The sequence below is a fragment of the Tauraco erythrolophus genome, chromosome 2 (assembly GCF_009769465.1).
Source record: "Tauraco erythrolophus isolate bTauEry1 chromosome 2, bTauEry1.pri, whole genome shotgun sequence".
Lineage (NCBI taxonomy): Eukaryota > Metazoa > Chordata > Aves > Musophagiformes > Musophagidae > Tauraco > Tauraco erythrolophus.
Window position 1 is genome coordinate 74,737,357 of NC_141466.1, and position 255,372 is coordinate 74,992,728.

A 255,372-nucleotide genomic window follows, 5' to 3' on the forward strand; every position below is an offset into this window, starting at 1 on the left:
GGAGCCTGTGCCAGCATGGGTTCTCCACAGGGTCACAGCCTCCTTCAGGCATCTGCCTGCTCTGGTGTGGGGTCTTCCACAGGTTGCAGGTGGACCTCTGCTCCACCGTTAACCTCCATGGGCTGCAGGGGCACAGCCTGCCTCACTATGGTCTTCACCATGGGCTGCACAGGAATCCCTGCTCCAGAACCTGGAACGCCTCCCCCTCCTTTCTCACTGACCTTGGTGTTTGTGGAGTTGTTTGTCTCAGGTATTCTTACTCCTCTTTCTGGCTGCAAGTGCTGTGTGCACAGCAACTTTTTCCGCTTCTTAAATATATTATCACAGAGGTGCTACTACCGTCACTGATGGGCTCAGAAGTCATACAGTTTGCTGTGCTTTGGCAGAGGAGCTGTGCTCAGGAAGGTTCTCCCCTCCCCGTTCTGCATTACTGTATTGTACTTTCAGTTCTGCTGATAGCTTCTGCTGCTTCAGACGTTGGTGTCTGCATTTCTCTTAGTCTGAAGATGACTTGCTTTGCTGTGAATGAGCTGGAGAGTATTTTTTTGATTTTTCAGGCGCATCATGCTATTAGTGTTTTCTTGCCTCTGTTTTGAATGTTGAAAGCTGAGTAGTGGAGTCTCCTGCACCTAACTTTTCAGATTACCCTAACATTATTTCTGTGGTTCAGTAGAGATTGCAGTGCAGATAAACTAGGGCTAACTTGGAAATAGTTACATCACGTAAGGTACCTGTGAAGGCTTCAAAAACACCCCCGAAATAGGAAAAATGCTTCATGGTTAACAACGCAGAACTTGCTATGAAATAGTTGCGTTTGAAGGAGCCAACATCGACACATCTGAACTACAGTGTAGTCACTGCAGGTATGTTTATGGTAAAGGAGGGAGCAGTGAAGAAGTTTTATCTTAGTTTCGTGTGTACTGAATGTTTCAGGATGTAACTTAGTGCAACACTTTGTTCAACTGCTGCTTATTTCCGGAAAGCTGTATGGAGTTTAGAACCACAAAAGGAAATGTGAGATCATGTGTGTGCCCCTGTTAAACCTGATAGTTAAAGAACGTATCACTTTTGTTTATCAAAAAGTAGATGCAGTCTTCATCTTCTCATGAAATGCTGATATAATGTCAGAAACAATGCAGATTACAATGGGGAGGAAGTAAGTAGTTGTACGAATGTCTGAAATGGGAGAGATGACTTTGCTGCTAACCCTCTGCTGCTGATTTGATTTCAGTGTCTATCCTTGTCTGTCTATTACTATTCATAGTCTGAGGTGCTGCCACTGCTACAGCAATTTCTTAAACATAGCAATGATTTTCTTTCTCCTGTCTTGACTACAACATTTGCCTATTTGATGTTTTGTGCCTATTCCTTCCTATAAGGGCAAACCTTAGTCCTTTGGAGTCTCCTTAAGATGTCATGCCCATTCAGGAGAAATAGCCATCTATGAAACAAGTGCATTGGGACTAAAGTGAAAATTTGCATAGGCAAAATGTAGTGTATCTTTGATTTAGCTTTGTACTTACAAATCATGCTCATGCATAGATCACGTAGTCTTTTGGAGTTTGACCTACGCTATGTATATGTCTATTTTTTGCTTTGGTCAAGCATTCATATCTTCCTTTTTCATTTAATCTATTAGACTAAAAAGAAACTATTAATACACTTTATAACATTTTATAAGTGATCAAAAATTCTAAGAAAATTTATTTTTTACCTTCTGATGAAACCTTTGGATTAGAGACATTGTAAAACAAGATATTGACAGGCTACTGTGTGTAACGCTTGGATGCCTTTCTCTATGCAGTGGGATGTAGCTAACAGGAAACCTCAGATTAACACTTACCTCTAAACTCAGAGTGTCACACAAAGTTTTTGCAGTACAACTCCAAATTGTTTTAATGGCAAGTAAGTGACTGGAACACTCTTGCAGGGACAGAGGAGATCACATTGAGGCACAAAGTGTTTCAAGCGTCTCTTAAATGCATGTACTATTTTGTTTTTATTTACTCTCTGCAAATGTTTTAAGGTCTCCTTACGTCGACAGCAAGTTGGCGAGAGACTGAATGAGTGGGCTGTCTTCAGTGAGAAGAACAAGGAGCTCTGTGAGTGGCTGACACAAATGGAAAGTAAGGTTTCTCAAAATGGCGACATCCTCATAGAAGAAATGATTGAGAAACTTAGAAAGGTAAAGTGCAGTGCATATACACTAATATACTGTTCTTCAACTGCTTACTTGTTTTGTGCTGCAAAGAGGATACTGAATTAGCTACAGTGGATGTTTTGCTTTACACTGATGCTCATAGGCTCCAGTAAGGCTGTGTTTTTGTGTTCTTTTCTGGCTATGCAGCATTTTCCTGTCCGTCTTAAGGTGAGACCTCCCAGGATACCAGAACATTAAGTGAATGCAAAGTCAAAGGCATCTGAATGCTTTACTAAATGTCCAACCAGAATTGCCTGTAATGAGTTCAACTATAGCAGAGATATTTGTGGAAGGCATTGTGTTTTGGTTTGCGGTTGTTTTTTTTTCATTCTTCTGATAAAATTTTTCATGGTTATACATCTGATATTTAAGAGGTTGTCTCTCCACTGTACCAATCACCAAAAAAAACAACATTCACTCTATTTTTGTATAGTTCCTTTAGTAGTGTAGAGCAGAGCGTATTCAGAATAAATACCCTGACTTCTGATTGCTCTTCACTGTCCAGGATTATCAAGAGGAAATTGCTGTAGCCCAGAAGAACAAAATCCAGCTCCAGCAAATGGGAGAGCGACTTGCTAAAGCCAGCCATGAGAGTAAGGCATCAGAGATTGAGTACAAACTTAGCAAGATCAATGACAGGTGGCAACATCTTCTAGATCTTATTGCAGCCAGGTAAGTGCTACTTGGGACAGATTAATATGATGGATGACATGAATTTAAAATCTTTTTATTGTCTTCCTTTTCATCAATAACTGTGAGTGAGTTCATTCTTAACCATCAACAAATTTATGTGAAATTCACCTTCATGTTTTACTTTACAGTACCTGACATCATTTCTTCAAGAAGAGTCAATTCAAAAGATTACTTGCTAGAATGACATAAGTTTGGTTGCAGTCAGATTTAGTGAGCCTTGATCCAATACCATCTTACTTCAGAAGAGTGCTTAGAACTGAGGGCAAATGTTTTTCTGAAAAATTCTTGGCAGAGGAATCAAAACAGTGCATTTGTAGTTTTGGATTTTGAGAAGAGCAGTTCCAAAACAAAGTCTTAGTTTTTCTGCCTGATTATGTTTTTCACTGATGGAGAAGAGTATCTGCAGGTAGACATATGCACATGGGCTTAAATATTCTTTTTACTCAAGGTCCAAAATATAACAGCAATTTCCGTAACTTAAAGAAACACAGGATTGTTGTTTGCTATGTGAAGAAACTGGTTTATTTGTTTCAATGCTTTCTCTTGGGTCATGCTACAACCTTCCTCCCATTACTAACAATAATTTTGTCACAATTTTGCACTTCATAAAACATACATATTCTTTATACTTTACACTTCTGTCACATAAGAATATATGAATTAGTAATACTTCAGCCCTGTTAGCAGCAAAAAAGTTTGTTTCATTTTGTCATCCTTTTTGTCCATTCATTTTTCATATGGTTTTACTGCATTCCTGCTCTGAAATCTGTAAGCATGGGAGCAGTAAATTTTATGTAAGCAGAAGCATTCTGGTGGCTCCAGCTCCTTTTATAGTGGTTCATTTTAAAGTAATAAATGCCGTATATTTCTTACAGTTAAGTCAGGAAGTGGTGCATTATGATCGAGAGGCCTGCTGGTTTCAGAGGACGTGATACATCACCAGTTGTTGAACATAAAGTATTTTTGCTGTATTTTTGTGTTTGTCTTTTGAAACACCTAGTCTGACAAATGTTCAAATAATACCTTCAGGAAGTTTCTAGTGAAAAGTGATTGCCTTCAGAAACTACAAAACACATCTTTAAAAGAACTGTGTTGTCTATTCAGTATTAAGAGGGACAAGTGAGAGTTCAGGATTCTGTACCATTCTTGGGATAGGGAAATATAAACTGCAACATTATACACTTAAAATTTCTCGTTCCGTGATCATGAAGCAGGGTGTCAAGTCCTAATTCTAAACTAATTTATGTAAAATATTTATTTACTTTTGTTTCCAGATCGTTTCAACTTCACCTTCTCAACTAGCATGCTCAGCACTATTGTATGATATTAAACAGATAACCCTTTCCATTTCAGTGCTTACTGAAGTGAAAAAAACTCCACAAAGTTTGAACATTGCGTTGCTGAAGTTGGCAAGTAAATGGTGGAGAGGTTTGATGCTAGGTTGTGGAAATTTTGCTAGTTCAACTGTAGCTTAGGCTCATAGTTAAAGCCCATAGTTGTTGATTGATGTATGTACAAAGCACTTGTATTGATGTCTAATTCCCGCTGGACAAAAGGGTTTGCATCCCCCCAAAACCATGTCTTTCCAGTTTAGAGACAAGGATGTCGTGTGGGACAGTATCAAATGCTTTGGATAAGTCCAGGTAAACAATGTCAGTTGCTCTTCCCTTATCCATCAATGCTGTAACCTCACCATAGAAGGCCACCAAATTAGTCAGGCAGGATTTTCCCTTAGTGAAGCCATGTTGGCCGTCACCAATCACCTCCTTATTTTCTGTGTGCCTTAGCATAGTCGCCAGGAGGATCTGCTCCATGATCTTGCCAGGCACGAGATGAGACTGACATATGATTCTATGAAGATAATTTTTAGAAGTCTCCAAAGGCTTTTTAGAATATGTTGTTATATATTGAGGTGTGTTCCTGTTATGATATTTTGGAATCATAGACTCATAGAATAGTTAGGGTTGGAAGGTACCTCAAAGATCATCTAGTTGCCCTGGACAGGGACAACCTCCACTACACCAGGTTGCTCAAAGCCTCATCCAACCTGGCCTTGAACACTTCCAGGGATGGGACATCCACAACTTCTCTGGGCAACCTGTGCCGGTGCCTCACCATCTTCAATGTAAAAAACGTCTTCCTTATATCTAATCGAAATCTCCCCTCTTTCAGTTTAAATCCATTGCCCCTTGTCTTATCACCATATACCCTTGTAAAAAGTCCCTCTCCAGCTTTCCTGTAGGCCCCCTTTAAGTACAGGAAGAGTTTGAAATGTATCATGTAATATGAATTTTGGCAACACTCAGCTAGTAAATAGAGATCAATTGTTCTGTTATTGAGACTAGAACACACATTTTCATCTTCTGGATTCCTGACAGCATTAATGAGTTGTTATAGCTTGTGTGCTTTTCTGCAAAGCTGTGGTCATCCTTTGCCTGAAGCATTTTTCTTAGTGGTTTGTTTCCTACAGCTGTGAACTAATAGAAAGCATTCTGTGAAAATCCTTTGGTGACAGTATAGTAACATACATCCAGTCTGAATCTTTGCCTATTGATTTTATGCTGTGTGGTGGAACTTCTCAGTTCACCTGTAAAACCCTCTTTCTTTCTCACATTCTGTTTCCTTGCCTGCTTTTTTTAATTGCCTCTCTATTCTGAGGTGGTCTGTAACTGCAGAAGAGACAGCTACAGAAAGGTAATTGTGCCTCTGCATCAGACTTCAGTTTCTTTCCTTCTAGAAGATTTTCATCCTTTCAGATGGATTTTTCTGATATGTTAGCGCAGTGCAAAAAAATGTTACAGATGTTTGCAGCCAGGAAGCTGTGCTTTTGCTGCAACTACTTAGGCTTTGCAAAGAAGACTTTGTTGTATGTGTTTTCATCCCTTCCCCTAGCACTCACAGTCCACATTCCTGGAGCTCAAGTCTGGCACATGTTGATGAATGCAAGTTTTATTTAGAAACATGACCACTTGTCGCCAGTCAATCTCTTCAAGCCACGGCTGCTAACACTTGTTTGGCGTGCAACATTTTCTGTACAGTACTCACCAGCAAAGAGAAGTGTGTCCCCTTTCCTCCCCCCGCCCAAAGCACAGTGTTTGCAGACTTTTGGAGTGGAAGTTCTTCTTTTTAATGCTGGAAAATTTCATGGTGGTGGCGGAGGACTCGCATGCTGTGAGGATGGCGGAGGACGGCAGTTTGGATTCAGATCTCCCAGACTGTAATTGTGATATCACAAGGCAGGCAGCTATTTTTGTTTGCTTTTGATTGATATGGTTCTTTCTGAAGTCTTGGCTTGCTGGGAAACTAATTGAAATATTGATGTGTAGAAATCACTACCTTAGCTAGAAATGACTATTTTCTGCTCAATTTAAAAATAGTTGACAGTGATACGAGCATACTTTGTTTTACAGCTAGAACTTTTGAATCCCAGAATAATTTTTTCTTACTGATGCAGACTTAGAACTAAAAAAAAAATCTCTTAACTGTCTGAAAGAAACTGTAAACTGGTTTTACTGCTGTTTTTAAATACAAGAGCGTGTACACACATGAGAGAAAGCAGACTTTGTATTCGGCTGCTCACTGTTTGTGTCATCAAAGGGGCATGGCTACAAGCAAAAGGCAGAAAAGAAGAGAGGCTGTAAAGAAAGTATTTCAGACTTAACTTACCAAAGCTGGTCAATCCTGTACACGTTAATAACTGTTTTGGAACTGCTAGTAGTACTTGAACTCAACCTACATCACCTTGGATTTTTGATTCAGCTTCTCTTTTTCCCTCTTCACATTATCTTTTCTAGAAGTTTTGCTGTTATTCTTCAGAGTTCCAGAAATTTATTCTCTGAAAGGGGAAACTGTGATCTGAAGAGCAAATATAACTGAGGGTAGTAGTGTCCTGGTACACAGTAGTATTGTACTTTGGGCAATAAATCGTTTTTAATAATAAAAAGATTATTTTAAACTGATTTTTTTTAAATGTATTTTAATAGTGTAATATTTTTATCTATTTCATAGAATAAGTATTTCTTGAAAATTTATCTCCAATTTGAAGTAGATTTTTTTAAACTTTTCTGCTTTCTATGGGCTTTGTACAGATTTAACTAACATGCTCTTAGTGACTTTTTTCATGTTGCTTTTAAAGTTTAATATTAGTAACCAGCTGTCTAAATGACTAATGCAGTAGCTATGAGTTCTATATGATGCATTGTTATGTTTTTGCAGGGTTGTTCCTGTTTAGGTTTAAGTGGAATCTGAGGCTGTCTAATTTAGGACTGGTTGAATTAAAGTTATTTGTGCTTAATTTCAGCTCGATGTGGTTCTCCCACTGCCTTTCCTTAATGTAAAATAGGTGTTTTAAAGTTATTACTTTCTTGGGGAAACAGGTACAATCTTTCAAATGAGTTTTTGTCAGTAAACTATAACAACAAAGAGTTGAATTCTATAGTATTTTCCATTCTGAGAGTCTTAAGTATTTGTGAAGTGTAGCAAAGCTGGTATGTGTGTGTTATATAAAAAACAACCTATAAAACAACCATGTCGTGGGTCCAACCCTTTGTTTTGAATGTGGAATCTTCATTATAAAGCAAAGGAGTTATCTCAAGTCTCTTGTAGTAATATGCATAGTGCTGCAACAGAAACATGAGATGATTACTGGAATAATTAACTGTTTAAACATAGTCTTGTAAACGAAATCTTAAAAGATCAAAATTACAGTTGGTTAGGTATCCTACGAACTTGAATGATTTCTAATTTGACCTTTGTCTCCAAGCAGAGCTTTTAGTTTCATTAACTTTCAGGTCCTGCCATTAGCATGGAAAGATGGGATTTTGAGCTGTTACATTTTTAAGGGAAAGATAATTTTGTTGCACACAAATTATGTAATTATTTGTACACAGGCACAATATTCAGTGAGATGAAAAGCATAGGCATCTTGCCTGCCAAAATTCAGAAGGAAAACTCTTAGGCATGATGGATTACATCTATTATTTGTTCGCAGCTGTGTTTTTAGAGTAGCTAGAGGCACAGCACTGTATTGCAGTTCAGTCAAAAAAGTAAGCCCAGCAGACTCCAAGAAGCACTTGTTTATTTGCTTCTGTTTGTACCATGGACAAGGAACCTGTTATGTTGGACTCGATACAAGAAAAGAACAGTTATTAACAGTAAATGTAGTGGTGGGTGGGGAGTTGTCCTTTGTTTTTCTACTTTTTTTAACTTTTGGAATTGCAACAGTTTGGCAGGAGGGCAGGTTTAGCAGTAGGTTTAGGTTTTGATTGGAGTGTTCTTTTGGTATGTTGGGTTTTTTTAAATCTTTTTCTCTCTCGAGTGACTTGGGTCATGTGACTGAAAATGGCTCTCTTTGGGCTGGGGTTGTTTCTTCTCCTGGCAGGGATGTATTCCCATGCAATCTACCTGAGGTAAAGAGGGCGTTTTTTAAATCAGGTGTTGTGGGCAAAATGTAAATAGAATCCGGTACAGAGGTTAGGGTGCTACACAATTGCAAGCCTGGTCCACAGCTTGGGCTTGCAAATAATAGAGTGACATTGCATCTACACAGGGCTGACATGACTCATTGTTCCCGTACCTACTCTGGCATGCCTGCAAAGGATTAGCAGCATCCAGCCTTGAAAATCTAAGCAGAAAATGTGCAAGATTTCACTCCTCTTAATTAGTTTCAGAGACTAAAAAGCTATATGTCAGTTCCAGAAGAGTAATAACCAACATTCATGCTCACCCTATGAGCTAGTTTCAATAGGTCCAAACCCACAAAGCACTGTATGTACAACCACAGATGACGAGGAGATGGTACCCCAAGACATTGGTTGTTCTCCTAGTATCTCTCCAAGGCTAAACACATAGCTGTTTCAGGATAAGCTGATGATGAGTACTGCAGCAGTCTTTCAGCACAGTTGTGTTGACTTCAGTTCCTTCATAGCCAGATTTTAAGATTATCCAGATTTTTTCCAATTACCAAGATTTTATTTCAGATCACAACCTTGTGGCTGCTGATCGTGAGACTCTGGTAAGGAAGATGCATTAAAACTGTTCTTAAGTGGTTTTGATGCTAAAGAGCCACAGTTTGATCATCTATGATCTAAAGAGAGGGCTAGAAAGAGACAAAAATTTGAAAGATTCAACGTCTAAGTGTTTTAAGTGGTTTTTAAGATCTCTGCATTTCTCTCTGGTAAGAAAAGGACACCCATATTAGACTCTTAATGGTCAGCTTCAACTACTGCTTTAAATATGGAAACACTTGATAAATTTCCTGGTTAGTATTATGGAAAAAATGTGAATTGCTCTGTTTGAATTATAGGATAGTCAGGTGGTATTTTGTTTGTTTGACAAATCTGGCAACCTTGTGTTTTTCAACCTGATTTAGTCTATTCCTAGCTGCACTCATCTCTTGAAGCTTTCTGATATTGAAACACTTACGTGGAAGAGCAATAGAAGCATAAAAGGGAATGTTACTCAAAATTGTTTGTGGTACTACATGAACAGAAAAAATTAAAGCTTAGAAACAATTTCAGAATACACTAATGTATGTTATGTAATGTGGGGGTAGGAAGGAGGGGATTATTGACAGACATTTTTGCAGCTGAAACAGGCTGAAGGAAAAAATATTGAGATAAGATGAAGGTTTAGTCAAATTTTCCTCTTTCCTGGCCATTGCTGTTGCACAGTCAGCGTCTCAAGAAAAATACTATTTAGAAATCGCCATGCAGTTACATTCCAATTTCATCTGTTTAAATCTGAAGTAGTCTGTTAAGATCAAGAACAACTTAAAGCAGCCTTTGGGATTCAGGAATTCTTGCTTAGTTCTCAGCTGAATTTCTCTCTCTAAAACTTATTTCTTCAAAGACAAGTCTTCACACTGGAACAGGTTGCCCAGAGAGGCAGTAGATGCCCTGTGCCTGGAAACATTCAAAGTCAGGTTGGATGGGGCTCTGAGCAACCTGATCTAGTTGAAGATGTCCCTGCATATTGCAGGGGAGATTGGACTTAGATGACCTTTAAAGATCCCTTCCAACCAAAACTATTCTATGATTCTAACAGCAGTTCAGTGTTTAGAAATCACAGGATGAAAAAGGCCTGTTCACTCAGTGCACTCCATCACCAGTACTGGTTAAGTTGATAAGTTATTTGTAGTCTAAGAAGAACTTTTGGCATCTGTTGGTCAAATACACAACTGAATTATTTAGATTGTTTTAGGGTTTTGATGAATGTGAGTTCATTAAAAAAAAAAAAGTTTTCCTTTCTTAACAAACATTTAGCTCAACTGAAAAAGGTACAGAAGCTTTGCAGCTGTTATCTGGTATTAATTTTTCTTAAGTGGAATCTATGAATGCAGGACTACTTGCACATGTAATATACTTCTGTTACAAAATAAAGGAAGACTTCAGAACAGGATTTGCCAACTAAGTTAAGTTTCTCTGAAAACCTCCTGAAACACATATTGTAGAAATTCTCCTTCAGGGTGGACTTATGCTGCCATTTCTTTTTCTTTACAGGGTAAAAAAGTTGAAGGAGACCCTTGTTGCTGTGCAGCAGCTGGATAAAAATATGAGTAGCCTGAGGTCTTGGCTTGCCCACATTGAGTCAGAGCTGTCCAAACCTATCGTCTATGAAACTTGTGACTCTGAGGAGATACAAAGGAAGCTAAATGAACAGCAGGTAAAATACATCACACTTATCAGGTGCATGATGACATGGGGAGAGCCAGAGTAGAGTGTCTGTGGGCTGCCCATACCCAGCTCGATGCTGAGAGGGCATGAGGCAAAGAGGTGTTTAAATATCAAGGCAAGTGGTACTTACTGTGTCACTTATAGAGCCTTCTGCTGGCTTTGACATCGAATCCACCAGGAGCTGATTGACATTTCCGAGAAAGGTAAGGCACCAAGAGATGTAACCTGAATGAGTTACTGCAATTTTTCCTTTGGGGTTTGTGGTTTTTGTTTGTTTGAATTATCTGTTCCCAGAGGCAAAACTGACACCTATTAGACCTTGCAAAATTTGCACATGCTTGAAAATGATTATTTTTTAGCAACCTTTCTAACTCAATTTTATTTTGCAGCTTGTTTGAGAATCACTTTGCACGCAAAGATGCATGAACTATACATGTGAAGTTAAAATTGGCTGGTTTATAGCACACAAAGCCTTTATGCAGTGCTAGAACAAAATAGTCAACACTGGAACAGGCAGAAAAATGTTAAGTCAAAAAGATTTTGACATCAAAACTAATATTCCTCCTAAGATTTACTATACTTCTCTTTCCTGTTCCTCTTTACCACTCAGTGCGGTTATACCTAGAAGCATATTGCTGGGGAAGACTGTTGTTCTCTTGCGTTCCTGTTGGTTATTTATTGGGAAGAATACCTTTTGGTGCCTCACTGTAGATGAGTTAGATGCTCCCCTGAATTCTTTCTCCAGAGGAGAGTGAAATATGTGATAAGAGGAGCACCAGAATATATTGGGGGGGTAATTAATTTATGGAGTGTACAAACTGGCATTTTGCTCCTTTGAGCTGAATGTGGGAATGAGAACCAAGAACCCCTCAGAGTTTTTGCTGGCTCCACAATTGATTTGCTACATGACTGTACAGAATTGCTTATTAATATTCTATATTTAACTTACATAGGGATAATTTGTAACATACAAGCATCACTAATATGTGGTGTTTCTCAGACAATAAAGTGCTGGGCAGGGCTAAACATTGCTATCAACAAAGTAGATACTTGAGATCTTTTACTAGCATCCTTATGCAGGCATCCCTATGCCGTTTGTTGCAATCACTCCTTATGGGAGTTATTCTGGGCACAGAGACTAGTGTAGCTCTGCCTTCTGCTATTTCCTTGTGGTGATCCCCATGCAGTGATGGCATGCAGTGATATTGTGTAGAAGTGTGAGTGTCTTCATTTGAACTCCAAAGGGGAGAAATAGAGATGAATCTCATCCTGGGAGGATGCCATGTTTGGAAATTTGATGATGATTTGATTTGATACCATCACAATCCATGGTCATAATAATTAAAAAAACACACCTGCCTTCAGTGTATGGCAACCAGTATTTTTGTTAGTCGGAGGCTATACCACTCTCCACTGCATCTCAGAAGGCCAGTACATTGGCCATCTTCTCATTCTTCTTTCTTCTTCCATTAGTGATCTTATGTTCTTTTCCATGTTTGATCCTCCACTGAGGTCATTTTTTCTTCCTTGCTCGTACTGCTACCAGTTGTTCACATAGAAAATTACATTAGAATTATTATGCTTTGAAAAGGAGGACCAAATTCTATTTCTGTAACTCCGTTACCTACTTCTCAGCATCTACTTAAGCCAAGAATCAGGTTTGCAGGGTGCTGGTCTCTGTAGTGAAATTAAAGGTACAGTTAAAGCTGGCTATCCTGGGGAAGGTTGACTAACTTGGCTAACTTCACTGCAGTACTTTCCTGGGGTTGCAAACATAATTTCAAGGATTACTTGTTGCTTTACTTCCTTAATCTGCTACCACTTGAAATGTGGAAAAAATGATATTTGCTTTTGGGTTGATAAAGGAAAAAAAAAAACTGTATGTGGCTGACAGCAGTGCATAAAAGTGATGTGCCTTTGTGAACTAACCAAAAGGCTAAATGTTCTCTAATAAACATAGAATATTTTAAAATCTGGGCAAGAAATATAAATCTATGGACATAAAACAGTGTAGACATTGCTTGTAGAAAGGTTCTGTAGGTGAATAAAAAAGTTTAACCTGTAGGAATCCTCAGGACCACCAACTGGCAATACTCACTACTGCTCTACTCCAAAACAGCAGAGAGGAGATTATGTTACCTGAACTTGCTTAACCTCAACTCTCATAGCTGTCTGGAGTATGTGTTTCATAGAGTATCGCTTTTATTTATACTATTTGCCCTTATGTAACATTTCAGGACGGGTAGAAGGAAGAATAAGCACTTGGACATTACAATGAAAGAGTATTTTCCAGGCAAGTGAAAGTTAAAGGGCCAGTGCTGAGGAAGAAAACATTGTGATTTTCCACTTGATGGTCTCATGTTGATGTTCACAAAATAGCCTTCTGTTTCATAGATGAGAAGAGGAAATAGATTATTTGAGTCATTGAGTCCAACCCCAGTTATCACAAACAACCAAATCAGATGGTTGATATGAGTTGACCTTGCTCCATTTCAAATTTGCTGAGGTTTTTAGATTCTATGTTTAGATCTCATTTCCAGCTAGAAGGCATTTTCAGAACATCATATTTCTAGTTGTAAGACAATTTCCTCTAGTCAGACTTTAAACTGCTTAGGCACAATATGTTGACACTGTATTTCCCTTTGCATGTTATAGTTTACGGCACTAGCAAAATTTTGCGGAGCAGTTTACCTCTATTCATTGTCAAACTGCTAAGTTCTTATTCTCCTAAATAAAATTCCATGTCTCTAATAGTTCTTTTCTTCATCTGAATCAGAAGTGGGCATAATATTCTAGATCCAACGTATCACTTTTTGGTGTAGTCACATTAGTACTTCATTGTCACTATTGGAATTATGTTGTCTTGGCTTTGTTACTGTCTATCCTAATTTTTCCATCTAGTATTCTGATGATTCATTGCAAATGTAGGCAGAAGTCAAGCAGAGTTTCTTTTCCTTGCACTGATCCAACAGAAATAGCCAATTAGTTTTCTGGTTTCTCTTGACTTGAACCTGTAGTTCAAAACTGAAGCTGAAACATTGCTTCAAGATAAAACATTATCATTAGTGTAGAACAAACCATTGCAACCAAGAGACCAATAGGAGAAATAATACTGATTACATATAATAAATGCTAAGACAATTTTCCTCTTCCATTTCCAATGAAACGTTATAGAATTGGAAGTTGAAGGAAGAATAATCTCCTAGTAGAGATGCACTGTTCAACATGTGCTGCTGCCGATCTCCATTTCAAACACCCCACTATGCAGCTAGCTCATGTAGGGAAAAGTAAATTCACAAAGGGCATCTCCACAAAACCCTCGCAGTAGATAAGAACAATTTTCCTGTCACACTTCTCTTACTAACTTCTGCTGTACATTCTCTGTGATGATGGGAAAGGGCTGGGCATAATTCCATCATTTATTGGTGATGTTGATTAAATGTATGTGAAAGATGCTCAGCTGAGCATGCAGAGCTCTGACGTTTGTGCCAGGTGATGGTCTGGTGTTCGTAGTCCCTGGGAAAACTGTGCATGCTGCCAGGTTCTCCTGGCCTCATTGATAACATTGCAATGCCACTTGTGCAGATGCAGTCTCTTTAATAGGTATTCATTGGATGCTTTTCTCCTGTTTGCAAGCTTATCAAATTTTGCTTTGAATAAGTAGAAAAGAAATGCATTTGTAGTTATTCATTTTTTGCAATTTATCTTAAGAATTAATTTCTTCACCTGCAGGAACTTCAGAGGGACATAGAGAAACACAGCACTGGAGTGGCATCTGTTCTCAATCTGTGTGAAGTCCTTCTTCATGACTGTGATGCTTGTGCCACAGAAGCAGAGTGTGACTCTATCCAGCAGGCTACACGCAATCTGGACAGAAGGTGGAGGAATATTTGTGCAATGTCAATGGAAAGGCGACTTAAGTAAGTCTAAAATGCCTACAAATCAATATTTTCTTCCGCAGGCACAAATAAAGGATAGAAGGTATGTGTTAAGGTTGCAGTACTGAAGAAAAGGGTGTAGGGGTTGGAAAAAGATCAAACACTGATATACAGATCATACACCAATAACTGTTGTGCTGTGAGGCAAAAAGAAATTTTGGATTGTGTTCGTATGTGCCTTTATACAGGGTACAGATGTCAAATTTTTCTTACAAGGCCTTTGATGGAATTATGTCTTATTTCCCATGCTTCATAGAAATGATGAGAAAGAAACTGGAGAAAGCTTAGATGATAGCAGTGACTTTAAGAAATTTAGAAAACATGACCTAAAAGAGAGAGATGTAAGACTTAAAGTTTACCCTAACACTACTGAGACTGATGGGGAAACTAGTTATCGAATGGATGGAGTATTATTCCAGGTGTTAAGGTTTTCATGCACCTAGTGTTCCTCAACAGTTTCTCTTATGTCTGATTTTTTTTATTTGGAAGAATTTTAGGACCGAACACTCATCTGGAATTTTCTCATCTGCCCACCTTATCTTTCTTGAGCAAATGTGGGCTGTAGCACCTGTGCATCTTGGGTGTGATCTGATTTACTGCACATGCTTAGACCATCTGTACAATGCATGCCCATGATATCCAGAAGATCCTTTGTTTTCTGTTCCCATCTAGGATAGCATAGGTGATTTTAATAGCCAAAACGATGTAGGCTAGATTAGGCCAATGCTATATCGGACTCGGTGAACGAGTCCAGAGGAGGGCCACGAAGATGATCTGAGGGCTGGAGCACCTCTGCTATGAAGACAGGCTGAGAGAGTTGGGGCTGTTCAGCCTGGAGAAGAGAAGGCTCCGGGGTGATCTTATAGCAGCTTTCCAGTACCTAAAGGGGGCCTACAGGAAAGCTGGAGAGGGACTTTTTACAAGGGTGTGTAGTGATAGGACAAGGGGCAATGGATTTAAACTGAAAGAGGGCAGATTTAGGTTAGATATAAGAAAGAAATTCTTTACATTGAGGGTGGTGAGGTACTGGAACAGGTTGCCCAGAGAAGTTGTGGATGCCCCATCCCTGGAGGTGTTCAAGGCCAGGTTGGATGAGGCTTTGGGCAACCTGGTGTAGTGGAGGGTTTCCCTGCCCATGGCAGGGGGCTTGGAACTAGATGATCTCTGAGGTCCCTTCCAACCCAAACCATTCTATGATTCATTCTATGATTCTATATACTCTGTGCTGACCAGTAATAATACATGTTTAACTGTTTGAACTCCTTTATTTATGAAGAACTTTTCTGTATCTTTTTATATTTTGAATCTGATTTCTGTGATGTTTACACAGTCGTTTCAAGAACTCTGGGTAAAGTTTAGGCTTTTTCAAAATGACGAATTGAACTCTAAATGGTCTTTGGTTTTGTGGGATATTCTTAATATTTAGTAAAGGTTTTATTTATTTATTTTATTTATTTTGTGAAAAAAAAAAAAATGTGGCTTTTAAGTTGTGTTGCTCTATATTCACAGATTGCTATCTTTAAGTAATTTTATACTATTGCCCTGATAATTCTTGTATAGTGATTTTAAGTGATTCTGATAATCACATAGATAAATACAGCTTAGAGATTCTATCTTTGACACAGTCTGTCATGGAAATATACAGATTCTTCATACCTTTGTGTCCAGCAAATTAATTCAGAACTATTTTAAGTTAATGTGGAGCAATGCATTGAACTCTACTTTCTTGCAATGTACATGTTATGCTGTTAGTAGATTTGTAACAGTAAGTAAACTGAGCTCAGTCTTCAGAAACCATTGTACTAGAAATGGTTATTCATATTAAAATGCAAACAGATTTGCATAAAATTTCCAGACATCAAACGTCAGGTTAAACAACATATCATCAATAAAACATAAATTTTGCATGGGTCAGGTCCTTTGCAGACCTCCATATCTAAGATTTAGGAAAGGCTTATTCTGTATCTGAAAACAGAGTTCTGCTGTAATACAACTCATACCAAACAAGATCTTGTTATTTTGAATCAAGTGGTATTGAAGTTCTGAGGACTTAACTGTGTCACTATTAAGCCAATTTGATTTCAGGATCAAGAGTCAGCTATTATTTTTACATATTCAGTTGAAGTCAAATTGGTTTTTTAAAATATTGGAATAACTTTTAACTTTTTTTAAATAAAAATATGTTTACAGTCTATATTGAGATAGCATTTTACCACTTGTCGATCAATGCAAAAAAAAGAAGTTTGTGTTCCTTTGCAATGCAGAATAATGACGAGAACTTTAAATATATGCTGCAACATCTTTAGCATCCTGTAAGAAAAGTTCTGCAGTTGAATAGCATGGTATTTCTAATCTCTAAAATACTGGCTTAGGGTACCTACACTGGACTGTATCTCAGAAGTTATTTAGAACATACTCAGATGTCTGGAGCTCCTATTGCATGCTTACAACTTTCTTTTTATACTTATTCCAAAATTAGATGCATTAAAAAAAAAAAAGCATCATCTTATTCTAGTTCAGTCTGGAATGAGCCAGCCGTCCCTGTGGTCTGTTTATCAGCCTGGCTGTCTGAGTTAGATTAAGAGCCAGTTATTGTCTGGTGCAGCGCTTGTTTGCTGTTGTAGATGATTAGTTGAAGTACTGTAGGTCAGCTGGCCTTTAGACTGAGCATTCCCTGATTTTCCATTATCTATTGCAGAATTGAAGAGACGTGGCGGCTATGGCAAAAGTTTTTGGATGACTACTCTAGATTTGAAGACTGGCTGAAAATCTCTGAGAGGACAGCTGCTTTCCCAAGCTCCTCTGGTGTGCTTTACACAGTTGCTAAGGAAGAATTGAAGAAATTTGAGGTGATTTATAATAGTCGAAATTTAATATTTACAGATTACATGACAGCAGCCAGCTGGTGTTCTTCCTTCCCATACACTGGTCACTCAGCAGAGACACTGTATTAATATAGTGGAGTTGATGATTTTATAGCTACCCTCACTGACAGGTTTCTAGGACAAAAAAGCAGTGGAAGGTGGCAACTGAAAATGCTAATGAATCAATCCACTCTCACTTGCTGTTTGTTCACCAAAGTTAGATTTCTCACCTTCTTTATTTCTGCAGCTTTTTAATATGTCCCGTCAGTAGGTGCTTCAGAGCATTCATACATCTCCCTTCAGCAAGTACCTCTTCAAATTCATGCTGCATGTTTTAGGTTTTGCTTTGATTTTATCCCTCCTCTTCTGTGGAGAAACCTTTTGGCTGCTGCAGCATCCTGTGAAAGTTCTTTCCCTATGCAGGCTAACTAAGAAACACCTGTAGCTCGTTACACTGGGAAAGTTACCTTGAAACAGGTGCTGTAGCATTCAGCCAATCACTCTGGGAGATGGATGGTCAAGTGACCAATAGCCTTGACCCATCTAGCAAATCATGTGACTCCTGACTATTTAAGGCAGGGCATTTACTCCTAAGAGTGAGGCATTTCCTCCTGAGCCTTGGAGGAGTGTGGGCCTTCCTTAGAGTAGAGCCTAAAGCCTTTGCATTAGAACATTGGTCTGCTTGGAGCCGCCTGAGGCCTTCCAGCTGCGACAACTGGTGACCCCGACGTGATCCAGCCGCAACTAAGATCTGAAGGTACGTGCTTCCGTACACGGGGCTCCAAGGGACGAACTGCAAATTAGAATGATGGGACAAAGCTCCACAAAAGAAAGCATGATGTTTTCCATTCTCAAACCTGCAATGACAGTCGCAGGGGCTAAAATAAGTGATGAAGCTCTCTGTGAGCTGTTAGATTGGGCGGCAGAGCATGAATGCCTGACCGACCTCAACACCCCCTTTAGCTCAGAAGCGTGGAAGCAGCTAGGGGATAAGCTAATCTATGAAACACTATTTGGACGAAAGAACCTGACTGGTCTGCTACGTATTTGGGGAACTGTATATGATGTAATGCAGACATGGACGGTAGAAAGGAAGGAAAAAGTATTGCCAGATTCTGATGAATCCACAAGTGAAGTTTCTGAAGGGGACGATGAATTATCTGAAAGGGGACTGACCACGGGTAGTGCACCAGTTGTGCCCCTGCTGTCCTCAGATATGGAGAAAGTTGTGGGGACTGCACAGAAGCTTTACCCCTCCCTGCGAGATTATGTCCAACCCAAGTGTCCTCCTTGTGATTTTTTGCGGGAATACTCCTCCGGACAAGACAAAGCATCGGAGCGTCCCCCACCCTTTGCCCCAACAGCCTCCCCTTCTTCTGCATCTCAACCGGCTACTTCAGCCATTACAGCAGAACATGTTCTTCCTACTGCTCCGCCATTGGCCCCTCAACCAGACCAGGCACCACAAGGACAGTTCCCGGGCATGGCACCCTGGTTTACCGCAACTTCATGTCCTGCAGCATCACCCATAGCGCCCGGCTATCTGCCACGGGCACAAATGGAGCAACCCTGAACAACGCATTTCATAATACACCAGGTTATGGCAGGTTTGCAAGGAATGTCGCAACAACTAACGGCATTGATGGAAATGTTGCGGCAAGTTATTGCTGCCGAATCTGTACCGGGACAACCTGGGCTGGCCGTGCCAACCGGCCCAGCAACGACCCCGGAAGTGGCGCCAAGCATGCCACTGACAACAGCAGTGGCACCTTCACAGACAGTGGTGCCGACACAAGTTTCCGCAACCCAGACTGCATCTCCATGGACTGTTCCACAACCGGCCACAGCCTCCGCCTTTACACGACCCGTTGGCCCAGCGTCTGCATCCTGTCAGAAGCCATTGGACACACCCCTGCCTGATAATGTTTCATCACTGCAGGAAGCCGTGGCGACAGTCAGACAACAACAAACATGGCCAGCCCACAACCGTCCCTGGACGCTTCCCGAATGCAAGGTGACTGTGCGTCCAAAAAATTCAAAACGGTTCTGGGAAGAAGTCAAGAGGCGGGCTCTGGAGGCTGGCGACTGGGATCTAATAGAAAAAGTTGGGTTGCCTGAAAAGGGGTCTGAGCAGATTGTTCAGGGAAGTAATGAACGAACAGAGGATCTTATCCAAGCCTTCCCAGTACAAAGGCGCTTCCTAACTCAGGTCAAATTGACAAACACGAAACCATCGCCTGGAAGGTAGTCCAAGACCTGCAAACCAAGGTAGCACAATATGGCTTAGACTCTCCTCAGGTCATGCAGATCATCAGGATATTAAATACTGACCTACTCTCCCCATTCGACATTAAACATCTAGGTCAGGTATTATTTCAACCAGTACAATATACGGTCTTTGAGGCCAATTGGAGAAGAATGGCTGAGAGAGCTGCAGCCGGAAATATGCAATTACCCCCAACTGACCCCAGATACGGAGCTCCAGCAGATGCTCTACTGGGAGCCAATGCTTTCGCTGACCCTGATTTTCAAGCTACATGGCACCCCCAAGTTCTTGAGCAAGCCCAAAAGATCGGCGTGGGAGCTCTATTAAAGGGCATAGATATGGCTGCCCCAAAAACACGGTATGTGAAGATTTATCAGGGGCAGAAAGAACACTTTATATCTTTCGTAGAGAAAGTTGCTGCAGCCCTTGAAAAACAGGTCGAAGATGAAAACCTGAGACAACTACTATGTAAGCAGCTGGCAAAAGACAATGCCAATGAAGAATGTAGAAAAATCATAAATTCCATGCCAGGGGAGCCTACACTAACAGAAATGATCGAAGCATGCTCTAAGCTAGAATCTGAAAGCTATAAGTCTGCTCTGGCCACAATTCTACGGCCTATTCAACCCAAAAATGCTGACCCGGAACTGAAAAGACAACCTAAGAGGGACAATAGACAAAGACAGACGAGACAAAGAAGAAACAAGGATAACAGGAGACCTGCTCGCTGCATAAGATGCGATAAGCCAGGCCATTCTGCGAGATATTGTGAATCGTTATACCATGCCAATGGCCGACCCCTGACACATTCGGGAAACTTCCCCAGGAGCGCAATGGGGATGTGCGCTCAGACAGAAATGTTTTCCCAGAGCATGATACCAACCCAGGCTTACTCAGCCAGCTTTCAGCCAGCACAAAGGGATCAGCCGGGGTAGATGTATGCACCGCAACAACAGTCGTCTTAGAATCCTGTCGGGTCTATAAGGTTCCCTTGGATGCGTTTGGGCCTCTAGGACATGGGCTAAGTGCATTATTGGTGGGCAGATCTAGTACCACCATTCAAGGGATCTTTGTTCACCCAGGAGTTATTGACGCTGACTTCACAGGACAAATTTGTGCGATGATTTCCACGCCCACCCCCCCTGTCACAATACCGGAAAAGACTCGGATCGCTCAACTTGTACCCTTCAAATCAAGTGTCCCTAAGGCAAAACGACAGAGTCGTGAAGGTGGTGGCTTTGGTTCCACAGGACTTCCGCAAGTTTACTGGACTGCGGATATCTCCAGCCAAAAGCCACAGATGACTTGCACCTTAATATTGCCAGATGCCCAGCCGTCCAGGATTCAGCTCCGAGGTTTGATTGACACAGGGGCTGATGTGACAATCGTCTCCTTCTCCGCATGGCCTCCTACATGGCCTTTAGCCCCCGCGGGGTCAGCCATTGCAGGACTGGGAGGAACCGCACAGAGTTATCGAAGCGAACGACCTGTGGTGGTAAAGAACGCAGAGGGTCAAACAGCTACAATTCGGCCCTATGTCACTACAGCTCCACTCAACCTCTGGGGTCGGGATGTCTTGGTGGCCTGGGGAGTACGTATTGGGACAAATTTTTGATGGGGGCCACTGTACTGAAGGGCGCACAATATCCTACGTTGCCTTTGCGATGGTTAGCAAACAAACCCATCTGGCAACCCCAGTGGCCCCTACCAAAAGAAAAATTAGTCGCCCTTCATCAACTAGTTAAGGAACAATTACAACAGGGACACCTTGAACCTTCTACCAGTCCCTGGAATACGCCTGTCTTCGTAATTAAGAAGAAATCAGGAAAATGGAGATTGCTACAAGATCTCCGAAAAATCAATGCAGTAATGGAAAGCATGGGGGCATTGCAGCCTGGTATGCCCTCACCCACCATGATTCCAGCAGGGTGGGAAATCTTGATCATTGATTTGAAGGACTGTTTTTTCACGATCCCCTTACATCCTAATGACAAACCAAAATTTGCCTTTACTGTACCTGCGGTTAACAACGCTGAACCTGCAAAGAGATATCAATGGAAGGTCCTACCTCAGGGCATGAAGAACAGCCCGACTATCTGTCAATGGTACGTTGCTCAAGCTTTGTCCGGAATCCGTAAGCAGTTCCCTGAAGCATACTGCTACCATTACATGGATGATATCCTGGTAGCAGCATCCACCCAGGACGAGCTGCTGAAGATACAGCCTCGGCTACTCACTGCTCTGCATTCTTATGGATTGCAAGTGGCTCCGGAGAAAGTTCAACAGCATCCTCCTTGGAGATATTTAGGAGTCAAAATTTTGGACCAAACTATACAACACCAAGAGGTGCAATTCTCGAGTTCTATTAAGACCTTGAATGACGCTCAGAAACTGTTGGGCGTCATCAATTGGTTATGTCCCTATCTAGGGCTAACCACGGCGCAACTTGCGCCGCTCTTCAATATTTTAAAGGGGGACCCTGAGTTGAATTCACCTCGAAAATTGACTCCTGAAGCACGACGGGCACTAGAGGAGGTTCAACAGGCAACATTCGAACGATGGCCAGAATGGAGATCATCCATTAAATGACCCTTCTAATGGAAATAATGACATCGGCCATCAACCTGTTCCTTCCACGAGTAGAGACTAAATTTCAAGTCTCCGTCGGAGTCAGAATGTTAGAATTAATAACTAAATGTATGACTGGTTTGCTAGATGTATCTCCCATGGTATTGCTGAAAAATCTCCCTGCTTGATTTAAACTAATCTTAAAACAAAAAGGGGGAATTGTGGAGAAACCTTTTGGCTGCTGCAGCATCCTGTGAAAGTTCTTTCCCTATGCAGGCTAACTAAGAAACACCTGTAGCTCGTTACACTGGGAAAGTTACCTTGAAACAGGTGCTGTAGCATTCAGCCAATCACTCTGGGAGATGGATGGTCAAGTGACCAATAGCCTTGACCCATCTAGCAAATCATGTGACTCCTGACTATTTAAGGCAGGGCGTTTACTCCTAAGAGTGAGGCATTTCCTCCTGAGCCTTGGAGGAGTGTGGGCCTTCCTTAGAGTAGAGCCTAAAGCCTTTGCATTAGAACATTGGTCTGCTTGGAGCCGCCTGAGGCCTTCCAGCTGCGACACTCTTCTTTCTGTAATTCTCTGAAACCAGCACTCTGAACTCTTTTCCTGTTTTGTACAATGTACAATATCCCCATTTTAGATCCTTATGCCTGAAATTTATATACATGCAAGTATTGTTACATGTCCACATGGTGTCCCCCGTGACCTAAAAGTTATGTGCATGCTTAAAAATTGACAAGCTGTCACTTCAGTCAATGTTTAAGTGCTTGTTACACAACTCCATTGTGTCTACTACGATGTGATGGCTTGTCTCATAATTACGACGGAGTGTGTACCTGCGCGTAAAGCACACCCACACGTCGTGTGATTAGTCACAGGTGAAAATCTTCTACTCGATTTCATGTTTGCAAGGAGTATATTAAGATGAGAGAGAAAAATAATTCTGAAGAAAGATAACAAATTGTTTAGGCAATTCTGTGGACAGTCAGGTGCTGTACAGTATGTGCCGTGAAGAAGAAATGCAAATTTTAAACATGTAAGACCAGTTAGTACTTTTTGGTTTAACAGTTAATTCAAAAACATAAACTGTGAAGCACTGATTCAAGTTTTATAATTGACATTCACATCTCTGAATGTGCTGGCCAAGTTTTGCTGTTAACCATGCCAGACTTCTTCATTATGGTGAGGTAGGTTCTCGTAGTATAAAAACGTTTGCTTTCTGGACGCAAGTACCCTGTCTCAGACCTCCTTCCATTGTCTCTTTATTCACTGATCAGGATCTAAATCTCTTGTTTAGTGAATCTCTGTATGAGAAACAGTACCAAAAATATCTTGTCTGTCTCTGATTTTCACAGCTGATCAGACTTTGCCCAAAGTCTGTTTCATTGAACCTCAGCCTTTACGGTGACCTTCCCTTGCCTGCAGACTTGTGGAATTTTTACTGTCTACAGTGTCAGCAGGAACTAGCTGCAAAGAGAACAGTTTAGAAGCCTCTGCAGAAGCCTGCTTTGCCTCCTGTTTGGTTCCTTCTCTTTTTTTCTTTTTTTTTTTTTTCTCTGAGCGTGTAGTTTCTGCAACTACCAAAAAGCAGGATGCAAATGAAAAAGTTGTGGTGTTCAAATTCAGTGGAACTCAGCAACTTCACTGTGAAGTCAGTATAAAGTCAATCACATATACATACTAACTGAAGCAGTTTTCTGCCTGAACTAGACATTTTTTTCTAATTTTATTTTCCCTTCCATATCTGCAGTTGAATTTAAAACAAACAAACAAACAAAAAAAAACCCACAAGAACATTTCTGTTCCTGAGCACAGAGGTCAGAGATGGTTTTCACTGGCTTCACTGTACAAAACCAAACTTCTTTCTCTCCAGTACTTTATGGAGAAATTAAAAGAGGTTACAGGAAGGAAAGCAACAGATGAAGTCATGTGTAGCTGAGCTGAAAAAAATGGAAGACAAATACACAGCTGTTCTTTTGCTGGACAAGGCTTGGTAACAGGTGAAACAACAACTAGACACTTTTAGATTTCATAATCCTAGTAAATATAGTCAGATTTGATTTACCTCTGATATGAGAATTGCCACCTTGTATAATTTGAAGTAAACTCAGCTCTGCTGAGCATTTCACTCCAGTTGCAAGCCCATTTACTCCTTGTTGGTTGTCCCCTCCTCAATTCGATGGCCACTTAGTGATGGGAATAGTTATATTGAGAGAACTCTACAGATTTCGATCTTTTTTCTTTTTTCAAACCAACTGTTTTACTTTTGTCTCTGGTATTACAGCAGAAATGTACTTATTTCATTTTCAGCTTTAACTGGTACAATATGAAGAGTATATATTTTTTAAGTAAAAATCTCATGTGTTAGCTGATTTTAATGCAAATTTCTATACAGAATTACATTACTTATCATGTTTTTCCAGTCCGTACTAAGGATGGTGTCTAGTTTTGCGAGAGATTGTCTGTTTATCTGCATTGTGAGGAATATCAGAGAGCAAGTTTGTAGAACTACAATGGGAGCCAAATCCTGTTCACTGTTGTGTTACTCAAATTCAAAAGAGAGCTGATGTAGTCTAGGTTTTTAGGTCTTCCTTTGATAGATTGCTCTTTCGTTTCTTTGACAATATTAAAACAAGTAGTGGGTTTTTTTTTAAATTATTCCTCTCTTTTTAATTTTTTTTTTAAGGGATTAATTCAGTCAGCTCCTTGCAAGGTGCTTTCTCTAACTTGCTTTGTGATCGCTAGTCACAACATGAAACTCATGGGCTAAGTCATCTGCTGTTTCTACTCCCCAGCTGGATGACTGAGACTTTTATAACAGTAAAGGGAGCACTGAAAGTGCATGGTGCAGACACTTGCCCAGGCATAAGTTGGTATGGGTGTTCATGAAGTTTTCTTTCTATGAACATTTAAAGACAAAACTTACCTGTATACCAGTATACTGAAGACAAAAAGATGATTCCTTCAGTATCATTTTTCACTATTTTTGGTAAAAGTCAGAATAAACAGTTTCTGAAATCTCTTCAATGTTTGCACTTCAGCAAATTCAGTATGTATAAGGAAATCCAATGAAGACACAGAAATTTTGGATTTCTGTTTGTTTTTTAGAAACAAGTTTAATAGTAATTTTTTATGTTTCTATTCTCAAATACAAAGGCATATGACTGAGTAGAAAGGAGACTTTTTTTTTGGTGCTGATTTTACCGCTGTAAAAGGTATTCATGTTGCAATTTCCGATTCAGTGAACTATGTCAGTTTTGTAGACTTTTTTCTTTTTTTAATCAGAAGGCAGCCTCTCAACAGGATAGTCCTCAGGAGTTGTCTGCATCCATAGCTAAATCTATCATCTAACACAGGTCAGAGTGTAGAAGCAGGGTCAAGATAAAGGAAGAAACTTATATATATATCCTGATTTCAATAATTAAAAATCTGATGGTGTCTTTCATATTCATATTGCTTTAGGCCTTCCAGAGACAAGTGCATGAAAGCCTGACTCAACTGGAACTGATCAATAAACAATATCGCCGCCTGGCCAGAGAAAATCGCACTGACTCTGACTGCAGCCTTAAGCAGATGGTCCACGAGGGGAACCAGAGATGGGACAACTTACAAAAGCGAGTTACCTCCATCCTGCGCAGGCTAAAAGTATTTTTTCATTTTTAAGTCCTTTGGTTTCCTTGCTATACTTATGAATATAAGAAGCTTCCTGTTTAACGCATTTGCACAGTGTTTTTGAGGGGATTTCTACCTTTGGAAGAGAAAGGGAGCTTATCAGTTCACTTTGTGTGAGGTAACCAAAGCATGAAGTCTGTAGGAAAATGCTTGGTGACTTCAAACACTGCCTCCTCCACAGAAGATAACTTTCGTAAGTCAACTAATTGCAGCTGAAGATGATGTTTCTGAAAAGGGAACCTTAGAAAGCATGTAGGAATTGAAAGGAATGTGTGCTGAGTTTAGGTTAAGTTTGAAGGGCATGAAAGATGTTTCTTAGGAGAACCACTATTGCTGGTTTTTTTTTTTTGAGTTGTTTGTTCATTTCGTGCCACTTCATTTTCCACCCCCAGCATTTTATTGGCCAGCGTGAGGAGTTTGAGACAGCACGCGACAGCATCCTGGTATGGCTAACAGAGATGGACCTGCAGTTGACCAACATTGAGCATTTCTCGGAATGTGATGTCCAAGCAAAGATAAAGCAACTCAAGGTAAAGAATGATTGAATGGAAACATGAGGAGGGATGAGAGAAGAGATAAAAAACATTTATGATGGGAAAAGAACTTAAGAAAAATTATGCAAAAATGCAGCCTGATACAGTCCCTTACTTGTAGGCTGGGACTTCAGCCTCATAAGTTATGGGCTATGTCAGGTTTTAATACGTACTTTTCTGCCAGAGTGGAAGATCTTTGCACTGTGAAAAACTTTTTTAAAAAACAAGGGCGTTAATCTCCATTCCCAATCAAAAGAGGAAATGTTGATAAAAATTATCAGGTAATAATAATTACCTGATTATGTCAGGTCTCCATTATTGCGGACACCCAAGAATTATTAAATTTGTCAACCTTTACTGCATCAGAAAAATCATTATCTGTAGAGAAAAATATCAAATGTCATGTTATCCAACATTCCAGTGTGTTAGCTTTAGCATCTGTGTTTCGTTCTAGACATTTGGTCATGGGCATGGCTTGTTTAGAGAAGAGCTTTCTTTCCAAACACAACAAATCAAGAATGAGATGGTAAACCATGAAGTATCACTGGTTTTGGCTAGAAAGGCTGTGGAATGCTAAATTTAATTGCTCATTTTTGCTCATGTCAGAATATTTGGAACGATCACTGTTTGTTACCCACACCATTCTTGCTGAAAAACTCTAGGACTTGCATGCTTAATAACTTAGGTTGTTGCAGTGTTGATTTCATTGATAAACCATGGGTTTTTCTTTTATGCAGGCTTTCCAGCAAGAAATTTCACTGAACAACAACAAAATTGAGCAGATAATTGTGCAAGGTGAGCAACTCATCGAGAAAAGTGAGCCCATAGATGCAGCTGTCATTGAAGAAGAACTGGATGAGCTGCGTCGTTACTGTCAAGAGGTCTTTGGACGTGTGGAACGCTATCACAAGAAACTCATCCGCCTTCCCGTGTGTATACTTATGTACATACATGTTTTTTCGGTTTGTTGCCAATTTACAAGTGTGAGAATGAGGAGAGAGAAAGATGTTGAAATGAACTAACAAACTTCTAAACTTTCCAAAAATCCTGTGGTTTAATTTTGTTACAACCCTGACCATCTGCCTCCCTTCATTATTTACTATTTATGTCCTGTTTAGAGAGCAAAGTCACTAGATGTGGAATTTTTGTAAATCATCATGAAAATCCATGCAAATTGGAGACTTATAAAACTTTGTTAATGGGGGCAGAATGTGGTACTGGTAATAAGAACATCTCCTTGCTCTATCAGATAGTTCCATTGGCAGCTTATTGAGTTCTGTTTTGTTTAAAAAACAATAATTAAATTATTCTCCCTGTCAGAAGAAGCAGAAATTTCTCTCCAGAACCAAGCACACAACTGAATAAGTGAGAGCAAAATGATTTTTGGTAGCTCAGGTCCTACTGATTAAAGGAACAAAACCCATGGTTTTCAAAATATGAAAGAACATAATGAGAGCAGAGGTGACAATAAAGGTCACTTATGCTCCTTATGACTCGCTTCCAGAGTTTTCTTTAACTTGATGTCTGCATTGCAGTGGTATGATTAAAAAGTCTGGAGACATTTGCTTGATGTGAGACTTTGTGCCTTTAGTAGTTAAAATGAACTGGCATTACGAACTTTCTTGTTGCTTTGGGTTTTTAGTGCACCTTAAAATAATGAAGGAGAAGTGCAAAAGAATGCAAAATGGAAACACCATCAGTGTGACTATTGCCTAATGCTACTTTATTTCACTGACCCAGGCTGACCATGCAGTGCTTCTGCACATTTCATTAATTGATTCTGTGTGCATTATGCTTCTAGCTGACAGATGACGAACACGACCTCTCTGACAGAGAGGTGGATCTGGATGAATCAGGAGATCTCTCTGACATACACTGGCATGACAAATCTGCGGACAGCGTTCTCTCCCCGCACCCCTCTTCCAACCTTTCGCTGCCTCTCTCCCAGCCGGTGAGAAGTGAGCGATCAGGGCGAGATACCCCTGCGAGCGTGGACTCCATTCCCCTGGAGTGGGATCATGACTACGACCTTAGCAGAGACCTGGAGACAGCTGTTTCACGAGCCCTGCACTCTGAGGAGGAAGATGGAGGACAAGAGAAGGACTTCTACCTGAGAGGGGCAGCTGGTATAGCAGGTATGGCGGCAAATTTTGTGTCCTGTTCTCTCCGTGTAAAAAGAAGCAAATGTTACATGTGTGATTGCTTGGCAAAGATGCTCATGGAAAAGTATTTTAAATAGCCCCTGAAGATTTTTAAATAGCTTTCCCTAAGTGATCCCAGTGGCCTTCTGGCCTTTGACACAGTGCTGGAGATTCCTGGATGACTACAGCCTTAGAAAATCGCAAAGGCGTGTATGATATGACAAGGAATTGGCTGTCTCTCTTTTGCCTTTGGCCTGCCAGATGGGATATGTCATCCGTAACAGCAATGCGTCATAAGTTATTCTGACTAGAAGAAGCTATACTGGATATGGGAAGAAGTGCAGAACAAACTGATGAAGAAATGCTGGGGGAGAGATCTGCAGACAAAATCATCAAGCGCTTAAGTAAATCTTAACTCAGTCTCTACTCAGGCAAGACTCCAGCAATTGAGTGTTTAGTTTGAGGTGGGATCTTGGGTCTTGCCCTCCAGTGAAGCTGAAAATCCTTTTGAAGTGTGTGTGCTTTGTGTAATAAATCCTAATGAGTGAAAGTGCCCAAATGCAGCCAGTTTTAGGGGAAGACATACTGGTATATTATACTGTGATCTTGTGGCTGTCTTTTGTTTTCCAGGTCATTGCTCTGAAAAGAGTCAGGTTTGCCTGGATGTTAAGAGACTTTATTGCAGGCTGCCTGTGTTTCAGTCTTCATCCTTTTACCTTCTCCAGAAAGGATGTTTGCTATTGGGACTGTTGATCTATTCCATCCCAGGAGAAGGACTCCTGCTGTAAGGAGACAGCCATTGCTGAGCTGTCAATTTAGACTGTGCTTTTATTTTTTCAGATGTAGAGATCCCTGAAACTCTTGAGGCCTATGTAACACTCACAGAAAACGCACTCAAAAATATCTCTGGTAGGCATCAAAAAAGACTAAGAATAGCCAGATGCAAATACCACGGTGCGCAAGCATAACTTCTTTGTCTTCTCTTAGCATCTGCTATACTTTCCACAACTTACAAGATAAATATTTCTAATGTGGCAGCATCGGCATGTCAATGTAGAAGTATCCTGCTTTACTACTGCGCTTAAAGGTATTATTAGGTGCATGGATGAAACGATGATATTGACCCTCCCACCTTGGCTATCTAGACTAAACTGATCAGTAATTCCTCTGATTGGTCTTCATTCTTCAGAGTTCCTCAACAGGACTTAATACTTGGTTATGTCTCTAAGAGAAGAGTGGATTCTAAAAAATTAAGGCAGAAGGAAAGATATAGAGCAAACCTAATTGTTTGGCTTTGCACTTATTTTTTTTAACACAGACACAGATTGGATTAATACTTAGGTAAAAACTTTTAGTTAGTGTTTTTTCATATGATAACAATACCAAGATGAGGTATTGTATTCCGATGTCTTTATCTTAGTCTTTTATATTAGAAGATGAATTCTTTTTCAAGTTGCATTTTTACGCAAGATTAAACCTACTGTTTCATTTGTTAGATGACTCTCTTGGAGGGATTAAATGCATTTACAAATAGTTTCTGTCATAATTTCACCGTTTTCCTCTTTTGAAATACTGACTTCATTGCAAATTTGAGATGGCAAACATTTAAAATCTCAGCATCTGTGGCACAGACCTCAGGTTCACTGTCCGTTTTTATCTTTTGCCCAAAGTAGAGAAATAATATTATGATTGATTAAGAATATAAATAATAGCAGTACATATACAAAAATGTGTGTAGTTTTCTGACCTACAAAAGTTTTGAAAGTAGTGAGGGAAAAGCAATATTGAGCACTTTGTTCTGTACCTTTGGGGTGAGGTGGTGGTTCGTATGAAAAAAGATGAACCATTCAAGAGACTATATTTTCTGTAATTAGGTGAACAGAAGGCTCCCCTTCTCTATGTGTGTTATTAATGGTGTCTTTATGGATAAATTCAAACTGTCTTTGTAAACAGATGGAAATCGGCACAGTGATAGAATATGGATAAGAGATATCTCATGTGGTCCTCTAGGCTGCAGCCTGCTTCAAATTAGAATTGGCTGTAGCTAAATTCTATCACAGAATTCAGCTGTCCTCTATGAGGAAAATAAAAGTTAGTCCTGCTTCAGAAATGTTGGTATGAGTTCCAAATGACTTGGATGAATAATACCATCTTGCAGATATGTTAACATAATTTTTGTCAAATGCCTAATTGGAAAAATACTATAAATTTTGCTGCTTAGTGCGGTTGCCTAAATCAGTCATGGACCTCTTTCTGTGGGCCTTCACAACGTCCGGTCATCTATGGACCTTGAGAATATAATTACAAGAGTATTGCCTAGCATTTGTACTGCTTTTAATCTTAAAAATTGTATACAAAGAAGATCCTTTCATGTAGATCAAAATTTCACCATTTTTAGTGGAGAGAAGTAATGCAAGGAGAAATGGGGAGAAATCAAATTTTAACACGGATTTATATCGGGAGTTTGGGATACAAAGTTTTATTTGAGAGCGTTAGTGAAAGGGAGCAAGACATTCTCAAAAATGAGTAATGTTAGAGCATGCTTTGCCAAGAATGTTCCCCTTCAGAGAGGTGAGGAATTCTCTGATGGGAAAAAGTCGCTTCAGAATATTTTGCAAGCCTGCTTTAAACTGTGGACTCTCTGCTAGTACGCTTATGGCAAGCACGTTCATTGGTATAGTCATCTGTCCTCTGAAGGTTGCTAACACCCTCTAATGTAACTAGTTATCAGTTCGCTTTGACATTGTACCACTCATACTGCTGCAGTCACATTTCTCCTCTACTGTCTAACCTAAATAGTATTCCTGATGTTTATTCAGCCTGGGCAAAAGATAAAAAAACTTTGGAAAAACTTGGGTGACAGTCACTTGTTTTGGTTTTGGTGCAGGAGAACCTGGTACCCTGGAAGCACATATCCGACAGCTGGACAAGGCCTTAGACACCAGTCGTTTCCAAATTCAGCAAACAGAAAACATCATCCGCAGCAAAACACCTACGGGACCAGAGCTGGATTCCAGTTACAAAGGATATGTGCGTGTATTTTGGAGCACGAGTCAAATAAGCACTCCAAGTTTAGATATGCTATTGAAAGAAACATAGCTGTTTCAACAAAACATTTAGACGTTACTGCTTCTCAGACTTACTCACTTATATGGTTGATACCTTTAACCACTTGCTATTGTTCTTTGTTATTAGTGTGTTTACAGCAGCATAAGGTTACAGGAACGTGACTCTGAGGAATTTAATTTCCTATTACATTTTTGCAGATGTCCAAAAGTACTTTCTCACAGGTGTTTTTATCCATCTAATGATGATATCCTTGTTTAAAATTAAGGTTGCATATATGGGATCCGTGATTAAAAAGCTTTCTCAGAGAGGTTTTCTGGAAGAAAAATCTCTTTCTACATAATTCAGATATTTTTATTACTGGCAGAATTGAAAGATTGGCTGCTTGGATGCATAGTAATATTTCCACACTTATGTTTATTTTCTTTATCACATCTTCTAGTGTCTCTGCCATAATGTCTTAATATTAGAACAGATGGCACCTAAAGTCATCCAGCACGATTTGGCACAGCAGCACTGAGTTATTTCTATTTAGTCTGAACTTATGCTTGAAGCCTTTATTGTCTCCATATGTATTTCTTTGATAATATCAGGACAGATTGCTAAAGTAATAGGTCTAAGTGTGAAGATAAAAATCTACTATTGGAAGATTTTGGAAGTTGCATTGTAATTTGCATTTTCCATCCAGTTAGTCCTGTACAGTGAATATTGAGATGGGATTTTTTGTTTGTTAACACAGATGAAGCTACTAGGTGAGTGCAGTGGAAGCATAGACTCAGTAAAAAGGCTTGGATATAAACTGAAGGAGGAAGAAGAAAAATTTTCTGGACTTATTAACCTGAGCAGTACTGAAACACAAACAGCTGGTAAGTAACATTTAGTTCTTTGATGGAAAGCAATTATGAAAAGTAGCAAACATGCAAAGTTTTTTCTGAACACTTGGTATTATTTACTGATATATGTATATTTATGTGACTGTGTCTGTTACCATGTTCTATTTAACATCTCTTAATAGGAATAGTAAGGAATAGTAATTATTTCTTGTATATGACTTATAAAGAGATTAGGCATACAAGTGCATTTTAAGAACCCCTTCATATCATGAGACATAGTCCTAAGCCTTTTGGAAAATCCCTATGGATGCAATGCATTTTTGTTGAATGCTTTCTGATGAAAAAAGTTTGCATATATTGCTGTACAAAACATATAAGTCAGCATTCATTTCTTCTAATACTAGCTTTCACTTCTAATACTATCTGTCTACAGTACAGAAATCTATGTTCTCCTTGATAGAAGTGTTCACCTGAGTAATGTTAAGTATCAGCTGTAGAATAGCAGGTATTGCATTGTAAAAATATGGATTTGTTCCAGAGACTATAAAGGCAATCTCTCCATTCTTAGCCTGGCAAGATATGCTACCCGTACAATGTGTTTTATTTTGGGGTTTTCTTGTTTGTTTTTTTAAGTTGATGGAATGATACAAGCTGTCTTTCTGCCATAGCATTTCAACATAACAAGAAGAAATGGCCCCTAATTTATTTCTTTTTAGTGCGGGCATTTATACAAGACATCAGCAGTGACTTAGGCAAATATAGTGAGGTGTGGGTATTAAATTGTGATAGGTACAAATACTAATGAAAATTATCATAAATATATGGCTAGTTAGACATATTCAGATTCCTTGACTGGTTTGCATTTGTTCTAGTTTATGATGTCTTTATACCAACATAACAGGTTTAAAGACCTGCAAGTATCGTCTTAGTTCTGTTCATAGAAGTCTGGCATTAGAAAGTGGTAAAATTGTCTGCTGCCTGGAATCATCCAGATTCTTCGTCCTTTCTTTCCAACATGACACTCTTCAATCTAACTTAGATTTTAGTGTGGTGTTTAATGAGTTAGGGTTTTTTGTTTTTATGGAGCATTTTTGTGTCCTGGACAGAATTCAACTGATGCAATTGTGTGTGTGGCTAATGTCTTTTTGCTTTTGTTGAATTTGGTGTTTATCATTCCAGGTGTAATTGACCGATGGGAATTAATCCAGGCTCAAGCTCTAAGCAAGGAGCTGAGAATGAAGCAGAACCTTCAGCAATGGCAGCAGTTTAACTCTGACCTTAATAGCATTTGGGCTTGGTTGGGAGAAACTGAAGAGGAGCTGGAGAAGCTGCGACATCTTGATCTCAGCACCGACATACAAACTATTGAGCTCAGGATTAAAAAACTGAAAGTGAGTTTCATTTCTCTTTTCTGTGAGTTACCTTGTAAACAGACCTGAGTACAACAGGTATGTTGAAGAGGTTGCCAATAGTTGCAGCTGGTTTGTTCCATTCTGTGCATAGCAGGCTGCTCCTCACAACTGAAGTAACTGGGAAAGTGATTTTATGAATCAGCGTTTGGCAGAAATATGTACCACTGGCATTTATTATATAATCCAAAGGAATTCTTGAAATAGTAATTCTATGGCAATTCTATAATTCCAGAATGTACAGATAATTCCTGATGTCAACTAAGCTGATGAAAGGATAAAAAAAAAAAAAAAAAAATCCAAGTTAAATCAAATCTCTTCTAGTCAAACTAGTAACAAAATAGCTACTTTAAAAGAAATGACTCACTAGGACATTTTACTTAGTGAGGAGGAACAAGTTTGTGCCCAAAGGGGTTGTAGCCTGCCCACTGGTGTCACTAGTAAAACACAGGAAAAATTTGGTGTCACTTTGCAACATTCCAGTTTCTTCTTCTGTCATCTCAGATGCACCAGGATGTGATCTCTCCTGGACATTTTACAGCTATAAAGATCTGCAACTATGATGGTCCATGGCTTCCCATTCACTCATTAGCATCTTACAAGCTTGGGCACAAAAATGTGGGAGCCAATGTCAAAATGCACTGTGCTTCATGTTAGGAATGAGGTGGACAGATAGTAAAGACTGTTTCCGGCAGTGATCCATCTAAAGCATATTAATGCTGATCTTCACTGGAATCCAAATATAGCTGCCATAAGTACTACAAAGGTCACTGTGACATGGGGCTTTGAAGTAAATGCTGTAAAGTAGGTGGAAAAGGGGGCATTTCATAAGAATCCTGTTCTTATCTCACCCACTCTTGGAAATCCCATTAGTGCCCTCCAAACCAAAAGAGGTGGGGTTTCTTTTGTGGCTTCCAATGTAAACAAATTAGAGTTTTTATACATGTCCCACTTCTATAAATTGGAGTAAGTTGTTTATACTCTTTGTATGTTTTCTTTTCTCTCAGTAAAAGCTTTAATTTTAAAATACTGTTGACAGCAGTTTCCACTTGAAAACGTGTTGGTTTTTATGTTTATCAGGAAAACTGAGAAGTGAGGACAAAAGTTTTATTGTGAGCTGAAGTCCAATTGTCCTGCATCTCTCTAAATTTTGCTGGGCCTGCTCTGTCTTTAAAATATCTGAAACGTGAGCCAGATCTTTAAAATTCAGCTATGACCTCAGGCTTTTAAGATTTTACAAGTTTAACTGGCTTGTTCTAGTTTATGCTCACAGTAAAATTTTAAGCGATTTTAAAGAGTGAACATTTGAGGAGTCGCAGAGTGAGCACAGAAATCTCATCCAGAGCAAAGAGACTGTTACAGTAAGGTACCATTCTGCAGTTGCTGATGGCAAATCATTGTGTTCTTGTGGTGCCTTCTCTACTTGATTCTTCTGAAAGTCACATATTTTACCAATCCCCATCCTTTCTTCCCCTGTTCCACTTTGTCTTATCACCAAGGAGCTGCAGAAAGCAATCGATAACCGCAAAGCGATCATCTTATCCATCAATCTGTGCAGCTCAGAGTTCACTCAGTCTGACAGCGAAGAGAGCAAGAAGCTTCAAGAGCGCCTGTCTCAGATGAACGTGCGCTGGGACCACGTGTGCAGCATGATGGAAGAGTGGCGCGGCTCATTGCAGGATGCATTAATGCAGTGCCAGGTCTGTATTTTGCTTATTTAAAATTTTCAGCATCCCACATATCAAAAATCTAAACCATATTGTTATCTGGTATGCTCATTATCCAGTCTCAAACTTGCCCTTGCAAGCCAAAATAGAACTTTAGCGTGTGTTTTCTAAAAGATACACCTGCACTACCCGAGGCATGTATTTCCAGCCCAAGATTATCTAAATTTGTCAGCTCTGGGGTAGTCTAATATGCTATTCTACATTTCCTTGTAAGTTATGTAGGACCTATCATAGGATAAACTAAAAACTTGAATTTGACTGGAATTTTTTGCTACACTATTAAAATCATCGGTCATCACTTGCAGGATTTCCATGAAATGAGCCATGGTTTGCTGCTTTGGTTAGAGAATATTGACAGAAGAAAAAATGAGATTGTGCCCATCAATCCAAACCTGGACTCGGAAACGCTGCAGGGTCATCACAGACTTCTAATGGTAGGGTTATAATCACCCTTTTCTCTCCCAAAACATGTCATCAGAAGAAACACCTAATAAGATTTATCTTTCTCTTGAGGGTTAACAATGTACATTGAATGCAACACACAACTGTGGGACCGGTGTCAGAAGCTAACTTTACTTTGGTCAGGAGCACTACTCGCTTTTATTAGTAGCGTAACTCGTGATTTAAAATCTCAGGCAACCTCTAGGCTGCTGTCTGTCTTCCTCTCATTTTATTGTGTTTGGTATTTTGGAAGGTCTGTCCTCGATGGGGATTTGCTGCAAATATTAGGAATATTAAACAGTCATAGAATGAAGTACAAGCCATTATTTTAAGTGAAAAATTAGCAGTTCTGATTGCAGCCTCTCAGGATTATAAATTTTTATTGCTTCTCTTTTCTTTCCATTTCCTTGATTTCAAATGTCCAGTTTTGTGAGTTCTTGCTCCCCCCTGCCCCGTTGTTGGTTTTTTTTTTTACTTCAATTAAAAAAATCTGGTGCTTGCCTTGGCAACAGCAAATCAGATGTGAACTGCTGGAGTCTCAGCTGAAGGTGGCATCACTGCAAGATATGTCCTGCCAATTGCTAGTCAATGCTGAAGGCAAGGACTGCCTTGAGGCCAAAGAAAAGGTACATGTCATCGGCAATAGACTGAAGCTCCTCTTGAAAGAGGTCACACGTCATATGAAAGAACTAGAGAAAATTCTAGACATTTCAAGTAGTCAGCTGGTAAGTCACATCTTTTTATTCCTTGCTGCTTGTTGGGCACACGTTTCCAACTGTTTTGACTGTCTTTCTCTGATCAGTGCTGTTGGCTGCATTGTTTCTGCTGTTTGCAATACCTATCAAGACGATAAACATGTAATCTTGAATATCATAAAGTAATCTTACACTTCATAATGTAAACCTCTGTTTTGTGACATGGTGGACTTTTTTAATCCAGTAATTTTTTGCTATTTGGTATAGCAGTAAGTGTTGAACATCTTGATTTGTTTATCCTGCCATTACTGATTCAGTCAACTAGCAAAATATAAGATAATTATTCTAGTTGCAGTATTGAAAATTATAGTGTGTCAGTTGTCACTGCAAAGGAAGATAATGCTCACTGTTGAAGAAAAAAATAAAAACATAAAATAAATTCTGTAGTAGTCTAACAGACCTCTCATAGTGCCTTCTGAGCTTTGAGCTGTACTCCAAATTTTTTCAAGTTATCTTGTATCTCAGGGTATTTGAGAGGGAGTCATGCATACATATTTACCAACAGTGGCAGGTAAAAGGTAAAGATTTCAAGGTTCTCATTTAGTTAACTTTTTTTAAAATCTTGGATTAGCATGTATAAGGCATGAGAACTCAGCTCTTCACTACTACTAGTGAATTTCTGCCTGTTTAAGTAAAATCTTGGTGGCACCAACCTCTTCTTGTACTTAAAGGCCAATAAGGAGCAACTGTTTTTTCCCCTGTGTTGACTTTGGTGGAAAACGCATCACCTAAAGCAATTCAGTTTTAACAACCTGTTTGCTTTTCTTTTCCGTCAGGGGTAACAGAGAAAACATGTAGTGCCTTAGTCTTACAAATTTTGTTACCAAATTCTAGCTGCTTTATTTTGTTTGCTTTGGAAATAACTCTGCTGGGATTTCACTCAGGGGCTTTATTTAGCTTGCTTAGCTGAACAGCTAGTTGCTGTATTTCTGAGCTCCCTTCCTTCCGAACTTTAGGAATTGTCGTCATGGTCCTCTGCCGATGAATTAGACACATCGGGCTCAGGGAGTCCTGTATCTGGAAGAAGCACTCCAAGCAGACAGAGAACGGTAATTTCATGTCATATGCTTTCTGCCACCTCCTGAGTGGGAGCTCTAGATGTCTACAGTAGCTCTAGCCAGCTTGAAGGCCCCCCCCCCCTCACTTGATAGGAAAGGAAATGGCATAAACCAAGAACAAAACACAGCTGCTTTCCCCAACCCTGCTGCATATCCCATCCTGCATGAAATCAAAATTGGTAAATACTATCTAAAACCAGGGCTGTCAGTGTGGTTGGTTTATCATGGTATGGCATGTCGTGTCTCTTGTATTTTGCTCTAGTGATGGCAGCACCCCAAAGTCTGGTCTTGTCTGGTATAATCAGTCCTCCATTTTTGTTTGGCCTTCTCTTCAGGGCTGCTTCATCGAGAATCTCAATAAGGTTTTTTTGTCATTTCTGAGGAAGGCTGCAGATGGTCTTATTGAGACTTTGGATGAATGGCTAAGTAGAGCTGAAGGGCATAAAACATTATTCAAAACAGCTAGCATGCAGGACCTAGTTAATGGCTGTGATGGCAACTCTGGAGTTGTCTATTTACATCGCTGGCACAAAATTCAAGAAATATAGCAATACATGCCTAGTACTTAACACTTCCATACTCTGAGCCCTAAATGGAACTGCAATTATTTTGTCTCTTTCTGCAATTCTATTGGTTGATTACTTTGCTTTTTTGCTTTGTTCTTAGAACAATCAGGTTGGTTTTGGTTTATTGTTTTCTTTTTCCATTTGCACTTTTTGTAAAGCTTTTGAGTTCTGTCTTGATAAATTTTAGGACTCTCAAAATTAATTTTTTATTATTATTTTTTTTACATTCACTAGTTTCCTTTTAGATGCTAGTTTGAGAATGTAAAGGAATACTGGCTTTTCAAAAGGAGAAAGAATATAAACCTTAACATTGTATTTCAGAGGTCAATGCTTTTATCTTTTAAATTGAAGCTTAAATAACTAGTAAAAGTTCTGATATCACAGATGTAACTGAAGGATGCCTGACCATTACAAGAAATGGAGCCACATTTTACCGTAAAATCTTTGTCTAAAAGAGTATGTAGAATTATAAGAGGTTTCATCTTAACATTTTAATAGGCATTTGTCTATTTCTAATTTGTTTATGTTTATGTATGTGACTACTTTTTTTTCATTTTTGTCTATAATATATAGCTAAGTTGTATGATTCCTTGGGGTCTGGATTTCAAACTTTTGGGTTTTTTCACCCACAATTTTGGAGACTGAAGTGGTGGTGTTTAAAATTTCAGAATTATTATTAAATAAATAAATACTAATACCAAAAATACAATCAGAATTATAATCATCTAACTGTGTTAAATATTCCAGCAAATAGTTGTGAGTGCATGAATGCACCTACAGTTATTTGGCCTTCAAAACTGTGGGGGAGATAGGGGGGGAGAAGAGGCCAGACTCATCAGAGGAAGCCCTTGGACCTTTTTTTCTCGATAATACTGATTTTGCTGCATTTGGATTTCAAAATATCTATATTTGCTCATCTTCAACTCAGTAATTTTTTTCTATTTTGTATTACAAATTATTAGAGCTAAGTTTCTAGTGACTTTTTTTAAATCCAGAGTTACTAGTTTATAAACATAATGACTAAACTGTTATTTTTGAGTTCACTGTGTACATTCCAATCATTTCCATACTCAGCTAGGCACAAAGAAAAGCCAGTTTCCTTGGTTCATGGGTATTGGTCACTTCATTTGATTTTTTTTTTTTTTTATGTTTCCTTTGCTGCACTTTTAATTTAGTTTCATCAGTAGCTTGTCTTTATTTGCCTGGACTGAACATTCTTCTTTCTTTACCCCCTGTTCATTGCAAACAGCCACGGGGCAAATGTAGTCTCTCACAGCCTGGACCCTCTGTCAGCAGTCCACATAGCAGGTACCTTATTCTCCTGGTTTCCGCACTCTGTTCTAGAACCCCAAGAGGATGATGGAAATTGGCCGTGATTCCTTTCCGTCCGCACCAACTCTGTCAGGTGGCCAGGACTTAAACAAGTGAAAACTGCCCTTTTGGTAATAGTTTGGTAAAAGGGACTCTCAATTACTTCAAATTCTTTGTTAAATAGAAATACTGGCTAATCCTTTAACACCTACAGCTTTTGCTTCCGAGGAATGCCATGTAGTCAACATTTGTTTTTCATGTGCCTGATCAGGGTGAGTGTGTGTTTACACTCATGATATTTAATGATCATTTTATTTTGGCATAATTTAACAGAAATGCCAGTAGGTTCATGGCAAAGACTTTTTATCATCCTCTTCACTTCTAGATATTAAATTAAGGCAGGTGATAGGCCAATACCATATTCTAGAAGTCACAAAACCCACAGATCTGGATGAGACATACTAACATCCTTTTCTTGCTTTTCTTTTTTTTTTTTCTTTTTCCCCTGAAGTGTTTTGTTCAGTTTGTGGGTTTTCAGTACTTAAGACTCAAAATTAAGAGTCATAATTTGAGAGTTTTGAGGCTTGGGGTCAGTTTATCTCCCCTCCTAAGACGACTGCAATATAATGTGCTAACATTGCCATGATTCTTGCCAGGTGCTTGCATCCATATATTGCTCTGGGAGCAGCACTGCCCCATCCATCTCTGTCTGACCAGTAGAGAGCAGGCTTGCAGCTACAGCTTCTTGCTTTCCACCTTGTCTCCAGCAACCTATCATCACTGCAGCTAACAGTGCTTGTGCATTCTTTGTTGTTTTCAGTGTGATGTGTGTACCTTCACTCTTTCACTGATCAGTTCACTAGCGTCTAGAGTGATAAAGTTAAAAAAAAAGAAAAAAGCTAAATGAGCAGGTCGATACGTATAAAGAGGAAGTCTTTTGCTATTTCAGTATCTTGTGCATAGCAACTCCTACAATAATTAGAAAGTATGACAAAAATATATTTATTCATATTGTTAACTCCTAAATCTCATATAGTCTTTATATACTGAAAACAAACTAATTCATTTTTAAAATAACTCCTGTTAAAGTGAAAGATTTGATGTTGGAAAGAGAGCAACACTAGATTTAATATAGTGATTGGGCAATAACCAAGCAGACAAAAAATACCTTAATATTATTTTTTTTAATGACCGAAATCAAGGCAAGATTATTCTCAAATATAAATGAAATAAAGAATGAAACTACTTACTGTGTAGATATTTACATAAACACTTCTCAAAAAAAAAAAGAAGTAGTTTGCTCTGTATGTGTAATTAGTGACTGTGAGTAAGATGGCATAGTTGCAAAACCACATAGCACAGCAAAGAGAACAGGTAAAGTATCATTCACTGCTTGCCCTGGCACTAAGAAGCTGCCTTATTTTTTAGAGATTTATTTTTAACATAAGGAAAATACATAGAAAGTAGGTGATATGTACACTCCATCTTTATGTCTGATGGAGAAAGAGAGTTAACTTTTACAACTGCAGTCTGCTATGAAGCTTGGCATTTTATTTCTTATAGGGAGCGGGAAAAGGGAGGAGTGGGGCTTTACTCTGTGGCCATTAACAGCTAGGAGGCATGGAGGATGTCTTCAGCAGATCAGCATGCTTGCACTAGCAACATTGTACTCAAGAAACATATTGTGTGCACTTTTCCGCTTTCCTCTATAGTCAGACCACTTCTGCCAACCTTTTGAGAAGGTTTCTAGTCGTAGGTGCGAGCAGCTGGCTCAAGAGCAGCTAGCAGTGCTTTGCAGCTTTGAGATCAACCTCTGTTCCAGCAGCTGCTTTGGTGCGGCACCTTTCAGATCAAGTCTTTCCAGCACTGTTTATTAACACATCTTGTAGCAATACAACACAATGTTCAATTTGTCATTCAGACAAGCATGGAATACGAATGAGTCACTGCTGAATAGGAAACTTAATCAAATGCGCAAGCCAGACAGGTTGTGGTTGATGTATAATGTGGTTTTAACTGATAAAGTGGTACAAGCTGTCACTGTGTTCTTTAATATTTTGACATGCCTCTGATCAGAGTACTTTGTGTTTTGATCTTGCACTGGATCAGCAAACCCTGTTAGAGTTTAGTATACAGCAGAACTAAAGTCAATTTTAAAAGGTTTATCACATAGGAGGTTGTGTAGGAAAGTTCATTTAAAAATTAGAAGGGCCATGTTTTGTGTATAACAAGTGGTATATCATTTTGCCTTCCCCATTATCACAGCGAAAAGATAAGCATACAGTGTGATGCTAAGCAAGGTACAAGCTTAAACTAGACATTACATAGTGAATTTAACTGAAGGCTCGTTCAAGAGGTATTAGTAATCGTGTGCTAAGTGGGAAAAGCAAATCCAAGAAACAGCTCCTCTTTCTTCATCAGTTTAATAGAGCTGTCATAAATACACACCTGGATCTGTGCCTGTGGATTTTTTTTAAGTGATTAAAATGTTAAAAAGATTAAAATAGTGGTTCAGTTTGCTCAGGGGTGTTTACATGGTAGCTCTTGAGCAGCTCTATTCAAGTCTGGGTGCCACAGTGCCAGCCTTCATTTCCTGCTCTCCCCAAGCCTCCTCAATTGACTAGTGGATCTTTAAAGGTCACCAGCTGTTACTGCAGCAGACCAGGCCACAGGACTCTCAATGCCTTTGGCCACAAAATGACAGTCATTGCCACACAGTAGCTCAAACATGAAGTTTGAGCTTGGCTTGCTATAGTTCTTCTCCCAGTTATCTCCTGCACTCTCACTTAACTTCATATTTAACTGCCTTTGAAATGGGCATATTCGTCTTCTTTCCAGGGTAAGCCAAATCTGAGGTTGTGGTGATGCCATGCTATGAGCTAGGGAGAGAATTGAAGTCAGAATGCCACCAAACAAGGTCGTTCCTAGGGAGTCTCTTAGGCCACCAAGACGAGTCATTGCCTGCTCTTGTGGGCAGAGCATCCTACCTTCTCCTTTGTAACTCTGGCAACCTCTATCTTAAAACAAAAATTAGAATCAGTGGGAACAAAAATTCTATTAGAAGGTTGTTATGAAATTTAATTTCTTTGATTGTCTGGAAGTACAATAATTTCCACCTTGAATATATCCATGGTTAGATGTAGTAATTTTATTTTGCACCAATATTATCCCTTCCTTTACTTTAACAACTCTTCACCCTTCTTTCTGTCTGTTCCGCACTATTTTATAGAGTGTAGTTTTAGTATCTCTTAGGTTTTTTATATTTGCAAGCTCAGCATTTTGTTTCCTTCATAGGAGAAATACTTCCTTTTTTTTTTTTTTTTTGCTCTTTAAGCTTGTGTAAGTTTGAATTCATCTTTCAAAAGTATATTAACCAAAATGATAAAAACTTCTGTAGGTGAGATCTGACTAGAGCCTTACAGAACATCATTAAACCAACCCCTTTTCGCTTCTGGAAATCTTGAACTGAAATATATCTTAAAATTTCTTTGGTCCCTTTTCACAGCTATTCACAAGCGACATTATGGTTTATGGTTATCCTGTGTCAAACAGCTCTAGATTCTCTTCATTATCTTCAGAGTGTGAACTTTCAAATTTATAGCAGAAGTTTTCATTGCTACCTTACGTACTATAATCTTAAACTCCTTGAACTACTTCTTAAACTTATTGGATTCGCCCACTTTTTTCTGTGCAGGAAGCCAATCCTACTTTGTATTTGAAAAGACTTCCAACCTCTGTCATCATACAGACAAAATTTGCTGTTCCTATATTTTGTGCCATAGTCTTTTCATAAAGATATTAAATCAAGACTCATCCTTGATTAGCTCCAGTAATAAGATCATACTAGCCCAGCAGTGCCTCTTTGAATGTAAGCCTGTTGTCTGCGTTCCATTAGTCACTTCCCCATTGAACTCAATTTATTTATTCCCATCAGCTTTGCTTGAATGATAAATTCTTCTGTTATAATCGTTCATGTTTACTGCAATACAGATAGATTACTTCAATCATATTTTCCTTGGAAAAAAAAAATCAATCATCTTTAAAAGAAGGTACTTGCCTGAGCTGAAATTAAAGTTCACTTTGCCCATCCAGTCTGTAGCCAGGTAAATTAGCTTGTCCGCTCTTGAAATGCTTAGGAAAGAGTTCCAGTTTCACTGACATTATAAACTCCCAAAGTGAGGGTAACTATTGCTTGCACTTCTTAGGTTATTTTATAAGACTTCTTGACATAAAGAAGCTTACTGTTGGCTGGGTCTGCAGCTGTGCCTCCTCCTTTTATCTAGTTAGTAGGAATTCTGTATGGAGTGAGTAGCAGATGGCCTCACTTCCTTCCCTCCTCAAACAGAGGCCAGCGTGACAAATGGTGGAGCAGTCAGAAGAGACACCGCTGAAGATGCAAGATCAAGAAAAAGAAATTACATTTTTCTCCTAAGTGGCATACAGTACTTCAGCTTTCCATTCTCCTGCTGGAGTAAATAGGAGTTCTGACCCTTATGAATAGTGAGCCTTTTTTATTAACGATGTAGATTTTCAACTCTCTCTCCTTACTGAGTCCATTAAACACTCTAAGCTAAGCCATTCCATTTTTCAACCAATTATGTAGATTACAGTCACACCTGCAATACATACAGACAGTACAGCACTTGAACTTTGTAGAACTCCTCCTTTCGAAGATGTTTTCATAATGTTTATTTGCTTGTTTAATTGTTTCCATGCAGTGTTAGAAACTATTCTTCAACACTACTTCACTACAGAAGTGTTTCGAAAAACTTTGCCATGAAGTGTTTGATTTTTAAAAGAAAATTTGTTCCTTGTTGAGATCAGCCATGCAGCTTACACATACTACTCTTTTTCTTCTTTTTTCTTCTTTTTTTTTTTTCTAAAACACAAAGCAAAAAGTGCTGGATTGTGCTACTAAAGCCATAGGAAAAGAAAAGAAAAATTAAATGCTAACTTTGTCTGCTCCCTTTTGATTCTGCTTTTTGGAAACTCCTCTTCTGACACCCAGCGTTGCTCCAGAGTAACTCTGAGTCAATGAAGAAAATTCAGACTTTGGTCATTATCAAACAGCAGTTACCAACTGCAGAAATGTGGCCTTTTTAGATTGGGATTAATGACATTTATACAATGAGAGCCTTGTAAATAGGTACGCTGGGCAATCAAATGCTTGGAAGGTAATTAAGCACTACTTGTTCCCTTTGTTCCTACCTCAGTCCATTAACTTTCTGTCTTGGCATTCTCAAACAGTAGAAGTCCTGATCTAGTTGAACTTCAATATGGAATGCTCTGATGCTGTTAAATGTGACATATCCTTTCAATATGTTCTTTATAGTATGTGATCTTACATTATGTGATAAGCAGCTTTCCATCCGGGCTGCAATAACGTGGATTCAAGAACCATGCGATCTGATGTTTTGATCATCACTCCTTGCTGGGATATTTAGGTCAAGTTAATAATTTAGCATGCCTGAGTGTATATATATCTGTTGGTCGTCTAAACTTTACCAAATCTGTCCGGCTTTCTTCAAGTCTTCATAGTGGGATGATACACACATATGAACAAGGCAACAAATATAATCTCAAGCATAGAAAGAATTCTTTTCTGAAGATGTGGGAAGGGGACCCTTGCTAAGCCTGGCATAGTTTTGAAGATGATATTTTGGTTTTTGTGTGCTTTCTCACCCAGATTCAGATTTATCTGGGAGAGAGGATCAAAAGGGCAAGGGGGAAGGTAAGGAGAAACTAAGGAACCATCGTCCTCTACTTGCTTTACTGGTGAGCATTTGACCTCAGCCAACAGATCTGATCTCTCGTACCTTCAAGTTGAGACCTAATGTCTTAATGGAGGAGTTCTTGAAGCAAATTATTTGAAGGCTCTAAGTTCTTCCATCTTTGGCTAGTGCTAGAATACAATACTTTCCCATACCATTTAATTAGCACACTGAGACCATCAGATTTTAATTTGCATAATCACTCTCTTCAGTCATCCGCTTACCTTAAAACCTGTTGTCCATATATTAGAGCTCTGACAGTTTTAGTCAAAAAGGAAAATGTAAAATCTGTGTCTTTTCATTAAAAATGGATTTTTATACTTAATTTGAAGTATCCATTTAGAAATGTTTGCGTTGAGTCTCACCTCTCCCATAGACGTGTGATAGATATTGTGCCATTTCAAGTCAGATCCATAGACACAAGGGAGAAAGTCACTCAGAAGGTGATGGTGTCAAGTCAGTCCAGCAAATGGATTTTAACTGCTAATTCAGTGCAAGATTCAAAATACAATGGCCTTTGTAGAAAATGAGTCTCCATTGCCTGCATATTGATGTATTAATTAATTGAAGATTGATGTAACTGAATCTTAAGGCATTATACCCTTGCGGATACTGTATACAGAAATGAGCGTAGAAACTTCTGCAAACCAAATGCTACTGCCGTTTTAAACAAGGAGGCTTCCTTTTTAGACAATGTGCATTGAACACGTGGCAGGTATGGCCCGCCTTTTATTTTCCCCTTCTCTAGAGCACAGTGCTTTAAGTGGAGAGCCTTCCCTGGAATTGACGAAGGGGCTATGGGGTCACAAAGCCCATTCTATTGTGATAATTTGGTGTTTTCCTACCCAGTCTAGAAATACAGGGTCTCTTACTAGAGTTGGGGAATAGCATGTTCAGTGAAATTACCTCTGCAGTTCTCAATCAAAGCCTATACGAATTGTAAACCAGCCTTCAGGGAAGGCAGAGTGCCTGAAGGTAACCTCTGCTGCAGTAATGTTTTAGTGTGTTCACCTGTCCATCCTCTTTTCTCAGGTCCACAAGAGATGGCTCAGGTTCCTCCCCTTCTGAGGCTGGGCCGGCGTGGCGGCACCCGTCCTTCTTCCTCAGAGTCCTCAGAGCTGCTTTGCCACTTCAGCTCCTCTTGCTGCTCCTGATCGGGCTGACTTGCCTGGTGCCAATGACCGAGGAGGACTACAGCTGTACTATGGCCAACAACTTTGCCCGCTCTTTCCACCCCATGCTAAAATATATGAATGGTCCACCTCCAGTATGAAGGAGACCCATGAGACAGTGGGTGACCTTGCTGGAGTGCTAGGTGGGAGGCAGGATGATTTTGAAGGGTCACAGCATTCAGTGTGTGGCAGCTTAACCTACCTGCTGCAGCCACCGCTGTGTCCATATCATTCTCTGCTGGCACTCAGCTAGTAACACATCAGTACATCAGTATCAGACTGCACAACATATGACCTGAGTAGCGTTGTTTCAATACTCGCATCCTGGGTACTAAGGAGGAGTGATGTGTGTGAGGGAAATGTCCTTCTGTCCAGCATTCTTTTAGCCACTTTATATCCAGGTCATTGCCCTGTACTATGCATAGCCAAGAACTTGATACTGTAGATCTGTTTCTGTGTGCTGCTCTGAATGAGCCATTAGCCAGTCTTTGTTAAATAACCTCTCAGTATCTACAGTTTACAAAATAACCAATGCTAAAGAAATTTTAGAGCATTTGTAACATACGATTTTAAAAGATCTTGTATGGCAATGTATTATTCCCTGTGGTTTCTGTTTCGGGCATGGCGTTCTAACTTTTGCTTTGGATGCACAAGGTGTAAATCTGAGAAGCACTTTTTTAAGGTTTAAAAAAAAAAGGATGTAATAAGATCATAAAAGGTTTTATGAGGAAAATGTTGAATGTCAAGTTGAAAAACAAAGAACATATTTATGTATGTACAGTTTGCTAAGCCAAGTTTTGTTTGTATTGATTTCTTTGCATTTATTATAGATACCATAAAATATTTTGTCTACGTGCTTTTTAATGACAACTATGGAAACCTCTAAGTTTAGAATGAGATATGTGTGGTATAAAAAAAAATAGAAAATGTACATATGCTGCACTTCTAAAAAGAATTAAAAAATGCTGTAACACATTAATGGTATCAGATATATGTTTGAATGAGAAGATCTGGAAAACTTGACAAATGATAAAACACCTGGGAACGTATCACGTTAGAAGCTGTGCTAATACTGAAAGCTATCCTTATTTTGAATTAATGATTGGTCATATCAGTTTGTTTTTTTTCTCAGGCTGCTGCTTGAAGTTCATTCTCATCTGTGTGTTTGGGAGGGGGAGGGTGTTTATGTATGCACTCGTGGCAGTTGAGATTGTACTGGTCCACACTGAAGCAGATTTTTTTCCTATGGGTCTACTGGAAACTTCTTAATATTCTCCGTAGGAGCTTAATACCAAGGTAGATGTTTATGCTTTACCAATAGTTAATCTAATGGAATATGTCCAAAACATAAGCATAAAGAGCAGAAAAACAGAACAAATTGAAAACTCATAAATTTTCCAGAAATATTACAGAAAACTTGCACTCTGAGCAGTGGCAGACACTTTGCCCATCTTATGAGTCAGAACTTGACCAAAACAGGACTCTCTTTGATTTTGAAAAAATACAGAGCATGGCTCTAAGTTACTGCTCTTTAAGTTTGGAGTTTTTTAAGCCATGACACCCAATGTGATTTTTTTCTTGTGAGTTAATTGTTTTTATTTAGAATATATTGGCCTATGTAACAGAAATAAGAAAGCCAGAAGAAAATATCGCATATTAATTGCTGTTATGTAGGATTACTTTTCTGGGATGTCATCTTTGAGCTGGTATGAGAGGAGGGTTGTCAGAGGTAGAGTACCACAAGCTGAACTCCAGCATTTGGAGGAGCCAAAATAAAGCTTCCTTTTCAGTTAAGTGTAACATTAACATTTTCCTGAGAAGGATTTTGTATGCCAACAAAGTATCTTCAATGTCTGAGCCTGAGACTTGAACTGACACAATTATGTATTCTTTTCAAGGCTTAGTTTCCTTTGTTGGTGTTCAGAAGTTTTGCTAGATTAGTATCCATAGTCACTGATTCTGAGTAGACAAAGAACACAGTTTTGGGGTACAAGAATGAGCTGTTACTTGCAACAGGCCTGACAGATTCCATAAAATTAATCCCTCTCTCTTTCCTGATATAATTCTCTTTGGTGACATATTTCAGTCAATGGTAATCAGTGCACCTATATGAATAATATGGTAGTTTGCTCAAACCTGTTAGTCCAGATGCCTACATTCTTTAGACATCCTTTCATCAGCCAGTCTCTGGTTTTGGTGGCTAATATTTTGTTGAAATATATTTTTATTTTCTTTTAAAAGAAAACATTGTGAAGAGTAAAAAGACTAACTTAGTAAGAAATAAGGATCTCTGCCTGACTTTGTCTCCTGTTTTCCAGCCAATTATTGGTGATCTCATGGAAGTAGATGTTATCTAAAGGGTACTAGATAGCCTGTGAGTACCAACCTATGGAAGAGCAGTCTGTTGAAGGAACCAGGCAAAAAGTCACAGGTGAGACCTGTGTTCATTTCTTATAGTTTTTATAAACTCAGGGAGAGGCAGAGGTATTTGAAAGGAGTTGGTTAGGATAGGAGGGAGGAGAGAGTGCAAGGAAGAGTTGAGTTAGAATGATGTGAGATGAAATTAATAAAGTGCTCTCTCAAAAGTATGCAGAGTAGCACCTGGCATGCTTTGAATTGCAACCTGACATTTGAATTTTGCCAGCTATTTTGCCAGTCTGTGGCCCCGCTTCCTTTGGTTGTTTGAATGCCTCCCCACTTCCCTGACACCTAGGGAAGAACAGCCTGACTTCTGCAAAAGGCAAGCAGAATGTGTACAGCTCAGTCAAGCTCCCAGGGAAGTTTTGGGGAGTAGTCACTAAAACGGGAGCGGGGGAAATATTTCCATCTTGTTCATGAGGGTCATGCCCTTTTGCCCTTTTGTTTTCTCTCACCTCTTGAAATGTTCAGTCTAGGGAGTATGAGAAAGTGAAGAACTGCCAGAGCTGGTTAAATAGGCAGGGGAAAACTTATGTGAGGTCATAGGAAATTTTGATAATTAATTCCTTAAATAGAGTAGGGCTAAGGCGGGAAAAAAAAGGGATGATAAAGAAAGTAAAGAATTTGGAAGTGACATCATCAAGTGTCAGTAGCCTTTCTGAATTCAGCACAGTTTTAGCCGATGATTACCTGCAGGACATACATGCACTGTCTCGCCTCTGCCTTGCTGATGAACCGGAGGGCAGAGTGTACCTGCTATGCCTTGTTTCCTTTCAGATGTTTCAAAGCAAAGCTTCTTCTGTTCATAGCCTCAAGGTCTGAGCTTTAGCCATAGAGCTAACTATAATTTCAACATATTGCCTGTTAATTTGAAAGAGGTTAGATATAGAGAACTTTATTTTGACCCTGAGTGGTCTGCATACACAGAGCAATCCTCCCGGTAAACAGCAAACTCTCTACAATACCCGTGAGTGAGGCAATCACAGACAGTGCTAGGCACGCACTGGGAAAACACCATAGACAGGAAAAACGTCTGTTTGTAAATCCTAAATCTCTCATACCTTTAAAGATAGAAATGTCAGTCTGTAAGCTGATGTCTCAAGGGAATCACAGGTAGTTTGTGCCAGCAGGTTAGAGGATCCCTTGAGTGCCAGTCTGGACTTCGTATTTTCAGCACTGTCAATCTCAACTCTGGACAAAATCAACATCTGACCGCTTAAAATGGTTTGAACAATAGGCTCCTCCAAAAGGAATTTCCTGGCACTGAACTAATTCTGTTATGACTTCAAATGTGATTTTGCAGAACTGGATCTTTATCCTTAAAAACTGGCACAAAGCAGTCAAAATGGAAACAAATGACCAGTCACTTTAAAGGATCCTGTTAAAGCAAGCTTCATCCTAAGAGCACCAGTGACTTGAATGTCTAGCTTGAGTTGCAAACACCTGTGTGACAAAATATGCATTGATCACCACAGCATGAACTAGGGTAAATGGGGCAACCGTAGGGGAGAAAATTCGACACCCAGAAAGCTGTCAAGCATTACATTCAGTGGCACTTGTCAGCTTTGCAGCCTGGGCATCTTTCTCATCCTGATAAGGTCGATCTGCTCTCTGTGCCTTACCTTTGTCTTGTTGGAATGCTGTCATGGAGGACTTGGGTGTTGACAACTTTTTAAAGAAATGCACAAGTTAGAGTTTGAGATGCCATGTCTCTGTACTAATCCTGCAACCCATCATCTACCCTCTTTCTGAAGCTCTTCACCTACTTGGGCTCTGCAAATAGGAAGGACTGATTACTGATGATGTGCCTTGAGCTGCAGGGCATGAGAAAAGGCAGTACAGGATCTGCAGAACTCTGAGTCTATGTTGAAGGCTCATGTTCAAACATAAAGAAAGTAGATTGTACATCTTGGGGAACTTCAGTCATTACTCCATTATATTTGTCCCCATTTTCTACTCTAGACAGATGCAGTAGCTGCTGTAGAGGTGTGATCATCCCCACAGCTTGATGCGTCTTGCAGCTGTGAACCCTCCTTACTGGCCTGCAGTCACCTCATAACTCGTGGGTCTTTAAAGGCATAAGGGAAACTGGTTGCTCAGTGACTCCAGACTGTGTGGGAATATCAAGGGAATATCTCATTATGCTTATAACAATAATAGTGCAAAATACTGAGCATCATTTGCCCTGAACTTACTGCATCTGTTTGTGGAGTTTTGTTTGTGGACCATGCTTTACAAAATCTGAAGACAGACATATTTAGAGATGTCTGACAGTGTTAGGAGAACAAATGATATAAAGTGTACAGAAATAGTGTGCCCTCATTCCTCACAGCAGTGAGCATGATGGTACCTATTGCCTATCCCCCTCCCTGTTCCAGCAGTGATAAGAGCTTCCTTCTGCAACAGATTGACAGTTTCTCACCACTGGTTTGCCACCCTTCCAGCCCTGCTGCAAATGCCATGAACACCTGCAGTCTCCTTCCTTAGAACTTTCTCCTACAGCTGGTTATTGAATGAGGACAAAGCTGCTGGGATTGTCTTATGAGCAGTCAACCTTGGCCCTCAGAGTCTTGTGCTATTTGTGGTTAAGAAATCTGTTTACAACTGATAGCATCTCTCAACATGCTCATCATGTGCATCTACTTGCATGTTCAAAGGCATAACAGAAACTGGTTGCTCACAGTCTTCAAACGACAGATGCTATCAGGATTTAGCAAATTTAGGAGGGTTCTGGGAAATAAGAGCAGAGTCAAGGAAAAGAAATGCAGCTTTTTAAGCAAGAGAAGGAAAAAACAGTAAGATTGAACACAGAAAGGAAGGAGGAAAAGAGAGCATTGATCTTCTCAGTTACTTGCACTTCCTGTATTTTATCTGATGTTTAAAGCAATAGATTGTGGAAAGGAAAAGAGCAGGAAATACCATAGTGACGTTTGTGTTTAAACTGGGTGGTCTGACTATAAAATTGTTCAACTCCTGCAGCAGTCAACTGCAGAATTCATCTAAACCAGTGTTTGCTGAAGTTGAGAGGGGCAGTTGAAGGGAGGGGGTCATTCATCTCTCGTCTTTGGAGGAAGAATGTGTGTCTTATATTTACAGAGTTCCACACACAACGGAACTAGCTTAGGTATGGCTGGCTATTTTAACCTTGGCAGCAATCTTGTGAAATGCACTATAACCTGCTGAATTCTGTTATTGCACTCTTTGGCCACAATTAAACTTAGAGGACATAGATGTGAAACATATATTGGGGAGAAGTTATACTTGCTCTACTAATATTAAGAGCACTGAAATATTCTAATAATGTTCCACAGTAAAGAAATAAATAGGAATGATTTAGAGAATTAATTTGTCTTCCCAAAAAGCAGTAGATAAAAATCTGTGAAACAAGATAAAAGGAAATGAATAGCTGCAAGCTTAAGCACTGAAGACTTGTCATGTGATAGAAATCTGATTTATATGAAATGATTGCTTTAAAAGCAGACAGGAACTGAAAGCTGTGACTTCTATTGTTTGGTGCTGCTTAATATATCATTCAGAAAATGAACTGGTCAAAACTGCTTGGCTTAGTAAAATTCTTTTTAAAGACCTGAGAAGTAGCAAATGGATTTGACCACAAAGAGGTCTGAATGAAACAATGGCGCATTTAATTTTTGGAAGAGAGGAGAGGCTTTAGGAAAGAATTGTACATTTCTTGTATCATCTGAGGTGGCCTTGGGGGAGGAGAGGTGAACCACTGAGCTCTTCTGTGTCAGGGATGATGCAGATGTGGATGTAGTTTGCACAAAGGTTGCTCAGGTCAAGCTCTTTGCATTTTCAGGTATGTTGTAATTCCCGGGAGACTGCTATTATTGATGTTGTAATTGTGGGTTTTTTCATTCTGTTGTTTTCAGAAAGGATGTTTTAAAAAAACAGCTGGAAGGAAAGGTACCGGAGTCCACTTTTTTATGTAAGTGCTCACGAGCCTATCCAAGAAGTGGAGCATTCATGTCTGTAGTATTCTCTTTCTACATAATTCATTGTCCAAGAGGCTCTCTTGACAATTGAGCTGCAGGTTAAAAGACATGGTTACAATTTTGACTCCTTTGCTAAACTTGAATCATTGTGCAGCCAGGTGTGCAGATCGTCAGGGCAAGGGGAAAAAAAAGTACTGGAAGAAAGCATGATGCTGTAGCGTTTTGGTTGAGATAGATAGGTAGATAGAAAGAAGACATTTTGGAGCTGAAGTTTCTTTTTCTATTTTCAAATTTAACATAAATGAAAAAAAATCCTGCAAAGGCAGACTGGAACTCAAACTTTTCTGCTTTCATACAAATGCCCTAAACTTTTAAGCTTTTATATGCCCTACTGTGACTCTCACTGCAAAGTGGGTAACACTCTTTGCTTACCTCTGCAGTATAACATACTTATTTCGCTTTTCCGTGGATGAGACAGGCTCTCAAGAGGTGAGTGGAAAGCAAGAAAGACACCTGACAAAAAGCAAATCTTTCTGTCTTGGAAAGGAGTGCTCAGTCTTTGTGTGTAGCGGAGCTAAATATCTTACGGTCCCAAGCATGTGTTTCAAAATCTGGCTAAAAAATGTCCTAAAAGCACAACTTTTCCTCATGTGTATTTTTCAGCTGTTTAAAATGGTAACATACTGGAGTGGTGCACAAATGTGCAGGAATGGAAAACACCAGGAGATAAATTTTATATCACCTGTAGGCCTGCAGAATTGAAGACATTAGCAGAGTGACACATAAATACTGCAACAGAGAGATCTTACAGGGACATGAGAGCTAGTTAGCCTTGCTCCTGCTGAGGTAAGTGCCAAATGTTATTATTTTGATGGTCAATTTTCCTGAAGACTTCACGAGCATTTTTACATTTGAGCCTCTGTGTCTGCAGGATGCCATGATGAATGGTAGTAATTGGAGCCTGGCTGGGCATAAGAAAGACCATGTACGCAGTGCCCTTCTGTGGGCCTTCTTTCTCTGTGAGCACTCTGATGAGTGTTATTTTACATGTTTGGATTTTCCTCTCCTCTTCACTGCCTGGGTGGTGGAGACAAGCAGTGTAATGGACAGGAAAGAGATGTAAGAAACAGCCGCTTCATAGCACTTTTAATGTAGCAGTATCTCAGTGAAGAAAAATAAAAAAAGTCCATCATTTAATTTTGAAGAATAAGCGCGGCCACAAGGCTCTGAAAGAGCCACTGTTGCCCTGCTGACTCAGAACACCAAGAAGAAGCTGTCATCATTGTGTAATAGAGGGATTGCTGTAATTTACAGAAAAGTAAAAGTAGTCAGATACATTCTTCAATGATGCCTTAACTATGTCATGTCTTTCTTATTAGTTAAATAGACTAAAATATGCTTGCACAAGACATGCAACACTTAAATGTCAGGAAAGAGAGAAAGCAGGGGTGAGGAAGGAGCCCAGTGCATACATCTATGTACATGTATGTGGGGGTCCTCAGGGGAGTAGGCAGCTGCTCTGCAAGGTGTTGTGTATGTAGTGAGGGAAGCGAGAGTGATGAGCCCAGTAAAGGTGAGCCAGGAGCTTCAGCTGCAAGAGTTCTGCTCTGAAACAGAAAGATATGTTCTTGCTGTATGATTTCGCAAATTACTTCAGCCAACAGATGTAGGAACATCTGGAATGAGGCTGGAGTCCCAAATAGTTCCTGGCTGTAGAAATGTGCCCAGTGCCTAGCTGCAGAGGCCCTTTTCCTGGTGAATTCCTCCTCTGGGAGTCTGAGCAAGGTAACACCTCATCCACCTTCTCCCATCATAGAAGACACATGCTGAGGGAGAAGGAAGAAGAGGGAGCCAGACTCTTTCATTTGTGCCCACTGACAGGGCAAGAGGCAATAGGCACAAATTAAACCACATGAAATTCCACAGGAGGACAGGAAAACATTTTTTAATGTGAGGGTGGTCAAACACTGGAACAGGTTGCACAGAGAGGTGGTAGAGTCTCCTTTTGTGGCTATTCAAAACTCAACTGGGCATGGCCCTGAGCAATGTTCTGTAAGTGAGCCAGCTCTGAAACAGGAATTGATCTAGACAATTTCCAGAGGGGCCTTCCCAGCTCAGCCATACTGTGATACTGTGTGGTCACATTGTGCTCCAGAAAGAGATGGGCAAAACACTGCCTAATTTCAGGTATTGTGCAATCCATTTTCCCTTCAAATTTTTAAAATTTTTGAAGATGTTAAGTATGCTCAGACTTTAGCTGTTTGCGTTTTAATTTAAGAGTGTCAGGTCTTTGATTTTGCAGGAGTATTCCGCTGTCTAGCTGCTTTTTTGGATTAAGCCTCTGAGTTCAGTGTCTTGTAGCAGCTGTCATCTTAAGCCAGTTCTCCATGAACCGCAAGAGCATTTGACCTCAGTGCTCATTTGGTCCTGCAGATAAAAAATTGTATAAAGCCATAGAATGTTGTCAGATTTGGAGTCAGCATTGAAAACTATTATTTTGAGCACATGTACCTGTGCAATTAGTTCATATTATTCTGGCCCACCCTTCGTGGCCAAAGTAGAAACTCTCAGTCAAGCTCTTTGTCATGAAAGCGTGTTGCAAAACACTCATATGATTTTGAACCGTTGTTCAGTTCTACTTGGCACTTACAAATCCCAAAAGTCCCCAACTTTCCTTTGGAGTCTAAATAGCCTATTTGCTTTTATGTTTGACAACCTATAGGGTGACATTTCACATGGACAAAGTATATTGCCTGTCTTGTCTTAATCATTGAGACGCTAGTTAGAATTAAGGTAATAATCTTACAATTTTTTTACTGATAAGTTATATACAGTGAAACACCACATAAAACCAGAACTTTTACCTACATATTCACGTAGGAAAAGAGAAGAACCTGTGAGCCAACAGTCCCACTCAGAACCATCACAGCACAGAAAATAGATGAAAAAAATCAATGTAGAGACTATATACTCTTTGTATATTACAAATAGACCTATATCTACAAGTATTGAAATACCTACATATGTATATAAATGTTACAGATTACTGATTTGATTCTTTGCAAAGACCAAATGTAATTTTGGGAGCACTTTACAGGATAGGGTTAAGTTCAAAGCGTTTTTATGTCCATAAAAGTATCTTCCATTTCTGTTCATCCCCTTCCTGACAGCTTAGTCAAGACATTTTTTTTTCCCTGAGGACTAGTTTTCACTTGGGAAAGAAGTGCTATTTTACTTGATACTAGCTAATTCATTTTAAGTGGCAGTCAACTACAGGAGGCTAAATTCATACAATTTGTCTCGTCCACCATAATCTATTTCACAAGCCAAAATAAGGAACATAAAGAACATAAAATTCTAAGCACATTAAAGCATATAAAGTACTAAGTACTTTGGTGACTTCACTGGTGTCATTAGGAATACTAGAGCCTAGACCTAACACATTGTCGAGTTTAGATAGCGACACTCTCTGATGATTTTGGGGAAAGATGAAGAAACTAATTAAGAAACAGTTTTCATTTAGATGTAAAAAATAGTGTACCATTTTGCTGGCTACTGGAAAACAATAAGCTGAGAAGCATATATTTAAAACTATGCAAAAGAAAAAAAAAATGATACAAAGTGTTCTGGTTAATTCTTTATTTTCAACATCAAATACATTGATAAAAATCTTGCACCAATCAGGTAGCCTATGAGATTTTTCATTTAGACTTTTTTAGAACTTTTTTAGGTGCAAAACAAAGGAAAAAAAAAACCTCACCAAAACAAAGACATCGATAATTTTATATGCATCAGTGAAAGAACAGAATACTTCAACAAATACGTTATGGCAGCTGAGCCTATGCCAAAGAAAGGACTTTCCATTGACAGACTACATAGTGCACACAAAAGCATTAGTTTTGTAGTATATACAATAAGGTGATACATAAAGTGGCTTGTTAATGCAAGTTTCGTAACCAGCAGTCTATCCCTTCATTTTCCAATGGGCACTTTCTGAAGAAAGAGACTTCTCATTATAGGCACACAGGAGTACAGAGCATACTAATTTGCAAGATGGCAGCATATATATTTTTTAACTTTTTTTGTTTGTTTCTTTAGGCACATTTGAATGCAAAGGATTTTTTTTAGATTTTTTTTTTTTAAACACAGTGCAAAACCGAATACCCTTATGGGCAACAATCACTTTGAAAACAACTTTCAGGATATAAGGCTATCTACATTTGAAGATGAAAGAGAATTGGCAGTAGAAAGGGTAGGACATTAATATTAGGGAAATATTAATTTAAAATTCTCAAATCAATTTGAGATTATGCTATAGTTGCAGGTGACAGCAAAGACTGGTTTGTATTACGATACCATTGTTAACATGACCCTTCTTTTACATATGTCGAGTTTCTATCTGTAAAGCTACATTAAGATTGCAGATAGCATTGAAAATATCCGTCTCTTTATTCAAAGAAAGAAATGCACTTCACATAAGTTCAGCTGAGAATACCTTATATACAAAATCCCATTAGCTTTAGGTTGGGTTGCATTCTAACTTTAAAGCAGGATACTATATACACAAGAGAAGCTTGCCATGTTCCTACCAAAGCCTGTGATAAGACTAAGGCCCTAGTGAGGCAGAATTTTTACTTTGCTGGTATTTTGTTTAATTTTAAACATTTGGCACAACTCTTAAGGAATTGTCAGCATCAGTTGGAATGGATGGAGGCTTCAATACAAACCCTGGTTTGGAGGACAGGGGTGTGGTTTGAGTTTTCTTCCTTTTTTTCAATGTAAAGTCCAGTGACGTGATGACAGTCCTTGCAATATCCTTGGGAACTCAGTTCAGATATCTTTTTTTAAATTAATTTTTCAAATTATTAAAGCCCTCAGTGTACAGAAGGAGAAAAATCATCATGAGATGTCACTGAAATGTAATAATAAATTTACCACAAACATGCACCAAGAAACTCTCATTAAATTATTTTACCCCAGTACAAATCCTACTGCCCCAACTGGGAGTTTTACCTGAGACAAAGTCTGCAACATCGAGACACGGCTTGAACCACTACAGACCAGAGTAGCTTTCATGTATTTTTGGAAACTCAGACACCAGTAAGTGGTATGCATCCCTCTATTTCCTCTCCTGCCTCCCAAGTTTTTTGTAATAATTCAATAACAATCATATTCTCAAGCAAAGCAAGTTCATCCGGTCTATTTGTGTTTGGCTTGTGCTGGTATTCCATTGCCTATGTTTCTAGGGGTTTTTTGGGTTTTTTTGTTGTGTGTTTTTTTTTAAAAAAATCCACGTATAAACATTATAAAATAATTCTTTCATTAGCTGTCCAGAGATATCACTATGAATCTTTTGGTAAAAGCATAATTAGCTGCCTTGAATAGTTTTCTTTCAAATATATATGGTTTTTTACATGCTATATATTTTTGATTAATATCCAGCACCAGGTATTCAGGTAGTACTGGTTTGTCAGCTGCAAATATAAAGTATATATGTATATAGAGATATATACACACACACACATAAAATAGCATCCTGTGAAATAACAATTACCAAATGTGAGGCACAATTGTTTGCATACACGAGAGCATAATTCAAAATTACATATGAAAAAAGTTGCCATTTTTGTATCATAAACTTTGTTTAATCAATTGAATAGCTACATTCAGCTGTCTGATATGTGGACAATCATCTTTATAAATCACTATGGGAAGATTACTATATTCATTAAGGTGCTGCTTCAATTAAATTATCATAGACAAGTTAACGATACAGATCCTGAAACTGCCCCAAGGTAAATGAATGTATTACTGAGAATCACTCTTTCTCTTTCCTGGGTGCCCTTCACTGTTTTCACCACAAACATGGGAGGACTGGTTGAAGCTAAATTACTTCCTTGCAAGGGCTGAGCCTAGGAAAGCATACATAATTAAGACTGTGAACTGTCTGACTATTCCTCATGTTCCAAGACACATTATGATACCCTGCTGTCTGCTCTATACCACTTCAAGTCACGCTTATCCAGCTTCACCGGGAGAATCTGTAGAGCATGGTGGTACTTGCCCTATGTAAGTACCGTCAGAATCTGATTCTCTATTGTGAATCGCTCTCCATGCATTACTATTTTTTCCCCTATGCCAAACTTACACTTGAATGAATGTAATGAACTGTTCTGGGATGTAGGAAGGGAGGCATTCACTTAAACCAGTTTGCCTTGCAGCTTATGAGCTTGATCTGTGTGTTCTGTCATAAAGAACATCGAGTTACACCTACAGTATTTAAAGAGCAACTCTGACACACTGGACTACAAGTGAATGACGATGGTGTAACCACAGAAATGTAACTACAAGGATTCCTGTGCTCCATTCAGACCTTAGCCTGCACTCGTTTCAGGGCATTCACAATTTTTCTAACATGTTTGAAAACCAGCTACTAAACAAAACAAAATGCGTATTTTCTTTCAAGGCATTTAGGAGCCCTCCAAAAGCCCTTAGGTACCAAATTTGCACACACACACGCACATGCACACTCTTACCGAATACACAAAAAGACAAATCCTTCAGCACATTCAGAAAAAGACACTATAATATGCATCGATAAAAGGCCTATTAACTTACAGTGACTGCTTCACATGTTCAGGCTTGCACAGTTTTTGAGGAATCTTCTCAAAGATAGGTAGCATCTAGCTTTAGACTTCTAAACTGCACGTATCCTGGGATATGTACATGAAACAGTTATAGACATCATTATGTACAATCACTAAAGAATCAAATCCTTGACTTGGAGCACAAACTCATCCTATGCCTTGCTGCCTTCACGATTGCTATGTAACTCAATCTCACTGCACACAGACTCTGCTTGTGTAACAGGACACATAATTAGACATAGGCACTCCTGTATGGCATCAGTTGCGCTATTTCCTATATTTAGTTACTACAGGATATTCCAATCAACATAATCTAAGATAAAGGTTTCAACTCTAGCAGTAAAAGAAGCATCCCTGAACCCTTCTCTAGCACTGTGGCCAGCTGCTATGGAGCAGCCTACACGTGCGCTATGAAGTGTCCTTACTGGCAGGGTGGTCGCTTCCAACCAGCTGTTGGAATATTCCCTGGTCCGTGCTAAATCCCATATCACACCTGTAAACCAGAAGTGCAGATAGCATAGGCAAAGTTTATCGTTAGACTAATAAAATATCCCTGGCATATGTAATAATCACATTCCAGTACCCAGCAACGTTCCCTGACACATTTAATTTTCTAGCATAGAGGCAGTCAAACAGCAGCACCGACCCCTACTTTGAATAGCATATAGCATGGATTTCTTCAGTCTCTCTCCTTCATGTCTTGCTGAAACTCTTGATGTCAGTGGAGCTTTTGCATATTTACAGCTGGTCTGAAGAATCTGACTAATCCTTATGAAAAACAGTTACACACAAGGATGGAGAAAACCAGATTTATCTTCCTGGACATGCAGTCCCATAGTCTTCACCATGTCTGAGGATCATTGCCCAGTTCTGGTATCACAGGTGAGCTGGCTTTTAACAGTGATTTCTGAGCATGCCCCAACAAGAGCCAAAGCCAGCCAAGGCAACATGAAGCCTGCTACTCTGGCTGTGATGCCAGCCCTCCCATACGTGGCTGGGCCACACTCTACAGAGAGGGATGGCACCATTCCACCCTGCTGTGCCAGCCTTGCACTGGCATCCTCACCCCTTGGTTTGTAGCACAACAAAGTGAAGGATGGGGAGGATTTTTATAAAACAGTGCTGGATCATGTATGTGTGTGAAGACTTTTTTTTTTAAGACCTGATGATTTCTGTAAACACCTGGTCTGATTTAAGAGTAATTATCTATGTTATCACCATTTGCCTTGTTACACTGCCAAGCAACAGAATGATTTAGCTTTGTAGAATCAGACAAGAAAAGATGCACACAATACAATTCAGCTAGCAGATATGGTAAGGGGACCTGAAAGTTTGATCGGTGTGGTCTTGAGAGAGAGTTGTGTGCTGATGTAAGCCAGCAAGGTAAAACAGTATTGTTCTCAGATAGGGGTTCCTTCCTACTGCAGGAAGAACAGAGGCAGGAATCTACCTGAACTACCAGGGCAGTCACTAGCAGTGCAGTTTCACCATGGCATACTAAGATGCCAATTAACTTTCCATTTACTCCCCTGAAAAGGTCATCCAGAATCTCTACCAAACTGCTTCAAAGTCGCAAGCAAGTAAAGGATTAAGCAAGCTCAGAATTCATGGTGGACATCAACAAAGGCTACCACTCTGAATATACCAATACGCATGTGTGGTATGGCCTATTAATTTATAGTAAAATGAATGTTCTGTTTAGATTGGGACTTACCCAATTTACATGCAAAATTGAATAATAACACTACAAATTTTAAATCAGGTGAGCCTGACAATCCTTACTGGCTGACCACAGCAATGAAATGTCTTCTGTCTAGGATAAGCAATCAGTTTAGGCAAGTGCTTGACAAACACTCAAAGGGAAAATGCAGGTGACTGTTGTCATTGGAGTGTTTACATAGATGGCACTATAGACGAAATGAAGCATGAGCTAGGTAGTATGCTGCTGGGTTTCTCATACCATTACATATGCTGACTTCTGTTTATATTGTATTCTGCATGTTCTCCTCTTCTTTGCCATTTATATAAAAAGACTGCAAGGAATGAGATGAAGCTGATGCAGTGGTCAGCTGGCTCCGGTTCTCCTCTTCCATCGGTGCAGCACTCCTGGCTGCTGGGGCATGCAGTCGATGAGCATCCAGCATTTCCAGCAAGAGATCATAGAGAGGAACTACGTTTTTACACTTCATATTGTACAGGTGCTCCATTCCTTTGTTGCTGTGGGTAGTAACGAAACAGTAGTTACTTTCCAAATACGCTATGGGGAAAAAAAAAGCTATCAGCTAATAATACTTATTAGGTTCATATAAATTCCACCTTGTACAAAACAACTAACTTAACAGTGCAGTTGCTGTACACTCCTGCTACAGTTAGCAGAAGTTACCTTCAAAGAATGGTTCAGACTGCCCATGAGCAAGTTGCCTCTTAAAGGTGGCTCTTTTGCTCTCCTTTGGCTAAAAGGTAGCCTAGAGTGTATGGACTCCTAATTTAGTCACTGTGACTAAGTGGGTGGGATGAATCTTGGCTTTCCCATAATAAACCCTATAACATCAGATTTTTTTCCTAGAAAATAACCTCAGCCAATTTATTAGCAAATGCTCACTTGTAATAGTATCCATTCTCAAAATTATGGAAACAATAATTAACTTCACTGGGCATCTGGAACTTCCTCAACTGTACAATTTTTTCTTAAGGAAAAAAAAAAGGAAAAAAATTATTAACGTGAAGACAAAGAAACCACAAAAAGACACAAGTTAAAAAAACCCACATGCACACAGCCCTTGATTTTTTGCCGAAAACCTGTATAACAGCCCGAGGGGTAAGATCTGCATGTTTCAGCTTTAGTAGCTATGATGGGCTGCTTACTCTAATTTTAATTTTATTAACTGAAATAATGAAAATTAAAATCTGTGTAACAACATAAAAAATAAAATCTGTACTGTATCTTTGCATAGACTTGTCATGTTGTTAACACTCCAGCCACTAAGCAGCTACTTTAAGAGGTAATTACATTTGGGAGAATCGTTGCTGCAACTCTAACAGAGTGCCTCGGACACCTCACCTCTAATTAGCAAAGGGCAGAGTCCTCTCAATTGGGATTCAGTAGATCTGCATTTATCCTCACGCATAAAATAGACATAATGATTCTAATCTCTCTTCTGAAGTGATTTACAATCAAGCCACTTGTGAAAAGTGGCTACATAAAGGTGATAGTTTTATTAAATCTTGTCTTATAGGAGACTAAAGTTTGCAGAAATAGGCTACTGCTACGTTAATATTCTGCTCGGTACTTTTCAACCAGAATACAAGATGCACATAACATTAGAAGCAGGTACTGCTTACAGCACTATCAAAACAAGAAGCAAAGGAAACGAAAACTAGAAGAAACAAACGGGTAAAAAGTTTACTCCTTTCACACCATAATCCTATTTTACACACATGTTCCATATATCTTTCTGGAAAGTAGACATTTTTAATTTTTTTTTTTTTTTTACAACAGCTCTACACACAGTGTGCACTCCCACCTGTGAAGGAAAAGTGTGCATGTGCATTTGTGAAACCTCCCTTGCACGGTCCCAGTGCAGGAGGGCTGACTGCGTTCTTGCTCTCACCTCATGTGTCTGATGTGAGAGAGGATGAGGAGGAGCTGAGCCAGTCGTCTGTGTTGCTGCTGCAGAGAAAGACCCGACTTAGCCATTAAGTGTATCAGAGTGTCTGTGATTTTGTCCAGAACACGGTGAATGTAGTCTCTCTCTTCCAGAGATTTCAAGGTGCTGGAAAGAAAAGTGTACACACCTGGAGTAGGAAGGAGAAAGAAAACAAACAAACCATAGACAAAAATTACTTTGATGGAGTCAGACTTGCCCAAGGTATACCTCGTGGCTGGCCTCTTCTGCTGTGTTAAACCATGGGAGCTAACTGCCTGCAAACCTCCAGCCAGGTCACTGGTTTGAATGACTCTGGAGCTTGGATTTGGTCACTGTGAGCAAAGCAGGAGGAGGAAGACGATGCCTCTTCCCCATCTGGGTCCATCTGAGTCCTGGGCCAGGTGGCAGGAGACACCCACAGCCTGCAGCTAGACCTACCCTCGGGCTGCACTCTTCTCACAGTCTCTAAGCTCCAAAACCTGGAGGAGATGCTGTTGCTCCTTGAGAGCTCTGAAACAGTTACTGACCAGCCCAGGCCTTTGGCAGTTTTGGGCAATTTCTGTGCTCTTCAATGTTTTTGCTTTTTGGTGATTTGCTAGTCAATCTGGAACCAAATAATAGGTTACCACACGACATGTAAACAAAATCAGGGTTTGTTTACACACACTCATCTCAACAAAACCCAACCAATCAAGCAAAAGCCTTGAAAGGTGTGCTACTCCACCTGCAAACACAACTCTCCTTTAAAAACCATGTTCAAAGTGATCTGTGCAAATTTAGCCCTCTTACATTGCTTACTGCTGAAAGTGAGCAGCCTGGAGATTTGTACTAGAAAGGAGTTTTTCCAGAGATCAAAACACCTTCAAACTCCCCCTCCAACAGCCCCTCTACATCTCCTATAAAACACACTCTAACCCAGCCATCAGAGCTTTCAGCAGTAGCAATTCTTGGGTGCATGAAGCACATTAGCTTTCTAAATGTGAAATTCTAAACTATTTTGCACTTTTTTATCTTGAATTTGTTCTGGACAACAGCACACAGCCAATGTGAATCAGGCCGCGACAGCACTGTGCTCCCAAAAGGCAGCTGGTGCATTTGGCACCAGTTTTTTATTCTTCTGAATTGAGCCAATGATCTAAACAGGTCGTATTACTATAATCCAGTTCTGAGGCAGCAAAAGCTTAAAATATATGTGTGGTAATACAATCAAATTGGCTTGATCACGATGTGTTCCTTTCCTTGTGTCTATAATGTGCTTGAAAAATCCTTTAGACCTTCTGCATTAACTCACAGAGTCAAGAAGTTGTTTGGATTTTGTCCTTGGAAAAAAAAAATGGTTTCTGGAATTACTTTTCATTTTTCTTTTCTTTAAAACATCATATATAGCACAATATGCAATGCAGTTAGTGATCCTAAGAAGAAAAATAACACAAATGCACATATACATTCTAGCTTGTTTGTATTGTTTATAGTCTGGGGGCTATACCATCGGATTTGAAGATAAGAATATTCTGCCATGTATCTGAGCAGTCAGGGAAACTGACATTTTTTTACCATCTTCTTGACATACCTCACCTATTCACATCATCTTGGTACTTCAAGGACCTGACACCTAGAAATACTGTAACCTGCAAGTACATTTTATGACTTTGCGTCTTCTGTTCTAAAAAAGAAATATAAATTTCTGATTGTGAATGTCAGTGTGAGTGTCTCTGAGAGAGAGAGAGAATGAGATTGCTTTAAAAAAAACCAAAAGGATAACTCAAACACAGTACAACTTCTGAAAACAGTCAGAGCTCTTAATTTTGTTTAATAAATTTTGCTTCGAATTTGCCATAAACAGATAGTACAATGGCCTCTTTTCTCACAAAGCTTTTTATGATTATTATTATTTCCACTGAAATGAATTCACCAAAGAGAAACAGCTCCTGGGGCTTTTCTCAGCTGAACGACTCTTAACCGCCCTCACATATGCCTGCTGACAATATCAGACTTTATAGCTTAGCAGGTACCTGTAGGGGCAAGATTCTTAAATATTACTGAAAAACCACAGACCACTAGAAGGAAACATTAGTCTCACAAACCCACAGTGCCTCCAAGCAGCTTACTTCAGCCAGAGGATGCCCTTGTAGCAATACCTTTTAGTTTCATAAGTTTGAAAACAGCAGAAGAAAAAAATCTGTTAGGAGAAATTGCTTCACACCTAGGTCTAGTCCAGAAGCTATTAAAAAGTATAAATCAAAAAAAACACTCCTCCAGAAATGTAGAGACTTCAGGCAATTGCCAGTCAATAACTGGCAAGAAAAATGATATTTGATTTTCCTTTCTACCCCACTGGTGATTGCTCCTGCCCCAGGCCAATGACCAGAAATTTCCCCAACGAAATGGCAGCTCTCCATCACACACATACACATGCAAGCAGAGTTTGGGAACAAGAGTGCAGAAAATTGTCTTAGCAAAGTGAAATTTAACAGTCTCAAAGGTCTTTCCAAGCTTTGAAGCTGACAGCAAGCCTAAATTGAATAGCTACCAGGTTGTTTTCCAGCTCTTTCTGTAGGGCGGGATTGTAAAACACAAGTAAAGCCCATTGGTCCATGCCCATAACACAAAGCCATGGGCAGAACAGGGTCCCTCGGGGACTGCAGTGCTACCGTGCCAACTGTTGGCATACAGTGATATAATTTTATATGTGTCACAATATATAGTGCTATATTTTTGCGTATTACTGTAGAGGAGAACGGCCTCTACAGCTTTTATGTCACAATAAACCTCAGTTTAAATATCTTCACATTTAGAGGTCGAGCTCACAAAACAATACCCCACGCTCTTCCTCTCATTCCACCATGCCCCATTGCTCTCTGGATCTGTAGCAAGCCAGGCTGAGCTATGAGTAGATTCAGCTCTGTGTCATGTACTCATGTAATCATCTGGCCTCCAAAATAATCAATTAAAAGCACAATTTTACAGGAGGTGGAAAAAACAGGAGAAAAAAATAACAGTCACATGGAACGATGTATCAGGAGGTCTACAGGATGCATAAAATCAGCTACATCTTTCCATCTCTATGGACTGATCAGCTAACCAATTAGGGAAATCAGCTGCTAAGACAAATGTGTCTTGGAGAAAGACATCTCCAAGATGAAGGCCTGTTGCTTTGCCACATAGCACCACTCCTCTTTTCAGACACATTCAAAAATAAAACATCTGGCACCACGTTGCCCTTTCGTGTTCCTAATGCTTGTTTTCCAGTGTTAAGAAACAGCTCTTTGTTATTGGGCTGAATATGTTTTTCGAAAATATAATTTTGCTTTTTAGTGGAAAGATTTATTGCTGCAGCTTTAGAGGGGCACCTCCTGGTTTTTTATTTAGCTAGAGGCAATGATCTCCTTGTTATTATGGACATGCTGGTGCCTTGATGTCTCAGGAAAAAATTGGAAGTAGCATAAAATTATATTTTGCTTTGAAAACAAAACCTTCCATCTTTTCCACGTGCACCAAGTGAAATGAAAAGAATTTGCTTGCATTTTGCCCAAGACCACATGAAAAAAAGAGTGTAAAGATATTAAACAACCTTGAAAGATGTTGCAAAGAAAAGAGGAAATAAATGTCCAACAAAAGCAATAAACAGCACTACTTCATGTGAAGAAATTAACAGATGTCCAAGGATTTAACAAAGAAATGTTTGTGTACACTCAGTGAATTAAAGCTACACAAAGCCTTAGAATGCAAGTGCAGACTGCTTTTAAATACGAAATGTAGCATAATTAGTCCAATTTACTTAATTGGTTCACTTGTTTAAATCATTTTGATACCAACTGGTTTAATTGTATGAGTATATAGTACAGGTAGTGTAAGGGCCAAAAATTCATTGTGTGTTTATGTGCTGTTTCTTTAGTAGAAGATTTGTGTATATTCACATGTGTAATCATAGAAAAAATTCAGGTTGAGTGAGACTTGGAGGACATCTAGTTCAATCTTCTGTTCAAATAGCAGTAACTTCAGGGTTAGGTCAAGCTGTCCAGAGCTTTGTCCAGCAGAGTTTTGAGTATCTCCAAGGATGGAGATCCTACCATATTCCTACTCAGCCTGTTCAAGAGCTTTACCTCTCACTGGGAAGATTTTCTGTTCTGTTCATCTAGTCAGGATCTCCGTTGCTGTGGTTTGTCTCCATTGCAGCCAGACATTTCCTCTTGCACCTCTGAGAAGAGTCTGGCCCTGACTTCTCCATAACCTGTTCATCAGCTATCTGAGGACTGCAGTTAGACCCTCCTTTAGCCTTCCCTTTTCCAGGATGAAGAAACCCAGCTCTCAGCCTCTTCTCATATATCACATATGTCGTGTGCTTCAGAGCACGTAATATTTCGTGTGTCGAACACTTTACCTAAAGAGGCTGGCAATATTTGCCGAAGTAAAGCATCTCCAGAAGATATTTTAGAGTATCTATGCCAAAACACACTTACATAGCAATTAGACATACCCCAAATTATGTTACTTAGTTATCTCTGTGATGGAGCCCAGCCTCTCAATTTGGGCATCTGAAGGATCTGACAGTCAGAAGCTCGTGTCCACATTCTCACCACCTAGTAGTTATCTTTTCCGACAGTTATAGAATTAGTGGGTTATAGGAATGCAAAAACTGCAATGCAAAATTAATTACCTTTATGCATAAAGGCAATTACAAGCAATTACAGACATACATTCTGTGGCCACATACACATTCAGCTTAGAGTGTACTCAGATATACTGCAATAAGTGCAGTATGCAAACCAGAGCAATACGTGACGCTCTGCATAACCATGGCATAAATTGCTTTCATCATGAGCTTGTAAAAGCTCAATCTGAACCATGCCCTCTGACCTATCACTGTCAAGACTCTTGTAAAAATGCCAGCCTTCTGAGCAGCTGTAAACTTTTATTTAATGTAAAAAAAACCCCATACCCAAAATCAGATCACTCCTCAGATCATCAGATCAACTCTGACCTTCTACCACACAGAGCACCACTGACTCAAACCTGCTGAATATGAACCTTGGAAGGAATTAAATTCTACTATCTCCTAGCCTCAACCAGTGATCCCATCTCTCTTACGTGCAGAAGAAAATCTGCCTCTGATTATCATTGACTTCACTTCCTATATTTTTATTTTTACAACTTTTCCTTAAGAGAATCTTGAAATAAACAAATAAAAAACCATTAACAAAAGTGAGATGTGCTTATGAAGGATAGCTGGTGATGTCTGGCAGAGCTTTGTCTAAATAACTTTAGTTTTCTGGATCAATATTATATACAGCAGTGGGACAAAAACTCTCAACATCATGACTTAAAGTCCTCATGTTCAAGACATGAGCATCTAACATGTTTCTTTCAAACTTCCAATCCTATTTTTTTTCTAATTCCAATTCAGTATTTCTATAGGCCAACTACATATACTAGATTTATTTAAGAGGATAATTACATTTGAACATGTTAGCTAAAAATCTGGAGGAGCATCACTTTTCAGGAAGAACATTTAACTCTAAGAAATATTCTGTTATAATTATCAGGACAATAAAAGGAAAATAAATGCCAAACAATAATTACAATTGCCACATCTTGGCATCCCTTCCTAATATGCCAGGTACTTGCCTCAGATGTCACTTTTTGGTAATTGGTGACAATTGCAACAAAACTTGAACCACACTAATATCTCATAGAATATAAAGAAAATATTTTCTATTTGGTTGTATAAATATATAATTTTGCTTAATTTCTTTTTCTTTAGTAGACAAGGTCCAAGTTTCCATAAAGGAAGAAGTGCCTGATTGATAAAGCAAAATCTGCTGTGTTTTGAGTCAGCCTTTGGTGGGAATTAGCTGAATTTGTATTTCATGCAAATTGGGCAAGTGATCTGTTAGACAGCTTGCTAAAAAGGACATACAACCCTCCAGATGTGTTTTGTCTAGAGGTTGAGATCATCTATGAGTTCAAATCCAACAGGAAAAGGGGAGAACAAGTGGCTAAATCCTCAGGGTTGGGAAACTCTGGCATCTTTAGGCATTAGGTAAAAACTTAACAGAGAACTGAGTCTAAAATTTTGACTGGTGCCTACATTATTATTTTAGACCTCTATCATTTCTGTGAGAACACCATGGGCCTCATTTCTGTATTTAAAAATAAATTTTCTAGAGTTTTTTCTTGTTTCAAATAGAAAAGGATCCTGTGGTGTGCAACGGAAATTTTCTGCCACATGCCTCAATTTGAATTTTTCATTTCAGTCATCTCACGCAGAATTCAAGTCAGCTAACCTTACATATTTATATCTATATGTACACTTGTTATCTAGTCACTTATTTTTGAAGTGTACTTCAGAAAGAGATTTACAGCCCAAAAATACTTATTTCATCAACTATGAAGGAAGAGGAAGGTGATGACATCAGTTTTAGATGCCTGTATTTTAACATAAACTGAACCATCATAAACTGACCCACATTTTTGCCATTATTTCCCTTTATTTTGCCATCACCAAAAAAGGAAGGTGTAGATTTACAACTAATGCCTTTGGATGCCCTAAGTGTAGCTCCAGCTACTTCAACGTCTTGTAATTGGTGCTTTAAGACCTGCCAGTACATAGTTCAAAACCCTTCTCTGATTACTCTTCGCATCAGCTGTACGCAGAGGATCAGCTACTTGCTGCATCAATTTGCTGGGTCCCATCTACACCACCGAATAGATGTGCCCTGTTCCGTCCCTGCCTGATGGCTCTGCCCATATCTATGCTGGCAGCCCCCTTTCGATTGCTGCCCTCTCGAAATGGAAACGTCATCAGCGACAACAAGCAGCATTCAACCACATGCAGAAGCAACCACGATTACCCGCGTGACAGCAAAGCACACCACTTACCAGAATTGAGCAGGATGATGGACTTAAGGCACACAAATTCCTCCCCTTGAAGGTTCATCATGCGAAACCGAGCAGCAGTAGCCAGCAGCATGTCAAAGATTTCCACCATGCCCTCTACACATTTCCCTTGATTCCTGTGTGAATACCATCAAGGGGGAGATATTCACAGCTTTAACCTGGTGGCAGCATGAGTTTTTCATCCCCCTGGATCATTCCCCTCCGATTTGATTTTATCAATTCACTAGCTAGCATGTAACTTCCTACTCTAAGCTCATTTGGTGTATGTCTGATTACAAAGGCAGATCCCCAGTATCCCACATAAATTTAATAAATAATTAAATATTATTCTCCCTCCAAAAATGCCAATTTCTTAAACTCATCACCAAGAGGCATTACTGTGATGGAACATATGAATTTAACTCAACCAAACCTTTACATTGAGGAAAAGATTTGTTTAAAACTACATTTTTAGGTGTGTATTTGTGTGTTCTTCTTGGCTTATTTTGTTTCCTCTTTCTTTTGTTTTCCCCTTTAATTGAAATAGCCCAAAGTCTTTGCATTTCTCCCTCTATAATGTTTAGTACTTGTTTCTACCTGTTTTTCAATCTGCAATGTTCCAACACACTTCTCCCATTTTTCTTGTATCAGCGTAATGCCTCCTTAAAGAATTAACTTATTCATGAGCTCAAGAGGGACTTACAAGGCCAAAATCTTGTACGACTGAGTCAGTTTACCTCACTGAACAAACAGATCCCTTTTTACATTACAGCATTAAACAAAGCTAAAGTCCTAAGCTACTGGAAAATCTTCAAGGATTCACTGAAAATGGCCATTAACCACCTCCCTCTGATCACAGTAGTAGATATTCTCACCCACTAATTTTCATTTTGCACATCCAATCTGCAGTGCAAGAATTAATACAGATTGTGCTTTTTTTTAATGAAAGTTTTGCCAGCAGATTTTCTGGTCATGAGTTTAGATCATTTACATTGCTACTTTTTAGCAAAAACTACCTGGTTTTGCTTTTATTAGGACTTCCTGAGGGAAATTTTAACATATAAGACTGAATGAGTGATAAGATCTGGTTAAAAATATACTATTTTTTAGATACAGCTTTTTTGAACACAATTCTGAAGATCATTGCTATAGAAAATGCAAAAGAAATTTCAAATTATCAGATGGCTATTCCACTATAATTTGTAACGCAAACACAGATTGATCATCTCCTGATCTCACTGTGACAAAAATAACGCCGGCTACCAGCATAGACACACCTGCCTCAGTCCTCATACAGATGTGCTGCTGAGACCCCGTAACTAATGTCTAAACCCACACCAGACCCTCAGACAAAGCAGCCACCTTCCTTTTCGACTACAGCCTGAGAAAATTCTTTTCACTTCTCAATCATGTCTAAATCTAAAACTGAGTCAAAGAAGGAGAGACGATATCTGTGAGCAGTTTTGCACCAATCTCCTTTCAAGTTCAAATCCTTCAGCTTAATTGGGTGCTTGAACGTAAAACTACATCTCCCTTATCCCAGAGCAGTGCCTACAAGCCAGTGACTATGGCATGTGACAGAAGCTATTCCATCTGGTTTCAGAGATATTTAAACAAAGTAGGACAATATGAAAAAAAAAAAAAAAAAAAAAAAAAAAAAGCTACTCCTGTAACTACTCCTGTAAAACAGCCAGTAGGGTGTTGGTTAAAATACAGTCATATTTGAAAACGTGGAGTCCTAGTCCTGAGCAAGTTTTCCAACCACTGTTACAACAGCACATGTTCTCTGACTTTTCTATGAGGAAGAGAGAATCCAGCCATGGGACTGGAAGTAGTAGAAAGGCATGTTTAATAGGGAGAACGAGTTGCTCCTTCTTGCCTCGGGTCCCTGTGAGCTACCAGACAGCAGCACATTGAGCACTCCTGTGAAGTGCCTAATTCTCCCCATGCATTTCACCAGCACCTAGCTCAGAACTGTGATTTCTATTGCATGGCAGGCACTCGGTCACAAGCTGCGACACTTGGCAATGCAAATTTAATGGCCTTTTCTGGCTCTTAAAATTTCATTGATGAAGTTATTGTTTAAATTATAGCAGCTTTTTGAGAATGACCCACAACATAGATAATTTCACATATTAAGTTCCCATAGACTATGACAACAAGTGCAGTGTAAAAGGTTGTGGACAAAAATCTAAATCTTAAGATTAGCAGGCTGGCCTACTTGATGCTGCGTTCCCTGTAAAGTGTATGATGCCTTTTGCACCCTCATTTACAATGCCCTCACCATCAATCCAAACTAAAAGACTGATCTCAGCCTGATATATCTGAACACTGAAATTCACAGTTCTGTCTCTTTTGCCTGAAGACTGAATCTGAACTCAGACAGGGAGTTTTCAATGATTTCAGCGATTGGTTATACTGTTCAGTGCTGGCTGCGGAGACCTCTTCAGCAATTATCATCTTGCTGCACTGATGAATTCTGCTTAGACAGAATAAAGCTGAAAAACTGAACTGGTTGGATTCAAGCATATTCTTCTTCTCTTTGGACATCAATAAAATAAACAAAGGAAAAGTAGTATTTAATAGCACCATTGTCAAATAAAAGAAAAATAAATAAATAAATAAATAAACAGGCACTCAAAGCATGGCATGAGAATATGAACAATTACTATCGCCTCAAAATCTGTTTTGTATGCTAAAATTTCAGTCCTATGGAAGTGAAATAAATGTGAATTTTTACAGTGGGACATGCTCTACTGCTTCTGATACAATAAATATTTTTTGCCTATAACTAGAGAAAGATCAACTTTACATAGATAGAGTTAAGCACAGTTTCAGAGGACTAAAAGTCTTTAATAGCTTTGCATTAACATAAATAAGGTCCCTAACAAATGTAAGTTTAAGAATTTAGAATTTCAGGATTAGGAAAAGTTTCTGTGGATCATATGGCAAATGACCCATATTATAAAACTCCCACATCTTCATGTCTGGCTAAGACATTTACTTGCTTCCTAAAACCTACCAAACTAGTGCCAGCCAATATTCAAAATAATTCAAAATATTACACAGTCTGAACAAATTGCAAAATTTGTGTAGCCAAGACCACAATTTAAAAGAAATAGTAAGTTATTAGTAAAATAAGACCTATTAAAATGCCTTGTGGCAACTCATAAAATGGAAAAGACATTTCGATAGCAAATAAGAATTATTCCCAGGTATATTTTACAAAAATAGTTCAATGGACTGTAGTTAACATGTTCAGTATTCCAATCAAGAATGTCTTGCTGACAGATATAACCTATGGACAAAAATCTCTAGTCCTGCAACACTTAGTCCATGTGCCTACATCTCCATGTGTGTCTATTTCCCACCAACTGACCTCATACAGTAGATGATAAAAGTGATGTAAATTTAAAAGATTCTAAATACTTTTTAAGCTCACTTGCTTTGCTGTCTGCTGTGTCTGAAATACCAGGCTATTCCATAAGAAAAAGAAGGATATCTCTTTTGGTAAAGTACTTTAGATGAAGTCAGATACCTAGTTTTAGGCATTCATGTGTGCAAACAACAATTTAGAAATTTTTACTTTATTAAGAGTTAGGCAGCAGATCCAGCTCTGCTGAAATCCATGTGAACTGCAGGAGCTTAGTATCATTGACATGGAGGTTTCTAAACAAATGTTTTATTTGTTATCTAGGCTGCAACACTGAATTTTCTTTGTTAACCAGCAAAATCTATCATCTGAAATAGGAATCTCCAGTTCTCCTGAATTCCCTTCTAAATTTCTAACATAAGCTGATAGTATTATCACCTCTTCACAGCTATACGTCCAGTCATTAGGAAGGCCTGTCAAGGAAGGCCTAGATAATTTTCTGGAGGACAAACTAAGCAATAGATTTAAAAATTATTATTACTCCATGATCATGGTGTTGTCTTTGTGTACTCTCAGTTTACTGAAAACAAAACAATAAAAGCTTGTTTACTGCAAAGTGTCAGACTGTTCTCAGAAGAATCCTTAACACTTGGATATTGGGAGACGTTAAGGAAAGTCAAAATGTGAATTAAAGGTCTTAAGTTACCGCATAAAAGTACTATGTGCATTAACTTTAACGAGTCCACAGAATCACAGCATCATCCAGGCTGGAAGGCAATTCAGGATGTGTTGAGTTCAGATTCCTGCTCAAAACAGGGTCAGCTGTGAGCTCAGACCATCTCACTCAAGGCTTTATCCATTCTGGTCTTGAAGACTTCCAAGGATGGAGACTGAACAACCTCTCAGCTTAATTACTGTAATTATCATTTTATTCTCCCCTATAACCAGTCAGAACCTCCTCTGCTTTAATTTACAAGTCCTGTTTCTCAGTTTCCCATCAGGCATCTTTATAATAAAAAGCCTGGATAACCTCCTTGTAGATTTTATGTGGGAGAGAGATTGTTACAAACCATCTGACCAAGAGAATAAAGTGAATAAGTCTTTCTATAAATAACTCATAGAAGTCTCCCAATCACCTGCCTACAGTCTTGTGGAGGATTTCTACATAGATAGACTGCAAACATTGGCAAAGGTCAACATAGCATTGTGCAAGTACTCCAGAGTATCTAGACTGTGTTGATGATAACGTCATAACACAAACAGCAGAGCGGCCAAGCAAGGGCAATGCTCTTTTGACCTACTCTTCACAAACAATGAGAAATTGCTGGTGAATGTGGCCACAGGCAGATTTGGCTCCAGCAGCCATGACATGTGACTGAGCTCAGGATCCAGAGGTAAGCTGGGAATATAAACAACAGAAGAACAGACTACAGGTAATTTAAGGAATTGCTAGGCAGAATACTCTTGAGACATGATGGGGAAAAGCATCAAGGGACCTAGACAATATTTTAAGGAAAACTTATTGAGAACTCAGGAACAAGCCCATCTGATTGTAGAGGAAGATTAGGTATTTCAACAGAAGAACCACTTGGCTAAGCAAGGAGCTCCTTAAGAAACTACAAGGCAAAAAAAAAAACCATACAAGAAATATAAATCAAAGCAGGCAGCAAAGAAGAAGTATCAAAGCACTGTTTGAGCATTTATGTGGAAACTCATTTTGAGCTTAAACTAGAGAGGGACGCAGAGGGTAACAAGAAGAGATTTTACAAGTATGGCAGCAATAAATAGAATTTTAGTGAGAACAAAGAGTTGATGAATGGGGGAGAAAATCTAGTGACTGACTACATGGAATAGACTGAAACACTCAACAGCTTTTCTTTTTTGTGTGTGTCAGATTTCACTGGAAAAGCCGACAGAAACATATTGACAGGTCAGGGAATTAGTTTAGAGAATTAATAATTACTCTGAAGAGTAATTCCAGTCTTTGAAGCCAAATGTGGTTCATTTCAGGATGCTGAAATAGCTGGTCAATGTATTCACTAGGCCACTATCTATCACTTCGCAAAAGTCATGGAGATTGAAAGAGGTCCCTGATAAATAGTAGAAAGCTAATTAACTTTGACAAAATCGAGGATGCAGGAAACCGATTGAGTTTATGATGAAATGATTAGTTAAATGATCAAAGGGAAGGTGGTGAGTGCAATATACTTCAACTGTAGTAAGACTTTTTGTTTACAGTATTCTTATCTGTAAGCCAGGCAAGTACAAGCTGAGCAGACAGACAGATGCACAGGTTGCGAATAGGCTGGATCACCAGACTCAAAGGGTAGCAGTAATGGCTCAACACCTAGTTTGTGGTAGTTAGTAAATGCTCCAGGGGTTGACTCTGGAGCCAATGCTGACTCATATTTTTGTCAATAATCTGGATGATGATAAAAAGTTCATGTTCAAATTTGGGGATGATACTAAAGTGGGTCGGAAGGGAGGTCAGTACACCACATAGCACAACCTCATTCCTAAAAGGACCCTGGAGAAGCGAACTAACAGAAACCTCACAAAGTTTAACAAGAAGAAGTACAAAATTCTGTACCCAGGGTCAAATAAGCCCATGCATCAGTACACTTTCCAAAAACACTGGGCTGAGTAGCAGCCTCCCTGGAAAATGGAAACCTAACAAAACATAAATCAACAGCATGCTCTCTTTGTGAATAAGGCAATTTGTATGTCAATTATGTTAGGAAAAATATGATCAGAAGAATAAGACAAATTATTTTCCTCGCCTCTACATGGTCCTGCTGAGGCTGTACCTGCATCCAGTCTCAGGCTTCTCAGCTCAAGAAAGATGTTGGATGATTAGAGGCATGCTGCTTGTGGACTATAAGGAGAGGTTGAGTGACAGGATCTGTTCAATCTGTTGAGAAGTAAGCAAAGCATGTAGGGGCAGAGACAGACAAAATCGCAGTCTACAACTGCTTGATGGGGCATTACAAACAGAGTATAACCAAGGTCTTCTCAGGAGCAGTGAATGTTAAATCAAAAGGCAACTATCTGCTATAAACTGTATCTTAGACGGTTTGGGCTGGATTATAGAAGAGTGCTGTAACCCTGAAACAGGTACCCAGAGAGGCTGTATGTTGTCCCTCCTTAGATACTTTGAGGAAAGCTAGACAAAGTCACAGCTAGCCTTAGCTGGTGTTGGCAATGGTCTTGCTTCAAGAAGCAGGTTGGACAAAATGATCTGCAACAAAAATTTTTGTAAAGTAAATGGTTGGAGAAGTGCCTGAAAGAGCTTAGTTTCAGAGGGTACCATTAGAAGAAAGGATTTATTACTGGTGTTGAGCTTTTTAACCAAGAATCTAAACATGCAGCCAGTACCTGAGTAAAGAATAAAGGCAGTCCTTAAATCACACAAATAAGGTTTGATGCACTAATGTAGTGGTAAAAAACCCCACATCACCATATTACAGCTCTTTGGCTTCAATTTATGTGTAAATCTGGCACAAAATATAAAATAGAAAAGTAAAAAATAAAATTTAAAAGTTAACCCAATTTTCTCATACTTCAAAACCTCTTCGTCAGTTTAAGCTTGGATAGTGTTTTGGAGAAAGGTTTGGAAGAAGTACAATCATTTCTATTCATTATAGTCTATTCATTCTCAATGCATACTTTCTCAGCATTTTATCCTCTTTATGTCTCATTCTCATACTTTTATTATATTTGGTTAGGATTTATTTCTAATTCATTAACTTATTCAGTCATGGCATAGGCCAGGAAGAATGTCTATCTGTCCAGAGGCAAGGACATAAATTCAGAGGGAGGAAACCTAAAGTGACAGTATGTATATTTTTCAGAAAGTTATCTTCAAGTATTAATTTTGCTTTCTTTTTCTTTTCTTCTTTTTTTTTGGGGTGGGGGTTAGTTCACTAAAATCTTTTTCAGTTGATTCACAACACAGTTGTAGTAATTATTTCTTGTTGTTTAAACAAATGCAACATTTTTGGCTACTTACTCGAAAATATGTGCCATTAGTGTCAATGCATGAATCACAGTCTGAGAATCACTCACAGCTGGACAACTGGAGAAGTACTGGACTGGAATTAGCATAATGCAACATAGAATCAAGTATTTTTCCTTTCAAGAGTTGCTTGAAACAGACATTTGCCAAGTAAGAAATAAATCTGAAATATCAGTTCCAAATATGATTTTGAGGGAGGAAAAGAGGCAGGAGCAGAAAGGACCCCTAAGAACAAGGCTCACTTTTCCTCCACTGAGCTGGGAGATTACATTTATACCTTTTCACATAACCCACCCTTTGAGTTAACTCCTGTTGGCATCGCCACTTCCCTAAAGCAGGTTGAAAAAAGCGATTGCCCTCGCATAGCAGCAGTTTTCACCCAGCACAGCTCTCTCTCTTCTATAGCAACAAAGCAACAATTAGGATTGAGCCTGAGGCTCAAATAGGCGATTCCTACCTCTTCCAGTACTGACAAAATCACCAGCCATCATCCTCTGAGGTTTGCTTATCTTTTCTAATCCCTCTTCTAGTTGCTCCTTGATCTAGCTCTGAACCAAAAGCAGTGGCTAATTCACACACCATGAGAGATGTTAAAATAAATCCAAATGAGAGAGGAAATTCAGGAAGACTGGGAATAAATAAAAGAAATAATAGAATCATGATATCCTGTGCTATTTCTGAAGCACTAAAGAATTGTCAAAATATTTTAACAGGTTTTTTGTGTTCTGTCCATCAGAATATTATGGCAGGCTTTATGCATATGTGGTGCCTGTCTTCAGGACAAGAGACAATTTTTATATACATTAGCATGTTCTATATACATTAATTCTATTAATAGACATTGATAAACACTTTCTACTCCTATGTAAAGTGATGCACTAAAACAGCTTAAGGAAGCAGGATATCAGGAAAGCTCCATCTCCAAGTTTTAAGACCAAATCAACAGCTAGATTGTCATTTAGGGCTTATTAACTAACTGAGGAATCCGCTTTTTCTACAATGCTATGCTGATATATTAAAATAATTTAAAATAATTTAATTATTAACAATAATTAAAATATGAGGAAAATTTTATCAGCAGCAAAATTTTACTTCAGACAATCCTGCATTTAACCAGTAACTCTGCAAATTATGGAAAAGGTTAGGGAGAAAGTAAGTAAGAAAAAAAAAAGTGAAAAAAATTAGCCCCCAAAGCTCTAAACAAAACAGCAGTCTCCAAAGAACAGGAGGTAAAAGGTAAGAAGAGACTACCACGAGTAAACTAAAACACAGTATGAAATGCAAGGCTTGCTGACAAAGAGAAATGCCTAACTTATTTATTGTTCTGTGTCAGTACTCATGAGGTTAAATAGCATTTTGCTTTAAAAAAATGGCTGGCTTGATCACAACAATTAGGCTTGTCCTGTCACACAAATCAACCAGTAAGTGGTAGGTGGACATGAAGGTGAGAGATTCAGAAAGAGAGAAATTAAAGATACAAGGCTGGTTCCGTAGTGGTTCTGTTGTGTGGTTTACTGTGAATTTTTTTTTTCAAATCGACTTGTTCATGAGCCTTTATTACTAAAGGTGGTAGCAAAGTAATTCAGAAGTGGCATCTTTTACTCATCCTTGAACACTGGCTTTCAAATGACATCCTGAAGAACTTATAGACTACAGTCAATGGGTGGTATTATATCCTGCTGTTCCTGAAGTGTACTATCAAGAGTCCTTTGTTTCTTTTTCAATATAAGCTTATCAGAACAGAGGTTTGGATCAATTGCTGGCTAAAATGCATTCAAAAGTTTTAAAGTAAGTGCAAGATTCAAAGGTCATCATTGACAAATATTTGCAATAAATGTGGAGTGGCACATTTATAAATTAAAAAAGAAACATAAATCTAGTTTAAAGTGTTTTTCACCTACAACTAGTCACAGAGTACCAGAATTGCTGGAGTTGGAAAGGCTGTCTGGAAACCATCTAGTTCAATGCCTCTGCACAGAGCTGGGTAACCTACAGCAGGTTGCTCGGGACCTTATCCTGTTGAGTTTTCAGTATTTCCAAGGATGGAGACTCCACAACCTCTTACCCTGTGACTGCAAAGAATCTTGCTCTATGTTCTTTACTTCTCCCCTGTCATCAGGTATTTATATACATTGATCAGATCCGAGTCTTCTCAGCTTTTCCTTGTATGAGAGATGCTCCAGTCCATTGATCACTTTTGTGGCCCTTCACTGGATTCACTCCACTATGTACATGTCTGTCTTGTACTGGGGAGCTCAGAACTGAACACAGCACTCCAGATTTGTCTCAGCAGGGCTGAGCAGTGAGGAAGGATCACCTACCTCTAGCTGCTGGTAATGCTTTTCCTAATACAGCCCAGGAGGCTATTGGCCTTTGCCACGAGGGACCATTGCCAGCTCAGAGAGCCATTAGTTGTGCTGATTTCCCAGAAAACGTATGGAGCTTCTGGCATTATGCTTTCCATTAGGCACTTCTGTATTTGTGCGCATACACACACTTAGGGGGGTCTCCTACTTCTCCATTTTGTCGATTATAACGTCTCTCCTGTCCACATCACCCTGAATCCTTTTCTTGTCAGCCCAGTCTACAACCTTCCTCGCTTGATTGTGGGTCATCATCTCCCTCCCCTGTTGTGCCTGGTTTAAAGCTTCCTCATCGAGTTGGCCAGCCTGTGGAAATTATGCTTTTGCTCCACTTGATGAGGTAGGTCCTATCTCTACCTAGGCATCCTCGATCCTCAGAGTAGGTCCCATGATCATAAAAGTTGAATTCCTGTTGTTGACAACAGCTATGCAACCGGTTGTTGACCTGCATGATCTGTTCACTCTTCCTCAAGCTCTTTCTCCTCAGCCACCCCAGTGGATTGACCACCTGGTCTCCCATGTCCCTGAGACTTGCCCTCAGAGCCATATAATCATGACTGTCTTTCTTGACTAGATCAACAGAGGATCATCTACCCAGGCAGATAAAAGAAGAGTAGACTATACATTTCAACAGTGGTGAATAAGGTCTGAAACATACAGACAATTAACTACTAGGTACCTTTTTAATTATTTTTTTTCTTGGTACAAGGTTGATGTGAAAAGGATCCACAAATGTCAGCTAGAAAAAAAATCTCTAAAATGCTGATATAATAATGCTAAGAAAACTGATTTTTTTTGTCACATTTGATGACATTTAGATTAAAAAATTATTATGAAGGCTCTCCATTTGGGAATAATAAAGTTAGAATAATTGGCTGAAAAATGTTACACTGCTTGACAAGAAGGCCTTTTTCAGCTTAATTTCCATTCCGTCTGAATCACCTTAAAGCCAAAAATATTTCCAAATTCTCTTCATATCAAAAATGCAAAGAAAGTTTAATTTTGGAAAGACCAGCATCACAATTCAACATGACCTAGAACTGGGCCCTGAGCTTCCAAGGTCAGAGTGACTAAATGAACAAGCAATCTTAGAATTTGTGTAGGGGCTATCTTGAATCCAGAAATGATTTCATTCTCTCTGAAAACTTCAGGTCTGTGCCTACAAACCCACCCAGGGAACCTCTTTTTCTAGCAGCTGAAAAGTAGGAAGATCATAATGACAGAGGTTTTCTTTTTTCTTTTTCTTTTTTCTAAAAGTTCATCACCTTAAGTATTACTCAATAGCTCTGCAAACTCTGGAAGGGTCCTCCTGGTTTACTTATAGGTTGTTTGAATTACAAAATTGGGTAGTTTAATTTTTCTCCAAGGTATGTAAAGATGGATTTACAATAAATAGAAATTATTCCTTTTGCATTGTTTCAAGGTGTATAATTCTGACTCTTGCAATACTTTTTTTGTTCTCTGGGGGCTACAGTGTAATAATACATCTCAAAATCCAACAATAAAGTAAAAGATGAAAGAGAAAGTTAATTATTTCAAGAGAGTCCTTAACTCTCTGCAAGTTGATCCATTCAGCTCTGTCAGGTAAGTAGCCTGATGACAGGATGATTGTTTGCGTTGGGTTTCCAGCACAGAATCTATTGCCATTAAAGACGGGATGAAAATGAAATATACAATTGTTTTTCAAATGTATTTTGAAGTGCAAATTTGCATATACTTGTTGCCTATGAACTTTTTTGCTTTGAAACAAATAAAAGCAGCAGGTCACTAATGAAGCATTCCAAATCAAGCATCTGTGACCACTTTGCTTCCATTTTTCTAATAAGTCAATGGTAATTAATGCATCTACAATTACAGTGCCAAAAAATATGCATTTACTCCAGTGACAGACAAGTGTGATGTCCTCAGGCATCTGGAACATTTTAAAAGATGAGGGACTAGCAAAACATACTCTGATTTCATCCTGATGCTCTTCTGTTGTATCTAATCTTCTGTCGAAACAGTGGAAAGCACTATCTGCACAGAAAACTTAGATTCTTTTCAGATGTAGTGACAAACATTCAGACCAAAGTCATGAAAGTAGTAAATTATTCAGCTGCCCAGTCACATAGTGACTGATGTAAGTCTTTATGCTATTCATGCTAGCTGCAGTTTAAAGAGATCCGTGGCCTCTTGCTATTAGTCAATATGAAAGTCACTAAAGGGAAAATGCTTCAATTTCTTCCAAGAGAAGGAAAAAGCTCTGTCAAAAAGAGGAAGGGAACAAGAGTTTCCAAATAAAAATAACTGAACAGCAGACTAGATTTCTCCATAGAAAGAAGGAAATAATCTGGTAGAAACATGGAAATACTGACTACGTTTAACTGAAATTTTATAAGTCCCTAGACGGATTTTTGGTCACTAGACTATTTTACAACGATGATAATAAAATAAGATTAGAACGTAACATGAGAACAGCCGTACTAGCTCATATCAAAGGTATATTTAGCTCTGGTCTAAGTGTATAGGCATTTACATTTGCTGAATTTAACTGATTACCTCTAGTGTAATGTTGGAAGAGATAACGACTTGTGGATTACCATATATTTTCTCAACATTCTCATGACTTTGTTCAATTCCTATCATCTCTGTTTTGTTTCCCTTCTTCTATTGAGCATCGCAGGCAGAGAAGTCAGTCTATTTAGTTATTCTCTGTACCAAAACTCATCTCTCTCTTTGATTGCCTATGCAACACCTCTGGGTACCTTTCCTGTTAAGATAAGGAAAATCAGAAAGACACAGTTTTCCAAGTACAGACGCAGTAGAGATTTAAACAGTGCAATAATAATGTTCTGTACAATTTCTTTTTCCTGCTGTAATGATTCTTGGGGGTAAAGCTGCAGTCTATTTACTTTTCAACTGCTGGTGAGTAAAGAACTGCTGGTTCTATAGAACTGACTACTGTTAACAGCAAGATGGAAAAATCAACTCAGAATGCAGTTTATGAAGATTAGGATTATTCTTCTCCTATATGCATGAGTTCACATCTGTTTACATAAAACTTGGATCTTTTTGGAAATATTTTGGAAAGTTTAATACTTTTTGGAAATCAAACAAGATCTCCCTTATCCACTTGTTTGTTAATTTCTTCAAAGAAATCCAATGTATTCATGACGCATAGCTTCCCCCTGCAAAACATATGGTGACTCTTTACCATTCTGTCATGTTTATTCACACTTCAGCCAATTCTCTTCTTTAGAGAAGTTCCCATCAGTTTCCTTACAATGGTCACCAGACTTACTGGGCAGAGGTTTTGCTCACCTTTTAAAATGCAGCACTGCATTTCCCATGTTGCTGATACTGAGGATTGAGAAGTTTCAGTTGAGAAGTCATCCACCTCAGTCAACAATTCAGCTATTTATTTCTGTGACAAGTTTCTTTACAATTATGTTTCAAACCTTTAAGTAACCTCTGATCAGCATATTTGAATGCAACCAATCCTTTAAAAATATAATAAAATAAGACTTATTCCTGAAGAAACATTATATTTTCTTCAAAATTATAAAGAGCCTATTGTCAGGGCTGACAAATTTCAGACCTGGTTCAATGACATTTTTAAGGTCTAGTTTCTTGGGAATCCTCCAGACACGAAACATCTGTTTTGTCCCATTAGAAACCTAAGCCTTTACTTCTACATTTGCCTTATACAAAATATTAATTTTCTAAACAGAATATAAAAGATTTGCATTTACCCTGGGATCTCCTTGATAGTATCAGGACTGTACATTAATTGCAAGCACTGAGTGTGCTGTTGTATTTCCTGATTGGGTCTATTTTTCTAATCTATAACTATTGTCACTTGAGCTTTTTTTATAGCATCACTTGTACACTGTAAAAACATACCATTTATATGTAACTGTTAGGCTGTTAAAAGTCTAGATTTTGAACCAAGACTCAAGTGTTTAGGTAGTGCGTGAACAGAATAAGAAAGGATGCATTACCCCACAGAAAATCCTGTCTAATTGCAAGGCAGAGTGGGAACAGAAAGCGATAATGTGATGATATTCATCCATACAGAAGACAATAGTCTACACATACTGGCAGCCTAATTATTGTATATTTTTTTTATAAGCAAAGCAAAATTTTAAGAAGGAACTTAAAATTGATAACAAAGGGCTGCTTTACAGATATTTTCAAGAGTCTTCCAAGTGTGAATCGTTACATAGGAAAATTATAGAGGTACTTTTTTGAAAATGTAACAAGTAGACTCTCACAGAATGAGAAAAGACAGGCTCTAAAAGATCTTCACAGACAAGACAAGTTCATGTTTAATATGACCCAAGCAGGAGGAGGGAGCTAGGAGGAGAAAAATCAACTTTGTTCCAAAAAAAGGGCAAGTTTAGAATGTTATTTTTATGGCATTTCACACAGTTATGAACAAGACAAGATTGTGTTTATCCAGCCAAAAGGTAAAAAAGTTGCATAATAAAACTTAACGTGACCTGATCTTTACGTATAGATGTATACAAATGACTATCTGTCTCCGAGAGTCTAGACAGAAAGAATGTTAGAGGCAGAAGTCTGAATGTGAAAAATGAAAGGGATGTGCAAATCAGAGAGGAAGTCTGCCACAGAATGATCAGAGTGTTAGAGGCATATGCAAAATGTGGTAAAATTCCCTAGTAACAATTCTGAATTTGCACTAAGTCCAGAAAAACACAGGTTAGAGACAAATCCAGGATTTACCATCTAGTTGATGGCTCTGGTTTATAGTCAGTAGCTAAATTAATATTTGAAAATGCTGTTAACCCCATAGATCTGGTAACAGGGAAAGTGTGATGGGGATTCAGGACAGGATATTGTGGATGAAAACATTGAAAATGAGTATCCTGTAAAGGACATGCTGAAGGTTAAGGAGAGAAGAACAGATGAAAGAAAATTGTACTACAGTATGCATATTTTCCATTATTTTAGCCATTCAGACTATTTCATTATTTAGATACAACAATAATGCATCAAACAATTTTTGCACTCTTGTGGTATTTGCCCAAATATTTGATGCAATGGAAGGACTCCAGTGAGTTAAGCAGACTTTGAACCAGTCTCTTCCTGCCCTCTCAAATCTGACAAACAATGTGCTTTTGCCCTGTAACATTCTCACAAGACAACTTGCTGAAATCAAATTAGCACATCGAAATATTTTTAGCTATAATTAACTAGTAAATCAGCAGTTAGTTAATTAATGAGTGTACCCGTGCTCCCCAGAGTCAAGTAATTTCTTATTTTAGTTTCAGCAAACATGCCTACCAAGTAGAGGGATGCAAGTATGTGACGCCTTGGAAACATGTTTCTTATTATTTGAAAATGAGAAGATGTAATAGGTCTACATTTTTAGAAATGGTCTTGTTTGACAGTCCAAAAAACAAAAAGCCAGTTTTGATTATAAAGTTAATTGATTTTTGAGACCTAAAGTAATATGTGGTTACAGTTGCATGCAATTGTTTCCTTTAATCCAGCAGAGCTGTCTTAAACTGTGAAACAGCTGCTCAGACTCCATTTCATTCAGAGCATGGGGATTTTTATTTGAAGATCATCAAACTTTCAAGCGTTTCCCTATCTGTTTTTCCTAGCTAAGGGGAGGAAAAATGGTACTCTGGCTCTGTTCTTCAGTTTTCAATTTCTTCTCACAACCTGTATTATGGAATATGGAGCAGGTGGATTGGTCTTTGGAAGCTATATTGCAATTTAGAGTAGTTTTCAATAATATGCTATACTAACTTTCCTACAGTAGTAAATTTTACTCCTTATGTGCAGTAAGAAATTATTTTAAAACTGCTGTGTTTTCTTGAGATGGCTATACCTACATTTAGGCAAGCAGATATCTTCTGTACACAGAATGAGAATGTGTTTTATCTGTACCTAGTTCCATAGCTCATAGATCATGTACTTACACAAGTGGAATAGGGATTTTTCTAAGCCAATCAATACTTCTCTATGCCTCTAAAATATTATATTTTACACTGTTAGACATTTTTCGGCTAACAAGATTTTTGATTGATTCGCCCAGCTAATGGTTGCAGTAGCTGAAGGCACTGCCCTGAACTTCCTGTTGCCATCCCTCTGCTGCAGCTCACTGCCCCTGCAGCTACGCGGTGGGATCAGCAGCCTGTCCTGCTCTTAGCTGTCTCATCACATGCTCTAGCTCCTCAGATCAGCTCTTCCTTCACCTTCAATTTACACCAAGACGCCAAACTCTGCACTGAAGTGACCAATGTGCACACATAAGCTTTCTCCTGGGCAGTGGTCTTCAACAAAAGAGGACCACAGACAGCTAGGATAACTCTTTAACTGACTGTTCCTAGATCTGCCGAAACCTCTGCTCACTGGTTATTCTCTTTTAACACTCTTTTCCAAGGCTGAAATTTTTCATGACTGGGAAAAAAAGAGAACTCTAGTTTGCATTAAGATAAATAGAATACATTTTAAAAATCTATCAGTCTTCCTGCTTTTGTTTGTGAAGACTGCCAGCTAAAATCCAGGATATCATATGGCAGAGAGACATATTTTTCTCTCTCACTTAGAAACACCTACAGCATATTATTGAGACCAAAAAAAGGTTTAACGCAGCAAACAGGTGTGTGTTTTACATATTTGACTCCAGTTTTTGGAGAAATAAATAAACAAAACAAACCTTAATATATTCTCTGCACATAAGAGACTCCAACAGGATTTTCCTCCAAAATTTTGTCTGGCTGCTTGGATTAACCAATCCTAACTAAGATAACTAGGAGGATTTTGGGTAAACAGAAATAAATATCTGAACTAAAGTTCAGATATGAATTATGGTTCAGTATTTAATTTTAACTTAATTTAGTTTTGCAACAAACTGTACAGATTATAAGAGAAATTTTCTGCTGCCTTTGAAAACAAGCACTTCCATCAACAGCTGATTTTCAAATGTGTTACTTGTGTGATAAATGACCCGCATCATGTTTCGGAGCATTTCTAAGTTTTTTAGAGTTCCTTTTTCAGTCCCACCTCCTATATCCCTGTTTAATTTACAACTTAGTCTCAAATTGTAGTATTAGTGAGATGATGACAAACTAAAAATTAATCTGATTGCAGTAGAAATACATAACTTAAATAATTCAGAACAACATGCAGACTGACCTGTCCAGTAATAGGTTAGGTGCAAATAAAAGCTTTCCTGGGTGTTCCATGGAGCGCCAGACTAAGCCAATCATCAGTATCTCTAACCAGGCACATTCCAGTAGATGGACCTGATCATGGAGTGTTAAATCCACAAATCCTGAAACAATAAATAGGAGACAGTAAAAACACTCCAGTTTTGTAAGTAAGTAGAACATTGTTCAGAGAATCAGGTTAAAAAATGCATCGAAGCTGGATAACCAAAGAGAAAAAGCAATAAACCAGACATTTGTCCATCTTACATTTTGGGCTGAGTTTTGTCTATTATCAAGTCCCCTATGGCTCCATCCTACAGAACAGTCAGCACTTTCTGGCCCCCTGGTTGTGTCCTGGCTGTACCCTGCCCCAAGAAGAGAGCAAGAGCCTGGTGAGCATCTCCATCACCATGCTTGTTGCTAGTGGCCTGGGAAGCTGGGGACACTCTACAGCGAGGGACAGCTGTCTGCTCCAGTCCCATGGTGCCTGGGTCAAGATGGAGGGAAAATGGAAAAATGCCTCTTATAAAATGAAATGATAAAATGATAGCTCTAATCAGCTAATCCTAGATCACTTTACAGACTGGTGAACCATTCACCGTGCTGCAAGTGCCATGCCTGTGTGGAAGAGGGCCCTATCCAGCATTTCAAATAAACTAGCAAGCAAATACGGATCACTGCACAATCAGAATTCACTGCTTGTATTTCTGTTAGACTGTAGCACCTGGAGGAAGGAAGTGACCTCTCTTACTCTATATTTAAAAGATGATAGAAACCATAAATGCAAAATTGCTCATAGCAAAACTAAAATATGAATATGAATGAATAGCAATTAAAATAGACGTGAAAGTATACTGACAGTGGTCATTCCTGGGTTCATTTCATTGAACAGATTATATCAATCTCTATTTGAGAGTCTCACTTTTCGTGAACACCTCTCCTGTGAGGAAAGACTGAGAGAGTTGGGGTTTTTCAGTCTGGAGAAGAGAAGGCTCTGGCCACACTTTATTGAGGTCTTTTGGTGATTAAAGGGGGCTTGTAAGAAAATGGGAACAAATGAGGCCTGTTGCGATAGGACAATGGATAATGATTTTAAACTAAAAGAGAACAGATTCAGATTAGATATAAAGAAGACATTTTTTACCATGAAAGTGATGAAATACTGGAATAGGTTGCCCAAAGAAGTAGCAGATGCCCCATACCTGGAAACGTTCAAAGTCAGGTTGGATGGGGCTGTGAGCAACCTGATCTAATTGAAGATGTCCCTGCACATTGGAGGGGTGGGTTTGGACTAGATGACCTTTAAAGGTCCCTTCCAATCCAAACCATTCTATAAGTCTATGATTCTATGAATGTTACTTTCAATCCAAAGATATAAGAGAAGGGGAGATTGTGTAATATCCTTTATTAGATCCTAATGTAAGTTATTCTTTAAAATAAGCATGAACTTGGTAAAACGAAATGTGTAGAAGTTCCCTTAAAATAGATCTTATTTATATTTTACTCCGTGTTATGTGCAAAACACATTGTTGAACTTTGCCATAATTATTTTTTTCCAATTGTAATTGATTCATATTAGTCTTCAGAATACAAGTTATAGGGTAAACTACCTTACCAGCCCAGTAAATAGCAGTGATTTGAATATACCTGACATACTCTTGAGTACTATTTTGAGAAAAGGAAAAAAAAAAAAAAGGCGAATATTTTTAAAGTTAAATGTAGTATGAAATATTTCTAAAAAAAAAAAATCCAAAAAACAAAGAGAAAGAGAAGGAACAAAATATAGTTGACAATTACTTAGAAAATATTGTTATGTTCTGCAAAACAGTTGTTGATATAATTATTTTTAATTAAAACTTTTGAGAGAGCTAATCAGTCTATTCATAAAGAATCGTTCAGAAAAAGGAAACAGCTTTGACATGTTTGAAATAAAACTCATCCATCAGTCCTTAAGAGTGAATTTAGACAGTTGCAGTACCTGCTACTTTTGAGGGAGGAAAAAAGTTGTCTTTTCCTGTATTTTCCCTTTATTACTGATGCAAAAATGACTTTCAGACTTCATAGACTGATAGAACAGCATTTACCTGAGTCACCAAACAGCCTGAAACAATAGAGCTGAAATTTGAAAGAGCAATATTCCTAACTACAAAGCATTGATTACAGCATTTGAGAATAAAATTGGCAAAAAAACTGCTGTCTACATATGGAGTATAAACAATAAACACTGTGTGTCGTATTAGATACTGCCTTAGTATGACAATGTATAATAATACAGTGTTTTTATCTATGCTTGAAGAGTACCACAGCAACACAGGGACACAAGTCCCCATGTGCTGTCTGAAGTTTGCAATCAGCACATTACAAATCAGTTATATTGCTGTCATCTCATGTGGCTGCACGCTCTTCTACAGTGGATTGTTTCTATCGTTGCACAAAACCCGAGCTTGTTACAACGGTGGCAATTCACTTTCCTGTAAAACTCTGCTAAGTATTGTGCGCAAAAACTAAAGAGAGAAAGTCTAAAAGAAAGTTAATAAATAACCTCACTAGTATTGTAGAGGGGGGATGTTTTGTTAGCCTGCTCTGACAATAAAAACATACTGCCTAACAATGCTAACATCTTTTAAAGCACCTGAATGTGACTAGTTTGCATTTAAAAAGTCCTAAAAGGATTGGCCAACAATATTATTGTTGTCTGGAACATTAACTCTGACTTCAGTGAAGCTAAGGAAGTTTCAAAAAGCTAGGATGAAAAAGAAAACTGATGGTGAGTCCATAGTGTAAAGCATTAAATGATCTGTCAGCCTGACATCTACTTTGGGTTCTATAACAAAACAGCTAACACAAACCTTGATCAATGCAGGTTTAAAAGTATGTAATATAATAATACATTCATAACTGTAATTCATAAATAACCTTATGAAATAAACTTGACAGATTTTTAGGTGCCATTACAAGTTCAGTTGATACAAATAATTGTTTTGGTGAAAATAAATTTAGGAGACATTTGATTTTGTAAAAAACATGCAACATATTAACTGAATTAAAATATTTTAAATCACACATCCCAGTGTGTAATGGCAAAAGGGAAGTGAACTGAACTGAACCAAAGTGTTTCTAGAGGAATGCCATAAAGTTTACTTATTTACCCTAGATCATTTGTTTAATGATGACATACAAAAAACAGAAATCGTTACTTAGATATCATGATGGCATGTGGAAAATAATGCAAAAAGCAGGTTGATAATATAAGCAATCTAATTCCCTCACTAGCTTCATCATAAAAAATACAGAATAAGGTTAAAATCAACAATATTAGGCACATATACAAGATGGAAACAGTAGCAGCTATGAAGAAGACTTGGAAATGATGAAGAAATATCAGCCCAGTTTGAGCTACCAGTGGGAAACTGCATCTAATACAGATGATGAACTTTGTAAAAAGCCAGGGAAACTCTAAGGCAGTAAGGAAACTAAATTACCTCTGTTTTACATGAATGTAGTAACCATTCAAGAAGGATAAGTTGAACAGAATGATAGAGAAACATCAGAAAGAATAAGGCATTGAAAAACATGCCCTCTAGTGTGGAATAAGAGGAATTTAGTTACTCTTTGTGAAGATAAATAGACTAAAGGGGTTAAAGGACTGCAATGGGTAAATATTTAAAGAAAAATAGAACAGCACTACAAAAAGTAATGGCATAACATACTGAAGCCCACGCTGGAAACTAAACCTGCTCCAAGCCAGACTACAAATGAGGGGCCATTGTTAACAACAAAAGTAGTTATTATCTAAGCAACACACTAAGTTTCCATGAATTTGTTATCATTAGAAATGTTAATCAAGATTTAATTGTTATTTTTAAGACGTACTCTTGTTCAAGCAAGGTTATTCAGAATAATGTTACAGAAAGTTAAATTGTGAATAAATCATTAATCACTTCATCACTCAGAGCATGCTGTACTTTAATGTCACTAAAATTATGTGTAGATGTGCACTGCATTCTTAAATATCAGTGTCTTTTAATGCCGGCAAGTTTTGAAAGGAAAAGTATTTTTGATTTCTAAATTTATAGTTACTGTGCTTTAAGGAAAAAGAAAGCACTTTACTCTTGACAAATTAATTAATTGTAGCTTATGGATATAACCTACATCTGACTCCATACACCAGACTGACTAATTACATGACCTTAAGAGATATATCAAAATCCTTTTGTGGCCAAAACCCACTAGATCTAGACTGCACTAAGACATTCATATATCTATGCTTGGCAGAAGAAAGACACTAATAGAGTAAAAGCCATGGCTGTACCATCCCTTTTTCATATGCAGATAAATTAACGGTATTTTTGAGTGATTGCAAACACACTAAACAGTAATTGTTCCACAAACTCTTGTATAAATACGGAAATCTGAACTTTTGAAAAGTCCGAAAGGTCTTCTGAGCACTCAGCTAAGAGTAGGTGGCAAACAAATTTGTATCGTGTAGAGCACAAAACGGTAATGTTCAAACTAAACTGATTATCCTTTCTAATACAAAGCAACAATATGCGCCGCATCAGTGATAATATGATACGAACCTCCCTCTTCCAGACAAGACATCCTGAAGCAGCAGTGTGTCCATGGAGGAAAAGCTATAAATAGCCCTATTGTGGCAAGCATGACTCTCTAGAGGTGACATTAGACTTGGGAATCCCAAATTGCATGACTATACCCTCCTAAAAAATGAAGGCAGCAACCATCTAACAACAGGTATGAGCTAACGTCATCATCTGGGATTTTGGGCAGTTGCCCAAAGGGAAGGGCTGTCATGAAAGAACACGAGGATTGCTGGAGGTGTATTAGGTAAAACACATAGCCCTGACAACAACAGAGAAGTGGTTTATGCAGAAGATTGTTTGGTTGGAGTAAGGAACAACACAGAGCTAAGATAGTTTTCATTTATTTCCACTCTAACGTACATTGTGAGCCCCATAGTCCTCTGAAATAACCACCGACAATATATATATGTATATATGTCAAATTTTACCAATGAAATATTTTGAAACTAATAAATTTATTATTTTCCTTAGTGTCTCTTGACCTAATAAGGAGCTTTCTACTTTATCAGAAACAATTTCTCTAACAATTAACTTTCTCTGAGACCCAATATCCAGTGTTATTGCAGATTTAATCCTACAATAATAAATCCTCTACTGGGTACTTAAAATCATTTATGGATCATTTATTTATCATCATTTTGCAGCTTCTACTAAAATTCTTAAGACGCAACTACAAGGTGTCCAAGGTGTCCAGACTATTCCTCTTCCCACAACAAATGATAAAGCAATCTTCTTTGTAATTCTACCTGTCTCCAGGTGCTTTGAAAGAAAGTAAAGCAAAAGTAGTAAAAAGTTTTAAAAGCAATATCAAAGGTCCAACTATCAAAGTATCCCATTTACAACAGCAATTGATACCAGATGCTTACGGCAAAACAGACAGCAGGACAAACATGCTTCTACAAAAAACTTTCTCAGGCTGCAGTGGTATGCAGCTCAGGGACTTCCAGAGCCAAAGATGGTCTTTTTGTGCTTAATGTCCTTTAACATTTTTTCCTCCAAGTTTGTCCAGATGCTTTTTGAACCCACGTAGGCATTTAATCCACTTGAGATTTCTTATATACTCTGGAAATTGTACTCTCTGCTAAGAAGATTCACACTCCAAGTTAACACTAGGAAAATAATAGTCTCCCATTCTTCTGAAAAAAAATTTCTTACATTCATTTGATGCGTCTAATTATTTTAATGGAAGACATCATTATTCCCTAGGTGATCATCTCACTGCTAATCTTCTCTTTTCCAAACAATTCTAGTATATTCAGTCAGTCCTCACACAAATGTTATCCTATTCACCTTTGAACTCATCTTGTCCTTCTTGGAGCATTTTCCAGTTCAATTATATTCTTTCAGAGACAGTGACACTAAGACTGCACAGTTTTTCAGTCTGCCCTTGTCTTCACCACCTTAGTCAATTTAATATCATCCCTAATTTTTATCACCACTATTCACTCTTTTTGTCCCAGCTAACTTATGAATATGCTGAACAACATAGGCTTAACTATAGAACTCCAAACGTTATCTTTTTCCTAAATGTCTTTCCTGCTTGTCTGGAAAGTCTTTAACTTGATATTAACAGAAATTTTTATAGTATCTCCTATAGCAAAAAATATAGAATGTTATACTGTACCGGGAAATCAAAACATTCCTACATCGTGTGTCTTAAAATTTGCACAGATGAACCACTATTTTTTTCTATCTTAATGCAGTGTTTTGAAAAGTGGCAACAACAACAGAAAAAGGCTGTTATTTACCACTCAATACAGTATCTCAGCTGTGCAACATTCATGTAATAACCCACATTTAGAAAAAAATACTAATTAAGTTGGCAAAGACATCAGGAAAGTAGTGGTGAGTGCTGTAACCTAATAGCTAGCAATCATTCAATAAAGCAACCAAATTAAGAGAGGTTTATACAGACAAAAATATCTAAGTAGATGAAACAGACAAACAGAAAAATAATTCCTGCAGCAAGTTCTGTTCTCAAGAAACAGCCAGGAAGAGGAAAACCAGCATCTGTTTCCTCTAACCTAAAGCACATGGGAGGACCACATAGCTCAGTCACCCCTGTTTGATGCAGACATGAAACCTGTGCTTGCGATAGTGCCACCAGCTCTAGTGCCACCAGCTCAGTGCCCAGCGTCTCCACTCAAGCAGAGAGGTAAGACTGTGTCTACACATTTATCTAGCACATAAGACAGTGTTTTGCTCTGAACTTGCATAGATCATTCAGCCTCTTCAACCCTTAAGGCTGAGCCCTGAAACCTCTTAGTTAAGAGGCGGCTAAAAGCTAAGAAGTGGCTGAAACTTGCACTTTGACTATAGCCTTGTCTGAGCACAACAGCAGGGCAAAACAGAGTCCAAGGACAGGTAAATCGGAGAATCACAAACACTGTTTACCATAAGTCTCACAGCTACTTCTGTAATGCTACTTATTCCTACTTCTTTCAACAGATCTTCAGACCAAAATTAGAAGAAACTTTTATTAAGTTCCCCCTCCTGAGAACACTTTAAAAATGACATGGACATGTTGACTTAATTGTTTACAGAACTCCAGTGTTTTAAATCAAGACCTATTTTGAGGACTGAAAATCAAAAAGCTCTAAAATCCAACATTTTTCAGTCCAAATATTTTGCTAAAAAAAAAGTAGTCTCATTATTTCTTTTTTTTTAAAGGGACATTATTTTTGTTTCTGTTAGTGGGGCCACAAAAAAATTAACCACAAAGTCTGAAATGCGAACACAGAGCAAGTGGCACAGTTTTAAGACCCTCTAAATACATTGCTCTTTCAGAATTTTCTATTTTCACTGCCTATAAAATTATAATGTAACAGAATAGCAATCCAAACTTATACAAAGTCTCCTGTAAGCCTAAACAGTCTGTCAGAAATGAAGAGAGATGAGATCAGAGAGAAGAGCATCTGCTCTTAATTACTGTTAATTCCTTTTAAAATTTTGCTTCACATTTGTCATTTTCAACTCTAATGTTTCTAAACCTCTTTCTGAAAATAACAATTACAATTTACAGTCATAAACATAACATGAGTTAGGGATGTTTGGGGTTTTGGGCAAAACTCAAAAAGTCACAAGGATCATGAGGCCCCTCTTTCACAGTCTGTATTTGTACTGAAAGTCAAGATCAAGCAAGCTTTTGCGCTTCCCCTCCGTGAGAGGTTTCCATCCTCCCTGAGCTGGCCTTAGGAGACCTGCAGTAGGGTTTGACAGGTGTACAATCCCAAGCAACCTCCCCACTCGACGTTGTCCCCAGTGAGGTGCTGTAGGGATGTCACATTTGTCACTTTTATTTCAGATGCCATTTCTAGGAGCTGGTCTGTTCTGCCTTCACCTGAAAGCTGCACCATGACAATTCCAAAATGCATTTCTCAGGTAAATGTGAACTTTTTCAACCATTTTCCAGAAATGTATAAAGTTATCACAACTTCACTCAACGCTTTCTCCTTGCACAAAAACTGCATATTTTTTTAGACCTGTCCAGTCCGTATCTTTTCAGGGTGAGGAGACTAAAATGTTTCTGAGGTCATTTGTGATCCAAATAGCCAATGCCTCATTCAGGACAAGAATCTCTCCTTCCCTCTTCAGGTACACGCCAGTTTAAACTACAATTGAATGTACACTGCATGCATCAGATCTAATAAATACCATCCTATTTCAACTTTCCTATGCCAAATCAAGCTTGTGCAGAAGTTAGCCAAGCAGAAGTTGATCTACTCGAAGTCAACAGTTTTCACTAAGCACAATCTGGATTTAGGGCAGTGGAAACACTTCAGGGGTAGAGACAGACAATCATTGCTGGTCAGACGCACATTCTCTTCTCCTGACAAACCCTTTCCATATTTTTATGAAATACTGCTGTCTTGCCTGAGAGCAATGTCAGAAGTCCACAACACAGCATCGGTTTGGCTGGCACCATTCCCGGGGAGATGGACCACAGGGTCTGTGGGAACATCCAGACCAGGAGCCAGCCCCTAGCTTTGGAGTGCTCTTGTGAGTTTTGGGGACAGTGAGCTCTCTCTGAAAAGCAGCCTGAGCAAATTATTCTGTAGGATTTGATTGCCCAGGAAAATCTGTCCTGTGCTGGTGGACGGTCAGGCTGTGTGTTCAAAGCCCAAGGTTTCTTCCTCGCTGCACCCTCCCTGGCGCTGATGCAGTTTGGAGAGAAGACAAGCTGGGTTGCGTTGTAGCTCAAGCCCATGGCTGAAACACAGCACAGACAGACCCAGTGAAGCTAAGTGCTTTTGTGTCCTGACTTTCCTTGCATGTGTCACTGTGTCTGCCTTGACTAAAACACAGTTGTTATTTTGCAACTGTTTCACTTTGTTAACCAAAGATTATTCCAGAAAATGCATTAGCAGTACCAGTTAACACAAATACATTGAGGTCTTCCATCAGGGAACATAATAAAAGTAATCGGCACTCACGTAGCACTTTACATTTTCAAAGGGCAGTAAAGCCATTAAGTATTATTAAATGTATTTTATAGATAGAACACAGAGAGGTTAAGTGCCTCATCCAGGAGGAGGCAGGATTAGGACGGAGGTGTGGCAGGCTCTCAGCACACCCTCTAATCCTTTCAGCCACAAATCTTTGGGATGAAGAAGCCTCCTTGAACTCAAGTGCAAGCTCTGTTTCTTTGTAATCAATAAAAAGGTAAAAAAAAAAACAGAAGCAACTGAACTTTTCTCAAAGAAAAAAAGGAAAGAAAGCCTTACTGAGGTAGAGTTGGGGAGGAAATTGTTTAGAGCGTGAGCAGAAAACCTGGATGCAGTGAACTAAACAAGAATTAATCCTTAATTGGTTTTAAAACACTCACTGATCTAGGCAAAGTAACTGCCTATTGAAAAAAACAAAATCCTAGGCCTAAGCTTTCTTCCCCCTCTAAACAAGCAGTTTTGAAAGGTATTAAAATAACAACAAATCTTAATAATGATTATGATTATACCAAAGACTACTGTATAAGATTATTGCTAGTGAAGTCTGCCTGCGAGATTACTAGTGAAAGTTTATACTGCTTTTATAAAACAAGAAGGGGGGCATATACGCATTTTCTGTAAAAAAAAAAAAAAAAAACAAAACAAAACCAAGCACTTCAAATGATCTAAAAAAGCAACGTTCATTATTACATGAAAAATTCTTGCAGCACTATATAGCAGTTATTGAAAGAATGTTCATTATCATTCATGCCTGGACTGTAGTCCAGATGTCCGAGACTCAGGCCACGCTTTGACAACAGTAAGATGCTTCTTTATGGTTCTTTTAGCACTGAGAGCTGCCCTATTTCTCAGGGAGTTCAGGCTTGCAAATAAAATACACAGGACATGTCTGCAATCTGAGAACGAGACAATAGCAGCTGTTCCCAGCAATTTTAAGCATAGGAACAGAACATGAGCTGCACGCGAAGGTTTTTCATTCCAAGGATGTCCTCTGAATCTTTCCCTGCACAGGTGAAAAAGGATACTGTGCAAAATTTACTAGCTGCTGGCTAAAATGCGCAGTATGAAGTAATACATATTTTCTTTACTGTCTCTGCAACAGTTAATTACATTACTCTAAATTTATATCAATAGTCAGGCCAGTTGCAAGAGTTTTGGGTTTTTTTTTTTTTAATTTCTCATTTTTGTAAGAGGTCACTGCTGTGCAGAATGTTTTCCATCAAAAGCAGTTCCAGCTAAAATCATTCATGGGACTGGTTATGCATTCTTGCCTGACTTTTACGAACTCAAAAGACATGCTCATAAATACAAGCTGTCCTCTCCACCTCATTCTTTCCCCTCCTTCTCCTAGCCCTCCCAGCCCCACCAGGGCTGCTGCCCTCCCGGTCTCTTCTGCTGCTTTAACCATTCAGCCAACTGATGAAATAACCAGCAAGAAGGAGGAGCATGAAAGTTGAGTGACGGGCAGCCAGGGAGCACCAGCCACCTCAGGTCATTTATGATATATGTAAACCTGCCCCAAGACTTGAGGTCATGTCCGGCATGACTTGGATTTTTTTTTTTTTTTATAAGTTCAGCTGCATCCGAGAGAGGATGAGGTTTTCAGCGTTGGTTTGACCTCCTTGCTAAAGTATGAGGCTGTGCTCCAATCACAACCTAAACAAATGTAAATAAGTGAGGGTTGTGGCTGCTAAGAGAAATCGTCTGAGGCAAAATGTCTCTCTAAGCAATCGCTCATCAGGTTTTTAAGCAAACATATAGTCACTGGAACAGGGGGAAAAAGGAAGCAGACTGAAGTAGACTCTTTCTCAGCTTTTTAAACGACCCCAGCATGCCCCTGTGAGGTTTCAAACAGTCACTCCAATACACAGCTATCAGGTGAGAATTTTGACACTGAAGATGAACCCGTGAGACTTCCCAGTTGTTTTCCTCTTTCACAGAGTGCACCTACATGCTTTTTGACTCCCTTTTACTAATTTCATAAGCACTTCAGTTGGCAAAGGCCCTTTGGATGGGGCAGCACTTTAACAGCACCAGCGAGCACGACCAGGCTGTGTTCCGCAGGCTCGCTCAGAGCTGGCTCAGGCTGCATCCCACACCTGGCATTCACTGCAGCTCCAGGAGATGGACTTCACTGGAAGAAGAGGGCTCTGAAAAACCTCAGGGTGGGCAAAGGCAATGCGGATATGTTGCACGATGTAATGGCCGTATGGATGGCTGGATAGGGGTGACAAGCGAACAAAATTGGGTTGAAGTGAGCCTGGATACCTGCTGTACCACAGGCAGCTCTCTTCTGCTTCTCTGCACCTCATTTTTTCTACAAATGTTAGGGTATAAAAATATCTCCTTTGTTCCATTTTTTAACCTTTTTGTTCCACTAATTATAAGAGCTGTATGAAAGACCTGAAGGTCATCACAACACAATCAAGAACATTTTGGAAAAAGAGACAAAATTACTTTTGCAAAGTAACACAAACAATGATCAGATTCAGTCATGCTTCTAAACTAACATCATTTATTTATTGAAGGATTAGAAGCTGAAATTAATTATTATTAACCTTATTCTTTCTGAAAGTCCCTAAAATCCTGGTTTTATATTTTTGATTATTTGTAACAATTTTGTTTAAGAATTAAATTTTCAGCATTTCGGTTGGTATCTCCGTCCACGCCCGGAAGCTTGAGAAACATCAGTTTTGAATGTAACACCTTTTTCGCTACAACTTCCACATGATGAAACTGGGACAGCTACCCTCTCCCCACCTGCATTCATAAACCTAGTGAATAAAGCACTAAGCTTTCTGCTCCACAGTCTATTCCATCCCAGGGTCTACTGTACTCACCACTGAACTGATTAACATTCATTATGGCAGCATCTGGAACTAGCAGAAAGAGAGTTATTTTGCAACCCAAGGAAAGAGGGAAGAACTGTCAAGTCCACAGTGAACTTCAAGATTAAAACTGCTTCAAGACTACAAATAGAAATTGCTCAGAACATAATGTGCTGTACCCAAGAAATGAAGCGTAACCTCAGAGTTCATGGTCTGGTCATTCTTTATAGTCATTAGGAAATAAAACTAGCTTGACTAAGGCACCTGCATCCATTTTATTTCTTCAGATTGTTCACTTCTGGAGAAGTCTTATTTTTATCTATTGCACTTGTACGTGAGTAACACAAACTATGAATAGATATGTATTGTTTCACGTTCATTACATTGACTGGTACCTACACCAAAACAGAAACACGAGAATATATACATAAGGGTCAAAATGTTTATTTCCCCTCCTATTCTTTTCACCCCTACATGACTGGTTTTGAACAGAACCCAATCTCTGAAAAATTATCCAAGAAATTGTAATGACACATCAAAGAGAAGAAAGACAGCAAAATTAATTGCAGCAATTTCCTTTAACCACTACAACAACAAGAGCATTTTAGCAGCTGCGTGGGAGTGTCATCATATGACAGAGCAAAAGAATACATTACAGGGAAAGCAGGACACTGGAATGCAGCTGGACATTTATATTCATTTTCTTGTCCGAGGAAATCTAGTTAAGTTAGCAAGCAGCATGTTTCCAGAAAACACATCATTCACTTAAGCCCATTTTCTTACACACTCTCCTTCAATGCATAACAAAACCAAGGCACATTTCAACATTTGCAAAGCCTCGGGCAACCGCTACATGAAGCGGGCTTAGGTGTGTATACCAAAGATACGTTTTGCACTTCGAGAACTACCACCTTGTACTCAAGTTCCTATACTGGCTACTGAGGCGTATGTTGAAGCTCGAGCTGGTTGGAAGCACTCTGACAAAACATTTTACCTTGGAAAATGACAGGTCAATAAGTCTAAAACACTCTAGAGAACACATCAGATTTCACAAAATATAAATAAACAAATAAAACCAGACCAATTTCTATCAGGGAACACAGAGTGTCCCTGTCAGCTATCTCATCTTAGTTTTCGGCGCTGCACCAGGCACCTATTCCTACTCAGCATTGTGAAAGGTACCTAAACTTTACCAAATCTAGGACCCTTTTTTCCAAAATTATCTTCTTTTCATTTTTTAAACAGGTGTCTAAATACTTGAAATCTTAATGACTTGTATTCTTTCATATTGAATAAAATATTTCATTTCACCTGTAATAGTTATTATCTAGCAGAAAGGTCAAAATTTGGTATTAAATTAAAATGATTCTTTTTTATTGTTCGGATCTGCTGAGAAACAAAGAAATTAATTATTCACACAACTCTGATGGAGACATCTGGAAAAGCTTTGGAACAGCGTACGAGCTCATCCAAACTTACTGGACCTATAAACCCTATTTGTCATCCTTCATCAGGACTGGAAAATTGTATTAAAAAAAATCACAGTAATATCTTCTAATAAGTACAACAGCAGAAATTAAAAACTAAAAGAAAAATGTGTAACTTAAAATTCAGCAAGTTTCCTCTGGAATTATAATTTGATAATTTTTTTCCCAAACTGTTAAAAAAAAAAAAGCGGTAGTTTACATCTCTCTCATTTATAGAGGAAATTGGATTTATTTTGTTTTCCTTTTTTCTTTCACCTGCATATGGAATGTGAGTTTGACAGATTCCTCATGGTTGAAAATAAAACCTTTAGCTTGGATCAGGCAATAGAGCCGCTTTGCATGATTTCCTAGTCAATATCTGAATCATTTTATGAATAACGTCATCATACTAATCCTCAAGGCACCATATATACAAGGCTTTTCCAGGCAGAAGCTCCTATCCCCAGATGCAGAAGAACTGTTTGTGTAGGAGCCCTGAGACAGCAAATATTGTCCGATTGCTACCCAAATGATGTTGCCCACATTTGATGATATCCAGAAGGTTCTTATGTTCTTGTTATATACTTCCACAGCTCATATATGTTTGTACATATCTACAAACACACTGAAATATGGCCCTATCCTTATGAACATGTTAGCTATTCTTAATCTGCTCAAAGACTTGGAAGCCAAGGGACACAGTGTGAGGCTGGCAGCTTGTTAAGAAGGGGAGAACCAGCCCACCAACATTATACTGAACTGCTTATGACACCCCATTTTTTAATTATTTGAGATCAGTTTCTGACGTTGATACTTCTGTCTCCCATCTACTTGAAATTAGCATTTAAAAGTTATTCCACGACATTACTTGTAAATAAAATATCTTCTAGGAAAGCTGGTAGCAATTATTCACTGTCAGCTGAAGAAGAGCAGATCTGAATTCATCAAACTCCAATGATGGAGTTTTACCAAAATCTCTCGGAAGCCCTACTACTGATAAATAAGGCAAAAGAAGCCTCATCTGGAGTTAAAGAAAAAAGCACTCTGACTGAACTGTCTGCTGAAATAAGGCAGTCAGGGAAATGTATTTATATAGTCTGGCAGTGTCTCATTCAAATGTCAGGATCTTTCTCAAACGCTTGATTAGAAGCGGCCCCTTCAAAAAAACAAATACATAGAGTGGAATAAAAGTACAAAAATAGAGAAGAAAGGGAGCTGAGAAGTATAACTGATTTCACGTAAACTACTTATTTTAATATACTACATTATTTCAGACCTAGGTACAATGTATTTTTCCTTAGACGTACTTAGCAGTATCAAAGATCACTTTTCAAGACAGCGATAAAGTAGCATGTAACAGTCCTGCAGGATATAAGCCACATTGTTGGGAAAAGCAGCATCCTGGTGAGGCATAAAGCAGGAGCATAATGAGCATTATAAAAAAAATAGTTGATTTAATTCGTGTTTATACATGTAGGCAGACAATCTTCAAATTAGGGTTTTTTTTGTTGTTTCACAACGGAGATATTTAGCATGCTTCACAGCTTTCCCATGCAGTATATAAAGTCCTGAGATAGCAGTTTAAGGATGGATACTCTATCCCACATTATAAGAGAGCAAAATTAACACAGGGAGGCATTGGCACAGCCATGAGGTAAATTAGTGTTTCCCAGTGGTAAGGCAACATTCTTCCCAAAAGGCTCAGTGTAAAAGAATATAACTCTACATATATGCTTGGGGGAAAAAAAGTGCATTTGGTATTCATATCAGAGTCAATGATCCTCCATAGCTGTGTTTATATGAATACCAAGTGGGGAAAATAAATGAAGTCACAAGCAGCAGTGATAAATATGCTAGATTTACACAGGCAGCTCTTCTTTGTCAGCTGAGATCCTGCCATGATTTTAAAATGAGTGAGACATTAACCAGTTAACACCGATGTTTTATTCCATCATCACTGAATAAAACATACTAGACCTTTCCTTTTCCACAGACTTTGCAAAATCCCACCCTACAGAAAGAAAATAAAATCAGCTGCTCATTCCAAAAAGTCTGCCACATGCGTCTGTTGCTCGGGTCAGTATTTACTACCTGTACAGCACAGTGCAAACTCAGCCTAAAGAACTTCCGGAAGAATTTGCTGCCTTCCTGGAAGACAAAGACAGAAGAACAGCTTCCACAAATATGCCCTAGAATTAGCAACCAACCACAAGGCAGCTCAACAAAAAAGAAAGCCCCAGGTTTCCTCTGTCTTCCAAATAGCACAGGTAAATGAACAGTCAGTCTTTGCCTCCTAGGAAGTAAAGTCTCTTGTACCCCAGGGATGGAAGCAAATTTTGGAACTATGACCCTCTATGAACCAGGATGCATCTTGATAGAACTAGTGTGTTCCCAAATCTTTCACAGCAGGGAGTAAAGCAGACTGTTCAACTTCTTTTGAAGTAGCAATAAAGAGTAATTAAACTAGAAAAAGGCTTGAGTTGGAGCTGTATGTTGCTACTGACAGTACAGATACATGAAGATTTCTTTCTAGCACCCTTATATTAATACTCGCCTGTTCATTCCCAGTATACTGTCATCCTCATGTTTCAACTGGCTCAACTGTTTTGCCATGAACTGCACTGGGGAGCTCACACAAGTTATAGGCAACCAGAAACACACACAAAAAAGGTTTCTTTTTAACCCAGATCAATGTTGCTACTTTCACAGCTGTCCCAACCCAAGGGGAAGCAAAAGGATAGGAACAATCTAGCCAGCACTGCAACTGGAAAAAGTACTTGTGAAACTACAATCTCATAAGATATGTCCTACAAACGTATATGAAAACCATAACTACCTTCGTAGCAATCAAAGGAGATTTCTGAAATAGGTCAGACATGTAATACTACTATATTAATATACATTAGTATGGCAATATTATGATTTTAGCTTTATTCTGGTCAGTTGTTTCTAATACAATGAACATACCCAGTAGAGATTGTTCGAAGTTTTAGTAAATACTTGGCTGATTTGCCAGCAGCCCGTATAGCCACTTCTCTACTTGCAGTCGTGTTTTCTGAGGGACAGCAGCTGTTGCAGAAGATGCTTCATTACTAGGCTATTGATAAGATTTAGTATTCTCCAGAAAATTTCTAATTAACCTAGTATGATACATTCTCTATCTTTTTGAATCAAGTAAAATGCGATTTCTTGAATTTTAATTTTCTAAATCACCTCAAACACTCCAGAACGTAATTTAACAGGGAACACAGCACGTTTTGTCTGGAGTCTGAGATTTTGAATAGTACTTTTCCCTTGTCTATGTTTTGACCTTGCTTCTGGGTCTCATGAATTCCTACTGGATTAACTGAAAAAACTCCAAAGCAAAAAGCTGCAGAGACAAAAATCACTGGAGTTTCTGTCAACACACATTTTCTTTTTCTGAGGTCAGTCTGCTCACAAGGTTACCGGATACCTTGGAGAATCACTGGGTACCACCTGACATCCTGAACAGTGCCCCTCTTGGATGGGGAAAGGGAGCAGAACACTGAGCCAAAGTCAAGATTTGATTCCTCCCTCCTGTTTCCAGGACTCCTCTTTCAAGAGGCTTAAGACGCTTTAGATCTAGACCCAGACTCTAGCTGCAGTGATAAATAATTCATCTTCATGTCCCTGCTGAGGGCCATGATGGACAGCTACTTTTCTTAGAAGGAATAGAACTTTCCATAAGGAAGAGAGAAGGTAATACTTTTTACAGCCAGTCTTAGCTGAGAACAAACTCGTAGAGGAACAAGTCAATCACAGATTTCTCATTCCTCATTCAACTGTGCGATATGCTTTAACTTGCTTTCACTAGCTTAAATTTGCAGCAGTCCATAACTAACACACAGACAAAACAACGCACTCTTTACACACATAGTTCATTTCCTGGAGAGATAATCGAAGAAAATAAATGAGCTGTGTAACAGATGTGTCATATTATGACCATTACAGCGACACAGACAGCATAAGAGCCTATCCAGAAGAAGTCTGCAATAAATCTTTCCTAATTATTTCTATGTATCTTAAAAACTCCTATATATCTAATATGAGATTTTAGTGAATGACTCACTTGAGCAGAAAACTAATACAGACAATATTAAAATAACCTCGCAACTGGAATTACAGCTGATTGTGCTCAGAGATGTAGTACTGGAGAGAAACTAAAAGAATTAAGCTGAAGTTATTAAACATCAAGTAAAAAGGGCCTATTTATGTGAATTATGTGAAAAGGGAACAATGGATATGTGTGCATGCACATACATATCGCATCAGTGCTTTCCAACAATTGCATATTCTTTTTGTAAATTATTTTAAGAAATAATAAATCAGGAGGGATCATTACTTACTGTTTACTTAGAGTGGAAATTAACGAGCGTTTCTTGGAAAGCTCCAGGGTTCAGCATAGCTGAAGACTCTAAGACAGATATGTTCATCCAAGAGTGTAAATTACTTATCAGCTAAGAAAAATAGCAGGAAATGTTTTATAAAAGGATCATTTCTTTAGAAATAAAATATTACCGTTTAAGTATTTAATTTCCTTAAGTTTTGGCTAAAAATACAAAAATTACCACAGATGCTCATTTTTGCCTCTTTGTTTGCCAGGACCAATAGGATCTCATCTTCAGACATTTATTATCAAATGAAATTGTAAGTTATTGAATGCTCAATGAACTCCAATAAGTAAGTAGCTCTTGTTAAAAGAATGGTAGCTCCTTCTTACCTGTTGGGTGTTATTGCTTATCTGCCAGTATATGACGGGCAAACAAGATTACTTAGAGTAAGTCAGTTTTGGTTACTGAAGATACTTGTTCTTTGAGACAGCTTGTTGGGAAGTCCTAAAACTCAAAACTTTGGAATTCAAATATTTCTTACTGTGAAAAGTTCTGAACAGAGTCATCCCTATAATAGCATTTGGGTCTTGAGTTTAGAACTGCTGTGTACATAAGGACCTTTACATATGTGGAGTATTTCCATAAGCTTTATAGATGTATTTGGAAATGCGCATACTTGTAGAAACAGAGATTTACAGGCTAAGTTTGTTTTCAGATTTAAATTTAAATTTCAGCACATTCTCTGTTTAGGCATATTTAGATGAAGAAATGTATTGAGGTTCACCACTCTAAAGAAAGCTGTTTTTTTAAAAAATAATCCAGAGTAGAACATAATTACTGTGCTGAGTTAATAAATAGATGGCTTTGGATGCCTGTCTTAGTTGTTTTTCAGACTATTCACTTCCACATACAAAGGGAACTAAGACATCTCTAGGAAAACAAACATTATAGCATTTAAAAGAAATACTGGGGTTCCAGCTGTTATTGATTTATTGGACAAACATTATGAAGAATGTTTTTACCTATATTTCCTTTTTTCTAAATGTAAAAAACATACTTTATCTGAAAAAAAAAAAAATTCACAGCATGTTACACACGTTCACCTCCATCTTAAAAGAAACTCATTTACTTAAAAGAAAGGCCACAGCCATTTTTTGGTCCTGTGCACAGAGAATAGCTACAGTTATGCAATGTAAGTACAAGACAGTCACTTTCATTCTATATTTTTTTGCAAACTTTTATCTTATTACAGCTTTCCTAAATCTAAGGAGGCTAGACAGCAGGATAACATGCTTGATTCTACAGTGGTTGGCAGTCATCTCTCTACGCAAACTACCACTGTGAATGAGAGGACGATGTACCACTCTCTATGAATTACTCTAACATTGGATTTTTGTAGTATTAGAAAAAATTACTGATATTTATCATGCTTTTGAATGAAATGTCACCTCACAAAAGAAGCAGAGCTTTTAAATGTGGCCATAGAATGTTACTAAAAGGGATACAAGCAGATGCACTTGCATACATCATCAATACCTGACTTATTCTTCAGAATCTCTTTCTTCTTCTGGAAAAACAAACAAAATCTGGAACACTACAGAATTATCTTTAGGAGTTTGTAAAAAAATCTAGTAAAAATAAACAAAAATTATTAAATGTCTCAAGATATGTATTAGAAAACCCTCAATGATATATTTCTGAGCTCATTCAAATATTCATAGAGGTTGTCTAACTGTTTTTCCTTTTCTAACTCTGTTTCCCTTGATTGAAAAATTATGCATATGAGGTGACCCAGTTTGAATATATTCTTGTAATTCCCACTGCCAGGAAACTCCTGGGGAAAGAGTGGGCCATGAAACTCAAAGACTATGGCTTGTAAGAGGAAATGGTACAGACAACAACCCAAGGCTCTTACTGTGGCAGGGGGAACAGGCAACAACCAGAGCCTTTCACCTCGAAGAGCCACTGAACAAATTACTGTCCTCCAGCAGGGCTGAACTTACTGCTGGCTCGTCTGACTGATTCCCAGTATCTTGTTCCTCTGGTCCTCTTGCATGTGCTCTCTACTTTTTCTCCCAGTTGGAATCTCATTGATGCTAGTCAGCTTGCTAACCATAGTCCTAATGTGTTTATCTCTTTCTATATCCCTAGCTCTACCAACTCCCTAGAGTTTGAAAACCATTGCATTAGGATACCTCTTAAATTTCCAATATCACAGTTGCTATTCAGACCCTGAGTCTTTTTTCTCCTGCTATCATTTTCTTCCATTCTTCAGCTAGTGAAAGCACTGCCTGTATTTTTGTTCCCATAGATACCTGCAGCCAAAGTTTATGGAATTATATATGCTACTTTCCAAGCACTGCTGAACTGTTCCTTCTAGGCTTTGGCTTTTCCCTGCCTGACACATGCTCCTGGTGTAGATAACTGTCAGATGCCTCCCTGTCCTTGAAAATCAGCATCTTCCCTTGGTCTCTCACCAGCAAATCATTGTGTCATGTGGTCTTATCCTTTTCTCTCATTTAAGTTTCTCTGCAGGAGGAAATGCACCTCATCATGTTTCAAAAGCACCAAAAGACAATTCTTGCAAGCTACTTGCAAGAGTGGGTTTGTGTCATACAGCACACAGAAACTGGGAGAAGTGGACGGAAAGCGGGGCACTTACTTGGTTTTACACAATATAGACATGAAAGACTAAAGATGCTTTCAGACTAAAACACAGTGACAGAAAGCTTTGATTTGATATTCACCAATTTTAGCTCTGCTTCCCTGTATAATCATGCTATTGCATGATACCTCTCAGTTGGATGTTCAAATTCAAATGATAAGTGATTACCTTATTCCACTATAAGGATTGATTCTTATCTCTTACATTCACGGTAATGAATTGAAACTTCACAGAAATTAAATTAGCAAAAGCAGCCACAAAGTAAGATGCAGATGCTTGGTATCATTTATCTTTTGCTTACAACCTATTTGCTTCCTCTGGTTTTCCCTATGAAGTCAGGGGAGCAGTTAGAATATCACTTCAACAGATTAAACAGATAAGCACAGGGTGGTTTTTTTTAATGTTTTACAAATCTCCACAGCAAGCCCATTAGTCAAAGGAGAAGAGACTATAAAGCAGGTATTTTGGAAGGTTTATTAAAAAATATTGCCAGAATTGCAAGCCATTCTTTTCTTTTTATGCTAAGTGTAAATTGTTGCCAGGAGGATCTAAGTGCTACTACACTTAGAAGCTCTGTAAACTGTCCTGCACCTAAAGAGTTATTAACACACATCACTCTTGTATAAGATTTCTTTCCTTTCACTGCAGGCTGAGTTTGTGTTTTTTTTTTCCAAGGTTTGGTGTCACTGAAGTGCAGTGTAGAACTGTGGCTATTGTTGGCCTCTTTACACACTGTTCCTAATTTAACAAACAGAGCCGTTTAGAAGGTCAAATAGGAAAACAATATCTTAAGAAAATAGCAACTTCTGTGGTTTTGAAATAAAAAAAGAGATCCGTGCCAAAATGTTTATCTCCTCGGTTCATGAAGCCATAAAATAAGTACAGCACCGTGAATCATCTCAAAACTTCAAAGCTTGTATGCCCAGCGTACCATTTTAGGGCTATTAAGTTGTACAGCTACTGTACTTGTAGTAAATAGCTATACAAAATTGCAGCAGCAGTGCCAAAGATTTCACCCTTGCAACATTTCCTTAAAGCTACACTCTTTACCATGAGCTCACTCTATAAGCTTGTAATGTCTCTTACCATCTCAAGAGCTTCTGCACAAAAAAAAGTTATTGATTACATTTAAAATGTCAGCTTCTTTTAGAGAATACAGTACTCCAAATATAAATATTGATATACACAGTAAGTGAATAATGAAATACAATAAGTTAATTCCTTTGACATGTCAGCATTTCTGTAGAAAAGCAAAGTAATAGTTTTGCTTATTGCATCAAAGACCATGATGAAAATTCACTAAACTAAAAAACCTCATTCTGTGAGACTGGAGGTGGTACTATATCCCCAAGATGTTATGTAAACCAAGAAGAAAACAGAAAGCCATATCTTTCAAGAATACATGATTCAGAAATGAGTAGAACATTTATTCATCTATGCTGATACTTTGCCAACATGTGATTTTTAGTGATAATCATAAAAGGCTCCATTTACATCCATATGTAAAGTCTAGCCCATCACAATCTCTTTGCATCTGCCTTATGTGCAGCAGCTTGCTATTCTATCTGGCTGGGGTAATCAGAAGGCATCACTGGTGTCTTACAGAGGCCATCTGGGAAGACCTAAGCCAAAATCCCCATAAGGTCGTGTAAAGAGAAAGTCCTATGTGGCATCCTGATTTTTTTTCTTTATATGTCATAGGACACCGTACAAGATTTTGTTCTTAAAACAAGCTTTTGTGCACTTGTCATATCATGAATTGCATTGTCATAACAGAACTTTGTTATGACCTCAGTTACAATCATATTATACTTAAATATTGAAGATCATTCTTTAAGGTTATGCACGAGAAGCTGCCACAAGTTCTCTTTTGCCCAGCAATTTATTAACACCACGAAGACTGCAGAGTCATTTTAAGCAAGTTTGAACTAATGTCGAACAAGATGCAATAAAGATTTAGACCAGTCCTCACCTTCCCAAACAGGTCATGTCTGCAAACATGCCTCATTTTGGAGATTGTCTTCAGCATGTCTTTATAACAGATCTCTGCCTACATTATACTATGCAGTCCCTCATAAATTAATTTTCATTACTCCTTTTTGTAGAATAGATTCACTTCTATCCAGTACGTCTTCTAATTAGCTGTTTGTTCTTCCATGCCCACCTATTTACACCATCAGAAAGACTGGCTGACCAAAACAATGTCTTTACTAGTTACTTTGACACACTCCCATTTCTTTAAAGCCTACACAGCAAAATAAACTCCAAACATGTCCCTGGAAGTCCTTATACTTACTTGTAAGCTATATCTTCATTGCATTTCTGCTCTATTAATATCAACTGCTTCCCTCCTCAACCAATATGCTTTCAACCCAGTCACTCGTATTGACTTTGCTTGCTTCTTTCTTAAGTGCCTGCATTTAGCTAGATGAACTTGTGCAACGCTTCCAAGGCTTGAGAAATGTGCATAGGAGAGGCTGTTTCCTGCAACTACTTTTTTCTACTAGTAAAAAACATAAGTGCTTTTTAGAAAAAGATGTTTTCACCCTTGAGTCAGAAGCTTGAAACCTTAGTAAATTAGCTGAGAAAGTGACTGAGTGGAATCCCTCAATACTGTGACACAAAACACCTCACCTAACAGGAGAAAGTTATTCAGTTCCTTGTTTATGCATGAAGTACATGAAAAATCTCTCTAATTAAGCAACATTGCATAATTCCTAGTAATAATGGAGTATTCAAAGGCAACATACTGTGGCGGTGAAAATATATCGCCAGATGCAATTCTCTTAAGGTACATTTACAGCTAGTACATTCCAGCAGAACGAAACTTAGGCAAACAATCCAAGCAAAGGCCCTATCTTTGAAAGGTGATGAATACTTCTGTGATTTAATATCAGCAACTAAGAACTCTCAAACTTTTCTAGGGACCAAATAAGAGATTAAAAAAAAAAAAGATTTAAGCACCTAGCTCCAAAATGCCTGCTCTCACAGGACACAATTTTAGAGTTAGGTAAACAATTGGGTGTGAATTCTTTTAAATCAACTTTCCAAAATTCTTTCATTTCTGTTTGTGGTCATGCATACTGTTCTTGAAGCCACAACACCAAGAACCAGCTAGGTGTCCAGCACTTTCAGAATCGCCAAACTATTCATATTCTATGTCTCCTGCTTTAGGACTTTCCTTCAATATGATTGTTTGTATAATGCCTAATACATCAAACTATGACTGGGAGGGATTTTCTGTTTTTGTTTTTTTTTTAACCAAAGTTCACCAGCTTTGTATCAAACTTCAACTGTTAGAGTATTCATTAATGCATATATGTAGAGTCATTTGGCTTAGTTTCTCCTTAGAAGATATTTTGGCAATTAGAGGATGCATTTATTTAAATGTAAAATACATTGGATGTACACAAATATTTGATAACCTTATACATTTGATTTTCCGATTTCAGAAGCTTGCTTAGGAAATAAAAGATATATTTATAAACTAGGCAGTTTTTTGATCTTCACCAGATGTAATCATCTTGTGACAGGCAGTTTTAGAGAGATTTCTGAATAAAAAAAGAGATCTGAGTTCCCTAGCGGTGTTGCTTTTTATCTAAACACATTTTCATTAATTACATTAATTATCAAAATCAAATGTCATAGAAGACAAACGTCTCCAGTTGGACAACATAATGAATTTAGAATGTGTTATACTTACGTTGAATGTAAATTAATGGATTTTAACAGACTTAGACTAGTTGTATCTCTAAAATCAGTAGAAAAGTAATTTGAATTTGGCTGTTTTGACAGTGAATAGCTTTAACACTGTGGAAATGTACATTTTTCGAAAGCATTTTGTAAAGGCATGATCCAAAGCACACCTAAATTAGCAGGAAAACCCACCTTTGACTTGAACAGACTGTGGATCACGCCTTAGCCACTGTGACTTTGTCAAGAGTAAAATTCTCAAGTGATTTCTGGTAATATACGACAAGAAATGAAACACACAGAGGTTCTCATTGATCATAGCTGGAGCCCACAAAGTGACATGTGAAAAGTGGTAAAAAAGGAACCCATGAGGACTGAAAAAGACCCAGGTTTTATGAGTTATTGATTTACCAGGAAGAGTCTTGCCAAGTTTAAATGAAGGAAAAGAGAAAAATGGCATAACCCATGTGTAACATTGCTGAGGTAATGCACTATGTGAGTGACAGCTGTGGTAGTGTTTTCTAACATCTCTTCACAAAGCAGCTACATAATTTTAGTGAAATAAATGCCTACAGTAAAAATTCAAGAGATCAGAATCCCAGTGAATGATAGAGTATAAATTACTATGGATGCTGGTATGTTTACAAAGCTAAAACTACACCATGTGCAATAAATTTCTAATAAGTATTTAAATGTTAACTTATGAAAAATAGTCTTTTAGACTGAAATTTAAAAGATGATGAACATTATTACAAAACTACTATCTCATTTCATTTATAGAAATTAATTAACCCAAATGAATGAATGTGTAACATGAGGTCAACCAAAATTTTTATGTATGTCCCACAATTCTGTAAGTCCCTTACAGAAAAGACAGGTCATAGCTCAGCAACTGTGATGCACCAAAATGATAAAGATAAAAACATCCAGTTCCAGTAGGAAAAAATTTTCACACAAAAATTGCTGTTCTGTCCGTTTTTCAGACTCAAAACTCTTGGAAGATCTGTAATTTGTAGTCAAAATTATAAACTGGCAATTAAATAAATAATATTAACATTTACGGGTTCAGTAGTAATGCTGAATTTACGGCTTACAAAAGAGTAACTGTTTTTTAAAAAAAGGATCTAAATAATTAACATAATTTGATTAGATAAAATTGATTAGATTTAGTTTTTAATAACCTGCTTTTACCTTTAATTGTGCTGATTTTTATCTGAAAAAAAGATTTGCAATCAAAAAACTGTCTAACATTCTACAGTATGGGGAAACATTTTTTCTTGAAGAAATCTTTCTTCAAAAGTCACTTACATTGCACCATAATTTTTAATCAACCAATATAACATAAAAATTTTCATTTTTAATGTATTTATGCTTAAGTGAACAACTTGCATGAAATTAGAAGATGTAGCGTGAAAACCAGTATGTCTTTTTTCTATTGGTTTGTCATGTAGAGGCTTTTAAAGTCCACTAGGGCTTTTTTTCTCCTTACCTGGAACTCTCTTTGCCCAGTTGATCATGTGCACTAATTCTCTGTCTGCAAGGTTTGTCAACAGGGTCATCATAGAGGCTTCGTTGAATGGTCTATTTGGGTCATATTCAGAATAAACTATGGGTGGCTCAGCTTCCAGCAAGGCACTGACCATCTGTTCCGCCGTCAGCGACAGGGCTGGACTGTTCTTCTTGTTGTGTTTAACCACCAGTGGACTCGTCCAAAGAGTGGGAGCTCGCAGCTCCGTAGAAGAAGCCTCCCCATTCCTGGAATCCTGCTCCTCTCTTTGACGTTTTTGTTTCATCATTCGCCCACCTCTGCGATCTTTCCGGATTCCTAGAGACACACAAGAACATAATTAACTCCCTTCTTTGGACGTATGTATTATATATACATGGCTTCAGCCACTGAGCAGCTGCTGTTGACAGATCCAGGTAGCATTAAGTCTTGGTTTATTTTCTGAAGACTTCTTCCTATATATGGAATCTCACATGAGCAGTTGGAGAGAAAAACTATTTTAAAAAGCATAGTGTTAGGGATAGTGCATTGCTTCCTAAAATTGAGACGAGTTGGGCTTACACAGTACTCTGGACTATTGACACTGTATAGCTGCCTTAGCCTCACAAAAGGAAGTCAATATTTGAGAATAAATATATATTTCTTTACAGCACAAACTTCAAAGTATGTCCCAAACTCTAGTAGACAACTATTCTACAAATGATCAATAACTTAACGATCTGAGTGGGCCAAATGTATCACAGACCTAGCTCTCAAATACTATCCAAAAAGTTTTACTCAAATTCACAAATTATTTTAATTAAACATCATCCTATTACTGAGCCTGCGATCTTCATACATAAAAACCACCCCGAAAAGTTCCCATTGTAAGATGAGCTTATGCAGCAATAAAGAATGTCATACAATTAGATAAACAGAAACAAGAGAAGGAAAGATAACTGCAATCTTAGAATCTAATGTGGGAGACCTACTGTCAAAAGACTGTAAGAACTGCAACAGAAACCATCTTTGTCGTTACTACACACTTCTGCAATGTGCTTAGCGCTGTATGACCCTGAACCTTGGGATATTATCAGGTCAGCCATACCAATTCGAACAGCAACATAAGACCTCATAGTGGAACAAAATCTCCCTTTGTGGAAAGGTTACAAGAAAAACATAACGATAAAAGCCCATGCAGACTCTAACCATAAAGGGAAGATTAAGTCTGGCTCTGAGTGGAGGAGGCACTGACATTTTGAGGCTGAGTTAAAAACTTAAGTCAGTCATCAAATGGGGGCAATGGAAAAGCAAGTAACAAGGCAAGCACACAAGGAATTGAGCTTAAGAGGAGAAGGCAGCTTATGATGGGACTTTTAGAGTTCTTAGGCAATATGGAAAAGCAGCACTAATCCCAGTTTGAAAATCAAAAGAAGAAGTATCTATAAAGAAGAAGGCAAATTGTTCAAGAAACAGAGAAGAGAGAACAATTTTTAAAAAATTGAAAAACTAGCTTTGAGAACTGCTGGCACTTGCAAGTGGTCAATACAGGTCTCTCTGGTGGGTGGGGGAGTGGGAAACATTCTTTACTTAGCTTTTTACAAACCACAAAATTTAAACTTTTTAAAACTTCTAACCAGTCTTTGTTAGCAGCATCTTTATCTCACATCCCATATTCTTTCACATAAATGTAGAATCATATCAGCAGGTGTCCTTTCCCAATCTCAAAGGAACAGAGAGGATCTTTAGATCTGTTTGCCTTTTTCTTTGACGTTGGTGATATTTTCACTTAACTAGTACTTGAAGATTAAGCACTTTAAGTCTAATTGATTCAAAATCTAGTAGGTCTTCTGGTTCTATTCTATTAATCTTCCCAGATGAAGTGAGTTCAATAAATCTTTCATCACTCCTACTACTTAACCTTTCTACATTTTCCCATTTGTTAAACTAGTTACTAGCCAAAAGTCTCAAGTGCATCACTGCTCACATTTTTCATCCAGCAATACCAATTTTTCCACCCACTAAACTGTTTCTGTTTAGGAGAGAAGGGGGAGATTCTTGCTATTAAGAAAAAATGTAGGACTTATTTTGGCAAAACGTCATCATAGAGTTATTCTCAATGGTAGTTTACTTCATTGCAATACTCAATAGTATGCATGCTCTATCCGTAACAGATATTTTTGTTGTATGCTTTATATCAGTGTAATATTTTTGAATTAAAATTGCCCTGTGAAAAATGCAGACATAACCATGTGAACTAAACCACATGGTTCATGCACACTAAAGCATTTGTTAACTTTCTTGCACCCTAAATTCTACAGCTGCTCATCTAGCAATAACCTTTTGAACAGTTGATGGTATCCTTGGGGCCTGTACTGTTCAACATACTCATAAATAGATGGCTCTGAACTGACATACATTCAGAAACAAGATCTTGGGGTTATAAAAATACTATAAAAACATCAGATAAGTTAGTTTAGAAAGTAAATAGAAGGCTAGAAATTACTAGGAGAGGAAGGGAGGACAGAGCATCTTCATAAATCACAGATTTTATTAACTCATGAGGCATGCTACAATAAACACTGTGTGCAGTTCCGTTCTTCCCCTATTAAAAAGAGATATAAAAGAAATGAAAAGGGGATAAGAGAAAGACAAGCAAGATGTTCTGAAGGGTGAAACAAGCTTGGTGCAAGAAACAGCTAAACTGACTTGGTCTGCTCGGCCTGTAAGCCGCATACAAGACTACAAAACCAGGAGTAGCAAGAATACAAATGAGGCACAAACACTGACACTTCTCTTCTCATACAAGATGGTATCAAATGAAACTACCTCATACAAGGTTCAGGACACACAAGAAGAGGTTCTCTCTCACACTATGCAGAAACAAAGCTGAAAGTGTGAATACATTAGAAGTTGGTGTATGTTAGAAAGCTGTAGACCCAATTTGATGAAGAAAACAATCCATTAAGGGTTAATAAATACAAATAGGGCATCTTTGCCTTAAGTCTCCATGAAACAGATTACTAGAACATAAGACAGGGTTTTTTTTGGTTTTTCTTTTTACTTGTTCCAGGCCTGCCTTGTTAAGTAAAAAAAAGGATGTAATAAGAATTTGGCATAACAGAGGGAAGGTGGCAACTGTAAGCACACTTAGCTGCTTACAAATCAACTAGATTCTAAATAAGAACAATAGTTTTATTTTTAATTTGTCTGCAAGCTTTCCACTGGCTTTTCTTCACCTTGAAAAAAAGTGGTCCATTGAGCAATATGGAACATAACAAATTTGGAGGACATGCCCCCCACAAATCTATTTTTACATTTTTATTTCAGGATTTAAAAAAAAACCAACCAAACAAAAAAACATAGTAAGCCTACATTGGATTTTGTAGGGACCAGATCTGACAAGAAAGTTAGTAATAGTAGGCATTCCTTCCGTATCACATCAGCAGCTTTTATTATCACTGTCAGAAAGATCTTTGAATATGTATAAGCATCATACTCATCAGAGATTTACAGAAATACTACTAACTCTTCACCTAACCTCTAGATGGACAAGCAACACAGGGATTTTTTTATTCATTTTCTTGGACCAAATAGGAGTGAGTATCTCTCTGAAAAATGCAAGTGCCTCCTAATCTCCTTCAGCTTAATCAAATTTTATCTCTGTTAAAAAGAGATAATAGTGATGCACAGTCACTAATTCCAAAAAAGACAACTCTATCAAGCTACAATTTCATTGCCAAAAGTGCAATGATCCTGTTAAGGATTTTAAAATATATGAATGCATTAATTTTCATTCCACAGTTCAGCCAATAAAGGAACCTGAAATGCCAAACGGTATGAAAAACAATATCCTACCAAAAATGGAATTGCTATGTATCTTGCAAAAGCTCTAAAACAATTTCCACTTGAGTTTTAAAGCTACAAGAGCCAAGATTTTCAAAAGCAGTTTTATAAAGCTTCGTATGTAAATACATAAGCCTTTTAAATAAGGAGGCACATATATATATATTATATACTCCAGTCAGTAGAACCTGATCAGCAATAAAATTGCATACAGACTGTGGAGTCAATGTTAACCAAATGAAACACTAGTGTTTTCCAACATCTGACTGAAACAAATCAAAAAATAAATTCCAGATTCTTAAAAAAAATAAATCCTAAATTAGTAATGTATTGGATTAATATTGAATCTCAGCCATCCAACAGTCAGATTCTTTCTACCTACTGCTAAGAACAAAACTCTACCTTTATATCTTCAATATTACATAAAATATTCAAGAATATTCACAGAAAGAAGAGAAGAACAAATAGAATAAAATTTTCTTTGCTCTGTGTGAACCATAGAATTATGTATTTTAGATTTAAAGATATATGTATAATCTCAAATCCTATTCTACTTAAATTCATATTTCCTATGAACTGCTTTATATAATATTCTTTGCTTTCTTTATTATTAGAAATTTCATAGGAATATTTGTCAAGTAAAGAATGCTTATTCTTTGCGACAAATGGGAACAGATTTGATAAAAACCAGTAAAGTTTTCTTGGCATTAAGACTGAAAAACCCTGGTTATTCGATAAAATTGAAACTGCCAAGATATTTGTATGTCCTTCCTATTCACTATTCTGGAAACCTTAAACACGACATCTGTTTGCCTTTTGCTTTTTGCCTTGTTTGAAGCACCCACCTGCTATCTGGAAAACTTACTGTCTTTTTTTCATTAATGTGATACAAAAAATGCAAAAGACCTTCATCTTCTCTTGCCCTTATACGCTCCTACATTCACTCTACTTGTTCAAATGAGGGGTGGGTATTAATATGTAAACTGCATCTGCCTGTCAGTTTAAAGCCCATTCACTTGCAGCCTATTTATTAACCTGTCTCTTCATGCTCCATTTCAGTTTTGCTGAAGTTCTGAACAGCTTTCCAATAGCTGCAAGCAAAAACTACAATGATGTTATTTTCTACAGATAGTACCTTTCTTTGAAGGTTAAAACTCTCAGGTGAACTTTATATTTAACTTTATCTTGTTTATCTTCAAATGTAGGAAAAAAAAAAAAAAGCATCCTCCAATATCTTTTGAATGAAATTTACCCCAAAAGTCTACAGAGGTCTAGTCCTCTAACAGTGTTTTAGCACATAGATTTTCAGCAAATCATTTTTTGACTCTCTGTAGCACTGGTCATCAATCATTGAGAAGGCTCCAGGTACTTCACATGTGGAGCTCGGTCTCGAGAACTCAAACTTTCCTTGATCTACGATCTCCTGGATCACCTCAGAAAAGGTAAGACATCAGACCTGAGCAATGTCCACAACCCAAAAAACTTTGAACATTCTTTAAGTTTCTGTTTCAAATACATCTCTGCACTTTACATTGCAAATGACCTTCAAAACCAGTTGCTAGATTCAGGATACATATTTAACTGTGGTGACAGAAACAAAGTTTTGCAATTTTCTGGTGGTCAAAGGATACTAGTAACATCATACCATAAGGTGATTCAATATAGGTCACGCTGACAATTTCTGTATTTTCTAACATTTAAGAATTTCACTTTGCGACTTTTATCAACCATTAATATACTTTATTAACATAGATCATGACTGCACGTATCATGCACAGAAAATGATTTTCCATAAATTTAATTGTACCTGTCATTGTGTGACACACACAAGACACCTGACAACACTGTTTTAATAACTATTAATAACTGACATAACTTTTATTTTTTAAAAAAATGTAAGTAGACAGAATGCAATTACACAAACTGTGAATTTAGATAGGAACAATATCTCTTGTCTTGGGATAAGTGATAAGGATGTTGCAGCTGTGGTATTTTTCTCAGAATAGCCCATTCAGTAAAACTTTCTTAGACCAATGCTGTTCATCTTAGAACCTTACAGCAGTATGCAACTAAGATAATTTAAAATTGCCACCTTCTTTCAAGAAAACTAGAAGTTCATTATCATTGCGTTGCTGGATTATAAAAATATATTCACTTCTGAAGCAATTTCTTTTTTTAACTGTCAATAAACAGGCAAAAGCACAGTGATCTCTCCAAGACAGGTGCAGGGAGCAGATGCTGTGCAACCAGAAGTGGCAGCACATTTGACTTCAGAATTCCAGGTCTACACACTGGAATAAGACAGTATTTTATCCTAGAAACTGCTATATAATGTCTATTGGAAATAGAAGATTTTATTTCACATTTTATAAACAAAGAATTTTACATGTTATTCCGTATGCTTTCTATGTGTATAATTAAGTAAGACTCTGGTTTGCCTCCTGAGGAAATATTTGGGTAAAGAAAGGTGACTGGTGAGAGCTCTCATTCCATCTTAGGAGATGGTATGTGCAGGAGAATGGGAGAGAAGAAAAAAAATTTTCTTTACCACTCTTCCTTACTTTAACACTAAGCTTTCAAGGAACTGCTCTGCTGCCTCTCCTTCTAGCCCTGGAAGATAGGTCTGTATCACCTAAGAATTCACAGGAAAAGCAGAACATAGAAAAACTGAAATCTAGAAGAGAATTGATGAAGATCTGAAGAGGGGAAGACAACCAAGGTGATAAGGGGAATAGGATTAATTAATGCTTCTAGGATATATTTAATTACCAGGACATCATTACTGGATTGGGAATTAATTCTAATTGCTGCCTGCATAATTTTCGTCACTTTATACACTTGCAGAGGTGATATACTCTACTCAGGTTAATTACTAATGTCTTGTTTTTCCAGTATACTTATCTTGTTTCAGAAGGAAGACATGATATTATCTTTTCATTTTATGCAATGACTGAAATAAATAAGTCTATCTTTATAAAGTACTTGCTTTAGGATATAGCAGTCAGTAAGTATATCCTGTGTCTTTTCCCTCAAAAAATTTTAAACGCATCCTCTCCTTGCACTTCCTGAGTTTATACTGCACCACAGATTTTTAAAGCACTAAAAAAATAACTTTCTAATCCTCATCTCTTTCATGGGCAATGCCTTGACAGAAAGAACTAGTCACTCGTCTATCTTTATAGAAACACAGATTAGGGGCTTATTGTTTCTTTCAGGGGTTTTTTTGTGTGTGTGATCTACAGTAAAATTCATATAATTTTTCATTGAACTACAGCAAAACTCTGCTTTTAGTAGTTTCTGCAGTTGTCATAACATATGTCATCATAACCATCATACAAGTAGAAAAAAATATAACTGGTCATAGGTTGTAGCTGTGATAAAGCTGTGAGATCTCAGGTAGTTTGTTATTAGAACACATTTTATTATCTTTCACCTGAAGATGTCAGGGGTCTTTTATGCATAACAGTTTTAACTTCTGAAAAACCCAAAACATTAAAATCAATGTACAAAGACTTAAAATCACATAGTGATTTTAAGCAAGAAAATTAAAAGAAAATTAAAATCAACACCTCAATCACTATTGGTAAACCTTAACCATCTCATGTTGGCATGCATGTATGTGTTACTTAACAAACATTTCAATCTAAAATTTTAGGCACACAAAAAGTTTTCTTTTTTTAGCATGTACTAGCCTTAATGCATGCAAACAACTCTATGTAGATACACTCTTGGCTTCCACATTGTGATTCAGCAACAACAGAAAGGTTTTTTGACAAAATAACAGAAGATGGTTTTGATATCGGTGTTTACGTATAGCCATAGCTATGTGAGTAATGGCACAGTAGTTTCCATCTGCTGCGAGCAAAACTCATGTTCACTCCAGTCGCATTTTAGATGCTCTCCTTCCTTAGGCTACCAGAAGACATTGGGTTTAGAAGGGAAGTCCAGGGAAATAACAAATCCATGAACTTTAAATTCTGTGCCGCCTTTTTGAGGAAGTAAAATCAGAGAAGGAACATGTTGTTGGACTAAATATTAATTAGTCAGAATATTTCAAACTGTAAACAAAAATAATCTCTATCACAATATCTGGCTTTTTTTTTGTCCTCTAACTGCTTAGAAATCCCATAAATGACATGGAAAATGTTTCACTACTGTTCAGTATCTTTCCTTTACTACCAGTGCCTTGCCATCCTACAGTTCCCACACTCAGTTCACTCAGATAGTGATAACGGCATCTGCCACTGCCCCAGACATGGGCACAAGAATGCAGTTATTGCTCAAAAGTCATTGGCACATAACTTTGAGCTGTACCACTAATGGTATACGGGCAGCATTCTGCAAAGCCCTGCAATAGTCAGCACTCTACAAAGTAACCTCCACTTCATACTTGCCAGACATTCAAATGGCATTTCAAGCATTTAAACTAGTGGAAACAAAGTAGATTTGGAAACCTGACAAGTCAAAACATAAAGGCAAGCTAAGTGCCAGAACTGGAGAACCAGAGTTCAGTTTCTAGGCAGCAAGCATGTAAGCAATAGCTTCTCATTCGTATCAGTGTTGTTTCCTGCCTTACGGGAACTGTTTTGCAAAATAAGTAACTTTTAACCCAGAGAAAAAGTTCTGACTTAAAATTGCTTTAAGTGTTTAGCTTTGAAGATTTTCTTCCTTATTTGTGGCTTCCTGGTAATGCAGACTTTTCTTTTTACTGCTTCCTTTCCATTTCAACAACACAGCAGCTGAGCCTCCTAGGAGGAACAGGTTCAGAACAAGGCTGGTGGAAATGTTATGGGAAAGGACAGCCTTAGAAGACAACTGCAACACCTAGGTTAAACAGGATTATAAAATTTAGATATTTGAAGGAAATAGTATTTTGAAGGAAAAAGGTCTGAGTGGAGATAGTAAGGGTCAGGATGGTATGGGATCCGTGCTGAAACCCCCTGTAACAATCAACAGTTGTGACCACACTCTGAGGGGGAAAAAAAAAAATCATAGCAGGAAGGAAAAGGAATGACTTTGGGTTTTTTTCTAAGAGGACAACAAAAAGATGGATCTATAATTGGGTTTGGAAAAAGTGCTCAGTAAATGGTTTACCAGCTAACTTCCCAGTCTAGAGCAACCTTTGAACCTGAGACTTTCTCTACAGTTCGGCTCCTCATCAGCAGATCCCAGATGATAAGAAACATTTGATACTTCTATATACACTCAGAGCCTTGCAGCATTACCAGCCTATACTTTTGTCAGTTTGTTAAAGGAGCATTTCAAAAGTGCTTGGAAACACTTTCTCCTCTAAACAATTTTGTTACTCTTCAGGACTGATCTACCTCATCAGAATTATGTTGAAAATTGCAAGAGAGAAGGAATATTTAGTGTTTTGTAAAACAAACCCTACTTGAGAATAAAAGGCTGAATGTACGCAGTAAGTAAAAGAGATTATAAAGAAGGCATTCTTCAGAAAGTCAGAGAGTCTGTAGCTCACTTGATGATCAGAGTATTAAAAGAGCACACACAGAAGAACAGGCCATGGCAGAGAAGCCACAGGGATCCTTTACGCTAGTGTTCACAAAGGAAGAAACCAGATTTTTCTATGCCAGAAACCCTTTATATGGGGAGTAGGGTTTTCACCTTTCTGAAACTGAAGTGTGAGTTGAAGAGGCTAGAAATCAAAAAGTCTCTCTCAAATGTTCTAATACAGGAGAGTTTTACTAAACTGCTGGAGAAGAGCTCTGGAATTCAGTCTAGACTCACTTTGCTGACATTGCTGCTGTTGGCAAAAGCAAGTGATTGCAAAAGGAAAACAGTGTGAAGAAGTCAACAGTGCCCTTGTGGGGACAAACCTGAGCATCATCTAAGCACAACTGGCTTTAGAGTCTGAAAAGTGGATGCAAGCAAGGTAGTCCTCTCCTAATGACCTCATACAGTAGTTCTGCTTTGCAGATAGACCTCATTAGGCACACTGCTGCTGAATTCAATTGTTTTTTAACGCTTCATTGGAAATAAAATAAAATCCTACAGCTTCCTCTAAAACATAAGGTCACTGTGGCTGCTGTACATAAGTAGAGGTCAGGAATATAATTACATTCTTGATAAGTATATAACAGATGGAGATTGCTGAAGCCACGACTGAAGTGTAGGCCCTAATATTGTAATGTATCTCAGCATGATGATCCTTCCAAGGAGCTTTTGAGAGCTTTGAGACTTTGAGAGCTTTTCTGCTTTGTTCTCTCCACATAAATACATGATTTCACCAAAGGAAACACCACTTTCCAAATTCAAATTTTATAGGCTTAATAAATTACTTCTTTCAAATATGATTCAGGCAATCAACCCTTTTATTTCATATCAATCTCTCTTTTAGAAAATCAAACAGAAATGTAAATTGTGCTGAAAACCCAGGTGGGTTGACAATTACTTTAAATGAGAAACATTGTCCGAAATCTTAAAAAAATCAATCAGAATTTTATGTCTAATCTTGAACAGGCCTGCCTCAAGTGACAGTGCTTAATAGCCTGGATTCTGACGAGGATAGCTAGACACTCAGTAGTATAAACAAATAAGAGATTTGAGTTTAGTCTGTGCACCTGGATGTTGCAATTTTTTCTAGAGTGGTTGATGAATGCTGTAAGTCTGTTTATGTGGGTGTTTTTTTCAAAAAATGTCTCTCATCCTTTTCCAAACTGGAGCTTTTTTCTTGTCTATAATCAGGACTATCTTCTATTAAAAGAGAGAGAGAGAGGGAAAGAGAAGCTGCAGTGGGGGATGCAAGGCCCAGGGCTTGCATTCAGATGCTCTGTTTCAACTCCCAGCTCTGTCACCAGTTTTCTCAGTGATCAAGTCACATCACAGATCACAGTGCCCCCGTATTCCTATCAGGAACAATGCAGATCATAAAACCGATCTGCCGTGTAAAGTTTTTAAAGCTCTAATGACAAAAAATGTTGTTAAAAAGCAGGCAATTGCAATGTGGGGTCTCCAATGACTATTCATAACTCACAGTTTGAGAATCAATGATCTACTAATTAGAGATGAAGGTGCAAGACATTATTCATACTAATCTGTATTTTGGCATTCAATCTTTGGCATTCAAAGCACATGTTTTAAAGAGCAGAGAACATGTAAAAGAGAAACAAGAGAATCTGAATTAATCCATCATTCAGCTGACTCTCTTTCAGCACTGACACTCCTGCACAAATCATACTAAGTTTTGGCTAAAGTAGGTATGGCAACTGCCCCATTTCTAGGCAATATTTACAGCAAAGCCTAGAGGTCACGATAAAGTCTTTACAGGAACCATACATCAACCATGATTTGGAAAAGCCAAGTAGTTTTAGAAGTATGAGTCCATTAGTATAGTTCTCAAAGACAGTAAGAAATTGTAACTGCTACACTTTAGAAATTAAATTAATCAGGGTATTGAAGCTATTTGGCCTGATAGTGCTAGAATTGAACTGTAAATGCTTAACCAAATGAAGAACCAGAAGCTCTAGTACACTAGGAATTTCTCAAGCTCAGCAAGGAGAGGACACCATCTGTTCTGACCTGCATAGGCTTGCTCAAAACCAGTGAATGCATAGTGACACCCTGAGGTACCTGTGCTATGAACAAGTGGCAGAAAGAGGTGGAGACACAGTAAGGATCCTAGACTTCATTTAAAATTAAAATTAACCAGCAATTTAAATGGGGACTGTCTCATTGATATCTATTCCCAAGTAATATCACAACTAAAGTAATTCCTAATTAGGAATTTTTAAGTATGTAAAGGTCAAAAAGCAAATTTAAAACATAAGATATAATTAACTTTGCAATCTTAAACAAGTGCTCAAGAGTAAAACATGAGAAATTATGCAATATTAAAAAAATATATAACTAGCTATAGCATATAAATAAGCATAAGACAGGTTATCTCATTTCCACCTGACTGTAAAAGGTCTTTAATAACCTTGTCTAAATTCAATGTTGAACCTGCTTTGAGCAGGTAGCCCTACAAGAGACTTCCTGGAGTTCCTTCTAGTCCAGATCATTCTGTGAAGCGGAATAGGAAGATAGAGTATTTTTGGCAAAAGTGTTCACAACAATCGTGTCTCTTTCTTATTTTGGGGACAGAAAAGTGGAATATTGTGTTTTGGGACAATTCAGTGGCAACAATCCACTTTGAATGTATATAAAGGGGAAAAAGGAACATTTCACTAAAAAGCCTGGTTCCAATTCCATCTTCTTTTCCAGGAGGCTGTTCTAAACTCACAAAACTTTGCTTCAAATGCTGCTTGAATATATGCTTTCAGCCCATCAATTAAATCTTAAAAATGTACATTTCCTCATACATTTATCAGGTCCCACCCACATAGCTATTTGACTGAGTACAGAACAGTATGTCTAATAAATATCATAAAGGTTCTCCTCAGACAAATCAAAGTAGTTTCATATTGTTAATCCATTTTCCTTCATTCACTAATTTCTATTTTTAATAAAATATTTCATTAAAAGATAATTACATGGAAAACTAGAAAGTCTGACGCCCTTCCAGTGGTTGCATCAGACATCAATTTACCTCTGCTTTTGAGAATTATTTTAATAATTCTCTGATCTTTTAGCATGAACAAATATAGCATTCAGCAAGAAAGCATAGCTCTCGCCATTTAAAGACAAAAATCAGCAAGGATCTTCTCTGAGAAGACGGCAGATTTGCCAAATGATTTTTTTCTTTTCCCTGTAAGAATCTGCCTTACACTTCAGCAACTTTGTCACACTGAACCAGACTGAATTTCCATGTAGTCACAGGTGGGTAACTACTTCAAAAGAATGTAAGAGAAAAACAGAAAGCCTTCGGTCTCTAGAAGTTAATGAACTTTTCTACAGGCATCTAGAATGTGGTTATAGAACACTGTTATGGCCAGCGCAGACTTTTATTCCATGGGCTGTAATGCAGTAATCTCCGAAGGGCCCTCAGATACTTTGTGAGGGGAACACTGAAGGATGTGGGCTTCAAATGCCCTGTAATGTTGTAATTTCATTATCACCAGAAAAAACACTCAGAATCTTCTCTTCACAACATGAAATTTCAGGCTGTTCAAAGACAGTAAATACCCTTGGTCATATACATGGTCATCATCTGGATCTAAGGCATGAGCACTCAAATCCTCGATTGCCACATTTCATACAACTTGAGGTTGGGAAGCCATCAGTGTTTGACAATTGACAGAATTATGTAGGTCTCAGGGTGGCTAAAAATGGACTACCAGACAAATAACTGATTGTTCATTAAGGATCTAGCATTTAATTTTATAGCAAATTTTTGCCATAGCCACTGATTGCACTAGCACTCTGTTGCTTTGATCCCACAGAGCATTTGATGTTAAATCTGCCTTGTCACATGTGAAAAGAGGGTGAGACCACAGCATGCTAATAACTGGAAACATCCATTCATTTTACACACTATAAAAATACTTAATTAATAAATAACAATAAAAATAAGGTTCTTTTGATTTCAGAGAATGATGTCCTTCATAGCCAAGTCATCAGAAAGTCATTAAAAATGAAGAAATGGAAAACCGTATCCATATTGGAGTAGAGAGCACCTGGACCATATGTATGGTTGGAGCTTCAGGATTGTGACTTCTGTAAATCCTCCGTTTGGAATCTGATACCCCCCATCGCGTGAAATAAGTGAATATACTTATTCAAACCAGAATGCAAACAATCTTCTGGAAAGCATCAGTGGATCATAAAGAAAAAAAAAGTTACTCTTCTCTGCTACCCAACCAAGAGAAAGAGAGGCATGATCAGGAGCTTATTCCATGAAACCGTTTTATCCTCATGTACAAACAAGGGTGCACAGACTAAATAAAAACATATAATTTTAAGGTCCTTTTGGCTTATTCAGAAGGAGAGAGTGAAGCATTTGGACAAAATGTAACAGCTATAAATTCCGCTTCAGATGCTGACTACATCAGCAGAGGTTCTGGAAGTCTAATTGTCTCTCAAAGCAGCACAGTTAAGAGACGCAGAATGGAACACTTGCAAACATAAAAGGAGGGAAAGAAAACAACTTCAGCACAGAAAGAAGTTTTTAAAACATGAAAGAACAGCAGGACAAAAAAAAAAAGACAAAATTTCCACAAACTCATAAATAAATGTTCCTACAGCATAGCTCAAGAGCCACTTGAAGTCTGCACTTTCTGAATGAAGCCCCAAAAATATATTTCAGTTGTGTTTGCTCTATTAAAAATAATATATATATAAGCTTTTTTATGCTGCATTAAGTGACCTTCTGTGAGAAAAAACCTCAGTGATCATAGCTTATAACTTATGTTCAAAATTAACCGGAGACTTTTAATCAAGATTTTATCTACCTTTGTCCATATTTACTGAAATTCAATATGAGCTATTGCTCAGAAGTTAAATGATAGATACAAGTCACAAGTTAGCAGCTTTGACAATTTATTAAGAAACTTCAGCTAATTCAGTGCAGAAAGAAAACTGGCATTATATTTACAAAAAAAAAAAGATTACACATTTTCTACTATGTCTAAAAGTTAGAGTATCATAAGCAAATTGTGGAGACAGATATAGAAGTGAGATACGACACAACTGTATATTTTTCAAATGTATGATAGAAGTAATGCCTTTAAACAAGGCAAATCCTTCAACATGAATGAAATGAGGTTGTTTAAATTAAAAGACTCAATCAAGACAACCTTGAATCATTAGAGAAAAATGTCGATCTTGAGTTAACTACAGCATTACATGATTCGAGTATGTTGAAGTGTTATTATAAGAGATCTATTAAAACAGAAAAGCTGAAGAGATCTCCTCAGAGAAAAGAAAAAAATCAATCAAAAATATTTTAAAACATTTAAAGGTTAACACTTTAAAAGTTAACCAGATGGCATACTAAGAATATTCACTTAACCTTTATCTTCATCTGAAAGAAATGTGACAGTTATCAAGCACTACCTAAAGAAAAGGATTTCTTTCTTCCACAGCTACGTGGACAATATGGGATCAGTAAAGACTTCAGCAGAACCTTGAATATTTTACTTTATCTTACTTTAACTTTACTTTTCCTGAATACTTCTTGTGCAGGCATGCTAGATTTATAACCTGCAACTGAGGAATCTAAAGAATTTTTTCCCAGACTTCATAAAATTATTTGTTGTCCTATATGAGCAGGTAGAATTTGTGCACGTGATCACCTTGTATGTAAATTCTGAGCTTATTTTTTAAAAAATAAAATACAATCAAAAAACCACAACAGTGACTATTTTTGAACTACCAGTTGCTGTAGTGACTGTAAAAATCTTACAGCATTGTAAAAGAAAAAGTTGAAATCTACAGGACTTTACTCAAGTAGGAGTCACTCTATGAAATCTAAATTCCAGAACATCTATATTAGAAAGAAAATCTAGACAAAATCAGTCTTTTTTTGGACTTTAATTTACAGAATGCTACTTGAGTATTCTGTGCAATTTTTATCTGATTGAAACAATTACATATGGAACTGTGAAAAATCTATTACAAGATGTATCTTAGAGAATAGATATGAAAAACATCAAACCGGTACAGCGGATCATTAATTAAGCATGTATGAGTACAAATGGATGGAAATGTGCTAAATGAAAGACATAATATCATCAATGTAAAACACGATATATCTTAACTATGATCTAGCATATGTACAAGGGTCTAAGCTAAAGCTGCATGGCAAATTTATGTATGGAATTTTCCGATTTTAATTTGTTTTATCTGAAACATTAACTTCTCTGGACCATAGCTATGGTACTAATTATATACATTTTGCTTTGAAGAGTGCTAGTCACATACACCAGGATGTCAGGACAGAAACCAAAAACCTCTGGATCCATAAACCAAATCTCATGAAAAATTTAGCTACTGTCTGAAGTGATAGAACTAAAAAGGGAATTGACACCTTCCTTCTGCTTGCATCCCAAAACTGAGATTAACAAAATCAATTTCAGCTCTTGCCTAAACCTTGAGTTAAGAAAAACACAGATTCAATCTCAAAGCACTGCAACAACCATTTTTCTTTTACTCTTTCCCCTTTAGTCTTTCTCCCAAGATTCCAAGACTTGGCCTATCTTGACCACCCAGACTGGACTTCTAAACAACCTTTTGCTGTGGGAAGATAAACATGATGAGCTATTCCTCTCTCTTGTACCAGAATTTTTGTGGAATAAGCATTAATTGTGCCAGAGAAAGGAAGAATCAGTCTGTAATTTAACAATTAGTTCCTTTCACACATAAGACATAGTTCTAACCCTTTGTCTTCCCAACACTTACTAGCTTGCTAAATTTTTGTTATAGAAATAGGTTTTGATGAATGTAGTGATTACTCTTCATTAATAAAAGCAATCTGAAATTTTTAGTAGGCTACAAGGTTTTTGTCTGCTTTAGAGTGAATATGAAACTTCATGATTTCCTATTCTTAAATATTCTTAATACTTAGGAGCTTGTTTTTTTCAAAAGGATTAAAAATAGCTAACTTCTGTCTGCTATTGGCAGATATATGGTAACGTAACATAGAGAGAAAGGCAGGTATCATGACTGATCCAAAACTATGGTACAGAATAACTCTGCCATCTAAGAATACACCATAGCAATTGTTCAGTAATGTCATATATTTCTAATTTTGCCTCCAGAAGTTAAATACAGTATGTATAAATAAAGTAATTTAGTGGTATTTCACCTCAGCCTAAGCATTCAGTACCTGATTTTGTTCTCTGACAGCAATATTACATAAGTATGTTCCAAGAAAGCAGCATTTATCTCAGGTTTTATAAAATGAGGGAGCCTTTAGCATTGTTGGATGAAAGTAATTCACTTATGAAATATACTCACAGTACTGGAATAAAGGAATTTCCTTTCCTTTACAGAATTCACAGATGAAGTATTACGTGTTCAGAAGTTTATTTTAATGATATGGACTGATCTGAGACTAACAGTGCTTTTCACACAGAACTGCAAAATACTACAAAATCTTGGGTTAAGTTTAATTCATCATGATCTGGAGTCTATCATAAGACACCAAAAAAAAGAGAATTAAAAGTATTAACAGAAGAACCCTAACTCTATCGAAGTCAGTGTTCCTACTAATTTTGATGCAAATTTGGGCAAGAATAATGATATGGTATTTGGGAGTTGGGGTTTTTTGTTGTGGGTTTTTTTTTTTATTTAATCCCCCTGTGATTTCATTAACTCAGTAAAATTAGTTGCTTCCTCCTTCAAGAACCATATCAACTGTCCAATGAAGTTAAAAGACAGACAGCAGAACACCAATGCTGAGGATTATGTTGATTCCTGTGTACATACCACCTTTCATCATTCCCACTTCATAGCATTTCTTAGTCGGCAAGCCTGGCAACTCTTTCTTCTGTTCTTGTCGATGGTGCCACTGGTTAGTAGCAGGACACATATAGTCATTATGCCCTGTAAAACCAGAGGGAAAGTAAGGACAGAGTTATAAACAGACATAAACCTCCCTATAATACTCTTACTTTCATTGAGTATTTAGTACAGCATTTAACATTTCACGATGTTCCAGATAGTGAAACTAAGATCTACTTCACAATACATTTATTCAAAGTTCTTTAAAAGTTACTATTAAAAACACAAATTACAACTTCTGTAGAATAATTAAAACTAATGACTAATTAAAGCTGGCACAAAAGAACATAGAGTAATATGAATTAGTCCCTTGACTTCCTTGTTCTAGCTGAGAAATACAATGCGATCTTGCCATGTGCCTGTGTGAGTTTTAACCTATAGAATGCACAAAATGGTTCGGGGTTCATGGAATTTAAAAAGCCTGATCACACAGAACATTTTTTGACATCTACTGCCACTCTGGGGCAATTAAGAACCAATGATAACAAACATAAAATAGAAGCAACAACCATTAATTAATTTATCTCAGGAACAAATCAGTATCTAATTTCCAACTGGCATGTCTTCTGATATATACAAAAACTTTTTGTCATGAACAAATTCTAAATTACCATATGTCGTAACCAGGTTTGGTATGGTACTTTTTCCTCAGAGCTCCACTTCTTCAGTTATTACCCTCTACATTTCAATTCTCATTACAACATTTTCAGCACATCATAATTTGTTTACTGCCAACAAGCCTCTAGTCCAATTTCTACTAAAAAATGTGTGCTTAAATCTGCTATGAAATTATTTTCCAACCATAGGCATAGTTTATCAAGGATAAAAAGGACTATCCAAAATGATCTTATTGATGCTCTGTGTTCATCTAAATGCAACTCAGGTACAGCATACAATGAAACAATTTTACTGCAGAACTGTTTGTTCTTTCTTTCAGGTCAAGGGATCAGCTTGAGGTAGAGTAGGGTGGAGGTTTGACAGAGGCCTTGGTCTCATCAAATCATCTATCCTTGACTGGAAATTAGAAAATAGAGTAAAAATTACTATCAAATTACACCAGGAACATCTGCTCTCTAATGCTGCATAACTGGGATCCAATCAAAATAAGCAACCAAACTGTAATCTTGTTAATACGGTGACAGAAGACTATATACTGTCTTAAATAGACAGAATTATTATTTTTTAGCTCTACTTGACAGAACAGTATAATACTGAAAAATCTGAATCCACAGGCTTTCCTCCAGGACTGAGGTAAAAAGGTAGAACAGAAACACTGCCTTAACCTCAGCATGAAAGACCGTTTTAATTTCAGTTCCTTGGTAGGATACAGACTGTTCTCTATCTAATTCAAAACATTTCACATGTAAGGAAAAAAAAATTGAGTCAGAAATAAAATAACCTTAAACATAGAAAAATGCAATATCTACAGGGAAAAGGAGCAAAAAGGGAAGGCCATGTGTTTAAGAAAATGCACTTTTATTGGGTGCACTAAGCAGCAGCAAAAGATTGTAGCACCCTGACCTCAATCGCCAGCCTTGTTTATAAGCCAAGCACGAAATAGCATGAGAGAGAGAAACTTTAATTACTCTTTTTAAAAACAAAGAAGGACTTTGGCAGAGTATCTGGTCTTCTTCCCAGTGAAATTAAAAGGTAAATTCACAAGGGGAAACAAGCACAGGGTCCGAATTCAGCAAATAATTAAGAAAACCGTTTAACCCCCTGTAAAGTAAGCATATAAATGTTCCCATTTGAGTCAAAGCTGAACACATGCTTACCACCTTTGCTAAACTGGCTGATGCTCATAAGATTGAACTCTCAAAAAAAAAAAAAATAGTGGCAGTACACCAATATCAAAGTCAACCACTTTTTCACAGTGTTATGTGAGTGATAATCATTTTTGGTTATCACTATATATATGGCATATTTTGCTCTTGAACATAGATTTGCTTATGAGAACTGCAAGCATTTGAGAATAGGCCATTTGGGTTATAGAATAATAAAATAAATAATCCTATTTATGATATAGCTAAAGTCCCTACTGAAATTAACGTGATTCATATTATCATATTTTTACGTCGAAAAGTTTTATCTTAAACATATGTTTTAAAGGTTAGTATTATTAGACTGTTTTCATGCACATGACCTGCACCTTAGACAATCCACTCTTCTTTCAAAGTGCTTGACTGACTTGACAGAATAAAACTTATAAAATTATGAATGCAAAAAAAGAAGTGTGTGTAAGGGGCATGCTTCTTTAGATTATGAATGTCATAGTAATGTCATTGTTTTGACTTCATATTTGTTATAAATCTAGAAAGGAAGATAATGCATTTAACATCTCGTAATTTTTGGTTTAGTTCAACATGTCTTCAGGAGATTGTAAAAGATGTAAGCAAACAGAAGAAAATGTTTGACAGTTAGAGTATACAGTAGAAATTATTATCAAATTTAATCAGGGAAGAAGAAAGAAACAAAGGGAAGAAGGAAAGCAGAAACCTTTCCTGCTTCTCTGCAATACCATCTGATTTCAAGTATTCAGTTACAGGAAGCGAGTAGGGAAGTTTCCTTTGCAAGGCACAGACACAGACTAAGGCAGCCTACCTTGGGTTGACATGGAAGGGAAAAAGTTAGAATGTGATTAAGGAATAGTAACACAGAAATATAAGCTTTATTTTAAGTGAATAGTATAACTTAATAACTCTGCTGTAAAGTGGAATTGTCTTTAAACTATTCTACCTTTTATTTTATCTTAAAGCTCATCTCTGGGCAGAGCTGATTCTGAACAATCTGACTTATTAGAAGGGTTCTTACTGGTGGTAAATTATCACGTGAAGTGGTAAACATCAACAGGTGCCCAGCTGCCCTGCACTTCATCTTCCTGGTATTCAGAGTAATACATCCCAGAAGAAAGGCTAACCAGGCCATTTGGATAGTTGGTAGTACATACCACTTGGACTTTGTGGTCTTTCTGATTGTTTTTTAAAAATAAATTTATCAGATACCTGAACAACAAATTAAAGTGAGTTAATAAGGTAGAGCCCCCAGTTTAATCCCCCCAAATGTATTTATGGCACTGTCATGAGCTACAAAGGAAGAGTTTAAGGGAGCTATGGAGGAGCTTGAGAAGAGGTGGTTTGGTTTTAGTATGAGTATCTCACATATTGTACATTTTAAAACTGAAAAATAATGTTAAGTATTTTTTTATAACACTTTATTATATGCTAAGGTCTTCCAGAACAGGGTGCAAAGTCTGGCTCTTTTCTCAAAGCACTAATTTTAGATGTGACATCTGTATGATAAGGACTGACAATGGATGGGAAAGGATGAAGAAGGAAAGTGTCGACAAGGAGAAAATGGCTGAAATTTAAATGATTCTGAGTTTATTTTAACCCAGCCCTGTCATAGTCAGAGCTTTTTCTTACTGCACATGCAGTCTGACTTTCTCTTGTCACCATGATTCATGTGGCTAATATTTACGTTCAGAAACTCACCGCTGTCCGTCTAAGGGTTCTCAAGATAACTATGGTGTATGCCACAGCAACGCATGCTTGAATCGGAGTGGCGGATGATTTATCTGTGAGGGCTTCAGTCAGCAAAACACTCCCTATTTCTTTAAAGTTAGTGTTACCACATTCAGCAGAACATTTAAGCATCTGCGTACTTCTAGCAAGTAGTCCCAGCACAGTATATATGCTAAAGTTAAGTACATGCTTGAGTGTTTCACTGAATTTTGTATTTTAAGAGCTGAGCTCATTTTGTCCTTGACCAGCAAGGATGAAAATTGGGGGTCATATCAATATATCAATGCCCATTTACATAAGACAAATATTTTTCTTCCTAAATGTGTTAATAGTTGCCGTATTATATCCTAATAACCAGCAACATTAGCTTGCAGGAATGATTAGTTTGAGCAATACAAAAGTTGTTAAAAAAAATAATCAACTAAAGAAATCACATGTCTGCATGCCAGCTTAAGAATGCTTGATGACAATTTTACAAAGCCAATAAAGAAACATTCTTGTCAGGTGATTTTGTATGACACCTAAACTGATGTAATTGAATTGACTTCTTGTACATTTGAATCAAGACAGTAATAGTTATTACCCTTATACTAATACATACTTTTCCTTTAATTATTCTTTTATTTTCAATCCTCACGTCACACAAATTTCTTAAAGTATTCTTTATCTCTGCATAAGGCACCTGCCAGGTTAGCCGTTACCTATGAAAGCATCAGGTCCTTCTATGATCTTATCCTGACAGTGAAATTAGCAGAATTTCATACTTGTAGGTGAAGTGAAGGCTAGAGTGCAGACTTATCCACACCTTAAGGTCCCAAGCAAGTGAGGAGTGGGAAGATTGTAGATGAAGAGCCTTAATGGCAAGTGGAATGTTTTCATAAACAGTAAAAAGAAAAAAAAAAAAGCATCTGGACATTGCATATGCTAACCCAGTAAACAAATCTTGAATGTAAAATAAAAAGTTATACTCATTTTAAGTTAAAGTGCATCAATAAAACTGCGCTGATTGATTTTAAAATCTCACTCTTTCCTAACAGATTTCACAAAAGAACAGAAGGCTAAGTCTAATTCCTTTATAAGCACAGACACTCAAATTCACAGCTTAATTACCCTCAGACAAGGTCTTTGGATTTGCAAGTTGAGTTCTCTTAGCAACTACCCCACACTGATGAGAAGATTAATCACTTTCTGTTTTTTAAACTAGCAAGACATTACTACATGCGGCCGTAAGGAAAAGGGCCTAGAAGGACTGTAAAACATATTTCCTTGCATCCAGTGAGAAAGTTCTCCTTCTGTGAATATCTCAGAAATAAAGATCACAGAACCACAGAAGAATGAGAAAGGAGGAAAGGTTTAAAATCTGTATATTTTGTACTATGTCCTTCATTTGTATCATGTAGCTCCCACATCGAGTGTTTACCTTCTAGTGGAATCTTCTTGCTTTCACATATGTATAGCACTGTGCACATGAGGAGTTAATTCAAGATAAATGATAACGATACGTACCCTTCCTTTAACCTTTCCATATACTATTTCAGCTAACAGGAAAAAGGAAGAAAGAGAAAAAGAATGGGCATTGCATGAGAATACCAACCTGCTGCCATCTCACCAGTGTAATAATACATGAACACACATATTGAGAAAGGATGACATAAAAAGTAAACCATTGTTCAGCTTTAGTAGTGTATAAATATAAAATTTATTTTTACTCCAGTAATAATTTCAAAGTTTTTTATATTGGCCTTAGTCCTAAAATTTCAATCAATGTTTCATCTACTATTTCATGACTAGGATACCATGTGCAATGGCTACTCTATCCATTCCTTTCCATATTTTTTTAATTTTATACAGGTAACAAAATAGGAAGTATATCTTTTCCTCATGACAAATAAAAAAAGACATCAATCCAGATCCCAATCTCTACAAATCTGGCAAACGGAGTGCAACATCTAGTTTCTGTTTCCCTACCTGTAAATCACGTTTGTTTTAAATCCTTGCCACAGGATTAAACCAACAACTATGTTAAAGGAAAAACTCCCACAATGTGGTTACTCGCAACCATCTCAATAAGATCCCTCCAGAGACAAAAAACATTTTCAGAGCAGAATTGTAGGCAAGCCATGGCCATATTATTCCCATAGACTTTGAACGAAATCCCTTGTATTTTTAGCTTCTCAGTTTATTTGAGCGAAAATGGGAAGGGGTGGAATTCTGCTACAGAAAACTCCCACAACTAATATAAGGAGGCCAAACTTTAAAATATTGCCTGTTACTCTTATGCACTTAAAATCTAATCAATTGTTAGCAATGAGAAAATCAATATGACTATTTTTATTCTAGGTATAACATCAGATTTTGGCTTGTGATGGGACCTGTTAAATAAGCTTAACTAGTCTTATTTTGTATTTGGATCTTTGGTACCTGAATGGTTCCTGGTATCATAAAGTTTGCAAGTAGCTGTAATGTATTTGTCCTCACAGTACCTCTGTAAAGGAAGTGCTGGTATTTGTATTTTACCGACAGGGATACAGGATTCTCACAGCACAGTGTGCAAGGAACCTGGGTGTTTCTAAGCACAGTGAGTTTTCTGTATTGAAGGTCTGTGAACTGAAACCGCAGTAAGTCAACTCCTAGTTTGTTAAATTATATGCTAATCTTTAACATCTATATTTGACAAAAAGCCTCTTTTCTACCTATGTACTACTTTTTCATGCAAAGTAAAACCTAGTTATGCTCTTCTTTCATTACTGATATATATCTACACTCCTTGGTTTGCCACTTACACCCTGACATCATCCATGCCCTACAGAAGATTCATCCATTTTATAATCAGAAGGGTCATAAAGATAACTTAGTCTGTTGTCCTGCATATCTCTAGCCATATTTCAAGTGGAGAATAACTGTGTTATTTATAACAAAGGAAGTCAAACTACTTCAACAATTTTTAACTAAATTAAATCACATCTTTGAGAGAAATACATAATCATAATCAAAGATTTCAAACAATGAGATATTTGCTATTTCTGTTCCTAAATTATACCAGCAGTTAATTGCCATGCTAGTTCTCTTACAGTAACTCTGAACTAGTACACATACTTCAATAAAGTAATAATCTCCTTTTGGAAATAAATTATGTCAAAGATCACTTCATATACTTAGACTAAATTTATCGTTTTAGTCATCTTACACAATTCCCTCTAGTTTGATTTCAACTTTTCAAAAGTGACTGCAGAGGACAACAACCTACAGAAAGTTTGAAAGTTCATGGGGGTGAAACTTACAGAATTAGTTTAAATCAATAAATCCACCCGAGTTAAATGAGATTACAAAAACATTTTTCCCTTTATAGTCTCTAAACCAAGCGGAAACAGTTAAGCACTTTCCTGCCAGCCGAACAAGCATGTTCTCTTGTAATTTAAATGTAAAGGTATTTTTTCTTATTGTAGTTCCCTAGTGAATATTTTGAACTGTTGATAGGCTCAGCCCTGAGCTAGGAATAATGTGAGTTTCCAAATAAATATTCATTAATACTTGCAACATGAAACACTGTTTAAGTTTTTTCTTGCTTCATACAGCACAATAATCTTATTACAGAGGAAGTAAAAAACCATTAAAGCTAATAACACAGGACACATTAAGTATGGCTTCTAAGGGCTAGAAATTTTGTCTAGGAGGTGAGAAAAGCTTGGACTTGGCAGAGGAAGAACCAGTGACCATTTATAAAATCACATAACAATCAATGAGTATCTCTACTTTCTGGTAAAGTATGTTGCCTAACTTCAGAAGGCTTTCAACGTTGCCTGGGGTGACATTTGATGTCAGCTAGAAAAATATAGTTTAAATTATTTCAGAAAACCAGTCTCAGGGAAGAACTTTCAGAGTTCACTGTTACAATGGAATTTGATATTAAATGAGGCTCCATAGTGTCTGTCCTGGATCCGATTCTATACAGCATTTTCCTCACTGATGGGTAATGGACTGGAGTATTTAATTAAATGCTATTCATCTGTAGATGGCATTTATATGTGTTAGAAGAACAGAGAAAAGACCAGACTACTCTGCTAATCAGACAGAAATAAATCTGAAATAAATGGCAGGAGTCTACAGGATAAGAATTCTAATTATCTTGGGAATTATCTTGGGAATTATCTTGGGAATTATCTTGGGAATTATCTTGGGAATATCTTGGGAATTATCTTGGGAATTATCTTGGGAATTATCTTGGGAAACTGGAGATGGCACATGGGAAAAAAACAGCTCAAAAGTAAGGATCAGTACAAATCACTACATTAAAACAGGGATAATCGGATGCACAAAACAAAATTGGAAATAAGTGGCTTCTCTGGAAAAGTATGCTTTAGTTTATTCTGCATCACACACAAATTATGATTGAACAGTGTCACATTTTTGCAAATAAGGCAAACATTACAGTGTGATGGATGTAGACAAATACCACTGGCTGGGTTTATAAGGTAATCCTATTGCTCTATTCATTACTCGTGAAGCATCTTACAGAAGGAAATCATGCTTCAAGAAAAAAAGAAAACAGGACAAAGTGGAGAATCTCCAAATTAGAGTAACTAGAAGATTAGAAGTCTAGAAAACAATATCTATGAGAAAAAGATGAATAAATAGTTTCTTCAGGTTAGGTAAAACAGAATATTGGTTTTTTTTTGCTTTTTGAAGCGTGATAGAAATCTTCCATGCTTTAAAGGCTGTTGTAGAATGAAAGAGAACAATTTGTTTTCTGTGGCATGATAGACAGGAAAAAAGTGATGAGCTTAGCCTGCAGGAAGGAAGATTCACATTTCATAGTAGCCTTCGAAGATAAGGGGAATAAAACATTGGATCAAGATACAGGTTTTTAAGAAGCAGTTCAATAAACACATGTAAAGAATTGGCAACAGTTGATCCTATCATAGGACAGAAAAATGGACTAGGACTCAAGATCCACTGTAGTCTTATGATTTGCTTAGACCATGAAAAACAAGGAAGTATCTTGGATGTGAACATCTTAAGTCACTACCACATCCATGCTGCACGCAGCACTTAAAACTCTCTGGAAAAGTACCACATTCACAATTGCCTTACTAGGAAAAAAGAGGTATTGACTCTTGCCTTTCGATAATGCCCAAGTTCCTGAAACAAGATCACCATCAATTAACTGCTGATATTCAAAATGTGCATGAGGGGACAACAATCAGAGTGTGTGTTACTCAAGAGGCTCTAGAGAAAAAACACTGAAAACACAAAAATAAATCAAAAGAAGTTTCAGAAGAACCTGGCTGACACAGGCTGTTAGAGCTGTCCCAGTGATGGCTAAACCCTGGTGGGCTTTCCAAACACACATTGTTTAGCCTTTGAACTTCCAACAGTCACCTGCCTCTCAGACTGGAACCTTATGTTTTCCACTCAGACTAGATACTGGTCTGCAGTCCCCCATTTATTGGCTGCGATTGCCTCTGTTAGTCTCACTCAGGTTCATGTTACGTAGTTTTGCTCTTTCTGCTGACAATTCATAGAATCAGTGTACAAGCAATATTACTAGGGAGTTTCTGTCTTCTTGGCTGCAGGATCTGTGCAGCATTTACAGCTGATATCAAATAGATTACAAAAATACCAAGAAAACAAAAAACAATACTAGAAAGTTAAAGAGAAGATCTCCTAAACCTCTCAAATTAACAATATTGCAATTGCTGCACTGCAGCATTACCTAAACATCCACTTATTATGTATGTTTTACCAGTGAAATTCTCTCCAACTCAGAAGAAAATATGTATGTATTACCACCACTCCTAGTATTAAAGTTTGAACTACATACTTTCAACAAAGTACAGTTCTATCACTGTGAACTTAAAACAATTGATAACACTCAAAGTCTACTGCCAAAACTCTCCTACTTGATGGTCAGAAGGCATAACTGTTAAATAAAATCCAAGTTCAAGCTACACAATTAAAATACTTCCCAGCTTCAGAATTCCTGCACTTCAGAGACCACTATATCTCTATGATCAAGATGTTAACGGCAAGGCCTCTGGAATCCCTCAGCACGTCTATTCATCCATTCTCAAATGCCAACCTACTCTTACTGGGCTGGTACTGCCTTGCGTCATGTAGTAATTCTTAACTGATATTTGTGAAACATCCCAAATTTTGTCTGAGATACATCTGTGAGAAAAGGCAGAAAAAGTGCCCCTGAAAAACATCAGAGGGGCATATGAAGGAGGAGGGGAAATAGAACTGAGGATTTCTAAAATACTTCAGCAATTCTGAGATCAAGATACCCACCAATGTAAGGAGTTACCCCTTGTTTATTCTGAATCTTTTGTGCTCCCACTGAGGGTTCTCAGTCACTCATATGTAGGCATTTGTTGGGTGCTTGTCAGAGACAGTAAGAGTAATTCCTTCCTGTGCCATACCTTTTGGTGGCTATCCAAAAACCAAGAGAATTAGAAGGAGGGGAAAGAATGTATGAGTCACAAGTGGATTTTTAATTTGTAAATGGCATTTGTAAGGCTGATGTTGAAATACTTCACCCAATTCTGGTATTCAGATTTTAAAGTGGCTATTATGGTGGGGGGGGAAAGAGGGAATCAGAAAAGACATAAAGACAAAGGACTTAGAAGATAGAAATATATACAGAGGGAGACTGAGACATTTTAGTTCGCTTAAGATATGGAGGTGATTTGATTATTAGAAGTTCCTCGCAGGGGAGAGTCGAGATACTAAGTCTGGTTTGTGGATGTGATGTAAAAGCCAAAGTAATTTCAAATTAGAAAGGCAATTTTTAGCAGATGAGAGGACAAATCATCAGAATAAGCAATCATTGTAAGAAAGCTCTTGAGCCCACAGATCAAGGCTAGGTATATTGTAAAAGATTCACCTCCATCAAGTTACCAGGCTTTGTACATAGGTAGCATATAAGTTTATACTGAGAGAAGAGCAGACTTAATGATCTAATGGTCCTTCTTGGTCTTAAAATCCATAAATACTTTAGTAGAGAAGTATAGTGTGCTGTGATGTGACTGCTTGCTATGCTTCTGGATTCAACTCAGTTGACCAAATACACTTGTAAAGTCTACATATGCTGGGCAAAGAATAAGCACTCTTCTACCTCCAAGCAACACGGTGTTCTCGGTGTCATATGATTTTTCTCTCTCATGAAACATTATACATTATATAGAGTCCGCACAAAGTTTTCTCAAAACATGATTCCAAATCGTTTCTGGGACATAAACTAGCAAAATGGACTGACATGGGAGTTTCAGGAGGCAACTGAGATTTTCCACCAACCATCTGTTGTTTAAACAAAATTAGACAGTTGTACATATTGAGAGACAGTTACTAATTCAGATTTCCTATTAAGCTTTAACTGTTTGACAGCAAAGAAAAACAATTTAGCATTTAAAATTCACAAAATATTTCCAGAACCATTCCAGACTCCCTGAATAAAAACGAAGCTATTCATCTCCACCTCGGGTAAGGTCCAAAGCAGATGTGAGTTTTAGCAAAATTTAAGTATATACTTATGTAAGTATAGATACCTCAGATATCACTGAGGATAACAAATACACACCCAGAAAAACAGATTACTCCATACAGTTTGTTCTTTACTCATGTCTGTACTGACTTTTTTCTGTGTTTCTATTAAGAACCATAAAGTTTGACTACAGTGTATTAAGAACATCAAACTTCACTATAGCTATTCTCCTATGCAATCTCTCATGAGAAGCATAAAAAATGACCAATTATCTCTGTCTCTGTGTATGTACTGAGAAATACTGGACAGCAAAGCACAAAAGTAGCATGGTTATCTTGCATTTAAAGAAAAACACACTAAAACCAGCAAAAAAAATCTTTGCTGGAAGCATTCTGTGTTACTTTTGTTTTTACAAACCAGTTTTGTGTACCTCAATACAGTTAATCATATGATTTCCAGGAAATTTTGTCCCTTTTTTAGGGATGCATACAAATATAATGTAGATATATATTTAGTACACATATTCTGCTACACATACACCTACACATTTTTAGTATTTATTCCTAGATATCCAATCATAACCTATTTAAAATTCTCATCTGCAAGGTAAATGGCACGTTTCTCATTTATTCTCAATCTAAAAATTACTGTCATTTTCATAAACTGGACACATGTCCAACGAGAATATGTAACTGCTGAGGTAGAAATCTCTTTCAAATCCAGTAGGAAATTAAAAAAAGATCCCTTAGTTCCTCAAGACTGGGTACCTATGACATTAAAAGTCTTTTAGAGGACTATTCATACTATCTGTGATCAAGTGATCACAATTCTCTCATAAGTACTCATATTCTTGCATCACTTTCTCGATACTGGTGGATATAATTTTTTACGACAGCTGTTACCACAAAGTGGAACTGGAGAAATTACAGAGGAGCTTAACAAATGGGATCAGAAGTCTAGAAAATGTGTTCTACTGTAAGTGGATTTGTTTAGTCTAAAAAAGAGAAGACTGAGGAAAGATATGATAACAGTCTTCAACTATGTAAAAGGTTGTAGTAATTAAGCCTTCTTCATTCCCACAAAGGATAGGGCAAGAAGCAATGGGCTTAAATCAGAGCCAACATGACTTACAGATCAAGAAAGGCATTTTACAGGACACTGAAAACTTAGGCTTTACATTTTTAAAGCTTACCTATTTAAAAATTACATTAAGTATATAAATGTAGCAAGAACTAAATTTATTAATTAGTATGTACTATTGCACAAATAGATAACAGATTCATTGTAGAGATCCACATTTGCTCACATGGAGACTAGGACAAAACCACCCAAGTGCTGACATAGAACCGTGGAACTCAGTGAAACAGTCAGATTCATTTCTTCTTCCATAATGGCCAAAAGCTGAAGATCTGTGCTGTACAATTACTTGATAACTAACTCTTACTTTTGGTTAAGAATATTTCAGTTTTCACTTTGTTGTTGACTTAGTTCAGTTTGAGTACAAGGATAGAATTTCAAAATTCTAATAATTCTGATGCGGTCAGGAGAACTCAAAACAAACAAAAAAAAATCCCAAAATCTCTCAATAAAGGAGCTGTTCTCGCTATGTCACAAGTTTAAGTAAATCATTCAGATGTTAAGAGAAAAGCATTTCACCCTTTTTCCCTCCAGTGTTGCTTATTATTGGCCTCTGACTGTAACCACTCTCTTTTCTAAAATTCATTTTGATGAGTCTGGAAAAGCAGAAATACAAAGTAACTATTAACTAATCACTGACATTCAAATCGTTCATCAATGTCTACCCCACAGACAATCTTTCACTTTTTTCTTTAAGGCGGGGAAAATTCTAAGCTGAATGCTGTAAGTCTTATTTAACTCTCCTCAGTGGTAGTCATGCAACAAAGCAGGAAATAATCACACCTTGTGATATGAGGTAAAGACTTTTCCTCACTATGTTTACTTCAAAAAAAGGAGCAAAAGGAATTTTTGTGCCTATGTATCACCTGGAGATTTAAAAAACTATAGAAATCTAACTAAAGCATAGCACTTTACTAATTTTCTGTTTGGAAAGGAAGAAACTATTTTATTTTCTTCTCCAAAGTAAGACTTAGACACTGAACAGTACGTGTATTTTCAGTAGAATCCTACTTACTTCTTACTCATTTTAAGAGATTTTGAATGAAGCTAAAAAGTATCCATTCCAGAGTGTGACAGGCATTTAAATCAAGAATTATTTGGTCACAGTAGTTAACACTGTTTCTGTTAGATGCCCTTTACTCCACAGGACACCTTGCACAGTATACTTCTAGTCATGAGAAGACTGTGAACTAAACCATTCTGTGCATAGTTCAAAGCCATGTTTTGTTGACAGATACAAACACAATTTCATCAAGGAAACATTCCTTTTCAATATTGGTTCTCAAAAGGCATCTCACATCTTCAAGGAGTTGAGATTTGGATTGAACCATCTTGGTAATGGAGCACTAAATTAAGATTAATAAATCAATCAACATGACTTAATCTTCATCTGACAGTGAATTCTCAAAGAATATTGTTCTGAATAAGAACTTAATCCCAGAAAACAGATATACGTAGCCTGAAAGAGTGGTCATCTTGATCTAATACTGGTTTTTAAATTAGATTTCTCACTGTCTCCATGGTCAGACATACTGAAACCAAGGAGACTATAGATATGCTTTTCTTCCCTTCATTAGTCTTGAACTAAATAACAACATATTATAAACCTGCTAGAAGCATTCGCCAAATACAAAGCTAAAAATATAAGGGAGAGCACAGCAGCTGCTGATGAAAATTCAATAAATATCATCGTCCTGGGCTCAGGCTGCAATCTCAAGTAGCTTCATAGTTTCCTCAAGACTACAGAGTAAAAGGGATTCACTTGAACAGTTTATTACCTTGAATGCTCCTTTTGAAAAATGCTTTGCAACCCTCACAAGACCAGACCCCATAATGGTAGCCTGAAGCGTAGTCGTTGCAGACCGCACAGTACCGCGTCTCCTTGGTGGACTCCATGGACAGGCTCCCTTTCTCGTTGGCACTGGACATCCTCTCCCGGATGCTGTGGCGCCTGTTATCAGAGGCTGGCCTGTTAATAGCAAACAACAAGCACAGTTCTTTCAGTGAGGTTAAGTCTCATCCTCTCCTGCAGATTATAAGAAAAGCAGATCTGGTTTTGAAACAACAAATGGACAAAAAAGTAATCTTGTATCACCCCCTGTCTTGTTTTACTTGGAAAGGTGTAGAACCAGTAAGATATAGGGGAGTTTCTCACAAATCAATCTGATGTTAACAGGCATTGTACCTTGAAAAATTAAAAAGCTATTTGATAAACTAATAAATTTTTCTCAAGACATTAAAAAAGTATTTTAAAAAAATCAGCATTTTTTTAATGTACTTGCTCCTGTCAGCGTGGTCAGCAGGTCAAGAGAGGTGATTCTCCCCCTCTACTCTGCTCTTGTGAGACCCCACCTCGAATACTGCGTCCAGTTCTGGTGTCCCCACCATAAGAGACACATAGATCTGTTGGAGCGTGTTCAGAGGACGGCCACAAAGATGATCCAGGGGCTGGAGCACCTCTGCTACGAGGACAGGTGGCAGGAGCTGGGATTGTTCAGCCTTGAAAAGAGAAGACTTCGGGGGGACCTAATAGCTGCCTTCCAATACCTGAAGCTAACTTACAGGAAGGCTGGGAGGGACTTTTTACAAGAGTGTCCAGTGATAGGACAAGGGGAAATGGGTTTAAGTTGAAGGAGAACAGATTTAGATTAGATCTTAGGAAGAAATTCTTCAGTACAAGGGTGGTAAGACTTTGGAATAAATTGCCCAGAGAAGTTGTGGATGCCCCCTCTCTGGAAGTGTTCAAGGCCAGGTTGGACGGAGCCTTAGGTAGCCTGGTCTAGTTGAGAGGCGTCCCTGCCCATGACAGGGAGGTTGGATTAGATGATCTCTGAGGTCCCTTCCAGCCTATGCCATTCTATGATTCTATGATTCTGTCCAAAGGGTTCAGCGTAACTGCAGTATCAGTAGGTTGTTTGAGAATCTGAGGCAAAAATTAGTTAATATTTGCACCCGAATTTCTAAGTCACTTAAATTATTAACTAGGCTATTTTGAAGTATTATCCTTACATTGTCAATGATATACTACTACATGAAACAGTCTCTATTCTCATTACAATACCACCTGCATAAAATTAAAAAGTGGATTTAGCACAAGAAAAGTCAGAAGCTATGAAAAATTGTTGCCAAAGAATTTTTGTTCTAGCACTGTACATGTAACTAGACATGTACTAGGCATTACTAGGCATACTAGACATGCGCATGACTCACATGTGCAGCATGCTGCTGAATGAAAGCTAAACAGATCTATAGTGTAAATGGCAATGAACTCACATTTGGTAAGGGGTTATTATGAGTAGCTGCTGCAGGAATGCTAAACTGTATTTAAAAAGATGAGAAGATGTGAAATTACCAAGGGAACCAGCAATGACCTGTGGGATCGCTCCTGTAAGTCAAAAAGCTCTTGCAAAACACACTTTAAGAGTCTGCGCTACAAATTTTTCAGGAGAAAAATACAATTGGATGTGACAGCATCCATCACACAAGCTAAAGCATGAAGAATCCTACTGTTTACAGTAATTATGCACTTACCATGCATGTTTTAATTGCTAATTAGTAAACAGCTGGCTCATCTCCTCAGAGACAACGTTTTCTCAAACATATTCTCACTTTGAACCTAGGAAATTGGGCAATCTCTCTTTCAGATTTCTTCTGACATACCAAGTTTTGCCTTATTCCCTTCTTCAGCACAGAAAAAATTTCCTGTGTTTCGATGAACTGAAGCATCTGGCATCGACAGCACCTTCATACCCCAAACCAGTACTCCTCAGCAGCTTTCTGGTTACTTGTATGCTCAACTATCCTCTTTCATCTAGCCAAAGTTCCCTGACATCTCCTGCTTCTGTCCATAGAATCATAGAATGGTTAGGGCTGGAAGGGACCTTCAAAGGTCATCTAGTCCAACCCCCCTGCAAGGAACAGGGATATCTCCAACTAGATCAGGTTGCTCAGGGCCTCGTCCAACCTGGCCTTGAACGTCTCCAGGGATGGAGCATCCACCACTTCTCTGGGCACCATCTCAACACCCAAAAGCTTTCTACCAGTCAAAGCCACCTAGGCACTCTCACATGTGCTGCCAGCCACCCCCTCAAAGACTTTTTATGTATAATGTCTGCCCCCAGATAAGTCACAGTTTCATTGAACAGCTCGGAATTTATATCAGTTATTAGAGAAACATTAGGCTTTGCCACGTTTGATAGCAGAAACTGCTGCTGGCAGGAAAACCGCTTTTTTTTAAACCTGAAATTCTTTACCAAGGCTTATATACCAGCTAATTTTGAACACTTATTTAAATACTTTGTTTTCTTGGGGCTTGTGCAAGACAGAAGAAACTCTAAATAGTGAAGTGCTGACATGGCAAAACTCTGGCTTTCTAGTGAGACAGGAAAACTGAAGAACATCACAATTCTGGTAACATGAGTTTAACAGATCAAGCAGAGGAAAAAAAAAATAACACACTTGCATATTTCAAATGTGACATGGTGAAGACAATATCATTACTAAATTGTTATGGATATAGAATATACATGGTTTATGTAACTACCTTTTCCAACCCACCAAATCTAGGTGGTTTTTTTATTCTTCTCCAGCACCTGAATGTGCCTTTGAATTTACTTTATCTCAGTGCCTCATTTAATTGACTACTTCTTTTTTCTACTGAACACTGATCAAAGCTGTTGTTTCTTATCTGCTCCACGTCATTCTCTCTGCCTGCAGCTCGAACACCCAATCCATCTTCTCAGTATAACTTTAAATTAACCACAATGTGGCTTTTTTTAAATGTACTTTTAAGTGTAAATAATTACAAGAATGTTTTAAATATTTAAAGTAAATTAGCAAGCAAGCAAATATCCGTCAATATAATTTTAACAGCAATACACTAGTCTGTTAGGTGTACAAAACCACCTGATAGATACTCATGATTTTGGATCTCTTTTTTTTTTTTCCAAACCACTACAAATACGTATGTTATATAAGACAAGGTTCACAAAATTATTTTCATACCAATAATAAATAAAAATAAGTTAATTTTATAAAATTTAACCCTTAAAAACCAAAACACAATAAAAGCAGTAGAAGGAAGAAAATGTCAGGTTTCCAAAAGTATGGCATATATTTGCAGGTATGTAGTAATTTTTCAGCACCACACACACATACAAACTTACCAAAGCAATCCTAGTTTTCTAGCTGGATACAAAACACTTCAACTAATAGGTAAAATCAAACTAGAGTAAAGAAATACCAAAAAATATCAGTCCTCATTCAGTCCAGATAATTTGAATTTTCATCTTTGCAGAACATTTATCTTCACTCAGATCAAGACCAGGCTCAAAAATTCATTTTTATTAAAATTATATTTAAGAATAATAAAAAATAATTCAAAAATATCTAGAAACAACAAAAAAAATGGGGGTTTTGTCTAAAAAAAATTAAAAAGTTCATGAAAAATTTATGCTCCAAAGAAAAAAAGATGCATAAACACCAGCAAAGAAGATGCCATAAAGACAGATGTATTTTCCCTTCTGCTTGTGTGGAGTTTGTCCCACAGATTCTGTCCATCCTCAGTGACTGAATGAGGGCCACTATTTCAGAGGGAGGCTGTGGGCAGAAGCAAGGAGGCAGCTTGCTCCTTGTGAGCACACACAGGATCCATGGCACAAGGGATCACAGACAGACAGGGGAGTAATGCCACTGCTCACGCCTGCCCATAATGCCCCTGTGTCTCGTATTTGACTTACACTTCCATTGCCTTCCTGCACATGGACTTGTTATATTCAAAGAGCACTATAAATCTGTTAATGCAGACTTTCACAAGGCAAAATGAACCCAAAGATGATCTTCCTGGCTTCCCACCCCCATCCTCCTCCCAAAATCAGTGCCACTTGAGTACCACTTTGAGCGAGGTTTTTCAAACTGGCCTTGCAGAGACATCACACTCAGGCTTTTGTGAACCACAGCAGGAAGCACTCTAAAATACCCCTAGTCCCATTCTCCCCAGAAATAACATCCTGTCACCTCTTTCCATTTATACCATGGAAATGAAAGCTGGTAATAAATGAAAAAACTCTGGATTATCATAACTCTAGTACTTATTAGAGGAGGTGAGGAGGAAATCTTTTTGGAGAAAGAGTATCCCAATAACACAGAGCTTGCTAAATCAAATATTTCAAATTTCATCCAGAAATCAGCTGCTAGTTAGTGTGCATCACAGGCCACTGATGACGTGTCCTGACAAAAAATAACAGTCTGTTCTTCATCCAGTTTTCAGTTAGGTTTCAAGGGCTAGTATTCTGGAGAACATAGTGCAACAATCTAACCCAACTTTAGTAAATTTGGAAAGATCATCATTCCCAAAATACAATAGCAGAACCTTTTCAACAACTTCCTTTGTGATCTATGCAAACAATAACAAAAGAAAAAAGAACAAGAGTTCTTGCCAACTCTGTTTACCAAAGAGAAATAGAAATCAAAAAGAAAGAAAACCCCAAATAAAGCCCTCCCTCAAGGCCCCCACCAAAAATGAACAGGTTGGAAAGAAAAAAAACCTCAGGATTTACTGCTCATTTCCAAATGTAATAACACAGCAGAGATAAAATGGAAAGTGTTTTGGAATCTACAGAGCAGGACAAACTTTTCTTCCATGCTGACTTGCATGTTTCTCCACCAATGTTGCACTGAGTCTGCTCTTCAATAAATGCGTGAGCAAACAAGACACCTGTGCTATAAACATTCACTCATCATCTGCGACTCCTAATCGGCCAAGGGATCATTAACCCCACGTTGACTGTAAGGTAAAAAGAACGTGTACCTAAGAGAATTACAGTTTTGTAACGTAAACTCAGTTTTTCACATCACAGTAATCCGGCTGGCAGGCAGAATGAATTTAGGATAACGCACAGTACACAATCCACCCAACATCAAAGTAATGCCCAACTTATTCACAAGCCCTGCTTTATCAGAAATAAAGAGATTTCATAGGTAGGAGGGCTTAAGAGGAAAGTTATTTAAGCACTTACAAGAGAAACCTTGAGAAATTCTACTTTTCTGTACTCACTTTCGTACAAGAAACTTTAATCTGCAGCTGCTAAATTTTTCTTACCAGAATGGATGGAAGTTCTCAGTGTAAAAATCCTCAAAACCAATGCCGTTTTCAAATGCAGCCAAGGTCTAGCAGGAATGCTTTTCCACACATTGGACTTACTATAACACCATTTTAACATTCAATACGAATTTAATTAACTTGCTGTTAAAATTTGAATTTCCATATGAGACAAAATATTTATGAAAGATTGTTTGAACAGAATTAAGTGCTTGAAAATACATAAAAGACATCTCAAGGAGAAGTACCACAACAGGAATGACTAAGTATACAAATAAACAGAAAATTGCCAAGTACATTAAGTGTCTCAAGACTGTACTTTCAGAAAGTAGCTCCAATGAATCTGATAAAAAAAAATCATATGCCATCCAAATGAAAATGTTGGCTTAAAACAAGTATCCCAAAACAACTAGGGTTGTGATTAAGTTAAATACAACTTGACAACGGAGAGAAAGTCTTACGTGGAATTGTGTATCAAACAGACAGAATCACTGCGTATTTTAGGCTAGATGGGACCTTGGAAGGTGGCCCAATGCTGAGCCAGCACTGGCTTTAAGTTGAGCTACAGCAGTGAAGGTGGGTTCTAGCAACAGGACTGGGAGCCAGCACCTCCTTAGCTCATCCTCCACCGGTGATGAAGATCAGCTGGGCCTCACCCCGGGGCCTGATTACAAGTGATTCCTGGTCCATGGCTCTGAGCATGTTTCACTTACACAGCTGAACTCTCTTCCTCCCTGAAACAGGATGGTTTCATCTATGCCACCAAGGGAGGTGGACCCTTGTATAGCTCCTGCCCGAGCCATGCCCTGGAAGAGGATTACTCAGCCAGGCCAAACTGTGCCTGGGAGCATGAAGCCCATTAAGCAGTGAGAGCCATCGTGCTGGTGTTTGCACCCATGCCCTGGCCTCATTTCAGTAACTAATATACACACAGGCCTTTCTTGCTCCACTATCCTCTGTTTATTCCCTGATCATCAGCGAGTTAATATCTCTGGCTGCAGCATCAAAAATGAGAGTAATAAGCATTTCCCATAGACAATGTCCCTTCCAGATTAGTGCCTCACTAAATGTGACGTTTAAGTGCATCTGCAGTTTTAACACAGGATAAACATTGAAAGTTTGATAAACCGTGAAAGTTTGATGCTCCTGAGTTAAAATAAGCTGTAGGATGAGAACAAGCTGCCTGTAATTCAGATCTCTATATGGACTGCACGGCCAGTCCCTTCTCTTCCCTCTCCCATAGTCTTGCACAACTTCCTGTGCCTTCACAAGTCTTTCCACCAGGGGAAAGACAGAGAACAACCAGGATGGTCACTAGAGCAGAGTTGACCAGCAGCTTCTTGCCACCTGTTACAACAATGCAGGAGGAGACCTTCTTGCTGGAGAAATGCTCCTCTGGTTGTTTCATCTCATTTGTTTCATGAATTTGGCTCATATCTCCTCTTCTTCAGGGTAAGTACAGCGACACTTGAACAGGACTACATGAGTAGAAGACCCTGAGGTAGTGTAGTGAATGAATGAGGTGAAGAAACAATTGACATAAAGGAATGAGGAGAAACAATATGAAGAACCATTTTAAAAATAACAGAATATATATGTGAAGAATAAATAAATAAATAAATAAATAAAAACAGCAAGGAAACCAACTGAAAACAGCACAGGGCTCAGTGTAGGAAGTAGAAGAAAAAAGATAACTGACAGGAGTGAAATTTAAGAAAAACATGAAAAGAAATGAAGTTATATGAAAGTTGAATAATAAAATAATCTTAAAATATTGACAATATTTCACAATGTACAAAAAAAAATGTATTTTATACTCAGAAGACACTGGAATGTTTTCTTTAGAACAACAAAATACAATTTTATTTGGTAACTAAAGTAAAATAATTCAGGAAAAATAGCTCAGTATTGACCAACAAATGGTAATTTTGAAGACACGCTCTGTCAACATGAAAACAAAAGCATATCTTCTTAGGTTTTAAAGGCTCTTATTCAAGATGACAATAAACATTTGCTTTGGCATTAGTTTTATTGTCTTCCTTCATCCTTAGCTCAGATTAATTTTAAAATAAGTGATTGAAATACTACATTTGGATATGCCAAAATTAAACCATGCCATATGTAAAAAGAAATCTCCTCTAAAGCTATTTGCTAAATTTCAGTCCCTTAAAACTACTTTTTTGACAAATTTATTGTTTTTCTCAAGTGTCACTAATATTTGCAGATTGGATTAAAGTCTAGACAGGTATGTCTATGCACAGTCACTGTGCAATCCATGGCATCCCCAGCCACATTTCCTGGAGGTTCTATTTTTGGGAGAGGAAGGGAGCCCAGGCTCCTCATTCATGTGCTTAATACCTGAATTTGGACGTTTTCAATATTTCCCTCCCCCATAATTCAAATCCTGGGATTAGTTTTCCATGGTTTGTAAATGTGAGCTGATGATTTAGCAGCTGATCCCTTTGACAACACAGAAGCTTCCCCAACTTTCTAAAAAACATGGAAGGTTTTCTTGGGGATGGCAGGGGGGGTGGGCATTAGGTTTGAAAGAGAAAAGAGCTCAATCTATTTGTTAGATCAATGGGTCAGAAACTTAAATTAATACCAAAAATCTTTGGAATAAATACTGAAAAACTGGTTCTATTTCATTCTATTTCTCAGTGCTGCTGGAATCTAAACTACAACTTACTTACAAGGTCATTTTCATTAGTCTTAAGTGAAGACTGGAGGTGTAGCTGTAGCTCACGGAGTAGCCCAGAATTCAAAGAGTTCTGAAGCAATGGCAATTTTGTGGTTTTTTTTTTTCTTTTGCACAGAAGGTTCATAATATCTTTCTGTACATAAGGTGAATACAGAAACACCCACACACATGCTTTATATGAATATACTTTAAAAGAAGATTAAGATTTTAAATATAGCGTATGGCTGAACTGCACCTTGCAAATGCAACTGAAACCTTCATTTATCCCTCTTGTGCATATGTATGTTATCTCTAATTATATGCCCGTACTTTTCACAGGGCAACAGCTCATCAGTGCTCAGAATAAAAAGAACTTATTAAATGAGTAGCTATTCTGCCTTTGGGTTTTTTTTCTGACTGTTCAGTGTCTGGTGCCTCGCTATCAGCACACTATCTGAACTCAGCTATAACATCAGAATTAATTTCCTTCTAGTATTTCTATGCCACTATAGCATTTTAACAGTTGACAGGTGTTAATGAATGTATTTTTCCAATACTCTTGTGAGTTGAAAGGATGAAAAATGAGGCTGAGAGAGATTAAGGTCAAAAGTATATACTGAGTTATGTGTAACCTGAGTTTTTTAAGTACCCACCATTACATAGCATTTTGAATGTTCAGAGTGCTACTTCCCTTGTCTGCAATCGCAAGGGTAAATGTTCAACACTTACATAAATCAGACTGCAGGACTTCCATTCAGCACAAAGAAAATTACAATACAGTACAAGACTACTTGTAAGGAGTTTGATTTAAATGATTTCAGAACTTCACAGAAGCATTTGTGGCAGAATCAGACAGAGAATTTAGTTCTTCAGGCCAGTCATCAGCTGCCTTCACATAATACTTCTTGATATTTTTCCCTCGTTTCTTTTTGTAGTTACCAGTCTTTGCAAGAAATGAGTAAAGAATTTACAAATAGTGACATATTTCATTAGAAGATCGTGACAGATTCCAGAGTTGATCCTTTTCATATATTGAAAGAGCAGTTCACTTACGATTACCTTATAATTATGAAATTTATTATTATTATTATAATAGTCACAAAGGCACAAAGGGACCAAATAAGATTTGCACAGGTGACCTTAATTTGGGTTTATTAAAAACAGAAGTTTACAAATAATGTTTTTTCTGCACATAGCTTCTCACCTTCTAAAGAGGACATCTATTAAAACAAAAACATTACCCTTCTGCTTCATATTTACAGTCACGGACAGCAGGGGAAGGACATGTTGGTGCACCTCTCACTTGCCGTAACACAGCAGGCGATGGTAGGAGACCACTTTCATTCCCAAGCAGCCAAGGAAGGATGTCAGTGGTACCTGCTAACAGCTGTAAATAGTGACTCTACAAGTCCTTTATTCTACTCCAGTTTAGAAGTAAAAGCTAGTAAATACACAGACACTGCTGCCTCTGCTGTCAGTGGGAATGTCTGCTCTGTCCTCCCATAGCTGTTCTTTGTCAGGTGCTCTCACTTCACCCACTCAGCTCCTCCTGTCCCATTCTTACACTTACTTACCTCCACCTTTGGGCTTTTCCTTCTGCCTCAGTCTCCCTGTCCAATGACAAACAAGAAATGACAAACTCTTTTCCTCCAGTGCCTGGCTACTTCTCCTGTGCTGAGTTCTAGCAGGCACCTCACCCAAAGCTCCCCTTCCTCCTCCAACACTGCTTACTTTCCTTATGTCCTGGGCAGAAACATTCCATTCTTCTGCCTCTCTTTTCCCTTGTAACCCTGTCTGCCATGATTATTTAGCTCTTGTTAATCTGAATAAACAACCCTACTTTTCCTTGACATATCCTACCAGTTTCACAAGCACATATCGAGATTTGTAACTAAAGAAGGACTGAGAGACCTTAGTATTGTCATTTTTTGACTCATTAATCTTAAAAGGACAAAATTATATATTTTTTTACCAAGGCCGAACGTAAAATTTCTGAAATTCTGTGAGGAGCAGCTCATTGTAAGTGCTATGAACTATCAACAAGAAAATTTATGGTGTTTAAAGTCAGTCCAAACAGAATAAAAAAATCTTAAGGTTTAAAAGAAAAAAAAAAGTCACACAATTTTCTTTATATCACATTTAAAACTATGAATTTACATATTGGGCCTTGTCTTATATGATTTTTACTTCTGTCTTTTCTCCTCTGGACTGAGACTGTACCTCTTATAAGACAAGCCCTCACCACAATAACCACTCCCATTGGAGCCCTGAGGTTCTGTGTCCCAGGACACTGCCCATGGGATAAAATAAGTGTCAGAAACACATCTTTGAAGAACCAATTGAGAGATGCCATGCAAGACCTAGTATGTGATAAATTTCATAATATTTCTTGACAGAATTTCACTTCTGAAATAAGAAAAAACATTATCGTCTTATTAATGTTTTGAAGGCCATTGAAATCAGCACAGAAATCTGGTTTCTGCAAAGAAAAAGTTCAGACAAGAAAATTCCTCTTTTTAATTTTCAAGGGAAAAATCTTTCCTGTGAGATTTTTATTTTGAAAATCCCACTTTTAAAACATTTTGACAGAAATCCCACTTTTAAAACATTTTGACAGAAAGATAATCAAACACCAAAACACTTCACGCAATACACATTTACAAAGAGATAGACATGTATATAATAAGCGAAAAGAATCTACAGACACATTGAAAGGTATAGTTCTGCAGTGTTAAGCAGGAGGAGAAGTTGCAACTAACTCTACCAGTAGTCAAACTGTCCTACAGTCTCGACGCCAAAGTGACATATAGAGACCTACAGAAATTACATGCTCTGCATGCACTACATGCTACCCATTCGGTAAAGCAGGGACAGAGTACCGCTTGAAAGACTTGTATCTAGACCTGCCCCACAGGAATTTGTTTTGACTTGCCCTTACAACATTTGCAATGATTAAGCCTCTCTCTGCGGACTGTTTGCTGCTTCACTACCTAAGGTCCAGCCTAAACCCTCTCTGCTAGAAATTAAACTCATTTGTCCTCAGCTGTTTACAGTTAGACCAGAGAACAGTTATTCACTGCCCTCTTAGCACACTTTTTCGCTATGTAAGGTTCCTGCTACATCACCTCTCAGTGTCCAGCCTTCCTTCCAGAGCCTCTTCTCTAATTTTACCATCCTCTTGCTGCTCTCATAAGGAATTTGCTTGCCCCTTAGTGGGCGTAAAGCTCTGAAAGAGTCAGCCTTGCCAGTCTTTCCTAAAACAGCATATTGACCGGTTCATCTGTTTTTCTGTACACAATTAAATGTCTTTTCTGAAAAAGGTTACTCTGTTGACTTGTATTTAGCTTATGGTCTTCTCTACTCCTTAGGTTATTTTTTATTCTGCAATCCTTTACCCTACTTAGTAATTCTCCAGTTATTGTGCTAGTGCATTAGATTTCTCCTTCCCAAAGGCTGGGCACTGCACTGACCCTTAGTGAATTCAAGAAAGATTTCATGTTTCAGATTTGTTGTGGTAAGCAGTGCTAGAAAAACATTCTCTTACATACTCACATTTCAAGTGGCCCATTTACAGAACTCTGCTACTTTTAACAACTGGCAGATTGCATTTGCTTATTTAAAAATTAATGGTACTATTTTATCTTTGGAGTAAAATCTCCGCAAATTGTTGGTTTGATGTATCTTTTGAATCCCTGATCACTGGATGATCCTCCTACCCTTAAAGGAAGACCGCCAGTGAAATAAATATTTTGATCCAGTTCCCCAGGATCCAAAATAATGACCAGCCAACTTGCTCAGGGTTTCTCTGCCCATTTCACCTCCTGCCAGGTGAAGTGTTGCCTGGGCTCTATTTGTCTCTGACACCACCTCTCTCGTTCAGTTAGGCAACCCCACAGACTCTGATGTATGAAGAGTCATATAGTCAAGGGAAATACCTTACTCCACTCTCTAAAAGGGTGCCAAATTTGATGAAAAAGCTGCTGACAGACAAAGTGCCTCTGGACACCGCATGGATATGCAATACCGAGTTGGCGTGTGGCTCTGCGGACAGAAGCGAGACGGTCCGAGTGTGGCAACCAGCCGAGCCCACAAGTGTGTCAAAGTGCAGAGCCCGGCAGGCAGACACTCTGTGAGAGTGAGCACAGGACATCTCACTTCAGTGTAAGCACTCTGAAGAATAAAATATCTTTGAAACACTGGAAGCACGAAAAAAAACAAAAGGCCATCTTCAGCTGACAATCTCAGGTGTATATCCTCCACAACTTTCACAATTTTAGAAACATCTAGTCACCCTTGTCTCCATTAAAGTTATACTAAGCCTCAAAGACTAAGCTGACAAGTTGTACCACTGTATTTCTTATATGAGTCTTAGAATTAAAATATGGCTTTTGCGAAAAAACTGAAGTTCAGCCTTTCATATAAGAATATAACACATCCAGAAGTCTTTTCTGTGGGTTTCACTGTTCCTAGTGAACTTCTTCAGAATTACTCAGTCACTAGACTATTTTTATTTTCTTTTCTAACATTCAGATGAACTACCACAGTCTCACCATCTGAAAGGAAAAGGTTAAATGCACTCAATAGATTGGAACGGGGAGTTTCAAGAAGTGCTGTCAGATTCCTACACTTACCTCCAGACTATTTCAAAGGTAAATGCCAGCAAAAACACAAGAGTCAGTCATAAATCTTCCTTAACCGTGCCTTTATAGGACTTTTATGGGCTGATGTGTTCTTTTTATGCCTGGGCAAGCCCTCTTTCCAAGTATTTCAGATGCACACATTAAGACCACAGTTTAACCAATTACCCAAAGCTTCATTAAATTCCTAGGAAAATTTTTCAATTATCAACATTAAACAAGACATTTATAAAGTAAAATCCTTGACAGATATAAATGTTCTTCTTTACACCAATCTCAAAAAAATATGTTACACAGGAATGCAAATCAGATAACAACATTAAAATTTCAAAAATTCCAATCTATCATTTCAAATGGCTATTTTTCTTTAAAATGACATTTTAAACTGAAAATGTAACTTTAAGGGGTACGCTGTATTTGAAAATGAACTTTTGAAACAAAACACTGGCAGAGCCACAGATGGTCCCAACAGAGAAATCAGAGGCCTCTAGGCCACAGGAAAATAAGCCTTGGTAAAATAAAAGACTTCTTAAAGTCGTGCTTTTAAGTTCATCGAAGCGCATGAGGACCTCTTGAAGCAACCGACAGAATGCACAGAGAAGAGATAAAAATCTTTTCCCAACGAGCTGAGAGTTTACCACCCAGGCCATCTACAAACCACTCTATGCCAACTGTTGGCAAGAATATAGGAAAAAGACTAGGTGGAGGTGCCAAGCTTGAAGATATGATGTGGGCAGCGGGGAAAGGACTAGGCACTTGGGAAAATCTGACATCTACATGTAAAAATGTTTGTGTACTTGCCACAGATGATGTGGTTTATCCGCAGCTTCTTGTTCTTGCCCCAAAACAGTAAGCCCCAGGAACAGAGTCTCTGCAGTTCTTGGGCCAACAGTGCACAGTCAAGGGCCCAGTGGAAGAAAAAAGAGTTCCTAAGCATACAGACCCGTTTGTGCTTAAGCCAGTTTCATCAAACCAAACTACTAATACATGGGACCTGCACAACCCCAGTAATATGAGCAGATTAACGTCCTTGGAGGCCACAGCTAGCTGCAGTACCAGCAGCAGACGAAACAGTCTAAGACTGGTACGCTGCATGCTGTGGTACTACACTTGGTTGACAGCCAAAAAGACAGAGGCATCAGTCCTAGCTGGTGTGTGCATCTACAAGGATTTCTGGGATGCATACTACAAGGAGTATACATCCCAGAAATTCAAAACATGACTTGGAAATGGTATTCTTGAAAGCATAACAAGTGTAACAGGTGGGACAAAAGCACATGGCTGAGTGTTACTGATCAAAGGACAGGTGACAAAAGCATGACAGAAGGCAAACAAATAGCCGGTCTGAAAACGTGCCATACTGACCAGTCATTGCATAGAAGAAAGGCTGCATTTCATCTACAGAGGTGGGCTGCTAAAAGTGTTCACAGCACTATGGCGCTGTCAGGCCAACAGAATTCCTGTGCTTTGCAGCTCAAAGTAGCATGCTTGAGTTTACCTCAAAGTAGCATGCTTTAATTTGTCCTTTCAGTTCAAATGGAGGCAAGACAGACGCATAGAAATACAATGCCTCACAAAATCTGGCTAATTTGTGGAGAAACATTGCTTCAGCTGAGGTTCTTGACTAATTCTTGTTCTCTAGAAAGTGTTGAATTCAGCTTTGCATGCCAATTCCTTCTTTGAGTATTAACAGTAAACCATGTGATAAACATGTTAGAGTTTGAAACAGAGCAGTGAGGTCTGGCAATGCCATGTAGCCTAATTGTTAGGTGTGTGCTAGCTTTATAAGGCCACGCCCTGATGACACACAATAGAATAAAAATATAACTTACCTATTACATTTCTCACACAGGATCTCTAGAAACAGAAAATTACATATGCTAAAAGTATAGTTGAAAGTGTAAGAAATAGAAAATAAAATTAGTTATTTGTTATTAGTTCTATTATTTCTAATAGAACCTGAACAGATTGCTATATAAAGAATATTATTTGAGACACGCCTGCCAAAATGATTTTATATTTCCTAGATCCTACACAGAACTCCTTCCCTTCAAGGAGAGCTGTAAGTGTTCAGCATCTCTCTAAGTAACCCTTAGACACCACTTCTGAAAATTCAGTGTTAAGGGCTACAAAGGCTGCCATTTTTCTTTATGTCCAAGAAGTAGTGTGATAGTTTGATGTGGGGGGGGTGTTCTGGTGGCAGGGGAGGGGATTTGCTCCCTGTGCCACCAGATCTGAGTCCCATCCCCCCTCAGGGGGTTGAGCCAAATCGGCGCCTCTGCGAATTGCCCTATTTAAGTTGGGACAAAGGGGTGGGAAAGGTCTTTTGCTCAGGAGCGAGGAGAGAGCAGGAGGGCGCTGCCCTCGCTCCCGGCTCCCGGCCGGGCAGCTGCCCGCGCCCGGGCCCGGGCCGGCGCCATGTGCTCAAGATGGCGCCAGGGGAGCCACATGGGGGCCTCGGGAAGCACCTCGCTCCCGGGGTGCCCACCGGGCCGAGCTCCTCCAGAGAGGATTAAGATCTAAGAGAAAACAACCACAACAACCAGGTCAGTCAAGATGGAGCAGGAGGAGGTGTACTGGAGCTGAAGTTTCCCTTACAATCAGTGTGAAGATGGCAGGCGGCCCCCCTGCAGTCAGGGTGTACTCGGCGGAGCAGAGACCCACTCGTGGCCCGTGGAGAAACCCACGTCGGGGAAGAGATGCCTGAGCCCAGGAGAGGTCGTGGAGGAGGGAATGCACGACGAGGAACTGTTAATAATGGGCATGGGATGCACGACGAGGTACTGTTAATAATGGGCATGGAAATGCACGACGAGGTCGTGGAGGCATCTGGAATCCGTGGGACGACCCATGGCGATGCGAGTGGCAGCAGCTCCCTAAGAGGCCGAGACTGGTAAAGCCCAAACTGGTGCAATCCATGGGGAAGGATTGCAATCCTGCGGGCAGGACTTACACTGGAAAAGTTTGGGGACTTTTTCTTCATGAGTAGGGGATCCACCTAAGCAAGGGAAAAATGGTGTAAAGACTCCTCCTCCTTTAAGAAAGGAGCGGCAGTGAACAACATGGATGAACTGACCTGCACTCCCCCATTCCCTGTCCCCCTGCGCCGCTGGGGCGGGGGGGGGAGGTTGAGCCAGGAACGAAAGGAAATAGGGGGTGGGGAGGTGTTGTTTTAAGATCTGGCCTTGTTTTCTCCTTCTCCTCTCAAGTAACCGGTTTCGTTCCTTGTGTCTCTTGTTCAGTAACTGTTAATAAATTGTTTTGTTTTAAGAAGAAAGCCTGAGTCATGTTTTGCCCGGGATCATGATTGGTGGGTGCTCCCTCTCGGTTCTTGTCTCGACCCTCAGTCCAAAAAAAACCACGACAAGTAGTAACTGCAAAGTCCTGCCAGACTGGGCAGCCTTGTTCTCCCTTCGTTTCCAGCCATAGACTCTCTGGCCTGGAGTAGCAAAGTAATGCTGTTCAACACACAGTCATAATACTTGAAGCAAGAGAAAAGGCCTGAAAATGCAAGGTGAAGGGGGAAGGAGCCCAACTGTGTGGTCACATTGGCTTACTAATGCAGGCACAGGAATCGTGACCAGAAATGTGATGGGGGAAAAACTCTTACAGTGGCAGCTTTCAGTCGATTAGGCTAATGGTTACATTACAATGGTATAAAATATTAAAATAGCAGATTGAGAAACCGAACTGTGTTCTGGTCATCATTCCTCTATATCTCCTCTTTCCTGCTTGTAGACTGCAGATCTTTCTGTCTTTCTTCATGTGCAGGTGTCTCAATCATCAGTACTAACCAAATAGTAAATAGCAAGTTTTACACATCTGTGTTATCTAAACTATCCCAAAGTAGCCAAATTATTCATTCAGATAATGTCCACACATAAATTCGCATATGCTGACTATGCAACCGATACTACAGAAAGAGAACACAGCTCATGAAAGGTAGGAAATACATTCATGTAGCCAACTGCACATAAAATGAGTTTGTAAAACTGCTCGTTGTTACGACATAAAAGATTTTGCACTTCCTCTCAGTAAAATGGTCCCAAAAGTTTCCAACATTCTATTTCAGACATTACTCTTCAAAAAAATTATCTGAATGAGTAGCAGGTTAGGACACAAGACCAGGCTCTCGTCTGGGCTTACTGTGGTATAACTATGACCAAAACGAATGCTTGATTTTCAAATAGTCCGTGTATTCAAAAGTGTATCAAGAGTATTCTATAAGATAAATAGGTCGATATTTGAGTTATTGCCCAAAGGCCTCTGTTCTTTGATTTACTTCTGTTTTGGTTTTAATTTTGTTTTAAACTTAATAAAAATCTTATGGAACATCAATAACAGTTTTAAAACTGTACTGTCTTTCTTGATACGGCTCCATCTAGCATCTCAGGTACTTATTTTTTAATTCAAGCATGTGGTATTCGATATCCAAGCTTGAAACCATAGTCACTTGATTTCACATACATATTTATATAGATTTAGAGATCATCAAGCTAAATAATTCTAACCAACATCTGCTGCCAAATCCAGAAACCAAAATCAGTTTCAATCAGTTTATCTTGAAAATTACAATACATAAAATGGAAAGATAAGCCATCAGTGCAGAGATTCTGACTGAAAATTTCTTAATTGTGTCTTCATTCTCCAGTCTCAGCACTGCTCCACAAATCCCAGTGGGAACTGTCACACAAAACATATTCTTCATCGCTATTTTCACTTGCTGATAAAACGTTGAAAACTCTTTACATTCCTACCCAGGAGCTCAGCTTCTCTCCAGCACCACACTCTGGAGCACACATCCCACAGGAATTGAACAACAGTGCCAGCACACACACAGTAGTAGGCTCTGAAAAGGTAAGTACACATAACTCCGCATCATGGTGCATATGAAAAGGCTTGCTGCTGCTCATGCTAGTGAGTCAGGAGATGAGAAAAAGACATAGGCAGAGAGAGATAAACAGCATCTCACCCCTGACATGATGCAGCTCTGCAGATGCACAAAAGGCATCAACTCTTACTTGAACTTATAATGTATGAATAGGTGCCTGCAAGCAGGTTTTGGCTTAGATTTGATTCGTATTCAGAGGACCTTCTAACAAATGGTTTGGGTTCTTCTTTGTTTAGGGAGATAAGAGAGATTTTTCTGAACTTGTGAGATGGAATTCAGCTAAATCCTTCGATATATACGAGCAGATGCAAAGAGCAAAAGGGCATATTCTCATACAAGATGTTAAACTGGCTCAAGTTTTGTCCTAAGAGCTTAAGCAACTGTTATACTGGATGCAGTATGTGTGTATCATTACATATTTGCTTAGTCAGAAAATACAGTTGAAATGGGCTTATAGATTAGATCTTTGCAAAATCATATTCAAGAGGAATTACTCTTCTCTAGTGGGGTGCTAATTCAGTTCAGTATTAAACTTCAGCTAACTTAATATTAGGATTAATATCTGATCTTCTGTGTGAATCTGTACTGAACTTCAAACTTACCTCAGAACCTCTAATTGCAAGTATAAACTAATTTTTTTACTACATCGTCTTGTACAAGACTTTTTTCTGCTATACAGCAGCTGTGCACTTGTCTAATGGTAGGAACAGAGCACCTTACATCATCAGAACATCCGAGGATTAAATAGGCAAAGAAGACCTTGAGACTGCTGATAGTTCCAAAACGGGAATCTAAGGAATAAAAGTACCTCTTCAATTAATTGTTCCCCATGACAGGTTTAGTGTAGAGCCTAACGCAGACAAAAAACCTGGACAGCACACTCCATTCATTTCCCAGTTGCAGAAATACCTGTTCTAAACATTTCTCTAGTGATTCCCACATAATAATTTACAGCATGCAGTGCACATAACCTCCATGCCTTGACTACGCTGAGGTGATTAAGGTGTACAGTAAAGCTAGTGATTTCAGATTTATTAAGCACTGAAATACTTTACTTCCTTTCAATTAAATCCATATTTCTTTTTTTTTTATTTCTATTTGGCATATTTTAGTTGGACTAACGTGTGTCTAACATGACACTTTTCAAGGAGTCTCAGTTCTCACAAAAAACAGTCTTCAATCTCTCTCACACTCAGATGAGGTTACAATGAAAACTCTGATTGTGAATCTGGGATCCAGAATTGGCCATACAGATGTTGTCCTTATTTTTTAAAATTTGGCCCTTGATGTCATCAGAAAAGGATCAAGTAGTCAGCAGACACAGACCTGAGGAATTTCTCTGGTACAAGGAGACTTTCCCCAAGTAATCTGATATCAGGTCTACCCTACACAGACCACCTCTAGACTACATTCATTCTAGGCTGCTATGCAACTTAAACATGGCTTTCATCAAAAGTCATGAAGTGGAGCTGTTGGAGACCTGTTCTCACTTATTTCTTACCGTATCTCCCCAATAACAAACAAAACAATTCATTTTGCTCTGTTCTCCTCAGATTTACTTCTGGAACAACCTGGAGGGACAGTACAGGAGCAGGGCCAGTCTCTTGGGCAATGCATCTTTCAGGTTGCTTGCCGTTTCCAGGCAGATTCACATTTGTTGACAATAAAGTCAATTAGGGAGATAGGAGACAACGCATGTATGAGTCAGAAAATGGGTCATACACAAAAACAGCTTGAAGCTATTAATACATAATGTTGCCATTTAATAAATAATAAAGAAGCTAGTGCTAGCCATACAGCAATGTTTTAGATCTTCTTGAAAAGGCAGTCTTGGCCTAGGTAATTTTCTTAAATGCTTTGGAAAAAAAGGTACAGACATCATTTGATATTTGTTTATGTACTGATTTTTGTACTGAAACGCATCTCTCCCTCTGAAGAGTAAGATCTTCACTGCTTTGCTGAAATGTAACCAGCAAAATCCTTCATCTTAAGTAAGGAATACAACAAACTGAGGATCATATCTCAGAGTCCACATCAGAAGCAAATTAGAGAACATGAAAAACTGGTGCATTAACTCCTTGCTTCTGTGAAGTCAACCCTTATCTATCTATGAAATAAATAAATGCAAGGTAGCTGAACATACAATTCCATTTAAGGACTGAAGTGGAAATATATTTACGCTGTATTTTTTCCGAGAGAAATGACGGGTATGTGTGTTTATCAAGCCTGTAAACCATTTTTGTTCTGTTTCAGATGCTGTGTTTAGTAATATCATTGTTAGTTCCCAAAATCATACTCATTGACTGAGGTCCTACTCAACATTTTGGATGTTTTCACCCTCGCTCACATGTAGCCTCATGTCTTCTTTCTTATTCAAGCCTAATCTAGCACTCTTCATTATAATAGCTGGGCACTTCTCAGACATCAATGGATATTTATTCATAGAGGTCCTGTCTGGTAAAGCAGTAGTATCTTCATTTCACATGTTAGGATATTAGGCAGAGAAAGAGAATGATATATGCACACAAATTTAGTTCTGGCATGTTTCAGCTTTGAGAAGGCTGATGTTACAGTCTTACTGATGTAACTTCATTGTATTTTCTCTATGCACATGAGAAGTACCAAGACTTTAAAGAAATTAAACAATCAACACCCAAAACAGGATCTCATTGAGTCCTCTGAGTGGCAGTTGGTGTTTCAGGAGTGATGGAAGCTCGTATCTACAGCACCAACCGCTGCTACTTATGCTGCTGAAGGAACCGACAGCCTGACTAATCCATTACCTTCTGAGCAAATCTGTAACAGACAGTAAAAAAATGAAAGAGTAACACGTATCTGTTGGGAGAAAGATCGTTCTACATAGGCCAAGCTCCAGATTCTGTTTCTCCCTATCAGCCTTTTCATTTCCCCATGCTCCGGAACATGCACTTGCTCTGCTTCAGTCCTTTTTATAGCCCCTGTCCCTTGTCCAAGTCTCAGTCCTTGAATACCTTGGAATTCCATTCATTATCTCTGGCTTAGTCTTCTTCTAGAGTTTCTCCTTCAACCTTAACTTTTCTGGTCTACCACAAACTATTCCAGGTCCTTATACAGTATCTACTTTCTCTTACTAGAGCACTCCCTGCTTTCTTCATCCATGTTCTGTCTGTCCATTCACAAGAGCCTGCTCATTAGAGAGGATGCTCTATCTTATCAGATCCACCAGATTTCTTCACTGTCCCCATTCTGTTTTTCAACAAGACTACCTTTATTTACTCCTCATTCCATCTTCCCATTCTGCAAGCTTAGTTTTTTTACTGCATTTTCCTGCTCTGACTTTTGCCAAACTCTTTAAAACAAACTCAGGTGAAGCAGAAGGACACTAAAAGCCAAAGACAGACCATATTTCTCACGCCCAGTGTAGCAGCCAAATTGGTGAGATATGGGCTACACAGACAAACTACAAGGTGGGTGGAAAATTTCTGGACTGCTAGTCTCAAAAGGTTTTTATCAGCTGTACGACTTTGGCCAGGTACTAGTAGCATTCGTATGCAATCTATACTGAGGTGAATATTTCATTAACAACTGGATGAAGGGACACACTGCACCTCTAGCAAGTTAATGAATGATACCAATCTCATAGGAGAGGGAGGTGCACAGCAGTGGATATTCTGCAAAGCATAGCTGCCAATCAGAGGGACTTCATCAGGCTGCAGAAACAGACAACCAAGAATCTCACGAAGTTCAATGCTGGAAAATTCAGAGCCATGAGTCGGAGCTGGAATAACCCCCTGCAGAAACACAGAAGAGGCTGGAAAGCAGCTCTGCAGAGAATGACCTGCAGATCCCAATGGACAAGTTGGAGTCAGGAGTGTGCCCTGGCAGCAAGGAAAGCCAAATACATTCTGGGCTGTACTAACAAAAACATAGACAGGAGACTGAGAGGAGAGCTTGTTCCCCTCTCCTTGGCACTTGCAAAACTGCTTCCAATTCGGCGCTTCTAAGCTGAAAACAGTCTCTGACAAACTGGAGCAAGTCCAGTGGACTGCCACCAAGATGAGGAGGGGGCTGGAACAAATGACATATGAGGAGATGCTGAGAGAACTGAATTTTTTTAATCTTCAGAGTAGAAGGCTAAGGCAGGATTTTATTGCCATCTTCAACTATACAATGAGAGACTTTAAAGGAGGCAGAGCCAGACTCTTCTTGGAGGCACACAGTGAAAGGATGAGAGACATCTGACACAACTTTGGGCAAAGAATATTGTGATTATACCTTAGGAAGAAATTTTTCACGAGTGGTTCAACACTGTAACATATTATCCTGCGTGAACATGAAGTCTCCATTCCTCAATATCTACAAAACTCAACTGGATAAGAGCCTGAGCAACCCGAACTAACTTTGAAATTAGCCCTGCTTTGAGCATGATGTTGACCAGATTATCTCCAGAGGCCCCTTCAAACTTAAATTACTCCATGATTCTCATCTCTCAGTAACTTGCCTCAGCCCACAGTAATAATTGCAGTGAAAGTCCTGTTCAAAAGCCATGCAGGTGTGTGATGAAGCAACCTTACAGGTTTTGTCAGAGAAGGATGATTTTGCAATCAAGTCAATATATAATCACTGGGAGAGGATAGAGCATGCATGAGACATGAAATGTCATATAATTTAGCTATCAAATGCAAACAAATTCCCACTGTGAATAGTAAGATGCTTCAAGAGTTTGTAGCTTAAATTTGAGTAGGTTTTCTGGGGAAAAATTAAAAAAAAAAAAGAAACCAAATTTGACAGCATGTCCACACTTCTAAATATCAGAGCTATAAGTACAAAGGTGTCTAGGCTGTCCAATGAAAAAGTGGGGTGTTTTTTTGTATAAGTAAAGAAAAATTTTCTTTTCATGGTATTTAGAAAGTTGAACCCTTTTTTGTCAAAATGTTTAAAAACCAAAAATTACCTGAGACAATCTTCTAACTCTGAAAATATGAGCCAAAGCTGGACAAAATAAGTAACCAAAAAAAGAGAAGAATCAAGGCAGACTTAATAATAGGCAGTGTTACTGGAACTATCTGTAAATAAAGTGGAGTTTTTCTCCAGGGTGTTTAAAAATTTCTCTGCAGAATCAGATTTAATTCCACTTTGGTTTTTTTTATTGCTTGGATCAAGAAGAAATAGTAATAGTAGCTTAACTTACTGATGTGCAACCTGTTTTAGCAACGTTTGACTTCTTAAGCTGCAATATGCCTAGCATATATTCTTAATACATGCCTCTTACGATTGTGCTAATTATTATATTGTTGCCATTAAACCTTTCAGTTATGTTATTTTGTATGGGTTTCTATTCCACCACTTTCCTCCATGAACCTAATTAGAACGCTCTCAGAGTTTTAACATTCTGCTGAACCACCATTTTGAGGATTTGCGTGCTTTATTTCTTATTGATACCTGTGTAGATGAAAATTAAGATTATATTTCTCATATCACAGCAAGACAAAGCTATAAATACTTTTCAATCCATATGTTCTAGATAATTCAAACCATGCAAAACTATTGCAAGGTAACAGATGTGCTACAGTGGCTCATATATTGGCAACATACACATTTGTCCTAGCTTGTGTTTATCAGTTTGGCTGAAGGAGGAGTATAATTTTACTGCAGGATGGAAACAAAACAGACAAAGCTGTTCTTTGACATATTAGTCCCCCAAAGATATCTAGATTTGGCACAAGCTCTCAGCCATACTATTCTTCGCCACCGCCACAGTTTCCCAGATACAAGGATTCTGTGAAATGTTATTTGAAACAGGGATCTGACAGTCAAGTTCAAGTTGTAACTAATATCGAAAGCAAAGAACACTTATTTGAATTAATTTTCTTTAGACACCAGCTGATGCAAGTTACTGAATGATAACTAAATACTGCTTGATCAAGATAGCTCAGCAAAACAAATGTTTTAAGAATCCTTACTAGCTTTATAAACTGAAAACACAGATGAAAAGGTATTATGTGACATCTTATTTTTGCCAAAGATCATATTTTCTAGTACTTGTCTTCAATAGTAAAATTAAATGACAACTTTTAGAGTGAGCACCTTCTAAGTTTCTATCTATTTACAGATAACTTGAAGAGGGGAAAAAAAGTAAGTTTCTGAAAACTGGAATATTTTTCATGAATTTATGAATGAATAGATCTAGTCTCACAAACTTGAATCACATTTAAAGTAAAAAAGAAAAAAATAAAAGAGAAATTGAAAGAAAGAAGTAGGTATTATTTATTCCAATTTTAATAGGGCTATATGTAAAAACCACAGTGGAGGCTAGCTTGTAAACATAGTGTGAGTTTCCCAGTCTTCTGATTTAAGATTTGGGGCCTAAATATTATGCGGCATCTTCTTCTGCAGCTGCTGCTTTCTGCACGGTATCTTCACATTTTTTAATTAGCATAAGCTAAGACTTCTCCTGTATTGCAGTAAGTTTCTCTTCCCCTTTCTTCCTGCCTTCGACACTCACTTTGTAGCATCTTAGAAATCTGTTTTCCACAGTCACGTCTTAGCAGTACAAATAAGTATTGAAGTAGGCTGCAGTGATCAAAGCAGTGTCTCTGCATGACGAAAAGTAGTAAAATAAGAGAGAGAAGACTGGAAGTAGCAATTGAATTGGACATTTGCACCACAGATTGATTAGACATTGTGAAAATCTTCAAAGCAGAAATACAGATTTTTCCCTAGAAAACCAGTTAAAAGCAGTTTCCTTATTTGGATATTGTCATCAAGATGGAAAAATTCACTGCTTACTCGCATAGCTTATGAACAGGAAGTGAAATGCACGAGTATTAAATGCAGCCCAGTGCTGCCTAGATGCTCACTGTTGTGTCATCCTCAAAGGGAAAGGAAGGGTCTCCCCTGTAGCATTCAACTGTTGCTCTATGCAGATGCTGCTGCCTGGGCCCTGGGGAAGTAGGTTTTGGCAGCTGGCAGCGTTGAGAGACAGCAGCACGTGGAAACAGAATGCAGCATATTCCATCCCCGTTGTCTGATTCCAGAGGGACTGCACTCTCAAACAGTCGTTGTAGACTGAAATTCCACCACTGGGCATGAAGTAGTTACCTGCACGGCTGTTCATGGTTATTCACCAACTACTTGTTCAAGAAGTCGTCCTAGTCACTTCTGACTTTCAACCTTTACTGCTATTTCTCAGTTTTACTACTAGTGTTCATGCAACGAGGAAAAGGGAGGCAGCTTTTCTTATTTATATAGATGCTGGCTGTTGTGCCATTAGTTAAGACTGTCACTGCAATGGTCGAAAGACCACTGCAATTGTTACGTACACCTATCAAATAGGATTTATGTTTACAACAGTCATATTTAAGCTCCATGTTTTCTGAGGACCATGTTTCCTTTTTCTAGTAAAAGGTTAAAATAAAATGCCTAGATCACTCCTGAATCCAATATCATTATCAATATCTCATCAAGGAAGAAGACTTATCTTGCAGATTTATGATTTTCTTGTCTCTAACAAGTATCACTGTAAGTATGTGGTAGGTTAAATCTGGCAAGCAGTACCTCACATGTTCATAGTCTTGCATCAGAAGAAGAAATATCTTGAGTCAGATTATGTAAGAACCCTCCCAGCAATTGGAATCTGAATTTGGCAGAAAAGCAGAAATGCCTTGCCTTGCCCAGTGTCACATTGATCAGGGTTCTTAATGAGCTTTTGCAGTTCACTGGAAAGGCCACTCAAATACATAGGGATAGTATACAACCTCAGATGTGACTTCTCTGTACAGTAAATTTTACAAACAGCACCTGTAACGAATGCAATGAAAGTAACACTTCAAATGAGAATGTTGAAAGACAGCATCTCCACTCAGATTAGAGTTCTCCAGAACTCAGCTTAGAGTTCCGATGCCTGAACAGGTAACAGAAAACTCCCTGCAGACAGACCAGAGAGCTCATGATTAGTTTCAGTGTTTCACTGTCAAAAATATCAAATTACCAAAATCATCAAAATCTCAATTTGTTAGACAAAGTGGATACACTTCAGTTGCAGAACTCTTCTCCTCTCCTTTTGTTTGGAGCTATGCCTTAGCTCTGGTCAGCCTATCTTGTTGGTTTAATAAAAAATGCTGGCATTTGATGTTCACTTTGCAATTGCTGAAAGAACTGGTGCCAGCAACTAATGCTTTCCCTATCAGAGCAGATATGGCCGGCAGTCTGTTGTTTCAGTAGCCTCAGAGCAAGAGTGATCTAGGCCAGTGACACAGAGCCAATTCCTCATCTTCCTCTCAAGGGACATATTGCAGTGTATCAGAAGGGAGATTACAGATGGTGACCACTTTGACACTTTAGAAACAGATGTATGGGTAGGAATAATTTCATGTGACTTTGGACATCACTGGGATTCCATCTTCATCCACTAGATATCTGTATCAGAGTGAGTCCCTTTAGCTGTCTTTAATAGTATAGAAACAGAAACTTGCCATTTTAGAGCTTAATGCACCTGGTCTATTTTAATCAGGTACCTTAGAAAGAGGCAGTGTGGGTGTACACAGTGCCACTTTCTCTCTGTGTTTCCACAGAGAGTCCATGTGAAGATTTGATGCTGTTGTCCATGCCACATGACATTTGAGGTGTTCTAGGTGATGACCCTCACCGACACCCATCTCCTACTCCAAAAAGGTATAGCTACACAGTAGGTCCTGTGTCATATCTGCTAGACCCATCTGACCTCACAGCCTCTCAAATGGCACCAGGTGCCTAAGGAGTGGAAAACTAAATAAAGACATAGCTGTCAATATTTAATCAGATGAACACCATCAACATAGTCTGCCTGAACAACCGTGGTTTTAGTGACAAGTTTTAAATCCACATAGAAATGACTTGCTATATGGAGCACTTCCTGGGTCTGTGGTTTATGCAGAAAATACATCTGTTAAAGAAGTGAAGAAAGTTTCCTTCAATAAGAAAAAAAACTTCGAAAAGGAAGCTCAGAGAGAGCAGGTGAGATCTGTCTCCCTGCCTTGGCACTAAGGACGATAATGAAGAAGCATAACATCTCCTTTCCCCCTTTCCACCACTGCCTGGCCTTATTCAGAGGCACAAGGAGGCACAGAACATGTGCTTCTCACAATATGGGTTAGTGAATTTTTGGTGCAAGCACACTTGCAGCAGCATTCACATCAGCACATTCTCTAAGAAGAGCTGCAGAAACGGCAAATATGGTTTGTACGAGTCACTCATAATTGTAATATGCGAGTATCTCAGAACATTTAAGAAGTTTATCTTTACAACATTTCCATGAGATAGGATAACTCCCTGTTTTCTTGTCTCTTTCATGACAGTCATCTATTACTGTAAAATTGTCAGATACCAGTAAAAGCTCTGAAAACAGGAACACTCTAAACATTCAAGAAATTGCCTGAACACTCAAACTGTTCAAGAGAGGACCTCAGAACAGATTGATGCTTTAGAGAAAAATAAACAAAACAGAACAAAACAAAAAACCCAAACAAAACACTGCATCACATAGTATTCCATGTTATGGAGTATCTCATCCTACATAAAAAAAAAAAAAAGAAAAAACATCTTTGATTTTTGCATTCATTGTAATGTTCTTTTAGTTTTAAAATCTGGAAAAATCCTCTTTTTTGAGAACTTAACATGAACAGCTAGAAAAACTCATAATGAATCAGTTTTAAAAATATATGTATTAGTTTAAGTAACTGGTTTTCTGACTGATGGATTTATGAATTACGGCAGAAGAGGAATAGATCTACATTTGTAATTTTTCTCAATTTTAGCAAGCATTAAAAATTAAAGCTGTGATCATATTGATCTGAATAGCATGTCTAAAATGTTTCAGTGTCAATTTCACTATGATAATTGGAACTAAAGCTAAACCCAGAGCCTGAGGTACCAGAAGATACTCACAAACTAATCACTAAATATGAGGGAGTGAGGAATGATTTTTCATGAGATATTTCTGTTTAAACATTGATTTGCCCTGCCTCTGTCACTCACTGCAGACTGACGGACAGTTCCATCATCAGGTAGCTGGTAGATGCAATCCGTTTTTACATGGATCCTGGCCAAATTTGGAAGCAGCACTAAGCTCAGGCTACAGAGAGCCTGAACTACAGGCACGATTTTACTTCACATCTGAGAAGTGCAAACTCAGTGAGGTGACACTGGAACATCACACACAGGCAGAACAGAAAGGATTCATCTTTGCTGTCGCTTTTAGGAATTTACTGAGGTAAATTCGTTACGGAAAGGCTTCATGGTTTTTCCATGAATGAACAGAAACCTGGCAAAAGGCTCAAGGAAATAACCAGAAATGGCCAGAACTCAAATGTAATAGTTAAGAATAAAATAAATCTTTCAATTAATTTACTCTAATATCCATGAGTACAGGATTTCTTGTAATAATAAACGACTAGTCAACATTTAATAAAAGAACCTACTATAAAAGTGATCGAGAAAATAAAACATACGTTACTTCTGAAGATAACTAAAAATATAACTAATGCTATGCCTTCTCACTCTTACTAGAAGATATTAACACTGTAAGATAAGGGAAAGGTATTTTAGTGTGACTCCCTATAAAAACAGCCACAAGGTCAGACATAAAAGGGGCTAAGTTAGAAACAGCACAATTTGAATTAAGTCCCTTATCTTTTCTCAAATTCTGTGTCCCATGATTTAGAAACTCCAGAAAGGAGGAGATTGGTATATTTTTGTATACTTTACAAAATCATTCTTTTCTCTATATATTATGTTCTTCAGCTAGATATAGAATTCTGTTGTTATCTTGCAACAGGAGACAAATTCTTTCAAAAAAGGAAACAATTTGAAAGAAATAAAATATAACTTCAGAATTAATACACATGTGGCTACACATGTGGCTATAGTCAGCAAGACTTTGAATACCTATTCACAAAATCAAATGACATTAAATACTTTCCTTATCACATACAGTAAGTTTTGAGTTTTGTGACTGAAGATTTTTAACATTTACCCAAGTGTTAACAGACTGTTATTTCAGCTCCAACCTCTAATGATTATTTATTGTCTTAGCCACTCATGTCACAAAATGCATTATTTGCATCACAAATCCATAGTATAATAGGATGACGCAATATTTCAGTCTTACAAGCGAAACAGCACAATTCTGTTACACAGAAATGTAAATAAGAGCTACAGAGGAGGCTTTCTGGGTCTTAAGTTGCATTACTTATTATAGAAGCAGGCATCCATATCATAAACTGATCATGAACTATGTTAAATGTCGTTAGGGCTTTTGGTTTAAGAATTTTTGCCCTTATCACTCCTACTGGTAGATTGTTCCAGAAACTCCCCATTTTGGTAGTTAGACATCTTCCAATCTCCAGTATCAATTTATTCCTTGCCAGATTACACTGCCTCATGCTCTCTTTTCTCCCACAATCCAGTTGAAAACAATGAGATCAGCAAATTGGAAAGTCATGCATTAAAATATTTTTTAAAGAACTTGTTCTTAAACTCCATGATTAGATATTTAATTATTTCCCAGACATTGAACATCTATTCAAATTATTTTCACAGACTATTGGTGATTGGATTTGTGCCAAAACACAAGAATAAAGACCTAATATTTAATGTTGTGAGGATGATAATTTTGTAAATACAGTCCTGCAAAAATGAAAAGAAAGAAAAGCATGCTTTTATCAATTTAATTCCAACAGTACTATGCCTGTTAATAAAAGATAATCACAGCAAGCACTTTGATACACATTTCTTATTACCACATAAGATACACTTTACAGAATTATGGCTGGAAGGGGCCATTAAATTACTTGTGTAACACTGTATGCAGATAAACCACCTGCATATCCAAGATCATAAATTCACCTAATTACTGCTGCATTAAGCCCCATCAGTTGCATACAGCTAAAACACATCTCCAAGGGAGACACTCATCCTTGATCAGAAATGTTAGGAAATGGGGAATCCACAACTGACCTTACATGTTTGCTCCAGTATTAACTTACTAAAAAAATAAGTTAATTTTATTTTGAAGTGTCTGACCACAATTCATTGTTTAAAAATAAAAGGACATTGTTTCCATAGTTCAACTTCTATTTCCAGGTGATTTTTGGTTTTGATTCCTCCTGAAGTAAAATACGCTCACAATAGTAAACTTTCTGCCTGTATATTTCAACTTCACAAACTCACTACTCCACTGTTTACATATGATATGGAAATTAGTGTTAAAAAAAAAATAAATCTTCAATCTAGCACAAACTGCAGTTTCACTCTCAAGTCACTGGTAATCAGTTAAGATCTTTATGCTCTGACATGTGCTGACATGTATTCACTCTTCCTAGAGGCACTGAATTTGGTCACACTAGAACGGATTTTGTTTGAACCAATTCAGTTAACAGAGCACTGTATTGGACAGTCTGACGTAACCGTTATCTATCATTTCACGAATCTTTATTCCATCTGCTCCCCACAACTGATTAATCATTTGCGAAAAGTGCAATCATATCATCTGTTTTTCTGGACCAGATTCTGCTACCAGCTTCTTACTCAGGCTGAATTATAGTGTCTTTAGGAACATAGGCTGCTGTTATACTATGCAAATAAGTCTGGCAGAGTCTAGCCCTCGACAGGGAAAGAATAACTTGCTTTTATTTTTTCAGATTCATTCCATTTCTAGCAAACTCACCTGTATCTCCCAAATGAACAGATACAGAGAGATTTTAGGAAAAAAAACAAAACAAAACAAAAAACACATTTAACTTCACTTAGATTCACTGTGGCCCAGTAAAATAAACTGATGCAAAACTATGCATTAACACTGAACAAACATTAACAGTGTGGATATTGGTGTGTATGACTGTATTTTCTTGAAGGCTACAGTTCTATTAATTTCTACCCCTTACTTCAGGAATTACACAAACTTTTTCACAACAATAAATATTTGAACCAAGAAAAATTATTTCCCCCCTTCAAAGATACTTTTACCCTTCTATTCCAGGCAAAAAAAAAAACAAACCAAACCAAAAAAACCCAAACTACCCACCCTTCTATTGAGGAATAAAAATACAAAACCCTGTAGAATATTATCTTTTGAAATGCAGCATGCCAGATTTATGGTTAGTATGTATCACCCTCCAGTGAAATGCAGGTTAATATGTACACGGCTCTCAGGACAGATTGTGGAGGTTACTGACTGAAATACTGTCACAGAGTTAAGTCTTAACAGTTTGATTAGGAAGGATATTGTGCTTCGGAGCTACTTCCTATATAAGCCACTTCTCACACCATAAAGGAAGCCAGAGGAGAAAAATACTCTTACTGCCAGCTAAGACCTGAGCAACCAACCACTCACACCCAGAAATGTGTGATGGTGGAAGTCTTTTTAGTATACTTCAGAGAGTAATTCTAATATATTATAACAGGGAGGTCATTCACCATTCTTTAATCAATTATGATTTCATGTTTTCCCAGGAAACATTTATACTCATTATACAATTTGTTTCTCATTTATGCACAGTTTTCAAAATTTCAGCTTACAGTCATGGTGAGCTGTGAATTACAGTTTTGTCTTATTCTACAGTATTTTTTTATGGTCTAGATATCGTGGATGATTCAATCAAATCACATGGTCCTTTACACAAAAAGAAAATATTAGGGCATATAGATTTTCACATTCTAATTTTTTCGGTTCATCTGCTTAAAGAAGAAAGAAAAATTAGCTGTAGCATTTACCTGTAGAAGGCTGGAGGAGCAGCTTCCCTCATCCCAAAGCTGCCTTGTTCGTTCTCAAGGTAGTAGGGTACCTGTTGGCTGTGATGATGGATGAAGGGTGAGAGCTGGGGCGCCGTTTGCAAGAACACCACTGGGCTTGGTGGGACATTGTTCAGCGAGTGAAATCCTGCCAGACTGCTGGACCCAAAAGATTCAGAAGTAGGGGCATAGCTGAGAGTAGTAGAGCTGTACACTGGAGCCGTAGTTCCGAAATCGTAAGTGGCCCCTTCCGGGTAGTTAAAAACTCCTGTCTTGTTGCTCTCCACGTACATGTCGCTGAGCGATCTTTCCAGGGGAATCTTCAGCTGAGGTCTGCTCAGTGTCTCCAGTTCAGAGCCTTGAATCTGGTGCAGCAGGGTAACTCCTGAGGTTTTGGTGTGAAGGGTCATGGTCAGTGCTAGTGGCAGTGAGCAAGGAACATATCTGCTTTTACTGTCAACAGTGAGATCGGCAGCTGGCAGTCCACCTAAAAAAAATACCAGAACCTATTCTGAGGCTCAGCAGAAATCATAATAGAGCAGCACTACCCAGGTATTCCTGTAATCTCGGCAAGGAGGAGGATACAAACAAATGCAGAGTGAGCAGTGAAAACGCACATTCTCTCTCTCTCTCTCTCCCCCTCCCTCCCTCTCCCTCTCTCTAACTTTTAGGAACTCCTCATCTGCGCTAATATGCATTACAAGGTGCTGGCTGCGAGCCAGGAACTCTTGCCGTGTGCCGACGTTGGTTTAAACATCACTTCAGAAACAATTAGTTTTGGAGTTACACCAAACAATTGTCCCACTAAATGTTACTTCATTCTTACTAGCCGTTCAATTTTTCACTTCAGGGTAACCAGCGCTCCACAGTGACTAACGGGACAGAACGCTTAAATCCAACCAGGAAGAGTCGTCCCGTGGTCAGGCAGATTACTGCCTTTTATTTCCTCAGCAGGCTCCAATCTATCTGTGCTTATCTCTCCTCCTGTTTGATTCATTTTCATGTTTGCTAGAAATATGTAATGTGTACATTGGAATGACCCTGGGTAGGACTACGCTGTAACTGAGATAGGGCAAAGCAGAACGTGTGTGTGCAAGCGCGGGCATCTGTGTGTGTGCGTGTGCGTGTGTGTGTGTGACGAGCCTCAGTCAACAAAACGAGCTAACAAAATTAAAGCATGTATGATACCCATGTAGAAGAAAAGGTTTCGTCACTATGTATGCTCTCATCAGTAATTGCAACTTGAACTTACTAGAGTGTAAAAGTAACGTTAAAGAGCGAGGAAAAGCTTTAGGTTAGCCTAGAAATTTCCGTCTGCTGCTTTTTAGGCTGTAGAATGATGAAATAAAGCATCATTCAGACTTTGCCACAGGAAGATCCTAAAAGTTAGGAAAAAATTATTTGGTTGCATGAAATGTGAATTAAATACAGGAAATTTTTTTTCCTAATCCTGTCAACAAAAGCTCAGCAGACTTGAGTTTTCAAATCAGCCAGAAAATCGGGTAATCTAAAATAATCAAATGGGATAGACTTTAAAATAAACTGAAATGCCTCTCAAAGTTATATTTAGAGGAAAAAAAAAAAAGAAGGGGGAAGAGTGAGAAGATAATGAAAAGGTGTGGCATGTATGCTTCATCTTGCAATCTCATTCCATGTAATTTTAACTTTGCACAAACCAGTTCTCCTGAACCAGCTAAATGAAAACCTCCAGAAACTGTTTCAAGCTCCCTAGCTTTATTGCTGTGGTCTGTGGTTCAGTCAGTGAAATAAGTTAATGCCAACCCTAAATGCATTAATATATGGGCTCCAGTCAGGATGCTTTGAATACTAGCAAAGTCTACGCTATACTTAAACAACTCCACAGTTACTTGGCTCAACCTTCCAAAAACCCAAGAAACCAAAAAACTGAATACACAGGTCATTAATAGCTTAAGAAAAGTTTACTAAAAACGGTTTTATTTCAGTAATAATACTATGTTCTGAAAACTTCTACCAAAATAGTCAAAGTTAATTACATTTGCAAGATTATTCTGAAGCAATACACATTTGTACCTCCGTAGGCACACAGCTCAGACGGCAGCACACACATCGATATGTACTTGATAGATTTCTTCACCCTCCCAGCCGCCCTCCCTACCCTGTTCAAATTTCAGATTGTAGACTTTGATCAAAGAGATAAGCTTGTTTAAATAACACTGGACTAAACATGTTCCCAGTTAAAAAAAAAAAAAAAATAATAATCAGACAATCATACCCAGCGGTTCAGAAAGTCTTCGAAGAGTTATTCTGAGAATATGCCAGACAGTGCGAGAGAAAAAAAAGACTGTGTGTGCCTGTTTGCATAGAGTGGGCGAACATGCATCTGCAGAGACTCACAAAACAGCAAGCAAGCACAGCGCTCAGCAGCCAGTCTGCTGGGTTACACAGACTGAAATGAATGGCAGTTATGAGTTTAAGGTCAGTCACTCTTATAGATTTCGCTTCGTGCTTCGGTAATACATAGGAAAAGCATTATCTCGTATTAAACTGCATAATCTGAGAGTTAATGTGAATCTGCCTGCCACAAGAAGTACTCACTTCTATAGTGTGCTACAAAATGGACTTTAAATTTTTATTTAAAGCATTATCCAATGTCTACACTATTTTAGAATTACTATAATGACATGAATAATAGCTACGTAGAAGACGAGGATACAAGTGTGCACACAGAGAGTTGACTTCTGAGTTCGCCCTGCGCAACCTCAGTTCTCCTTACATGCAGTTTTTAAAAACCTCATTAATTATTTTGGGAGGGTTGCATGTTTTCGGGGAGACAAATACTTGAAATTTCCACCATATGCAAACAGCATTAAAGCACACTGTAGCGTTAAGTAAAAGCACCATCACTTCTGCTCTGTACCATTTAAACTAGGGACCCTATGAGCAGCTCTCCACAAGTCAGTGTGGAAAGTTACAGTCCTGCCCCCTAAAAGGGCTCAGCAATAGATAGCTGCAGTATCCCTGCAGCACACAGCCTGGTACACATCTTGGAAGAGAAAAATGTGAGTGCCACCAATAAGGCCTTAGAGGCTGGCTGGGAATCCTTGTGATCACATCCTGTGAAGTTTGGCTCACTTTTTCTGTGGAAGAAGAGCAAGAGAGCAAGACACGGCAAGGGTGAGGTGGGGGGGTCAGTTAAACCCAATCCCAGGAAAAAGGCGGATTTTTGATTTGTATATACTGCATAAAATGAATTTTTGATTTTTAGATACAAAAAAGCTGTGACATGCAACAGATCATCAGAGGAGTTATTTTTCTTGTCCTGCATGGTGATGACTATCCTGCTTGCTCCAAATTAACAGATGCTGTTAATTCACCCTGCTTTAGAGATGGCATTAGATGTGTCTGCTTGTGGGTTCATCCTCCAGGAAAATGAGACCTAAGTTTCTAAAACCCGCTCTTTGTGCTTAAAAGCCAGGACTTATTCCATCACTGTTTAATCACTCTGATCTATTAGATGCTAGAAATCACATGTTAAGAGCACCAAATTGAAATGTGTACAGGATATAGCAATAATATTTGGTAGCTTATAACAGCGGACATGACGTCTATGCAAAAATTTGATTTTGCTAAATCTCACTTCATGTATGCCTTTAAAAATATGCAGGTCTCATACAGAAGGGCTTGCCTCATTCACTGCATTTTTAAACAAATCACATGTAGTAAGGACAGAGAGTAAATAAAAACATGGGTTGACTGCAGCATCTTCATTTCCAGTGCTAGACAGAAGTGTTCAGAAAATATATTGCCTATAGGACATTAACCTTTCAGATTTGGTAATTTCTCCGCTAATGTGTATTCAACTGAAATCCAGCTGCCCTTTGTATTTCTCTCACCTTAACAAACGTCTGATATTGTTTTGGAGTTATCAAGCACATACCACAGAGAAAGTCATCTATCCCAATCTTCCTCAGACACCCCTAAAAAGTAGAGGGAAACTAGTTCTACAAAATCTGGAGATTTGCTGAATTTATATCAGGTATAGATTTTTTTTTTGCTATATTTCTGAAGTTTGGGAATATATAAGTAAAATTAATGCTGGCTTTGATCCATCCAGATTTATGCATATACAGTATGTATGCATATGTCAAAATAGGGAAGAAACAGGAAGGAAAGAGACTAACAATTAATGAATACTGAAGAAACAGGAGAGGACAGTTCACTGTGACTGAGGAGCAATACAGATATGTTGATAAGGAAGGTCAAAGCAGAAACTGCTTCTTCATACACAGTGATTTTTAGTGAGATTGAGTCAAGAGATGAGTTTCTGAAATGATGAGGATTCAGACACTATCGTTCTCATGGAAATGAGAAAGGAATTGATTAAAAGAATGAAAGTCACTGATTAAATACTATGTTCCCTTTCTTAAAATGTCAACCTCTCTATTTTCCTTTTCTAGATATGCCTGAGTTCCAGTACTCAACTCAGATTTTCCAGGGTGAGGAATTTACTCTAAATTACACTAATAAAATATCAAATGTAGTAACATTCAAATTAAATTACATTTCTGTGGTTAAATTAACATTGTTTACAGCTGAAGAATACTTAGATATGTTTCTAAAGGCAAATTCTGCTCAGTTCAATTCATTGATGAACAGTTTGCTTCTAGTTTTTCTTTTTCTTTTTTTTTTGGTTAATAAACAACTAGAGTGATCAGATTAAGCTAGCAGAGTCATATATAGTGCAGTCTGGCTCAACTGGACCATCAGTCCAATACCCTTACCAGCTACAAACAGAAAGGTACTGAATCAAATTCAGGATTCTTACCATAACAGACAACATGAACATATTTTCACTCCATAACTGGAACACAGAACATAGATTTCTTTTTTTTAAAAAAAAAAAAAGTAATTAGTCACCTTCCAGTGATTTTCAATAATGTAGCATCACCAAAAGAGATTCAGAAACAGAAAAAGGAGGAAAAGGATAAATAACAAAAATCATAGAAAATATTACTCTTATTTATCTAAATAACCAAAAGGAGGTTTGGGGATTTCCAGTGCCATGAGCCATATTCTAGTAACTAAAAGTCCTGATCAGGGAATAGTAACAAAATAAATTCAGTTTATAGGGATTATAGTGGGGAGGGGGTGGGGGGGTGGTACGGGGGGGAAGAGACAGAGAAGAGAAGGAGGAAGAAACAGCCTGAACAGAAACAGATTCTTGATTCTGGACAAGATAAAATAGCAATTTGAGGGAAAAAAGAGATGAACGTAAAAACACTATACAAAGACTATTCAAATTATAGGAATATTTAAAGATAGTAAAACTCCTAATCCTGTAGTGGAATTTTTTCAACACTAGTTTTAGTAAATATTCCAATAAAAAATGGTAAACTCAGAACTTAGAACATATACTATAAATTTTCCATAAACCTGCTGACAGTGAGAGACCATAAACTCCGTCACTTTGGTTCCACAGCCATAAAGACAGAAGCTTTTTTTAGCTGCTGCAATTAAAGAAGAATCTATTGCACATAACAGGAGGAACATTATGTTTTTCCAAGATTCCACTGTAACATTACAGAGAAATTATATTGTGTTTAGTCCAGTGAGGAAACTCCTCAAGATAGACAGCTGGAGAACAGCACCATCTACCCCAATGCTTTATAAATTTTCTCGGGGGGGGGGGGGGGGGGGGGGGGGGTGGGGAATTAAAGCCCTTGATACCATTAGGCAAAGCAAAAGATATACTTAAAAATTCCTTAGGGTCTTGGTAGAGATAAGTGCTTCACCCTGTTACTGGAAGTTTTTAACATTTAAAGTTTTATAAGTTGATCAAAGATCTATACCTCTTTTTCCCTCTTCTCCCAGATAATTTACCAAAACCAGCCATGGCACCGAAAGGCTGGACTCAAGACTTTTGATTATGAATTATGTTTTAGGTTAGTTTTACTGTTAAAAGGGGAGCTCCTGCTTTCACATGTCAAATGTAAGCAGAGAATTTGAGAACATTTGCTCAAAATAGTTCTTGTTCCAAACAGGGAACTGTGGAATACAATTATTGAACACATAATTACATAATTAATTTACAACATTTAGATATACCTTCAGTTTTACCTATACTTTGTGTGAAAAGATCTATTACATACTTCGAAATTATCTGTGTAATCAAGAGAGAAAGTAGTCTGGGATGTCAGCATAGCTTTTTGATACAGTATTCTGATGCTTTAAATTTTAAGACTTTGTTTACAGCTATTTATGATACTATCAGATGTTAACCATTCAGGTGGAAATTTTACATGTCAGTGATGAGCTCAGAGAGAATAATTTGGAAGTGTCTGAGCCAATTGAAAAGAAATTTTTTGCTTTTCCCTCCTCAAAAATTCATAGAAACCCTTTTTTGAAACAAGAAACCCTTTTTGCTGTAGCAAAAGAGGGTTTTGGAGCAGGAGCTCTGAATCTGGCAGGGAGCTGAAACCGTGTGTCACAAAACTGCCTTTTGCTGTTCCTCTGAAACTGCATCCACATTTGGCCAATTTTTCAACTCTAGAAAAATTGCAAGTTTTTAAGAGTTCAGATTTCTAAAAGCTCTCTCCTGACCGACCCTGCTATCTCCTCTTTCAGATCCTAGTCTTGTCTAGACTGGGCACAAAACTTCCTAAAAGAGTGAATGACATGCTACCACCCAGACTAGTATAGACACAGAAAGTTTTCCCCTTTCATTAGTCTCCTGAGGCAGAGTAAGGGTCTGGGCTTAAATGCAGATTAATGTGTCAGTTATAATACTGAATTTCAGTCCCCAGATGTATAGGCTGAATTTCCTGACACCAAAGTGGGGCACCATCTGCCTTTTCAATTCAGCATTAGAAAATGACATGTAGAAATGTACTTTCCTAAAGGAGTAGAAGACATGCTGTAGTATAACTAGTTTGCCCATTTCTTTACTTTTTTGTACCTAAGAAAGATGGGAGAGGATAAGACTAAATAATTGTGCCCAACTCATACAGAATAAATGACTTACTACATACATAAAATGGGCCAAAATACCTGAGTACTCTGGAAAAACTCAAAAGATATTAGCAAATACTGATGTTTCAAAGAGTTAGCAGATGCTTTCACAGAGACAGAAAAACAGAACTAAAAAGACATTTCTCTGCTTTCCTCTACAAAATGTTAACCACTTGTGAACAAAGATGTTCACTGGTAGAAAAGGAACAATACTATGATTTAACCTTAATCAACATTCCCTGCTTAATCACAAACACAACACCTTAACAGACTATTTCTCATAGATCTATCTTTATCTAAAAACAAGAATGAGCTCTGAAATGCAAAACTGGAGCTTAGTATCCCATGTTCTTATTCATTTGTATATCAAAGACAAATTGAACCGAGTAACTGATCACCATGAGTTAGCATTCTGAAAACAGCCTAGCAAGAAAACTTTGAAAGTCTTCTGAAGGAAGATAGTACTGCATCTCTTAAGATTGGTTTAAGGGTAAGACATCTTCAAAATGATCAAATATTACCATGTCTTGGCTCCAAAAAATAGTCAGAAATGAGCCACATGCTTACTCCCATTTATGTGATGATATTAACAAAACTGACAAGTTTTGTTTGTGAGATTCAAGAAATGAAAGGTGAGCACAAAATTTCTGCATTGCCCAGCCACATAAGACAACCTTTGTCCAACTTATTTCTAGTTGCCAAAGGACAGTTTGAGGAAACAAGTGCTAAAACAAGCTCCTCAAATCTAGGAGTAGGCATCTTCAAGGAGAGATGTGGGAATGGTGTGGGTAGAGGTTGAGATTTGTATCTGAATGAACTCTTACGCAACCCCTAAAAAAGACTGTTTATAAAAGCAAGCCTCCCTCCCTCCCCAACCTGACGGCATAAGCTTTGCACAAGAACTGACCCTGTAGGCATGGGTTAAATGTGTGTCTTAATCAGAAGACAGCATGATGCAGCCTCTCAAACACCACTATAAATTTGTAACTGTGATATCTGTATTCCATGCTTGTAACTTCTTTATTTAATTTAACCCTGGGGTGATTTCAGGCTAACTGGCACATGCCTCAGTATGCCATCCCTATAGAAGAGTAAATCTTTAAGTGATGAAGTATCATTAGTACAACACATAGCATAACCCTTCACCCAAATGGCTTGAAAAAGTCTTGGTGCTTCAGCATCCCATTCTTGTCTACCAGCTACTGGTAGCAGAAGTCTTTCATTTTCCTGGCATCTTCAGAGAACTGGATATGCTTTAGTTGTTCCACTAATCATTGTCAACCATTCTTCTCTGCTATTGCAAGGATGGCTACATGTACTTTTGAATAATCTGCAGCCAGCACATCAAGTCCTCTTCTGTACCTCAGCTTCTCTCTATCCAATTAGAGATTATCACAGAGCTGGACTGTTGGCAGTGCCACACAAGGAAGGTATGTCAATTTATGTCTGGGTCTATTCTCATAAAGCTCAAGTCCAAAAGGGAAAGTCCACCAAGGGTATCAGTTGTTGAATTAATCAGTGTTGCTATACATTTTTCTGTATTTTTTTCTTGATATCTAGAATTGGCTTGTTATTGCCAACACAGGACCAGCAACAGCTACAGATGGGACAGCAATGTGCACTTGCAGCCCAGAAACCAACCATATCTTGGGCTGCATCCAAAGAAGTGTGGCCAGCAAGTCAAGGCAGGTGATTCTTCCCCTCTACTCTGCTCTTGTGAGACCTCACCTGGAGTACTGCATTCAGCTCTGAGGCCCCCAACACAAGAAGGACATGGAGTTGTTGGAGCAGGTCCAGAGGACGGCCACGAAGATGATCCAAGGGCTGGAGCACCTCTCCTATGAAGATAGGCTGAGAGTTGAGGTTGTTCAGCCTGGAGAAGAGAAGGCTCTAGAGAGATCTTATAGCAGTCTTCCAGTATCTAAAGGGGGCCTACAAGAAAGCTGGAGAGGGACTTTTTACAAGGGCATGTCGTGATAGGACAAGGGGCAATGGCTTTAAACTGAAAGAGGGGAGATTTAGATGAGATTTAAGGAAGAAATTCTTCGCTCTGAGGGTGATGAGGCACTGGAAGAGGTTACCCAGAGAAGCTGTGAATGTCCTATCCCTGGAGATGTTCAAGGCCAGGTTGGATGAGGCTTTGGGCAACCTGATCTAGGGGAAAGTGTCCTTGCACATGGCAGAGGGGTTGGAACTAGATGCTCTTTAAGGTCCCTTCCAACCTAACCATTCTATGATTCTACAGCTACATCTAAGTGGCTCATTGCTACCACTGGTCATCCATCTGGCACATTCTCTAGAAAAGCATGGTCAGACAGCAAAATGTTCATTAAAATGATCGTGTCCAGCAGGGAAGGTACTGGCTGCAGTCATCCTGTGCAGACCCCAAGTGAAACAGTAAATTCGATATTCTAGACAGAAAAAGTATGGTAGACATTGTAGGGGAAGACGTTGTGAGTTAATAATTCATCAGGTTTTTGTAACTGGGAGCTGTGTCTTCTGTTCTGGTGTACTTTTTAAAATTCTCCATCAGCAATTAACAAAATATTTCTTAATTCTAACAAAAAAAATCAGACTTTCTAGAAGTCTCAGTAAGAGGTTCCCTCAGAAGGTTTGATTCCATTTAAGTAGCAGAAATGTACCATCTACATTAAAAGATGAGATTTGGAGCTGATTAGCAGCTTCTTCCATAGCACTTATAGTGAAGACATGCAGGACCAGGAAGATCTTGAAATGAATCCTTATAAGAAGTTTTTTGATACTTTTACATTTTTCTATTTGAAAAAATTTATAAGGATTATATTAAATATATAGTCCTGAAAAAGGTTGTGCTATATCTTCTATTATAATATGAGTCAGTCACTGTCTTCAGTGGAACTAATCATGATGAGCTAAGTTAAAAATTAGTTTAAGTGCTTTGCTGGATCAGGGCCCAAGTCTCTGATCCTCACACACACATCATCTCCAACCATCAGAGAAGTCCAAAATTAACAGCCACAGAGGTTATATCTCATTCCTTGGGAATAACTTGCAAGCTTTCCAAAATTCTGTTTCTGTGATATAACATATACTTCTTACTCCAGAGAAGAAGTCCAATTTTAAAACTGACTTAACAAACCTACAAGCATGGCCAATGGAATCTGAATCAAAAAGCAATGTGAAACACTCAGTTCCATAGTGATTGTTATTTGTACTTAGGAGCACCCAAAATCACCATCACAAATTAGGTTCTTGTTAAGTACAAGGTATAATTAGAACAAAGGATGTTTACTTAATAGCCCAGAATTAAATATCAAAGCTCATACTTGTGACTGAAAATAGCACCCTTAAAGAGTTTCTCCATTTCTTCACAAAATTCAACTAGACCTGAGGATATACCTCCTACTTCCATTATGAGGTTGCATTTTTGAACAAAACTGAAGTCTGTTTTCTAAACTCTAAATATAAAATCTCTTGATCAAGCTATCAAACAATTTAACAACTGCAAATACACGAAACCTATGCAGAACTAAAGAACTAGCACTAACTGCAATAGTTCAAAAAATCAGGGAGGTACAAAGTAGGCAACTGCAAATGACACTCACAAACTAGCCATAATGTAACTGAAGCATCACTATATGTTACAGCTGCTGAAAACTCCAGTTCTTGCCAGAACAATCATGAGCAACAACAGAGTTATACAATTCCATTGTTGTCTAACCAGTATCAAACAGAAAATGGTGTCACAATCATCTGCAGTACACTCTGTCTCAAGGAGATGAGAAACAAAACCCACGGGGAAAAAAAAAAAAATTAAGGAAAAGCAAGGTAAGAAGAAACTAGGCTTCTCGTTGGTGAAAGCTTGCAAAGTCACTTCTATGCTTCTGTAGAAAGACAAAAACGCATTGTCATCTGTCAAGCGGAACAAATAGGACCTTAGTGATTCAGTAACAGTTGCACTCTTTTGGCAGATATTACCTTGTTTAAGGCAGGGAAGATCAAAGGAAGTTACTGGATGCCAACAAAAAAAAAAAAAAGGAAAAAAAAGGTCAAAGTTATTTATTATTTCAGCATTCCCCTATCTTTATTTGTTCTTCCACCATTTTCATGGTGTTATGCAACAAGATGGAGGTCTTCCTGAAACAGAGCAGTCAATAATTTAATGCAATGGTTCTTTTGCAATACAGGCTCTCCTATAAGTTCAGAAATCCGTCAGAGCAGTAGGTTTCCTATTCCTAAGGGTATGTGAAATACACAGTTCCACATACTCATTTAGCACAATGTCTACAAGCTGCAGGAGTTATTAGTAATGAATTGGAAAGCAGAAAGAATGAACAGCAATCATTGTCATTAGAGATGCCTAATATAAGAATACTAAGATTTGATTTGAAACTATAGGAAAATCAGAGTTAATATTAACTAGTTGCCATTTTTCCAAGGAAGTGAGGTTACAGCTGCAAACCCTTTCAAAGCTGCAGACAATGACGTCACAGACTTCTTACACCTGTAGTAAATGAATTTAAATTTTTTTAAGTAATTTTTTTGTCTGGAGAAGTATTAAGAAGTTTAAGTTCTTACTATGTAACTAAGGGACAGGGTTATTCCTAATAAACCCTAAACAAGAACTTGCCATGACCAAAACCTCAGCAATGCATCACTTGTGCAACATAACAGAGAGAAAGGGCAGATCTGTACCCTGCAAAGACAAGTGATACATAGACTCCCAAGCCGTCTTTCATGTCTCAGCTCCGGAATGTGAAGAAATACTGCTGCTAGCATGAATAACTCCTGTCTCACAGATGGCGTAATGCTAATATGGTTATATCACTTTGTATATCAAGTTACTATCTCTATACTGTGTAATATATGAACTAATTCAGACAGTAATATTGTACAATTCTTTCTATCACACTTCAAATAGGATAGGTATGGTTAGAAAGGCCTCTTGACGGGAAATAAAAATGCTCGGTAGTGTAGACTCTCCGATTTATTGATTTTCCTCTGCTGAGTACAACTAGTCTTGGCATCATTGGAGCTGTATGGACTGGTGACACATTACAGCCCAGAACCAACATATTGACGTTCTGAATGGCACTAGGAAGGCTAGAGCTCCAGGGAGGTTAGCATGCAGAGGCCAGTGTCAGCCACCCTCATCAGCGGCAGCTAAGCAATGAAGAGGTGACAATGAAAATGCTGAAGCATCTTCCTCAGGGAAGTACTGCCTTTAGTAAGCTACAGGTAGATGCAACTCCGGACTGCTTCTATTCTAGTGAAAATACAACATACCTGCAGACTCTCTGTAATTGTACTACTAACTATTACAACATTCTCAGGGATAAGTTTAGTGTGTGCCAAACAACGCTACCCCAAACTATTCCTGAGCTTGTTTGAGATGATAAAAAATTTCAGGACCATTCCTATTGTTCAGTTTACATCCATCCACCACTTCATGGAAATTAGCACAGATGCAAGCTATTCCAGGACAATTAATCCAACTACCTAGGAATAATCTTGTGTATTTGATTTACGTGCATAGCTAAAGCCCCTGGCTTTTAAGTTCGATCCAAAAGATTGGTTTGCAACCTGCTTGTTAGGTGCCAAAGTTCAAGAGCAATGCAGACTGTTAAAGCCTGGGCATGCCTCACTCCCAGCAGCTTCAGCATGACTTGAGCAAGCACAGTGAGTCACTGGGCACTTCTGACTTGAAATGTTCAAGGGAGCATTTGCAAGGCACAGAGGAAACATATCCCTGTTTCAGTGTTCAGGGAGCTCAACCTCCCGAAAGTCGGCTTGGAAAGTCAATCTTTCATGCTTGTCAGGGTTTTAAAAAGAATAGTTTTGCAACGCAGCTCAAGTGATTCAGCAGTGAACTGTTGACAAAAGCAGTGGTATTCGTCCTCCTTCCTTTGCAATCCCACCTTTTTCCATGCTTCTAGTCTGAAGACTGACATTAGCAAAAAGCTTTTGTTTTTTTCTGAAAAGTATCACGCTGGTGCACCTTTTGAGCCAGCTCGGGAGCTGCTGAAGGAGCACATCACCAGAGCGAAGAGAGAGACCACCTTGCTCAGCAGCAGCTAGTCCTTAGATTAATTTAAAAGTGCACTCAAAGAGAACAAGCCAAAGGAGAAAGGACGCAAATTGCCGAAGGGATATTTGTCCACAACACAGTCACATTGGTCATGATGAAACTGAATCAAATACACCATGGATTACATATACCTATTAAATAGCTTATTTATTTTCTATTAGCTGTATTATACTGCGTTGTCCTTAACAAATAGTTTTGTTTTATCTAAAGAATCAATGTTTGCAAAAGAAAAAACAGCCCCTGCTTAAGATCAAGGAGCATTTAGCTTTTCACAAATTTTTATGAGGATATTCAGTTCATCTTTTTTCTACATTTTTATGCAAAAAAAAAATCAAGCAGTAAGATAAATCACTTTAAAGAGGCAGTTCTAAATATTGTTAATTAGTCAATCTTGACAAATAATAATATACGTAATTACTACTAATTTCAAATGATCAAATCATTGATTTGACTCAATTCCACAGTGACACTGAATCCTCCAACTTCACTGTGTGGGATTCATGCTCCAAAAAGTTTCAGCATATTTCCACTGGAAAAAATATTTTTGTTTTGTGACTTCAGATTTTCCCAAGAAGTTCAACCCACTCTTCCCCATGTAGTATTCTTCACTTGCTGTTCATTGTTCATGATCAAATAACATAAAACGTATTTTTATACAAAAAATAAAAGCCCTATTAAAAATCTACACCTGCTTTGTGACAAAACAGAAATCTATGCTGAATGTAGATGACTACTTATTTTATATGAGTTATCCAAACCACATAAAATCACCCTTGATAAAACTGAATGGACTTTGTCTAAACTTTGGGAGTAATTGACAAATTTGCATGATGAGCATGATTGTGTCCTCACTTAAATAAATTCATAAATAATCCCTGTAAAATTAATAGGATTACCCACAAATAAACTTTCAACAACACTATGTTAAAATAATATGAAAAAAAATCCACTGAGTAATATTACTTTACCTTATTTCTGCTTTGAAATGTTGATTCTGAAGAAATACAGGAACAAATGCCGTTACACAGCCTCAGAATTAGCAGTTGGTTTTGTGACAAGAATCTCTCACTGATTATTTCCATTCTACAAATCTAAGCCTGCTGCCGTGTTGGCCATTCGTTATTGAAAAACCAAAAATTGTGGTGGTGACACCAGCCACGGAGCCATGTATGAATAGACTGGGAATGTCTGTTTCTTCCAGTGTCATCCGCAAATTGAAGGAGGGAGGAAGACATAATCTGTGCTCCAGATTCCCTTACCAATCATCTCAAGGCCCTGAAGTCTCTTTTGATCGCCCTTGGACAACACATTACAGCTTCTTCACCACCCACATGGAAGAGCAGTAACGGGTAACAGCCCTAGGGCTGTGCCAGGCTGGGAAGTTTCCTAGGGATGTCCTTAACCCAGGCCCCAGGAAGGCAGCAGACCTCCCTAAGAGGAGAGTCTGTTGGTGTGTTGGACCCTCTGATCCCCTCAGAAGGGAGTCGCCTACAACTCTAACTCGTCTTTACCTGGTGGAGGTGATTGTGATACAGGTACAGAAAGATATCTTTCTGACCCTGGCAACACCTCTGGTGAAGATGGACCATCATCTACATCATCCATTGACCAACCTTCCACATCCACCTGGGAAGGCGCAGTGGGCAAGAAGAGGGTTCACCGGCTACCCTGAGCATGGACTTGTCTCCATTTACTCCTTTCTTTCAAGCCACTGCCTTCTGCCTGGTGGGGGGAGGATACAGAATGTCCTTGATCTTGTTTTTTTTTCTGGTAGTTGTTTCTGCTTTTTGTAGGGATGGGGGTGGCCACTGTTGCTCTGGCAATGCCCACCCAGGCCTCCTCATCTCCTGTGAGAGCTGCTGGCTCCTGGCAAGTCTCTCCGCTCCTCTGGCATTTCCCTGCCTCAAGAAAACCCCTGTGTGCCAAGATTCACTGCTCTGCTGCAGAGTTCCGGTTCCGGAGTAGCTCCCCACGACTTTCTCCTAAGCCAAAGCATCTTCATCAACACATCCTTCCTGGCTGGAAATACAGTACAACTAGCTTGAAGTGCAAAGTGTTTTCTCAAGTAAAGTTTCATAGGTTCACATTGCTTAAAAACATAACTTGGAAAGAGGTAATGAGAAAAGAACAGTGTGAACTGTCCCTGTGTGAAACTTTAGATGCTATAATCTCGTCTTAAAGAGATGGAAGCACGTGTAGCATCATAGAAACCAGACTGCAGAAGAGGTTACTGCCTTCAAGACATAAATGGAAGGAACATTAATTTTGCTGAAAATCAAGGCCTGATCATCTCCAGGAAGCTGAAGGCTTGAAAACGCTACCAAAGTTGTCATCTCTTCAAATGAAGAGATGCATATCTGCAGCTAAGTGACTAGTAATGCCTGTCACTGCATCATCTCATTTGCTTTCCAGAATCTTTGAATTCCACATGAATTCCTTTTTTAATTCTAGCTACATACTCAGATCTTGCTCCATTTACAGCCTGTCACTAGGTAATTACATAGTATGCCAACAGAAAAGGTAATCAATCGAATAACTTGCATTTCAAGGGAAACCAGAAGTCAGCATTTTTAGATGTGAACAGAGTCACAAAACATCTGTGATGGTTTTTTTATATGTAACAGATTTAGAGCACTTTGAACACTTTAAAATGTTGTCCAACAGTCTTAAATTTCTGTATCGAAATGTTTATAAACAAAATTCTTATTTTCCTCAAAATTCTAGCTAACATTACATGATTCAAAGTCAGTATATGAAGGCATGTGAATATCTCATATACAAAGGTAGGGCTTTGTGGAAAAGCAAAACACTGACTAGTTGAAAACTGATACCTACATTTGAAACCTTTACTCAATAATGTTGGGTCTAAATGGGTTTGCAGAACTAATTACAAGAGCATAACTAGCTAGAAACAGAACAGACTGAGGTGACTGGAAGTAGACTAGAGGAGATGTGAAATAACGAATAGCCACATTGGTTCAGACCCAGGATCCCTATAGCCCTGTAATCTTGTCTTCAGAAACAGTGGCTTGTTTTTGTTCTCCCTGCAACCTATACAAACTGTTTGCATCCATAATAACCTTTGTTCAGGAATCTCACAAATTCCTGCTGTGTGGGAAATTAACTCCTTTTGCTTGTTCTGAACCTGTTTTCTTGAAGCTTCACTGCATGGTCTAGGGGTTATTCTCCTTTTGGAAAAACTACTTTACACTCAGTCCCTATCTGTTCTCTTAAATGGAATGCATATCCATCAAATCCAAAATGGGATCCTGGGATCCAAAAAGACCCATCATACAAACTCTGAAGACCCCTGGAGGAACCTAAAGTCATTAAACATCTCCCTGCTTTATCTGAAAGTCCTGCATATGATTGCTTTTCTCCTTTGGTACAGCACTGAAGCTGTCCTCCCTTAGCAGCTGGGTGCCTAAATTCATGACATGAATTATGGTTTTCCAACTGAAAAACAGAAACTATATTTCACCAAAATATTTATCTTCACTAATGACTAGCTTCCTGCCAAATTTTCAACTAATGGTTATTTTTATGCCTAAACTACCGGGATAACTTTAATATCTTGGTGAGTGACAAAACCAAAGGAATTCTCAAGTGAATCTGCCACATCACTCAGAGCTCAGCTTAGTTTTATATTTGTACATGTAATTGCAGACCTTGGTTGATATATCATAAAAGCAGTACTCCAGCGCTGTAATACCACGAAAAGCAATGGCTAGCTTGCTGCTAGTTTGTTTACTTATCCTCACTAAAATAGGCTGCAGTAATTCGTAAAAAACATTCATCCATGACCTTTTTGTGCCTGATACATCCAAATTTTTTCCCTTCCCTATGTCCCAATCTCATATACATCCTGTATGTGCGTAATACTCCACCCAATCTGACAGTATGATTTATACACTAGCACTGAACGGTGGTCTCAGAACTATTCATAAACATTAAATGTCAGGAATACTTTTCCTTATACAACACGGGGAAGTTGCAGGGTTTGTCCAACACATACTAACTGAGTAACAAAGCAGGCTGAAAACTAGAAAAGATAATTGTTTCTAGTTTCTTGATCTATGCACTTTTCCTCATTGAATATAATCTAGCAATACAGCATATGACTCAAAGGCCGCTACTACATACAATGTAATTTTTGCAGGATCCAAAATTCTAACAAAACTAAGAAATCTGGAACTGAAATAAGGCAACTTTTGAAAACCAAAAGCTGTTCAATTGATATTCCTGCCAGCCAACTGTGCAATCTTATCTTTGCTGCTCGAAGGTGGTAAATATCAGTGGAAATGCTTCCTGTTAAACAGAGATGAAAGCATAGAAGATACCACTGTACTACACTCCAGTCAACTGTCTCAGCATTTCACTGGAGGATCTGCAGCTGAACTGTATGAAACTGCACTGACAAGTGGTAGGATCAGTCAAAATAGTCTGAGAACCACCCTAAGTGGTTTAATAAATAAAAAAAAAATATTTTCCCTAAGACATATTTTCCAATTATGCAATTTTCTTTTTGTGGCTACTTAGCAACAGCAGTCATTTTCCATGCAGGAATCCTCCTGGTACATTGAAAGAGCCCCAGGCAAACTACTATATACAATATTCATTATTCTGAATGCACAAGTGGAAAAAAGAAAAAAAAAAAGTACTGAGTTCAAAATAAGACTATTTTTTGGCAATTGTTACAAAATATCTTTTGCCTGTATTCCAGACACAATTTTAAATTATGAATCATAATTGGCTTTTATCAATATAAAAAAAGAAATTCAAAAAATCTGCAAATCACTGACATCAGTCCATTGACACAGCGTTCAACCACATTGGGAGCCACCATGCAGTTCAATAGCTCTGTGACCATTTCAGATAACGTTTTCTACAATCTTAGTTGAAATAAGTGATTCAACATCAAAAATATTGGACGTTTGCCTTCCTTAGTGCATCTAAGGATATCAGCAGCAATAGCACTTTTGGAATAAAAATGGAATGTTTAAAAAACTTAATGTAGACAGAATCGTACCACTTCATCATCAAAATATACCTATTGCAAGATCAAATCCATTTCTAGTTCATTATAGTTTAGTAGTATTGTGGTTACTCAAAGGTGCTGATTAAAATTCTGGCTGTGCTGTTTAAGCTCCATCTGTTCTCTCTTCCTCTCTTACCGTGTTGGGAGATTGGTTGGAATATTCATATCTACAAAAGTAAATTGTGTCCTGTAAAGATGGGTATCTGATTAATACAAGAAGAGAGGCAGAAAAAAAAAGAAAGAAATATTCTTACTGTGTAATAACTATGAACATAGTTCAGCAAAATCTTTATGCATGTGCATAACCTTCTGCAAAAATTCTTTAAAGCTGTTATCAAGCTTTGAAACTTTGAAGAAACAGACACCCTGCACTTTCGTAGGCTTTCCAGATTTCAAGTAATTTTTGTCTCTGTTTTTCAACTTATAGAATCATAGAATGGTTAGAGTTGGAAGGGACCTCAAAGATCATGTAGTTCCAACCCCCCTGCCATGGGCAGGGAAACCCTCCACTACGCCAGGTTGCCCAAAGCACTTTTCAACATTCGGCTAAAATCATAGACAAATGAAACAGTATTTTTTGCACTGGTACACTTTGAGTACTCTTTTTGTCACATTATTAGCTCTTTTTGTCACACTATCACACAGGCAGATCACGGTTGCTTGGCTCCCTCAATACTCTTTCCAGAACCATTGTTTCCTGAGACGGAAAATAAAATTATAATAAACATGCAAATAGAACTTTCTCTTGGCTCATTCTGTGATTCACGCTCAAAGTCCTGCTTCCCTGACTGGCTTCAGTGCCATACTTCTGATCTCATTCCTGGGACCACTGCTGGAGTGATCCAACCAGGTCAGGCAAGTTCTGCAAATTCTACTGAGTTTCCCAGGAAAGACAAGCACAGCTGACATTCCCATTGGTTGAAGGGTTCCCTTTAGATAGACCGCGTGTATACATACTCAGTTTAGTTTTCCCCTTTCAGAGCAGCTCTATTCCCTTGAACTCAGAAAGACTTGCACATTTTTCACCTGAAGGAAGGCAGAAAAATGAATGTCTTCTCACTCAGGTACACTGGTACAACTCCCTCATTATCCAGGACATAAAATATATTAAGAATTGTGCCTCAGTGACACATGGGTGACATGAGACCCAGCACTATGTGATATGGATGCAATCGGCTACTCTAGAGAGGGCTAACTTTGAGTGAGTTCATTGGTGTGGTCCACAAAGACAATATGAGAACAACCTAAGGGCTTATTTTCTTTGGAGCAGATGGACCATTGTATAGTCCAGTACAAGTAAACAAATTTACATGGAGGAATACTGCTGCTACTCCAAACCATCTAGATAAATGAAAAGTTTCTCGCATGCTAATTAAAGTCTACTGAGAAAGGGATAAAAACAGCATTTGCAATCAGGTTGAACAAAATTCTTGACAAATATGTTTGCCTCTACTTGATTATGAGTCACTGTAGATAGGCAAATTGATTATCATACTCCTTTCCTGGTTTAACTCACTAAATCTCTGAAGGGTTTGCAGGTTTTACTCTGAAGGCAATACTAAAGCATTATTGTCACGATGGTACCTCAATTACTAGGAGAGAATTAATTGAAATATGCCAAAATTTGCCCAGAATTGAAGCTTTCAGCAAAGTGCTGTATCACTGCTACATGCCCCTGCAATCAGCATTTATGATAGAGCATTATGACTAGCGGTAAAAGTCAGTGTAGAAAATGGAAAGCATATGTGAAACAGCAGATTGCTTTAAGCTGATTCATTCTGATCCCTTTGAAGACAGTAGTGGTTTGGCTTCAAATGTCCATTAGAACTTTTTAAGACCCTAAAAACAAAAACTAGGCAACAAGTCTGCAGCTAGAGATTTTGGTTGTAAAAGTAGTCCATTTGAACTAGAAAAAGAATATTCTCTAGAAAATCTGCAAAAAGAAGGTACTTGTACAACAACAGCTAAAAGCTGGCACTCACTGAACATACATCATAATCACTACCATTCGAAACACAAATTCTGGGGAAGGAAAAAAAAACCCACAACAACAAAACCCTCAGACACATTTAATTATCCGAGTAACTGTGGAACAGTTGTTCTAGCATAAAAGCCCATGTTATTTAAGCCAAATTTAATAAGGAAATCTTACTAGGGTGGGGAAGATTTAAGTGGGGAAGATCGCCCATTAAAAAGCTTTAATGAATTAACCAAAGATGACAACAACTATTTCAGTTAGATTTCCTAGGGTAGACAAATTTACAGAAAATACAACGTAGTAGAATGTTCCCTGGGTCATCCACTGTAGGAAAATGATGAAGCAGAAAGTGGTATGTCCTGGAGCAACAGGACTATAAATTAAAAAAAAAAAAAAAAAAAAGCAAGAAGCTGAGCTATTTCATATAGGAAAATGGGCAGCTGTCCAAATTAGGAATAGGTAGATGAAAATTACCTGTGCTTACCTTTGATTTCACCACTGGAAAAGCTGTTTTGGAGTATTTAGTTTTAGGATATTGTTATCACAGTGTATTACAGAAAATCTGAATGTCATAAAGATGTGTTTTAAAATCGATGTAATGATAGAAAACATTATAAAATTTGAGAAATCATTTCAGCACTTAGCTATCAAACTAATTTCTATGGCTCTGCTAGTTGTATATTCTAACAACAAAGGATGTTAACCTTCATTTGGACAAGGCAGGGAGGGGCTAAGTAATAGATAACCACTTATTAAGCACAAGTCTGGTTTGTAAAAGGAACCTCCTACATACAGAATAAATAAATTTTAGCCTCTAATAATATTGGTCTGAAGTGACAGCAAATTTGAAGTAAAAAAACCTTAGTGAATATATTATACAATGTACTCTTTTCCAGTGCTTCCAGAAGAGAAAGCAAATATTAACAAGCGTAAAAACATAAGACTTCCTAGAGAAGGGTAGTCATCCACTCTGTTTGGATATGTGCCAAGAGTCTCAGATGAAAAAAGAAATGAAGAGTAAGAATTTGTACAGATTCAGAGCTGTTAAGTGAGCAATGAAATCAGAAAGCTTTAAGTTTTCTGCATTAGATGACCGTTGGTCCAAAATTGGCTGAAGCTTATGCTTCTTTCTCACTCAACACTCTAAGTAGGTTTTGGCAGATACTTCTGCCTAGTGACAGTGTTGAATTAACATCATGTATAATATCACTTGGAAGAGTGTTTTTTACCAGGGAATACCAAGTTGAAACTGCCTTTTTAATGGAAATAAACATCTGAATTCTGGAGCACAGTCGTGCTAACAGTTCTTAGCAGGAATGTTGACCTCATGGGTTAGAGGGAAACAGAGTAACCATCCATGGCTCTTAAGAGAAAGATAATTGGCACAAGTGTACTACCCTAACTGGCCTCTGACAAACAAAGTCTCTCAGGTAGAAATTGCCATGGGAGATCCTGGAGCTTCCATCGCCTAAAACAAGATGCCACCTTCATTCTCACAGTTCATGAATGTGGTTCATCAAGCCAGAAGAAAATAAAACAGCTAATAAATAAAAAACCATGTACTCTGCTCACAAATGTTTGCATATTGCACCCTTTCCACAACAATAACGTCTTTCACAAAGCTGTAGCATTTTCAGATTGTTTTAAGAATAGTATTATGAAGCTTACATAGAAAGAAGTCTAGCCTGGCAGCACAACTTGTTTCTCTTGCAACTGTGTTTCGGGCTGCAGAGTGTACTGACGTCTTTTCCTTCATTTCAAAATTCAGCAGTTCTGCCATCTTCTACCTTCCTTGACTACCAGTCACTAAAACTTGGCATCCAGCTTTTCATTACCCTATTTGTCTTCCAGGCCACCCCCTACTCACACTGCTAGTAATACACTGGAAAAGAAAGATACTGCCACTAACTAAGGAAGCCTCTGAGCTGCAAACTGCTAGATACTGGAGGAGTATTCTTGGGAAATATTATCATAAATTGTTTCTATTCTTATATCCTTAAATACTGATCCACTTTTACCCCTGCTGGAGACAGGACATCATGCTACATAAGCATTTGATCTGACCCAGTGTAGACATTCTTTTGTTCTTGCAGTTCATTTGAATCAAACTGTTTGCTTAGCCTAATATACTACTTAACTTCTGTTTCAGAGATGAAATCAAATGTCTTTGATCTCATGGATTATAGGACAGTAAGGTATAAGCAGACTGCATCTTACATATGTGAGAAAAGTAGTAGAGGAAAGTTCTACATCCATTGATGAAAACACGTAGGAGAAGAGCATTTTTAAAAAGTCAAATATATGGGCAAGAGTTGTCAGCTTAGAAATGCTCTACATCCTTTGACAAAAATGCATAGCAGAACAGCGTTTTTAAAAAGCCAAGTATACGGGCAAGAATTAGGAAGGCTATATGATGTATTTTTAACTTGTTTATCAAAACCAGTGAAATCTCAAACTAGAGGAAAACATGCCACAAAGTCTCTGTATCATCCACAGAACTCAGTCTTGCAGATATACCCTTGTGACCACTGCTCTCCTCAGAGTACAAGAAAAGTCTTCCCTCTAGCTTCTCATTTTGTAGAAACCCAACATGTTCACACAAGGTCCTGAGCCATTTCCTAAAGAGAATCTTCTCTAAAGAGAATGTAAAGAAAATCTTCTGGAAACCTTTAGACGCTGCAGACTACTTCCAAGTGATTATTACCAAGAGCTAAAAAGTTTTGCAAAATTTGCATGCGATCATAAAGGGCAGAAACAATGTCACAAAAGCAAGAGTATCGCGCTCAATACAGCCTCGACTTCTGAGGGCCCAGCTAAACCCTGTCTTGATCACAGTAACTCATTTCCACAGCTACAGGTGACAGGCAGCCCAAAGTGACCCACGGTCATAATGACATTCTCACATTCAAGAGGACAGAAGATATAACTGCTTCACGTTTGCAAACAGTGCCGAACACTGTGATTAAAATTAAACAAGGGTAAGTGCTAAGTTAAGAGAAGTGAAATCAGGGGCATAACAATACTTAGCTATATAAGCCCTTGAGGACAGAAAAGTGGAATGGCAACCCATCATAAGAGTTTCCTTTATACATACACAGCTAACTGATCAAACTGGGGTCTGCTCAGCCTTAGACATACCATGGGACAGGAGCACAAACCTCTCACAACTAAAAGGGTTGATCTAGCCTACAAAAGCTCCTGCAAAATCCACACCTACTTGTCCTTTTCTACTTATCTAAATAAGTTTTTATGTTATATTCACTATCATGATGTTTGGATACCTTTTTAAATGTCCGTGCTGACCCAAGTAATGTTTTACTTCTCTCTCACCTAGTCTCTGTCCTAAATTTCTCTTCCTGTGTCTGATAATCTGTCTTCCACATTACTTTTTTCCCAAGCATTTTGCAGTGTGTTCCTCACTCACAATCAAAAAAGGGGAAATGGAGCAAAGGATAAGAGTTAGTAGAAGAGTTATACCTTCTCCCTGGAAAATAGGAAGTGACTGCATTGCTTAAATGAAAGCAAAGAAGAGGGATAGGATTGAGAAAAATGACAGATTGCAGATACCCCTCCAGGACGACAACTCCTCAGGGCACCCAGCAGCACAGAGCAAACTTTCCATTATCCCTCAGGTTCTTACAAGATGAACCCACATGGATTCCTCTTCATTTCTCAGGGAGTCCTGCAGATTACCCTAAAATCAGGACTGCACACATATTATTTGCATGAGTAAGACACAGTAGTGGAAATGTATAAAAAATGTATAAAAATATATCCATCTTTCCATTTATCAAGGCAGAATATCTAGTGGTATAACTGGCTGGAATTCAGAAAGAAGCTTGGGCAAATTATTTTCACATGTGGCATCTAAGAGTCATGAGAAAAGAAGACAGCCACTGTGCATCAGGAGGTATTGAAGCATTAAGATGAATAGACTGTAGGCAGTACTGGTAGTATTGGGAAGAAACTTGATAGGATTATGGTCACCATTTGGTTACTAAAGTTTATCAAAGGAAAAAGTTATATTTTTCTTTCTATGTTTTAAATGGATCAAGATTAATTAAAGAAATAAGAAAAGTTAAATAGGAATCAAGTTAGCTTTTGGTAATGTAATTCCATTTCTCTCTGTAGGTGTTCTTCTGATCTTGTTCACCTAAATAGCAAGCTTTCATTTTATCCTTCAGGCTTTTTGCCAGCTTCTTCTCTTTCCTAAGTTATCATAATCCTTTGCAAAGTGTAGTAAAATCTCAGACATTCCTGTAGCAATAGGATGATGTTACTAACAAGTTTCTGAGAGTATACATGTAGGAAAAGAAGAGAAGATTCATGCTGAATAGTATGTTATCACTTTCCTGCAAGATATAAAAAGCTGACTAGAGATTTGCTGTCACTGCATGTTAGAAAAGCACAGGAAAAAATGAAAGTGTTTTTTTTTTCTTAAAACATCTCTCCTAGGCCAGGGAGCCATGGAAAATCAGACCAGTGTTTCTGAGACATAGATGGTTAGGAAACACTCATGTATATTTTTATGCACTTCAATATCATTCTCCCTAAATGTGTGAGAGTTTTCCTAGAAATCAATTGGATTTGATCCTTTCTTTTTCCCCTTACCAATTTCCACATGTAAAATCATGAAATTCCATTTCACCAGACCACAATGCCCAAGATAATACCAGTTTTAAGAGCAGATGAACTTTCATATTTTGACTCATTTTTAACCTCTGAGATGATTAAATTTATTGAATGTCATATATATGTTATCATACTGTCTGAACAATACAGATACTGTATGATTCTAAGAAAGAGGAATGGTTGAACTGAGACAGAGGAAAAATTTAAGTTCCCATGAAACAAGTTGAGGACCAGGATTTCAATGGTGGCATTCTCTGAGGTCCCTTCCAGCCTATGCCATTCTATGATTCCCTGAACGCTCACAGTATTCTGCTCAGAATCAGAAATAGAGGGGGAGTACCAAGATTTATACCTACTTCAGAGTATGGGAGAAAGAATAGAGATTTCAAATTCATTAGGAATTAGGGCTGTTTCCTCCAAAAAAGGAGCCTTCAGCTGAACAAAACAGGAACCAAGCTGCTGGTGCTTAAAATTAAGAAAGAAGTTTATAAGTAAGCTTTTAAACAAATAAATTAAGTAAGGAAAGACAAATGCAGGAAAAGAGACCATACCATAAAAGGTAACACCTTTGTAAAATGAAGATAAGAAAATTCAGTGCAATAAGTATCAGAGGATGGAAGCAGTCAAACAGGCAACAGCAAACAAGCTGTGACTGTTTAAACAGAGAGCCAAGAGAACAAAAAAGTTGGTACACGTGCTTCCACATGAATGTGGGAAGGCATAAGAAATACGATAATGGAACTGCAATGTCTAGCCCTAAATGAAGGCATGGACATCCTGGGCATATTGGAAACTTATTGAATCACCTGTGATGCTAGCATACAAAATACACAGGAAAAGGTAGAGCAACCAACTGTATAAGAAGCAGATAGAGTACCTCCATATGTTAAAGGGAGCTCAATCAAAAGAAATAGATGAGCTAAGTACCTCAAAAAGCAGCGTAGACTCTATAGGGATCATAGAATCATAGAATGGTTCGGGTTGGAAGGGACCTCAAAGATCATCTAGTTCCAACACCCCTGCCATGGGCAGGGAAATCCTCCACTACACCAGGTTGCCCAAAGCCTCATCCAACCTGGCCTTGAACATCTCCAGGGATAGGGCATTCGCAGCTTCTCTGGGTAACCTCTTCCAGTGCCTCACCACCCTCAGAGTGAAGAATTTTTTCCTTATATCTAATCTAAATCTACCCTCTTTCAGTTTAAAGCCATTGCCCCTTGTCTTATCACTACATGCCTCTGTAAAAAGTCCCTCTCCAGCTTTCCTGTAGGCCCCCTTTAAGTACTGGAAGGCTGCAGTAAGATCACTCTGAAGCCTTCTCTTCTCCAGGCTGAACAGCCCCAGCTCTCTCTCAGCCTGTCAAGAGAGACTGATATATCAGGCCTAAGCAGGAAAGGATGAGTGGGAGTCTACTAACTGAAATGATGACAAAGTTCTGATATGCTTAGGGACATGAGGCAACATGTGCAGAAAATGATAATGTAAGATTTTAGCTATGTAGCTATAAAAAAATGTATAAGGATATAACACAATGACCAAATAAAAGACATCATTAATTATTGTTTCATGGAGTAAATAGTTAGATAGTCCACAATAAAAGATGTAGTGCATGACTTGGTTCAAAAATCTTGCACAGTGGAAGAGACCTTCTATAACAGCAACCATAGCACACCTAGATTCAACATCTCTGCAGAGGTGTGAAACTCTAAATACATCCCCCACAATTGTCCTCTGCCTCAAAAGGACATAAAAAATAGTCATATTAAAAACTCACAGGGAGGGCTGAGAGAATTAAATCCTTAGAAACGGCTACTTGAGGACACCATCACAGGATCAGAGGGCCACTTAGGAAAGGCTTGAGAAAGGGCAATGGGAAGTCAGGAAGGAAGGGGAGGCAGATTAGAAGCATGAAGGTAACCTTCCAAAAGCTGAAGTTGTGTCAAAAGGAAGAAAACAGAAAGGCTGACGAGCTCTGGGAGATTAAGTGTAAGCACACAACAAGGCAGGACAAAAAGTGTTTGAGGAATAACTAAAGAAGCAAAAATAATGCTACATTTTTCTTGAAATACATCAGCAGCAGAAGCCTGCCAAGGTGTCTGTAGAGCCAGCTGAAGATCAGGGCACAGAAACAGCAAGCAGAGCAAAAAGAGCAACTCTTTGCAGAAGTACGTAGAAGTAACTGGAGAGTTTTTAAAGGAAACCTGAACTTGCTTTGTGAGGGACTCAGAAAAAGAGCTGTCTGAAGTTCAGTTGAGCTTAGAATAGGCTACAGAAAGATTTGGCAAAGGGAATACAAACAAATTCCTAGAACCAGGTGGTATTCATCCAGGATATCTAACTCAAGAATGAAATAACTAAGTTATAATAATGAGTGGTTCACTCTCAAATCTGCCTTGTACATTATGACTGGCAAATGGCAAATACGGCAACTTTTAAAAAACATTGCAGGGTAGGTCTGTGAAGCTGCAGGCTGTACTGGCAATTTAATAGAATATATGAGAATAAAATTAAAATAGACACCTGCATAAACATGAGTTAGTCAGGAAAAGTCAACTCAGCTTTTGCTAAAGAAGACATGCCTTATCGCCGTCTGGGTATTCTTTGATACAGCTGACACAATCTAGTTCAGTTTTGAAAAGCCTTTTACTGAAGTCTTTTGCCAAAACTATGAGGAACTGCTGAAGGCCTTTACAAAACTATATGACTGGCCATCAATTATCAGATGAAGTTCAGAGTTAGTAAAGGTGAAGACACATGAGGAAAAATTACCCTAAATTTATATGTACGATGCCAGAATGATATGCACTGAGCTAACCATTACCATGTGTTGTGATGGGTGTTCCATGAAAACATCAATCCAGTACTGAGTTTAGGTCAAAAAAGGCAAATCAGATGTTGGGAATTCTAAGGGAAGAAACAGAGAACAAAACAGAGAAGTCTGCCATAAATCTGTGTATAAATCCATAGTTTGTTTATACCTGGAATATCAGTTGCTGTTTTGGTCCCTTCCTCCTAAGCAGGATATAGAAGGACACAAAAGGTCCAAGATAACCAAGGATGTCTGGAGTATATGTAGAATGTTCCCTTTGTATGAGGGATGAAGGAAAAAGATTGGACTCTGAAAAAGAGGTAACTTAGAGGGAGCATGATAGAGGACAATCACATCATAAATGACATGGATAAAACAGGCGGGCTTTGACTGTTTGGTGTCCACCAGTACAAGAGCCACAGGGCATGAAATGAAGCCACTAGGAGCCAGGCTGAAAGCAATCAGAGAGAATTCTTCAGATGACAGAGAGCTCATTGCTAAAGGATTTTCCAGATGCTGTAAGTTGACTTGAATTCAGAGACACAGAGCAAACTTAGAAGATCAATCCACTGAAGTTCTTTAAACACTCAAAAGCTCCATCTGGCTCAGGAAATCCCTAAACTAACTGAAGGCAGGGAGAGTATTAAAGGGAGCATATGCATTTAATTTTCCCTCTGTATGGTCCTTACCTCTCTCCCTGCTAGCAACAGAGTTGGGCTAAAGGGAAGTGCATTCTCATCAGCAGTCTTTGGGCTTTCTCAAAATAAGAACCTCCTCACATTGCCTGAATCAGGTGCTCCAGCACATGTATAGAAAAGGTGCTGCAACACATTTCACCCATTCAAAAGCTCTTACCCCATAGGCCTCCGATCACTGCCATGTGCCTGAATTAGGCTGTGCTGTTAATAATGTGCAAATAGCTGAGGTCTGTCCAGATGCTGCACAGTCTCAGTAGAAAATGAGAAAGGGGAAAGAGGGTAGAAGTGCTTTTTGCTTTTCAGCAGCACTCAGATTAGAGTGCACCAGAACGGACCCTAGATTCAGCACGTTGTATTGGGACATTAACATGCAAACATTATCACGTGGAGAGAACCATTCTAAATCGGTATCTGTTTATACAAATCCTGTCAAGCACAAGTGTTTAGGTAATCAAAAGTCCTCTAATAAATCTGATTCTTTTCCTTAAGTGCTCAGAACAGCAGTGATACACATGAAATAGTTCTGTCCTGCTGCGTACTGTAATTCTTACCACTTCATGCATTTATGCATCTGGCTCTAATAAAACATTATTATTTGATTTAAGAAACGTTATAGGACTGCATTCTAGTAAGCCCAGTGACACTGCCAGTAATTAAGGTTGTGCAACAGTTCTTTTCATATTTTCAGCTTCTTATAACAGTTTGGGCTGAAATTTATTGCAGTGATTTGCTGTACTGTAGAACAGGCTAATTTTTTCCATGGATAATCTGCAATGTTACCAAGGACAACACTAAGGAAAGTGCGTCCTTTTGCCTGCATTAAAAAATCTGTTGTCCCTTTATTGACCATCTCACAGACTTCCATACTTTGAAACAGACATCAAAAAATCAAAAACATAGTGGAGTCTGACTTGTATGTCAGGAGGGTCTTCAGTTTCTTTGTGAAATTCTACATCAGTTTGGCCAAATTAGTTCTTATCAACTAAAATCTCTCAATCTAAGAGGAAAATTATTCTCAAATCTCATTCCGCATATTTTCAGAACATTATCTACTTTCATATCAACTTTCAATTCAGTTATTCTACCACTGCCTTTTAGCTTAAATAGCACTATCCATTACCTGAAGATCTTGGTCCTTGACTCACCAAGTGGTGTCATAGCCCTCATAACTTTTGCAGATGTCTTCCTTTCGAATTACAGTTTATATATTTTTTGCTTATTTTCTTGTTCAAACCAATTTTCTAGCACATATGGGACCTGCACAAGGCTAACAAGGACTATATAAGATTCTGTAATATATTTTATATAATTGTATAGATATTTTCCTATATCACAGGATATAAGAATCATTGAGGTGGGAAAGGACCTCTGGAGATTGCTTAGTCCAACCCCCCTGTTCAAGCAAGGTCAGTCAGAGCATATTGCTTAGAATTGTGCACAGCCAGATCTTGAATATCTCCACAGGCAGACACTCCACAACCTCTCTGAGCAGCCTCTTCCAGTGTTCGACCACCCTCACAGCAAAATAAGTTTTTTTCCTGTGTTTATGTAGAATTTCCTGTGTTTCAGTTTGGGCCCATTGCCTCTTGTCCTGTCACTGGACACCACTGAGAAGAGTCTGGCTTTGTCTTCTTTACTCCTTTCCCATCGGGTATTTATACATATTGACAAGATCCCCTGAGACTTCTCTCCTCCAGGCTGAACAGACCCAGCTCTTTCTGCTCCTTAGACACTGTAGTCCCTTCATCTTCTTTGTGGCCGTTGCTCGACCAACTCCAGTATGTCCATAACTTTTTTTGTACTCCAAAATACCGATGGAAACACTTGAGCATCTTGCCTTGATTACATTTGCATTAATAGTATCAGTTCATAACCATCCAATTAATGACTAATATATTGATGTATGCCTACATACCTCTAATTATACCTAAGTATACTCAAGTTGAAGTATACTTTAGTTGCCTTCAGGTGGGGACACCTCAGTTTATAGGGACAATTGACAATAATTCTTGCTAAGTATGTGATCTTTCAGCGTATACCGTTATAATTCAGTTTTACAGTTCAGTAAACTGTGCAGTTCGGTTACTACAGACCTTATGCTTTAGGGAGTTTAATCTTCTCCAATTTAGTTAATACTTTTTCCCATGATTTCCCCCCAAATGCTTCAATAAACATTGATCAAATTGATTGGGTTTTCTTTGGAAAACCTGCTAACAAATAAATAATAAGATTACTGTGGCACAATTAACTTTTGGTAGACCAGTGTTTCATTTTAATTCATTTTCTCGTTACCACCTAGTTTTTAATCCCTCTTTACTTCAAAATGTGGTCTAAAGCTTAGCATATAACCACTCACCATTTTCCTTTTCAAATAACAGATATTCTCTTTGCCAGTATATAATCAAAATATTTACAACTTGACAGATGATAAAAATATTGAGTTTGGAATCTCGAGAATAATTTCTCTCAAATTATTTCATCATCCTAATTTAAATACGCTCAACTGTAAGTTCTAGTTTCACTTTTTTTTTGTCATTTACACGTCCATACACATTCTTTTCAGCTATCCTGCTGGTCTTATAAATCAGTGTTGAAAACACAGGCAAAGTAGGTTTCTTTAATCATATCTAAACTATTTCCAGCAATGTCTTCACCTTCAGAATCTTAACCTAAGAAACCATGTCTGGTTTACAAAGGAAGGGAGAGCTTCAAAATGCAACTTATGTCTCAGGTTTAGATATGAATATTTAAAGTGTTTTATAATGCTAAGTGCTGAGAAAAATAAGGTCTCAAAAGTCTCTCAATTCTACTAATCTAATTTTTTTCCCATCTATGGTCTCTAAAATAGAAATAATACTGCCCGTTTGGCTTCAGTGATTTTGAAATGGTGTCTTATATTAAGTCATCAAAAGACTTATAAGGAAATTAATGAACTTAATATAAGTCTCCATAATATTTTCATAGCAACATTTAAAACAATATTACACAACGATGACAAAACATAGAATAGTTCTTCTTCAGTTACTCATCTTGTATTTTGTGCCTGAAGAAGAGATTTTATGAGAAATATCATAGTCATGTAATTAAAATTCTATCATATACTAGGCATGTACAATAAAGCAGAATTAAGAATGAAATTATTCTTCCAAATTTTGTAATCTTGATATTTTTTGTTGATGTTCAATATTTATCTGGTGAACATATCACTGACAAAGTAAATAAAAGCAACTTTCTCATTAACAGTAAGGCATCAAATATAAGCATCTATGCAGACTTTGTTTTTGATTTCCTAAAATAGAGTTTCGCAGCTGAGAGAACACTTTAATGTCAATGGAGAAAACATATTGTTTCCCAGGCAACGTGCTGGAACACGTGCCAACAGACATTGTCTGACACACTAAGGAGTGTTTTGATATCTGCTATTAAATATCAAACTGGTTGACAAAAAAAAAATCTTTCCTTATTTTCATACAAAACAGCATTCCTAAAATAAATGGAAAGAGGAAAGCAGAAGTCAAGCAGTGTTTATAGAATAATCACAACAAACACTCTATCCTTTTAAAAATGTGTTCTAAACTTCCTCTTGACTTGCAGTTGAAAAAAAACTACAGTCATCAAGAATTTGTTTCAAACTGTTCTGTCTAGTTTCCCTCTTCACTTCCTGGGTTAAACAAGGGGAAAAAAAAAATGCCTCCAAAACACTGAGATACCCAGATGATGCAGTTCAGTTTTCTAGGAAAATATTACAATTATACTGTGTTCAGAAACATACTGTAACCAGTAAGAGAATACATTAGCTTTTAGATAATCTGTTGGAGACTTGAAGTTGACCCTTCAAAGAAAAACATTTTGGATATAATAGTAAAAATATATGTTGTCTAACAAAGGATCTACAAGAAGCAACTTACATTCAGACTAAAAACAGTTAAATTGTGGCACTAAATGTAGCTAATACTGATTGTCTTCACGGAAAAGTGCATGCACAATCATCATAGGTCAGAGTTTGCACACCAGGAAACCCCTTTTATGCCAATATGACCAGAAAAATCAGACACAAATCATTTTGATACAGATCAACAGAGAAAATCTCTCTAGTCTTAGGTAATGGCTTCATGTCAAAACGCTTCCATAACCATTTCTCCAGTAATTGCTACAGTCATCAGCCTAGGACTCTACTCATAGAAGTATTACACCTTTGTTTTTCCTTTGAAACTGTTAAAAAAGAAAAAAGGAGTCTAAAGACAAACCCTTATGTGAAGAAAATGTGTGTTAGACTTTGAAATCCAGAATGCAACACTGGCCGTATCCTTCTTACTGCCTATCTACTGCAATGCCACAGTCAGCACTTTCCAACACACTGAGAGGCCCACTGTCTTCAACAGGACTTTAGGTTGCCCATCAGACCCAGAGCACAAGGTGGGATTTTGACAATGTATTTCCTTTTCATAATGCTTATTTTCTTACTCACAAGGTTCTTGGCCTTCTGTTTTCTGGCAGCTTCTTCCTAAACCTAAGCCACTGCTTCAGTGGGACCAGAAGAACTGTTGACAGGTTGCATGGTTTACTGATCCAAGATGAAAACAAATACATACACACACTTCACACACTTTAATTCAGTTTTTTACATCTGTTCCCTGATCTGGATGACAGTACAGTTCAGTAGACAGTGGAGTATGCTCTATGAAAGGGGTGACACAGTAACTGTGAGAATCACCATCAGGAGGGCAGGAATATCTCAAGTCAGCATTGCTAACAAACGCTTCGTGACATGAAGCCAATGCCTTACTTATTTTTGTGCCATGTCAACATTCATCTGCTGTGGCCATAGCCTTTTCAGTTGTAGTCCATTCATTTTTAAACAGGTAAATTAATTAGAGCATGTGAAAGGATAGTCTTATTAGCAACTAACTTTTATTATTTTTTAAAAATAAAGTCAACTCCAAACACCTCCACTGCTGAAATGATTTTCAAATGCATGTGAAAGACATGCAAGTCTGTCAAGATCCCTTGGAAAAAAAACCCAAAACATTGCAAAAATGTCTGTGTAAATACATACACACACTTATAGTTGTATACATGCAAAGCTAGTAGGCATTACACATATCTGCAGAATATGCTCATGCGCTACTCTGAAGAAAGGAATTATATATGCATTTAATCCTGCACTATTGGCAGTGGGAAATACAGAAATTATTTTAATTGCTGCCTTTTCAAATAAGATGTATTGCTTTCCAACAGTTAGTAAAATAACGTAGCATATTAGAACAAGAAATCAGAAATTATTGTAAAAAGATAGTTAAAACCTAGAGGTCCAGGATTTAGTTTGTGCAGTATCAAGTAACCACTTATGGGAAAACGTGGTGTTGAAAAAAACTTGGCCCAGGTCTTACTACCTACAGACCATCTGTCTAATCAATTATTAGTTCATCGGAGGCTCTAACACGCAAACAGAACAGATATGATATGCTCTGTGTGAATTTACCGATGTCTCCTTTGCACTCAGGCTATATGAATATTCATATACATTATATTATGAAAAACTGATTAGACTTGTAGACTTCATTGGTGCTTACACATGTCTGAATGGTTAATCAGGACAAAAAGAATAACAGGTGTTTCATTAACTAAACTGCTTTTGAGAATATGTAATATAGTCTTGCCTAATATTTAAATGTAATAAAATTTATTATAAGATTTGATTAAGGAAATGATTTTTTAAAAATCTCCCCACTGTGAAAACAATGCAAAAACACAGATAAGTGTTTTTTGAGGTTATTTTTTAACATATATTTGTATATGTGGGTTTCTTCTGGGAAATAAAATGTTTCTCTTCCATTTCATTTCATGTCGCAAGTTATCTCCCCTTAACAAAACAAATCATATTATCAGTATAACGTTCATCATATCCCAGGGCTGAACTCCTAGGCCTGAGTCCCATTTATCCATTGCCTCACCTAGATAAGATGCATATACATACAAATTGTGCTAGAAATCCAAGGATCTGCCTGATCCAAATCAGGGCATGCACATATACACACCTCTTCTGCTACTGAAATAATTTTTTAAGAAATGAAACACTCAGTATTCAGGACAGCAAGAAAATAAAAAACACAACATGTTTTATGAGCCCTCTATATTGACTGTTAAATCTACATGGATTATAATGCTCATTCCTATAGCACCCCCTGGCCTCCAGAATTAAGGGAGCTGATGCGAAAATTGAGACTGCAATTCTTACAGGGAATTCCTCAGGAACAAAATGAGAGAACAGTGAATTTTCATTGTGTGACCCTTTTGTTTCTATAGAGGAACTCTGCAAAGTGATTTCTCTGGAGGCTCCAATCCATAATATGCAATTATACAAAATATAAGGGAGAAGACTTTCTTCATTCAATCCAGAGACAGAGATCCTACTATGAACGGTTGACTATTTTTCCACTTCTTAATTCCTGGTAAAGTTGTAATAACAACTGTGAAAAAGAAAGTAAGAATCTGTATATTTTCCCAATACACATTATTGAATGTTCAGGAGAACAGAAGAAACGTGGGGACAGAAAATCTAAATGCTTTGTCAAATAAATTGTTTCTGATTCAATCACAATGAGAGTACAGAAGGTATTGCTATTTTTCCATTAGTAAAAGATGTTGCTAAGGGTACTTGGACAAACGAACAGGCAAGAGAAGAAAGGAAGAAAAAAAATAAACCAAGCAAGGATGACTGGAAATAAAAAAAATTCACAAGGTGTATAGAGGGTGTATTCATCTGAGGAGGAGTTTGATATAGAGGCTGTTTTCCAAGCAACTAAAAATCTTTTTAAAAGTAGACAGCCTTTTAAAGATAAAAATAAACTCAAAATATAGTGTTAAAACATTCAAGGATGTGTCTGTGAATAGAACAGCTGTGCCCAGTAATACTCAGACAACAAATTTCATGTTACTATAGCACTACCAGCATGAAGATTTCAAGAAATCTGAGGATATTCATTAATTAAAGGCATATCACAGCCATCTAGTGCTACCCCTGCCTAAGTAAGAAACAGCAATGAGAAAGGCTCCCAGGAGTCACACATGAAATCATCAGCAGAGCTAGAATTAGAGTGAGGAGACAGTGGGTCAGAAGTAATAAAGAACAAGACCTAAGCACAACCTATGCAAGTGAAATGGACCCAGGAAAATTCATTTCAAAGTCCCATGCTGTAGTCGGACAATTGATGATCTTCCCATACACTGCTCACTTCCGTAAATTATAACCTAGTACAGTGATTTATGTATCTGAATGGATTTTCTAAAAGATAATCTCTGCCTTGAAAATTACTTAGAGAATGACATCTTTTCCAATGGTTAATTATCCTCCTCTTAAATATTTTCACCTTTTTTCCAAGCTTTTGTTGTTAATATAATTTCATCTGCTATTTCAAGGAGATTTCTATTATGAAACTATTATTCCTATGCAGAAATTAATAAACCACCACCATTTATAAGGCTGATTGTCTTTGATTGAAACTAAATCAGATATTTTCCTGGAGCTCTGCTACAACTTAAGGGTTGGTTTAGTCCACAGCACCAGACTACAACTTTTCCAAAGTAAAATCCCCTGAAGCACATACAGTGTGAAGGTGAAGTTCCTCAGCACCAGCTGTCTTGCTTCTTGGGCCTGTTGCTATCCTGCTGCACTACTTGCTAGTGTGGGCACGTCCACAATACATCAGGAGAAGCATGGTGTGCTGTCTTTATTTCCAGACCAATCACCCTGTATGCGGCCAAAATAAAACACGAATTGTTTGAACTAAACTAAACAAACTGTCCAGATCACCCTAGACCAAGGTCCTCTCTTTTACTAGTATTTTGTCCTCTGTAAACTTTGAGCAGTTTGTGAATGTGCATTTGAGAAACGTAATCTGAGTACAACAATACTTTTTGAAGCAAAAGTAAAATATACTTCCAGGTCTGAAAGGAAAGATGTTGAGGGGACAGTATATATATACACACACGCATATATACATGTGTGTACATATATGAACATATTCATTGTAGAATGAAGCCTAAGTCTTTCACAATACTTGTTCAGACTCAGAGAAGGAAGCGGCTGCTCACCAAAGGGAAAAAAAAAAAAAAGTTGCTTCAAAGGTAATTACAAAAATTGCAGCTTTGTAATTCATTTCTTTCACATAGATTTTGGGACAGTTTGACTTTGAAGTGAGAATAAGCTGCAGAAATTGAAGGCTGTTAAATTTAGCTGAATTTTTCTTTCTACTTTTTTGTACTATCCGAAAACACTCATTCAACTAAAACCATCTTTGAACCATGAAATTAATCGAAGTTTCCTAATCCATTCAAGACTTAGAAAAAAGTCAAAAACTTCTTCAACATCTGAGCTGTTTGAACATTTCACTGTTCTGGCTACGCTTCTCCCTGCTCAAGACAACATGTTCAAACCTTCCTGCCACACACATCAGTCACGGAGGTGATGGAGCTGGTATCTGCAGGCTCTAGAGAGATCTCTAAACAGTCTCTGCCTTCAGCAGACCATGTCGTTGAGAGGAGCAAGGGTCATCCATGAAGGAAACACGCAACTAACAATGTTTCAGCCTGTACTTCACAACTCACACCAGCAAAGCTGAACACACCTTCCAGTCTGTCACACCAGAGCACGTACCACCAAGGCACATTTACAACAGCCTTGGGAGCGGTTCAGCTGAGCTAGTGACGAATTCTTCCTTCACTTCCTCCTTCTTCCAGGACAAAGAAGGCTACAAAGAAGCAACATGACTTCAAGTCTTCTTTACAAGCATTTGCTATGTTACACTCTGCAGAAAGGGCAGGCTTGCCAACAGACTGCAAGAAATCCTTCACCGGTGAGGAGGAGATCTGTGTTCCTTGTTTAGGCTGTGAATTACATTGCCTTCTAAACTGACCCACAGGTCAAAACCAAAACAAAACATAACAGACAGGAGGTTTCTTCATCTCACAGGCTGAAACATCTGGATCAACTAAGACAACTAAGTTGTTGGTTCAAATACATACCATCAACAGAACGGAAAATCAACTTTCCTGTTCTGGTTGCCAAGAAAAGTGAAGAAAATTGCTGAAGCCAAATGATCATGTTCTTTTATAACTGTTTTATTTTAATTTAGGACTCCCAGAACAGGCTAACATCCATCAAAGTTAGCAGGCAGCTTAGGTGACTTATTTTGCTATTTCAATTTAACAGTCATTCTAGTATGAACAGAACAGCTCTGTTACAAGGGAGAGAAGAGGAGGAAGGAATGGGGGAGTAAGAGGGCAGAGAGGAAGAAGAGAAAGAGAAATGGAAGGAAAAGAAGCTGTCATCAAGTAGGAAATAATGTCAATGTTCTCATTTACCAAACAGGGGTAAGGTTCATGGCTTAAAGTTGATGAGTCTCGATTTCACAAGAATCTACAAACTCTGACAAAACAGAACTGTGAATGCATTTCCTATTAGCTCTTCATTTCACCCATAGTATTTCTTCATGTCTGGATTGACTGCTTTTTAGGTTAGCAGCATCAACAGCTCCATGAAGGAAAAGGGAACATGTCACAAAAACATTATCAATCACCATATCCACAGAGTTTTCTTAATTCCATTATAACCCAGAAGCTATACTAGAAATAAGAACAAGAAAGAAAAAAAAAAAAAAGGTGTTAATAACTGCATTCCTAATATATCTAAATGTACATATCACTTCAAAAGTTCAGGTATTTTCTCAAGGTAGGTTGTTTTAATACTAATATGACACTGTAAACTGATATAGTGCCAATAGTAACTTTGATAATGGAAGTCATTCTTCAGAGCCATAAACTGTGGGGAGAGATAGAGAAGACTAAAAAAGAGGGCTGGGGAAAAGAGAAGCCAAGAAAGGAAATTGCATGAGAGACGTGGGATGTGCAGACAAGGTAAGGAAATAATATAAAAAGAAGAATGAGTGATAAGAAATTGAAAAGCAATAAAAGTGGTCATAAAAAAAAGAAAGCAACAGAGACTAGGGCCTAGATCCAGAAAAGCTCTTATGTTCTTAACTTCAAGTATGTTATTAAATACATGAAGCACACTACAAATAAAGTTAATGATACCTTTTGCAAGACAAAGGCATCAGCAATCAAGGAAAGAAAAGTAACAAATCAAAGAGCAATAATATCTAAAGAAAGAAGAAAAAAGGTCAGCAGAAGACTAGAGTGAAGCTAAACACAGAATGTGAGCCATCCTTGTCATAGGGGGTTTTCTCATGAGTTTTTAATGTTAGAGAATCTTTGGATAGCCTCAAAATCATACACAGTAATTTCTCAAATCAAAAATTGCTGGATCCAACATAGGGAAATTACATATCATTTGACAAAAGAAGAGAGAATCATTTAACAATAAAGGTTACAATAATATAGATGCAACTGAAGACTATTTGACTGCAACAAGGTGTAAATAACATGGAGTCCAAATCAGTCATATATATACATACAATCCCTTTCTAATTTTAAAGACAGTTTCACGGATGTGAAAGTGACGAGGATTAAAAATAGTTGAGAGTAAACATTTGCCTAGAAAATATGAATGGTATCTGAAAACTTTTTAAGCATACTTTACTGGATGTCCAGAAAAGCCATAATTCATAAAAACACTATGGCTCAAAAAACACAAAGGAAAATAAAATTTGGTCCACCTTTGGTTTAGAAGATGAACAACAAGTGAAAAAATATAAATTTAATAATAGTCTGGGATAATAAAACTTCAGACTCTCAAATCATAATAGTAAGCTTAAATATGTGCAGAGAATATATTCATAAAGTGAAAACGGATGTAGGACAGCATTTCAAGAATTGTAGAAAATTAATAACTGAAACAAAAGGACACAAAAATAAGGTAAAAGTATGAAACAAAACAAATTGTCATATATTAAAATGAAAGAAAACTGTTTATTAGACTTTAAAAAATTGCAACGGCGAGGGGAAAAACACCAACAACCAAGCATGTGTCCTGCTGCAATTCATGGGTTGTATTTGGCAGTTGTACTATTTTGTATTTTCCTCAGGGTCATGAATATAAGAATAATAGCATTACTAACCAGATGTGTAAAAAATACAATGTCTGGAAGAATAATATATAAAAAAAAAATACTACTTTTAATGAAGAGAAACTACATGGAACATTTTATAACCTTCCTTCAGGGAAACAACATAATTTCCATTATAGCTAAATATAAAAGCATGTGTATGAGATAGTGGGTGTGCAAAAAGAAAGACATTTGCTAGACATAGTGCTCAGTACTGAGAAGTGACTGACAAAGATTTGGAGTACTAGCAGACAGCTGAACAGGAGCTGCCAAGACTACCTGTGCCCTCTAGAGTTAGAGTAATCCTCGTGTAATATAGTTCAGTAGGGAAAAATGGAAAGCAAAAGACACATTTGTCTCTGTCACTGACACACCATCTAGTGGGATAACTATAGCTCAGTAGGGAAAAATGGAAAGCAAAAGACACATTTGCCTCTGTTTGTCACTGACACACCATCTAGTGGGATAACACATATAAAGGGCAGAAATAAACAGCACTTTTTAATAGCACTGATGATTACCCATTGGATAACTACTCTGTGCTTGTCCAGGCTGATTTAAAGTAGTCTTACAATGAAGCGAAGAGTTGTTTTCCTAAACTATCTATAATTTCAAAAAGAAACTAATTTGGAGATCTCCTATAGATTGTGCTACACAGCAAGGCAGCCAGGAAGGTCAGAGCAAATCTTTTCAGCCATGCAAGCTCTGAAAGCAGGACTGTAAAAGCCCTGTGCTCATATTGTGGGAATTATCCGTAAAGTAAATGCTACAGCAGAGAGACGTGTTCCCTGAGGTCCCCCTCACAAATCCTCACAGCATCCAGATGCCAAGAGCAATCGGAGGAAAACCTAAGCAGCACCACTGCTCAGAGCTGCCTACCTTTGCTAAGGCTTTTCCAGCTCCTTCAGATGGCTGCAATGCAAGAAGAAGGCGACTTTGTTTTAACTACACTTTCTTCAAATATGCAGAATCCCCATCCCAGTACATCAAACTCAGTGTCTTGGTCACTACATAAATCAGAAAGATATTGGTATATTTTAGAACATAACATATTAAAAAGAAGATAGCACCAGAGATGCATGATACAGCACAATTTATGAAGACACATTTAGAACGAATAACAAGAAAGAAAATGTAGCTGTCCAAAAACATCTTTAGTAGCAGAAGATATTCAGCTGCATGACACTATTGGAGGGGAGGAGAGGGAAAACTGACTGATGCTACTCTTGAAAAGCTCTAAAGTTAAAACAAACCTGCACTGAGGGGAACATGACAGGGAACACCTAGTATACTTTTACTATTCCTGATTTCTTCAACTACACAATAGCTGGTGACTGGCTATATATTCTAAAAACCTCAAAGTCGAGACAAACTATGTTGGTAGATACAAAATGCTCCCATGCAATCCAGTAAACATCAAGTTTGTGCATGACTGCAAAACAAAACCTTTAGACACTATTAATGAACACTTCAGAGAGCAGCTAAACACATAACCCACAAGATAAGCAAATATTAATTTGACAGGGCTCCATATATGCGAATTTTGCTGCCAAAGAGCCAGTCTGTAATAGCAGTCATAAAGCCTTTAAATTAAGCATCTGTGTAGGAGCAAGCAAGGCCAACAAATCCCCTGAAATACTACTTGATTAGAAAAATAGGAATTGCATAGAAATAAAGAAGTTGCTATTAACAGAACTAACAAGTGGACAAATAGAAGAGCAAATTGTTTGTAGCTAGTACAAAGAATATATTGAGCGATGCAGAGCAAATATATGGAAAACCAACAGAGCTAACTACCAATGTAAGAGGTTATTTGAAGCAGCTCTTCAAAAACCTGAAGTTGGTGTCTTAATGAGGACAATAAAAGAGAAAATAAAACTCTGGCAGGCCAAATGTAAGAATGCAATACGACAAGCCAAAAAGGTTTGAGAAATATCTTGCAAGAGTTTTTTTTTTGTGTGTGGTGGTTTGTTGGGGTTTTTTAAGTAGATCAAGATCAGGAAGCTTGCCAGAGCATCTAGAGGTCTGAAACAAAGATGTAAAAGGATCACTGAGAGAAAATAAGGCTATAACAGAAAAACTAAATGAAATTTTGCATCCATGCTCATAGCAAGGATGAGAAATTCCAATAACAGAACGTTTCTTAAGGGGAGATCATTGAAGAATATGTCTGAAAGTTAAAGTGTCAGTAAAAGAGACTATGAAAAAATTCACAGAGACAACAGTAAGAAGTCACCAGGACCAGCTGCTGAGTTTTGAAGGAATTCAAGGATGAAGTTCTCAGTATGAAAGGACAGAAAAAAAGACAAAATAGGATGTTAAATCTCAAAAGGATTTGGGAAAGGAGAAAGAGAGAGATAAATGTAAGGTAGTTCAGAACAGGTAGCCAGACATCTCTACCTGGCAAATTAACAGAAACTGCTGTAAGGAACACAATTAGAGTATCCATAAGCACGACATTTGGAGAAGTGTCATCATGGGAGCTTCCCTAAAAGGATTTTTATTCTGAGTCAATACAAATAAAACAACAAGCTCTGTCTCCAAGAGCTCTCAGAGAAACTGAGACGCCACAGACAGGCCCCATGGGGCTAAATAATTGGCTGAAAGTTAGGACACAAAAACAAATACTAATAGTTAGGATTTTTTCAATGGAGGGAGGTCACAAGGGAATTCTTTCTATGAGTGCCTCTATTAGTTCATATGTTAATAAGGGACCTGGAAAAGATGGTGAATAGTGACATAGCTAAGTTTGCTGATGATACTATGTTAGAGTAGTAAAAGTGAGAGCCAACTACGAAGAGTTAGAAAAAGATTTCACAAAATAAAGGAAGTGACGAAATGGCAACTGGAATTTTATAGAGATCTGAAGGTTGAGGAGTATATTAAACAAATGATAGCTAAAAATTTGGCTTATTTAGACTAAAAACGAAAATAAAGATGAGGGGAAATCTAACTACTCTCTATAAATACATTAGGCATAAACATCAAGACCTAAAAGGTATTCAAGCCAAAGAAAGAAAGTTAGCACTGCAAGCAAATTTTGTATGGAAATTACAAGCTGCTTAGCTGCCAGAGGAGTGAAGCTCTAGATCAGCCTGTCCGCAAGAGGAAAAACAGCCTAACTGGGCTTTAAAATAAATGTGGATAAGCACTGTGAACAAATTACACAATCTGGTTGCTATGACAGCTTAGTACTGGGTTAGCTGCCCAACTTAGGCTGGATTCAATAAATGAAGCTAAAGCAAAAACTTACCAGCAAGTAACAGATGCCCAATGACTTGTACCTATGCAGAAGCAAGTCCTAGTGCATGACCTATGCAGAAATAAGTTTCTGCTTAACGCCATTGTATGTTTGTGCTTCTCTTTAAATCGAGAGGTGAGCTCCTTTGTGTGCAAGAAGCCTCTCATGCAGACATTGAGGTCTAAACACAAGACTGGTCCTGTGGGCAGTGTCTTATCGCTACATGCCCTTATCAGAAGTCCCTCTCCAGCTTTTCTGTAGGCCCCCTTTAAGTACTGGAAGGCTGCAATAAGATCACCCTGGAGCCTTCTCTTCTCCAGGCTGAACAGCCCCAACTCTCTCAGCCTGTCTTCACAGGAGAGATGCTCCAGCCCTCGGATCATCTTCACGACCCTCCTCTGAACTTGCTCCAACAGCTCCATGTCCTTCTTCTGTTGTAGGCCCCAGAGCTGAACACAGTACTCCAGGTGGGGTCTCACAAGAGCAGAGTAGAGGGTCAGAATCACCTCCTTCAACCTAAGGACATCAACCAGGCCAGCATCTATGAGAACTGAAAGGCCCTGGTTGTATTACAATGGTAACAGGTTTGAGTTGAAGTGTTATATAACACCAAGCAGCTGATGTGGACTCACTTCATAATGTATACATTTCACAAAAGCACAAAAATTTTACCTTGAACATAATGAGTTATCTTATATTTTGTCTAGTTTTCAATCATTTAAGTTACCAAAGATCAAATTTGCTGAATGATTTGTGTTACTTGCCCCAGTTTAATCCCTGAGGGAAGAAGATTAGTTGCTTGTGCCTATTCTTCCTTTAAAAAAAAAATCGTAACTGACTCACCATCTAATTCATAACGTCTCGAGTCTCTCTTGACTCAGCTTTCTCTAGCATCTTCTGTTTTATTTTTAAAGGCATTTCTACAAGTACATCCTTCATGTTGCTAGGTTTCAAGAGAAAAGAAATAAAGGAAGAAAACAAATCAATATTCTTTTTAAAAGACAGCTCTTTGTCAAAAGTCCAAAAGGAAGTATGAAAGTAATCTTCTGTTACATATGTGCCAATCTTTCTTTTTCCCTAAATTTACTTTTTCATTGTTTGTGACGTACACTTTGCATATAAAACTATGCCAGTGAGCAACAGTAAATGCTTGGTTAGGAGGAAGACTACCTGAGAAAACGAGGTGTTAAGGAACTCATATGATTCATATGTCATAAAATTACAAAATTTCATTTAAGTGGTGCCTTTGATATCCTCCTGCTTTACAATGTGTCCATGTGTAGGCATGTGCAAGCTCTTGTGTTTCTAGTACACCAACATATATAGAAACATTATTGAAATACTGTCATGTTTGGTGCAAAGTAGTTGTTCAACAGGATATTGTAACAGATATGACAGATTAAGACAAAAAACAAATCCATGAGAAACTTGCCCAGTTAAAACTACAGGACTAGTTTAGGTTGGCAAAACAGAACAATCAGATTGTCTGGGACAGAAGTATGATCACTCCTTACTCTTGCGAAATGTACTATCAGCTCTCTAATGACCACACGAAATCAAGACTTCAGGGTTGCTTTCATACCCAAGTGTCCAGGTAAGCTATCCATGCCTGTACAGAAAGTACCCTCCAGACAGAGACGGAGGAAGTCAATACAAGCAGAAATTGAATGATTTCTTGGGATAGTGGGGACACAGCTTGGCACTAGTTGAGGATATATTTGCGTACTGGGCAGCAGCACAAACTGAGATTAATGGTATTTTGAAATGAATAAGCAGGTGTTTGATTTATAACAATATAGCAAGATGAGCTGACAAACACCACTCAAGTCCATTACCTCAAAATTGGCGATGTCAATAAAATGAGACTCGGCTATGAAACGTTTCCTTCTGTATCACTGCAAAACGAAATCTCTATGATTTTTTATTTGTAAAGACACAACCAGTTTGTCTCCACTTGAAGAACATATGAGGCAAAACTACAAGCAGTTACACTAAAGTTACTGACAAACTTTCAGAGAACAAACAAAATCTAAACATTTTAATTCTCTGTTGGTTTGGATTTCAAAACAAGTGCTTTGAAAAAATTTCCAAAATCCAGATTTTACTAATTTTGGCTTCATGGCATTTGCGTTTAGCTGCCATAGATAATATAAAGACTGAATAAACAGTTACAATAGCCCACAAGCTATGTTGGCAGATCTAACCTGCAACTGCTGTGCTATTGAAAGCTATAAAAATAGTGAATGAAAGCTCTTTAGAACTGAATAGACACAAAACTTGTAGCTCTATATAGAAATATAGTCGGTCTCTCAAAAAACAAAATATTTGAAACATATCTCCATAATTCCAGACATTTCTTTGTAGATTATTCTCCTCTAGCTATTCCATTTTTTAAGATAATCAAACACAAGACAAATGGTATTTTTATTACCTGCAGGACTTTGCACTAAAACAATTAGTTATACCTGCACATTAATAAAAATATAGAAAAATCCCATGAAAATATATTTTCAAAACCAAATATCATCTTTGCTTTTAAAATATAACCAAGTTTTATCATTTAGACTCTAGAACATACTTAAATGGTGAACTGACAAAATTCTGTCTTTTTGTCTGTTAATCTACCTTTTGCAGTAAGTAATGGTAACAACATAAATAGTTAAAGAAGAAAACACAAATAACAGAGACAATCGAAATTATAAGTCTGGGAAATTATAAATGAAAATACTTTTAGCATCCAATATCAGAAAAGGTCTTTTTTCAAGATCATAGAGATTTGCAGATTCCAAAAACTGTAATACACAAACGCTAGCCACCAAAAAAGTAAAAGACATAAATATAACTTGTAGAGTCGGCAAATTTTTTAATATCAGGTAATTATTTAAAAATCTTTTCCTACAGTTTTATCTTCTTTCTCAGACTAGTTACCAAGAATCAGCTGAATGCTGCCAGGCTGAGCTACTACAGCTACTGGCTCCTTGGAATGTGGGGGGTTTTCCTAAAATTAATAAAAAGAGGCTTATTTTACTCTTGCAAAGTCAAATGTTCATATCCATCTACAAGAAAGCATTGCAAGAATTTCTTCCACATTCCTCTGCAGTGTTGCACTCCAAAAAGTTAAAAAATTTAAAAAAAAAAATTTGGTGAGAAAACATATGGTCATATTTTTAAACTGTGTCTTCTTCTGGATAAAATACTGTGTTTAAATTCGAATTATACTATCTAGTCAGAAATGGAAACGGCTTTCTGAGTCACTGAGTGTATTTCTTCCAACCAAGCCTTCACCTCCTGCAGCCAACTCACTGTGCCTCTTGTAGGCAGGGCATGTCCCAGCCTACCCCTCCCCTGGAAGGCTGAACCTGACTGCATTTCCAGCTCCAGTCTGAACTTATCCACAGTCGTAACTGTTTGGGTTTGTGTTGGCAATAGCTTCCAGGGCAAGCATTCTTGTCTCATCAAGATAAAATATTTTTAAGTAAAATCATCACCTACAGCATTATGGCAGAAAGACTTAAAATCATCTTTCCTAAACACAAGTCAAGTTATGACCTTTTGCAATTTTATTTGAAATTTATATTTGTATGTTAGTATGAAAGGTATTAAATTAACTCTCTACGCTTTAAAGTTTGGCAAGTGCGTTTTACGTTTATGCATATATAGAGAGATATAAAAATTTAAATTTTTGGTTTCACTTTTCATTATTTTTGTACATTCATTTACTACCAAATGATCTCATGTTTCCCCGCCCCATTCACCAGGCCTCTAAAGTACAACTCCATGTACAGTATATGGGACTGGTGCTTAGTTTTTTTCCGTAGCCTCCAAGGGCTCCCATGAGGCTTGCTTCCTCCTCCTACCCTTCCACACACCCTGGCGTGGCCTTTGCAAGCTCCTCTGCTCCTTCCTCATCATTTCGAGACCTCACAGTGAGATTCGAGTAGAGTAGCAAGACACGTGCAGGAGCCCAGTTCACACTGGCTCTGGTCCTTCACTTTCTACTTACACTTTTCCCACAGTACTCTCACTAATTTTACTCTTAACTTTCTCATTCTCTTTCCATCAGTGTCTCCTCCACCACCATGGTGCCTGAGGAAGCAGCACAAAAAAAGACATGGGATAAGAAACTGCTGTCACAAGTAGCTTGGGATAGCTGCGAGGAAGAGGAGAAAGAGAAACCCTGCTCACTGTCCTCAGCCGCTCACTCATCAGTGACATTTCAACGCAGTGCCAGCAAGACATGCACGGCCATCGCTTCAAATGAATGATTAATGACTGAGCTGAGGCAGCAAAATGACAAGGTCTAAAATACGAGAGTGACAGTCTAAGATTAAAATCCACACGTGGCTTCTGATCTCCCTCTGAAGTAACAGTGCTGTCTACCCCCCGCAAATTACGGGGGGAAATTCTCAGAGACTCACTGGATCGCTGTGGCTGGGAAAGACCTCAGGGTCCCCCTCAGGTAGCGGAGCCCACCTGCTTGCGGCAGGGTCACCCACAGCAGGCTGCTCAGGGCTGCATCCGCTTGGGTTCTGGATGTCTCCAAGGATAAGACACTCCACAACCTCTCTGGGCAACCTGTGCCACTGTTTGCGCTCACAGTGAAAAAAAGGTTGTTGGAATATTTTTCTTTTTTTTTTCCCCTCCCTTTATTTTTTTTTTAATGTTTTCTTATGTTCCTTTTCAGAAACAGACAGATGAGCATGAATGAAGTTAAGTAAATAAACCAGTAGGTAAAACATATAAGAGAAGAAGTGATAACACATATCCTCCAATTTAACTCATTATATTTTACTGATTGCAATTTCTCTGGTTACCACAGAGATTGACACATTTCTTAAGCTGAGGACTTGTGTTCACAAGCCTCAGCATTAAGCTGTGGGAAGCCTCAGGGAATCCAGCTCTGAGACAGTCACAAAATTGCCCTTATGTGCATGTTGGTACTGTGCAAACTCACGAAGCAAAGGCAAACAGGCAATACTGGATTAGAACTTGCTTTATCATCTAATGAATACACATCTTTTTCTAAAGCAGTATAAACTCTCCTGCCCATGCAAAGCTTTATCAACAAACTAACAATGCAAACTTTTAAACAAAAATATCTGTAAGATAGGCTCCAACGTTTTATCCAGTTTGCATAACAATGATGGCTTTTTCTAATTGTTTTCAGTTTCCGAGTCAGACATTCACATATAGATGCTGTTGTGCTTCTGAACACTGCAAGAAATTCAATCAACAGAATCTGGGACATAATTTTTTTTCAGCACCTATGACAATGAGAGGAACTGCATTGAAAAATTAACGTACTTCACTGGTCTTTGTACTTCAGTGTATTCATTAAGTGAAATTTCTCTTTTAAAACAGATTTTTTGGGGAGGGAGGCGAGAAAGATTTCAAGCAGTCCTTTATCTAGTGTCTGGTCATTACAGTATACATCAGCAACACAGAGAAAATAAAGAAATGTGCAGTAATGGCCTCTGCACCTCCAAGAGATGCAATATGGGGACCAGGCTACAGACCATGAAGGGAAATCAGGAGATTACAGATTATTTCATCATGTCTTTTTCACAGACACTTGTTCTAAAACTTTTATATATCAAAGCATATCACTTAGGGATTTGATTTATAATAAGCTTTTCAAATTTAAAAGTAAACTCCAAAGAAAGCACATGTAATTTGGAAGAAAACAAAATAAAAGAAAAACAAACCAAATCAAAACAAAAACCTAAAAGAATTAAGTAGAAAAGAAGTAAAGGATGCCTATATCCCACTACGGCGGAGAAGGATTTCTGGGAAATCATATTTATCCAAGGAAAAACAAATAATATGGTAAAATTAGACAAAGCCAGTACTTAGTAGTAATTAGCAGGTAAATTTTACCTTCTGAGTTTGGATACTGTCTTAAAACATAGAAAGACAAGAGTCTCACTTTGGTCCAGGAAAAGCCTCTACGGTAACAAGAAAATGACAAATCTCACCAAATACATGATTTCTCATATAGTAAAGTATGACTTAGCATCAGCTGAGATCGAAATACAGTATTTCATTCATACCAGAAAAAAGTGATACCTTACCTCCCGTACACGACTGCCCTTTAACTGACTTAAGCCCTTTCACCATTATGTCTCAGCCAATTGGCCAAGGCACGAGCATGTGGCTTCCGATCATTTTGTTTACTATTGTTCTTCTAACTAAACGATCGATTTTGGCTAAGGGGGGGGGGGGGGGGGTCACATCATTCCTTCTCAACTGCAGCATAGGATTTTTGACACTGTCTATAGCACATGTTAAACAAAGCACTGCTACACCTGAAATAATCCTTATTAAACTTAAAACGCACTTCAGGCAATATTTGGAATGCATTTGGCTTGTTTTCTGTTGCTTTTTTAGTCTTCTCGGGTACATTGCAGGACGCAGGAAAAAAGAACATAGTAGGAAAAAGTAACGTTAGAAAGAGTAAAAAATAGATCAAACCAAAAAACCTTAACTTCTAAGCATATCCACAGGTATTACTAGGTGTGACTAGCAAAGGTTCGGCTTAAAAGCAGCGTTTAAAATTGAGTGTGAGGGACAGAAACTGCAAAAAACCAAGAGTTTTTTCTGACTTACATTGATCCCAGCAGGCTGTTGCCATTCCCTCTGCGGGGCTCTCACTGGCCAGGGGAATCACATGACACAAGGAACCAAAATAGAAAAAGTCTCGGGAGCAAGGAAGCTGAACCAGAAGCACATTTGCAAGAAAAGCCGTATCACGGGCACAATAACACGCCCTTAGCAGCCAAAGGTGATAAATTTAAATTGGAACCGAGCCTGGACTGAAAAACGGGCAATGCCTTGAACCTTGCAGCCCGGCATCGGCCACCTTTTCGACACACGGGAAATGTTCTCTGCTATAAATCTCAGTCCGTGTCTGTACGTAACTAAACCTGGTAAGTGCTCTAATAAATCTCAACAAATTGCCGGGCCTTAAAAGAATATAGGATCTATTAAATTTAAAAATAAACCTATTGCAGTTTGAAAATAAACTCCCACCGCTGCAACCATTTTCATCTTCAGGTTAAGGTTTTTAGCAGTTTGTTTCAAGAGAGGAAGTAATTTTTTTAAAAGCATACGCTCTTAAGATAATTGGGAGAGCAGTAAACACGTTTTGAAGATTGCTTTCAATTCTTTCACAAGTTAAAAACACGGTTGCAGACCTATACACTAGTAAAACATGCACCGTAAATCTACAATCACAAATAAAGAGAAGATTGAAAGAATCCTAGGCAAAAGCTGAACAGATGAATTAGTGACCAAATGCAAGTTCTGTACAACAATACTATCTAGTCTGATTTCAAGGTTGTTGTTTAATTATCCCTGTTAGAAGAGCAGTTATTCCAGTTTTGTAAACCTTGCAGAAAATAAGTTCCAGCAAAATATTGTTGTTAGGATTACAGGAAATACATTTTAACTTTTGTAACAGTTAACTTTTTCATCATTTACTGGTTTATTTGAAATTAGATTATTACAGTTTTATGTTCTATAAAATGTCAAGCATTTCCTTGTTTCTTGTGAATGTCAGGACAGGCATTGTAGAAGGCGGCTTTACCGAAAGATGCAAACAGCAGTATGAAGGAGACCATGGTCAAGGAAAAGAGAAATATGATGCATATGTTAACAGGACAAGGGCAGGAAATACTTTCTTGTTCTAATCCTTAAATGCAATCAACATCACCTTGAAGTTATAAGGCAAAATATTGAAATGCCCACCCTTTCAATGCAAATGGCTCACAAGGGCTTTTGGATAAACACAGGAGTAGAGAATGCAATGCAAAATCCTGCACAGCAGACTCCCACTGTGCAAGAAAAATGAAGATAATACAAGAGGAGTCTAGAAACCAAATTATTCTCCTGTCATTAAAAAAACCCACAAATATAATTTTTGTTAATATTAAAATCTCAGATTAATTTTCCAAAAAAAGGTACATATTTATTAAAATATATACATAATCAGATATCTTCAATCCAGACACATACTTCAATATTCCAAAATGAATATCTATTTTATTCTACAAGATATCCCAATACTTACACTGAATTTTTGAGAAAGTGAAGTACTAGTTGATGTAAACATGGTAGCATAAAAAGGCTCTTTGTATCTTCCCTGTTGTTAATAACACTTGTGAAAGGAAGCATGAGCTTTGCCTCAAAGTAGTAGAATAGAATAATACGCCAGAGCTGTTGCCATTGATTATTTAAAGGAAATCCTTCCAAAACTAGTAAACTTGAAATATTTGGAGCTTTTTTTTTTCTGGAAAAAAATACATTTTGAGATCCATAGTGCATATTACTGTGTACATACTTCCAAGTATTCTACCAGGTACACGATTTTTATCACTGTGCTCTTAAGAAAAGCTCTGCTTCACTTAAATTGTGCCATTTTACAGACAATGTAGCAGAACTGAAGCCAATGGAAGCTTCCTATTGATTACAGTAAGAGATGTACTGGGGCACTGAAATGAGTACACAAAACAGTGGATTTTGTCATAGCTCTTAAAAAAATGCCTAAGAAAATTGGCTTCAGCTACATCCTGTTCATTGATTTAAGCATCCTGGATGAAAAATCATCTCTTGGATCAATTTTAAATGTAACAATGGCATGCTTTACCTTATTTCAGAGAAGGCCGAGATAAGTGCTAATACCTTCCTCAGACTACCAAACACACTGCAAATCATCTCAGCATCCCCTCTGTGGCCAAACACATAGCTTGTTTTATATATTTTGTGTCATATTTTCCCACAGTTCGTTTTTCAGTTTGAAATTATGAAAGCTGCAAAACACATGAGGCAGGACTTATGCTACAATTTTCCACCTTAGATCACTTAATGGGATGGAAATGTAATCAAATGGAAAACAAACCTATAGGCAAAGTGAATTGAATGGTTAGACGAATGCCAGAGCAGGGAAAGAAACACACCCTTGCAGAGGAAAAGCATGGCAAGAAGGAAGTACACCATCTACCAGACAGAGGGAAGAGCCTTAGGTAAAAATAGAAAGGGTGCCAACCCTGGAGCTTAATACAGAGTGAGAAATACTTGGAAAAGAGTAGAACATCTGTTTACACAGCTGGAACCAGGGCATCAGGTCTGTGTTATTCTTCGTTCCTGCTTCCCCCATTTTTCTTAAAACTGATGTATATACACAGTAGTGCGTTGCTTAAATAGCCATTCATCAAATGAGCAATTTGACAAATACTGCATTCTAGTACTCAACTCATTTACTCAAATATCATCCAATACACATCTCTTAGTTTATAAAATTTCTACTGAGAGTATAATAGGGATGAACATTAATATGTTGACATGCCCTGATAGTACATTCTGATTTTCAAAAAAAAAAAAATCAATAGATAGTTAAAGAATATTATCAAAAATAGCATGCAGAAAACTTTTACCAATTGCTAGAAACACATATCCCTATTTTACTTTCTTGGTAGGTAGTTCAATTCTTGAGCCAGAAGAAACCAAGTCATTTTTTTCAAACTATGAGCTCACTTATGTCCCAGAGGTATGACTAGATTGAACCAATTTTCTGAAAGTCTCTTCATAAATTAATAGAATACTTAACAAGCAAAATAGCAGGGCCAGGAGGTTATTTAACATCTGTTTTTAAACACAGTATTTGGACTTCTTTCTATTCACAACGCTAAAACATCCTCAGGCAAGTTTTCTTCACCGCCCCCAAAAAATTTATATCTTGCTGTTATCACCAAGTTTCCATATATCCTAAAAGAACAGTTTTCTGTAAAGTTAGTGGGAAACTTAGGTACAAATATATAGAAGTAGATTAAAAACATGTTCATCCTTCTTTATGCACTTAGTTTAAAACCACTTTTTTTAAAAAAAAGGTGCAGAAATCTACTGTACATTTTAGTCTTAACTAGCAGAGAAACGAGTAAATTATATCACTCTTCTTTAATCTCTTCTGCATATAACTAATCTACAGCCATTTGAACAAACCATAGTAATCCTGGTGCTAAAATTGGCCTTTAAGAGCCTAAAGATAATCCTCTGTAATAGATGGCCGCCCTAATTTATTTAAATTCACCACACACATCTCTGCAAATTTACTCGTATGTGGTGATATGTCTAATCTAAACACTAACATACATATGTTACTCTCAAACTGTTCTCTTGGGAAACACCATCTTCATGCGAGATATTTAAACCCATTTAGCGACCTTCTATGACTGAAGATACCAAGTAGCAATATAATATTAAAAGACCATATCCCTTTCCTCCTGGGAAAAAATTATCCCATCTGTTCTAGTGGAGGAATAAAACCTAACCCTCCTACTCTAGGGATGACTGCTTATACTGAAGACTTCTTTTTCCTTGTTTCAAATTCATTCTAAATTCTCATCCTGATGAGATAAAACAATCCCTAATATAAACACAAACTGAGTAATTTTGTGTTGTAAGTAAGAAGAGAATGCAAATAAGACACATTTTAATCTTTTTACATACATAATAATACTTCACACATCGAAGACAATAGCTTTGCCACCACCTTTGAGTTAGTATTCTCAATAGACAAGCCAGGTTTATGCCATTCTCATTTCTGCTAAGATAAATACCAAAAAGGTGGGAAATGTTGGGTTATATAGTATTATCCTCTGCCTGTTGTATCAGCCATCAGTATGTTACAACTACAGTTTATTCCACCAAATTGTGGCAAAGACTAGATCTACAATTTATATTATTTTTGAAGGTTGCTACCAGGTTATTTTTCAATTTAAACAAGTTAAACAATGTAAAAAGATGCATGTGCTGTAAGTGTTTTGAATGTAACTGAGACTTTAACTTTGAGTTATTCCGATACAATACAATTCCATGAGATATTTTGCTGTGGTAACTCATGCAAATTCAATCTCTTTAATACAGAAGGACGCTACCCACTACTTTTCTGTCACCTAATATTATTGATGAATTTAGGCTCTATACAACTAGAATTTAGCCTTTAATCAGCACTAAAAATATATGTTCAGAAAAAGATTATCAAGAGTATACACCAAACAACTACATATCTAGAATCCTAGTCGGGGAAAAGAGCATCGAAACTTTTACAGAAAACTTCAGCTGCAATAGATTTATTCAAATAAAACATCCTGGTGATGAAATTAGGTTCTTGATCACTAGCAATCAAATACATTATTTGAGTCTCACATTTCCCATATGCCGTGCAATAACAATCTCATTGTCATCATTATCACCATCTGTTCAAAAAAGGTCAGGATTTATATGAACAAATTAATTCCTAGAAACATAATATTAGAAATGGGTTAAATCAAAAGGTTAAACAAATTAATTTCCTTGTTACAGCTGTTGAGCATTAAGAGAGACAAGGTCCATTCAAGTCAGTGGACAGATTCCCCTCTCCTTCGTTGGTCTTTACAATGGCCTCAAGAGTAGCCAGAAGCTCTTTACATGCATTTTTCTGTTCCCTAACACTAAGACTGTTAGTGCCTAATAGCAAATCAGAAATATGTATTGGTTTTAGCACAGGTACCTGCAGTAGGTGAATCAGCATGGTTTACATTGTATGGGTTTCAATTCTGAAGTGTCCAGCTACGAAATATTATTTTCGTTAGTGCCAAGACTTTAATTCAAACCATAATGAATTTCATGGTCTTTCACAGAAACCTGATTAGGCATAAACTGAAAACTTTTCATAGTGTCAAACTGATGTTCCAGGATATAGAGTCCTATTTGATTTAGAGAAACCACTTTACCACTAATGGAAAAATCCCAGAGGCCTACCTAGTTAGACACTAGTGATTTTTAGTACTTCAAAATCTGAGTACGCAACTAGGCATAGATTAAATTGATCTTGTTTTCATATAGTTATAAACATACAGAAAGACCTTGGTGGAAAATCCAATGTGTGTTACTGCGCAATTTTCTAAGATCTACCAGATAGCCTAAGCAAAGCCAATTCGAAAAGTATATGCAAAGAATGTCACTGGTGGAGACTAGATTGTAATCTTTTACCTTAAAAAATTTCTTCCTCAGATACAGCAGGCAGAATTTGAAGGTCTATTTATTATAATTAAAATATCAGGTTTTTGGCTATCATAACAAAATACAATGAACAAATATATGTTTCCTCTACTTTTCTAACAAGAAAGGAAGAAAGAAAATAGAAAAGTCATCTATTCCTTGGGATCAAATAGAGGAAATTATAACCTAAAAGATGAAAGGTTTGTAAGTGATAAGAAAATTATAAAAATATGTTATAAGAGATATCATAACAAATCTTAATTAGAGTAGGCATCAGAATTCTCAGTTAAACAACAAGGATACTAACCCACACAAGCCACTGAATTAGTAACAGAAAACCTAGGGTTTTTGTTAACACAAGTATTTTTCAGTTGAAAATCAAATAACAATCACATTTGATTACTTACCCTTTTATATTAGTAGCACAATTTAATAACAGAGCTAGTTTCAATTTTGTAGCTACTCTTGAAAAAGGCTTAGTGAAGTCAAGGGAAAACAGACCTGTACAAGTAATTATTTCTTTTTATGATCTGAAGTGGGATAGAGGTGAACAAAAAAAGAGAGAGAAGAGGGAAGATAGATGAAAAAGGTATGGACTACATGTTTGGAAGAGGAAATTTAGAGAAAAGCAAAAGTAATATCCCTTCTCTCTTCTGCCCTCGTTCTTCCAACTTTTCATTTAAATATGACCACCACATGGAATTGTCAAAAATGTGAGTGCAAAAACAAACTATCAACAGATTACCAAAAACATTTTGTTTGGAAAAAAAGAAATGGCTACTGTCAAATATTTGAAAAAGGAAAGCATTTACTCTTAAATATCATTAAAGAAATTTCAAAATGAAAGCTGATTTTCTATTAAAATATTTTATCATGAAAAGAACAAAACTGAAAGTCAATTATTTTTCATAATATTTTTTCCATGTTTTAATTTTAACTGGAAAAAAATGGTGGAACTGGGATGTATTATATAAATATTTTTTGAGAAGCACAATGGGCTTTTTTTCCATGAATTTCATCCCTCTACAAATGTACTAGCTAGCTAATTCTAGGTAGAATGTGAAATCAGACACAGAATTAAAGCATTTCGTACTACCCGCACATTATTTCAACACATAGCTGTTTAACCCAGAACAATGTACAGCAAGAAGATGGTCCTTGCAGAAGTTGCCTATCTTGCAGACTTAAATAAACACAAATTACTCCAGATATACAGCAGCACATGGGTAGCAAAGCACATTTAACTCAGATTGCATATTTAGGAAAAGGAAATTGTCACTAGTCGTTAATGTCAACAGCTAGGTCAAAAGGAATTTCTATTGCTGTTATCATTATTTAACTTAGCCTCTACAGGATCAATATTTAGAGAACAGGATCTGTTTAAAATGAACAGTAGTTTGAGGTTTCAAAATAATTTGATCAAAATAAATACACCAACACACAGCAAAAAACTCCAACATGTAACAGAAAAAAACTTTGGATTTAATTATTTTGATTGTCACAGAAGTATATTTATAAAACATTTATTTACCTGCTTATGGGTTTTATGGGAGTCCCCAAATTCTTTTATTTCTTTGACAGCATGACTGGTTGTGCTACCAGCTCTTCTGCCCTTACTGTCAGGACAGGATGGGTGCAGCAGCTGGGATACCCAGCAGGATGGACACCTCACACACCTGAGCCCTTTTTCTATTCCTGGGGAGGCTGTTTTCAACAGCAAGCCATGCCACCTTCCATTAGCATGAGGCACGTACTACCTCTTCCACTTCAGATCCACACCCTTTTCAGATCTATTAATTTTTATATTATAAAAATGGAGCCTTAAAGGAGGTGAGAGGGTCTGCAGATAAAGAACAGTAAGAGGAGTTATGGGGAAAAAAAAAAAGTGATGCCTGAGTTTTCAATGGAGGAACTGAGAAAACAGTGAAAAAGGAAATCTCCCGTCCTTCTCTTGTTCTCCTCTCCTTCCAAAACTTTGTTCATATTCACTGAATGTCAATTTAACCACTGATGTGTTGTTGTTGCCTCTCACTACTTGCTATGACTGCTTCAAAAGGAGAGGATGAGCTGTGATACACATTCACTCATGTGTGCAGTACACAGGTTAATCTGTGACTTGACGAGACAACCAACCAGACTCCACCTTACCTCTGAACACAGAGATTCCTGTGACTTCTGTGAGAAAAAGGAAATATATACTATCACCCAGAAACAAAGCTGAGGCAATAGCCTTTCTCTCAAGTGGGATGAGGAGCAAAATACACATGGGTAGCCAGGAACCAGCAAACACTCACATTTCTGAATCTTCAGGCAATGCAGCATTGTCAGTTTCAGCTGCACCACATCTGTTTGCTAGCACAGGCAACCATGAACATAAAGCTCTAAACCTCTACCTGTAGTTTCCACAGAGCCAGTGCTACGTGCCCAGGGTGTCAAACAGTATCTAAACCTTTGGGACACAGGCAAGAAAAAATAAAAGCACAAGGGTCAAATTTCTCTGTAGCCAGTTGATGACTGCAGAATAAACTCCTAAGAGTATGCTCTCACTGCCTGAGCCAAACCCTAGTTGCAATGATTAGATTTGGCCAGCATACTGTCAGTCAGATGATGCCATGAAATGCTCCTGTCACACCCTTCCTCTTGACAGACTGAAGCTATCACAGCTACTGAAGCTATTTAATTCGTTTTCCCTTTGAAGATCAAACAAAATTAATTGCCAACAGCTGAACCTCACATACACCTTCTCCCTTAGTGCTTGGTTCCCTAGAAAGTGGGTTTCCACTTGGTCACCAGGGATGTGCCATTGCAGCGACCCTCATGCGTGAGTCACGTCTAGAAGCAGTGCTGGAGAGCAGCCCCTGTCATAGAATCATAGAATGGTTAGGGCTGGAAGGGACCTTCAAAGGTCATCTAGTCCAACTCCCCTGCACGGAACAGGGATATCTCCAACTAGATCAGGTTGCTCAGGGCCTGTCCTCTATATTCAAAGAAATAAAGGCCATCAGGTGGTAGATAGGGAAGTCCATTCTGTGTCAGACAACTGCCCGGTAGCAAAGTCTCCAACACCATCCATAAGCAGATGTCTAGAGAAGAGTAAGAACAGGTAAGTGCCCATGACATTTCTCTCCATACTTGGCCAGTCTCAAGCTATTTTCATCTATGAAGGCTTCCTGAGCCAGATGCAGCTCCTGTAAACCACAAGCAGAATACATGGAAAAAGGACAGGAACCTAAGGACTTCTCTCTTAGCTCTAGCTTATGCTGTATTTTCAGTAAACACGCTCTTGAGAAAAATCTACAAAAAAGCCAAAACCTAAAAAGAAACATAAGTAAAATTAGGATCTTCTGTCCTGTTCTCAATCCTATTTTGCAGGACAATTTGGTAGAAATTGGTTTTATCTTTAAAAACACTACATTTTAATACACCTTTAAACCTTTTTTTCTATTAGCAATGGGGAAAAAAAATCTGACATCTCCATATATATAAAACAGGATATAAGAAAAAGAACTGCTTTTAGTTTAGAATATTGGTCTTTTTTTGAAAAAAAAAGTTACTATCTTCTCATTTTCAGATTCCATAAACATACAAATCCAAAAGCATTTATTTGCAACATCAAAAAATAAAAAGGAAAATACTGACAAAGTTACAAGGACATGCAAACTGATTTCTAAATTTGTGGGACTTCACTCTTTAAGTGGTAGGAAGCAGTCACTGCAATGAAACAATGAACGCTTCCTTAACACATCAGCCAAGAACATTCCTCAAATCTTGTGCTCAACGTATCCATTCCTGATGGAAAAGAGGCAATCCTTGCTCTTCATTAGTACTTCTGTGTCTGCAATAAAGACGAGGGGTGGGGGGGGAAGGGCAGGAAGAGATTGTATTAAGCTTATTAAATACTAATAACGAAGCACAACTCAGGCAGATTCACTCAATCAACAGCAACCTTGTCACGCTTATCTTTACACACGAATCTTTCAGAGGTAGTGAATCCTTTGATGGCATGCCACTTCAACCACAACATTGCCCTTTCATTTAAATCTTTTTCCAAAATTCAGTTAGCTGCTTTTCGCACCTAACCCTGTAACAAAACTGCCTGAGGGCTTCTAAGAAACGCAGGCAAGCGAGCTCTGCAAGAGGGAGGATGAGTATGTGGGCAGAAGTGCAGGCAGAGGTAGGGGAACGGAAAGGACAAGGTAGAGAGAGAGGCTGATATAGAGCCCTAAATAACCCGCCTTGCTGCTCATTGGCTGCCAAAATAGCCAGGCGAGCCTGATTAGCACCAGCTGCAAGATCTTTCTCCGACAATAACCTCTGCTGGAGAAAGATCTCGGGTGTTTTCCTCGGCTGTGGCTGCGGCTGTGGCTGTGGCTGTGGCTGCGGCTGCGGCTGCAGTGCCTTTGCAGGGCTCTGGCACTGGCAAAACAAGCACTGTGATTAGCTTTTGTCCTTGGAGGTCTGCGCTGAAATCTAGGGCTAAATTCTACCTGAAACACAGGAAAGGCCTAAAAATTCAACTCACAGGAAAACTGTGGAAAAAGAGAATAGGGAACTGTTAAGTCAGCCCTAACGTAATTTTTTTTTAAGTGTGGCCTTATGGGTTGAAGTCAGGTATAGAGTTCAGGCAGGCTGTGGTTACTGGGCTGTAAACTCAGAGCTCCTGACCTGTTTATTTAGACAAACTGTTACTCTACAGATCAGCAAGCTGCCCAGCCTCATGGTCTAACTCACACAGAATTCAGAAATACTGACTTTGGAATCTTAATTACTGTAGTAGTAACAGGCTCTTTCTCTAATACTACCATAGTTTATACATCAGATAGGCCAAAGAACTAAACAAAGAGCAAGATGTGTGCATCTCAGCAAGCACAGTTAGATGATATAACTCTGTCCTTGTGCCCTGTTTCCGCCCCTTCAAGCATATTTCTTACCTTAAAACAAACTTCTCGCTCTTCCATGTTCCCAATCTTTGAATGTTTTTCCCCTAGAACTGTCATTCCACATGTCTGTCAATCCTAAATATCCAAAAGTCATGTCTTATTTCAAAAAAGGTATGGTCTGGGTTTGGGGCTGTTGTGGGCTTTTTGACTTATTGTCACTTTTTTAAACTTCTGGGCGAAAATTTTTGAATTTTCTCTTCATTTGTGAAGAACAGGCTCATCTTAAACAAAAGAGGAACATAATGTAGTCACATGACTCTGCCTTCTTTTTAATTAACTAGGTCCCTATACTGGTAACCCACAATAAAAGCCTGAGGTAGCTCACTGCATAGCACACTCTCCATGTCTTCCACTTGACAGAAGTCCTGTCCTCTTTCCTCCACACCACACCATCTCATCTCAAGCGCATTCCCAAATTGCACTCCTTGAGCCTCTCGTCCACTTGTTTTCTTCTTCATCTTTCCAATACTTTTTGTTTCCTTCCAACCCATACCCTTGCTCAGTATTTCTCCAGGATCAGCAGCCTGGAGAACTGGCCGGTCTTCACTCATTGAACATCTCTCCTAACCTGAGCTGCTGCCTTCCCCCTCCAAGGTGGGGTAAAGCACACCCCGTAAGTCCTTGTCCTCTGCCTCCAGGGCCTGTGTGTCTGCCTGCTACTCCCTGACCAGCATTCCCAAATCCTCCTGGCCCTCTGCCAGTCCTCACCTCCAGCCATACTGAGGGCAGAAGCCGTTCCTGGTTCCTCCTGAACCTCTCAGCAAGGCAGACAACCCAGACCCCTTGCACTCATTATGCCCACCAGAAATGTTGTCTTCTTATTCCTGGACCATAAGACAGTGAGTCAATGCTTACTTGCTGTCACATTTGGGTTAACGTCCCAGAGGAGAGGGCATTTCAAGGCAGATCTCAAAGCACTGTAGCAGAGTGATTTTCTAGACTTCACTCGGAGCAAGGAACACCTGCGTGGGAAGGATGCCCTCAGCAGGGAGAAAGCACAAAATATTATCTGCTTGAAAATCTAGTAAGTGTACAGTATTATCCAGTATAAGAGCCTGGATAACATTAGAGATTAATTTAAATTTACTTAATTGTTTTTTATTAATTTAAAAATAATTTTAGTTAAAGGATTTAATTTTAATTAGTGATTCAGAGTTAGACTGTGCATCAGCAGGAATGTCCAAATCAAAGCCGACTGAGCAACATGAGGGATGAGAATTTTCTCCATTGTGATCAAAAAGAGAAGTAAGGGTGACACAGAGACCAGGAAGAGGAAAAGGAAGAAGAATGAAAAGGATGAAAAGAATTCTGTTTACTTTGAGCTAATGGTTGAATATCTGTGAGATATGTGCCAGGACTTTAGATTAAACGGAAAGTAAAAAGAGCTGAAATAGAAAAAAAAATATCAGTGCTTGTTCTGTGCTCCTCCTCTTCCTTCCACTCCACCGAGGAGCACTAGAAAATAACGACAAAGAGGAAAGAATTAATTGTGCAGAGAGGAAAGTGCAGAGAAGTGCTAAAAAAAGTTAAAAACTTCAGGGAAAAACCTATGGGTTATTGCCAGATTTAAGGATAGTTTTTCAATTTGCTTTCCAAATGTAATTGGAGATGATAAAATTGATAATTAGGAAGAAAAGAACAACTTAGGAGAAAAAGCAGAATTATGCGCTTGCGTAACTGGTAACAATAAAGAATTTTCAAATCCATTAGTCATTGAGGATAACGTTAAACAACAACTATTAGAGATAAACACTTGATAGATTGTACCCTCGGGCACTGTTTGAGCCAGCCAAAGCAATCTTTGATTTGCTAATGTAGCAGCAGAGAAGGTCCAAAAGACTCTTGGCACTTCTTGGCACTTCCCAAAAAATTTCCACAGTCATCTGTGCACATTGCAGTGACCTGATCACACCTATTTGTCAGAGATGAGGAAGTAAAATCTCAGAGAACATTTCCAGAGCTTTTAAATATTGGTAATCGTACCCAATTTTAGATCACTCCACAGATGTTAGTACTTTAGGCTTATTGAAAGCCAATGCAAAGTATCTAGAAATGTAGGTCAACTGTGGTTGAAGAGAGGGCTTTATCCTACAAAGTGATGAGTCTGAAGAGGTTCAAGCCACTTTGCATAACTTCTGTCACCAGCCATACTTAAGCACCTGGTACTAAAGAGTCCGCTATGGTAGTCAAGCTTGCTCTTCAACTCACCCCATCTGAACCGCGTCGATACACTAGACATGCTCTTGGCTTTTTAGCTGCAGCTTCAGGGATAACAGTCCTCCAGCAGCCAGCAAAGCGGCTGAGACTGCGGTAATCAGCTGCATTGATCCTAAAACTCGCAGTGGATCTCAGCCTCCTTGAGAGCGCAGGACCACTTTTTCCTAAGACTACAGACTCTTTGGTTCTCTGGTTGTACAATTAGAAAGAAAGGTCTCTTAGAAGTAGGAAGAAAGTGGAAATTTTATAACATCTGTACGTTGAGTGCAGAGGATGTACCCCATAGCAAATTCCGAGAATTATCTTGTAGAGAAGAGCTGCCAATCTTTTCAAAAAGTTATTAATATCTAGGGAGATACTGGAAGAAAGGATAAAAAGCAGCAAAGTACTCCTTTCCAAAAAAAAAAAGAAAAAAGGCAAGAGAGTGTTTCTGGTAATCTTCTTGTAAATTTATCTTTATAGTTAAACAAGAAATGGAACAAATGCTAAAAAAATACTTACCGGCTAGCAGTAGGTTTGTGTGAACCAAACAGTATTAAATTATAAAAGAAAAGGCTTGCCAGAAATCCATGACTCTTTCCAAAAAAACAATTATAAAATTAGTGAAAGGAGTGAATTACTGTGTGACAGTAAGAAAGGCATTTGATGTATTATAAAAATGATAACTTAAAAATTAATTCCAGCTGACCTGGATAGCAACATTGCCAAATTCAGTGAAGTTATCTATAGTTACATTGTTATGACCATTTAACATCTGCAAAAGCCAGAGAATGCAATCTGTAATAGGGTAAGTTCTAAGACATGTCTTACTTAACATCCATAAGACGGAGAAGACAACATGCTTGTTTAGCTATTGCATTATGGGCCTTCCAACCTGATAAAAGAAACTTTCATTAAATTCTGTGTGAATGGGCATAACTCAATCTCGTGCTGCAGTTTTCCCACTGCATAGTGTTGTTCCTCCTTGGACCTGTGAGCCATGCACTAACCTCTTGACATACTAACCTCTTGACATACTAACCTCTTGCTGATATAAATATCTTGAATTCTCCAGTCACCTTCCATTTGACTTTGGTTTAGAGTTGAATCAGCCCAGCTTATTCACGGTTACCACCTGCTCACCACAAACTCTGTCAACATTTCCCATGGAAAACAATAGGGAGGAAAAGAAAAAGAAAACGAACATAGAAAACCAGGACAGCATCCTATACTGCCTCTAGAGGGGTCAGCAGATACCTGGCAGCACTGGCTGCACTCTGCACAAGGTGACCTGGCAAATGGAGGGATGGGAGGAGGGTGGAACTGGCCACTGAGGCATAACGGGAATACCTTGTTGAGGCTACCTCTTTTGGATCAGCTGAATAATTTCAACTGTAAGTCCATGTTACTGTGACACCTATAGAAATCAGCTAATCCAAGAATTTCTAGATTGAGAGGCAGGTAGTAAAGAGATGCTTTTGCTGCATGGTCTGAGCTGCCTCCCGTTCAGCTCAAGCCTTGCTCCTCTGATGACCTGTGAGCTTGTAGAGGGAAGAATTCGATCTTTTGAAACACGTAGCAACAAACTGAAGAAATCCTGCATTACATTGCAGATATCTGCAATAGGACAGTATTCCCTTAAGGGTTTGGGGACAGTGAGATATTATGCGAATTTGGGGAAATCCTTTTTGCCATAAAGATATTGACAAGGAAAAGTCCCCAGTGGAAGGAAAAAAAAAAAAAAAGTGCTAGCACAGGTGATCTACAAGGAAAGACATAAAAAGTGACAATATCTGTCTTGGCTAAGTGGTATTTAAGACCATTTCGGTGGTCTTCAAAAATTTAAAAGGTATCAAGGAAGAAGAAAATATATTCAACATCATGAAAAGCATAAATATAAAGAGTAGTGTGATTAAAAGGAAAGGTAGGAATAATCCTTACAGATTAATGAAATATTCCTGACTCTGAAGAAATTTTCAAAAGCGGTCATCAGCAAATGTCCTGGGATTTGCAACTCTTGAGCAGGTAAGATTTAAAAACAATCAAACCTGTAGAAAATATGCCTGAAGATACTGAACACCATCTGAAATAACTTTTTATCTCTTAACTTTTCATTTTGTTCAAAACAGTACTACACTACTCCTTACCCAACAGTGGCCTAGGAACATCTTTTAATTATGAACTTAAATAGCTTGAATTCTGATATAGGCAGGATTAAAACATAACTTGCACTGAAGCTCTGTAGAGTAGCTTTGCTATTTCTAGGACCTCGAGTTCTAAATTTGAAACCTCCTGCAACCTCCATATAACCAGGAACAAGCTTCCTCTTATCTGATTGCTGAGGAATAGCCATCCTGAGCTCTATCTTCTGTCCTGAATTTAAAAATACACTCTCTTCCACAAATGCTGCCTGAATATTCTGCCCTGTGCTGTGTGACAGGCCCAACTTATTAGTCCTTTATGCCAGACAGAAAAAAGGCTGCTCCTTTGAATGATTTACTGCCCTCTCTGAGTTTTCACTGACACAAAAATTACTTTCTCTGGATTTTTTTAAAGAATCTTGGTACGCAACTCCTCCGTACTCATGAACAAGCTTAACGAGTGCAGACAAATGCTTTAAAGTGCTATCTGCTTTCCAAGGTCTGAAACACAGATGTCTCTTTTTGGTAATGCTGCATGCCATTGACCTCTGCAAATTTGATGTCCTCTGTACCATCCAGACAGGATTTGCTAGGTAAAGGAGGCTTTTGTGAGTTTTTTTAGAAGCTAGTTTCAATTCCAAGCCTTCATTTACAGAGTGTATCTTCATATTGTTTCACTTTTCAACATGTGATTTATACACAACGATGCAGTCACTTGTCAGATTACAAAGGATATTAACTAGTGAAGAGGGAAACATGCATTTAATTTTTCTTTTTGGTTTTGAATCTTTCCCTTCCCTTCCCTTCCCTTCCCATCCTTTTGTATGTGTATTTGCAGAGAAAATTTGGGAGAGCAAATTGAGACCTATGTGTTTGAGATGTTTATCATAGTTACACCTCACTCTGAAATGCTGTCCTTTGTTTGAATAAAGCTTGCACAGAATAAACTGATATATTTGAGGTTTTATCCTTTTCATTTTCTCTTAATTTTTAGTGTATACTTCTTGTTACCTCTTAAAATACAATACTAACTCAATTTCTGGAGGAGAAACCACTTTTTTTCCTGTTCCACTACATTATAATGGTATTTAATATATTTTATTTCATTTTGTGCCACTCAAAGTTTGCCCAAACACTTTCACCCTGGAATATCTCCTGAAAGAAGGTTAAAAGTGAGTTTGATGAAATAATGTAGAGAAGTGGCACTGGAAGGGAGATAGTATTTCTCCTCTCAAGCGGGGCAAAAAAAAAGTCACTTCCAAACCTCTGGTGAAAAGGTGATACTGCTAGGAAACTGCCTTCGCTTCTGGTACCATAACAGCACTGGAATTGGTCCACTGGTTCAGACAGAGCATCCATTTCTTCTAGTGTCTCATCTCCATCACTGATCAGAAGCAGATGCTCAGTGAACAAGCACGTATGATATTTCTGACTACATGACTACCCTCCAGTTATTCTCACCTTGGGGTATTTCCTAAAGTGGATCTGGTCTATCCATTTACTGACCTTGATTTATCCACTGACTAAACCTGTACATAGTCTTTTCTACATACTCATCCCCTTGCCCTTGAATATATGTAAACTATCACACATGTGAATTATTCATAACATGCTTTGACATGAACTTCCAAAGTCTATCAACTGTTGCATTAAAAAAAATAAAAGGGAAATAAATCTTCTGTTTGTTTTGAACCTGGCTTCTGTTAGCTTTGGTGTACTGAAAAAAATGATAAACAGTCAATGCCACTCACAACCTTGCAGATTTCAATTAAATACCCCTCAATTAATCTATTTTCAGGGTTATGAGTCTTAACATACTTAATTGTTCCCCATTTTATCTCAGACCATGAACAAAACTGAGAAATTTGTGACTCTTAAGAGAGAATGCTAACAAAGTTCCTCCCTGTAGGTGCATAATTCTGTTTTTTACTAAAAAATACTGTTAACAAAAGATGTTTTTTTTAATAATCAGACCTGTTTGTTCTACAGTTCCTTTTATTTAGACCATAGCCAAGGGGCAGATATTCATTTCTCTGTTCTATATTCGTTTTACATTAGGGGAAACTAAACTATAAAGTACTAAGTTATAGAATATAATCAAATCAAATGCACAAGCACAAGACAATATTTGGCTAGGCAGTCAAAACATCCCATGCATCCATAGAAGCCATTAATTTGCAATATTTATCACAGATGGATGCTCAGATGAAGAATTAATTTCATCTAGTTTTAAGAAAAATGTAAACAAGGCAAAATCAGAGGACTGTTACAGTATTAGAGTATTTAAACAGAAAAGGTGATGAAAAGTGAAAAAAGACTGTACTAATTGGGTTTCTTTTCTCGGAAGAAGTGGATGTTGGGAACAGATATGACAATGATCTTACAATAAGTCACAGAATGCTGTAAAAGGATAGTAATCAATAGCTTACAACGTCCACCATGAGAAAAAAAAAATTGCAAAATAAGTTAGACTGAATATTACAAAGAGCTGTCTAACAGTCAGAGGAGGATAACGCCAAAATAGTCCATCTAAAGAAATCTGCAATCTCCTCCCCTGAGGGTTTTTAATATCTTCCAGGGTGGCATGCTCGATCCTTTCCTAGTCTATGGAGATAAGTAAGGATCTTCTAAAATCCCTGTCAGCTCTGCACTTCTACGGTTTCTTATTGATATAACATGTGGCTTTAATGGGACACAGCTGCCTAAAAGCATTTTATGAGTTCTGGTAGCTAGCCAAAGGACCAATATATGGACCTGCAAAGAGCAGGAATAGGACACAAGAGCTATTGTTCGTAGTCATATGGTTTTATTTGTACGTTACTTGGTTTGAAAAAAAGTAAATCTTGTCTATTCACTTTTTGCTGATTCTTTCTGTTTAAGGCATACAAAGTGGGGACGTAACATAATTGAAGCTCTTATTCTGAATTCAAAATTTGCAAATTGCTAAGTGCATCAAGGGGCTCTCAGCACAGTGCAAACAGAATTTGCTCTTAGGAATAGGCATAATTGCAACTTTTTCCAATTAAAACATACTTTTGGGTTGTTATTTCTCTCTGCTTACCATTACAATTACCATGGCCTATCAAGAACTCAAACTTCAGCATGTTCTCCAAAATTATAACCATTCTACTTCTTCATAAATTATAAAATCACACACCTTTCAATGTCTTGTGGCAGAATTTGCTCTGATTTTGCAAGCAGAAGTATATGAGCACTGGCTGCTGCATCTAATGAAAACAAGGCTCATCATTAAAGCCTTCTCATGACAGTTCTGCAGCTATAAGTGTGAACAAGACAGTCGCACTAGACACTAAGAGATAACTCCAGAAAGATATCACACTGGTGAAGTTTAATTTGACAATATGCAACTTTATTCTTGATACGCATGTCTCTTTTCATCTTCCTATATAATTAGTGAAAAGAGGTGGGTCCTAAACTACAAACTAAGCCCTCTCTATTGAGCAGACAACCAGAGACCACTCCTAACAGGCACCCAAGTGAGGTGCTTTAATTCAAAAGCATGAACCTTCTCCTTTGGGTGCAAGCTGCTAACATCAGGTATAGAAAAGCAAGGGGTTTGTTCTACCAGGGAGCTCATTTTCTGCTTATTAAGCAGGCACAATCTTCTAACAGAAACAGATGCAAACCACCTAGTAAGAAACAAGAATACAGATCTAGGTAAACACTTGCAAAAAAATCAGATACACAAAAAGTTTCATTCTTCCAAGCAGATTCAAGAAGTAAAATAATACTATATGCACACCTGCCAATATTGTGAGGAAAAAAAAAAAACCAGCATATTTGAATGTGCTTTAATTAAATACTGATCTTGTGGTTAAAACGTATTCATCAGACATCCTGGTAGTAATTTAAGTTCACATAGTAGCTGTGCACAGCTTTTTCACACCTTTAGGTACTGTCTACAAGGACAGTTTAGAGATTGCCAGTTTCACTCTTGGGTGCTGATCCACTGTCATCCACTCTGCATGGATATTATAACATTGTTGGACAGTCTTGTGGAGAAAACCAACTAATTTCCTCCAAGACAAAAATTAAGAGAACATTATCAGAATTGCAAAGTCAAGCATCCAAAGTAAAGGAACATCAAAGCTAAAACCAGTTGTCTTTATTGTCTCCAGTTATACGTTTGCATTGTCACTTTGCTGCATACATCTTAACATCAATTTCATTTTCCTCTTCGTTCCAAGTGAATAGCTCAGTTTAAAATTTTTTTTTTTCATAATTTGTTTTAAAATCTGACATACTATTAAGGTCAGAACAAGAGGCTTTTTATCAATTTCTCCCCTCCACCTATTTTAAATATAGATGTCCTATTTGGTAATTCTCTTGTGAAAGTACCAGCCAGTGTGATATATTTATTAAAATCCTTTGCTCTTGGCCTTACCATAACATTAAAAGAACTGTGACACGAACTTTCACGGACTATTCAATCCCCCTATTTTGTGCATGTGTTAGGCAAAGAGAAATATTTTCAGGATGTAAATAAACAAGTCCAAAATTAAGGCTGCATGTGATATTTCATCTCTGGAATCTATCACTCTGAGTTTCTGACACTGCACAATTGCTAATGCTTTTTAAATAGATGCTGCGTACAGTTGTTTAGTTTGAAAAATCAGCTAGCATCCTTCCTTTAGCAAGACTTCAATTATGTGCTGTTTTCTGACACCCTCAATTTATGTGAAGAACTAAGAACTAAAAATCTACCACGAAACCATCTTCTGTCCTTTCTCTTAGAGTCTTTCTTAGACTGGTGCTTCTTCACATACAACCCTTCTCATTTTGCCTTTCTTAGCCAGTTTTGATCTTTATTGCTTAGCCTTCTGATCAGAGTTCATCTTCTCATAGGCACGAGAGTGGAACATTTTTTTCACCTTTCCAGTCCCTCCCACAGGAAACAACTGCTGAGGCTATGCAGCCACCAGTCCCATTTCTTCTGTTCACCCCTTATAAAATAGCCTCTGGCTGTCTACGCCTTAACTCCCTTCCTCATTCCTTACCCTAATCTCTTTGTTCAGCTGATCCAGACTGCTAAATCTTGGGGGTTTTACCCAGCCGAGTAACCCCAATACCCAATCTCCACTGCCCCATAAGCCTCCAGTCCCTGTATTTCATGGTCTTCTACAATCAGATGCCTTGTCCCAGTCTCTTACCTTGGTCCCTGGGCCAAGGTCAGGCTCTCCTGTTAATCTTTTCAATTTTATTGTTTTGTATTATAATTTTATAAAACATAGGCAATGAAGAGAAAGAGCCCATGGTCTTCATAATGACGTCCAGAGCCAGTGTGGCCAGCAACACTCCAGGAACTTCAGTTACAGGAGAGGTCTGCTCAGCCCAGCACTGTCCCAGCCTGGGCATGCAGAGATAAACTTTAACGAATAAGGCTGAAAGCATCTAGCAAGCATGAGCATTTTTGAATTATGTGTTGTTTAAGCAGCCTTCAGCTTTGACAGATTTGGGCTGATTTCACAGAGATAAAAGCTGTCCTTTAGCCAATGGCCACTTCTGTTCCAAGTGTCAAGTCTCCACTCAGAAAGCACAGACGCACTCGGGCAAGAAAGTTTCTTTTAACAAGGGCCAAGCAGGACTTGAAAATACCTTTGGCAGACTGCACAGTATACATGAAAAAATCCATTAGGCTCCACATTTTCTACACTGATACAAAGCCTACAGTGACTCTCCTCCCACTAATGAGATCATGAAACGATGACCTGCAGATCAAAGATCCCACAGCTACGTTTAGAGTTCCTCAAAGAAGAGATTGTCTTCAGCGTGGAAAATAATTTCTCTAGTCTTATTTAAAAAAAGAAAAAAAATGGCAGACTAATTTTAATTCGCTTCTACATGAAGCATTTTGGCTAAAATTTTCCCAAAACACCTGTATCAGTCATGCATCCCAGCATAAGAAGTCAGATTTCATCTTAAACAGTTATAGTTTGACTACATTATAAGCATCTGAAAACAAAGTCTGTAATGGGAAGTGTCAGGCAACTTTAGTAATAGGTGGGGCTGATATAACCACTTTATCACAGGGAAACACGCTACATATGTGGGGAGATCAGCCATAAAATAACCTCCTTCCCGTTATTGCCCTGCAGATCCAGTAGCTCCCACACTTGAAGCCACTTGAATTTTGGCAGCCCAGTGACTAACAGCCAGAAGCACAATTTCAAGCCGATGATAAAACACGTACCTCTCAAAACAACTTGTAACGGCTTTTGCAGCTTGTTATTTTCAATGGGTGAAATTAACAGTAGTTTAAGCTTGCTGCTACATTAAATGTTCTAAGTCATCAGTCATTTCTGGAAATTTCTCCAAACCTAAACCTGTAGCTGATAGATATTTTCTGATACACTTAATAAAACACTTTGAATCTAAACAATAGTTACTAGGTATTATTAAAAGTAAGGTTATCTCATAGGTACTTCCTCAACCCGGTGCACAATGTAAAAGACTGTTTTGATGCCAATGGGTATTTCTGCATTTCTGCAACATAAGAACTTCACAGGGAGCTGTACATAATATATTTTGCCTGGAGTATAGTAAGTAAGCTCTCATTGCTGCTCTGGGAAAAGGGCACCCTAACATCTTACTGATTATTGCTCCAGAAGCCAATTTTCCCAAAACCAGGCTGAGACAGAGTCTTGCTCTCACAATCTAGAACACAAATGCAAAATAGCTGCAGCACAGAAAAACATACACTGACTTACTGTACATATAAATATAGACATGCAATTAAGCCACAACAGATATGAATCAAAACAGAAACAAACCCTCCCCCCCCCAAAAAAAAAAATACCTACTTTGGCATATTCATATCTGCAGTCTTCTCATTTTAAGGCAAAAAGTCAGGAGAGAGAATATTCAAATTTCTTGCCCATTTGGGTGGCTTCTTTGCACATGTTCCTGAATTTTCAGCTATGATGAGATCCGCTCATTGGCAGTCACCAAGAGGCTGATATGACCATGAAATGAGGAAACACAATGAATGAAAAATAAGGTACTAGCACCACCATTTGCTGAGGGTTGGAAAAACTAGCAGAAACTTTAAGAGACCATGTAGACCTATTTCTATAAAGCTAGCTGCTTTTAACTCACTTACCGTTGCTGCTATTGGAGATGCTTCATCAAAACATGTTTTCAGCACTAATTACTTGCCAGGAGAATCTTAACCAAGTCCAGATGATTATTTTTATTCCCAGCACTATAAATCTTCATGTGTAGAAACAGTTTTGTACAAGGGGGTATTTTTAGTTATTTGAGTTAAACAAAAATATTACTGCGAGCTAACCATATTCTGGAAGTGAACATACAGTGGCTGGCAGAGATGGGCTGAAACAGTTTAAGACAATTACTATGCCCCTAGAAAACACGTATTTTATCATTGCCCCTTGCCAGCCCAACACTAAAAAATATGAGGTTTCTGCGAACTGACCCTGGGAGGGATGAGCTCTCCTCCGCCAGTGCAGCTCTTCCCTGCTGTCACATGGTGTTTCCATTTCTGCCTCCTTTTTCCTGAAGTAATTTAAGTTTGCTTCTAAGGAAGAGGATGTCTGTGAAGCAGAAAAGTAGCACAAATCTTATTCAAGCAATTTAAAGGAGCAGTCTGATTTTAAAAGACACTTGTTAAGAAACAGATTTCAACACCTGTATTGAGAAGTGTAAATGAGATCAGAATTGATGTAGACTTTTAAAATCTAATTTGCTTCTGGCTTCTTTTCTGTCTGCTAGTTTCATTTCGCTCCTCTTGAACAACAGATGTAGCTGTTATAGATGACAACCATCAAATCAATTCATAAAAATGGATGCATTAAGCCTTTCACTGTTTCAAGGAAAAACTACGCTGTGGAGAGGAAATGCTTTCATGTGGGACAAAAATAGCTCTACAATTAATACTTTTTAGAAAAGTTATGGAAACACTTCTATTGCACTAATATGTCAATAAACTTTTCTGTTATCAAGACATTACTGTTGGCCTAAATGACCTAGTTAATGTCCCTTTTACAAAGTTTTTAAAGTCACCTTTTTAATTCCTTACTCTGGTTCCTCCTTTCCCTATTTAAAAAAAAAAATACAACAACTTTTCATTAGATTCAGATCTGTGAAAAGGATAAAGAGCAAGAAACAGCTGTTCCATCTCATAATAATATTGTCTGATATCTGGTCAGTGCAAACTAAGTTCAGAAGAGAGTGAGAAAGAAAAACTAATGTATATCTGCCTCTGTTTTTTAAATCTTTCCTGTAAACTATACAGGTAAGGCTCACCACTCCAAGATTATTGTTTCAAATCTGTAGTTTAATTTCTTCCTCTGCTAAGTCTTTCCACAAACAACACACTTCTATCATTCAAAAGCATCAAAAAGCAGATACCTCAAGGTACCAGGTAGACTAAGGCTCAAGTAACAATGTGGTTTCTGGTTCCTCAGCATCCAAAGATCCCTAAAAAATTTCCTCCCTGTCACAGACTCAACTTACTTGGGTTAAGAAAGCATCATCTACCTTTATTTTTGTAATAGATAGAACTGAGACATAAAATAAGTGCACCTTCAGTGATGCAGAACAAAGATGGGAAAAAATTTCTTTAAAGAGAACTATTAAGTATGGCCTCTTATTTGGACGATGTCCCCCAGCATAATCTTACAGAAATTAACAGAAACCACTGTGTTGTGCACAAGCTGAGGCCTTTGCGTTAGATACACAAAAGGACACAGAAAAATATTTATATTGTTTATGTATAGACATAAAGGAAAAAAGCAAAAAAGCATAGGCAAAATTTTTAAACAAATTTTTTGGATCAGATAATTTCAAGTATTTCATATCGTTTATCCAACTTGTGTGGTTTCATAGCATCAAAATGTATTTAAAGCTGTTGCATTCTTTTTCTCAGAAATTTCCTCCACCTCAGATTTCTCTCTAGTGTGTAATCACTTCTAAAGCCACCTTAAAAGCCATCCATTTCTTGAAGAAGTGTTGTCAGGACTTGTCAGACTTCTTAAGTGTTTCAATATACAAAAGACATTTTCCAATTTTAGTATGATCCCATTTCTTCTGGTTCTGCATCTGAACAGTTAGTTACTATTCTCTTAGATATTTCTGAATCAGAAATTGTATTGACACAATTCAAACCAACCCAAATCATAAAGAATCGCTGCACGCTTTCAGTTATATGTTGATTTCACATTCTCATTGTGCATGACCTTCATTTCACTCAAAGTGTAAGAAAGTCCTCAAATCACATTTCTCAAATATTTTCAAAAATTTTCATTCCCTGCCCCAGGTCACAGCTGACAGCCACATTTGTCAAACTCTTTAATCTTTCCCAAACTGATTGTTTTTGTGCGTCATAGGTAAGTGTATTCAGATCCTACTCATTTCATATGTAACTATGCCATGCAGGTAACCAACCGATAATCAGTCTCCCTGCTCTACAGTTTCATATATATATTTTTTTATTATTATTATTACTATTATTTTTTCTCCATGTAGGCAGGACATAGACAAACATGATATATGATATGCATGGTATACATGGTATACACGGCATACATTTTTCATGTTTCTTCTAACGATTTTCAGATTGTTTCTGTAGTTCTTTCTGCTCTACAACCACTGCAGTCTGAGTAAAGACTACCACGTCTAACTATACTGAAGTATAAGTCAGCTGTGGAAAACACATTTTAAAACTTCTCAGAGTATGTGCACAAAAGATACAGGGGCCATGAAACATAAAAACAGACGTGAAATCTAGGGTTTGTAAACAGCCATACTCCACACCATAAGCAGGAAGTAATATTTTCTGACACCAGGCCAAAATTGCTTGTTTCTTGTCGTTTTCTAGGTTCAGGAAAGCGTGCAACGTCCATCACCGCTCTTACACGCACACACGCACTCAGAAGGAAATTAGAAATCAGACTGAAAAAACGTGTCATTAGGAGCTTCTGCACTGTTGCTGTTTGTTCTTTCTCATTTCAGGGTTTTCTGGGGAGGTCACATGTTCCTGAGCCTCTGCAATTGGCAAGGTACGATTGCAACTGGAAAGATGCGTTAGTCTGAGGAACAACTTCTAGATGGATCAGGGCCACTAAGCCCTTCCTCCACAGCCATGTGGGGCGAGTCCTTGTGGGACAGGAACCAGGGTGTCAACATTCAGCTTCTTCCCCCACATCCCTTTGGGGGCACTAAGGACAAAGATGGGAAAGAAAGGAAGAAAGATGGCACAAAACCTCAAAGGTCTATCAGACAGTGGGAAACTGGGGTAGAGTAAGCTGCCAGACAAACGTCCTCTGTGTCCTCCAGGGACGTTGAAAGAGAGAGATTGATGTGATGGCTAAAACTATAGGCTTCAGGCCCCAAAATACTGCCAGCTTGACTCCTGTCAAACCCCTTTAGAGAAGCAGACGTTTCCTCAGATAAAACTGTAGCTTCTCACGCATTGTTCTCTTATTGCTACACATGTGTACACAAGTACTGCTGATATGTGCATATAGAATCATAGAATCATAGAACGGTTAGAGTTGGAAGGGACCTCAAAGATCATCTAGTTCCAAACCCCCTGCCATGGGCAGGGAAACCCTCCACTACACCAGGTTGCCCAAAGCCTCATCCAACCTGGCCTAGAACACTTCCAGGGATGGGGCGATCATGTATGTGTTCATAGCACAGCGTCACTATATAAACTGGGGAAAAATACCATCTTGCTTGTTTGGCAGCCTACAGATATCAACATCTTCTCTACAGTAATGCTGACATCAGTGAATATTCTACTCACAAACAAGCACATAAACTAGAAATACTTCTGTTGGTCTCCAGCATAATAATGGAACAGAAGTAGAAAATAAAACAAGCATAAAAATCAAGGTTTAACTAATGACAGTAAACTTGTATTTTTAAGCTGCTGAAACTGGCACCATTTAAGCAATGGAAGAATTAGCAGGCATTTTCAGTAATTATATTTATTTATAGGAATCATGCAAGCAGATTTTCCGTGTTATTACTGAGGAATTTTATGCAGTGCTTTCACACTGCATTTATTTAATTTATTCTGTGAAGCCACACATGAAATTCCCACTTCTATTAAAAGATGATTATATCCTATCTTAAAGACAGAGTAAATCTTCAGTCCTTTAAGATCTTTGTGAAATCATGACAGTGGTTTTCACCTGTATTTGAAAGGGAGAGCATGGATGTAAAAATCATCATCCTTTTAAAACTGACTGCAGGTAACAGATGCCAGAACCGTGGGAAGTGAGAGGACAAAAGACTTGGCTAAAGACACCAGCAGCTTAGCAGGTGGACCAGCTTCACTAATACATAATTTACCTGCTAAAACAGAGTGTCTAGTTTGTGTGATAGGTTTACTGGGAGCTGCGGTTCCTGAAACTTCTAGATAAAAAAGAGCTACATACATCTTGAAATATTATTTTTTCTCTGGTATGAGGAATGTTGCAACAGACACTAAATACTCCCTCACAGCAGACATGGCATGGAGAGATTTAGATCAGCATGGTGATGAAACTATTTAGATCAGCATGGTGATGCAACTATTCAGGCTGACTCTGGAGTTAAACATGTGTCCAACTGATGGTATCACGGGCAATCACATTTAGAGGACATTTTTTTAATTCTTTTCTTAAAAAGGATATAAGCAAGATAGTGAGAAATAAATCAACTCCTAACCAAAAACATGAGAGAAGTGCTTTGTACTGATGAGTTATTCCTCTGCTAACTTCCTTGCATAGGAAAGTTACTCTACAACTGTCTCCCATCTGTGGCACCCAGCTCTGGTCCTTTCCGTCAGTAAGCACCAGCCACAAAAGAATATCGATCTGCGCTGCTGCAGCAGGTCACGCCATTATGTTTTCTAAGCCAACTCTCTATAGAGAGTTAAACTAGTTTAAAATATTTACAACTTTAGGTAAACAAAAAGCAGTTAAAGTTTTATCCTACAACCTGAAATGTAAATCTCTACATAAAATAGTTGCCTATCTTAGGAATAGTCGCCATATTCCTCTTTTACTCTCCTGTCAGATTTATTCAGCCAGTTTTACCCTTGGGAACAGTTATTTGACTAAAGTAAAAGCAAACAACCTTTTAAAGGGATTAAAACATATCATTTTATTTAAACCAAGTTTGTGCTGTCTAGATATCTGAAGAACCCCCGATGAACGAGAGGTGTCACTAGGAAAGTTGATATTAATATTTCTGCCATAAAATTTCATTAAAGGTTTTGTAATTGATGCACAGCAGATGTATCTATGAAAATAGTATATTTTCCTTTCAAAACAACAAATGAACTTATGACTGCCCAGGTCACTTAGTTTGTGTACTGACAGACTGGGTTTTCAATAGTTGACCTTTATCTGATTGGCTGACTGACAGCGATTCTGTTGGTCATTCTGTTAAAGGCAAATGTGTATTTCTTGGCCTCAGAATAAAAATGTTAATTGGTTAACAGTGTATCTGGCTCTTTTTCAGTTCAATACCCTTTTGTTGTTGTTGTTATTGTTGCTAGAATCAAGTTTCTTTATCTTGGTATTTAGCTAAATTACTAGCAATAAAATTAAAGTAAATTTAAATCAATAATTGCATTCAGAAAATTTATACCAAAGCTATAAACAGAACCCAGTGCTATGGACGTTTCCAAAAGGGACCAAAAAACACAGACTACTCAAACAAAATTTCTACTAGTAAATATCCATTTTAGTTACCTGCTAGTATTTAGTGACAGACTAAAACACATGTGTACATACATAATGTAATATGTTAAAGAAATCGCACTTGAAATCTTAAGGGATTTTGCATTCACTTATTTTGGTTTACCTATACTTCTGAGCACAGGAAAGTTACAAGCAGTTAAATAAGAAATCCCACAATAGCCAAAGTATTTATCTTATTGCTAGAATATATTTTCCTTCATTTTTAATCTCTCAGCTTGTTTTGTGGTTCTTTAATAAGATGAAATGTTACTCTGTTATGGATAAGACTTTAAAAATAGCTATAAATAAAATACTGAACTATACCTTCTAACTGCAAAGCTGAGCATAAAAACAATATGACAAAATACTGCTATAGCTTGCTATATTGTTGAAAATATCACCAACCTTAGACAGATCTCTAATACAGAATTATGCACTTCTGGGTGGAAAAAAAAATATTAAATCCATCTACTCCAGCCCCTTTCTGGTGACAGGAATGATCAAATTATCTCCAGGTGTGTACACGTCACATCTTGATCACAGGCACTACCATGAGTTCATGTGGCAAGTTTTCCCAGAATAATGACTGTTTCAGCAAACAAGCCCCTCCTTTTCTGCCTGTTTGTTACTGGCCTACCAGTGTGCTCTTTACCAATCTTTTTGCAAGCTATTACCATTCCTTTACTATTAGTCTTTTAAAGAAAAACAAGAATTGACCATTACTAAATCACTTGCCTTCAGTGGGAGGACGAAAGCATTTTAAGGCACCAAAAATAACTGAAAAATATCATTTGTTTCAAGCACGAATTTTATCTGGATTTCAAAAATAATAAAGCACCATATAATTGATTTTTACATGTGAATTGACTATAACTGGGTTAGATATGACAAATATCGTCTTATCCTATTTGATGAGCACATATCACAGCCTCATGACTGGGAACCATTACATATTAGAAAACAATGACCATCAGGTGACTGGATACATATAAGGCAAACACATTATATCCTTGTAGAGAAGTCAGTAATTTGGGTGGGTCTTCTACACCGGCATGGCTTTATCACTTTGCAATCTCGTCCTATTGTCCACTTTGTTTCTTTTCATTACACACCTCTATGCCACCAACATCCTGATCTTTCAGGCCAACTGTTCTTGCCCATCCCACAGCACTTATTAGAGGAATCAGTATACACTTACCTACTGATTGCTGATACTTCTGGGCTTTTACAACTCTTCCCTTTTTTATAGACTTATTTCGGGGTGAAAGATTTGACCACTTCTTTAAATTGAACATGTTGGGCCTTTTGCAATTTTTTCAGAGCTCATATATTAAATTTATGTTGGTTTTCATGTGGAATTGTGGAATTTTCCCAGCTGGAAAACTATGGCAAGCTTCCAGGAGAGAAAAAAACGAATATATTCTGAGGCAATCAGAAGACCTTGGATTTTAATATTTTGACTACTCTTAATGATGAATTCAAAATCCTCTAATGTATGTTATAAGCAGGTTGCTCCAGCTAAGACCATCCCACACTGTGGAGTTTTCGCTGCCACCGTGCCGTGCAGCAGCACTGCCTGCCGGGGTGGTCACATCCCAGCGTGGGGGCAAGGCTCACCTGCGCTGCCCAACCCACCGCTGCCCAACCCACCGCTGCCCTTCTTACATCCCAGAGCATCTTTCTCTTCTCTCTGAAGATTAGGTTCCCTTGCCTTTCATCTCTCCTAATGCATTTAGCTTTTATTCCCTCACTTTCCTCTTCCGGTACTTTTATACATGGCTGCTTGGCCCATTATCATCTGATCATTAATTGCTGCCTAATTTAATTTTTTCTTTGTTGAACATGGATTGTAAACTCTACTATGAAATGTAAACTTGCTTCCACTTCCTTCAAGGGCACTTCTGCATGTAAACATGAAGCTTTCCTAAATTTTCTGATGACTAATTTCTGATTTAAGAATGTCTGTAAATGTTTTTCTGACATTTGACTTAGAACTCCTTATATAAGCTTGTACTCATTTCAGATGTATTGCAGACTCTTTACACTTGCCAACACTTACTGAGTCACCTATTACATGGTACGGAACTCACCAATACATATTTGCTTTTTTAGAAATTATATTTCTGTATCATTTGATCTCCAGTCTCTTGTCTGTGACAAAATACCTCTTTTCACTAAACCGTGAATACTGTTTCAGCTTTCTTCTCTTAGAAGCATAAATACCATTTTTTTTATAAACTCCTCTTTATATTTCTGATTCTTCTGGGCCTACTGATGTCAATAAACACCCTCTATTTAGGATTGTTTACAAATATTTGTGACAATGATATTCAGGTATGTTACAAGGGAGGGTGAAAGCAATATTAAAATTGCTAAAAGCAATCTCTGCATAATTCCAATTCCCTTTCTACATGGTCTACCAAGCAGACTGGAGTTCAAGTGATGGCATTCAGACTTTCAGACTGCAACTGAGCTGAATTGCTTTGCATATGTTTCATTCAGAAATGCATCTTGTGTCAGTGAAGCAAATTTGTTGTTCCTTTAGCAATTGTTAAATTGGAAGTTTTATTGTAGTGCAGGAAGATCTGTGCTCTGTAAAAATTTCATGTCAGAAAACACAGCTAAAAAGAAGCCCAGGAAAAGCAGTGGAGGACCAGGTCCAGATGCCGCACAGATGTGCAGGCTGGCACCAGGACAGAATCAGAGGATCCAGTGATCCATACTCCTTGCACTTTGCTGCATTTTTCAGCAAATTACTTCACTTTGTTGTAGTTTCTCTGTCTGTAAAGACAGAAACAATAGGCCAGCAGTCCTTTGTCAAGCACTTTTAGATCCTGCTATAGAAAGTACTATGTCAGAGCATAGTCTTATCATTAATAATTAATGAATCACTAGTAATTGTTAATTGTATATTTTTTCAATTTAATATAGTCTAGTTATATTTGTAGATATTAGTAAGTTATTGCTAAAACATTTGCAAGAAATATGTTCATTAGAAATAAGTCAGCATTCTCATTTTGTTATCGTCAATAGGACTATCACTTGATGGACAGTTCAGTGTGTATTTTCTGTTCATTACATCGTAGTATTTTTCTATTCTGACACTTCTTTACAATGTTAATTTAATTTACATATGGGCAATGGTGCTAAACCTGCACTTAACATCTACAGGATAGGCACTGATTAAGGAAATACATTACCATGGCGTTCTTTAGTTAAAGGGTTGCTCTTATAGTAGGTTCTTAAAAAGGAACCAAGGTGATTAAAGGGAAAATATTGACACATACCATACCCAAGTCCCTTGTAAACATTTATTATAGAATCATAGAATCATACAATGGTTAGGGTTGGAAGGGACCTCAAAGATCATCTAGTTCCAAACCCCCTGCCATGGGCAGGGAAATCCTCCACTACACCAGGTTGCCCAAAGCCTCATCCAGCCTGGCCTTGAACACTTACAGGGATGGGGCATCTACAACTTCTCTGGGCAACCTGTGCCAGTGCCTCACTACCCACTGAGTGAAAAATTTCTTCCTTATATCTAATCTAAATCTCCCTCTTTCAATTTCAAGCCATTGCCCCTTGTCCTATCACTACATGCCCCTGTAAAAAGTCCCTCTCTAGCTTTCCTGTAGGCCCTCTTTAAGTACTGGAAGGCTGCGATAAGATCACCCCAGAGCCTTCTCTTCTCCAGGCTGAATAGCCTCAACTCTCTCAGCCTGTCTTCATAGCAGAGG

The 255,372-nt window shown here is 37.9% G+C and overlaps 2 protein-coding genes across 6 annotated transcripts; one reads left to right on the forward strand and one right to left on the reverse strand.

The window, feature by feature from the left end:
* The first annotated feature begins 1,124 nt into the window (after positions 1-1,124).
* On the forward strand, positions 1,125-47,586 carry LOC147529247 (nesprin-1-like). Of its 5 annotated transcripts, XM_086631477.1 has the most exons (20): positions 1,125-1,156; positions 2,027-2,185; positions 2,706-2,872; positions 10,393-10,555; positions 14,299-14,486; positions 17,203-17,353; positions 25,672-25,854; positions 26,274-26,411; positions 27,152-27,343; positions 28,216-28,549; positions 29,396-29,464; positions 31,443-31,585; positions 32,361-32,487; positions 33,634-33,845; positions 35,363-35,563; positions 35,896-36,024; positions 36,544-36,756; positions 37,743-37,835; positions 39,660-39,718; positions 46,525-47,586. In XM_086631477.1, exons 2-20 carry the CDS (start codon positions 2,120-2,122, stop codon positions 46,763-46,765), a joined length of 3,069 nt encoding a protein of 1,022 aa, XP_086487603.1. In that variant the 5' UTR covers positions 1,125-1,156; positions 2,027-2,119; the 3' UTR covers positions 46,766-47,586. The 5 variants fall into 5 exon arrangements, with proteins under 5 accessions (XP_086487603.1, XP_086487598.1, XP_086487599.1 ...); XM_086631472.1 differs by lacking the exon at positions 1,125-1,156; XM_086631473.1 differs by lacking the exons at positions 1,125-1,156; positions 29,396-29,464.
* Positions 47,587-61,340: 13,754 nt separating this feature from the next.
* Positions 61,341-224,230, reverse strand: ESR1 (estrogen receptor 1). Its single transcript, XM_086631478.1, is given in 12 exon segments — positions 61,341-61,682; positions 61,685-61,899; positions 63,294-63,477; positions 70,209-70,342; positions 87,106-87,244; positions 112,659-112,994; positions 129,828-129,860; positions 129,863-129,905; positions 129,907-129,944; positions 143,819-144,009; positions 175,076-175,580; positions 224,216-224,230. Coding segments are annotated over 11 exon segments (1,779 nt in total). The 5' UTR covers positions 175,504-175,580; positions 224,216-224,230; the 3' UTR covers positions 61,341-61,644.
* Positions 224,231-255,372: the final 31,142 nt, after the last annotated feature.

Bases quoted from the DNA above. Each gene is read 5' to 3' on its own strand.
- LOC147529247 (XM_086631477.1), top strand. From the start codon at position 2,120: ATGGAAAGTAAGGTTTCTCAAAATGGCGACATCCTCATAGAAGAAATG. The intron at 2,873-10,392 runs GTAAGTGCTACT...TTTTCTTTACAG, and splicing joins CTAGATCTTATTGCAGCCAG to GGTAAAAAAGTTGAAGGAGA. The intron at 39,719-46,524 runs GTACCTTATTCT...CTCTTTTCTCAG, and splicing joins GTCAGCAGTCCACATAGCAG to GTCCACAAGAGATGGCTCAG.